We start from the raw sequence: 288,358 nt of genomic DNA on the forward strand, positions 1-288,358 counted from the left end.
CAAGAAAAGAGAAAGAGGCAGTTCATCCCAGGGTGTTTCTCTTTTCTTACTGCATAATATCAAGGGACTGTGTTTAGCATCAGTCTACAGTTCAGGCTCTTGTGGCTTAAAGAAAAGGAGAGCAGAAGGTGTGGGCTCGCTTTTTAAACTTCTTTTTAATGAGTTATAAACCCCTGGTCGTGGGTCACCAGTGAAAAATGTGCCCTGGCAGTTCTATGCTGGAGAAGCTGCATTGCCCCTGGGGAGCATTGCTGTCAGAGAGGACCCTGCACATGAGAGAGAGCTGCCATGAGCCAGAGAGCCCCTGGGACAGCAGAGCAGGGACAGCAGAGCAGGGCTGGCATCCCCCAAGGCAGGCAGGGCCCATCTGAACCGCCTGCACTGCTGTGAGTGCTGCAACCCCATTGTGTGCTTGCATCTGAGCCTGGGGAGGAGGGGCACACACTGCTGTGAGAGGGGCCCGTGTGGGTGGACTGGGGCTGGAAAGCATATGTGAAAAGCAGATGTGGTGTGTGTTCCTGAGCAGAGCAGAGTGTGACAGCAGGGGCTTGGGAAAGAAGTCTCAGTAACGACTGTGTTCAGATATTTAATAAAGAAGTTACCTAGTGTAAATAAATCCATATGTTTTGTAATCCATAGTCCCATTCTGCTTCAGCATCTGGCAATGTGGGGATTTAGCAGTGATAGAATTAATGGTATAGCTTCCTATGATATTTAATGGGGAGTAGAAAACAATTAATGACATTTTAAATGACAGTTTCAAGAATAGTCTTCATTTAGGAAGGCTAACAATTAAAGGAGATGATGGTTGCTAAAAGCCAGGAAGAATTAAACTAAACAAAAACAACTTGGAAGAGGGATGCACATGGATAAGTAGTTTGTCTTTATGTACTATTATAACTAGGAAGGCTCAAAACTTGTCATAGAAGTGATTTGGAGAAGAAAAGAAACATTCTGGCTAGATTGTGTTTTCTGTACTAGAAGTACCCATTTTATCTGACTTTTATTTAGTTTTGCCAATCTTTTTCTGCCCTCTTAATTCGTTTTCCCACAACCAAGCAGCAACTTTGTCAAAAAAGAGCAAGGAATGGACATGGAACAGGTGGTGTGGGGGCTTTTTGCTAGAAAATACTGACAAAAAGTGTTTCTTATTTGCTTGCTTTGCCAGTGAACTTTTCAGGAGAAATAAATAACCAGCTATGTCCTCAGTCTCTATGGATATACTAGGTCAAGTAGCTTGTACACAGAGTTCCTGTTTGCTTCTAGTTCTAACCCTGTAAAACCACAGAATCATAAAATGTTAAGGGGTTGGAATGGATCAGCTGAATTTTTATTTCAAGAAGACAAGGCACAGCTTCTAGGAGAGCATTGTCAAGCTATTGTTTTTTTGTTTGTTTTTTTTTTTTTTTTTTTTAAGTAGAAGTTCTTTAAAACACTCACTGAAGAAACCACTGGAAAGAAAACTGAAAATTGCCCCTTTAATCATTAGGATTCTGGCCATGAATATTCAACTCTGCTCTTTTCCCCTGACTCTTTTCTTTCTCTGGAATTGTGGTCAGTACTATTTATCATTTTCTAAAGGTTGACCACATCCTAGGTTTTGTGGGATGTCTCTGAGATTGTTTTGAAAGCATGCAAGTTCATAAGAGTGATAGTTGCAGAAATACTTCAGCACACTCAAGGAAGCCTGTGACCCCTCTTCAAAAGGGATGGGACACCGCCAAAGTGATTTAAATAATGTTGTCCAGAAAGCTGTTTATTATTTCTGTAGTTATCTGAATGTCCTTGTTGATGAAAGTGTTCTGCAATTTTCAGTGTTCCTTCACAATTTCACACACCTCTGACTTTCCTAAGGGAGGAAAATATATACAAATTTAATACAAAGTAAAAATGTGAAATAGGAACATTCATAGCTTGCTAATCATCACTATAATAACCAGGTGTGTTCTGGGGAATTACAGTTGCCTAAGGGCCACAAAGTTGCTCAGCTATTTCCTACTGGTTTTGCCCCTTCAGGAAAAGGAGTGTTAGGACCTTCCTCTCCCCGCTGGCTGGTTTGTAGGAGGGTGGGTTTAGGGAAATGACAAAAGAGAGTGAAATGGGTTTGCTGCCAGTAGCTAGCCCTAGGGGAGACAGGCTTATTGGTAGTTAGAGCTTTGCCATGACAGAGATTTCTGAATTTAAAAAGTGCTTGTTCTTCACTCAGCCAGGCACCCCAGAGGCTTAAGTAGATACAAAACAAACGTGCTACATGCCGCTACAAATTTTTACATTCATTCTAGCTTGAACTTCCCCTGAAAAAAATGCAGTCCTACAAGATTTCTAGAAAACCCATTACTCCTGTCCCAGTGCAGCCGGTGGCGGGGGAGGGCGGGCTCCCTCTGCCCCTGCGGGACGGAGGCGCCGGGGCTCGGCACGGCTGCCCCGGGCTGGAGCCTGCTGGGGGAGCCCAGGGACACCCAGGGACACCCAGGGACACCCAGGGACACCCAGGAGCAGCTGCCAGCTGCAGCCGAGGGACACAGGCTCCTTATGGACACTGCCCTGTAGGGGGTTCAGTGCGGAAGAACGCTGCCATGCGCCTCCCTGCTCCACCAGATCCCCTACGCTCCCCAGGCACACAGACACAAACCCTTCCCAAGCAGCCCCCAGAGCAGGAAAGCATCTGCCTTTGGGCTGACTCCTGGAATGAAACCTGGTCTCTCTGGTCTTCTGCAGTATGCACAGGAGTCCAAAAATAGGTCTTGCTGTCAATTTATTTATGCTCTTCTCTTTCCGTTCTTCTGAGTTCTGGTGATCTCCTGATTTGGCTTCAGAGGTACTGATGAGTGGTGAGGATACACTCACCTTCTCCCAAGATGCAGAATATTGGTCAGAACTAGTCAAGTTGCTCTGATGTTCCTGGATAGATTGCATTCTCTCCAATGGTTAATTTGTATGGGAAAATTGTGCAGCTTGTTTACACACTTAGATCACCAGATCTGTCAGGGTATGGTAATCCCTGACTCATACTGGCAAGGATGTCTCTGTGCTTATTTTTCACCTCTTTGTGGCATGGGACATGGTCCCCTAAGATCATCTAGAGGGTTTAATGAGTCCCAGCACCTTCTCAGGCACTGTCAGTCTCTACTCAGTCTCCACTTTCTGTGCCCCTTTGTCATTGCAGCTTTTGGTCTCCTACTGCAGATCTTCAGTAACTTCATATGGTGGTGGAGAGGGGGTTGCAGAGACATGTAGAATAAGACCTTCCTAACTAAGCCATTTCATGCATGGTTTCCTATAGTTCATAGAACCACAGAATCATAGAATGCTTTGGGGTTGGAAGGGACCACCTTAAAGATCATCTAATTCTGAACCCCCTGACACAGGCAGGGATGCCAATAGTTGATATGGCTTGGCCTTGCTGACATAGATGGTACTTTCCAGTCCTAGTGTAATAAAAGTAGAAAAACAGGGCCAAAATTGGAATATTAGTGATACCAGTAGAGTGTTGTGATAAAGTAGCAGACATGCTACAGAGAGACACACCATACATTGTTAATGGCTTTCAAGACATTCCCACTCCAAGAGAATTCTTCTCACCTGGGATCCTCTGAAGTCACTGAAATCACTGTTATCTCATTCATCACTGACGACAGATGAAGCAAAACTCTTAATTTAGTCATCTCAATAAGATTTTTGAATAAACATTTCTCTGTATGCTGCCCCTTCCAGCCTTTCCTTCTTTTAAGAAGTTATCAAGTACACCAATGTCATATGTAGTCCTGCTAGGCAGAAACAAGCCATGTTCCTCAAACACAGTTGTTGGAGTAATACTTTACCTTAAAATGTCTATTTTTAATGTGAACAGACTCATCTGAAGAGAATGAAAAGATACTTTCCATTGCTTCTTTATCTCACTGCAGTGGCAAAAGAAAGACATCAAATTTACTTCTTCTGTTCTTCTGGTTATTTTGCAGAAGTGTATTTTCCTGGAACTTTTTTACTTTTATGCCCTAGGGAGAAGTGTTAGCAGAATCCAAATATTTATATGTTTATTATTCTTTGCACATGTATTTTCCATTAACATCAATGGAATTTAAATGTGTACATAGGGAAGGGAAAACAAACAGTTAATGATCTAAGTGAGAGAAAGGGAAACACAGGCCTCCTAGAAATCCAGTTAGCTGTGGGGGGAGGGGGGAAATGATTTTCCTGAATTAATTATATCAAATAGAAATGGAAAAGACCTGATGGGCTTGGATCATTTTCCTCTGCCCTCTACAGGAAAGGGATTGTATCTCTGCTTGCCTCTCCCTCTTAGTACATTGTCTACTCTTGGAGACCTTCAGTGACAGTGAATCAAATGCCTTCAGAGCCTTTTCATTGGCAACTAATTACCATGACTGTCAAGAAATGTTTTCCTGATGTGCAACTTTAGAAAGAGAAGTGCTTCCTCAGCTTGGAAAATACATAGTGAGCTATTTGTGTTGTTAACTGTGACAGAGAAAACAGAGATAGCACTAAGTGATCATAGAATATCTCAAACAGGAAAGGACCCATAAGCATCATCAGGATGTTCCCAGAAGGAGAAGTAGGTCAGCCTTGCAGGTCAGCCACCTTCAGAGTGGCCACATGAGGAACTCTGAAACATTACAAAAACACAGCTTTACTTTAATTTATGTCCCTGTGAAAGGAGATCAAAAATAAAGAAGTCCATCTCATAGTGAAAGAATATATGTTGCAAAGTTCATTGTCTCAAAAAATCCCAAATAAGCAAAGAAACGATGAGTAGTGAGTCACAGCAAGTTCAGTGTTGGTGTAAGCAAAGGAACAATCAAATGACTTAAAGATGTTTGGATCACAGAAAATTAGATGACAGAACAGTACTTTTCCCTCCCATTCCAGCCCTTCCAACATTTCATTTGGTGACCCCTGATGTCTCATTTAAACCAGTGGAAGGACACTTGAGCAGCTGGAGCACTGCAGCTGCTGGTGCCTTCCCAGCACGGTATCAGTGATGTTATCAGTGCAACCAAGCAGCTAATGGGCACCAACACATAGCGTTGGGAATCTGGACACTGATGCAGATGACAGACTCTCAAGTGACCATGGAAAAGAGACTCCTTCTCACAGAACATCTGAAAATATTTGTTTGTCTATTAATTGTGAACACCTTTCAGATCAATGAACTAATCTATCTGGAGGCAGGCATTCCCAGAAAAGCAGAGGTGGAGGAGGTGCATGTGTCACTACCTCCATCTTTGGGAAGGGTTGTATCTTTTAGACAGAATTCTTTCTCTGCTTCAGCAGTGGATAGTCAGGAATTTACTCTGAGCTGTGGTAAATGCCAAGACAAGTTTTCCCCTCTGTAAATTTAGCTAAACTCATAATATCTTGGAATTGCACTGTAGTGCCCAGCCAGTCTATTTTTCCCATTTCATTAAACTATCAGTAACAATATTAGAGGGGAACTCACAGGAAGGAGGTAACCAACTCATTTCTGGAACAGCAGCTGACCTATATACTCAGAGGAATAAGAAAGCTTTGATGTCAAGTTAGGAACAGAAAAGTACATTTGACTGTCTAAGCTCAGAAGGACAGATAAAGTTGAAGAGCCTTGGTGAATTAATACCATTAGGGATAGTCATGATGTGATAGTGACACTTTTATTAAAGGATGAAAAGTAATGCTGTACTTTGGAAATATAATGTTCCCTGATATTTTAACTGCTATATCTCCAGGATGATCATTATCCTTTATTCACTTCTTACATTCATTATTATTTTTCACAATGGAACCTATTGAGCTTTCCATGGTATATTTCTAAATTGTTCTTGAAGGAATGAAGCAGAATATAATCATTCAGAACAAATGAGAACTGATAATTAAGAAGAAATACTTCAGTAATTACAAGGTTGTTCAATTAAAGTAATAAAGAGAACCAGTTGTGATTGATCCATTCAAAATCATAGTTTATTTTTACAAAATGGATTTGATTTCTGGCTAGCTGGGAACAGGCAAGTGATCTCAAGGCTGCAAGAACAAGATAAGGAATCTGAAGAATGAATTATTTGCATTCAACCTTGGCTTATTTGCAAGGGAGAGTTGTTGTTAATGTAACAACTTTGCACCAGTGATTTCACTAAGATTTCAACAGCTTTTTTTTTTATTTTTATTTCCACTGAGTAATTTTATTGCCTATCAGTCAGACTCTACGCATAAATATATGCAGTGAAGCAAACAAAAATCTCACAAAAAGGGAAGGATAAGAAGGCAAAAGAAGAGAAGTCCCTGCTAGTTCTATGCTTAGAGAACAGTTACAAGTAAGACTGATGGACAAAGGGAGGATGCTGTCAGAATTACAGATCCTGGAGTACTGATTATCTCATTAATGATTCAACAATTTCATGGAGTTTTTGTTCATAGATTTCATGTATTGGTTTCTGCACCTAAAGAACAATTTGAATAAAAGAAACTCAGAATGATACAAACTAGGCATTACACCATCTCGTTTGCTGAATTAAGGCCACAGGTCTAGATTTTCTGCCTTTTTTATTTGATGACTGAGAAGAGTCAGAGAGCTCAGAAAAGCAGTGAGAAACCTCATACACTGAGTAAGAAGCTACTTAGAATCCCCAGTTTCTGAAATTGCAGCCTGCTTTGAGATCTTTAGGCCAGCTCCAAGAGACCTCTTGGTGTAGCTGAATCCAAAGATAAGGATTCCCTAGATAAAAATACCAAGCACCATCTAACATAACTGATCACAGATACAGATTGTCTTTAAACATCACCAGAATAGCTGTGGCTGCCCAGTTTTTCTGTAATGAAAAGGTGATTATAGTATTCAGACCTGAGGAAGTGCAGGAGCCAGAATTTGTTCTTCTCTGTCTGATAATTTCTAAATTTATAATTTCCACCTCACCAGGAAGTCTCCTTCTAGAAAGAAACAGCTCTTCTAACGCTTTCCTGAGTAATATTCTGCAACTTTCTTGGTGATGACAGGCCATTTTGTAGGAAAGAGGGTAAGTTTAGCAGGGTTTTTTTTTTACCTTAGCAAAGGAAAAACAATCTGGAAACGAACACCTTAAAAATTGATATAACACTATTGCTATGATAGTGGTCAGAAAAAAAAAAGTAGAAAAAAACTCCAGTTTTGAGCTATCACTTTCTTTTCTGCAAAGAATTTTCATTGTATTCTATTTATCAGTGGTAATAAACCTCCCTCTATATCCATGCAGAGGATGAAGTTAAACATGTTTTCCTGCTTTCTCATATTTTTTAGGTCATTACTACTAAACTTGTGAAAAGAATTACTGAAAATTAATTGTCCGTAATGGTATTAAAGGATTGTACGTGGAAAGGCATTTGGGGAAATTTAATTATGTGTGACTTGTGGCATTTATATTTGTCCAGTCAATAAAAGCTGATTTTTATACATCTTTCCCTGTTACTCTTTCTTTTTAACATCCATCTCATCTTTCATTAGAGATGGAACATGAGGAAAAGTGATCAAACACCATCTTCAGAAGCAGTTTTTGCAGGATGATTTGTCAAGCACAATGAAAGGAACATTTCATTCCGTTAAGTGAAAGGAAACTTAATTGATACTTGAGAGCAATTCCTTTGACAAGAAGAGGCTTTTACAAAGTTCTCCTACCCTACCCAGAATATTGTTCAGTTCAGTGATGCTAAATACCAGAATGTAAATTGAATGTCATTTCTGATGGGTCTGAGACAGTAATAATTTCTGTACCTTGGTAGATGTGTTTCAAAACAGAAACATAAAGGAAACAACAGCTTATAGAATATATAGGAAGTATTTCACTGCTGGTCCTATCTGCCTCCTGCCTCCCACCACGCTTCAGAGTCCATACAAATCACTTCAAATACACTTTTATTTTTTCTTTGCTATATACAACATGATAACTCCTATATTTCATAGCATATTTGTTTTTTGGATTTGTTTAACTCCTTTAATTCATAGTATATTTGTTTTTCTTTTCCCATAATGGAATTGGGTTTTAGGTTTGTATCTAAAGCAGGACTAAAGAAAATTGTCTTTATTTTAAAATTAAATAAGCTGACATTGTCAAGTTAGTTTAAATCAGAGAAATTAAAAATGCAAGACTTCAGAAGATGTTGAGAGACCACATAGTCCTTCCTGTTTTCTTGGAAGCATAAGAAATTAAGCATAAGAGATGAAAATGATTGAAAAACCTTGCTGATTATCCCAAAATCTTTCTCATAGCAGAAGTCAACTGTGTGGCCATGTTGCTCCTACTAATTTTTTAGCATCAGGAGTTGAGTTAGCCATCTGTCCCTTTCTCTGGGGTCACTGCCATCCTTGGCAAGATTTCAAAACTCTTGCCAAGGTTTTTCCTATTTCTTCCCTCATTGCTTCCTCTCCAGACTTAAGGATGTAATTTGTGTAGGCCTGGCAGAGCTCTATCCACTTAAAACAGCTATAATTGCCTTTCAATATTTTGCTGCCTCTGCCCTCAGGAAATTTCCTGTGGTCCCTTTTAGATTACAGCACGTCCTGCAGCAAGCCAACCTCTGATCGCAGTTCTCCGCTCTGCCCTACCCTCTCATCCTTCTCTCACACACACTTTTTGAGCAGACTCTCAGCAGATCTCTCTCCCTAGCCTTCCTCTTTACTTGTCTCCCCTTTTTCATCTGTCTTTTTCATCCATAAAAAGTGTTTGAGGTGTTTAGTGGAATATTTCTCTTGGTCGACAGGGTTTTTTTGTCTCTTTTCACTGTGTCATGAAAATGTGATGCCAGAGGCAGATGGATGGTGGCAATGGAATTGTTCAGCTTGCTAATCATTGCTTTTGTTATGTTATTAGCACTCTTATCTACACTGGTTCTTTAATGGTAAAGAAAACAGAAAAGCAAGTATAAATATGTACTTGTATACCTAAATCCCACTGCCTATCAAATTTTTACCCCAATATCTGTAGTTTCTTCTTTTAACATTAGATTGAACTAGACAGAACTGCTTTAAATCATCTTAATTTTTTACACAATAGGCAATTTTGGTTGTTATTTTTAAAAATTAAAGAAAGAAAATATGTCCAAACCAAGCTATTTTATATGAAATTGATGCTCTACATCAGGAGACATCTTAAAGATAATTGACATTAGATCCTCAAGCCTATAATATTACTACCACTTCTCATTCACATCTGTAGTGTGGAAATGCCTGGTGAGTCAGTGCAAAAAGCCAGCATGGTCTACTCTTTGCTATCTGTTTTTTCTTCAAGCACTCCTCACATACAAGAATCTTGACAAAATGCCGTCTTGAAACACCAAAAGCCTCAAGTCAACAAAAGCTCTGTTTCACCTGAGAATCCTGTTCAGCAGGGAAACATTTATCTGCCACTGGAATACTGTCACCACCTGCAGTACACTGTGCTGCTGCTACTCAAATTTACATATTATTATAGAGCAGAGGAGGAAAAAGAGCTTTCCGCACTTAGAGGGATTTTAAGATCTAAAACATATTTACCCCATTTAAACTTTACAAGTTTATTACAAATAAAATGCTCAGGGCTAATTAATGACAAGAGCTCAGAGTTTCTATTTTGTTGGTTGCACCAACAGCTGCCAATTAGCCTTATAAAAATAACCTTTTGCTCAGTTAATTCTGCTATTCTTACTTTGAGTGAAAATGCAAAGAATGTATCCAATTTTGATGCTCTCTGCATAGCTATACAATGACAGACACCTTTATGTTCAAATGCTTAAGATATTTAACTACCCCATCTTAACTGAGAAACATCCCCAGAGATGATTAAGCTACACAGAAAATCAGTCAAAACCTAAAGCTTAACCAAAGTTTCTGACCTTTTGCATAGTCTGGGTAAAACCTCTGGGTGAAAAACCTTTTCCTGATACCCAACCTAAGCCTCCCCTGACTCAGCTTGAATCATACATGGACAGAGAAGCACACTAGTGCTGAATTACATGGCGTACATGATATAATATTGTTATTGGTTTTATGTTGGGAACATTAAAACAGGCGATACCTGTCATGGCTGGAGTAAGGGATGTTTGTAACTGCATTGCTGTCAAAGAATACACACACACACACACGTTCTCACAAATTGTTCAACATCCCTAAAGGTTTTATTTCAAGTGTTTCACGTTGTTACAGCAGCTGCATATCACATACTCTTTTTTCCTTTTCTTTTTTGTTTTCACCTTCTGTTCTGAATTATGTCACATATTGGGGCCTTTGAGGTTTTGTAGTCTACAGAAACATTTAAGACATGTTTGGATATATCTGATATCTTTTTATGCTCCATATCACTACCCATTGCAGTTGAAACTCCTTTACTTAAAATCAGCAGAGTCCTCAGCAGACCCCATGGCACTCCCTGGTGCTCTGCAGCTTGGAACTGCTTGGATACTTGGGGTTACTTGGGGCACTTCTTTCCTTGGTTCCAAGGCTTCCTGACAGTGTACACAACACTGACATTTTGCTACAGAAATGAGGACAAGGCACTTTAGAGGTGAAGGAGCAGTGCCAGGCCAGAAAGCTGCAAAGAACCCAAGCAATTTAAGCTTCCTACTCCCACTGCTTCTTTCTTGTTGCTGCACAAACATTATCCCTTGCTCAGTGACAGCAGAGAAAGAGCAGAAGGCTGTGCAGGTAGGAGGCAGAGACTGGCTACTCAAGCAATGCACTCACTGCCTGTCCTCATCTGCCATCTCAGGCAGTCTGTCACTGTAGGCTACTGTTTACTTTGCCTGTGACTAAATAAGCCCTGTTGGTCGGGCTTAAATTACTATTCTTTCCCAATGGAAAGGCTTTGTGAAAAATGCCACCTTTGTCACTGCAGGTTTCAAGGCTTAGTGTTTTCTATAAGTACTTCAGAATCACTCATAAGCATTTTAAAGACCTGTGACATCGAGGACTGTTGATTCTAAAACAGGATGAGCTTTTTAATTCAAATAGTGGTAAAGTCTTACAAAATGCTTATGCAACCTGACTTTATTTGACTTTTATTGTCTTTTCTACACAGATACCCCAGTCTGGGTGGTTAGTTACCATTATAGGTCAGGAAAACCGTCACTTTAGGATAAAAAATGTATTTGCAGCTCTCCATTCTGAACACAGAGATGTTCCACAGCATCCTAATACATGTACAAGAATTACACTGATGATATAAGCCCTGTTGCCAGGATACTTTTGCAAGACATTTTTCTTTACTTGTCAGTTGAAAATGGTGTGAAATAGCTGTTATTTAAAGTATTTCAAACTACTGTTCACCCATAATGCTTTAAGCAGCACAATAGCTAGAAAGCATGAAGTGGAACATCAAAATCTGTATGAACAATGCTTACTATTAATATTATACCTACAGGATGATTTCAAATCCCTCAGTGAGCTGAGAGAGAGGTATGACCCCCTGAAGTACAATCTCTTTCAAAACTCCTATGCACTAATTCTGTCTCCCACCATCTGCTTTATGGGAATGCACTTTCATATAAAAATGGAGTTGAGTCTTCTAGATTACAAAAAAGAAAGAGGATTCAGCTACAAGACCCATTATGTACCCCCCATGTAAGTCAGGGGTAGATGCTGCAAGCCAGTATCCCACAAAAATACATTTTTTAACAGAATTTCAAAATTTCTGAAGCATTCTTTACACTGAACTCTTCAGTGAGCTGCCTGGAGTCACAGTGTTCAACATCTCAGAAATTGTTTTATCAGCATGAGTCTCCAAAGCTCTGCTGCTGTCTGATATTATAAGCTAAAGCATTGAGACAGAAATTATACCTGTATCCCACAGGGCACAAAGTGCTCTGTGCAAGGGACATCAGAAGGGAAAGGCAGGTATGTGCCCTAGACTGAGCATCACTTTCCAGTGAATGGCAAAGTGATAGCAATTCAAGGGAACTTGGCTGACAACAAAGTCTGACACTTAGACAACAACAAAACCCAAAAGGGTATAATTTCTCTGCCTAATTTACCTTCAGCACATAAGAGAGTAATCCCTGCTGCATTGATCTCTCCTCAGCCTTTTTTACCCTGTTACTGCCAGAACCTGAAGATATTAGATTATGATGGGACAAACTGTGTGTTAAGGGGGGGTAGTGGGCACTGTGTAACAGCTCAAGCTGCTTCACACAGCTTTAAAACATAGATACAAATGTTCTGTGTGAGCTATTACTGTCATTATCTGAAAACTTACATTTGAGCATTTTAACTAGCTGAAAAGGTGTGCCTTTTTCATCCTCCTTGGTGGCCACAAAAGTAAAGAAAATCACTGCACCTTTACCTTTTGTCTGATAACTAAATTTCTGTTCTGCTGGCATGAGCCAAGTAATCACAACTCTGCTAACATGGAGTAAAAGTGATTTGGAAAACTCTCTGTAAACAAGTTATCCTGTGTATACTATAAAATCTGGGAAGCTTGTGTACACAACTGTGTGAGAGCTAATCCACAGAATGGTGACAAAAGGAAAGAACCAAAGCAAAAAGTAAACACAGGATTGAATGGAAATCTTTTCATATTAAAACAGGATACATTGTAAGGAGATGAATTATTGAAGTAATCCTGACATTGCAGACACTGCACTGATACAGTTTTTAATGTGAATTCTCATCTCAAGAGTTTTAAAGACTGGTGGATATTTGGGGGCTCTCAGTAGTTTCTGCTTAGCTGTACAACACACTATGAAAGACAGGTCCTGCCTACCTTTGTGCTCTGTTCCAGTTTGGAGCACACAGACTGGACTTAATTTCCATCTGAATCCTGGTAATTTTCTGTCAGCAGAGGATGATGCTTATTTGTGACAAAGCATAAAGAGTGTCCACTGGAGGAGGCAAAATCCAGTGAGATTATGCTCAGTATGTATGCAGGACTGGAAAGAGAACCCCGTCCCTCTGTTCTCATCAGGGGTGGCCCTTGGCAGTGCGAGCAATTAGCAAAATTACCAGGGACATTAAGTAAAATTCCATTTCATGAGCTCTTTTATTTTACACAGAATTTCTTCCACTTCTGCCAGAATTCTTTATAATGTAATATAAAGAGAAGAGTGAAAATTGGCTTTGGAAGACACCAGACATCCATTGCACATCCACTAATTTTCTCATATTTCCTTTCTGCCAAACCTGTCCTGGAGATGTAACCACAATGAAACTGTGAGACAAAGCCACTTCTTGGTGAGAGGGGTGTGTGTGTTTACACTTCATTTAGCAAGGACAGAATTCTGTCTGTACAACACAGTGAGAGTGAATAATCCACTGCAGGAAGCATACAGTTCATGTTTCTGTCTAATGCAAGATCATAATATTTAATGCAAGGTTAATAAATAGATATTTTAGATCTTTCCTAAGTCCTCGAATATAACAGGAGCAATTAGCATTGTACCATTTGTATGTTCAAAACCCACACTTGCTTGCTTGACAGTCATGTTCCTTCTACCTTTTTTTTTTGCCAAGGAGAAAAAAAAAATCTTCCTTGGATTCCTTGTAGTTCCAGGTGTGCTGCCCTTTTCTGCTGTGACCCATGGCTCTGGTCACATCCTCCTGTCAGAGGCAGTCATGCACAACTCCACCAATGCATGTCCAGGAGCGATCAAGGATGCCTCCTCTGTCCTCTCCTGGTTTTTTCTCAGTCACAACTTCCCTTTCAGTCCAATGCATATTTAATTTTGCTATGATTTATTCCTACTTAGTGTGGTAAGCATACCCATTAACTCCAAAGATTTCTGTGATTGCCTATAGATCATGAACACACTTTCAGGATGCTGTCAAAATATTTCAGCATCAGGCTGTCATTGCAGATAGGAAGGCTGGCATTTTTAGCTCATCTTTCTCCCTTTTTGTCTGTGCCCCTTGTACAAGGATTCTTTCTCTCATATTTGCTTTTTGAAGGGCGTGTTTCCAATACTGTTTACAGTTGTGACCTGTGGTGCAATGTCAAGCTGGGGAGCAGTCACCAGTGGGATGTTCTAGGGGAAAATACTGGGGTCAATATGGTCTAATATCCCCATTAATGATCTGGAGATGATACAGAACAGGGACCAATGCCTGACATACCCTGTGTGTCTCTGCAGGCTGGAGAAATGGGCAAACAGGAATGCCATGAAGTTTGAGAAAAGGAACTGTGAGTCCTCCGCTGGAGAAGAATAATCCTGTTCACCAAAGTGGGGGTGACTGCATGGAAAGCAGATTTGCAGAGAAGGACCTGTGTGTCCTGGTGAACAATAAGCTGGAAATGTGCCCTTGCACTAGAACATCTTGGGCTGCATGAAGTGTTGCCAGCAGGGTGAGGGGGGTGATCCCTCTGCTCCATGCTGATGAGACACACCTGGAGAGTTCTGTCCAGTTCTGAGCTCCCCAGAACAAGAGAAGCATGAACACAGTGGAGACAGTCAGTGAAAGGCCAGTGAGATGCTTAAGGAATGACAGCATCTCTCCTATGAGTAATGTCTGGGAGAGCTGGGACTGCTCAGCCTGGAGAACAGAGGGCTCTGGGGAAGTCTCACTGAGGTGTATGAATACCTGATGAGGGGAGTAAGAAGGACACAGACTCTTCTCAGTGGTGCTCAGTAGGAGGACAAGAAACAACAGACATGCATTGTTTGTATCCCAACATTAGTAAAAACATTTTTATGATGAGGGTGGTCGAGCAATGGAGCAGATTGGTTATGAAATCTTGGTTCTTGGAGTTATGCAGAGGCCAACAGGACGTGGCCCTCAGCAAACTGCTCCAGCTGACCCTGATTTGAGCAGAGAGCTTGATCTCCAGATGTCCCTTCTCATTTCAATTCTTTTTAGTCTCATCCTACATTACCCATCATGAGGCTTGTACTGCCTACCAGGGGCTCCAGCTAATTTCCAGTTTTCCACTGAGCACAGCACCAGTGTACTCTGTAGTGCAGCACTGTCCAGCATCTCAGCCACAAAGAGATGCATGACAGTGCTAGCAGCCCACAAACACTGAGGCAGACCATGAAGTAGTGTCATCTTTTAATGTCTATTTCAATAGGATTATGGAGGAAGGAGTTTATAAGTAAGAAATTTACAGATAAAAGAAAGTAGTTTTAGTAAAACAACCTACTAGTTTTGGAAGCTGATGTCCTGAAAAATCTTTAATATCTAAGTTCCTTCTTACTTTTTCCCATTTTTTCAGCCTGACAATCCTTAGAAAAGGACAGTGTCCTCTAAAAAATTTGAAAAATAAAGTATGGCTGGTTATTAATCATAAGTCTCCAGAGTTTCCATTCTTTTAGAAAATGTGTGGTTTCCAAGCAAATTATTTCCTGAATTGTGGTTATTCACTGAAACAACTTCAGCAAGTTCAGAACAACACAGCTTCAAGATCCTAATAGGGAATTGAGAGCTGTAGAAAATCATGGAATTAGACACACTACTACAATCCCCAGCAGTATGGAGGATCTAGATTTTGTTAAAGTTCCTGCAACCCACAAATTTACTTTCCTGGTTGGATGAAGGATAAGATCTATGTAAGCTGTTAGGTAGTAACTAAATACTTTTTTTTTTTCCTCACAGAAATGGTAATTGGCTGACCACTGTACAGGATTCTCCTCATGCAGATTCATCCCTGCGTGTCTGCAGCTCAAATAAACTGTCTGGTCGTGCTTCAGTGGAGGTTTCTGCTCCCTTAGGTGGAGAGAAGAACAGCAGATGTTTGTGATTTTTTTCCTTGAAAAGCAAGCTGGGCCTTGCAAAGCAAGATCAACAATTTTATTTTTAACTGAAGTCCCCAAATATCACAGGATTCTGGGAAACCCCAGAGTTTCTCAACCAGTAAGAAAAATATCTTTATTTTAAATATATCATAGATTGAATGTCATGGAGCTCTGTCTCAAAAAGATAACATGATTAATGGGAATGTTTGATCCTTTCTCCTTGAAGTTATTAACAAAGCAAATCGTGTTTGACTAATCTCTAACACATGCCAGGATTTGAAGAGTTAATTAACAAACATGGTGCAAGGAAGAATGGTACAGGGATTTAATACCACTCAGGGGCACTAACAGAGAAAATAAACCAATTCTGCCTGTGTAAGGAGACTGTATGGAACACAGGCACAGCTCATATGGATTCTTACCCAAACCCCTATCAAAAATCACATTCCATACACATGCAGGTAATTTTTCAGGATATTACAGTGCTGTGTTTATATATTTATATATTTTTGTCTTGTAAGGGTTTCTATTTTGTTTCGAGATAACTCACTTCTGTAATTACCTAAACTGTCCTGATGTTTATAATAAGTTGTTAAATGGAGTGTGAGGACAAATTGGTCAGGTAATCTTCATTTTACACTTTTTAAATCCTGCCCTATCTCAGTCTCAATCTTATAAGTTTTTACTTTATCCCTCCAGCTCTCCCAACATATATGTGCTTCTCTTCTGCCCCTACCATCATCTTAATTTTCACCTCATGACTACTGTGATTATCCACTGGTCAGAGAATATCCTCTTTAAATCTCAACATATCCATAGCAGGACTTTTTGATGTTTCAAAGCTGATGGTTCTTTTTTCCTTTCAAAATATGAACTAAACCAGACTATTTTTGAAAAATTATAGTTTCTAAAAATGTGTGTCTTTTTATATATTTTTAAAGTTTTGAAATGAAGCAAAACATCTGATTGACTGGGGAGCAAAACCAGAACCATGGGATTTTCATTAAAAAGACATACCTTAAATTATTTCAAAAATATTTCATAAGTGCCTTCAAAACTTGATCGATTTATGTTCAAATTAAAAAATAAAAAGCACTCAAATATATATTTTAAAAATCTTAATACATGTCAACCAATTATAGTCAGTCCTCCATATGATGAAATGGCCAAAATTCCTCCTAACTGCTTGCAATATTTTAAACAAGAAATTAAAATTACATTAGAAAAATTAAATTCTTTGTGTTAGAAGACTGTTCTAAAAAAAAGTATTCTAGAAAGGGACACAGTCAACTGAATTGACAGAAGTTCAAGACAATCACAGTGAGTGATTATTATGTAGTAATTGAAAGAGGGAGAAAAGAGATACAAATGCCATTTTGTAATCTCTTCGTTTTCACTTACTTTGTTTCAAATATGTTATTGCAGTCATGCCACCTGGTAAATTGTGTAATTGAGAACCAATTTTTCTCCCAGCATGACAGAAGCTGACATGTGGAAAATACTTTCCTTCCTGACTTTGAAGAGGATGGAATGGAAAGAAGCCTCATTTTAAATAACCTTTGCTTTTGAAAGATTTAATTAAATCTTTACTTAAATTCACGCTCACTTTTAGTGATTCTATCAGTTACACTGTCCTGATAAATTGAAAATTCATGGGCTACTTCTAGAGAATAATGGCCTCACAGTTCGGGTTGTTTTGGGTTAGAATGGAAATTAAAGACCATCTAATTCCACTCCCTTCTGCCCTGGGCAGGGACAGCTTCCACTTGGCCAGGTTGCTCAAAGCCCCCTCCGGCCTGGCCTTGATCCTGCTAAAATGTTCATGTTTGCATATAGCAAAACTTATCTTTGTCCCTTGACGATTCATTTCCCCATGTTCTGTGTCATCTATTTCACCCGTGAATATACTCTTTGTGAATGACCTCCCATGTCTGGTTTGAAGAATAACTTCTACTTTCCTAGTCACAAAATTCTCAAATTATGGAAATGTAAAACATTTAGATAACAGCTCTTATGTTTTGAGTAGGCAGTCTAAGAAATAAAAGACAAACATTTAAGTCAATTAATTCTATTAAGCTCAAGAAAATTACCATTTCTTTAAATAGTCTTCATGGAAAGTTTAAGATTAATTTTCAATATCATAGTCATTTTATTCAAGGAAAGAGTAATGTTAGTTCAGAATCTTACCTTATCATATAAATTAAATACATGTTTCTATGGAGAACACATCTGACCATAACATAGAATTTAAACAGATTCCAGTAGTACTGCTACCAAAATAATTCACTCCAGCAATGGGAGGAAATGAGTCATAATCAAAGAGGGAGCTGCAAGTAAAAATTCTTCAGATCCTGTTACTGGTGCTGATATTCTGTGTCCTTCTGGAAATTCACTGCACTGGTTTTATTAATGATAAAGCAGAGATTATGAGACTTTCTTCACAGGGGAGTTGTGCGGATGCTTATGAAGTGCTCTGTATCTCTGTATCTATAGATGATTACTCATTCCTCCTTTACAGGATATAAAGTAGCTGCTCTGTTAAACAACAGTAAAATTTAAATGTTAGAGACATTTTGAAGAGTATCAATATGGAAAAGGGTGGGGGAAGGGGCAGGGAGGGGGCTGCCCCTGCCATCAAAGTATATCCTTTGCACATTCCTGGCACTACATCAAGGTTAAGTTAAAAGCAGCACTTGAAGGCAGTTGCATGTGGTAGATTGTACAACAAGGCTCATTAGCCAATGGTGAGTCTTATGTAAAGGTCTTTAATGTGGTACAATGGCATTTTTCAGCCTCTTTTAAAAGGGAAAAAGTTAATAATGTGAAAGTTTTATTACTTTTATTCTTTTAAAGAAGTGCCTTTTTGTAGGGAAACATTGAGGCTAGTTAGAGCAAGAGCTCAGGGAATTTCCTTCACTCTGGGAAGGACTGCAATTATAGAAGGGGAAGGGACCACAGCAGTAAACTGGCAACATACCAAGGTCTTAACCCCTGAGACAGGAGGTGGAGGAATAGGTGTTAGCAGTCTTACACAAGTCCTTAAAGCATAAACATATGGTAAATCCATTACCTAAACTACAAAGAATGGAACCTTGCTAATAAACCTATTTACTAGGTTAAATAAATACAGAAAGTGTTTAAAAAAGGTGAGCTGTGTGACATTTTAAAATCAGACATTTTTCACTTGTCAGAATTTGTTGTTGGGAATCTGTGAAACATGATGGCCCTTCCAACCCCATGAACACACACAGTCCTGTTCTGCCCACTCAGCCCCAGCTCAGCACTCCCTGCCACCACACGAAACCAAGAGCATTTATTTCTGAGTTCCTGTGCCACTGCCTGCACAAACACAGTTCATCACCCAGCTGGCTGCCAGCACTCATGATGAACAATAAAATGTAGGTAAGATTCAAATGTATTTACCACCTTGTTGTGCAGCCCTGTGGTCCATGGCATGTTTGATCTTATCCAGAAAAAACACTGGTCCAGAAGTAATAATATTGAGCAGGCAAAAATTCAAATCCTTTAGATTTGAATCTAAAAATCCTTCAATGTGACTCCTTCCATTTGAATCTTTCATCCTTCAATGTCTTAAGAAGTGGCATGCTGCCAGTAGCTTTAGCAAAAGCTCCACAGATCATTTTTGCATCACCCTTTGTACAAATATGTTATTAGATAGGTCATAAAGGGTACTAAAGCCAAGGAGAACTGTGTTTTACAATTACTCTACCAAATAATTGCCCTTCTTTGAGATGTGGGAACGGGATACCCAGGAACACATTTTAAAGCTTCTCATAGTGGCTTCATGGATTTGTAGCAAAGAGGTGGCATTAATCCAAAGCCAGCTGAAGTCAGTGGGCTGATTCCCTGCCCAATCCCCTCCCTTTGAAAGTAGGTGGTGGGGACACACAGCTGAGGTGGCTGTGGTGGCTTTACAATCAGGAGTCTCTGAGGTGGGGTGGCTGCTCAGGGGCACTTCTCTTCTGCAGAATTCATGTGAATTTGCACTCTCATTTACCAGCCTGTGAAAGGTACTCCTTTGCTGCTGCTGGTAAGTGACTCGCTTGTGATGAAATTTGTGTTGCATCACGTTAAATAAAGTTTTATTCAGGAAAGAAAAAGGGGGAAAAAAGGTTTGAAAATTTCACGTGCCTTTGGAAATTCAGTAATATTTGGTCATTAACTTGGCTGAAATCCATCTAAGTGTATAGTCAAACACAAGCCACTTGTTCTCAAGCAGTGTTTATGGAGAAGGAAGCAAGGTGGGAGATCTATTACTTTAGCTCATACTCCCCATCAAATCTCCCTCTGTAAATACACAGTCAAACATTAATGATGACCCTCATCTGCTTCAGGTTCATTAACGGAGATGCCTGTGCCTGCATGGAATGCCACTGACATCTAGCATGGAGCTGTAGTGCTAACAGAGTGGAGAGTAGCAGATTTATAAGGACTGAATTATTATCATTTAAAAACAATTTATTGTACAAGATAGGTAACAAGCTGCAATTTAAATAAAGTGCTTCAAATTATGTGGTTGTATTTCTGGTTAGATTTGAAAAAAAAAATGGTCAGTATGAAGTTGCAGTTGTAACCATTAGTTATGTGATTTTAAAGAGTGGCAACATAAAAATAGTTCCCTTGTGGTAATTTTATGTTAGGAGTATTCTATTGTTTAACAAATGCTGAGGGAAAATTATTTGTTTTTTCAATAAAAATATATCAAAGAAGAAAAAAAATCTATGTAGATTATAAGGTCATTCTTTAACAATGCTGTTATTTGTGATGAACTCTTATCCAGCTGCTGATGTGACAGTCTGTATTAAATGAGAGCATCAATATTGCACTGCACTCAAAAAACCCCAGGCAAAATGAGAAATCAAGTGTTTTAACTAATGCCATTCCAGAATCATCTATATATTTTATGCATTTGAGTACACCAGAAGCACTACATACACCAGCTGGTATTGGATAAGATATTCCTCAGCATTTTAAAGTTATTTCAATACTGTAAAACAGAATAACATATTTAGATAAAACTTTGGAGCCATTTGGTATCTCAGAAAGTTTTTATTTGATTTTCTCTCCAATTTCCTCCTTTTTTTTGGCAAAATTTGCCATATTTTTAGCCATCACAGATTTTTGATGGAAAAAAAAATCACAAAAGCAACTCGGAAACTGGATACAGAATAAAGCAGATCTGTGAAGGGTGATCAGTGAACATCAGGAGTTCTAAATATGCAGATGGCATAAAAGCTTCTAAAATAAAAAGGTATTGTGCTTGGTTTTCATATCACAATAGTAGCTAGCACAAGATATCAGCAAGATGTGGATCTTGGGATGGCAGCACAGCCTTTACTGTTTCCAGATGATCTTGAGCATACTTGTAGGAGCTTAGGGTGTTGATGGAGAGGAAAGGGCACACAACCCCTTCTTTTTATCTCCTCTCCCTACAAATGTGCACTGGGTGATGGGGGCCATTTGCTCCTTTAAAGCTGTCACTTTGATAGGCACAAAAGGATGGGAGCCCTCTGGCCAAACACAGACATTCGCACCTGAGTGGCTCAGGTGATAAAATGGGGTGTGAATGACCCAAAGGTTAGGAAGGGATGAATTAGTGGCTGGAAATGCTTGTCAGGGTGGACTATAAAAAGAGCCAGTGTGGGTAGCCCAGAGGTACCCACCTACATGCCCGACTTTAGAGGTGTTATGAATCTTTCTTGGAGCACAAAAGAACAGACTGGGTTTTCCTGAAGTCTTATGGAAGCCTGAGTGTTAGGAGAAATGAATCTCCTCTCTCTCAAGAGATGATCTGTCTGCAGCACACGGATAAGCAGAATGCCCTGCTTATCTCAAACCACTGAAGCAAGCAGCAGAAGTTGCACAGGTCTGGTGCTCACAGCCCAGGAAAGCCCTGCTGGGACAAGCAGCCAAGCAAAAAATGGACCTACTCGTGCATTTAGTATGGAGGTTGGTTGTTGTTTGTTACAATCATGCTAAAATCACGGGTAGTGCTCTATGAGCTAAATATCCCTTACAGAAGTGCTATGAAGATTTTAATGTTCATATGCACAGTAAGCTGGAGTCAGATGTACACTACAAGAGGTCTCTTTCAGGCTGTGAAACCTGAAAACAGGTTAGATGAGTGATATGCAAAATCCCTCCATAACCACCTGCTCACACAGGAACTTGCAGTGTACATGAGGTGCTATGGGTAGAAAAGTTGTCCATTTTTTTAAAGGTCGCAGAATTCACAGGTTAAACCAATTGCTGCCAAGTTGGAGTTCTAACTATTTGTTGTTAATAATTTCATTTTGTAATCCCCTGTTGTTAATAGTTTTCCTTTAATTACCTGTTCTTGATGGTTAGAAATCCCCCTTTGTCGAGTGTCCCCCCTGCCGCTTCCTGGAAGGTGACTGTGAGGAAGAGGCGACATCGAGGTTGGCATGCAAATGAGGAAACTCCTCACCAAATCTCGCAGGAAAAACCCCTAAAACAATGAGCCACCACAGAATAAAGAGATCAAAATGATTCCTAGACATGAAGAACAGAATCCAGTGTCCGCTAAGACCCTTTTTACCCCTCACCCTAACCTAAAAAGATGTTGGCTAGACAGAGGACCAAACCAAAAAAATGCCAGGAATCTTCTGGTGCTTTTGTGAGGACAGAAGCCCCAGCTTTGCCTGCAGACCAGCGGACACAGCTGCACTTGTTCTCCTCCTCTGTGCCACTGCTCGGTTCTCCCCACTCAAGCTGATTTGTAACAAAGGCATTAAAAAGGAGAAAGATCTCCTGCCCTATTTATTCCACTAGGTATTTTAATATTGCACAATAAGCAAGTATTGGAATAGTTACCCCTTAACTGCAAGAGCCAACCATCTCATTATCCATCTATAACAACCAGAAATACTGAGGGTATGACTCGAACTCCAAAACTTTCTCCCCTCACCAAAGTAACCTTATCCTTTGCTTGCAAAGCTAGCCCACTTCTATCTTCCTTTCCATCCATAAGATGTAAAAGCCAGTCATCTCAGAGCCTCAGCAAGTTCTGCTGCCACTAAGCTCATGTGAAAGGCATGCAGCTCTGTTTCCTCTGGCTGTGCTTAAAATATCTATGAAACATCTAAGAGACAAGTCTTCTTGTAAGACTTAGTTTGGTTTTTTTTAATTTACCCTTCAGAGACATCCAAGTCAGAGCTGCAGGTAGGCATCTAAGCTCAAGATGAAACAGCAAACTTCACAGCCATCCCTCTTTCTTACAGCTCTTGGATGCCTTGTCAGTAATTCCACTGCCAGCAGAACAGCTGTTTCCCAGGACACTGTCCTGTGAAATGTGCTGGGTGTTCAAACCGATTTGTCTCCTCCTATTCAATGTACTTTGAGCTATGGTGTCTGAGTCTGGGTGGTCAATGATGCTCCTGGAGCCAGCACCAGACGTCAGGAACGACAGCAATAGGCAGTGGCATGCCAGAAGAGATATTCTTAGGCTGCTCACTCAGTAGCTCTTTTCTTTCTCAAGGCAGAAGTTCCACAGGACCTCTGTGAGGCAAACTGGGCAACAGCAATAAGCCTAAAGCCCACCCAGACAGAACTTTGAGGAACTTAAGTGGGGTGAGCAAATTCTTTCTCCTTGCATCCACCTGGCTGCAGTGTGTTCCAAGCCACCACTCATCCCTGTGGGCTCCCAGCAGCTCAGGGGGCTGCAGGAGAACATCTTTCTTGTTAGGATTTTATACACAGCACTCTGAGGAACTGAACTACTCAGGTGTCCAAATGTAGATATGAACCTGTCTATTCCTGGTGTCTCAACACAAGAGTGGGTGAAGGCAAAAATCACATGCATCCAAATGTGTTTGAGGTTAACCTTAAACTGTGCACTGCAGAAGGTGTTTGTTTATTTTTTCTCAGCCTGTTTTCATAAGCTCTTTCCAGTTGATTACCACAGTCTCTTTTTTTTCCAGTTTCTAAGGAAAAACTCCAAGCTCTCATCTCTTTGGATGCCATGGTTGACAAATCACTGGACCCATCAGCCCTTGCTGCATGTAATTTTCTGGGAAAGAAAATACAGTTTTCTAGAATAAACATTTTCAAAAGGATTATTTGTTTAAACAGTCCACATTTTTCAGAAGGAATTATCATATTCATAAATTCAAATGTAATTGTTAGTATATTCTGAAGAGTATATTCTCATTTTCTCAAGGCACCAAGGCTGCTATACGTACTCATTTACAGTGGTGCTAATGAAGCAGAAATGTCAATTTATTGTGAATTTAAGCAAAACAGCACAAGCACAAGATCAATTATATTGTTAGACATGTCTGGTAGATTTTAGGGGTTTGGGATTGCTTTTTTCTGTAGTTACATCAGTCTAAAGTCTGATTACAAAGAAAATCTATACTCAGTTTTCCTTCATGTTTAACTCTGTTAGGGACAGTGAGACTAATGCATAGAATGTAATCATTCATTCCATTTTTTTCCCAGTGAAAAAGAATATATGCAAATCATAAATGATGGTAAAGCTGACTGATTAGAACATATTTTAGATATTAAAAAAAAAAAAGAGCAACAACTACAAAGCCTTGGTTCCTGCATTTCTTGCAAATACAAACTTGCTGTTTTCACTGGGCATTTCACATGTGTGAGAAATGTATTATGGAATCCTTAAAACCAAGATTTCAATCATGCCAGTTTAAAACAAGGAGACACTCTGTCAGTCTCAGGCTGTTGGAGGCACAGTCAGTCTGAGGACGCACAGGTTTTCCAGCAGAGGCGTTGGTTTCTAATGGGCAGAATTTACTGCTCAATTACATTGTTGCGCAACAGATTAAGCTGTTACTTTTTCAAAACAAACATTGTTCTACATTTTACACCTCAGTCTGTTCCTGTGCTTGATTAAACGTTTATAAATAGTTCCCCCCACCCATCCTACAAATGCTTGGGGTTCAGGGACAGTATCTGGTTCACAGCACAGGCTATTGGAGTGGAACCGAGAGACAAAATTCAAGCAGATTCTGTAACATGGAAAATACAGAAGAACTGAGGTCAGGAGTTTGACTTCTAGATCCATTGTTTTATTTTATCACTCAAACGTTGCCCCAGACTGCTTTGTAATTCAGGCAGAAGAGACTCTTGAGACTGATTTTGAGTTTATAGCCTGTCTGAGAATTTGCTGAAAACCAAATCCTGCTCCTAGGAGGAACTGGATAGGGGATGTAGCAGGAACAAGTCTTAAGCTTCTAACTGGTATGAAAGAGAAAGTAATAAAGTGTACTACTCATAGTTTTCTAACAAGAAGAATTAAAGCCATTGCATCTTCATTACCTTTTTACAAATGATCATCAATCAAAATAGCAACGATCAGGCTTCCAGAGAAACTGCTGACTCCAAAAAGAGAAGTTTGTGTTGTAATTTTACCTGTTTCAGCTTTTCATTGATGGTCCTATCTACACAGCACAAATTATTTCCAAAGGCCTAGACTGCCAGATTTGGCAATCAATTTTTTTGGTGCTTCCTTACTAGAAATTTGGAAGAATTCATTCTTAGAGGTGCTGAACAGCTGCTACTGATATTAGTTTATTCAATAAAGTCTTTTTTGATTCAACTGAAGATGAGTTTTTGTTCCCTTTCCTCAGGTGCAGCTCAGGAGAATGACCACCTTCTAACTTGGACATAAGTGAATCACCCCCGCCTCACAGATATGATTCTCCTTGAATTTTAGGATGACTCTTTCTCTTGCTGTTTCAGTTTGCTAAAACTGAGTCCAAGAACTGAATGTAATAAGATTAAGACTGTATAATAAATAATATACCAGATTTTTATGACATAAAACAGTATTACAAACATAATCTACTCCAAGGCATGGAATTTGATATTGCAAATAAATGTACAGTAAGTTCTTTGTGCATATTGGGACCTATGTGTATTCCTGATAAAATGCCAGCAATTAAAATGAAAAGACAACATGTATAGCAGCTTGATGGGGTTTTTTCCTAGTAAGTTGGATTGGAAGAAGTAGAATGTATTTGGCAAAGAAAAGCTAACCAGCTTTAGGAGACTCTGTAATCCAATTGCTAATAGATGATCTGTGATTGTTTTCTTGGCATTCCAGAAATTACATAAACAGCTTCCTGTGTAGATTAAGAGCGAGAAGGAAAATTAATGTATATTACAGCAATAAGTGGATAACTACAAATTATTTTACCAAGGGGAAAACCTTGGAACTACTCTGTTATTACTGAGGTTAACCTTCCATCCACTCCAGAATAAAGCTTTGACTCAGTAAGGATCACAGGAGATGACTCTAAAAAGATCTGAAATGATTAGGGTTTGCTATTGCACTGCTGTTATTTAAGGGGATGGATTTTTGCATCAGAAAGATGTTGTGCTGTAGAATTCACATTTCCAATTCCTTTCCTGATAAATGCTTCATAGAACTTTTTCTGCCTGTGTAACAAGCAGTGATAAATTCACAAGTAAGAAAAACCTACCACCTACTGTTACGAAAGAAAAGTGGGACAGAGAATATGGAGTGACTGATGAAAAGAAGACAGGTGGACATGGCTGATGTTCAGTATCCTATTCCCACTCTCAGAAGCAGAGGATGAGGTCGTGTTGGTCATTGGTCTGAACAGCATGAGATTTCTTATATTCCTATAAAATATTTCAGATGTGATTGGTAGATAGCAAGAATGTTTAACATAGTTAGGGACCATGTAAAGGATGAATGTGCAAAATGTAATAAGCTGTTTGTGGTACTAAGGTTATTTGTTGTTTCAGGTTTTGTATGGAGCAATCTGTGCCTACAAAAATATGCAGACTGTGCATGAACAAGAAGCCTGTATTTGAGATATGGAAGACTGCACTACTGGACCACCAACAATTTAAAACAGAGATTAATCTTCAGTGTTTCAGCCATCTGAATGGATTGTTTTATTACTCTTCTAACAGGAGTTCATTATCTCAGAAAATCTGAAGTATCTGGGAAAGAGCAAGAGCTCCTTTAGACCCACATGGAGCAATTGCAAGGGAAACCTTTCCCAGCATCTTCCTCACCAGTCCTAGTTCCAGAACTGAACCCTCAAACTCTGTTAACAACCTCATAATTGACTCATAATCTCATTGTGATGTATCAGACTTAAGTGACAGTTTCTGGAAAGAACTGGCTGCTTGAAAAACTTTCTCCTGCGGAGTAATTCAGAGCCATTAGGTGATGATTTCAGTGGTTCCCTCACAGAGTTTGAACTCACTGTTTCAACAGAAGTCACAGAAACCTTGATACACTCTGAAACACTCTTGAAACAGACTGAACACTCTGAAATGGGCTCTCCAGGTCCCAATGTGTCCTCTAATCTGACACAGGAAGACACCTACATGCGTACATGTGGCAGCCAATATACATCAGCAGTTACATTCTTGTTTCCACTTTCCCTGCTTTTTGGCATGTTCAGCATTCAAGTGCCATCTCCAATAAACAACTTTCTGTGGCTCAGGGTCATGAAAAGCAATGAGGACCTTTGCTACAAGCTCATTACTACATTTCAACATCTTCATGTATTTTGTCCAGATGGCAGTGCAGAAATAGATCCCGCTGCACTAGATTCAATGTAATCCTTAGAAATCATGGAGACATGGAGTCCTGGGACAGCAGTGCTATTATTGCTCACTTGAGAGAATACAAAGTACTGGGACAGAAGTACCCTATACCTACACACAATACTGACTTCTTTTCATTGAAATTCTGTCTTAATTTTCTCATTGAAGATATCCCAAAACCTCAAATAAATTAATTTATATAAGCAACTTACATTTTCTTTTTTTTTAATCTTTCTTTGACCTTTGTTTCTGGGCTTGGGGAAAACACTAGGCCAAAGGATGGTATTTCAGAAGCAGTGTTCTGTGCATAGGGTGAGCAGCTTTGTATTTTATAGGTGATATGCATTCCCACTATTAAACTTACACTGAGGGATGAGAGACTATAAATGTATTTAATTTACAATAATCTGTGTGGAAAACATCTTCTTACAGCCATAGCCATACTTTTAAACAAAGTACATTTCCTAATTGTACATTTGTTCTTTCCATATCTATGAATTCCAAGAAATATTTAGGGATTATATATTTTATATATATATAAATATACATTTATATATAATGTATAGTCTACACTTTAAAAACATTTTCTGCTAAAGTTAGCAACTTCTCTTCAAAGGAAAAGAAGAGTAGAACATTTCTAAATAAATATAAAAATTAATCAGTGAAAGAAGTTAATATCATTTACACTCAGATAAGCGAACAAAATTAAATGTTCCTGTCTTGGTATCTAGACCAACCATGATTAATAGGCTTTAACCAGTCCGTACCAGTTTTATCTAGTGCTTAAAATTTTAGCTTGTCTTCCATTGTAAGCATCAAATATTTTTTCGGGGATTACTCAGTTGTTATTAATTGTTTATGTAATTGCAATTGTAAATGGAATGCTTCACTGATTCAGTAATTAGGGAGCTTGATTTTGAAATAATTTATTAGGTCTTAATTTATGTGCTGTGAAATCTGTTAGATCATTTGCTAGTCAGTATGTTGTCTAGAATAAAGGCATTTCTACAAAGGGATTTTAGGGTGAGGGTCACCAGTATAATCAGAAACATATTCAGTCTGGCCTCCAGCTAAAGATTATATGCTTTTAAGTGTATTTCTGTTTTGCAAAATGGCCTTTTGAAGACTTAGCCACTTCAACAAAATTCCCTTTTTCTATATAAAAAGAGAAAAAGCAATTATTTTGCACTGTTGTTTGACTTCCCACCACCACCACCACCCTGTCCTCTAGATAGATGACCCAGCTGATCAAGTGTGAGAAGTACATAGTTCTCTGCACTGACCTGCCTGAACCTCTGGAATGAAATCTTCAAAGTTAGAAGCAAAAGTTGGCATGAAGACTAAGCAGGGATTTGATTAAAGATTTGGAGTTACCCACACAATAAATTGAACCAAACTGATTTTTGTCATGTACAAAGGCACACTTATGTTTTCCACAATGCATGGAAGGAAGTGACTGACATCAGTTGGCTTTCAGTGTTAATTTATTATATTCATCCATACTCTTATTATAATAGAGGATTTGTCAGTATGTTCACTATAAAAAAGAAGCCCAAAAAACCAGCCAGTACTGGGGCTGGGCCTTTTTTATTGTCAAGCTCAGCTGTTACAAATGATATTTGACTGAAGCCTCAAAGCTTGTCTGCTTGTTCATGATGCTCTGAAATGGAAACCTTACACTTTGAATGTCTTTAGAAATGTGCATGTAGAGAGGTTTAAGGAAAAAACATGGGGCTGCTGAATATACTGCTTTGGGCAGGATTTATTTGACAAAATATATGTGTCTATACGTCAATACATACATTTGCAGTTGTCTATATTGTAGACTTCTGTAGATGTCCATAGGTAGATGTCAGTACTACAATTAATCACAGACTCTACATAATCTAAGAAGAGAAGTGTGATTCATTTTAATCCAAAGACAGCAACTATAAAGTCAGATGTCATAGGCACACCCAAGAGTACCTGTAAGAAGGGAATTAAAGGTGACTGAGTTGCAGTAATATAAAGTGAAGTGAAATGAATTTCACAGGAATGACCTGTAGTTTAATGCTTTGAAGGGCCTTCTTTTATCCAAGGAATTACCTCTTTAGATTTTTTCCTCCATTGTTAAGGACATTTCATAGTCAAGGAACATATTTTTGAGTAATGTCACATATAAATATTTTATTTCTGGACAAAGATGTAAACTACCATAGTTGTATCTATGACCATGGTTGAGAAATGTGCATATTCAAGTTCATTGTCATAAGTGAAAATAAATTTAAAATACAAAGCAGGTAAAAGTCTGAGCCTTTCATTCCCCTTTTATTTGTCTTTCCAAACCTAACTCTTCATATAGTTACAGTCATGACCTATTCAACCTTCCTTTACTCTATGGTGTGTATTCAGCAGAAACTCCCAATTAACAACTCTCCATGAATATCAATGGTTCAATAAACAGAAGTGATAAGCAGATTTTTTTTCTCTCAGAAGTTTTTTTTTTCTGGAGCCTGGAGAAAGCTAAAAATAAGTGGAGTGGGTTATTAGGAAAAGGAAGAAAATGCACATTGGAAATAGAGCAGGGTAAAACACGGAGGGAGAAATACATCTAGTAAACATATGAATAATATTTTTAAATGGGAAACAGAGAATATGGAAGCACATTTAACTGAATTTTATTTGTGCAATCATTTAAAATTTCCCTCAGATGCAATTCAGTTCTTGGATATATTAATAGGATCTGCTGAAACCACTGGGATAATAATGAAGGGCAGATTTTCTCTCTTAAACTAAATGAGATGGTTATAGTGTCAGCACAATCTACAATTAGTGAACTTTTCTCATCTGGGAGCTTTAAGATTAGTTCCTAAAAAGACTTCTGAGAAGGCAGGCACAGGACAGACATTAAAAAGTAAAAAGACAACTGTTCTTCATTTAGTCAGATTCCAAAAACTTGCTTTATCAGAATAACTGAAGCAAACCAGAAAAAAAATGTGTATTGAGAAGCAGTTGTCAGAAATTTCCTTTAGGAGCTTGTGATTTACAGCTGAATTTTATTCCATAATTTTATAAATAATTCCTTAAAGATTCATCCCTTGTTCTTCTGTCAATACATTTCATTTAATGTTACCTTCTTTAAGAACATCTAAACAAAGTTTACCTGCACAGTATCAAAAGCCAGTGACAGTATGGACTTTCTCAGGACCAACAAAATGCTTGTCAGGAGACAAAAATCATGATTATTTCTCTCACATGCTTGCTTTTATTCCCTACTTGGCTTGCTGCTACATTACCTGGATTCCCAGGGGTTTTCTAACTCTCAGCCAATAATCCTCACCAAGGAGGAGGAGGAGGAGGGAGGGAGTGTTACATTTCTGTGAGAATCTTTGCAGTTTGTTGCCACTGAGTGAATTGGAACAATTTGGCTTTGAGGAAGTGATTTATATACACACATCCATCACATATAACCTGCTCTGCTCTGTTAACTCTCTGTTTGATCTCTGGAGGGTTCAGTAGATTAGGGAGGGTCTTCACACAGAGGTTTCATTAACAACCAATCGCTTAACCTGGCATGACTCCTGTTTGGCATTTGGATGCTTTAAAGTGGGAAGAATAGAGGGGAAAATTGTTAATGGGGATCATTATTTACCAGTCCAGGAAACACCAATCATGCTTTTAGAGAGAATATGCCTCCCATTTCCTTGATTTTATGTTTTAGGCATTGTAGAAAAGAGAATTGAGGTTTACAATTTGAGCCATTCAAAAATGGTGATCACAGCATGTGAATTCTGGCACACAAAGTATATCAGTAAGCAGAGAGCATGAACTTAATTAAATTCATTATTTAATTACATATCCAACCATAAGCTGGAAACCTGAGCATTACAATCCAATTTAATGAGATAGTAAATGCAGGCCAAGCAGTCACACTTTTAAATATTCCAGATTAATGGGTCTCTGGTTACTATCACCTGTTTGTCTGTTCAGGCTGGGGGGAGGCATTTGATCAAGTCAAAGAGTTGATATTATTAAACAAAGTTAAAGTTTATTATAAAACAAAGTTAAAGAACAAAGTCAGAATCATAGAACAATATGACTATTGCTACTGGTGGGGAATTTTGAGATATTAGCAGTATGCATTTTTGGAAAACATCATCCAGAGCTGCAGCAGGGAGTTCCCATGCAAGCACAGTGCACTGTGTCTCTGCACTCTCTTACAAAAAAGGGATATTCTGTTAATGAAGGATTAAATTATATCTTCATAAACCAAATGACTGGTTTTAAACCAGCAAAGTGCTCACCATACTTTTACAGTTAACAAACTAGTGAAAGCGTGTGAAAATTAACAATTTCTTGTTGAACTCAAGAACATGGAAGAAAATAGATATTAGCAATTTTTTGGAAATACATGGAGAAAGTTGGCAGAGCAACTGTCAGGGTTTATTAGTGGCAACTATGGCAGCAAGACAAAAATTTGGCAATGATTATTAATATTTATTTCAATAACAAATTATAAAGGACAGTGTTCCATTCTGTCCTAATATTTGAATGCTTAAAGATTATCTGTTATTAATGAATAACAGTGGTCCAATATATCCTAAATTCTGCCTATCCCATGCTCTCAAATCCCTCCCACCACAGATGTCCAGAAAAACAGATGTGCTCTGTAACATGCCCTGATATTTAAATGATAACAGACTATTGAGTACAAAGCTTCGGAAATTTATTCTCTTTCATATTAAAGTTACAATTCTAGCCTCAGTGGCATTTGCAAACGTGGTGATAACACATAAGAAAGAGAGAAAGAGAGAGAGAGAGAGAGAGAGAGAGAGAGAGAGTCGATTTAGTACTTCATTGATAAAAAGCAGCAACCTTAAATGTATAAAGAATTTTATTGGTGGTCTGATGCTTTTCCTGTAGAATTGTTTCCTGTGTTTCCTTTACCTTTCATTACCTTTCCTTTTAAGCCTTCTCAAGAAACAGTCCCATGTTCAGTTTCCCAAAATGAGCAGTCTTTTTCCCATGATTGTACAGGTATGATCACAGCTATAGTCTTATATATTAAACTTATCAAACTAAAGATTCTCTAAATCTAGTGGAAAACAGAAAATTTTGTATCCATCACAATGTTTTTGTTAGCATTAACAATCACATCCTTGGATATATGTTTATTATCTATATGCAGATATTCATGCCCAGATATAACACTATATATCCTTATCTTCTTTATATAATTTTGAGTTTTCCTCTGTTTTCTATAGTGATGAATTCTACAACGCCAGCAGCAACATTTAGAACCCCTCTTCACCTTTAACACCACAACATTCCACCACTGTTCCTCTGATTTTTAGCTGTCTCACATGTTATCTGTTGTCATGTATTATAGTTAAATCAAAGCTTGTGTAGCCAGGGCTGACCCTACCAGCCCAGTACCTGGGACAAGAAGCTTTATCTGTTAGTACCACACAGAATAACAAGCTGCAAGTTCATTTCATTTTTGGTCAAAGTAATTTTATTCCTGTGTTAGAAGACATGGGAAGAAAAAGGTTGTAATCTATGATTTCGGTATTTAATTTATATGTCTTTTACATATTTGTGGGAGATAGAATAGCATGCAAGCAGTGGGGGATTAAAATCTTAAAAAGTGGCTTTAACAGTTTTGTAAAAGGACTATATATATTCCCATATAGGGTCTTTCCCTGGTAATATTCTTTAGCTCATGAAAATCACTGAATACAGTATTTGTTTTTCTATTTGTTTGTTTGCTGTACTGAAATACAGCTTTCCATGATGATTAACATGAACAGAAGCCTTTAGAGATTTATTGCCAGAATAAGGAATGTCTCCTCTGATCTCTCCTGTAACAAATTTTAGATCTAGCCCCTCAGGAAACAGAAAGTACATAGTAATGAAATATTGGAGATTATTTTCAGTATGAAGTTACCAAAACCAGATATTGATTTCTACATTTTCTGGTCATGCATTTCTGGTTAAACATGAACCTTTTATTACCAGTTTTATCCTGACATTTCATAGTGGCTTATACAAGGATTACCATCAGATGTTGAGCATTAGGATGCATTGGCTTCTTAGGTTTACCTTAACTGAATGTGCCTCTAGTCTCAACAAAAAGGGACTGGGGCAAAATACTGAAAAGAAGCTGTTAATCCAGCTGGGCAGATGTACCCAGCAGGGAGAGAAATGTGCTGCCACAAAGAGATAAAGGATGCACATAATCTTCTGTCTGCAGCTAGGTACATTCACCATGAACTTTTGCTTTAGAAATTAAGATACAGACAGCATCCATTTTCTATAAAAGATGGTATAAGATTTTCCTTTTGTTGTTTTCCAAATGGACACCCACCTTCACCCACAGCCAGCTCACACTGTGTTGAATCAGGGATTGATGCAGAGATGGAAACAATCAAGGGGAGCTGCAAGCACCACAGCCCATTTCAAAAGCATTCCTTTTCCAGGCCATCAGCTGCAGCAGCAGCACAGGAAGCCTTCCCTGATTTTACCACTACTGAGCAGCAATTTGATGGTGTTTATGCATGGCAGGACCCCACCAGAGAGGAGACCCACAGCTCTGAAGCACCAGAAGTGGTGTTCAGAGGAAGGGTACAATTGACAATGGAGCTGTTCATGGCACCAGAGTTGCAAGCCCATCAAGCATCCTCTCTATCACATTTATTGCTCTTTATTCAGCTTTAAAGAGGCTTTTTTATCCTGCACAATTTAACTGATAGATATGCTTTTCTGCTATTTTTCTTGTTCAGCAAATGAACATCAGGTTTGACAGACATCAGTGGTCTAAGGGTTCATGGGTTACATTTATCTTAAAACAATGCTACAAGGCTTATCCCATGCTTCAGCACAGGCTGTCAAACATGTTTGTCCTCCCCATTACACTAACTAAAGCTGTTGTGTCACTGGGCTCTTCATGTCCCCTTTTCAGCTCTGCTAAAGGTCCCTTATCTTGTACTTTCATGGCATAATATCTGATGCTGAAACCATACAGAGAGAGAAGTCTTATGTGTGGCCTCCAGGTGAGCCTGTAACACCATAAATATAATGTTTACCTCAAATCTCACCCTCTTTCACTTGTGTCCTCTGACAATGCAGCCCCAGTCCTGGATTTTGCAGTGAGTGTCATAGCAAATAGACATCAAACACAGGAACAGGATTTTGCTTGATCCTATGAGAAAGCAAGGTGGGGAATCTGAAAATCATTATTAAAAGATTAAGATCTGCAAAAAAGTCTCAATAGCACTAGTGAAAATCCAGAAGAATTTCCCAAGGACTTCCAAAATGAATTAATGAATAAAGTTTCCTCTGCATGTTTAGTTGATGATGATGTCAAAAATATTGTCCATTTTAATAGTAACTCAGAAAGGTACTAAAAAGTAACTCCTAAATGTAGAGTTTGGAGTGTCCAAATAACTTTCTGTAAAGGTTTCAGGGACAGGTTGTGAAGGAACCCTTTGGACCATTCATGCTTATTTTCAATACATCATGAAACAACAGAGAAATTGAGGATATTTTAAAAGAACAAATAAGACATTGTATAATTATAGGACTGTCACACTGACATTGATCCTAAGCAAAAGAGCTGGCTGGTGCAGGACTTGATTAATAAATTAAAGGAGGAAAATGTAATTAATGTCAATCAACATAGGATTACATCAAGCTAAACTGGTAGGTTTTAGGATGAAATTACAAGTTTAGTTAAAAATAGAATCACAGAGAAATCATATATTTAGATCTCTTTATGGTATTGATTTGGCACTGCCTTCTTTATCTATTTGTTTATTAAATAAGAAACTATGGTGACAAAAATGTAGCATAGCTCATATCAGTAAAATTATGTGACTGACAGGTCTCCAAACACACTGCAATCCATCACTGAGAATGTAGGGGGTTTTTGGATCCCCACAAGTTATTTGTATCAAAATCTAGAAGAAAAAAACCAACCCAGAGTGGTACAAGCCACCTCATAACCCAGTCATAAACAAGTACTTTGATCCTAATTATGGCCACATATATAGTATTACCTGTGAGAATAACCACTCCTCTAGGCTGTAACCTCAAACAGTCTCTGGAAGAAAAAAGAAAGAGGAAGAATGAGAGACAGAGGTATCGAGTTTTCAGCATGATTCCCTACTTTAAAGGCCAAACACCATTACTGGGCACCGAAGGAAGGGAGGTTGCATTAACTCTGTGCTTGGAAATTCTGCTGGAGCACCCCTGGTGCTGGTACACAGACAAAGAACAACCCTGGAGACTTAGAGTTTGAGTAGAAGTCACAGGAATGATGTGAGGATTAGAAAACTTCTTTGTGAGGTACTTGAGCACTCAGTAAAATAACTTTTGTCAAAGAAACAAAGACATGACTGTACCATATTCCTTAGATACTTATTTAAGGACAAAATTTAATATTAGACAGCTTTTCAGTCCAGATAAAAATGAAGTTTCCATTTCTATGATCTTAGGTAGAAAGGTTAGACCAACAATTAGCTAAAACTCAAAAAATAACTTAGAATAACTTACTCTTAATGGATTCTTTCCTTTCCTCTCTGGCCTATTCCTTAGACCAATGAACTTTTAACTCTTGCTCTGTACAGTTGTGCTGGGAGGTGAACATATTCTCTCCCAAAACTAGTTTAAAGCTGATTGGGTGCTGTAATCTCTAGTGACATGGAAGAAAAGGATTTTAAAGCTCATAGGCAGAGAGAATGTGCTTTTCATTCCTCTGTACCTCGGGTAATGCTCTAACCAGCCATCTACAGGGCAAAAGCCATCACTGGTGAGGATACCAATTTTTGATGAGAAAGGAAAGAATGTTGCTACATTTAATGTAGAGCACAGTTATCCAAGAATATCCCCATCAACCATGTTCTAAAAGTATTTGCAGGCAATTTAGACAAAGCAGAAATATTTAGCTTGTGGTCCTTGAATATGCACTGAACAGACCCCAGCTTCTCTCCTGTCTTATTGATCCACTTTTGATTACTTTCTGAAGGAAGACTTCAGGCTCCTGAAAACTGTGCAATTCAGGAAGGAAATAATTTGCAGACCCGAGACAACTTTGGACTTAGAATCTGAAAAATAATTTTTAGGACATCAGAATTCAATTTCAAAATCAAGATGGACTTCACTGCTGTTCTAGGTCTTGTTCAGAATCCCTTATGTTCCATCATGGGTGCAATTTTTACCTTTTAATCAATTAATAAATGCACTTGGAAGAAAAAAAACTTAAAGAATAAACCCATGTGTCTTTTCATATAGATATGAACATTGTCCTCTCTGATCATCATGATTTTGAAAAAGAAGGAACATATAACAATATAAATGTGCATTAATACAATAATCTATAATTTTGCCTAATTACATAAACATACTCATATCCAGTAGGTAACTTCCTGTAAATCTGAAAATGAAAATTTTAAATCTGTATTTTCACTTTTCTCTTTTAAAAAAAATTAAACTTCACAAACAGAACTTACATATAGTTCTTCCTACATCAGTGCAAGTTTAGACAGAGCAGACAATCCAGTAGCACTCAGCAGGGGTCTTGAAAATCCTGAAGAATATAATTTAGACCAGAATTTCCTACCTAAGCTTCACAATTATTTGCTTTTACATTTTAGGTAGACCCTTGGCTTTATTTAAATGGGGTTTTTTTGGATTGCATCTCTAAAATATTGAAGTTTAATATATACAGCATCATTATCTTACATTGTGAAAAGCACAAAAGCATATGAAAGTAATAGCTTTCTTGACACACAAGAGGATTAATTTGTATGAATTGAATTTTTCTGTGGTCTATGAACTCACATTTCATGAAGAGGCCAAACTTATAGGTGGAAAAAATCCTCATCCAGTTAAAACTTCATAGAAGCTTAACATAGAAACATGAGAGACGTGTGCTCCTAGAATTACCTTTGCAAATTAAATTTCCAGATGGAGCTCATTTGAGAGTATACTTGTAGGAGTGATTATTTTTTAAATAATGCTACAATTTTATTTAGTACATGAGTGTGGTATTTTCTCTCTTGCTTCAGAAAGCTATTATCAAAATTGTTTAGACACATAGAAAACAATGTAAGCTAAAGGATGACCATTTTTATCATCAGCAAATCAGTATCTTTTAGACTTGTATGACTCAAAACTTCCACAAAAAAAAAAGTGCTGCTACAGGCAAAAGCATTTAAAATCCATTATCATTAGCACTTTTCAGTAAATTCCTTGTATTTGTAGAAAAAGCAATAATACGTAGCACCTTTTACTTTTGCTGTGTACATTAGGACACAGCCCTTTTGGGGTACCTCCATGATCCTGATGACACCCATCTATAAGGCACAGTGGCACACAAAGACTTCTTAAAACATGACCATCCACTTTTCTATCACTTTTAGAAGCAGACTTTTGAATAGTTGTTCCTGAATTTTTCTCCAGTACTTATGTAGAAAGTCAGCTGGATTCCAATAGTCATGGAGCTCCATTGCTGTCTTTCAGCATGTCAGCAAGAGTAGGGTTTTATTTGTCCACAAATCCTTAGCTTAGTACTCCTTAGCTGATTTTGATCAACTAAAATGACAGCAAAGGGATGTTGAGACAAACTAAAGTATCCAAAGGCAATTTTTGAAATTTTCCATTTGGAAAACATATGCAAATCCATATGGGTATAATTAAAACTCACATGCAGTACCACAGCAGAAAATGATGCCTAAAGAAGAGCAGGGGCTATAATTCTCTGTGAGGGTCCCTCTCACAGACAGGCTGCAAGGTCATCCTCAGCTAACCACAGGAGCAGTCAAGCATGTGATCTGTCTGGGAATCTTAGTGGCAATAAAACAGGCTGCATCCTCCCACTCCTCTTTAGGGGTGTATCAATGCACACTGCGTTAATAAAAATCAGCATTCCCATATATCCACCCCACCTGTCCAGGAGACTTTGTTTGCCATGAAGCATGATTGGTCCTGGTCAGACCCGTCCAGGCTGACTTCTTGTCCTGATCTGTCAGTCTGGATACACAATAATCACTTAATAATCACAGAACACTTGCTCACTTTCAGTGAAAAAAGGAAAAGGAAAAGCTGGAAAGGGACTTTTTACAGGGACGTGTACTGATTTGTCAAAGGAAAATGGCCTTAAACCGAAAGAGGGAAGGTTTAGATTACACACCAGGAGGAAATTCTTCACTGTGAGGGGGCAAGGCACTTGCACAAGTTGCTCAGAGAAATTGTGGATGCCCCATACCCAACAGGTTTCAAGGTCAGGCTGGATGTAGCTCTAAGCAACCTGGTATAGTGGAAGGTGTCCCTTCCCAAGTCAGGGCATTAGAAGTAGATAATGTTTAAGGTCCCTTCCAACCCAAATCTTTCTATGAATCTGTGAAAGTGTGCAAAACAGAAAATTAACAAATGAATAAGTAAATCAATCTTGCAACCTTCTCCTAGACCTTCAGAAAGTACAAACTGTGGCAATCTTTGTTATAAGAGAAACTATAAACCAAAATGTAGTCCCCAGCCTGGTCCTTGGCTGTGTGACAGACCACTCCTTAGCACAAGAGGAAATTTAGTGAGTCTTTCAAACAGCAAAACCACACACAGAGTCAGCCAACTAACCTGCAATTTAGTTATTCCCATAAGTTCTTGTCAGTGTGCACAAGTAGTGTTATCACCTAAAATTGACTAGAGGACTTCAATTATGCTGGTAAATTTAGCAATAATTACACATCTTTGCCACCATTCAGGAATTACCTCTCAGGGCATGGAATCTGTTTATACTCACTTCCAACACATTCAGCCTTGACGTGTTTGCTCAGCTCCATGGGTTCAACCAACCCTAGCAATCTTGTTCCTTACATGAAGTGCTGTGCTCCAGGAAACAGCATCTTTTACCACACCGTGGTTTCTCAAAGAAACCAGTGTAACTAAAGGACAATTTTTTGGCACAGAAAGAAAAGCACCTTTTATCCTCCTAACATAGCAGAACTTTCAAAAAAAATTTCCACTGGCTTAGGAAATGGGTTTTGTGGTGGATAGAGTGGATGCTCAAAGAAATCCAGGATCATCTTAAATATGCTCCTTTCTTCATTATGCTCATTATTTCTCAAGCTCATCCTGCCAGTTTGTTCCTTCAAAAGAATGTTTTTGAGCCCAAGAGTTCATATCATTTCTTCTGGGAGAGCAGTGAGGAAAATGAGCCACTCTTTTCAGGTATCAGAAGGCATCACTTCAGGAAAGCTCTCATCTACCACAGTGGCAAGACAAGGGCTTTACAAAAATAAAGCAGACTGTGCCATGTGATTCACCATTTTTTCTCCCAGTCAAAAGTAGAATGATTTACAGCACCATTCCACTACTGCTCTTAATTTTTGCCCCTTCTTAGGTCTCATGCTAGCAAGTGTTCTGGGAGGAATGTTGTCCTGTTGTACCCTCCTTACCTGGCAGATATCTTTGCTCTTCCCTTGAGCACATCCCCTAAACCAGAGGTATGGGAAAGCAATACCAAGGCACTGGCAGAGGCAGGTGAGCCAAGAATGTGATGCATCATGCAAAGGGAAGTCTGAAATAGGGTCACTTGATAAAAAAAGACTGTGCTTACTCGTGACACACAGGTGGGTGCAAGCAGAACTCCAGCTAAAAACTTTTCACATCACTGTATCAAGCTAAGCCTTGGATGGGCTGTCCTTGCCCACTGCTATCTTCCTCCTCCAGTTTTTTTCTTGTCAAAGTAACAGATTAAATTAGTAAAACTAAGGCAAATTGCTGACACTGGTCCTATAAAATGATACATACATGCTTTTTAATACAAAAAACTTTGCTGAATAAAACCTTGTAAAATCTGTATGGCAAAAAAAACAAAGTACTTGCTGCTGACACAATACAAAAACACTTATATTTAACAATATAACTTAGTTATATTTAACAATATAACAATATAATATAATATAACTAACAATATAACAATATAACTCAAGAACACATGTAATACTGGAAATTGTTTCTCATAGCAGCAGCACCTCTGGAAATCAACTCCTTCTTTAAAACTTTCTTTCTCCACATCAAACACTTGTCAGGAGTGCTGTGGCTGCTCTCTTAACCACCTCTGCAAGACCTAATTTCTGTTTGAAGGTTAATTAGTTTAATGCAGGAAATAGTCTAGTGGAGTTGGGGATTTCTTCTTCAAATAAATGAGTTAGAGGCTTGAGTTTGGTAAGAATTGCCTGAGAAATTGTGGCTGTTGGATTTGATACTTTGAACAACAGAGCATCACTATAGAAAAAGGAGAAACAATAGAATTCCACAAGTTCTACCTGAGTTGGCAATTTGTTAAGTTTTTTATTAAACACTTAAAAACACTGGAATAGCCTAATTTGGGGATGGAATTGCTTCCTGCTTACTTTTGTTACACTCTATTTTGTTCAGTACAAACCTAATGTGAACCAGAACATAGCCGAGGTTGGAATTTGTGAATGAGCTGCAGAGATTGACATCTTGCTGAAACACAGATGCTGCAGTGAGAGGATTTTCCATCATGGCATATCAAACCACATTATTTTAATTTGCCTTCAACAATAGCAGTATGCAAGAGAGTGAAGAGAATTTGTATTTGCTGTATATTGATTTGCACAGTCAAGATTATCACCAAGATTTAAGATTGTAAGACACTGATCTCTGAAGATCATAACCTTAAAACCAGAGCATGTTTGGGCACCACAAACCTAATTACCCCAAATCATGTAACTTATGGAAACACTTATGTAGAAGATTATTTTCAAACTGGCAATTTAGGTCTCAATCAGGATTTGATTTGCATTCCTTCTTTAATTTATGGAGTTTGCATTTCTTCCTTATCTTACCCTGATGCATTTTCTCCTCAACGCATGGCTGTAAACTAAAAGCCACCATGGAAACAAATCCTGTTGATATAGGAATAAAAGTTAACTCACTTTTCATCAGTAGGGTAACAGGAGAGGCAACTGCATGCACACAGGGTCTAACAAGCAGAAAGGTCACTCTATTGGATGCCTTACAAAAAAAGAGACAACTTTAAGGGGGTATTATATAGGCTTGATGAAATATTTTGTATACAAACCCGTATTTCTGATTGTTTCAGTAGCCTGTGCAGTGTTTACTTGGACAGTTTCCCAGGGATTTCCTGCTTTTTTAAGGAGACTGCATCCTGGAGCACAGCATTTACATAAGTTACCTACACGATAAATGAGATAAGTAAAACACATGGAGGAAGCCTCTGAAACCATAGGCATTATTCAGGAGAAAACCCCAAGTTTAATATGGAAAGATTAACAATAAACTTTTTCCTCCTTTTGATATAAAGACTATTTTTAACCCATCAGGAAAAGCTGTTTGAGCATACCATAGAAAAGTTAAATCTTAGCAAGAAAATACAGAAAAAATAGATATATTTGCCATATACTAAGCACTACATAGTTTTAGAAACTTGGACTAAATGCAGGTCATAGTTAAAAGCATCACCTGGCAACAGTGGCTGTTGGCCAAATTCCTAACCAAAGTTTGGGCTGCTGACAGAAAACTATAGATGACTTCAGACTATTTTACAATTTTTAATCTGAATTTAAATTCTGTTCTCACTTTTCAGACTATTAGAAATACCACAAAAGATCAGTGCTTAGAGGTGAACAGACTATCTTTTTGTAAAACTTACTTATTTTTAACCATTTCAGCCAAACACAGCTTAAATTCTTTTTCTAAGGAAGAGCAATGCAAGTTGGTTTTTTTTTTAAAAAAGGTTAAGGCTCAATAAAAATATTACTGCATTTGGTAGAGGGCTGGTGAAAGCATAACTGCATGTGCTGTATACCAACAATTCTCTACCTCCTATTTTGAATCACTTCATTAAAAATACTATTATTGTTCAGTGGAACAGCAATAATAAAAAAAAAATCACAAAGGGTTTTTAGTAGAAGAGAATAGAACAGATCACATTGCTTAAAACCTAAATGACAGAGTGGCTACTCATCATACTGTTATACACTGAAGAGTCAGAAATGCCACTGAAAGCAATTAGGATGTAATTTCTATTATTATTTTATTATCCTACATGATATTCTTCATTACTCATACAAGAAGTTGAACTAATTCTAAAACAATTACAGCTTTGGTTAAAGGATTCTGGTTCCCAACAAGGCATCTGTGGAAGGATGGTTTTAATTGATACCATCCAAATCTTCTATGAGTTTATCTTCTATGAGCAACAATCAACAAACAGAAGGAAGTTACCACTGGACAATCCACAACATTTTAGTGCTCTCCAAAGAGAGCAAACTGAAGAGGCAACATAGTTTAGGAAATCTAAGTACTATGATGTTTCCATATGTGTTAGAGTTTTTAAATTCAGCTCTATTTTACACAGAGGATGGTTTAAGTTGTCTAAACACAAGCCCTTCATGCTGTTTAGACAGGGTACCTGAATTTTCTGTCCAGCACTGGCAGGTCCAACATAACACCCACAGAAAGGAGACCTGTAATTTCTGGAGAGGCAAGATTATCCTGTCACCCACAACAGTGTCAGCTCAATGTTAGCTAGAATCTGAATTCCAGCAATCTATTCTCCATGTATTAAGTTAGCTGTTTGTATTTTTAATTTTTCTGCTAAATAATAAATCAAGAAAATCCCTTCAGGACAAGAGAAATTTTCTGCTACACACCCTAAGCACTCCAGTAAGCAGCAGTGCTCAGCAGTCATGGAATTCACTTCATGAATATACCTTTATGTTCATTCTCCCATAATAACAACCATTATGAAAAAGACTAATTCATTCATGTGCTGAGTATCTTGAAACAGCATTTAACATATTACTGCTGCAAAGATATTATGACAAGTCTTGCCAGTCTTGGCTGACATTCAGCAGATTGCTACATCTATTTACCTCAGTTTTTCCATCTGTGGGTCTGGACATATTTTTTAGGAATCAAGAGATATAGACAAAAATCACTGCAAGAAGCACAGTGAGTTTTAGACAAATTTTAATAAGAAATTATAAGGATCCTTCTCATCATTGACTAAATGCATTAGTTACTGCAACAAGTAGCAACTCTGAGAAGTAGCAACTTTTTGCTTTTAAACAACATGTAGAAAATGCATTATTAGAGAATTCCTTGCAGAAGAAAGGTTTCGAAAACCCTCACCTCTTGTATAACTTCATTTTGTCAACAGGCAAGGGGTGGTGTAATTGCAGAGATAAAGGGTTTATCAAAGTCTCTCTAGCTGTTACACTTTTCCCCAGCTGCAGAGGTGCAAAGCAGCAGGCTACACAATTCTTGGCAAAGTTCATCCTTTGAATCTTCCACCCATTTTTCCTCTTTCTTACATGTACCTAATCTACTTGAGATGCCGCTATTTTGCTAACTGGCTTAAGCAGGAGCCCAGCTCACTGCATTATATGGATATTCACATATGGTAGTGACCACAGGCCAATTACCTCTTCAAATAGACTAGGCACGTTTATTTGTGTGTGTGATTCCATAAACATGAGAAGACTGAAGTACAAGTCTGTGTTGCCAGCAGCAATTTTGTCTGCTTTCACAGTAGCAAAACAGAACCATACTTAAAGCTAAGAGACCAGCAAACTCCTCCTGCCTTTGGAGCTTGCTAAAAGGGGGCCCCAGCTCAGCAGTTTGGACACTGAGTGGCAAACACCATCTGTATCCTTTTCCCTTCCATAAAAGGAACCTTTATAGGAGTGTAAAGGAAAACAAAGAAAGATTACTACTAGTAGTTATAAATGAATAGTTAATCATCCAATAAGAATGTGAGTTCTCTCAAAGACATGTGCTAAAGCAAATTAGTCAAAAATACAAAGCTATTGAAAGAGGGTGCTCCAGTAAGCAAGTAATAAACTCAAGAAACCAAACAAAAATATCTCCCTAAGTCAACTTTATAGCTGTTATTAAAATATAACTAGTTAAAAAAAAGGTTAAAACTAGAATTTGTATTTTTTTCATTTTACTCAGGCTAATCTTCAATTTCTCATTCCTTCCTTTTGGTCAGGAAAGCTGAAGCACAGCAAGAACGTCTACATGGGATTTGCTTACACAATTTTAAAACCAGTAAATGGCAACAAATATTGCCAGGGGCACTGATGAAAGCCTATTTTTTGTTTCTGTTTTCAGTTCGCAAGCCCTAGAAATCAGCACTGAGAAGAAAAATAAACACAGTTTTGACATGTACAGTAGCAAGAATTAGCTTTGTACCCAGACAAGGAACAAGCCCTTTAAAGCAGAAGTGAGTGGATTAGCAATCCGAGCAGCTCACACTGCATGTTTATTCAAGCTGCGACAAGAAGTCAGGCAGTGAAGCAAGGGCCCTTCATTGTGAGTTTGCGTTCCACACAAACAGCTCCAACAGCTTTAAGTTCTTTTTAGTTTAGGAGTTTGTTTGTTTCTAAAGAGGAAAAAAAAAAGATAGGGAGAGTGTAATTGACCCAGTAGGGAGCAGCAGGCTGGCGTGGAAGGGGAATACGCGAGACGCGAGCACCACCACGAGGCGGGCAGGGCTGGGAGCGACCCTCGGGACAGACAGCCCCGGCCGGGCACGGAGCACACGCGTGCCCAGCAGCCCCCCGGGCACATCCGTTCAGAGATGTAACAAAAATTAGCTAACTTGATTTCTACGAGAGAAGTTTTTATTTTTTTCAATTACTTGGAGCATTCCCATGAGATGTACAACATCACCTGATGCTGAATTTTTTTTTCCTTGGGTATCTGTTGACTTTTAACATCCAGAACAAAAACATCTTCATAGCTTTGACTGGTGTGAAAGCAAGTCAGGGCTTGGTTCAAGAGAGGCAGTTGAAACTTTTAACTGGAATCATGCCAGTCTATCTAGATATGCCTTATCACTTCCTGTAACCAGGTGTAAAGGCATGTTCATTCCCAAATAAAAATAACAAGAGGCAGGGAACATCATATCAAAATTGTCTGCACTTAATTCAGTGTAACTTCATTCAAATTTTTATTTTATTTTGGTTTTCAAGATTTTTTTTTTAAATAGCCATATTTGCTTTCTGGAAAAAATGTCTAGTTTTCCACTAAATCCATCTTAGTGGTTTAAGACAGCAGTAACTGCAAGTAATATAAAAAACCCAGGCCAGATCCCCCCAAACAATTGCTAGGTTATATGCCATCTGATCTAAATACTTTTCCTAGAGATTACTGATTATGGCAGTGGGGATTTTCTGCCATTTAGCACAAGATACAGTTAAGTTCTTGACATCTCACACAACCTTTGAAGTCTGTCAACCAGAAACTGCCCCATACCTCTTTCATGCTACTGCGTTTGAAGGCATATCAGCAAAACTCTTCTGAAAGCAAATATTCATCAGGCCAGTGTAGTAATTTCAGCTCCAGCACCAATACAAATTTTAGGTAAGAATTGGCATGCCTAAATTACATGCTTAAAGTAATTTTCATTTTTAGCATCATTTTTTCAGCCCTAATTAGTCATGATTTGTAATTTGGATACCCAACAGCAAATCTTGAAAGATATCAGCACTTGGGGAACATGTAGCAAATTTAGAATGTCACATTTTAACAAAAAGATCAATGCTCCTAAGACTTTGATTCCATCTATCCACCATTTCCCTGTGATTTAAAAATATTTCCCAAGATCTATGTCTAAACTAGATAAAACTGATTTTAATCTCAGCTTCAACTGGCAAACATGAATGATCTAATTCCTTCTGCATCTAAATTATTTTAGGCCTTGCAATAAATTAATTTTGATTGACTTAGGATTGACAGATTTCATTACTTTTGTCTGACAAGACCAACACAACACAATAGAACTTTTCTTCCGAAGTTCTAATGATAAGCATCCCATGTAATCTCCCCTCTCCTTGGGATCAAGTAATACCACTAATTTCTCTAAATGCAATACTTTGTTTAAATTACTGAGAAATCTAGGGTTTTTATTATAATCCCTGCATCTCTCAGTCTGCCCTCTCCAGGTAACACTACAAATCATAATTTGCTTAACCTGAGTTTAAATTGATTGTCACTGCTCTTTCAAGGGGATGAAACATTCTGTGAAAAGATAACTTCACCAAGAAGGCAAAAGCTAACTTGATTTGTGGGTGTCTGGCATTCCCAATGACCTGAGATATTTGGATGACAATTGTAGGAAAAGTTACTGAAATTTCTAATTATCATTAAAAAGGTCACTAGAGAAATAAAAGCTAAAAAGAAATTCCAAGCCAGACTGCAGTAACAAAAAGTAAAAAATTCAACCTGTCTGAAAGCAGCACAAGAGGCATTAAATATTTCAGCCTATACTGCTGCACGAAAAAGCTTTTCCTGCAATGTTATGAAATGCTTTGATACTCACATGATATTCCCCTATGAATTCAGAAGTATTGTAGAAATTTTTGTAACAATATTGCTACAATACTGTACAATCCATTTCAGAAATTTAAGAACCATTAAATGTGAGAAGTCTAGAACTACAGAATCAAAATGCAGTTATCAGCCTAGATTGTAGGGGTTTAGGAAAACAAAGAGCTTCATCAAATACCTACTTGAGATCCGTTTTTTTTTTTCTTATTTAGTATAAACAGCTGTCTGAATGAATATGAATCTATCTTCAGTCAGCCCAGCATTAAAAATTTAAAGTACACAAATAATTAAATAATTTGAAATATAAATAAATAGAAATATAAAACTTTCCTCCCATATTTGCCTAACTACCCTTGTACTTTCAATAAATTAACAAAATCATGCAAAGAATGATTCTGCAAATTAATCCTTTAAGGCAAAAAAAAAACCAAACAAAACCATTTCATCTTTGACTTGTTTTATTTTATTAGGAGAACAGCTTACTCAAAGTTAACAGTGCTGAACACTCTGTTCCTCATGCAAGAAGTATATTTAGTTTTAATCACTTTCTAACTACCTCTACTCAGAGACAGTGCAGGATTTTTGTATTTGCAGGGCAGAGCATTTAACTCAAGCCTTCTCTCCAGTGTGGCACAATCAGAATGTTCTGAACAGCTGGTTAGGAAGATAGCCAAGATGCAAGAAAGATGTCTGAGCCTCCTTTTCAAGGGCAGCCAACTCTTGTACTGTAGGTGCCAGAATATCCACATGGCCTTTATACAGTCCACCTGCCAAAAGAGATACAATCTAAATTACATGTTCAAAGTCATTTTTCAGCAGAACTAACAATGCCCAACCACAGTCATTCGGAGAGTTAATTACTTTATTTAAAAAAAAAAAGCACAAAAAACCAGAACAGGTATACACATACTCTTGTCACTTGCAACCTATAGACTGCATGTAACAAATGACAGCAAAGAGCTAGCAGCCTTTTATAATCCATTTATTTATCATCTATTATTTTTTATTTATAGTCTATTATTCTGTAGTGACACAGGAGACAACCAGGAAACTGGAAACTGAGCACTGCATAGCAAGGGAACTTGAGAGTAGTTCATCCTTACCTCCCAGAGCTCTCTTCTGCCCATATGTAACTTTCCCATCAAAATCATCCACTGGTACTTTTATGTCTGGTTCAACTTGGGCAATAGTGCAGTTTAAGTGTTCTTCAATCTCCCCCAGCAACTAAGAGAAAAAAACCCAAGAAGTCTTTAAATACTCTATGGTCCAAGACTAGTCAAACTAGTGTTCTGAACAGTCACATCTGAGTAGTTTGGACAGGAATGGTACACAAAACAGTTTGGTCACAGATACAGAAGACTAACACCTTTTTATTACAGACTACACAAGTTCATTTCCAATTTCAGTATGGTTTTACCCTACCTAGAAGTCTTCATTTCATACACTACCCTACTTGCATAAATGAGGCTACTTTATAACAGCTCATAGTCCAAGCTTATTTTATCACAGATGAGGTCTATTTGCCCTTCTTCATTAGAGAAAGAAGGCAAGTATTGCTTTTTAACCTGCATTCACAGCTGGTATACAAATCCCAATGAAAACCTACCTAAGAGATAAACTATTCCCAGGTTAGAGAAACAACAGTTTTAAGTGACAATTTTGCAACAAACCATCTAAACTAACATTCTCTTCAGGATATATATCTTAACAGACTTTGATTAGGAAGACTATAAAGAAACTGCAAGTAAGACTCCAACAACATTGGCTGGGAATATTAAAATAGGTTTTTATAATTAAACAACTTACAGAACATATAACTTGAAAAGTTCTAATGTTCTATGTTCTAATTTCTTCTTTAAATGGAATCAAAGGTTAAAAACACCTTAAGACTAGATTGTACTTCAGCTGCACAGGTGAAACAAGAACTTTATTCTGGAATCTTTTAGAGGAATTGGGGAACATTTAAGCAAAATGCTTACCTGCATCTCATTGTACCATATGGTACAACCTCCTTCTTCCTTCAGCCTGGTGTTATAACACCCTTTTCCACGACTACTGCATACATGATACCAAACCTAGAAATAATGCAAAACAACCTCTAAACTTTGTGAAATAGTTTAGTACATTCATTTTGACTAATTATAGCATGAAAAAGAATTCAGGAATCTGTTTATGTTCTCCTTCAATTAAGTAGGGACAAAAAAAAGCAGTTTTTCAATGCAGGATAAGAAGGTCAGATAGCAGCTGGGGACAGAACCTCAGTAAATAATGTCTGTTCATCTTTGCTTTGGAGTATAATTACCTTTTCTTTTTCTTTTGCCACGAGGGAGATTGCCAAACCCATCCTGAAATATTAGGAGACAAGGGAGGGAGAAATGTATTTCAGTAACTATTGCCAACTTGTGAAACAACAACAACAACAACAACAACAACAACAAATCTCACAACACCTGCTGGCTGCTCTGAACACACACATACCTCTCAGCTCTGCCGACTCTCCCAATTCGATGAACATAGTTCTGTTTTTCATCAGGGAGCGTCACATTGATAACTGTGTAACACAGACAGTTCACAGAGAACACAAGATTTTATTTTTAATGTATGAGCTAAGGTCAGAGATCAGATACCTAAAATATTATTTTGATTGCTGCAATTCCTCTCCTTAGTCTATGTACATACCTTTATAGTCTATTACAACAGTTACAGGTGTAACCTGCAATACCTGCAATAAAGGCTCTCACACTCAAACTGCTTTCTCTCTGATTACTTTTTGGCAAGAATGGAAAACCGAATTAACGATTCGGTTAATCGTTAATGCAGAAAATGCAGAACAACATAAAGTATTTGAGAACTTATGGTGAACAACCAAATTAAATATTGCCTAGTTTCAGCCTTTAACATCTACATCTCTTAAAATTATGCTGTAAGTCATATATTTATTTTAACTACTGGACAGGCAAATATATTGAAGCTCCAGTGCAATTCAACAGGTTAAGTTTAAAAAACTGTCTTACCATATGGTACACCATGAATATCAATTCCTCTAGCAGCAACATCTGTGCAGATCAGGAAACGGACATCTCCTCTCTGCAAAAACAGAGCTGTAATGAAGTGTTGTGCTAAACACAGCAAGCAAAATCCCAAGCAATGAAATCATAGTCCTTTGCACTTCACCTTTAAGAACACTTCAAGTAACGCATGAATAGTTTGGTGAATTTACATACTTGTTTCTTTCCCCAGCACCATAAGGCAAACAAAACCAACAAACAGCTTCATCAAAACTAAACTGTAATATTGAACCTTTTTTTTAAGTGACCAAGTACTAAAGACCTTAAAAACCAGTGTAATTACTATAGAGTTTAAAGTTAGGTTTTTATTCCAAAGTAAGCCTACTATCTTCTGAATTCAAACTCACAAAGGTCATACTGATTACCACCAGTACAGACTTCCACCTACAGAAAATGTGCCTTACAATTTCAGGAAGTGGGACACAGAGCATTTGAATGCAATTTAATTTAAATAGAGAAGTAGGAACACAAATTAACATACAAATTCAGATATTGGGAGATGAGGAAAAAGCCTTCAAAAATCTGCTGCATCACCTTAAATCTTTCCAGGTTTTGCTTTCTTTCTTGAGGTTTTCTATCACCATGCAGACAGACACAGGAGAACTGATGTCCCTTCCTATCAGGGCCTGAAAGAATTTATATGCATTAATTACATCACATATAAACTATGACACAAAACCATATAGAATTGGAAAAAAATTTCAGAGGCATTGGGGTGGAAAAAATACACAAGACAAGCAGTAAAATACAATTTCTCCCTCCTCCCAAGAGCAGACCTGTGCAGGCACTTTTCCTTACTCTTTCCTACTCTAAATTTCTTCATTTCTACAAATGTTCATCTTCACCTTTCTCCTCACACATTCCTTTCACTGTTCCTGTGTTTTCTTTCACATTTCTCCAATGTCTTTTTAGGTGTGAACATCTCTTCCCATGTCTCTTCCCCTTACTGACTATCAATTTTACTAGCATGTTTCAGCAGAGGCACCATACATCTTCTCACTGGTTCAAATTTTGGTGCATGATGGGTTTCCATTCATTTCAGAACTATCTGGAACAGGTACAAGACCGTTCATTGCTTTCTTTCACAAAGGGCACCCCTGCAGCTGCCTGCTACAAAACTCTGAATTTTATGCCCAGTCAGTATGCAAAAAACTGTAGCACAATTTTTTCTGTGCCGTGTCCCAGTACTGGTGACCTCTATCATACAAATTTGGTGTTGAAAAAACACAGAAGTGAGAAAAGTGAGCTGAGTAAGGCTGACATGAAAACATTACCTCCACCCTGCTGGATGAAGTATTGCTCCATATTATCACAGTCTATTTTAGTCCTGCAGAAGATAATGGCTTGATCCATCTTGTGCTCTTTAATTGCTCGAACAGTGTATTCTCCTTTTAGAATTTTAATAGCTTCAGACCACATTTCTAAATAAAAATCAAGAAGTTATTTCACTCAAATTGTTTAAAAACATGAAGAACCTTTGAACTGCGTATCTTTGAAGTTCTCTAGCCTTCAAGTAGACAGTTAAACTTTTATTATTAGAGCAAGTAAGCTAAACCTTCAGTTTCTACCTCTCCCTTCCACGCTCCTGTGCTCCAAGGTGATACAATACAGGAAGAACAAAAGCACTCAGAAATTTCAGGTTTCTTATACACACCAACAAACACTTGTCTACAAATCTGCAAAATATATATTCAAGTCTCTTTGCTATTTCCCAGTTACAGAAACACATTTCTCTTCAAGACTATGAGAATGTAGAAACACAATTTTGGAGGAACATGACTCAAGGCCAGTGTCTACTACAATTTACCTTTAATTCAAAACATTTACAAGAATGTCATGATTTCTTAGTGTTGTTCATTACCTGGAGTGTTAGCGCCGGGCCGTGTATTATCTTTTGCATGTACTTCATCAGTCTAGACAAAACACAAACAAAAAAGCCCCCCAAGTCAGTAGTCCACTCTTCACAGAGAAATACTTAACTCCATTAACTTGTAACTAGGAAGAAACAAAAGTTTAGAAGTAATCTTAGCATTCTGCTCTCCTACCAGCCATGTTTACCCACCTTTAGCTAGAGGAAGGTCTTGTATTTAAGAATACAAAACTTATATTCATAAAAATGGGCAATAAAACTATGTAGCCACTGGATAGGAAACACCTTTGAACAAAGTGAAGAATTGAAAACACACAAACAAACCAGAATAAAAAGATTTATTAATAATAAAATATAGTTAAATCACAGAAATAGTAATTCCTTATCTTTTCCCCTATGCTAGCCTGAATTAGATATAAACTTAAAATCCAAAAGAAATAAACTCACACTAAGACTTAATGACAACACATGACAAACAGATGTTCCAAAGACAAAGAGAGATTAAGAAAACCGTAGATTTGTAACTGCATCAGAGTTGCCAAGAACAAAACATGGTTGCAGGTTATTCAGAACTTGAATACTAAAGACCTGAATAACCAACACCTTCTCATGTGAATAGGTGTCAGGTGTATGTAAGATCTGGAATCTCAAATGCAGTCTGATATGACATCCATTCCTGTAAAAACTGCTCATCTCACATGGGTTGGAGACAGAACTACCTTATAGAATGATCCATCTTGGCAGGTTTATTCCCTCCTGCCAAGTCAGAAAAGAGATACTAAGTACAGTTAGGCCATGGACCATTAGCTGGGAAATGAGTGAAAAAGCACAATGCCATTGCTCTCTAGTGCAAATCTAGTGCAGACTGTTACTCAATCAAGCTCTTCCTCAGCCATGCTTGTAACACTGAGCTGTTCAGAAACAGAGTTATGACACCACTGATATGATGCTGACTACCATGAAACAAACCATTTCAGATTAAGCTGTTTCAATAGCCAGCAAAGATCCTTCAATATTAGGCCCCTGTTCTGAAGGTTAAATAAGTAAACATGGACAAAAAAACTCAATTTTCACTTACTCTGATATGATTCTTGCCAAGCCTTTCCCAGAGTTTATCAGTTTTTGGATTTACAGGCACAACTACATGGTGTACAGTTTCAGGGACAGAATCTTCTCCTTTCAAATCTACCCAGGTAGGAAAATGCATGATTTTTTCGGATAGTTTTTTCACATCAAAAGAATGCAGGGTTGCAGAGCACACAATCACCTGAGAAGAAGAGAGTCACACGGATACCACTGAAGATAAGATCCTCCCAGTCCAAAAAGGTGAGAGTAGAACTGTATGAATGTTATGTAGTTGAATAGCATAACGTAGCAAAACAGAAAACGTTTGGATCTCCTCATCACAGGAACCACTCAGGTGGCAAGAGTCAGGATGCAAAATAAGTTGATTAACTATTCTCTTACAGAGGCCCAAAAAATTACTAGGAAGAATGCAAAACTATTGAAAGCTGATGAATCAAGAGTATTAATATGTTAGAAATCATAAAGTATGTGTTCAGTCATGTTTGCTAGATTTATATATAAATAATTCAAAATAAATTGAAAACTCCTGAACACTAGGCTTCAACATCTAGGAGGCTAAAAATATTTTCACAGGCAATTACTGAACTCACTGAACATGTGTTAGTTTTGGACAAGAGCTTTTGGGAACGCCAAAGAAGCATGCTCTATGCCAAATAATAGTCAACAACTGAAAGCAGAACACACAACACACCCCCAAAAATATTTAAGCAAACAAAACAAACTAAAAAAAAACCCACAACAAAAAAAAAAAAACAAACCACAAATATTTTATACCTGAAGTCTTTTTCCATCTGAGGTTATCTGAGGAATTTGACTATGGATCCTGTTTATAAAATCTGAATAACCTTGGAGGAGAAGGCCATCCTGTGTGGGGATGAAATAAAAGAGATGAAGCTGCAAATCTTCTCTCATTTCTCAGTCTTTACACTTGAGTTAGATAAGCAATACACTCCTAGTCTCAGAAGTTCCTGCTTTTAATTAGCTGGACAGTCAGTGCATAGCAGGGATATTATTACTAAGGAGGAAAACCCAGTAAAAATGTGGAGCACTTACATTATAGCTGCTGAGAAACTAAGCAGCTACTCCTAGCTAACACCCCAAGGCATTTGATCTTTGTGAATATTCAGATGTACTACCACAGATCAGAGAGATGCCCTTATTTCACAGCATACTGAGTACAACATTCACTAGCCTCAAGACCTGCTGGGTTAACTAACACTTATATTTTGTCTTTGTCCTTCAAGCTCCCTGCAGTGGCAGGGACAGACTTCAGTACCTTGTAAATATAATTTGAAATACATTTTCCTATCAGAAAAATTCCAAACAGATTTAACAGAGAGGCCAGGAGTGTGGGAGGGGAAAAAAAAGCAGGTTACTATGGTTGCAAACAATGAGAGGATTAAGGTGGAACAGTCTATAGGTACCTAATTGTTCCACTGAATTATCAAATACTATAGAACAACCATGTTTCACTTTTTTGCAAATATCATACTGCATTTAAGAACAGAATTTAAGTAGCACTTAGTTCTCTACATACAGCTTCATCCAGAACCAGGAATCTAACTTGAGATAAATTAATCTTCCCTGTTGAGACCAGGTCATCCAGCCTTCCAGGAGTTCCAACAACAATATCCACCTATGAAGTACATAAAGATAATGAGTTGGTCCTGTAACTAACTAGAGACATGAAAAATTTTATCTAAGCTTAACATTATGAAACAATTATCAGTATAATGCTTTATTTACTATTAATTATAACTTCATAAAATCCTAGAGTAATTTGTGTCGGAGGGATCTCTTGAGATTATCATCTGGTCTCCACTCCCCACTTTCACATGCAAATCAAGGACAATTTCTAAGTTATTTTAGGTAGCTGCCTAATACAATTTTCAGTACCTTTCTGGAAAGGGATCCTACAACCTCCTCTCTGAGCAACCTGCATTTTGGTTCTACAGTCATTTCATTAGCAGCATCTACCTTAGGGAAGAAGCCTTCCCTTATTTGGGAAGTGCTGTGCCCCTTTTTCCTTCCCTGAACCCCAAGCAGTGTAATCTTGTTATCAAAAGCCAACAAACAGATTTGTTTTTAAACGGGGATAAATTTTTCTCAAGGTAGAAGGATACAAAATCTATTAACTACAGAAATAACTACAAATTTTGCCAGACAGAAAGGTTCACAATCAAAAACTTAGCATTCACATGGAAGTCAAATAATCTTCCAGTTCAAGTAGGCTTAACAGAAATTTTTCATTTTGGCAGCTAGAGCCACTAGAAAATTTATCAAGAGTGATGTGCTTTCACTTCCAAAAGTGAGTCTTAAATAAAAAACACGGCCCTGTGACTCTGTTCTCCCTACAGTGAGACTGAATCAAGTGTACATTCCATGCCGCTGAAACCAGACCACTTCCTTCTATGTAGGACTGGTTTGTAGTGTAGGTTCATCTTGATAACTGCAGACTATTGTTATTCACAAAAACAGGACAGAAGTTAATAGGAAAACTGTCTTGTTGATTAAGAACAAATGGCAAACAACTGAACTTTCATTTTAAGATTTTCAGGAGTACTCAGGCTCCAAGAGAACTTAAGTAGTATAGGTACTTGTATTGACATGGAAGTAAAGGAACAGCTGCTAGACTGCTGTAACATGAGCTTCCTATTGACTGTACATTTTTGTTTTAACATGTTTATTATTCTTATTACATGAGTTACCACCATTAATATCCTCTAGCAACATCATCAATTGCTTGGAACCCAAACTAATAAATCATATGAAAAAAATACCACTTACACCTTGTTCCAGTACAGAGAGTTGATCTCTTGCAGCCACTCCACCAATAATAAGCAGTTCCCTAAAATTACATCAATATATTTGAGATTTACCCATTTATTATATTCAGAAGGTATACTTAGAATCAGTCTTCAGACAGATGTTTTTATTGATAACTGACAATTAACAGCTCTGAACAGTAATTTCAAGAACAAAATAGAAAAAATTAATTTTGAAACTCATCCTTTCACAAGTAGTGTACGTCAGTTCCAGTGAAAACTTTGTTACCAAACTGTAATTGAATGTGATTATCACTGTTGTTTTAAGCAAATTAGCACCTTAACAAATTTAATCTTACAAAAAATGTTTATCAAAAATCTCAAAAATAATGTAAGTTAGTGCACTGAAGTTTCCTGTGCCCTTGAAAGTTAGAAATGCAAATAACAGTAAACTAAATTAATCTTCCATTGTAGTTTGCCCATTCCTATTGCTTAATCCCAGCAATTCTAGTAAATGAACTCTTATAAACAGATTGCTGTTTATCATTGGGAAATGTTTAAGTTTTAGAAGCACAGTTGTCTCTCAAAGCAGAGACAACTTAAACGCAAAGCAACTTATAGATGATTCATTTTTCAGAATTGCACCTCCATGATAATTTTTCCTGCAAGCACATTAATTAAAGAGAGCAGACCCTGTATACAACTATTTGATGGAGATGAAAAACAAACAAAATGAGGGGGTAGAAGGAGATGGAGGCATAGGAAAATGTTTAGGAAAGAAAGGCAGTAAGCAGATAACATTTTTAATCAAGAGAAGCATGTGAAGTATCATACTAGCTATCACTGATAATTAAAAAAAAACCACCTACCTACCAAATTTCTTGTATGAGAAAAAGGCAGTCCACTGATAAAACATACCAAAAACCCCTAAGTGGTCTAACTGCAGTTGCATAGTCAGAAGTTTGGTTGGTAGCAGGTTATTACTGATATTATTATTATCAGCAGCACTGCAGATTATGGTTCACTTAGCTACAAAGTGGAACCTACTCCCCATCTCCCCATGAAGTTACAACCATGGAAAATACCATAAATGCAACTAACAAATTCACTTTTACCTTAATTTGGGATTATCAACATATTTTTTGAACTGCTTCACATTGTTCAAAGTTTGTTCTGCCAGCTCTCTTGATGGTTCTACAATCAATGCTTTTGGAGCATTTGGAAGGTTCTGTGCTTGAACCACTTGGGCATTTCCTAAGTGGAAAAAAAAACTCACCATTAAGACAAACTATATTCCTATTCTGGAATTTTTTACTGGAAACAGATCTGGATTTTCTATTAGTAATTAAAACCTAATAATTCTATATGCTCCATTCAGAGGTGATGTGATTGCTCTCTCAATTATGAGTAACTTCAGAATAATGATCAGAACTTACAAGTTGGTGTACTGGCCATGCAGGATAATCCATTCCATTGTGGGGCATAAAGACCCACACATTTTTACAATAACACTGTTGAAAAACTTAGCTGGACTTCTTTTATCTGATGTACTTCTAAATTCCAAATATGAAAGACTATTGGTGGTTTAACAGTAAGAAAATCTGGTATACTTTCAAAAAAGCATCAATATTTCTTCATTACTGCTCTATTTAAGATCTTTCTGATTGCAATTAAAGGGATCCAAAGATGCTGCAACACAACCTGAATACAGAAACAAGAGAAGTTTGTAAAAATGTAACCTACCTGAGTGTTGTGATTTTACAACACTACCCTCAGGAGCCTTGCAAAGGCCAACATAGCCATCTTTTGGTGGAAACTTGAAATCTTCTTCACCAAAATTGAATTTCAATTCCGCATTCTAGGTATCAACAAAGTTGTGTCATACACACAGATTCAAGAGACCACAAAAAATGAGAAACAACTCAGTAATGAAAAAAACAGAAAAAAACAAGAAGATGGGAGAAGGAAACACTTTGTCTATCTTATACATTCCTCCTCCCCAAGTTGCTGGAACTTAACCCCAACCAAACACACAGAAAAAAGCCAACTTTTAACCAAAGAATTTTTTCTGAAGTTGTACATCTCTCTAACCACTGAAAGGACATAGTACTACTTTACAGTAATGTTAGAGTACAGAAGAAATGAAACAAGCTATCTGACTTTCAAGCTATTTGCTTGCATAAGTTGAATGGCAGTATACAACAGTTTAATACACACAACATAGCACTGTTATTAGGAATTAGTGTCCATGCTATTCTACCTATAAATTCAAGATTAAAATTTGAATTTAAACATTTAGCTTAAATGGTACTCAAAGCTATTTTATTACTTAAATGGTACTCAAAGCTACATTATTACTTCAGTAGTGAATGAATACTGGTAAACCAAAGAAAACTGACTTTACATGCACAACTGCAGTAACTGTAACTGGCTATGCAAATTTTATACTTAATTATAAACAAACCCAGAAAAATTATAATAATCTTGGACATCTGTAATATTCCTGTTACCTTCAGTACACAAGCTGCAAAAAGTGCTTGGTTCCTTATATGTGGAGGGATTTCAAATGCAAGGCCAAGGTCCTTCCCTGAAAATAAGGTTGGTTCAGTCAGACTCTGCAAGTGTGTGCATTCCTCTCCTTCCCTCCCCCCAACAAAAGCATCCAAATAAAATTCCAAACAAAGAGAATAAAACTTACCATTTTTGGAAAATTTTATTTGTCCTTTTTCTGTGTCTAGATAACAGCCAATTGTATCATGCATAGTGAATTCCTGCAAAAAAAAAAAGTTTGTGAAGCTAAGACATTTTCAGTGCATTAAGACAACTTAGTGCTTATATTCTGTCAGCTTTTAGTTTTCTCACCTCTCCCTAACAAATGCTGATTCTTGACAGAAGTCAAGTAAGTTCAATTTATTTCAGTCAGACCATTGTAAATTGAACACATATTTTTATTTGATCACAAGTCTTCAGTAAACTGCCCAATTGATCTTGGTATTTAAACATTTATTACTGCTTTAAATTTACTTCAAAAACCAACACAACGACAACAATACATTTAAGTCATTTACCTGGAAGTATTCTGCATTATGGAAAAGCACATTAGTCACATATTTATTAGCCAATGTAAATCTAAGCTTAGAACACCAAACATGACATCAGAAAACTGTATTTTTACTATAATAAAAGACTAATGCTTGAAGATGACACTATATGCATGTTATGTATACTTAAGTGCTTTATTTTAGTAACTTGAAATCTGCTAATTTTACAAGTATTAAATAACATTTATAAATTAAGTGCTTCCAATCGACAGCTCAAGAATCACTGTTAAACAACCTACAGTAGTCATAAAAGTTGCAGGTTTTATGACATTGAGCTGTTATTATTAGCACAAAAAAATAAGAGTTTCTGCTTAAGTACTCATTTATTTATGTTTACACATCTCAATTCCACTGCTACACTACACAAAATCCATTATAAATATTCCCAGCAGACACTTTGGAAGTGTACACATTAAGGTAATGGCAAACCCAACTCAATAGCCAGAAGTAGTGCACTCTATGTTTTAGTAGAAATTAATAATGCATTTTGACAGATTAAAGAGTTGTGAAATTACTTATATTTTAACTTCTAGTAAACAGAATACAATGCCCTCACTTGCATGTTCCCAGTGTATACATATGGGTTGATTTATTCAAGCTAAAGATGAAGTCAGTCAAGACAAATCTCAAGAGGTCAGTTAACTTTTAATCTGTAACACACAGCAAAATTTTAACTTCTAAATGAGCGTAAATATAATTGCAATATAACCACTATCATGTCTCAGCTTATAACTGCTTTTGTTGAATCTTTTAATAAGCTTTTATGCAAAAATGCTTCAATGTTACATTGCCCTTTTGCCCAGTGAGCCTCCCTTAGCAGTGAGCCCTATTTCCAAAGACAGTTGATTGTAACAGCACAAAACTAACATGCAAAACTTTAAAAAATATTTCTGCCAAATGCAATTCAAGCTTACCTCACCATAGCTGTCAAATTGCTTGTTGTGAGATTTCTTACCAGTGCCACCAAATCCAAAGCCAAATTTATCAGTGCCTGAAGATAAGACAATAGGTTTTTATCTTCTGGTTGACACATTATGCTTTTTCCTTTTGGTATTAGCAACTGAAATGTCCAACACTATCATATAAACAATTTGCTGCTGATTACTAACTTCTGACCTGGATGTACACCAAACTAGTACTTTTGCAGCAGTACATTTATAGATTTTACCAGTCTCCAGTCATCTTCATTAAAAATAAAAAAAAAAAGGCGTAAAAGGCAGAAAGTCACATAAGACAAGAAAACACTGCCACAACCAGAGACTTCCCCTTACAGGAATTAAAATACTTATACAAAACATTTTCAACTCCCCAATACTGGGATCCTTCCCGAAGATTCCATTCTCTGCAACACTAGAACAGCACTCCACCCATTCCATGTCAATATAAAAACTACCTATAGGCTCTTCAGAAGGAAACTCACCCAGATCTAGTGAAGCCTGCATAGTTGACCAACCAACTCTGCACAAGCCTTGGTCATGACAGGAAACTTCATAGTAATATTTTCCTTTAAAAAAAAAAGAAAGGAACTAATACAATACCCAAATTCATTAAGGTGGTTCAGTCTTGCTACTTCCAAGACCATACAAATCTAACATCCGAGTCCTGCTGAAAGTGTCATGAAATCCCCTACACTGTGTTTGTGTGAAAAGGTCAATTGTATACCTATGTAGGAAACGAAGAAACAGCAGGCAAAAGAGACAAAGTACTCACTGAGAGGTAGAGTGTGAAAGGCTCCAAAGGAGTGACAAGCAAGAGAGAAGTGGTCCTACTCAATGCACAGGACCTGATAAAACTCGAGACACAAGGTTCTGCAGAATCAGAACCAGACCACCAGCATGCTCCAGTATCAACAACTCCTTGTGCCACTTGAAGAACATCCAGCTGGCTGTTATGTACACACAGACTACAGAATTATCTGCACAGCCCATTAAAGGAGACTGTTTAGGGTCTTTCTGAACACACTTCCAGAACCACTGGAGTATCAGGATGACTCTACTTCTGAGTCAAGTGTTAGGGTTGGCCTCTCAACTACTGCTACAACTACAGAACCATGAAATTTTTGCACATCTGCATGAAGTCTGTGAGGAAACAACTCAAAGTACTGTGTGTATAGCCATTTCCTAAAAAAAGGCATTCTGATGAATGTTAGTTACGATTCTGCCTCCTGCAACTCAGTCTCCTATTGATGCCTGAAGATTTTTAGCTTTCTTTGTATACTTCATGTATTTGTAGCTTAGTAGAGTGTTAAATGCCTAGGTATAACTTCTAGTACTATTTTCCAGCTCTCTTTACAATAGGGAACAAACTCTTTGACACATTCTTAGAAGTTTTGTTTAGTCTTGCTTGTTAGTTTACCAAGGACATTTTATTTTGTACCACATATCATAGACATAATAAAGGTAGGATCTGAGGACCAGGGGGAGGACTCCAACGGGGCAGAATCTGGCGGGGGGGGGTTACCTAACCAACTGCTCCTTTAACTGGACAATATTGGCTGAATATTCTAACTGCCTGATCTTATAAAATTGTAGCAATCTAATTCGGGGCATGGGTTTCACCATATTGTGCACTGAAGGCTTTCAAGTAAATGTTTGCTTTTCTATTATAATTTTAAGGTTGTTTAGGAAGATTTTGTTCTACTTTCAGGCATCACTATCAGGGAAAAGGTAATTTACAACACAAGGAGAACAAAACAGAAGTATTGGTCATTTCCAAGTCTTAAGCTACTAAATATGGTCAGATGGATAGAAAGATTTTAATGCAACCATCTACATTAACAATGGCTGACAAGCAGGTATTTCTGCTAAAACTTTTCTGGAAGAGTATTCAAAACACATCACTTTATATGTACCTTTAGTCACTCCTCTAGTTGCTCTGCATCCATGCCATTCTTTTATCTCTCTGCTTTGGCAACACAAACCATCTGATCCAATTGCTGAAAATTAGAAGACAGTTTTAGTTAAAGAAATTGCCTAACTGCTTTTAAAAGAAAACTTCATGCATTCTTTCCTCTAGCTTATTCTTTTTTACACCAAGTAAAAATTCTCAAGTGAACAGCAGGACAACTCACCAAAAGCTGATCCTCTGTCATAGGGGTTCATTTGCCATTTATTGAGCACTAAGTTGGAAAGACAATAACAGAAAAAGCATTTAATCCACAAATCAAGCCTGAGAAACTCAAATTAGATGTTCAAAATGTTTCTAGAGTGTTTGGCTTAATTTTCTGGGGAAATAGTTTTGTTCCAATGAAATTCATGTAAGCTCAAATGAAGGCCTACAATCCGAAGAAGGGCACAAATGCTTAATGCAAAGGGATTCTATGGAAGTTTAGATTATTCCACTAAGGACAGATTAAGTTACTTAAAAATGCAACTGCAAACAAGGAAGACTTTTATAAAATAAGGCAGTTTCACACAATCACAATCAAATTCAGATGGAAAATACCCAAAACTATATAAAGAACAACAAATTTCAAATGCATTATTTGCCATTTCCGTTCCAAGCTTACATTAAGGTATCTTTCAGGCTCTAAGTTAAAATGTCATTACTAAGGAGCTAAGGTAATGCACATAGAATTTTTGACTTCATTTTTCATATGCCAAATAACATGCTGTAATAAAATATATACATGACTTAAAAAAAAACAGGTGTCATTTCAATTAGGTTTACTGAGTGTATTAGTGTATTCATATTACATTCTCTCGAGGAGGATTTAACTTTTTTAAAGTTGACTTTGCTGACACCAATGTAGCTGCAGTTATAATGATGACAACTTCGATAATATCTTCAGAGTCTTGTTTGTGCAAATACTGTTCACTTACATAAAACCCAATCTTATCAGTACCACAGACTGGACATGGTTATCAGCTTTACAGTTCCAAGCCTAATTAAATGGATGCATAACTGACTCTCAAATACTGTGAGGATATTATCACAGTTACAGTCCATTTTATATAGCTGAGTTCCAGCCCAATACATTTCCTGCTCAATTCAATGTTTACTAGAAGAAACAAGATATCAATTATTCAATTCCAAACCTAGGCAGGTGCCAAAAGGAACACAACAGATCTACTCGGCACAGCAGAATTGAAAGGTCCTACACTGTTATCCCAGGCACATAAAAATAAGTCTGAGCCTAGAAGAGCTTTCTGCTCAAGCTCACTTAAGAGGCCCAAACTAACTCCATGGTGTCACAGCTTGTCTCACCTAATCCTGGAATAGAAAGATATTTTTTAACTCCTTCTTTTAAGGTGGACACCACCACCACATCTTGCAAGGCATTAACCTAGTATGGGGCTTTCAGAAGAACACTGGAAAGCCAGGTGTGGATCAGCCAGCCCCAAGCTGAAAAGAAGAGCATTACTAAGAGTCTGCAGTCAAATGCACACCAGTTCTTCCCACGATTCCACCAGTAAATTTATATTCTCTGTTTAATAAAACACTGAACGATTATATTTACACTATCCCAAATTATGGAAAAAATACTTACCTAATGGCAGGTTAACTCTACTTCTAAAAGTGACAAAATCAACACAAGTTAGCAGAGTTTTGAATTTAAGGAATGTGACACAAAAACTTACCTGCCCCTCCAGTTTTAATAGTGGCTTTTCCTTTCTTGCCTTCCATTTGGTCTTTCAGTGTTTCATAAACAATCTGGATAACTGGAATGCTGAAAGCCTAAAATGGAAAAGTCACTTTCATTCCACAAGTTATACACTTATTTCCAGCCTCCTTTTTGGGTGCAATATCACAGCCAGAAGTACTGAAATACATTCCTACATATATGTTGGTAAAGACTATTACCAATAATGCTTAAACACATATAAACACTCTCTCTGCATTTATGAGACCACTTAAAGACTTTTACTTTCTGCTAACATAAATTTGATTACTTACACCAGTTTTTCCACTCCCAGTTTCAGCAGCCTATAGGAAGAAAAATACAAGAGTTTTACCAGGACTGCTGGTAAAAATAAATTAAAAAAAATAAACATAAGTTTATTTTTTATGAAGTATTATTTTGGCTTATGGAATGAAGAACACAGAGAACCATAAAAGACAGGATGAACAAGGCATACTAATCTGATACTTTCAGAGTTATTGATACTGCAGCATTGGCTTGGGCAGTATCTGGCATGTTCCATATAGAGCTGTGTCAAGTATTTATAGCCAAAAGGAGAGCAGATGAGATCAGACAGGCCTCATTTATGTGGCAGTGCCTGTCAAGAAGTCAAAAAATAAAGCCCAATACTCCCAGATTTCATCTGCAAGAACAGCTGGAAACACACCAGTAACTCAAAGTGAATATACTTTCTACTGAAGCAGGACAGGAGAGCTAGTCTAACTATGGACCTGTCCAGAAAGAACAAAATTCACCACACCAACAACAACTGAAAGACACAGGATTCTTATTTCTAAAAATAGGCTATCCTGCCTACATACCATAAGCACATCACCACCTCCTAAGATCAACGGGATGGATTCTGCTTGGATATCTGTAGGGAGACTACAGGAAAGAACACATTAACACAAAATAATGTTCTACATCAATAGAAAAAGGAATTTTTACTTATCTAGAAATTCACAGAAACCAAATAATCTGCAAGATAAAGCAGGTAACTGCTATTTCTCCTGGCTTGCAGTGGATTCAGCTGCACCTTGGTAAGAGCAGTACATTTCACATCATTATGCTAAATTATAAAAAAAACCCCTTATTAACTACATATTCCTTGTCTTCCTTTCTTCAAATGAGTTTTTCTTTAAAGTCACTTATGCTGACTTCATTTACATGATTCCTGTTCAAAACTGGAAAAAAAAAAGTAAAGACAACTAAACTCAAACAGCATTTTCAGACAATCACAGCTAATTAATATTCATATGAGAAGAACTACATACATTAAGTTTGTCCATACTGACAACTTTCTGAATGACAATTCAACTCAAACTCTGAAGTAAAAACACGTTGGCCAAACAAGTAACCAAACACAAGAATATAACTTTTTTAGAAGACCGACACACATGCACTATATTTGAAAAACACAATAATAGACCACAGTCTGGAAAACATGAACTGAACTAGCATTAATTATGTGACAGTATTTCATCCATGATACATAGAAATAAACCAGAGGCACAGAGCCTTTTGTGAAACAACAGAAGTCAAGCATAAGCAGTCATGCTCTGCCTGACCAAGGTTAAGTGTTATTGCTGCAGTCACAGTTTGTATTCTTCAGTCTCTCACACTACAGAGAAGCACATGACAGTTAAAGGACAACACACATCCACTTTGCTTTAATGTGACAGAAGAGATGCTTTAAGAACCATGTCATACATTGCTGAAAGGCAAATTAGAGTTTGCCACACTCCTACTTACAGCCAGTCCATCTCCTCCACTGCTTGAGCTATCTCAGGCATAACACCCATTTCTGTAAGACAAGCAAAGAAGGATCAAGCAGTGTTAATAACCTCACATCACCCAAAGATTGCCAAGCATCAACACTTCCAGCTACAGACAGAACCATGGAAAACCACTCTTTTGGGCAACAGCATATGCTGCCTTCACTCCAGCACCCACTGATGGAGACATTCTCCCTTCCTCACAGGCAGCTTTGAGAGCTGTCTCCACCCAGAGCAGAGTCAGGCACACACAGGGCACAGGGGCAGGTACAGATGCAGCAGCAAAGTGAACACACTGGGAACAGAGCACCATTCCAAGGGCAAGGTACTTATCTTTGCACCTCTAAGGAAACTGCCTATGCAGACAATGGGTCAGACTTTGTTAACCACAAATACCCAACTTTCTCTACAGTTGAGGTATAAACAGTAGAAAAAACCTGTATCCTGTAAGGACTCTAGTTCAAATCTTGACTGACAATAAGACAACAAGGTTTTGATTTTGATAAAGTTATTAATTACAGACACCTTTTAAAGTTTTTTCTTGGATACCCCTTCTGGCAAACGCATCTCAAGGTCTGATGGTTGTACCTCAGACACAAGTTAAATATGGAGCAACATGCTTGTATGTTGATAAACAAATCCTCTGTATTTAAAAAGGAAAACAAAAGAAACCTGCAGCTATTCAATACAGGCAAGAGGAAAGCAAATCCTAAGTGACCCAAATGCTGGTAGCACACCATCAAAATTACAATTTATCTGTTGGCCATCTCTTTGGGTACATAAGGTTACTCTAAATCAATTCCTTCAGCTACAAACATGCTGTAAGAAATGTGTTATATTTGTAATGTGATTTTAGGAAGCTTTAATATTTTAGGAAGCTTTAATATTTTCAAGTGCTGGGCTCTAATCCTACAAAAGTAGACAATCCACACAAGCAACAAAATCAATAGCAATCAAAACCAATTTCTACTAATTCCAAGTTGGAAACAAATCTGTATTTTTTTTCCCATATACTTACAGCTCACACAGTTTAATTCAATATAAAGTACAAGAATTTAATCAAACAATGACACCACGACATTTTCCTCAACTACATCCAAATTAATCCAAACTGACCTTAGATCTCGGGAACAAGCTTCAGCATTTTGCCCCCATAATAAGATGCAAAAAGTTCAGTTAAAAGGAACAAACTAAAAACCCCATATACATTAAAACTTTACAGAACTCTGATCTTGACTGGTTGCCTAGTTCCACAAATATCTACGTGGGGAAGGGGACACAGAGTGATGCTTCCTCCTTTAATAGTAAGCTTTTGGATTACAGTTTACTATTATATACACATATATAGTTTATATAATACATATAGTTTGCCCAATCGTATCACCAAGCAGAGCTTCTCTTATCAAAAGCCAGTTATTATCCACTGCTATACAGAGAACAGTTATGGTAAACCTCCTGTTACTGAAACCAGCCAGCATGAGGAACGCGCCTAACTTTTAAGCAACCCCTTTGCTAGATCCATATGCAATAAAACCTGCCAAACCATTCCGATAACCATTTCTCAAAGCCTACAGAAGCCCGAGGACACGGGGAGAAGCACCTACATCCCCCGCAGGCCTCGCAACCTCCAGCCTGATCTATGGTCAGCCACACACTACCGCGGGCCAGGCTGGAAAGGCGGCCGAGGAGCTTCCCTCGGTGCTGCAGGGAGCCCGAGAGCCGGCGGGCAGAGGCGAGAGGCTCCCTCGGGGCCGAGAGGCCGCGGCCGCCGCGCCACGTACCCGAGAACGCCGCCATCTTCGCTCCGTGAGCGCCGCGAACGCCACAGAGCGCAGGCGCGCGGCCCGGCCGCCGCTTTATGGGGCCGGGTGGGCGCAGGAGCCGCCGCGCCGCGCGTTCCGCCCCGGCCCGTGAGCGCCCCCGGGTATTGGCGGCCCAAGGCGCCTCCTCAGAGACTCAAACACACCGCGACGTGTGTCACTTATACACCAACTAGGATACTTTCTTCTCCAGGTTTTACAGAAGCTTCCCCAAATTCTGCACCATCTTGTTCTAGGGTGACTTCTACTGGCATTAAATGCAAGAACCTTCGGAGTTTTGTAAAAAACAAAATGAGATTGCAAGTGCAAAGTGCAGGTTCTGCAGTTACATCAGGAGCCAATGGTGCATTTGTCTGCTAAGTGGAAGGCACAGCATAAACCATTGCCTATGCTTTCCATTGTGAAACACAGCCTCAGTCTTTCTGAAGACAGCATGAGATAGAGACACATCTGGGTCAGAGGCCAAAAAAAACCCAAAACAAGCATCTCTGACAACGTGGTTCTCTTGAGTACTGTGTTGCAATTTGAATACTGGTTTTGTCCCAATGGTTGGTTTGTTTGTTTCAGGATTTTTTTTAAAACTTGCTGAGCCCCACTAGCAGTTAACTTACACTGTAGAAACTGGTGTCATGTAGAGAAAAATACAACAGGGTATTTTATACCCTTCATACCAGGCTGTTTGCATTGCAATGGTTTCTCATGTATTAATAATCCTTTGGGATTATCTTCCTTTGATGTGCCTCTTTTCTTACACTATTATTCACTATATATCTGTCAATCATTAGTTTGCTTGCTTTCAGGTCAATGACAAAACTAGAGACTTTTTTTAAAGGCATAGATATGAATAATGTACAGATTCAACCACAACTCTAAGAAAACCTGTTTGTAGGCAGACCTTGATATCAATATATAGTGCTGCTTGTTAGTGTGGAACATGGACTGTAATTTATGATACATCTCCCAAAATTCTTTGAAACTTACAAACATGATGTTATACTATTTACTATTGCTTTAAAAGCTACACTGTCAAATATAGTTAAAAATATAGAAGCAGCAAAAAGGCATTTTTTCTCAGTAGTTGTTTCTTCTTGAAGTCTTTCCCAAGCATCCAACAGAGCTTTCATATTGCCCTGAATCTCTAGTTTCAGAATTTGAATTTTTGTTTAACCTAATTCTAGGATATGCAGTTGCCTACAAGAGCTTACTAACACAAGAGAAAATTAAACTGCGGGAGCAGAAGTGTCAGGGTGTGAAGTAATTTTATTTCTATTTTACAAATGCTTTATAAAGTCACAGGAAAGAGGCTGAAACATCAGTTCTTTCATAATTATTTCACAGAACCAGGTTGGGAAAGACATCTGAGATCATTGAGTGCAACCTGTGATGGAACACTACCTGGTCAACCAGACCATGGCACTGAGTGCCACGTCCAGTCCTCCCTTAAACAGCTCCACGGACAGTGACTCCATCAACTCTCGGGGCAGCCCATTTCAATGTTTAACAACTCTTTTTGTGAAGAAATCCTTCCTGGTGTCCAACCTGAATTTCCTCTGGTGCAGCTTAAGCCTGTCCTCTCATCCTATTGCTTCTTGCCTGGGAGAAGAGGCCAAACCCCCCTGGCTCCAGCCGCCTTTCAGGTGGTTGTTCAGAGTGTTAAGGTCTCCCCTGAGGCTCCTTTTCTCCAGGCTAAACACCCCCCACTCCCTCAGCCGCTCCTCAGCAGATTTGTGCCCCAGAGCCTTCCCCAGCTCCCTGTCCTTCCCTGGACAGACTCCAGCCCTTCAATTCCCTTCCTGATGTGAGGGGCCCAGAACTTAAAAACAAGCTCATTTTATCGGCTTGAGAGAGCTGAACGCTAGGAACTCGTACGACTGAAATATTTAGAAGTCCTACGGAGCACCATTAAAGCCGCAAGAACCACTAGCGAGTAATCCACCTTTTGCCTTTTCTCACATTTTTTGCCCCTATTCGGTAAGGGCTCAATCCACACGCCGAAGTCTCGGCTGCACCGGGCGTTCCCGGCGGCGCACGAGTTAAAGGCGGAGCGGTTTGGCCCCCGCCGGGCGCCGTCGCCGTGGCGGCGCGGGGAGGGCGGGACGGCCCGGCCCGGCCCGGCATGGCCGCCACCGGCGGGGACAGCGGCGGGGCGCCCCGGGAGCGCGGCATGGCCGGCGCCGGCGAGCAGGCGGAGGACGGGGAGGAGAACATCCTGTACGACCTGCTGGTCAACACCGAGTGGCCTCCGGAGACGGAGGTGCAGGTGCGCGTGGCAGCGGCACGGCCGCGGGCGGGGGAGGGGACCGGCCACGTTGGCGCGGGCGGGGAGGCGGCGGCGCCCCGGGGGCTGCGGGGATGCGCTGGTACCTGCGGGGAGGCTCAGCGGGATGCCCGCGCTGCTCCTGGCGGGCACAAGGGCTGTTCGTGCGACCATTGTCCCCTTGTGCCTTTGTGTCACTTAATTCCCACCGTGCCTTGTGCCACCTGGGAAATGTTTCTTGCTTATTGAACAATGTATATCGGGTTTTACTATTGAGCTGGCACAAGTGAAGCTATGATGAATGATGTCCAGGTGTTATCTCTAGAAACTGCTGTGTAGAGAGATGTGGAGTCTGTGCTGGTGAAAACAGGACCTTCGTTGAGTCTACCTTGTATGAGGAAAATTAGATCCTCTCTCTGGACTCCTGTGTCAGTACAGTTGTGTCTCTGCAGGAGCGGGGTAAAAGGGAAAAATATTTCGCTTTACGTACACAATGCGCACAGATATCCATTTCTGATTTCTTAAGCCAACCCTTAAGAAATCAGAAAACACTGTTCTTGTACTGCAGGTTTTTAGTTATTTCTAGCTGTTCTTCTTCCCAGGTCACTAGAAGGGCTGAGAAGCTCTTTCATCTTACCTTTTTCATGTTTTCCTCTGCAATGTGCTGAGCTTGCTGCTTCTACGTCTGCTCTTGTCTGACTTGGATATAGAGGATGCAAGCAATGTGGTTTTATTTCTTTCTTGTAGTGGCTTTTAAGCCCACTGGAATTTTTAATGCATTTCCCACTGAAAGTTGGTAATAGAAACATTTTAACAGAGTTTTGTGCTTAATGACAACAATTGAACAGAAAAGATGTAAAAACATCACAAGTGGAAGAATGTACCTGTTAAAAATTACTAGAGCCATGCTCAAAAAATAGGTTTTCATTTATCAGAAAGATTTTTTGTTGTTGTTGATCTTGATCTGTAAATCCTCAGTTGCAGCAACAGGTATGGGTGTTTGGAAAAGATGATTGCACTATTACCATTTATTAGCTTAATAGGTTATTTGTGCAGATAATCGATAGTTGCACCTATTTTAATTCAACTGTGTTGAGAAATGGTAAGTAGTCTTTGTTTTTAGTAGCATATGGAAACAATTTTCCTGTTGTAATTTCTGCACATTTCTGCAATTGGGGGCACATTTCTGACAAGTGCCTTTTCTGCTGCCATAAGTGTTCTTGAGGTTGTATGGTAAGTTGATTAAAGAAGTGATTAGTCTGAGAAACAACCATGTTGTTTCATCTCCTTTTGCTAAGGGGTCCTTTCAATACCCCTGTAGGTACCAAGGGGGCTGTGAATAGTATGTCAGTGAGGTGACACCTCTCTTCAGTGGCAGCATGTGGGATGCCAGTTTAAAGTGACTGTAACCACAGTCTGAGCGTCCTCATCTGCCCTCACAGTCAGAATTTCTAAGCATTGTTGTATTCTGCTTGTCAGCTTAAGCAGATGGTGCTAGTTATTTTAAACTTGGTATTTCTTGCCTATTTATTTTAAAGATAATACCTGTTTTCAATAGCAGAAGTTGGAAGGTTTGAAAATACTATGCTGTATAGTTTGCTTGGATTTACATTCTTGGAAACTGTCAGTACTCAAGGACACTTCTGATAGTCTTTTTACCATTTTAGTGGGAAATTGATTTTACACTGACAACATAGGCAAACAGATTATTTTGTCAGTATGAGTCAGGTTTTCCCTTAAGGTGTCTTAACAGTGATACTACTTAGGTGATTGTCCTAAATGACTAAGTGTCCTTAGGTGGCTTTCCCTTTGGAGCATCTGTCTCTTTCAACCCTGTTTTTTTCACACTCTTCGGGAAAAAAATCACACCCTACTTTCTTGTAGAACTGAATCTTTTGGAATAAGTGAGGTAAGGAATGGTAGAAAAGGAAAGAAAGTTGAATGCTGCACTGGGGAATGAAATTAGTTGTCTTCCTATGCAGTAATTTAGGCTACAAAGCCAGACCTTAAAGGTTTACAGGTATTTATTGACTTTATTTTTTCTGTTATTTCATTTAGGATGATTAATTTTTAATTGTAGAGTACTAGAACTTACAGCTCTAATTATTGGAAGATGAGTCTTGTGATGAACATGAAAAATCATGTTACATTCAAGACATTGATGAAACTGGCATGGATCTCTTAGACTGAATGCCCAAATTTGCTTTAATTTTAATTCTTGTCAGTATTGTCATTCACCTGTACTGAACGTTCCAGTAAGAGCTTTTTGGGGGAAGAAGAGGAGGGGCAGGGGGGGTTACAGCAGTTATTTGTGAAGGAAACACACAAGGAATTGACTTCAGCAGAGAAGAGAGTGGTGTGAAAATCAAGCCATCCGTGTTCAGGATGTTGATGCCATTGTATATAATGCACTGTTTGAGAACACTGATATATATAATGAGAATAAAAGGAATTACTGAGTAGTAGATCCATGAAGATAGTGATTGAGGCAGTGGCTGTGGGCAAAGTTGCAAGAGAAGACTTGTGAAATGATTTATGGAAATAAAGTCTGATCTAACTCTCTTCTTCAGTTTATTTTCCAAAATGTATCACCTGGTCTTGTGGGGTTTTTTTTTTCATTACAGTCTGATGTTTTGAGATTTCCCCAACACTCACCAGCTGCTGTCCCCCCAGTAAACTTGCAGAGTATGCAAAAAAATCCAAAACTAAGTGGGTGTCTTGTCAGCAATAAAGTTACTTAGATTTTATTTCTGGAATGCTGTAGGGAAGGAGAAGTTGAAGTTGTTTTCCCAAGAAGGAATGAATTAAAAAAGAGCTACAGCATATCTGGTAACCATTGCTATGGCTGAAACGATAAGAATATATTATAAAAAGTAAAATTCAGGTCTTTAGGATATAACAGTAAATCAGTTTTGCAAAGTGTTGAAGATGTGTGGAATAGCAGCCTGTAGTTTAGGCTCAGGAGCAGACACTTAAAATATTAAAAAAATTCTAAAGAGATGTAAGCAGTTTTAGGAAATGTTTTTTACTGGGAACTTCCTCATAAACCAAAAACTTTTAACAAGCTCTGCTTTTAAGGTCCCTAGGAAATTGCAGCTCTCCCTGAGGTACTAGGGTAGCTGTAAGAAATAATTTATGCTCTCACTTATTTTGCTGTAATGCCTTGTTATTTCCTGGCTGATCAACCTGAATGTGGAATGTTATCTATTAGTACAGCTGTGTTTGCTTCTTACATGCTGTGAGATGACAGCCTGCTTATTTGAAAGACTGTTTATGGATTGCCAACTTTGCTTGGAAAATTAATCTTTACTTTAATAATTTAAATTTGGGAGCGCAAATATTATTTTTTAAGCATTGACATACTGCAGAATGTTGATAAATTTGTATGTCTTTCAGTGTTTACTGCTTTGTAACTTGGTGAGGTCTGAATATTTCAGAAATATTCAGAAACAAGAAATTTGGTCTATGTATTTTATTTTGAATGGAAGAGAAAATTCAGTTATTGCCTATTCTAATGCTCAGTTTGTGCTGCTCTAATATTCTCATTAGAAAGGTATAAGCACGATTGCTTATTTTTAGGATTTGTTTGTGGATCCTTCCTTATTGGTTATCCTTATTCTCTTCTCAGTTTTGTATCTTTTTTCTGCTTCTTACTGGCAAATAATTTTATCTCCTCTTATAGATAAGAATGTATATCCTGTGTTGTTTTGTATTCTTTTTTTCTGTGTTTGAAGAGTGCTTTCATTTGTATGGTGACTGCAATTGCTCCCTTTGCCTAAAGTAGAGCAGGGCAAGTGGAAAGGCTGTGTGAGATGCTATGGAGTATAGGTGGTTATCTGAGTGGCCATATTGCATAGTACAAATTGATGTAAAAAGGGGGCTTTTTTCAGAAATAGTTTATTTTTCTTGATGTTTCTGAAACTTTCATGAGCAATCTTTAGGTAGTTTAGCACTTAGATATTAGCATAATATGTTGCACACCAAGTACTTGGACTGCTAGGCATTACAGATCATTGTGGCATTTATTTGGCATAAAAAGAATGCTTTATAATAGCTTACAGGAGACATAATCAGAAGGCAATGTCTTTTGTTGCTACCCAAAGATTGAGGCAAAGCTGAATCAACAGACAATCTGTGGCACATTTTGTTTATTGCATCTTGGCATTTAAATGATTTGGCTTTATAAACTGTTTTAGCTTATGCAGTTAAAGTAGACATTATATGAAGTGGTGAGTAATAGAAACTACATAAAGAACATGAAGGCTAGGAGCCAACTTAAACTTAATCAGTGAATGTATGTATGAGTATTGTATTTAAGTTAAAATGTGTGACATGCTGTCTGATGATTATTTTATTGTAATTGCAGCCAAGAGGCAACAGAACACATGGTGCATCATTTATCATCACTAGAGCAATTGCAGGTAAATATTACTTGTTCCTACCTTCATGACTTCTAAGACTGTGTGGATTGCTTGTAATTTTTACAATTTCTGCCCTTTAGAGTGCCTAATGATGGAAGTAGAATACAGCATGTGTTTTCAGGAAGATGTTTTCTGATTGTGAACATGGCTGTGTTATTTTTATGTCAATTTTGTGAGCATTCTTGTCTCCATTAGTTTGTTGGGACAAACTAATAAACCATACATCTTAGAAATTAACAAGCTCTGTGTTTTGCAGAGCTTGTTAATTTCTTGCAGAGCTTGTTTTGCAGAGCTTTTTTGTGTTTGTATTTGAGCCATTTTTTCCCCTCTCTTAAGATCCTTTGCACTGGCTTGTCTGCTAGTTAGTTCTATGAGGAAGTTTTAGATTCTGTTGATATTACATTGCATAAACCAAGTGTTAAAAGGCAGTGACTGAATTGTATTTTCATCCAGTAGGAATTTCTCTTAGTATTTAAAAAAAAATGTGCAGTGGATTGTTTTTTTTGTTTGTTTGTTTAGTTTGTTTTTTATTTGGCGTTTGCATTTATTCTAACATACGAATTTATTGTCCAAGTATAAAGGATTTTTCTCTCAATACCTTTCTCTTTAATGAGAATTTGAGATTCCCTGTGCAGCAACCTGGAGTGGGTTTTAAGACTACTAGAGATGTAATTTTTACCTCTTTCCATTATAGGTCCTGCATTATTTTTGCTTCGGTACATCTGGTACAGGTAGGTTTTACAAGAATGCTGCAAAAAATATTTGGTAATATTTTTATAGGTTTTTGATTTGATGGAAAGTAATTCCTGATGGGAGTAAAACTGAACACTTGTTTAGAATATTGTCCAAGGAATGCTTAGAATAGCTACTTCACATAAATTGAGTTGCAGCTGAAGTCTAAATAGAACAAGACTGGTATGTACTAGTTTGACTTTGTGCTTTTATCAGAAGCTGAAGTAACATTGCAGTTGGAACAAGTTTCTCCAAACACATACTTGTCCTTTCCACTCCCAGCTGAGATACTGCAAAGGAAGCTGTTGTGAGGTTTTTCTTAAGCCTCGGTGACAGATATGATGTCATGGCAGGGTTTGCTTCCTTTGGAGTAATAATTTTGAATTTTTTTTCTTTGACAATTCAAACTCATATGAAAAGCTTGGTAACTATTTGAGCAGCACTCATGGCATTTATAAATTTAAGTTTTGATTAAAAAAGTCATGAAATGGTCCCAGAAATTTATTTGGGTAAGTACAATGTTTCTGTAAAATCAGTAGTTACATGGCTCAGCAAATTTGAAGATAACAGTTTCCTGTTTTAAAGGATAATCTGTAATGTGGAAAGGGACATTAATGTGACTTCTGTGAAACAGTACTGGACTTGAATTTGGCAGGGAATGCTTTTTTCCCTAAAGCTAGTGTTCTGCTTTATTTTTGTGCACCTACTGCCCCCCACCCCTTTTCTCATGAGAAGTTGATGTTTGTGGGCAACATATGGTCATGTGAGTCTAGTTGTAGGAAGTCAGTTGTAGACAGAATTCACCTACTTTTTTTCCCTCCCTCCAGCAGTCATAGTTAAAAGCTAATTTCAAGCTTTTATAATTTATTCTAGTTGCTGTTTTCATGTATTTGATAAAAGAGTTTTGGAGGGAGCTTGGGAGGCCTCTAGGTTAAAGTCCACTAAAAGCAGGAGAACACTGAATTCCGACTGAGTTCCTTGCAGCTCTGTCCAGCTAGGTCCTGGAAAGGTTAAAGGATGGAGAACCCAGAGAGTCTCTGGTCAGCCTGTTCGAGTGCCTGACTGTCTTCATGGTGAAAAAAATCTCTTCTTAATATCATTTTGGACCTTCCTTGGTTTTGAAATTACAGAGACATTTAGGTTGGAAAGGACCTTTACAGTCATTGAGTCCAACCGTTACCCCAGCACTTCCAAGTCCTCCAAAGGGTTGATCATAGTTTCTTGTGTTCCAGCCATGCACCTCTGTTGCTCCCATCTTCCTGGTATCAGTGAGAATGCTACTGTTTTGTCATCCTGAAGCTTTCTCTTCTTCAGGCTAAACACATAAAATTCTCACAGCATCTGATTTTATTGTAGGGCAAGTATTCCAGTCCTTTGATCATCTGGGTGCCCCTCCTGTTTGCTGGTGTTCTTCTTTCAGTGGGTGTAGCAAAACTGGCTGGTGGCAGATTGTAAAGAGTGATAAATGCAGTTTTGTTCTGTTAGTAAAAACAAGGCTGTTGTTAGCCTTTGTCGTTGGCAGGGTGCAGTGTTGATTCATGTTCAGTTGCAAACCTTCCCAGGTAACTGATGGGTACCTTGAAGCTGAGTTGAGTGGTGTGTGTATCTCAGGTGCTGCACTGGTTCTCTGTGTGTCCTGATTGATCCTGATGGTTTTGGTATTTCAGCCCTGCAAAGTTTTCTCTGCCTGCTGGACTGGTTCGCCTGGTTAGTAAGCAGATCAACTGGCACCTCGTACTTGCAAGGTAACCAGCTCCCATGCTTTGCCATTTCTGCCAGGAGTGAACATATTAATGCTTCCTGTGCTCCCCCACCATCCTCACTCAGCCATGCTGAGTTGGTATTGTGCTAAAGATGTGCTTTTCTTTCTGTTGAACAGAAATACTGGAGGCTCTCACAGGTGGCCTCAATGTGCTGCCTAGGGGCTTCTACCTACCTCCCTTCAGTTAGTGCATCTCTCACTCAGGGCTGAATGTCTGTCTAGCTTTTGGGGCAAAGTGGCTTGCAGTGCAGTCATTTTCAAATTCAAGTCCTGAATTTGGTTGATTAAAGACTTAAAACTTGGCAGGATATATAATTTTAAAATAAGCAATTTATATTTGTGGAAAGTGAATGCATGCTCTCAAGATTTGTCTGCTATTGCATACACAGAGGAGTGAGAGTTCCAAGGCTAGAACCAACTGTTCTGCAGGAATTTTAGCAGCATCTGTGAGATCACTGCCTTTTAAAAGTAAGCACAGAAAAATGGTTCAGTGACATGGTTACATGAAGGTAGTAGGGAAGGTTTATGTTGTATGCAAAGACGCATAACTTACTGAATTATGATAATTGTTTATACCAGATAAAGCAACACATAGTTGTGTACATTGCTGTTGTAAAATTATCTATAAGCAACATGTGACTCTGACCTCTCATGCAGTGGGATTTTAGACCTTGTGCCGTTTTCTTAGTGCTGCTGGAAAGGAGTGGCAGATAGATTTCTCTGAAATGAAAGTAATATCATAGCATGGATATTTTATTTTTAATAAAAAACTGATATTTCCCATTTAATTTTTTTTAATTTTTAAATGAGGCAATTTATATCTAACCATAGAGAAAAGCACCTAGGACTCTGATGCACATTCTGTAAGGAGTGGACTTTAAATGAACTTTCACATCTGTTTTTCTTTCAGCAATGGTAAATTGTTGGCAGTTGTTCAAGACCAATGTGTAGAAATCAGGTAACTTAGCATTATCTGTTACTTCAGCTCTGGAGTTCTGACAAAGTGTTTCTGGTCATTTGCTAGCCATACTTTGACAGATTTCTTTTTTTGTTTTGCAATGTTACATATTGTGAAATTTATCCATGGAATGATCATAAAAGCAGGAGCCTAAAAAAAAACAAAACCCAAACCCAACATAAAATGTCCTTGACCCCCTCAATTATAACAGATGTGTTGATATAAGTATATATCTGTATCTCTCTCTGTTTTCAATATGTGAAAGAAAAAAAATCAAGATCCTCAAAAACACTTAGCACAAATGATGGTCTTTCTAACCTTTGCCTTTCTGCCCCCTCTAGAAATTCTCCCTTAATAAATGGGAGCTAGTACCTAGTGTTCTTCTCTTGGAGTAGCTGGCATGTATAATACTTCACCTTGTTTTACAAGTGGTGTGGATTGCTGTAAAGACTGATGCTTTCCCTTTTCTTGTGCTCTCTTAAGAACAAGCTCTCTTTTGCCAGTTCAAGAGCACATAGCTGTAGAAGAGATCTTGATTGAGTGTGTTTACTTGCTTCACAAAAATCCATTTGCTAGAAGGTCAGACCTTCCATTTATATGTAAAAGAAGCAAGTGTATGAAAATTGTTCAATCAAAAGTGGTGTGAGCACCATAAATGTCAGCTTAAAGACTATAAAATAAATCTTGTGTTTCAACTGTATTAATGTAACTATATTCTTGCATTGTTTCTAAAATTGTAACCTAGAGAATACTGACTAGGTTTTTTTTTTTTTCCTAAAGTTATATGAAGCACTGAGATGATGCTGTCCTATTTTGTACAGCATTACAAATAAATGAGAGATGTTGGTATTTATGCAGTTGGACAGTCTCTAAAATACTATTGTTAGTTACTCTAGCTGCCTAGAGGGTGAAAGTTACTATCTGCTTTTTTGAACAAGTAGTTAGAGGCATGCAGGCTTTTGAATTGTGCATTTGGAATATTTTTATAGTGTTCTGTTACAGAAAATTGAACAGTGGATTTTTTTGTATCTAAATTTATATGAGTCTTATTTCTGCAGGTCTGCAAAAGATGACTTTGTATCCATAGTGGGAAAATGTCAAGGTATGGCAACCTCTTCATTATTACTTAGTGTCATCATTGTTAGTCATACATTGCTAAATGGTGGTGTTGGTTTACTTCAAAATCATTGGAAAGAATCTCTTAATAATTTTGCTTTGTGACTAGCTCTGTTACCCTCTCTCTGCCACTTCTTTCTATTCTGAATATGTGAAACCTGAATTTGAAATGAAATGATAAAACTAATGGTTCTGGGAGACATACATGGTTTTTCTTTCTTTACCCTCCTCTGAGAAAAGCTTGTAATGCTGGTAAGCCCCCTGCATTTTTTTGATGCAATTGACTTTTTGTTCTGTTTAAGGGATTATATTTATTTTTTGCTTTTATTAATAATTTTATTCTTTTTTCATAGTGCCAAAGGATCCTAACCCTCAGTGGAGGAGAGTGGCATGGAGTCATGATTGTACATTACTTGCTTATGCTGAAAGCAGTGGAACAGTCAGAGTGTTTGACCTGATGGGTAGTGAGCTTTTGGTCATTTCACCGGTATGTGCTCTCTTGGTTAAATACCAGTATAGTAGAACTTTTTTTTAAGGATCGTGGATAATTTCCACTTTTTGACCTTTTTAAAATCATGGCTTAGTTTGCTATAAATGCTTACACTGAATACCACACAGAAATGGACTGTAAAAAGTTTGACTATAAAACATCCACCATAGGATCAACAAAAGTCATGTGTAACCCTTACAACAGCATAAAAGGGTATGTTTTACATCTGTCCTAAATTGTGGTACATCTGTAGGTGCATCAGACAGTGGAAGTATGGAATCACCACAATTTGTATTAATAGATAATAAATCTGGACTTTATATGCAGAGTCAAATTGTAAACGAAGAAATATTTCTGCTCAAGTACTTTGCTTGGTACAATATTAGATAATTGCTGTTGACAGGCCCCACACAATATATTTTCTATTTTGCCTGTTCAGAGGGTGTATTGAACTGGTTTGTGAAGGTGGCTCAAGTGTATTTCCTCAATATATTGTCTTTGCAAACACTGTAATAATACAATTTCTTGATAATCAAGATAAAAGAAAATGTATTTAGTTTTAACTGAAACTTTATTTTTTAAATACAATATAGTTAATTTAACTTTCTAGTTCTTTCAGTAACAGAGACACTTTTTTAAAAATCCCCTTTCTCTCCCAATGTCTGCCCTCATTTTTGGGTAAAGACAGCAAGTTTTCCAGGTGATCTGAGTTACGCTATTGCTGGATTGATCTTTCTAGAATACAAAGCAAGTGCCCAGTGGTCAGCTGAGCTCCTTGTTGTTAATTACCGTGGAGAACTGAGAAGTTACCTTGTGAGGTAAGCATAAATTTTTACTTGCTTTGAGATGCCACAGTGAACTTCAGAGAAATTCTTTCTAATCTTTAAAGAAAATAAATCTGAAGTAACGCGTATTTTTTTTCCCGGCATACTTAGTGTTGGAACAAATCAAAGCTTTCAAGAAAGTCATAGTTTCAGCTTTGGCAGCCACTATGCTCATGGGATAACAACTGTCATTTATCATCCTGGTCACAGGTAAGTATTCTGTTTGCTACTTGACATTGGTATGTAAATGATGAACAAAAAGTGGCAAAATAAGCATTGAAGTATGTTGGATAGGGAGGGAGAGAAAAATCTCTTCTTGCTAAAATTGGTATTTAGGGCATCAGTGATAACAAGTCATGTCTCTTTCTACTATGAAAGAGGAACCTTAGTTCATTCACTTGACTTTCATTATTCCATTAGTTAAGTTATGGCCTTTTCTGTTTGAGTACCTTGCATAAGCAACATGCACTTTTTAGAATGTCAGAAATAGCTTCAAAAGAGGTTTCTGAATGTGATGAAGATGGGTAATGTTGAATGGTAAATTTAGGTGTTTTTTTTTTCTTTTGTTTGTTTTGGGATTTTTTTAGTGTGGTGGTTTTTTTTTTGGTGGTTTTTTGTGGGTTTTTTTTGTTTTGTTTTTTTTTGGGGTTTTTTTTTTTTTTTGGTTGCATTTTGTTTTGTTTTTCTATCTGGAATTCATTGCTGGACTTACTGGCGAGCCCATTTTCCCTAGTGTTCTGAGTGGAACTGCCAGGCTCTTGTATTTGGAGTTGTCTTGTGATGTGTTTTCTCTATTAGTAACCTATTGAGTACAGAAACTGGACTTGAAATGTGGACTGACTGCCTGCATGCTCTTGTACCCGATGTAACTGAAATAAGTCCTGGTTAGCCTATTCTATATGCTAAAAATGGGTCTACTTTTTTAGTATCAATTTGTTATGTACCAAGATAAACTCAGCAACTCTGTTTCTATTTCTCTTCAATTGAAGGAACCAAACTTTGTTCTAGATATTTTTCTTGTATTGGATCTGCTAGGATTGAATCTTTCAGTGCAATGTTACATGCAACGTTACATCACTGTATTTTTTTAAATGGAAATTAGGCTTGGCTATAAACTACCAGAAGAAACTCACTGTTGAAAAAACTTCTTCTCATTCTTCAGTATTAAATGAGCTGTCATATCTATCTTAGGAAAACAAATTATTATTAATGAGATGTAATGTTCTTCTAGCTTATTCTTTTGAGAGATTATTTTGTATATGGCTTTTTCTTTCCACTTAATTAATATTTAGTGATGTCACATAATTATTACTCAGTATACTGAATTTACAGTTTTGAGGTAATAGTTGTGGGTTATGGAACTTTGGTAGCACTACGTGACCAGACAGCAGAACCAACCCGTTGTATGCTTTCATCAGATAAGGTTTAATGGTTGTAGTATTTTCTTCTATGTGCAGCCTGTTGAGTGGCTTAGTAAAGTTGAAGAATGGACACTTGAAAAAATGATCAATTGGATGGAATGGACGGAAAACAAAAGAACCAGTGTTTTTTGCCTGATGGATGCAAGTCTTTTCTGTTTTTAAATTTAGTCTGTGGTAGAAAGCTTGTAAATTTTACGTTGGAGAATTCTAAATTTGTGGGTAAAGTCTCTTGCTGAAACTTTCTTGTTATCCCAAAAAACCCTGGAAGTGCTTGGACACAAGTACTTGAAAGTTGTGCATTAAAGAAAATTGTTGCTATGCCTCGAAATTTTAATTTTCAGTAATGTTTGATCACTTAACACATGTTCAACCTTGTCAGTTTGTGCTTTCTTGCATTTCATTTAATCTCAGGTGGTGAAATTATACTGATCTTTCTTCATTGCTTGTAAGGCTTGACTTACTGCATTACTGTATTACTGTGTATTTGCTCATGACCCATTCTGGTGCAATAAAATAGCAGTTAAGAACTTAATTTACTTAATTTTTTCAGCTACATGTATGATAATTGCAAAGAGAATATGTCAGTAGGGAATGTTTCTGAACCCATAGGAAAACTTGAAACTATAGCTTTTGGAATAAATCCAATAATGACTTTTACTGTTGTGGAAAACTATTATATACCTTAAGTTAGATACCTAGTGCTGGTGTTCTCTTGTGATCCTGCTTTCATCTAGGATGGAATTTACAGTGCATTTTAGTCGACAAAACTTAAATGTCTGCTTCAGTGTGAGCTCTTTGTAAACTCAAATCCAAGGTTCAACAGCTGCTTGTTTTGCTATCTTAATCTGGAACTGAATGTGTCATTTCTGGGTTATCTGCAATTGCTGCAGAATATGTTTGATACTATAGCATAAAGTTTGCAATGAAGGGCTTGTGATGAAGGAATTAGAGAGTTTCAGATTTATTTAGAGTTTTTGTACCAAAATTGCTAAGTAAAGAAGGGCATATCAGGTTTTTCTTGGGTACCTCAACTGAGCTTGTTCTTGAGACTGGTGTTACACTGGTTATCTTCCACCCAACTTTGTACAAACCTATGGAGTGGAGTACAACTGAGGTACTGCAAGAGCAGCCAGTTTTTGAGACTGGAGGAACCCTTTTAGATCATCTGATCCATTCCCCTTCACCTCAAGGTCAGCTAGAGGAGGTTGCTTGGAGCCATGTCACTGCAAGTCCAGGACCTGCACATTGTGTCCTCCCTTAGGAGCATAGTCTGTGTCAAGGCCTCTGAGGTGCTGGGGAGCTGCTCCAGAAGGGTGCTGGAGACTGAGCCTGGCAGCACATCACTGTGATTTTTTTAGGTCATACACAAAGACAGGTTCTGGCCATCTTTTTCTGCAAAATGCTGCACTCTAGGCCTGGCATTTACATAGGTCTTTTCCCAGGTTTTGTTGAAAGGGTTCCTGACCCCTACTAATCAGGTGTCTATCTAGAACAAAAGCTCAAAGCACCCTTTGATTAGGACCAGCTGGCAGAACTTGCTAAAAGCTTCTAATGCCTGCTAGCTAGCTCTTCCTGTCAATGACAGGCATTGTGAAGTTCCTCAAAGGCTTTCCAGGAATTCTCTGATAGTCTCAGAAGTAGGTAGCTGTTTAAGGATCTAGGAATGAAGCCTGGAAACTGCTGCATGTTGGCTGGGCTATGTGTAGAGCACATGTGCAAGGAAAAAAAATGAGTCTTCCTCAAGTTCATGTCTCCTGTTGCAGTTTTTGGTGAAAGTGACTTCTTTTTTACTGCTGTAGGTTATTCTTAACACCACAGAATAGCCAAAACTCTTGAGAACTTTAAGCATCACTCTTGAGAGAGATCTTACCACTTTCTACAACTATGTGAAAGGTGGTTGTAGCCAGGTGGGGGTCAACCTCCTCACCCAAGGAGCTGGGAAGACATAGAAGAAGATGGGGTGAAGCTGTTCCAAGGGAGTTTCAGATTGGACATCAGGAGCAATTTCTTCACATTAAGGGTGATTAGACATTGGAGTGTACTGCTCAGGGAAGTGGTGCAGTCACCATCCCTTGAGCTGGTCTAGTTGACATGGTAGTGTTTGATCATAGGTTAGTCTTGATGATATCAGAGGTTCTTTTCCAGCCTGATGATGCGATTTTGTCATTCATCCATGGTATAAAATTATCCTGCTGTACGTTAGTGACGAGCAGGGGACTTGGCATTATTAAATAAACTTTACTGATGTCTTAAAAAGGATTAAATGTGGAAGGAATTTTTTTTTTTGCTTTATTCTTTCTTTGACTTTTGGAGGTGTAGTTTTGGCATCCCTGGTGGCAAGAGCTGCGCTGTGCGAGCGGCAGCCACTACTGGGGGCAGAGCACTTCGGGAATGGTGCAGCCTTGGGAAAGGGATCATGCAGCATTCCCAGGGCAGAGTTTGGGCTCCTGCAGCTGTGCCTTTTATTGTGGATACTTTACCTTTTGATGGGTGATTCATTACAATCATGCTTCCAAACAGACTCCTTTTCTGAAAGTTTTCATCAAGGTAGTCATCAGTTAAATATAGAAGTGCTTGTTAATAAGGTGAAAGGGCTTCAAGGGCAAATACTGTGATACAGTTTAGTGTAATAATGACAAGTTTAGTGTAATAATTACAAGAATTACATAAAACTTTTTAAAATGCCACCTGTGGCATTAGTGTAATGATTACAGTTTAGTGTAATAATTACAAGACTTACATAAAACTTTTTAAAATGCCACCTATGGTGTGCAACTAAAGTATTACATGCACATGTATAATTGGTACAGTGGGTTTAGAAAACAGAATTTACAGGCCTTAATGTGTTCAGTTCTTCAGTGAAAGAGAAGTAGCTTTTGTACAACATCTGAATAAATGAGAATCTGATGCTTAAACGGAATGATTGGAACTTGTTATATGCTTAAGTAGTAATTTTTTATCATTTTTGAGGGTAAGAAGGAAACTGAAACTTGTGTCCAGACTTATTTTATTCTAGATGTTGGGAATTATGACTTAGCTGGAATGCTAGGGATGAGAATGAATAGGTATACATGCTACAAATAACAAATGTTACTTGAATGATACTGAAGTTTTTTCAGATTTCAGAGTATTTATTCACAAAGCATATTGGGCTGTCAAGTGTCTTGGTATATTTAGCCTTCTGTTACCCCAAGCAAACTGCTGTAGACTTAAGAAAATTAAAAAATATGTGGCAGTATATGAAATAATAATGCATCTTTATATATATTACAGACTTCTCCTTGTAGGAGGCTGTGAAACAGATGAAGATGGAGTATCTAAAGCAGCTGGTTGTGGAATATCTGCTTGGAGAATTCTGTCAGGCTCTCCCCATTACAAACAGGTCACTAGTTATGAAGATGATGTTAGAACAGTAAGTTCGTCTCCTCATTTTACTGGATAAATATTGTCAATGGAAGCTCAATAAATATCTCTTTATTAAAGATGAATTTAATGGGATGTTTTGCTATTTTCTAAGCTATGATACATATGTCTAAACAGTTATCTTTTTCCCCACAGCATCCATTTCTGCTTTTTCTGTAGTATGATTTGAACTTTAAGTTCTTAATTATCACTTGTGGTTTTAAAACCAAAAACAAGAAGAAAGGAGTCTGTAAATTTCCAAGCTACAGTATTTTTTTCTCTTAGTTGTACATTGGGATATATTACCTGTCTTTGTTGGAAAAAAGTTACAGTTTGTTCTTCTATTACTTCAGAACAAAAGGCAGCACGCCTGAAATAAATATTTCAGTTTAATTCTAGCTCTTGATTTCTTTTGCTTCTAGTAGAAGTAAATGTTTGACTTGGTAACAGCTTCTTATACTGAAATAAATTTACTATATTCCAGGATAAATTCCAATGTTTACTCTTATATGGGTATTGCTTAGTATTACAAGTGAGTTGTTAATTTAATTGCAAATGAGGAGTGCTTTTCTGTGACATGTATACCTACTGAAGTTGATAGAATTATACAAACTGGATTTTATTATGCTTGCATTATTTTAAAGTAGGCAGTCTTCTGGAAGTTTAAAAATAGTAACATCACAGAATAAGCTGAGTTGAAAGAGAACCACAAAAATCATCGAGTTCAACTCCTGGCTCTGCGCAGGATACCCAGAGTCACACACCATGTGCCCAAGAGCATTGTCCAAACACCACTTGAGCTCTGTCAGGCTGGACCTGTGACCACTTCCCTGGGGAGCTGCTCCAATGCCCAACCACCCTCTGGGTGAAGAACCTTTTCCTGATATGCAACCTAAACCTGCCCTGACACAGCTTCAGGCCATTCCCTCGGGTCCTGTCACTGTCACCACAGAGCAGAGATCAGTGCCTGCCCCTCCTCTTCCTCTCCCAAGGAAGCTGTAACTGCAGTGAGCTCTGCCCTCAGCCTCCTCCAGGCTGGACAGACCAAGTGACCTCAGTAGCTCCTCACAGGCTTCCCCTCAGGGCCCTTCACCATCCTCATGGCTTTCTTTGGGCACACTGATGGCTTCATCTCTGCCATATATTGTAGCCCTGCTGACTCATTCAACTCACTGTCAACCAGGACCCTTTCTGCAGCACTGCTCTCCAGCCTCTCATTCCCCGGTCTCTGCACACAGTCAGGGTTACCCCAGATACACAGTCTGGCACTTGGCCTTGTTAAACTTCATATGGTTGGTGATTGTCCATCTCTCTAATTTGTCAAGGTCTTTCTGCAGAACCTCTAAAGAATCTTGCAAAGTTATTTTAGTATTTTAAATATGACTCAATTTTTGGTGCATGAAACTGTAGGAGATTGTTTTTCATTGTATGATTTGTTTCTGTTCTTACAGGCACAGAGAAGAGGATTATTAAGGATTATGAATTTAAGATTTTACAGCAGGCGAGGAACAGAACAGGTATTAAGATCTAGGTCTACCTCAGAAATGTATTTTACTAACATAATTGTCTATTAATGACTACCTGAGGGACTGACTGCAAGTAGGTTTTAATTTATGCAACTTAGGAATTAACATTCTATTAAATTAATCAAAAAGCTTTAGCATTAAATGGAATAGCTTGCCACTTTGGTTTTCTTAAAAATCCAGTTAGTTCATTTGCTGAAGCTTGAATCGCTGGGTTTCAGGAGCAGGTCTAGAGATGTAGAGTTCAATATTAAATGTAAACCCTTATTCAAATAAGAAGGTATAAGAAGCCACCTAATTATTTGTTAATAAATGTGATAATCAGATCATGTTAGATGTGTTATATATTCTACAAGAAGAAAGTTGATTGTAATGATGTTTCTCAAATAAAATGTATGCCCAAGAGATAAAGAATAAGAACAAAACTCAACCTTGTGCACTACATGTGTTTCACTAGAAAACAACAAAAAAGCCTCAGCCCACAATTTTCACACCATGTGGGAAAGAAAAAATGGGTGTATTCAAACTAATAATTTATGGCTTAAATAGGGCAGACACAAAGACTTTATTTTTACAGTCTGAGAAACTATGGAAACATTTTGCTTAGTAGCTTCCAAAGTTTATTATGGGTCTGACTTCTATTCCCAGGATACATGTGAGCCTAATGAAACTGCTGATCAGAATCAATGTATTCTTAACAAATTCTGGGTATAGACCTTATGTTCTCCTCTGCCATGAATGAGTGTTAAACCTTGAATGTCATGCTGAAGTGTAGGTGTGTACTCTCTGTATTTCTAAAGTGTTGTACGTGGTGCTTATTCATGGCTTTCTTCTACATGCCTTAGGAACTTCCCATGCAGTACTGCTTTTCCTTTTCCTTTTCTTATCTCTTGTCTACTTGTCATGTGTAGCCTTGGTTTGATGCCTATTTCTATCTCCCTTTCCCTTCTTGTAAGAGAAATTGTTTTCCCTTCTTTTTGCTTTACAAGGAAAGAACAGTAAAGAATCTGTCTACCACCTTCACTCTGTGTTGTCCTGAGTGGAAAAATGGCTGATCTGAGTTGGAAATGACCTTAATAGATTGTTGGGATGTTTTAGGTGGCTGGTTAAAAGAAGGAGTTGCCTGCTTTATTGGAAAGGAAAAACAAATCTTTCTGAATCTTTCTCAAGGGTGGAACAGGGAGAGATTTTATTTCCTTCACTGAGAATGCTAAAGATAAAGCTGACTTAAGCTTTTTTAGTTGAAAAGCTTGTATTGCATGTAGCTGTACTAAACTTCAACTTCATTGCACTTGACAATACTAAATTAATGAAGAAATATGGAAACTTACTTATCCTTGAATGTTTTGATCCAATTTCAGAGATTATGGCTTAAAGATATAAGGTATAGTTTTCATTCCTAGTGTGAAATTAACATTCCGTTTAAAATATGATAGACACAGCAGCTAGAGGACTTGTATATTAGAACTGGCTACACTGGGATTTGATTCTTAGTGTTGTTAAATGACACTTAAAAAATGTGAAGTGCCAGCCTGCTGAGTTTCTCAACATCTTTTGCTGTTCCCTTAAGCTGATGAGCTGTTTACAAGGGCAGCATTGCCTGCTTTGGCAAAGGACTGATTAATTTTTATAGGTAACAGGGCTTGGGTGATAAATTTGAGTGTGTTAATGACCACCTAATATCTAAATCTCACAGCCAGAGAATTATTACTGACTGCTGAGTAAACATTTACCTCCTTTCAAGATCGGTGATGTTTACCACTGATCAGTTATCTGAACATGTTATATATTTTACCTCTGTGTTTCTGGGTCCTTTAACAGTCTTTTGTTCTTTGTTGTGCAGGCAAATTGACTTGTAAAGAGAGAAGTTCCATTAGAAGGCATGTACAATTCCTGGGCAGATTACAGTTGAAAGTGCAGTACTGCAGCTAAGAATATAGTCAGAGAATATGAATTTTTTCTAATATAAATAATTCTTAATGGGTTTAAAAAAACCGCTTAATGCTCTCCTTTTCAATTAAAAACACATTTTAGGCATCGATTTAAGGAGTGCTCTCAACAGCTGCAAACCACTGTACAACAATAAACATTTCTTGATTGTCATTGCTTCTATGGCATACCTAGCACTTCAAAAAGGCTAAGAAATAAAATAAAAATAATAGTAAAAAAACTCCCAAGCCCCAACAAACACACTGACCTGAAAGAATATTTTTTATCTTCCAATAATACCTACCAGTAACATTCTGCCATTTAAACTTCTTAATTGATGGATGTCAGCTAACCTTTCTGTGCTTCGTTTATGTTGGGGTATTTTCTGAGAGGGGTGGTGCTGGCCTAAAAAAATTGGTTAGCTGCATACTTGGAAAAATTTAACTGTGAATCTTTATTAAAAGGTTTTTTAAAGTGAGCTAACAAAATAGAATTTTGTGAACAATGTAATTTTTGGGAATCTCTATCCTGCTGTCTTTCAGGGAAGATGAGACACTTTAAGAAAGAAATGATCTTTCTGAAAACATAGGGGAGAGGGGTGAATAAATGTAAAATGTATTTTCAGAAATTGTCGTTCATTGCCAGTGTCACTAAATTTGACTTTAAAATTTAAGTGTGTATTTAGAGTGTCTTGTGGAAATAGCGTACAGATCCAGTTGTAGATGTGCTGGATTTTGTGAATCCGTAAGAAGGTGCTTTGTTAGAAGTGTATTTTGCCTCTTAAAGTGTCCAGAGCTGATGGAAAACTTAATCTAGGAGAATTTTTGTAGCCTTAAAGAAGTTAATGTACAAATGCTGAATTAATTTTATTTATATGGACTCAATCTGATATTCGCTATGTTACTACTTGGTGTGTTGTCACTCGAGGTTCTTGGATTCTGATTCAGTGCCCTGAAATGAACAGTGTGCTCCTCCAAGATCTCTTATTGTCTGATTTCTTGTATCCCTTTTTTGGCTTTCCTTTAATTTTTTGCTTTCCTTTAATTTTTTGCTCCCAAGGAGGAAGAGTTGTATTAAGCTGTGGTTTGGTAATAGTCTTTCTTGAAGACTATTAAGGAGCAATCAGGACAAGAGAATCAGAATAGTAGAAAACCGAGGCTGCTGGATGTTTTTTCTGTGCAGAGAACAACCTGTGCTTTTCCCTTCAAGCAGCTCTGCATTGCTGTCAGGGTGTTCTTTTAGGAATGCTGCACTTCCAGGTTTTATTTGCCATATAACAACGTGATACAGAAGTTTACATTCCTAAAGATTTGTTCATGCTGAGATAGTGTTCTTCCTTTATGCAGGTTGTTTTTATTCTTCCATGTCACAACTGATCTCTTACCTTTTTCTTTTAGAATAAGGGTTGTTTTGTTTGATTTTAATTTAAGGTATGTTAACTTTTCAGGGTGGAAGATTGTACAATTTTTTGTTTCCCTAAAAGAGAAAAAAATATGTATTTGGAGGAACTTTTTGGGGTATTCCTTGGTGTATATTTTTATTATGTTTGTTTGTTTGCTTGGATGCCATGTTCGGCAGGATGGAGTTTTCAAGATGAATCTTTCTCCTGATGGAGCTCTTTTGGCAGCTATTCATTTCTCAGGAAAACTGACAATCTGGTCTGTTCCATCTCTCAGACAACAAGGAGAATGGGACCAAACTGCTCAGGTAAGAAGAATGTACATGTTTAGAAACTTGAATTATATATCTTACTCTACTCCTCTGGAATTGTGTTTTTGTAGGAGATGAGAGGAGTTCGGGTAACTGTGTGTTAGCTACACACTAGCTTCCCAGTCAGCTCCATGTTTTTCAAGAGCCCTATACATACATTTATTATAATCTTTCTATGTTACGCCCATAAACTGTGAACTTGAAAAATTAAGAAAAAGAACCAATCATGTTGCAATGAATTTTTCATGAGGCATTTTGGTACCAAGTAGGTAACACTGTTAGAATTAGACTACAACACCATTAGACTGAAATGCAGTTACAGAAGAGAAGTAGAGGCTAACATGGCTAAATTTGTTTCACTGGTTGAAACTAAATTCTGTATGTCTTAGTGTATTCTATTCCTTCCTCAAAATTTACCATACCTCGTTCCAGATGATGCTGTAGAATATTTTCTTAATCAATTTGCTTTCTGCAGGAATTATTTGCAAAACTAAGTAGAGGAACTTACATTCGGAATTTCCCAGACACTGGCAAACTTTTAGTGACTTGTGTGAATTAAAACACTGGAAATTTAAAGCTAATTAGTTTTCAAAGAAAAAAACCCCAACTTTATTTTAATGAGGAAATGCATTCTGAAAAGTGAAAAATCTGAAATGATGCACACTAGTATGTGAAGTGTTCTGATTTTCCTCCCATTAATTTCTTGACTAATAGATAAAGAAAGGCTTTTCACTTGGAGTACTGTGTGCTATGCTCTAAACCTATGAGACATAAACCAATATCCGTTCCAAGTAGGGTAAACAAATGGGATCAAAATGTTATTTCAAGCTTATTTAGAAGGGCATTTTTAAACAGCAACCAAAACAAACAAAAAAAAAAACCTCAAAGAATTTCTGTTCTAGTGTTGAGATGAGTGTTGTGTCTATATATGCATATCTATTTATCTCTATTTTTAATATACACTTCAGAAAAATTTTGCTCAAAGATGCTTACAGTGAGTTGTATTTTTTCTTTGTTTATAGTAATAATGAATATGTATTCTGAAGGAGCATTCAGGTCTTCATAATTCAGTGAGGGTGATATAAAGGAATATTTAGTGCTTGACTATTCTCAAAATTTTTTTTATAGGTGAAACTGGTGTCCAAGTAGAATGTGTATTTCCATAATATGTGTGAAATTAAATTAGACTGGCCTCATGTTTACTTTTAATTAGTAGACTCTCCTCTTTCTACTGAAAAATAAAGTCTGAAAAGCACCTTCTGCTTTATCCAAATGTGCTTTAGTTATTTCAGCTTCCTGTACTTCCACTGCGTTGCACTTGGGGGCAGGATTTCTGTCACTGCTAAGTCATGTTTAAAATAGCAGCACTGGAACATAATTCTAAACCTTGCGGTGCCTCAGTTAATAATGCTGCTGCTTTTCTTGCACTAGTCTTCAAAGGGGCTTTTTAATTCTGAAAATAGCTGGGGAAAATACTTAGAGAACTGTGTTAGACTGTCACACAGGACCACTACACAGACTCTCTTGGAGATTATTTTATGTGCCTGCAGTCCTGTGTATAGGCATGAAAAGCAAACACTTGGCTTTTGATTGCTGGAGAACCTTTATTTCAGAAATCTTTTGGGTATGATTACTGTTTAAAGCTGGTCAGACCATGACTTGTGGTTTTGGTTTTTTTTTTTTTTCCTTTTAATTGTCTGTGGAAAAGTACAATGGTGCTGCAGCAGTTGTATGTTTTTGCTTGAGAAGAGTTTGAATTTATAGAGAGCATTTTAATTGAAAAATGAGTGGATCAACTACAGAGTAAATAAATGGATTCTGTGTTACAAAGATGTACTTGCATATAATTTTTTTTTTTTTTTAGCCTGGCTATGATGAGCTTAACCCGGACTGGAGACTCTCTAGTGAAAAAAGAAAGAAAATAAAAGGTATGCAGTACAGTTAGATCATTATTTTATATCACTGTGGAGTTAAAAATAATAATGCAAATACATGAGGACTGAAATAGCTGAATTAAATCTCAGTCAGGGTGCCAAAATTGCATGATTTGAATTTGTAGCATGGTAGATCTAAATGACAGTCACAATAGGTTTTTTTTCAGATTCTCTTTTAGGAATGCTTGTATAGCTATAAAAAAGTTGATATTTCAGTTAGCACAGGATTTCATTTTTTCTTCCTGTAAATGTCTAATAAATCTTGAAAGCTACTTTAAATTAAAGATACCGGTTAAAAATTTTGAAAACAATTCTAAAGCAATTTCCTCTAACTGGATTTACCTCATCACACTCTATTGTTTTCTGAAAGCTCAGGCCAGTCTGAGCAGCCATTTAGCACCTGGTTATTGCATGGTTGTTCCAAGAGTGCAGAGATCAATAGCTATTCCATGATCCATTTGCTGCTGCTTATACACATCTATATTATTAAAAATTCCTGCTTCTTTGTAATATTTTCTTTGGAGATTCTGTCTTCAGGTTAATTCATCTGACCTTCATAGGTAGGCACTGCGGGTTAAGCACTATTAAAAAAAGGAATAATCTGACCTGTTTGTTAGTGCTGTTTGGGAAAAGGTGGTTTTCATCAGAGAAGTGGGAAGTGACATGCGGGGAGCAATATGAGCCCACTCTCTGATGAACATTTTATCCCAACACCCGGTTACCATAATCAAGACAGCGACTGGAAATGCCATAGCTTCCATCCTCAGTCCTACAAACTTTCTTGTTTATTTGGTTTTTTAGTTTAACATTCCTAACAACATCCTCTTGGAATATGTTGATATGTTTACTTGTCCTCAAAAGCAGTGTAGTCTTTTCTGATTTTCATTACTATTAGGTTTGTTGTCATGTTGAAGATGGCCTGATAGGTAATGAAGTAGATCTTTATCATAGATGAAAAATCTGTTAGTTTTCATGCAAGTAAATCAGTTTACTGGGAATTTTTTTCCAAATAATTTATATATATTATGTTTGTAATTGTGACTTTTTTTTGTTCTCAACAGCTTTATTTAATACAAATACGGTTTAGGAAAAGATAAGTGATATAAAATACAGACTTAGTGAACCAAGGTTGCAAATATAACAATAAATATCAGTTAGATTAGACCGTATTTCTTCATAATGGCAGTCTCCTCTGTTCTTACCTGAGGTTTAACATTATCTTTCTTTATATGGTGCATTCTTATTTTAGATAAAGAATCCTATTACCCATTGATAGATGTAAATTGGTGGGCAGATAATTCTGTCATCCTTGCTCGCTGCTCTGGTGCATTGACTGTGTCATCAGTCAAGACATTAAGGAACCTGCTGGGAAAGACTTGTGAGTGGTTTGAGAGTTCTCCTCAGGTCACTTCGGCTCATGATGGAGGATTTCTAAGTCTGGAGGTGAGGAATGTGAACAAGCAGATATCCTTTGGATTGCAGTATAACAGTTGACTTTTTTATATGTGATCCTAAGGTAGGGCGGTTAAAATAGAAGCTGTTACTACTAACAGGAAAAGTGATTTTTCTTCCTTATCTGTAGATACATATTGCAGGGGGATTCTGAACTTGCTGCAGCTTAACTATTCTAAGAAAAAACTTGATAAAACAATAAATAACTTGTGGGGAATAGAAGCAAAACTCCTGGAATGTTGAGTCTTAATGAGAGGAAACTTGCAACAGAAAAGAATTTGTGTTGACAGTAACCTTGCCTTGTATGTTAGTGTTCTGAAGAGTACTGCAACCATTCCTCTTCCACTTTGAAATACATGTCTCATAAAGGAAGAATGAACACATTTCAGTTAGACATGAGGAACACAGTGAAGGCAGAGCTGCATAAGAGATACATTTTTTGTTTATTTTTAGTAGGATTCCAGCAGGGAGTAGAAGATAATAAAGTTAGCCAGTAATTTTCTCTAAAACAGAGAAAATGACTATTTTCCAAAGCTTATATTCAAATAGGTCTTAAGCATCTTAATCAAAAGTTTAACATTAGAATCAGAAAATCTCAGTACAAAGCTTGTGTGTATTTTTTTGCAAAGTTGTATTATTCTGGAAATAATATGTACAGCTAGTGAGTGGCATACCACAGCCTAAGGTTGTAGTCTGAGATTGCATTGAATAGAAAAGCTTGATTTGAATAGCTGAGAGTTGAAAACACTCATATATGCTGTGGTAAGCTGTAGAAAGTGTGGTAAGCTGTCTTCACTGTTCTGCCTTCTCTGTCTTGGCTGGTGCAGGAGGTGTAGGGTAAAAGCAGGTTACTAAGAAGCCTTCACTTTGGTAGATGAGGGATGAAACCTTACATCCAGGAGACAGAGTCAGGGTTTGTGGAACAGGTTAAGCAAACTGAGAAACAAAGGGTTTAAAGGAGAGAGGGAGGAAGGATGCTGACTCTGAAATTTGAAGTGGAAGATGTACTCAGTTCTTACTAAACTAGTTAAGGTGTACTAGGTGGATGCTTCATGTTCATCTTTTCTTGCAGTGTGAGGTGAAACTTGTTCCAAAAAGACTGCGCTTGGAGAGCAGGCCTGGTGATGAAGATGAGGGAGACGATGACTCGGACTCAGATGAGGAAACTTCTGCTAAGGACAGATACTTCAGCTACCTAAAGCAAGGCCTGTACTTTGTAACAGAAATGGAACGATTTGCTCCTCCACGGAAACGACCACGCACTATTACAAAGAATTTCCGCCTTGTCAGCTTAAGATCCACGACTCCAGAGGAACTGTACCAGAGAAAAGTAAGTCTGGAAGGAAAAGTAAAATCTCTTTTAATCAGCTTTATTTAGAACAAACTTTTTATTTTTCTTTTAATTCCTGCTGTGTTGACAAAAGGATTTAGGCGCATATTTCTGAGAGTCTCTTAACTGACAGTGTGCTGTGTCACCTGATCAAAGGGATCCTTTTTTAAAAATAGCATTATGATCACTGAAATGATGTGATGTTTCCACTGGGAGACACTGTGTATCATTGGCTTGGCTAGTCTTGGACATTTACTCATGTGTTTGCATGTAGTGCAAGACTTGGCAAATATATTGAATGAAATCAGTTTCACTTGTTGTTGGCCCAGGAGTGGGTTAACTTACAGTCTTCTGCGAATGTTTTGGCTGTTTTTTCAGATATATGTACAGATTAAGCCTCCCAGTCATTCTTACCAAACAGATACTGCTCTGCTTTAGGGATCTTGGACAGACTGCTTTGTCTAGGCCCTTCCAGTTGTTCCGATGGTAAACCAGCCCACTCTGTAACTGTTACAGTTCCCAGGGAATGCTGGTGTCAGACTAAATATGATGTATAACTAATATGATGTTACCTAAATAACATCTTCCTTTTATTTGAGGGGAAAAATCCTTGATTTTCCAGAGGTGTCCATCAGACCTGAATCTTACTTATCTGTATCTTGAACCAGTCTCTTTCCTACCTGCTTATGGATACCCACAGTAATTATCCCTCTGCCTCTTTCAACACACAGAATTAACCATTTGTTGTTCAATATGGAAAATCAGATGACTTTAATTTTCATGTGTTTGCTTTTTAGATTGATAATGAAGAATATGGGGAAGCTTTGTCTTTAGCTCAAACGTATGGCCTTGATTCTGATCTTGTGTACCAAAGACAGTGGAGGAAGTCGGCTGTTAATGTCGCTTCAATTCAAGACTACTTGGTGTGTTTGTGTTTTGTGATTTTTTTTTTTAAGGCTTTCTTATCAGACTGTCTGTGTTATCTTTACAGAAATGGAATTCTCAATTGTGTTCTAATTTATGCAATGTGAATTGGTGGCAGTTTGAAGAATTGCTCTGAAAATTCCATTTCATGTGTAAGAGAGCAGTTTAACTGAAGGCCTGATCTAGAAACCTTGGCAGTTAATGAAAGTCTTTTGGAATATCTTCTAAATTCTGTTTATAGCAACACACTTCCTGTGTGTAATCTCTTCCCCCACATGCCACAGTAGATTATTGCCTGGCAGATGAAGAATAATAATTGGAAATATCAACTGTTTATACTTTAGGTTATTATAGAAAATAAATTGAGAAGGTGAAGTTGGTACAGTAGCTGTATCACAAAATTTGAATAACAAAATTTTCAGCGGACTCTGCAAACTGTAACTGAGCCTTTCAGTAGAATTCAACATGGGTTTTTTTTGGCTTGGAAGAAAGACTGCTAACTCAGCAGAAAAATGGTGTTGAAGTTGTACAACCTCATGGTTGTGGTAAACTATTAGTAATAGAAATATACTATTACTACAGAATAGTAATATATAATTTAGTATTAGAATAGTAGATAGAGAATAGTATTAGTAATATAGGTATATTAGTGTATATATAGTAGTAAAGATAGGTATGTTAGTCTAGACTAAAGTATTACAAGAGATCAAGATAAGTGTATTCTATTATTTTTCAAGTCAGATATTGACTAAATATCAAAATTTAGCCATTCTGCATGTGATCTGTAATGTCAACTAAAGATCAGCAGATAAGGCAAATGTATTTTGTAATTCTGGTGCCTTTTCTGTTACAGAATCTTAGTGCATGTGAAGAGGGTGGTATTGAAAATTACTCTAGTGCTGTCGTGGAATTTATACACTTGGTTTATAAAACATGTACTTTACCCCCAAACCATCACATTCTATTTAGTGTAAAAAGGAGTAAAGGTAATTAGAAAGTAGAAATAATAACTTGTGTTCCAGTTGTGGAAGTTCTCCTTAGTAATTTGGTATTTTCCTGCCCTTTTCTGCCACATATATATTCCCCTCTGAGGGGATTGTGTTTATTGTGTTCTCATCTCTTTTGTTGGTTTGCATTGTCAGTCACCAGGGGAGCTTGACATTTTCTTAAGTGGAAGAAATCCATGTGAGAACTTTAACGTAATCTCTGGTTCTGTCGCTTTGGATTGGACCATGTAACATTGTGTCTGTGCTCTTGTTCTTGGACAGAGCAAAATCAAGAAACGTGCCTGGGTTCTTCATGAGTGCTTGGAAAGAGTTCCAGAAAATGCAGATGCTGCCAAGAAGCTGCTTCAGTATGGCTTGAAAGGCACAGACTTGGAGGCTCTTGTGGCCATAGGAAAAGGAGAGGATGGTGGCAGGTTTGGGAAGAGTTTTTTGTTTGTTTTTCTTTTTAAAGAATGGTGTATAAATATTTTATACTAATTTGGTAATTTTTTTTTTCTTATCAACCTCTAGTGAAAATATTGGGAAGCTTTTGCAGGACATAAAGAAAGGTCATGCTCTGACTCAGACTCTTCTATAGATGTCCATAAAGTACCTATAAATTTTATCTCTCTATGTATATAAAATACAGTGTTCATTGTAAATATATGCCCTGTAATTTCTTTGTCAGAGGGAATTTATGATGTCAGTATTTTACTATGAGAATCGGTTTCTCTTGCTGCTTCTGAAAGCTGCAACTAACCCTATAAATGTGTTTGGTTATGTCTTAGTTGTATTGATCAAGCAGAAGCAAGACACAGTAGAGAATTCTCCTCAGTGTTCAGTTTCTGGTGGTAGAAATAGAAAGAGGCTGTTCTTTTCTTTGTGCAGACTTCTATTGCCATTGTGTGCTGGAGAGCTGCTGCCAATCCAGTTGCTGGCTGTGGAATTTAGAAACTTCTATCAAGTTTGGTTTTGGTTTGTTTTAGGGAGGGAGTAGAAACAGGAGTTGATGTCACTTGTTGGCTTGGGAAGAATCCCTGCTTGTTTAAAACATAAAAATTCAGTATTTTTCTATAAATATGCAGATTTTTAGTCAAAACACAGACAAAAAGCTGTTTTAATATGTCTCTTCAAAAATGATTTAATTTCTTTTTTTCCCCCTTTGCTTAGATTGTTGATTTTGTCTTCCAGATTTATCTTACCAGGGGAAGTGGACGTTGAAATTCCCTATGAAGACCTTCTGTCACCAGATGAAGAAATGGATACTAGAAAGGAAAAGGAGGCCAAGAAGCGTCAAGAACTGCTAGCATCAGTAAACTTCTCAAAGTAAATGAAATGTTAAGCCATGTTTTATTCAGAATTATAGGTTTATAATAACTACACAGTTGCAAGAACATAATTACTCTTATATATATTATTCCTACTAGAAAAGTGGTTTAAATTTTAATTGGCATTATATTGTGTCAAAGTTCTTGGTTTAGCTAATTTCTTGTTATATCCCAGTGCACAAAGTCATTAAAATGCGTAACTTTTGTCTTCATATGCATCTGACATAAAATATTAATGGCAAATGTGAAAATTCCTGTTCTGAACACAGGCTGACCCTGGAACAGAAGGAGCTGTGCCGTAGCAGGCTGAAGCTGTTAACTTACCTTGATCGCCTTGAGACCTATGAGGTGAGTTCTTCTGAGTTCTCACACCACAGGTATTCCTGCAACTTTTGCAGCACATCATCTTACCATTTTTTGTTATTTATTGTGGTATTAATGTTTATCGCCTTATTGAAAGGCTATAAGCTCCAGTCTATCACTGGAGAAAAGTAAGATGTTTTCTGTTTGAGTGACTGTGTTTCTCCTGCTTCACTGTTTTCAAAGGATGGCTTCTAGTCTTGAGAGGTGCAGTTGGGCAAAAGCCTGCTTTGAGCATCCTGTGTCTGCAGGGAATTGAGTTATGCAACTACATGGGATGTAGAGTTCAGGCAGGGTTACTGTGATACCCCTGTCTGTCAAATTGACAAGTTCTGTGCAGGTTCTCTAACAAATCTTTTTCTTCCATGAGCTTACGAATGTGAAAGTTTTTGGAATGTCAAGCTGTATTTTACTAGGTTTTTAAATTTAAAGTTTGCAGTTGGTAATGCACACACTCCCATTTATGGCTTTTACCACATCCCTGTAATTAATGATGTCTAAACCTTAATTAAAATAAGGGAGAAAATGGTCTTAGCTTATCAACCAAAAATGCATCTGTTTTTTTATACTGAAACAAAAAACCCAGCATACTTTTCAGCATATATCTCATACTTACTCATCCTAGGATAAAAAGATGTGTGGACTTTTTGATGCTTTTGTAAATCCTGTATAAAAAGCAGTCTTTTTTTTTTTTTTTTTTAAAGGAAATCCTTGGAGGGCCTCATGCAGCTGAACATTACGATGGAGAATTCTTTAAGAAGTTCAGAAATCAGAATATTGTACTTTCAGCAAGAACTTATGCTCGGGTATTAATATTTATGTTGCTAGAATCCAGTGTTGTTTTGATATTGCTCTTTTCACTAAAGTGCTTTTTCCTCCTCCTTTTGAACTTGGTTGAATCTCAATGGAAATTTAAGAGGTGGTGTCTTTGTTTGATTTTAAATAAATGAATGCTGTGACCCTGACTTTGTTTTTTTTGTTGCAAAAGAAAATTTAAAAATTAACTGTTTGTTGTATGACCTAAACTTTCTTGCTCATTTTCATTACATTGCTCTATTTTCAGTCTAAATCAGTCTTAAGCTCTGCAACTTACTGTTCTGTTCTTCAGGAAAGCAATGTCAGAGCCCTGGAAATTTTGTTCACTTTCCATGGATCAGCTTTACTTCCACACAGACAGGCGATTCTCTCCAATTTCCCAGAGACCACTTCACCACACGAGTATGCTTTGCTGTTACCTGAAGCTTGGTAAGGGTGCATTGATAGATACTAACTCAAAGAGACAAGATTTTTAGATTAATACATAAATTAGTTTCCATGTATGGCACTCTGTTATTGGTTATTATCTGGAATCAAAAGAGCTGCTTTGTCTGTATGGGTCTTGACTTTACCAGTCATCATTTTCTGCTTTACTTTGTGCCATTTGTGGAATCCTTTTGGTCGTTAACAGGAAAGTAGAGATCTTAGAGGTTCTTTGCTCCATCACATATCTAAGAGGGAACTTGGACTTTTCTGACCTGAAACTGCCCAGATTTTCACCTGTGTAGTACAGGTCTTTAATTGGCTTGTGGTAACAGCCAGTGTTAGGAAAGGAATAATAAAAGTGTTTAGGTCCCTGGAAGCAAATGCATTTTTCTGGATTTGTTTTGTGAACTAATTTAACACTTAAGCACTCAGTAACTTCAGAAACATTAATCTTCTTGGTACTAATTCTTATGTAACTTGGTAAGGTAGAATTATGAAAAGCTTTAAATACAGACTTTCCTATTGTTTCATTTCAGCATAAAAGGTTGTTTTACTGTAAATTTAATTTTTCTAAGAGAGTCTTCCTTGAACATCATAATTAAGTTCTTTATATTAATTAGAAGAATTTTTTGCTTTTAGAGTGTTTCTTTTCGACTCTTCAATTATGATATTAGTTTTGAAGCATATTGTTCAGTGCTCATAAAGAGATGGACAGATTTCATTATTTGGTATTTTACAATAGGACTTTGAAGGCTTACTTAAAGCGGGAAAGTTTCTGGAGAAGCTAATAGATTTTTTTTTTGGAGTCTTCCATTATTATAGTCAAGCTTTTCATTTCAAGGTTTTGCCAGTCCCATTTGGGCAATTCTTCTTTTAAAATAGGGTTTTTCAATTCATTCCTCTGAAACTTTTCCTAATTCAAAACACTTACCAGTTTTGTTGTCCCTGAAGAGAAAGAACAGTCTTTATTTCATGATAGCTAATGCTTCCCTTTTTATTTGTTGGTAGTATTAGGAACACATTTAGTGATTTAATTAAGGTATGAAAACACTTGTTTTATCCTTTTCTTTCAAGTACAAGTTAGGACCATGAAGATAAATTATTGAAATTTTTATAAAATTGATAAAACATATTCCAGTCTTTCTCTTTTTTAAGGTTTAGAATGTGACACATAGGGATGAATGGTCATCTTAAATATGGTTATGATCCATTGTTGGTCATAAATAGGGTCCTTGTGTTTCTGAAGGGTTATTTGTTCTTGGTTTTGTTGGTTTTTTTTTTTTATAATTTTTTAACTTTGTTGTTTGGTTTGTTTACAAAACTGACTTATGTGCCAAGAGACAAGATGACAGCTAAAATAAAACATTTCACTAGTGATCTAGTAGTAAAGATGTGAAGTTATGGGGTAAGAACTTAGTTTTGTCTGCAATTGAACAATGAAAGTATATATTTTGAATTTTTATTGTTATAGCAGACAGAACTTTCCAGTGCTAGGATCAGGTATGTGTAGATTCACACCTTTTATCCTCCAGATTGCAGAATAGACAATACTGTGTGTCTTTTTAAGTTTTTGTCTTTGGACAACTACAAAATGAGGATGAGATTAACACAAATCCCATATATTTATAAAACCAAAAATACACTGTATATTTGATATAAGCTTTTTCTAAAACTGTTTCTCTGCTACAAAACTGGTTGCTCATAATGTTGTTAAATATACTCCCTAAACCAATATTTTAGTAATGTGGTTAATATGTACTGATGACAGTATCTATCAATGAGACTAATATACTAATGAAATAGATTTAAGTTGTATAAAGTGAAATTTTCTTACTATATTAAGGAGGCTTCTGGCAATTCTTGTTTCATGTGAATTGAAGAGAATTGAAGTTCTTAGTAATTTTTTTGTGACTTTATTGTCCTTGTCTCTCTGGTGGTTGTTTTTTAGGGAGTTTATTAGTATGGTAAAATTACTGACATTTTGTGGATATGAGCTCTCTAGCTTATGTAGCTTGTAATTACAGGTGTCTCAGGACAAGTAGTGAATCAATTCGTGTTGATGAACTTTGACTTTAAGCAAATAGATTCTTAATCAGGAAAGGACTATCTGGTTTTCCTTCTGAAATTTCACACTGTTGCAGCTGGGAAATAGGGGGTATCTTTCAGGAGGTGAGCTTTTTACCTTTCAGTTGCAAAAAAGGCTGCTCTCTAGTGATTTCTCTTAGATCCTTGTTTTTTCTGAAAATTTTTGGTCACAGTATTTGTACCAGCAGATTTCAGTAGGGTATTTGGTGCACGTAGAAAGTCCACTGACTCAGATCAGCTGATGGCATTGCCTGTTCAGGAGTGCAACCTGATCCAGTGGCTTTACTTAAAGAGCACCTTGTTCATGCCTTGTTGCTGCCTTTGTTGCTCAGTTTCCTGCAGCTCAGACCCCCTGCTGATCAGAAATGGTTTTGATGGAGGTGTCTTCTGCATCTTCCTGTATGGCTCTGTGTGTGTTTGTGTGTGTAGGATGAAGCACTGTTTTAAATTTACCATATTGCGTCTGTGTACACTGCACACTTCGAACAATAAGGGGGTTGATTCCCAGCTGGAGCTCTGTGAGGTGACACTCATCCCTATGGGAATTCACTACATTGCTCTATGCTCACTTAGTTCTTCCATCTCAAGGGAATCTGGCAGAGGAGAAACATGAGATTGTGTAGCAGGTGCTGCCTTGTTAGTGCATGGAACAGATGAAGTGGGTAGAACAGGCACCTCCATCTACAGCCAGGGTAAGAGCAGTGAAACAGTTGCTTGCTGTGCACCCCCACCAACATGAGCACACATTTAAGTGCTGTATATGATGAACTTCCTAACCTGTTAAGAAATGTTTTTGTAAAGGTTGTGTTCATCTGTGTCCTTCCGTTCAGCTGCCAGAACTAAATTCTAAGTACCTGCTGAAAGAAAGGTTCCTTTGGTTAGTGCATTCTGTAGGCATAAAGTAGGTGTTTTTCTTGTACTTGGATGTGTAATTTACATCACGATGGTATTTAAAGGGCAGTGTCACAAAAATTTGAGGTCTTGTCAGTCGAGGAAGAGCTGGCATAACAAATGGAGGAAAAAAGTAGATTTTTTTTTCCCTTTTGTGACAGGTTATTAGGAAATACATATGTTTTTTTCTTGTATCTACTTGTAAAAAGTCTCAAATGGTAGATATACTTTTGTTTCTCATTTTTGGCACGTATTTTATAGCTTAGCATCTTTTGGGGTTACTCAGAACAGTTCAGGAGTTCTGTGTCTAAGTAGGGAATTTATGTATTCATGAGACTTCTGCAAAAGTCTGTGATTTAAGTAAGCTCAACAGCTCCCTAGTTGAGAAGGAATCTGAAATACAAAGACACATTGGTGGCTGTAAATGGTATTGGCTTCAAATTGGTATTGTGATAGATGAACATTACTAAGTAATGTGTTTTTGGAGAATTCGGATTGTAATGTTTTCGTACTCTTTTCATATTATTTCTCAGCTTCTTTTATGTTGATGGCTCCTGTGTCTCTGCTGTCTCCTTTTGGGATTCATGCTCCTTCTCAAAGATCCATCAGATGCACAGACTACATCTGTTAGGACAACTAGAATGAAGGTGGTAAAAGTTCAGGCATTCAAAGGAGCTGATAGCTCTTTTTAATCTCGGTTTTAATAGTTATAGCTAGTGTTCTTAATCTATAGTTAAGACTGTTGCCCTGAGGTTTTTAAATGTGATCTAGGAAAACAGTGTTTTACTGCCATTATAAATACATAACCAGAGTATTTTTCCATTTTTAAAAGTTTCTTATCCTTTGTACTAGGCTTAACTGCTGTATTATAGCATTACTGCTATAATTTTCAACTCACAGAAGTCTGGAACTTCAAATGTGTGGTTCCCTCAGCAGCCATAAGTCCCCTATATTGCACATTATGCTATAGTAAAAATCTTCCCCCTAAGATAGGAATTTTTTATGTTTCTCTGTTTTTGCTTCTTAACTTTTCAAATACCGGTGTTCAGTTGTGACATAAAGTGAATTTTTACTAGAGAGTGCTGGATGAACTCCATTTGCCTGATGAACTGGGATGGGAATGTGGAAGTATCTCCTAAAAACTTAGTGAAGGTTTTAAAACCTGAAAATTTCCATGTAGTTGACTTTCATCTATGAATGAGTAAGTACTACTAAGAGTTCATAAGCAGTTGACTTTGCCTTTCCATAATGATATCTTCTCCTGAACTAGGTTTTTAGTTATTGCCTGTGGCACTGCAGTTTCAATAAAGCTCTTAGAGCTTCATCTCTTCACTTCCTTATATGTGCATGTAAATAGATTTGATAGTGGAATGTCTATGGAACTGTCTAATATATAGTCCCCTCTTTTTAATATTATTTTTTTTCTTGTGAAGCTAAACTGCTTTTGTTTTTAGTGTAATTCAGAGGTGTTCACGTTAAAAGAATTAATCTCACGGTCAGTTCCCTTTTTGAATTTGTTTGAATTCATTTGTATAGTGCTACAGTGAAAATAATAAGGGCCTGTGTTTTATGTGCATGTCTTTTATCTTTGCACTAATAGGAAGAAAAAAACAGTTCAGAGGAAGAAATGTAGGTAATTTCAAGGATGTATTTGGTAGAAAAAAAACCAGCAGATCTTACCTTCTACTACGAAGTAGAAAAAATAATTTTTGAGAGAAAGATTAACTTGTCGTGATGACACTCATGCTCGTCTGGATTGACTTCTAGTGGGAGCAGGGAAGGTTCTTGTCCATGTAAAAATAAAGCAGTGGTTTGGAGGAAGAGAGACTCTTCTGCAAGCTGCTTGTGTGTGAATCTGTGATAACAACAGGAATAGCCAGGAGGCTGCTGCAGACAGTGAGCTGGCGAAAGTACCCTATGTAGATGTTGGTTGTGAGGAGTTTTTGAAGAAGAGAATGAGAACTTGAAGCCATGAGGGAGCTGTGGAGAACATGAACTGTCAGGGAGGAAGGAGGGAGGTTTCACAGGACCTGCTGTGCTGGAGCTGAGGTGTCATTTAGCTGAGAGAGCCGAGTATGTTCAGCATGGAGAAGGTTTTAGACAGGCCAGTAGCAGCCTTCACATAACTTCCTGTAGCATGTGAGTTGAACTGTGGCTGTGCTGTTTATCCACAGATCATCATCAGGGTTTCCTTTGTATTTCTGGCTAGTTAATGCTGGACTTGTCCTGACTTCATCTACCATGTGTGTCTCTTGCCTACGTAGTCCTGAGCTGGGGTTTGGCTTGCCTTGTCCAATCTTCTAATGAGGTGTACCACAGCTGTTGTCTCATTTGTTCATTGCTCTTCTACAGGGTTTAGAATAAAATTTCTCCCAGGAACATTCATTATGCTTTATAAATGTACACTTCTGAAGTAGTATTTCATTATTTGGTGGCAGACAGCTTTGATCTTACTTGGAGTTCAGCTTTGTCTTTAAAATAGCTTTCAAAAAATCAAAATGGGCTATTGCCTCATAATTTTAATTGTATACATGAGGAAAAAAACCACAGTGAGCTTCTGAACTGTGCTTGTGTGGTGTTAGCTGACTTTTCTGATGTTTAGATTATTCATTCTGGGTTGTTTAGGAGAGAAGAAAGTTTCCCTCTCCCCAGATTTTATTAGAGGTTAGCCAGCCACATCATTAAAACATAGCTTGATTTGTTTATATGAAATCAGTTATAACTTTCTCCTCTGGTGGCAGAGCTGCTTCAGAAGACCTGAAGCAGTCACTGCAGTGTGCATGGCAGGGATTCTGAAGGTTAGCTAACTGTTGCGGCCAAAAGCTGTGGGATACCTTTTCCACTGGTTTATGCAGATCAGCTTTCCCAAAATGCAGGATGTTTTAGGCAGCAGCTGCACTTCAGTCTTGATAAATTTGTCACACCCTATGGGTATTTCTGGAAAATGAAGCACTTCTCTCTCTGCCCACCACTTCTGTATCTGGCAGTATATTGAGCAGTTGGAAACCTAAAAATACATATAATCAGTTCTGTACTTACATATTGGAATACGATCCCAATATTACCGGATGGAACGTGCCTGGGCTCGTCTGGTCCTTGCTGCTTGACCAGAGGTGGCAGCTGTGGTGTTTCACCTCAGAGGCACCTTTGGCTGGCTGGATGCTGCAGCTGGCACTTGGAACAAGTCCAGGCAAGCAGGAACTCAGGTTTTACATCTAATGGAAAGGCTTTAGGTGAGGTGAAGAGGAAAAGGAGATGGATTCTGCCATAGGGTTTAATCCAGGGTTTTATTCAAGGGTCACAGATCTCCGAATCTTGGTAACAGCTCCAACAGAATCCCAACCGCATGGTCCTGTGTCTTTTTAAGCGCGGGGAAAGGGGGAGGGGAAGGGGTAGGTGTGCCACCAACCAGGTGGGAGGGGGGCAGTCTCAGGGGACAATGACACCTGGACTGGCCAATGACCCCAGGGCTGAGAAGCATCTTTGGAACTGCACAAACCAGACCACGCCCTTGCTGGAATGCTAAGATTGATGGACAGCACTTAGCAAGGGGGCAAGGAGGAGGGGAAGGGAGAGGTTGGCACACCTGAGGGACTGGGAAAGGTGAAACAGGATATTGCTTCACACCGCAACACTTACATTTACTAATTCACTGTTCAAATTCTATAATGAAAGAGGAGAATGTTTTCATGCAGTATGAACAATGCAATACATATCCCAGCTGTTTGAGACTGTATATCCGGGATGCATTTCTTATATTTCATCCTCAGCTATGGAATAAGTGTGACATAACAAAACTGTTTTAGAGACATAAGAATTGCAGAGCAACAGAAAGTGGCGTTGATTTCCCCATTGCTATCTGAGAAGATACAGCCTTTGGACAAAAGAATGTATGATACAGAAAGAGTTTCTAAATTAAATGAAAAAAGAATGTTTTAGTTATTTTATGTATGTAACACACAGGCTTTCAAATGAGGAATAAATGAGTGTTTCTAACTATTTTTCAGACAGGGAGACATGATTAAAAAAGACAGCAAAGATTAATCTACTTCCAAAATGCCCCAAACTTACCTCTAAAAACATCAATGTCTTTCACCAAAAATATACTGTTTCATAAATGTGTTGGGGCAAATTGCACTTTGCATTCAATGTAGATGAGTTTACAAGGGAAAAGATTTAAAGAAAAAATATTCTGAATTTTTAACTTGAAGAGTGCTGGAGACAGGCCTGTTGTATGAAATGCTTAAAAGGGAAAAAAAAAGGAAACCCACACAGTTGGTATTGGTAATGGAGTGAATTGGAATCTGACCTTCAAACTGAATTAGACCTTCCTCTTTTGAAAGCCTGTCCTTGGAGAGAAAATAATCTGCAGGATTCAATAAGTGAAGTTGATATGATACAGAAACTACAATAGCAGGGACTTCTTTTGTTAAAGAAAAGAATGGGAAGGATTGCCAAGCCAACATAAACAATAGAGTGAAAAGAGCAATACAGGAAAAGTCAGCTCTTTTTGAAGAAACAGAGTTGAATACCTCCATAATCAGTCAATTTACTGGATTCCAATCATATTTATTCTACTGTTGAAAAGATAGAAGGTAAAAAGGTGGGGGAGAAGCAGTGGCTCAGGAAAAATAAATACCTCACAGCCATGTGAGGTATACATTTGCATACAATTATAGTATGGCACAGCTGAGAGTTTTGTTGGTTGGGAAAGAAAGCCACCTGCCTTGATGACTACAGTGGTCTGTCAGCAGCCATGTCTGGAATTCCAAGTGCATAGGAATGCAGGCTTAACCTGCACATGTCTCTGACCTCTGTGGGGCTTCAGTTACAAGAACAAACCTGCAGAGTTGTGTAGCACAAGGAGAATGAGCCCTGGATCCAGTGTACAGTGCATAAACAGCAGGCTGTCTGTGCACACTGAATTCACATTTCAGCCCTGCTACATCTCTCTCTGGTGTGCAGGGCGTGTGTGGAGGCTCTGATGTGCCCCCATTCACCTGCATTTGCTGTACAGGTGTTGTAAACAAAGCATTGTAGAAAAATGTGAGTTCTGCCTCTTTTCAGATACGTGTTCACTTCTGTACCTCTTTGTCTCTTCTGTATGCATGAATTTTCAGACTGCAATGGTATTTTCACACCTGAAGACTTTTTCAACTGACTTGCTTCCATTTTAACAACTACTTTTCCAGAGTTTTGTTGCTCTCTGTTTCTGCATGAGTCACTGAAATAACTGAGAATAGAAATCCAAGGGAAAAAAATAGTCTGTGCTAAAGCATAAGTATCAGTTAAGAACAAACCATTTTGATAAATGTTGAGATAAATATAGCATTCTAATCTTTGCCTTTATAGAGGGCTTTGGTACAGGGATGTCTCATCCTTTGTTTGTGTCAAGACTGGTTTATTCCAGTCCTTGTATGTAATTTCAAATACAGGAGTTTTTATTAACTCTTCAGAATGAGGGGAGATAGTAAGGACAGTTGGATACAGTCATGTAGGGGGCAAGAGGAAGTTACATATTTTATTAGTATTGTTGAGAAGGTAAATGAAGTTAGGAGTCGTTTCTGAGTGTTGTGGGTTCTGCTGGGTTTTTTTTTTTTTTTGTGTGTGTGTTCTGAGCTCACCAAGAAGCTTGCATGTTAAGAGTAACTTTGCATAAATGCTGATTTATACTAGGACGAAAAATCTAAATATCTTGCAGCTGTATCTTTATTGGTGGTGTTTTCTTTAAGCATTTAGAGAATATGGGTTCTGAATGCTGCTTGACTCTTGGTGAGAAGTTAAAAGTCTAAAATTCCTCTCTCAACTTACTCCAGTGGTGAACCTGAATACTTTTAAAAAGGAAAATGGAGCCAGAGCAGAAAATACTTTAAAAAGTATTTTCCATGGCTTATCCATACACCTGACTTAAAATATTTAACTCTGAACTTTTTCTGCTGTGAGAAGGGGAAAAAGATAGAGGTTGACATTTTGCAGTCAAGTTTGCACCGCATGACGATTCTTTCCCATGAAATGAAAAATCTTTTCCTCTTTAGTGTTTCACAGTGAGGTCTGTTAATAAGCTTTTAGGAAAGACTTCTGAAGTATGCTTTTAGCACTTCAGGAATTGAGGTGTCTGGACAACTGTGGGGTTCACTCCCGCAAAACCTTATACTGAAACATGATATTAGTCTTGGTAGACTTGACCAGAAGGCAAATGGCCAACAGTGGTTTTCAGGAGAGGAAAATAGGTACAGGTAAGCACACTGCAACATTTACTTGAAGTTTCTCAAGTGAGAAATAACATACTTCTATAATATATGGCTCAAATATCCTCAGCTAGATATTTTCTAGATGTGAACTTTCATGAGATTTTATTCCAGTACAGTATTCAAGTACATGGTGGTTTATCTTCTTTGCCATGCAGCAGGTAGTTAACAGCTCAGCTACATATTGTGTAAAACAGCATCTGCTGTTTATTGTAAATGAGGCCCAATCTCATCAGTATTTACAGTATTGTAGGAAGTAAGTACAGTGAAATATCATTTCCTATTTAAGTGAAATGATAACATGAACAACATGGTATCAGTCTTGGCATGTTGTTTCTTTCTTCTAGGTTTCTTCAATCTGCTCTGGCATTTGGGAAAGGGACATCACGCACTTCTTGCCTCTAGTCATTCATATTGCTTGTCTGTACTTTTCACCTTTATTTTTATTGCACTCTTTTGAGAAAACAGCCAGAGAGAGAGTTGCACATTGCTTTGTCTCTTGATGGATTTTGGAGTTGCAGGGAAAGGGGGAAGGAAAGGAACTTTCACAGAGGGCAAAGCCTGGGAATTTGAGTTGAGTGAGATCTTCCTTTACTGTTATCTTTTTTAAGCAGTAAACCTTCAGCTTCAGTTGACACTATAAAGCTGGGATGTTAGGGAAGTTATTTTTAATGTAGTCTCTATGTAATTCATGACTTCTGCTATTTGGAAAGGATTATATTTTAAAGTCTATTTCAAAAAATATTTCAAACAGTTGGTATTTAAGGGCAAACCCGAGTGGCTTTTGTGTTATAGGGAAGGCGAAGAAAGGGACAGGGAAGAAAGTATAAATTTTTAGCTGGGAAGAGGGAAATGCAAATTATTTTCTGAAAATATTAGGGATATGGAGTAGTTGCATGTCTGTAAAAAGAAGCATTTGCTAAGAACTGTTAACTTTAGGCTGGGGTGAATAATGCTTGCATAAAAATTAAACTTTTTAGTCTCTAATACTTGTATATCAGAGCGAGTAAAGTAACTCAACTATGTTATCAATAATTGGAGGTTAGAAACATGTAATTCGTATTGTTACATAACCCAGTTAAAAATATGCAAATTTTGCCAAATTTAGTGGTAAGCCTTTTGTGCTACTGAATCTGTAAAGAAATGACTTCTTTTTTGGAACTATATGTCCTGGATGTACTTCACCACATCTGTGGCAAGTATGCTGGATATGACAGCAAAATTATGAAGAATGTGTTCAATGTGGTATTTGGCAGTGGACAGGCTTGGGTCACTAGAGTTTTCTTTAACTTTTTTTTTCTCTTTTATTTTTTTGCCTTTTCAGTCTCATGTGGAGGGATCATAGCGTTAGGGTTGTGTTTGTGTGTTTTGAGATGTCTTGGTTCCTTGTCATTCAGATCTTATTCATGCAGAGTTGGTTTTAAATTTGCATTCTAAATATCTGTATTTGTTTATTTGTAGTAATTTTCATTTTTAATATTTTTTTAGACTAAAGAGGAGAATGTTGAAGTTTAAATATCCATTAAATGTGCGCACCTCTTTCCTTACTATTTTGCATGACTTCTTTCTCTTGGTAAGAACCAAAGTAACCACTGGAAGAACAGCCAAACCAAAGAAAATTTCCCCAAATTTTCTTCTGGGCTTCTGAGATTAGATAGGAAGATTTATTTAGCTGGGAAGCTCTCTTGCTTAAGGGAGTCATGAAAATTTATTTAGGTGGGAAGCTCTCTTACTTAAGAAAGTCATGAAAGTGCAGGTGACTACTGTGAACAAGACTTTGCTTTCAGAGTAAATACAATAAGTGACATGTGCTGCAGTTTTCTTAAGGTGTTTTGCTGTAATTATTTACTTACTATGTAAGTAATTGTTCTACTGTCAGGTAAAGGCGTCAGAGACTCTTGGAAAAGCCAGATTTTGAAAGAGAGGGGTAGGGGCACAGTTTGTGTTCTCTTTAGTAGAATAGTTTATTTTGTAAAAGATTTTTAAGATAAGTCCAGCTTCAAACCTAACACCGCCAAGTTCACCTCTGAACCATGTCCTTAAATGCCACACTTTCATGTCTCCTAAATACCTTCCAGCAGTGGAGACTCAGCCAAGAGGTGAGTGAGAGAATCTGACAGAGAGGGTCAGACCTTGTTTTACAGGTTCCTTGGTACTCTTTGGGCTGTTCTTAGTGGAGCTGTGGGTGGGAATGGGACTAAGGGAGGGGCAGGATCTGGTGCATGTTCTTTGCTTTTTCATTCTTCAGCCTCTGAAACTGCTCAGGCCCTCAGGCTGCTTTTAGAGCTTCCATTGCCAGCTGGTCCTTGCCAGCAGCTGAATATTTCTTGCCCCTGTAGTTTATAAAAAAAAGCAATTGCTATTTTATTGTTTTACTAATAAAGAAAAAATCTCAAATGGGCTTGTAGGATTTGACTACATCAAATAATTTTAACAAAGTGCATTACAAATTTTGGGGACAGAATAATAGTTAAGACATTAGTATGTAAGCTAATGTTGGAGGAAAAAGCTATCTTTAATGTGAAATTTGAGTTGTTACCTGAAAATCTTCTCTTAATGTTATTCCCTCTTAGTAGTTCTGATACAGTTTTGCAGACATTTGAAACAGCTGCTGAAGTGAAACCCTTATCTGTTGTTTGCTGTATAAAAGCACCTTTTTCCCCATTTAGAAGGTGTGTTAATATTAAAAAAAAGCCCCACTTAATTCCTCCCAAAAGAACAACAGCAACGAAAAAACCCCAACCAAACCAACCAACTGAAAAACCAAACAAGCCCCCTGTCACATGAAAACAGGAGGTTTCCTCAAACCCTTCGTGTTTGATTGGTCTCAGACCCTCATGCCAGACCAGTTTGTCAGTGTCCCATTGTGGGGACTCTTCATGGAGTGGTGCTAAGTTGGAGAGCAGTTCTGTGCCAAACAAAGACCCCTCCTGGTTTTGCACACCTTTATTCAAGTGAATTCCCCTCTGCCAGTGGCTGACAGCCCCCTTGAAGGACTCAGGCTTCCAGTTTATGGAATTCCACTCTTTATTAATAAAATTGTGACAGGTTAAGGTTCAAGGATTGCTGGTGATAGCATCTGACTGCAAAAATGTATTCAAAGCAATATGTATTACATAATTATATATTCAAAGCAATATGTATTACATAATTACATAATAGCTCTACTCCCTAACAAAAGTTAGCTCAAAGTTCTCATTTGGTGTGCACAGAACATGGTTCTTACCCAGTGGGCATCCCTGTGGGGCAGAAGACAGGTTCAGCCCATTGGCTGATCCCAGAAGTTGTGATGGAGTCTTTCCTGACTTCTCCCCATTCTTAACTTTTATACTATTTCTTTACATTTAAGTGAAGAAATTAGTATAAAAGTATATACTTTTATACCTATTTAGTGAGGGTTGGAGGTATCTTGGAGGCAGGGAATGTTGGTATAGTATCTGATGTAACATTGGGATGGGAATATGCACCAGTCCTAGGAGAGTGCTTTTGCCATGGTTGATGATTCAACAGCAAGACATCTTCCTTTATCTCCTTTGGGTTTTAGCTGCTCTGGGATTTACCAGCTAAAAATCCTCTGCAAGGATTTCAGCAGAGCCTGGCCATGGTGTCTGCACTCTGCTCCATCCTTCATTTAGGCCCCTTTGGCACATTCTGTGTGGGTGAAATCAGGCACACTGATCTCATTCCATGCAGGGAGAAGCAACTGCATTTTCCTTTATAATTTCCATGTTGTTCCAGCTGTGTCTATAACTTTCCACTTTTCTTTAATTTTACCCCCAGTCTTCTCTCCACCTTCACAACCAACCAACCAGCCAACCAACAAACATTCCCTTGAAATGTCTTCTTAAGCCTACTGGGAATGGGAAAAAATTTGCTAAGATATGAAATTGTCTTAGACAATTTTTTTCTAATTTCTTTTCTGTTAAACAGAACACAGAAAAGGAGAGCATTATCATTGAAATATCAAGTCCTGCTTGTACTGTCTTGATTTTGTATTTTGAAAGACATTATTAATCACACATTGGCTTTTCTGGTATTTGACATTTCAGCTGATAAAGAAATTTTTTTCACTACAAACTGGGCCTTCCATAATAACATTCTCAGGTATGACATTTGAAATATGACTGTATTAATTTAGTTTATGAAGTCAGTTTTAAACACTAAATTATGTTATTTAAGTTTTAAACAACTACAGCACCCCTTATCCCAAAAATGTATGGGCTGATGATGAATATTTGAAAAATAAGAAAGTGGCTTTATTCCTGTTTATACCACAAATGTTAGTTTGGAGTTTTCTTTATGAGTTACTTTTTAATGATGTTGCTACATGGTGTAAAATTATAAAGGCAGCCATAGAGTATCTTGTTCAGGTGAACTAGAATTGAAAGCAGGTGTTACTATAGCTCTGACACAGGAATTAGCAGTTTTCCATCCTCACTCCTTCATTTGTTTGACTTCTATAATCTGCAAACCTGTCTCTACCATTTTACTGTTGGATTACTACAGCATGTATAATTTGGAGGGTTGGAATGACTGTGTTAAAACATAAGGTGTTGCTTGCTAATGCACAGAGGAGGGAAAGAAAAGAGTGACCAGTGTTCTGGGTGAGATGTGTATGGGGCAGGGCAGTTTATGGGCATGCCTTGCTTTGTTCAGTGAGTTTAATGGCTGTTGCTAAATGAGATGGAGTTACTGATTTTTAGCTTATTGTTTCAACTCTTCCTGTATTGTGAAATTGATTTGTTGGTTGGAGTTCTGTTTATTTTTAAGGTACTGAGTTACAGTGCTGCTCTTCAAGGGATGAGAAGATTGTGTCAGTTGTTGGTTTATAAATAGGGCTTGTCTGTGTAGTATAGCTGTTGCTGTTTATTTTCAGGTTCAGGAGAAAATGAATTAAATTTAAAATAGCTTATTGTTTCGGTATACTGCACCTCTAATGTCTCTACTTTGTACATGGTTTGTTTCCTATTTCTGCAAGTGCCAGAACCTATAAAGTTCTCTTCCCCATTGGTTTATGTTCTGCATAGCTTGACATGGTTTTCTAGTGTTTTATGCTGCATAAACAGCTAGCCTTCTACACCAAGCCATAGCTAATCGTTCTAGTAATAATCTGTGATGTTCTTAACCTGCATCTTCAACAGGTTTTTTTTCCCGTCAACCTCAGTATTTAGAAGGTGTTTCATTGTAGAAGCTTGTAGTCAGAAACTCAGATTAAACTTGAGATAAGCACAGCAGGACATATATAGTTTCAGTAGGAAGATTTGTGCTAAAATTTGAATGATTTTATTTTTTTTTCAAGTTGTGAATTATCATAGGTTTTTACTCATTTCTGTCTCTTGTGACAGCATATGAAGTCAGAATACTTCATGTGAAATGGTAAAAACTCTGAAAATATATAATGAGTTTTTTCCTTTGTTTGAAGCATGGTCAGTAAGGAAATTTATTAATCTTTTTTATTTGCTTTTTAATGGTATAGGTAGAATATGGGTTTGTATGGATAACATGCAGGGAAAACCACACTTTTAAAGCTGCACTAAGAAGTAATGAATCTTAAATAATTGATGCTGTAATTGACTGACATGCCTATTATGAATTCACTGAAATATTTTTGTATGCTTTGTATTCCATTACTTGAGTGCCATAACAAATTAAAAGGACATAAAATTATGTAAAGCTTCTCTTTTTTGTCATACCAGCTACAAGAAGGGGACATTGAAAATTCTTCCTTGGAATGAGCAGAAACATCGTGAAGAAGACTGGTGTGAAAAACAAGAATGCAGGTAAGTATATATAAAAGCAAAAATATAAAGAATTTGTTTACTAATTCTTAAAATGTGGGAATTGACCCAGAAAGACTCAATATTTCTGGACACATTAACTTGTTTTTTCAGCTTTCGTAGGGACACTGACTGAGCCAAATAGAAAGCAGAGGTTGTGCAAACCTGGATCTTCAGTAGAGAGCATTCTCTATTATGATCTGTCACATATTTGAAATCTCTTACTAGTTCAGTAGAGAGGATTCTTTCTTTCATGATCTCTCTCCTGTTCAGAATCTTTTAGTAGTTCCTTTGCTGACAAAATCTAACACTCACTGTGGTAGGTTGATCGTATAATTTTCTTTCAGAAGTTTTAGGAAAAAACTGATGTTAAAAAAAAAATAGGTAAATAAATATATACGTAAACATATACTTATTTTTTTAAAGGATGGTTATTGAACCGACTTTGCAAGATGAAGGCCAGTTTCTGTATGAAAAACAACCTGAATTACTGAAGTACAGGACTACTGACCTTTCTGTAGATCTCGTCACAGATTGGTATTTGAGCAGAGCACAAGAAATTGAAGAGTATGCAATGCAGGTGAGAATAGCAGTGAGGAAATGATGGCTGAGCAGCCTTCTTCAACAGAATCCTTAACAGTCTTATGCATATTAATAGGACACTTCTCCCTCAGTAATGTCTGTCTCAGCTTCATTATGGCTTTTGAAGTACTTGTTTTTTCTTCTGCAGTGTACTTAGGCTTGTTCTAAAGTTTACTCAGCCAAATAATTAATCCATAGAAATAAATAAGGAAGCCACTAGATTCTGGTTTACCATAGCAGACAGTAGTTCTTTTGTAATCCATGAAAAGTGTTTCCCAAGCATTTTATGTTTGTAATTGAGGGAGGGAAAGTTGTGCACAGCATGTTGGGAATGTGTTTCATGACCTATCACATGCTGCTGTGTTATGCATATTGAGACATGCCTGTCACACATGTCACTGTCATGTCAGTAAATGGTACTGTCATGATTTCTTCCTGGCAGTTTTATTGTGTTTCTGTGGGACTACTATGCAGCTTATTTCTGCTTGATTTTCTTTATATGTTAAAAGTGTCTGAAGCTCTATTGCACATAAGAACAGAGCTCATCACTTGTGTGCTCTGGTATTTTATTGCTTCTCAAGCCAATTTAGCTGCATGAAAAGGAGGGTGACTGGAAGTATCACTATAGGTTAGTTCTGATTTTTGAGTTCTTCTATTCGACAAGTCTGCACTCCACCAGGGCTCTTTATAATCATAGTTGCCTGTGATCTTAACAACCAATCAGTGGGTATGGAAATGAAAGCAACTTCCAAGGATCAGTTAAATTATATAACATATAAATTAAGTTGCATTCTGCTCTTCAAGACTTATGTCTGCCTTGCTGAATATTTGCAGCCAGTATTGCGTTCTTTGAAAACAAAACAGAACCTTTCATATGAAGGTAGTTTCAGTCACTGGAGAGAGACTGTCATTGGTTTTTATGACGTAAAATACAACAATTAAAATTACTAAATCATGGTCAGCTAGAAAAGTCATATTACACATCAGTTACCTGATTGTCTTAGTTTAGAGCAATCCTTTATATTCCATATGCTGAGATGAGCTGTGTGTGATCTCCAGAAGGACTGATGTTCTAATTTACATGCCTCTATACAATACATCTTGGTCAAAAACATCTAATAATATCGTCCCCTAAGATTAAGCATTTTGTGTGCTCTTCATAAAGCTGAGAAGGGCAATCCATTTAGGAATATGCAGTCCACAAAAACTTCTAGGAACTTGAAATTACCTATTAAGCAACAAGGGAATAAAATAGATGCACAGAAAGGACTCAGATTGAAGTTGGTGTTTGGCAAGCAGTTGTACAGCAGTGTTTTTTGAATTATTTTTCAGGTTGACTGTGCTCTGTCCCTTGTTCGTCTTGGCATGGAGAGGAACATTCCTGGTCTGCAGGTGCTTTGTGACAATCTGATCACTCTTGAGACAGTGGTTTATGAGACTGATGGTGATCGAACTTTGACTTTGAAGGAACTTTTAGAGATGAAGGACATTGAGAAGCTGAGACTGTTGATGAAAAATGTAAGTATTTTGAATAAATCAATAAGTATACCTTGAAATCCAGTAACTCAGATTGCCCTGGATCCTGTGTATATAAAGATGCTCATTTTTCTGGTGAACTCCCATCTATAATTCAGTAAAAATGCTACATTTTCACTGTTCTTTTTTTTTTTTTTTTTTTGTGGTATGGTTTATTTCTTTTTCTTTCTAAAAAAAGCTAAATTTGCTCAGTTTTCTCAAAGACCTACTTTATCCCTGGCTGAGGACTCAATGTTAATAAATCCTACTTGGAAAGCTGTGAATTGCCTTTTCATTGGCCTTTTTTTTTAAGGATCTTCATTGTAGCTCTTGATGATGCTGCAAATACAACAACATTGAATGTGTTGGTTGGATGTTTTTTTGGTGTCTTTAAATATTATCATGAAATTTTTATATTTGCCTCTGCACCAGATGTGTGGTTTTGTCTCTGTACTGAGCTTGAGCATGGAATTTCAGAATAGAAAAAGACCTCTTGGTAGGGTTGAAAAATAGCTAGAGATGGAACAGGGATCTGAAATTCAGAATTCAGTTGAAGAACACATAAGCACCAGAAGAAAATGGGAACGTACTCAGAAATTAAATATAACTCTTTCTTTGGTTTTTTTTTGGGGGGGGCGTGGGTGGGTTGGTCTTTTTTTGTTTATTTGGTTTTGGTTTTGGATTTATGTAGCCACTCATGACTTGTTTTCTGAAATTCAGCAAGAATACAAGCCACTCATGACTTGCATTCTTGCTGAATTGCAGAAAGCAGTGCTACTCTGAAGTGCTTGCATGGTCTTTCACTCATTCTAAGCTGCAGGAGGAAGGCAGGCTTTCCTCACATAATGGGCTCTCCTCCTGTTCTGCTCAGTTTCCCCAAGCCATTTTTGGGTAGCAGGAAGATTGTTTCAGTGGTTCATGATGTAGTGATCTGTTTGTGATAGGTGAAGATAACTGTTTCAGTTATATTGATCAAAAAGGTTCCATTTGTTTTTTGCTTTTCCTGCTTGTTTTGGACCTGTTCTTAGATTTCCTCTTTGTAACTCTTTGTGCTTTCCAGTCCTCAGATGAAAAATATGTGAAGAATGTTTATCAGTGGATGATTCCTTTCCTCCACCGCTGTGAAAACCAGTCCCCTGGTCTTGCAAATACCCTTTTTAAAGAATACTTAGTAACATTGGCAAAGGAAGACTTGACTCTACCTCTGAAGATATTTCAGAATTCAAAACCTGATGTAAGTAAAGAGCTCTGTTGATTCTACTGGTTTCTTTGTAAATTCTTGTCCTGAAGAGGTGAATTCAAAAATAGTTAGTTCATCTAAGTCAGATCATCCTTCTCATCTTTCTCGTTTTCTTGGACCCAAGATTTGTTATGTTTTAGAAAACAGGAATTAAAAAGTTTTTTACCATAAATTTTAGTGCAACTAAACTGTCTTTGATGAGACTGTCAAACTAATGTAATAATGATTCTAGCCTAGTAGAATAAAAAAGATTCTTCTAAGCAATTTCCTGGTGACCTCTTAAAGTAAATTCCTGGCATATTTCCTTTATAAAGAAGTGGATATGAAAGAGTTTAATGATCTCACTTTTTTTCTTGAGGAATTTTACTAGGAGTAGATTTCAAGTTACTTCCCCCCTCTCCTGCCTTCCACAGCAAATGTAAAGAATAAAGTGGGGGCCATTAGAATTGAGGTGAGAGATGAATGAGTAAGGGTTGAAGTTGCCTTCTGTGTGTGTGTTTCATGCTGTTTCTTTGGCTTAAATAATTATTCCAGAGCACACATGCACATATTTGCATGCTATTGCAATGAGTGTATGGACAGAAACCAACCAGCAAAGCACAATCACAGCTCTTTTATGTATGTTGGTACTGTTGTACATATTAAGTAAGTCTGACAAATGTTTGCAGCAGTTGCCTTCTTCTGTCCTGCACCCTTTCCACTTCTCAAATTCAGAAAGGGTATAATTGCATTCCACTGTTCTTTCAAGTGTCTGCACTGCAGAAAACTAGCCAAGATAAGTTTCTGGTTGTGACTTTACCAGGTTGTTAGCAAGAGACCTTCTAATTGCACCTAAGACAGTTTATTTACTTGGACTACACATATTTTTATATTGAAAAGAAAATTAACTGTTGAATTAGAAGCAAGAAATAAAAACCAGTTTACATTCTTTTCTTGTTAGTGCCAGCCAAAAATTATTCCTGATCAGGACCAGCTTATGATTATGGCGTTGGAGTGTATTTACAACTGTGAGCGAGATGACCAGCTCTCTCTCTGCTATGATATTTTGGAATGCCTTCCACAAAGAGGATATGGGTAAACATTTTCAGCTAGTTATTTGTAAATATTTTAGAAATATTAAATATGGATGTTAATTAATGCTTTAAAAAGGGTCGTTAAGTTACTAAAGGGTAGACAGAGTTACTGGAATATTCTATTCACCTCTAAGCTGCTGTTTCTGTAATGTGTGTATCTATAGACTTCTGCTGTGTGCATATTCTACCAGTTACTGCAGCAAAACAAAGGTTAAAGTAGCAGCCTAGACCAAGGCTTCTGTATTGTTTCTTAGACTTTTACAGTCTGATGAATTGAGACCAAATGTTAGTGTTGCCTTACTGGTTTTGTTACAATAGTGGCATCTTGCACTTAACTTAAAAGCAGCAATACGTCCCTGTGAGAGAGGGGAGATAGAAAAAAACCTATTGAAGAAAGTGAAAGCTTGAAGAGGAGATAGGCTGTGATCTGTGAGGTGCAAACTATTCTTCCAGTATCTTTTACATGAAGGAAGGAGAGAGCCTGAGAAAAGTCTAAGGAAGAAGGAAGACCTTTGCTCTTGGGAGACTGAGGGACTCTCTAAATTTTAATTGTCTTTACAGCAAGAAGCCCAACAGTTTTAATATTTGCAAGTAAACATATATTTGTCAGACTGCTTATCTTCATATCTATCTAAGAGGAAATGATAAGGAGTATGTGTATATGTATATATTTAATTGTGTGATATCATTGCAGGCCTGAAACAGATAAAACTAAAACTCTTCATGATGAAGTAGACGAACTGGAACAAATTCTTAGGTATTTAATTTTGCTAAAATAAATAGTGTATTACAGAAATCACTAGGCATAGCCAGGAACTCTTTATGATAAGAAAACTGGAAAAAATACTTAGCTTTTTTTTTTAATGCTGTCCACAAAGTGATCTGGTTTTAATATTTGGAACATAGGCATTTTGAATTGTTGTATCTATTTGAATATTATACATCTTGAGTTTTTTTGTGGGGGACCTTGTTGGGCATTATTTTATTTCTTTGGTTGGAGGTGTTTTTGTTTGTTTGTTTTATTTTGGCGGGGTTTTTTTTGTGGGGAGCTTTGTTGGGGATATTTTTTAATTTGTTTGGTTGGGGATTTTTTGTTTTGCTTGTTTTATTTTTGGTGGGGTGTTATTGGCGAGGAGGAAGAGGGTAACCTGAGGTATTTGTTTTGATCTTGATACTCTGTAATGCTTTGAATGATTAAAGACTAAAACTGTGAAGGTGTGTCATCAAGTATTGGTGGTGTGCGTTTACCCTACAGTATAATTAATATATTTTAAAAAACGTAGGTAATGTTACTCTGGCTAGTTGATACTGTAAGGGATTTTTTGGGACTGTTTGCATTTGCAGTGCATATTTTGAGAGAGCTTTCAGAGTCCTGCTGCTGCAGCAGTCGCTGCTCAGCTGTGCAGGGCTCTGAAAGGCTGTCTCTGTTTGCAGTGTGGCGGAGCTGCTGGAGAAGCACGGCCTGCAGAAGCCGGTTTCCTTTGTGAAGGACACCAAGGACAGTGCAGAGGAGGCTCGGAAGCTGATGGTCAGGCTGACCAGGCACGCAGGTCGCAAGTTAGTATTCCCAGGGGAGTGGGGGACAGCAGGGGAAGGGCACTGAGGTAACAGAGCCTGCCTGCCTGCTTCCTGGCAGCAGGGAGCTGTGGTGTTCACCCTGCAGACAGTGTACATAAACACTTCTGTTGAGCTGATGATTAATGTCATTAGTGTTTTGGCTGCATTCTCCACCGTCAAAAATCTCTGCCTGCCTTCAAACCTGCTTTAGTATGTTAATGTGCCAGTAAACAAGCTTAAAATGCATACTCGCTGCAAAATACTGCATGATGATGAACTGTGAAAGTTAACATATTGTGAAAAAGATCCTGTAAGACCTGTTGAATTTTACTGAGAGTGTAGGATTTGTAAAATAATTCTTTGGTTTTTTGGCATGTTTTCTTGGAATCCTTGTAATAGGGTAATTTATTGATTTTAGGTATTGATTCTATCAGTAGAATATATTCCCAGTATAATTTTCCAATTTTTCTAGTTTAACTCATCTTTCATTTAACTTATCTTTCAAATGCATATGAATTTTTAAATGGCTCTTGGTATAAGCAGATAAAAATTTTGAATCATGGAAAACCAGTCATAACTGTGGGTGATTTGTCTTTTTTAAAGCAAATATATGCAACAGTTTATCCGTGATGGTAGAGTGTTATTTATATTTTTAGTAGTCTGAAAGCTTTTTAAGACCTTTAGAAACCTCACTTTAGAAAGATCAAGACAATGCCTCTGTAGGAAAAATGTTGATTTTTCCACTTCTGTTGGAGACCCTTTTGTTTTGCCAAAGTAAAAGCTAATGCCACATGAGAAAATCACTATTAGCTGGAGCTAGCTCATGCAATTTAAAAAAGGTCTTTTTTTTAATCTGAAAAGCTCAAGATAATGTCAAAAAACATTCATAGTGTTTTTACTGGTAAAAGTTTTGGTAGAGCACAAGAAGTTGAAGCTTTGTGGATAAGCAGAGATTCATAGATCCAGAGGGTCAAAAACCTGAATACCACTCAATTTTAAGAAACAAAATCAAGTTGCAGCTTTATTCTCCTGTGATTGCATTCCATTGATTAGTCCTTTGAGATTGCCTACAATGAACAGCAGTTTAATGAGCCTCAGTTGCTGTTACAGACTTGGTTTTGCCCTGCAGTTCCCAGATCAGCAGGAAGATAGCACTCCCAACTTCCTGATGTATCGTGGAACATTATCAAAACCTACTTGGGGGATTTTGAGAAAGATGGCTTAAATCCCTGTCTTATCCCACAGAAAACAAAAAAAAGAACTTTGAGTACTGCATTGTTTTCAAACCATTTTATCTCACAGATACTGTTTCAATAATAATTAATATTAAAAGCCTTCTGTCTTTGAATCACTTCTGGTTAAAATTCTAATTAAATATTGAAATAAAGTTTGAGAAAACTTATATTTTTGGTGATGGAAATCTACTGCTTTTCTTTGAAACTGTTGGAGAAGTGAGTGTTTAATTTTAAAAAATGTTTGTAGGCAACCGTCCATTGGTGAGACGCAGTGGAAGGAATTGCTCCAGGATATGTTGGACATGCAGCAGAAAGTGTATAGGTGCTTACATTCAGATACTTGCTATGAGGTGAGTTTTTTGTCTTCTTACTGGCTTATGTCCCAAGTAAGCTACACATTCTTATTTCATATTGTTGTTCACAGGTGTAAATACATTTTTCTGTGTTATTACTTGGTTGTCTACTGCCTTTTTTTCCCCCAGTATTTTATTTAAGTAAAAAATTTCTGGTGTTTATTCATTTTGTCTAAAGCTCCTCTAATAAATACCATGTATATCTTTTATTAAAATTCAACTTTTTAGAAAGTTGAGTCAACTTTGTGAGATTTTCTTACATAGCCTGTAATTCTGTGTACAAATGTATTTAGCAATAAACACTCCAGACTAATGAAAATTAAATGTTATCTTCACTCAAGCATTTCTTAAACATGGAGTTCTGGTTTGATGATATTATCCAAGATCATTATAGGATTATGGACTTTCTGCTGCTTGCAATTGAAGTAAAACTATGTGAGATGAGAAATCTAATTTGAATGAAGGTAAAAACCCTTGCATGTGCATAAAGTCCAAACCAATGTCATTAGTATTTGCAAAAGATTGCTGCTAGACAGATGTAGAATTTGCTGTGACATATATTATTTATTTACATTTTCACTTCAATGTACTGCAATTTATTACAGATGCATTAGTATGTCACCTATAATTAGTGTTTATATCAATACAGAAGCAGGTTTTATTGCAGTTTACAGAATTAATTGCTTATGTCTACCCCTCTGATTAGCTCTTTGGAGAAGTTTTAAAAGCAAATCAGAAAAAAAAAAGAAGGAAAAAGACAATGCTATTCAACTTCTATATGAGAAAAATCACTCCTTTTCTGTAGTTGCATGGCTAGAAACACTGCAACACATTTAATAGCCATGATTTTGTGGTGGGCTACAATTTAGGGTACTTGAATTTTTTTGTAAGTGCATGTTAATAAATTGTTATACTAGAGCACTCTGCAAATAAGGCATTTGCTTTACTCAGATCTTAATGTAATTTTTCTATTAACATTATTATTTTTTAACTCTGAAACATGATTAAAAAAGAAACACAGTGAAGGGTTTTAGAAAAAAATATTATGTAGGAGTGCTGAAAATGCTTTGAAATGTAGTGCTGTCATATGCAATTATACTTTGATGACTTCAAAATTGATAAATTGATGAGGCAGTAAGGATTTGCAATCCCATGTGAGGTTTGGCTATTTTTTAGCATGATGCTTGCTCTCTTCTTTTTCCATGCATAGTGAATTCTGTCTCCTTGGCTTCATAAATTTTGAGAGAGGTAAATGTTCTGTGTGTGATCTTTGAGGGGGAAGAGTCAGCTACGATATTTTGCATCTCTTGCTGTTCCTTGAGGCTTGATATGTTGTAAAATGGAAGATAATCCACTTGTGTGATGTTCTTTTAGAACCACTGAATTGTTTTCCTTTCCCAGAGCATGAGATGGTTTGGAGAGGGTCTTCCTAGAAAAGAAGTGTCTTGAAATAAAGTATGATTGGATAGAATGCTAAATAGTCTCCTTCATGCCCTCTTTACCATGAAAGGTTGGACCAGATGATCTTTTGAGATCCCTTCCAACCTTGGCTCTATGATTCATTTATCCTCTTGAATTTGTTACGAACTTTTAAACCTTTGATAAAGGCCATATTGCTGCAGCTGTGATATTTCTGAAATGATTACCTTTTTTGTTCCTTTTCATTAGCACAGTAATGACTGTGCTCAAGAAAAAAATAATTTTTTTAAGGAATTGAGGTTGAGTGTCTTAAATTGGGCAAAATTCCTACCTTGAAATAAATCAGGTGTTTTGTGGCAGATGCTGCATTATATGAGTTTGCATTCTTTGAAGATAGTCTTGATTGAAATTTAAAGAACATCTTATATACTCAGCTCTAAATAATTTTAGTTACTTTAGGAATACAAAATTTCTTCTCTTACATTTTTGGTTTTAAGGTCTTAATAATGAACTACCCTTTCAGATTCTTACATTGTATTAATACCTGAGAATGTAGGTATATTTTGGTGTCTTACGTCATACTGTAAAAAGACAATTGATATTTTTTTTTAACTTCCAGTAAATAGAAACTAGCCACTAATTAATTTTAGCTTTTCTTAAGTGCATTGTAGAAGTACTTCCCTTGGTAGAAGTTAGATTTTCTGCTTGGACTGAGTATATTCTTTTGATTCAAATATCCTTGTATTCTAAGGGGTTAATGCCATACAATACAGATAAGCTTATTTGAAGCTACTGCTCCTGCAGGTTTTTAAATTACTGTTCTTTCTTTTAGATATTCACCGAAAGTCTCCTATGCTCAAGCAGTATCGACAATATCCACCTGGCTGGGCAAATGATGCACTGCAGTGTTTGGTCAGTGGATCTACCAAGTTCATCAAAAGGGAAGCCACAGTACCGAGTCAGCTATGCCAGAAGCATTGAACTGGTTTTGGCTGCTGGTAGAGAATATTTCAATTCTTCAACCAGTTTGACTGATAGCTGTATGGAATTGGCCAGGTACCTTTACAACCATCATATGCATAAACACAACTGATGTAATGTTGTCATAGCATTATTTGCTAGTATCACTCCCCCACCCAGTCTTCTGTTGGGAATCTTTCTCATAAGCAGGCTCTGGAAATACAGAGTAGTGTTGCTTTTAATGCAAGGAGTTTAAAGATGCCTTTAATGCTTAAGGGTTTTGTGACCAGCTTTTCTCTTAGGGTTTTATGGTGATATTTCAAAATACATTTAGCTCAAATACTTGCTATGAATTGTGTGACCCTGTGGTTATTCTGTTTAGTAACGTGTTTTGGTCCTCCTCTGATTTACCTTCAATCAGTTTTTTCATGGTAACTTAACTTGAGTTTCTGTGAGTGATTATCATGGGTAGGTCTCCTAGTAGCCTTTGTGTATGAGTTGGTTTACGTGGAATGTATTTACAGAATCACTAGGGTGGAAGAAGCCTTTAAGATCATCAAGTCCAACCCATGCCCTAATACCTCAGCTAAACCATAGCACTGAGTGCCACATCCAAATTATTTTTAAACACATCAGGGATGGTGACTCCACCACCTTCCTAGGCAGACAATTCCAGCTTCTCTGTAGTTCTTTTATTCCACTCCTATTTTAATCTTGAGCCTGAAATATTTGTCAATATGCCTGAAAATTCTGCTGGATTCAGATGGGATTTTCAGCTAACATGCAATTTTGTTTTTGATTTAAAATGTTTATTAATTAATGAGTGGAGAAAAAATAGGGCAGACTGGACAAATCAAATATTTTCCTAATCTAACGTGTATGGTGAATTTAGCCATTTAAAATGAGATGAGTTGCCATCTGGACGAGCTCAAGACATGAAGCTCATAATGTTCATGAAGTTCAGCAAGACCAAGTGCTGGTGCTGCAGCTGGATCTGGGCAACCCCCTCTGTTACTCCAGGCTGGAGGATGAGCAGATCCAGAGCAGCCTGGCTGAGAAGGACTCGGGGGTGCTGTGGGTGAGAGGCTGGACATGACCCAGCCATGTGTCCCTGCAGCCCAGAAAGACAAATGTGCCCTGGGCTGCATCCAAAGCAGCGTGGGCAGCAGGGGAGGGAGGGGATTCTGCCCCTCTGCTCTGCTCTGCTCTGCTCTAGTGAGACCCCACTTGCAGTGCTGCATCCAGCCCTGGGTTCCCAGCACAGGAAGGACATGGATCTGTTGGAGTGAATTCAGAGGGATGAAGCACCTCTCCTGTGAGGAAAATCTGAGGGAGTTGGGATTGTTCAGCCTGGAAGAGAGAAGGCTCTTGGATGACCTAAATGTGCCCTTCCAGTACCTGAAGGACACCTGCAAGGAAGACAGAGAATGACTTTTTACAAGGGCATATAGTGGGACAAGTAGTAATGGTTTCAAACTGGAGGAGAGTAAGTTAATTTAGATGTTTTAAAAAAAATCTTTACTGTGAGGGTGGTGAGACACTGGATCAGGCTGTCCCCAGTAGTTGTGGATGCCCCATCCCTGGAAGTGTTCAAGGCCAGGTTGGATAGGGCCTCTTGAGCAACCTGGTCTAGTGGGAGGTGTCCCTGCCCATGGCAGGGGATTTGGAACTAGATGATGTTTAAGGTCCCTTCCATCCTATGGCCATTCTATGATTCTGTGATTTTGCATATTGATTTTCTTTGTTCAATGTGTATTAGTAAAACTACATGTGACTACACTGTACCAGAATGCAGCTTGTATTTAAAAAAACTATCTAAAAGCTTATTATGAGAATATATTATCCATGTGATTTAAAAACTCTATTTAGAATAATGTGCTCTTAATAATTTCATGCGTTAATTCACCTTCAGAGGAATTTAGTGGGGTTTTTTGTTGTTTTTGAATAAGCTTTGTTTTATTTTTTGTACCTAGTTGAGAAAACTGAATTTGTGACAATGACTCTTAGCGTTTCACTTCCAGTCAACTTTTTACAGTGTTTTGCTTTTCTAACTTCTACTATATGGCAGTACCAAAGCACTGTAGTGGTAGGAGAAATAGTTCTCAAAATAATTATGTATTTAAGTACATATACCTTCAACATAATCTATAAATACATTGCAGATCTGAATTCAGGAGGGTTTAGGTGATGTGCTTATAACAACCAGTTGAAGGCAATACCAAAATAGAAATTTGTTAAAACATTTAGCCAGCTATAAGAGTTAGACTGTGTCAAACACCTCCCATGTGCATTACAAAAGCAGTGAGTATTCTGACATTTCATAAGCACAGTTAATTATTGATGGTCGTTGTTTTGTTTTGTTTTACTCACCAGTTAACTTTTCTCCCAAGTTTAACTTTAAATGTTTTCATCAGACTTCAGAAAAATGTGTTTTGTTCTAATTTAGGTGCTGTCTACAACTCATTGAAGACAGTCCGAGTGCTGTTCAGGAGGAGTTGGACCTCATTCGTGCTCTGGGTTACCTGGAAGAGTTTGGTGTGAAAATATTACCGCTGCAAGGTACTGCTTAATTTTATTCTTTATATGATTATTTTAATCATAGCACACTTATGTAATAGTGACTATTTCTCATGCATATTTATGCCTATAATTCAAGTAAAGAGTCCATATACTGCCTCCAAGCAGTTTACAGGCACATATAAAAAACTATATTTTTAATAGAATTTTTTAGCTTGTGAGGTAAGAACAATATTTGCATATGGTGTCTTTGTTTTTTGACTTTTAGCACAACTTTAAAATAGAATATCAAGTATATGAAACTCCTGGTGATTGAATAGAAATTGAGCTCATCTTTTATTTACCAAATAATCTGCACTTGGCTGTGTGCTTTAAAATAACAGGTACGAGAGATGTACTTCATGTCAGGCAGTGTTCATTTCTCCACTGGGCTGTTTCATTGTGGAGTATATAAAACCCAATGACAGTGGAAGTGAACTTTTACAAGGTATTTCTTCTGATGATGTGCTTAAAACGAAATCTTTTGTAGCTCCAACTGCAGTGGAACAGAAAGTTGTTGGACAAAGGTTGGAAAGAAGTTATGATTATGTACAATGAAATTGCATGAATCCTACTCATGGAACTGGCAGAGATGAGCACTAAGCCGTGAGATGTGCTGATGATAATGTTTCGCTTCTGGCATTGTGCAGAGAAATACTGGGATTTATGGAAAGCACTTCTGGTGCTTTCCATATCATGGAAAATGAAGTAGATGTTCTCAGCAGCTGTTGTTACATTACTTTGGTGTTCTCTTTTTGTTCTCTTTTTTCCCAAGTATTTATTCAAGTGAATTGATGCTCCAAATGTTATAATCAGAAATCTTAACATTTTTGGACTAAGAGTGTCTGATTTTTAGATCTTGCAGTATTGGTCTGTTGATTTCTAGAGTAAAATTATTTTCCAGTCTGTTTGTTCTGCCTGTAAAAAGGTACATGTATTTTCTTCAACTTTTTTTGATGTGGACATGGAGATATCATTTAAAAAAAGGAATGACATAATGCTGCATTAACAGAATGTGTAATACTACTGATCTAGATTAATTAGAATATGTGAAATCATGCATGTAATTTCATTAATGATCCTGACATCCTTGCTTCAGTATCTTTCATGTAAATCAAATTAATCTAATAAGATTAAAATTATGTTTTCAAGTTTTAATGAAAGCCTTTAAATGATCTGTTACTTTGATAGAATGTCATTAAAGTAGCACTAAGGATCAGCTGTTCTTGCAGCAATAGTCTTTTAGCAATAGACTTTTATTTGCAGTTCTGTGTTTAGTTTTCTGTAGATCTTCCCCCACTTCTATTTTAGCAAAATTAACAGTTTAAGTTTATGAACTACCATTATGCTATGTTGTAATAAAATCTAGTTTAAAGACTCCGTATTAAAATAAAATGTGAAGACAAATCCATCTTTAAGTGTTTGACCCACAGTATTGTATCAGATTACTTTTAGTTATATAATGTATTAAAAATTCCTGCTTAAATAATCAGTGACTGAAAACATTTTCTTGCTGAATACTAATATATGCCTGTGATAGAATATTAAAAATGAAACTAAAAAGATGACCTTTTCCTGCTCTTCCATTCTTATTCATTTTAGTCTAATTTCCAGAATTAACAGTTTTCATTATACTAATATGTCTTTGCTCTTATTTAGAGGCCTAATATCCTGTTTTAAGCCCAGTATGCTGATGCAGAGTTTATCCCCATGCAGCCATTCACTCTTACTGAGTGTTAAGTGGGGTATCTGCATGCTGTTCCTCTGTGTTCTGAGAACTTGCATAGTATGAAAGCATCACCTTTTAGAGCAGCAGCCTGAAGTTAGCCACCCACTAATGAGCTAAATAGAGCACTCGAATCAGTTCATGATATTAAATGATGCAGTTAAAATAGTTGTTTAATTCTTGGTAAATTTTTTTTTTGAAACACAGTACTAATTATAAGCTGCTCAGGATATGGTTGAAAGAACCTGGTGATTTGCAGGCTATCCTTCCACTTCTTCAGGAAATTTTTAAGTGAATTAAAAAGAGCTGAAGCGTTTGCTAATGACAGTTCTTTCAGTCTGCATGATGTATCTTGTCCATGCTAAATAAATGAAATCTTAGTTGCAACGTTCTAAACCAAAGTTAATGCCTGTATTAGCAGTCTTATGGGATATTGCAAAAATTATAATTTAAAAAAAAAAGTATAAAGGTATATCAGTTAATTGTACGCATTTTAAAAGAGTGAATGTGAAAACATGAAACAAAAAAGAGTTTTTATTCAGGTCAGTTCTCTCTCTTTGCTCCCTTCACAGCCTGACTTGCTAATGATTGGAGCTGGATATATCCTGTGTTGTTATTTTAACTTTTCTGTTTACAGGTATAATTGAGGATCTGCATGCAAGCAGCTTTGAGCTGGTTTTCAGATTGTGTTTGCATTCTTATATTCCCCAGCAGCCCTTCTGTCCTGTGCTGTTTGAGCAGGAACACAGCAGTCAAGTTCATTTGTGCAGTCTCTAAACCAGTTCTCCTTTCAACAGTGCGTTTGTGCTCTGATCGACTCAGTCTCATCAAGGACTGTCTGGCTCAGATGTCGACAAACTATAAACAGCCTGCTAAGCTCCTGGGACTGGCAAACCTGCTGAGGGTTGCAGGTGAGCTGTGCTAATAATACACTGAACTGCAGTGCAATGAACATTCATGTTATGCTTTAGGATATTGGAGGTGATCGTTAGAATACGCGTTCAAAGATACCACTAAAAAGTCACCTGGAAGAGTAGTCATTGGGGAGGAATGAGGCATTTCACATGAGGGGAAAATTTCATATGTAAAACAGCTGAAATGGTCAGCTGCTACATTCTGCTAATACCTGAAATAAAAAAAATGCCTTATCCAATCTAGAGTTGGAGTAAAGGCTGATTTCAGATTGGAGGAGTTGTGGCTGAGAATATCTTGTTTTACAGGTAATTGGTAGGGAATTTGCTGAAATTACTGTGACTGCTATTACCTCTGTCAAATAAGGTAGCCTGATTTAATAATAGTTTCATTTAAGATACAGGAGGAAAAATAATCTGTAAAGCATGAATTTTAGCTGTTACACTTCAGTCTATGCTGCATGTATCTCCTTTGGGCACTAAAAATAATGCATTCAGTTGAGTATTCATTTGAAGAGCTGAACATCTTCAAAGATTGAATCCTGAGGATATTAGGAGAATTTTTTTATGGCTTTTTTTATGGCCCACCCAAAGTATCTGCCTTTTGATTTTTTTTTTAGTTTTGAAAAATACTTAATCAGTGTAGCTGTAAACACCATACTGCTGTATCTTTAGGCTGTAGAAATAGAATATAGAAATATAAAATATTTTATATTTTATGGTATGGCATATAAAATCAATGCATTCCAGCTTTGTTACTAAAACATGCCTGGCTAATTCTTTTCTCCCTCTCTATTTGTTAAATCGTTTAAGATTTTTTTTCTCACGTTTTCGTGAGGCTTAATACTGGCTATTTTTTGCATAGTATTATCAATAGGAAGGGAGATCCTTGAGACAGTTGTGTGAGGTTGAGAACAGAGGTATGGAAATTAGGCTGTTGACCTCCCAGGATGCCTTGATCCTAAGGAAAGGAGTCACAGGAAATGTCCTCACTCTGGTCAGCACAACGCTGCTATGTGAAAGGTGGAAGAGGGGGTGGGATGGTACCATGATGAGTAGCTGGATCCAATCTACATATTTAACATGTAATCCATAAAACATTTTGAGTGACAGTTGTAACTTCTTTTTCTTTGCTTGTAAGGCTTTTGGGGAAAAAAGAAAGTCTCCCTTATTGGTTCATATGATAAGTTTACTGTACTGCTCTTTCTTTCTCTTCTCTGCTTTGTCCTATGCAGATCAAGTTAAAATCCGTGAATTTTTCTTAATATTCTGGGTTCTTTGTGCTAATGTTGCTGATTTTTGTTTTACCTTCTTTTTAAATCTAAGTGATTTGCTTTGTGTGAAAGAAGGAAAAACAGTATCCAGAGAGGTTCTATAAAGGTTTGTCCAGCAATGTTATCCTAGTGCCTTGGCTGTAGGATTTACAGTGCCCTCGTATGTACCTTTGAAAAGAGATCAGACTCGTGGCTCCCATCTCTAGAGACTGAAAGATGGCAGTCCCTGCATAGTATGTAGAGAACTTGTGGGAATTTGTATGGAGTTCATTGATACAGTAGTGTCTGTGTGCTAGTGTTATAATCACAGTGACACCTACTGAATCACCACTGAAAAGAGAGATTTAATATGTATTTAAGATGATCATACAGATGATGAAATGGCCCCCCAGTTCTTCTCTTCCATGCACTTACCAGGCTAGAGAAAACCAGAAGATGAATGTGTGAGATGGTTAATTTTTAAACAGATGAATGATTTAAAAACTACTACTTACTCTACTGGTGACATATTTACCTTGCAACTGTTGGGCTCTCTGACTTTAGTGGTTAACCTTGGGAGTAATGCTGAGGTTGCTCCTATGGTAAGTTGGGAATTTTACTAGTAAAATTATATTTCAAGAGTGAGTCTTGGTAAGGAATACACTATTTAGGCATTTTTCTCTTATGCTAAATATACAAGTAACTTGGTCACTTTCAAAGTAATATTTTGCTTATAGAATAACATTAATTTATCTGAAAGGATAATACAGCAAGACAATATTTTCAGTAGTGACTTTCTGTGGTGGGGGATGTGAGGTGTTTTTTAAATTTTGTTTTACATACATAGTTGTAAGATTTTTTGATTAAAAGCTGTTTCACTGTCACTGAAGGATAACTAGTTGTATTGCTTATAATGGAAAACTGTCATCTGTAGAGAACATTCATTTATGAGTAAGATACAGATTTGGTACGAGAATGCCATAGTTGTGAATTTTATCTAAACCTAATTGTTGTAGGAGATGGTCCATTGAAAACAGATTTATTTAATTTTAAGAAACTCAGTATTTTTTAAATATACTTGTTTGCTTGTTTTTCTGGATTTGAAAGCTGTAAATGGCATACCACTGTTACTGCAAAATTTTTGTGCCTGACTCTCTAGCCCATTGACAAGTATCCACAAGATTAGCCAGCAGCGTACAAAAGAAACATGATTGTCATCGTTTCAAAGCATGCATGTAAATACAATATTTTCTCCATTATTTAAGAAAGGCTGCAGAGCGTTACTCTTTGGTCCTCTGTGTACCTCTGATGAGTGATGGAATAGGTGACCTTGCACTGAATTTAAAGTCTTAGAATTTGAGTAGCTAGGTTATTAATACCTTTTAAAACAGCTTTTAATTGTAATGCTGGGATAGCCTTAATCATAGTCTGTAATGAGGAGCACTGTGTAATTTGATGGTAGAGATTAAAAACATAAATTGAAACTGGACATGTAGAAATGGTATTTATCTATCTGTCAACTTGTAATTTAAGTTACTGAGTTACAATGAATTATTAATATTAATTAATATTATTAATACTGTTTTTAATATGGTGAAGAGTTATATTAGGACTGGGTAGCCCTGTTGTGTGATAACAAACACTAGTATTATTCCACAAATTACTTTATAGACAAAAGGGCAGATCCTGCATACAGATTCTAAGATTTTTGAATTAGCATACTTTAAATTTGATATTAGAAAAGGTAAACCTTCCCTGCAGTTTTAGAATGGATAGTCTTTGTTTGCAGGTGTGAAACTACGGGGAAAGGATATTGTGATTTCTAACAGCTTCTGTTGAAAGCAAATGGTTTTGTTGAGATATTTTGGGATAGGTCTGGATTTTGAAAAAGAGGATTGAGCTTTACAGACTTAATGAAGAATTAGATAAAATGATGCCAGGAGAAAGATTTGATTTTTGTCCTTAATTGGTTTTCACTGCTTACACAATTACCCTGATCTATGAGCCACCTTTGCTGTGTAAGAAGTTCTGATTTTGTCCTCTGGAACATACTTACTGGTATTGGTTATGCTTGTTTGAAGTTGTAGGTCCCTTCTGTTCAAAATCCACTTTGTAGAGTGTTGTCTTGTGTTTTGTCTGCTCAGTGGAGAAGTTTGTTTCAGTATTTTCCCCTCTTTGCTTCCCCTGCCACTCCACCCTGTATAATTACTGATTGGAAAGACCTGCTTGCTACATCTGTCCATGTCTATATAAATTTTTATGTGTGTCCATATACAGCATAAAGTGTATGCTGTGTTTATTATATGTAATAGATAGCCTATAAAATCTTAATAACATACATATTTTAAATTTTAAAAGAATACATTTCTTGTGGATGCAAGGGTAGATTGCACAGGGTCATTATTAAGGAGCTTTGTGAACTATGTATTCTGAATACGGTTTGCTTTGAGAGCAACACTGAAAATTAGTAATAGAATTTATATTCATACTTATCAGAGTTAAAATCTTTCTTAGGTAATGATTTATCAGCTAGCTTCTTAATTCCTTAAAAGTATTTGATTAATTACAGTGAACTCTACTTAAGCCTCATGTCACTACCTCTGTAAAGTAAGCCCACAACTGTTCTTAATTTCACAGATGGGTAAAGTGAGTGAGGAAGAATGTGCTCAGCATGACAGCCAGAAAATCTGCACATGCTCAGGGAGCTGGAGCTGTTCTGTGTCTTGCAATCCTCACTTAATTTGTGCTCTTTGTTAAGAATGGGTGTGACAAATTCATGTTATGCAATTACTTGAGTAGATGTGTGCAAAAAAAAAAAAAGTGGGAAGAAAGCTTCTGTATCAGAAATCAGGAGCATCCTCTCTACTCTTGCTGTATGTCAAAAAGATCTACTGAGTGTTGGTCATTATTTCCTTTGTCAGACTCTCTAGAAATGTCTCCATTATTCCCTTTTCTCTATGGTAAATTTATTTAATTTTAATATCCATAAGTGAATCTATTAGCTTTAGGCTTTGCTGAGATTCCTTAGTTAAAGTTTATTTTTGAAATCTATTGATCTTAACATTGACTTTCTTGCATTTGGAATTAACAATGTAGATGGCTTCTGATCTCCTAAATCTAGGCGACATGGAATTTCTGAAGTACAGTGTTGATATCTTTTGACTTCTAAGTTTTAATGGCATGATTTAATTCGGGATAATGTTATTTTATCCACTCAAAAATAGCATGCATCTTACCCAAGGTATTTCAGTAAGCTTTTTTCATTATATAATCCAGATTGGATCCAAGCTTTTAAAAAGTATTTCAATATCTTTTAATTCTCAAGGGAAAAAAAATTCTACTATTTCTGAGCTTTCTTGTTTTTTCTCTCATTATTTTTATTATAACCTCAGAATCATCTAGGGAATCATCTAGGGTATCCCCTTCCACTTTCCAGTTTCTGAATTTGAGTCTGTCAGGTGTTACCATTAACGTTTGAAGCAGAATTACTATGTAATATAATCAGGTCACCATTTGAAGAATTTTGTCATTTCTATCTTGGTTTTAAGTCATGGATAGCTGTCAGAATGGCAAGGGAGACAATTTAGACTTCAAAACTTTTCCTTTTATGAGACTTTATTATTAAAATACCATCAAATGATATGTTTACAAAGCTGAAGCAGTGAGTTTTTCTATACCTGCATAGAAGATGATGACTAAACTGCAGCAGTGAGCATTATCAGTCACTGCATGGTTAATGAAAGGTGTGTGGAAAATGGCTTCCCTCAGGGATTCAAGGAATAACACTGGAGCCAGTGATTGTTCTCTGCCATAACAGTGAGTGCCAAGGTAATGGAAATGTTAGTGAGTTATTCTTTTATTTTCACACTTGTGCTTTTTTAAAACATGCAGAGTTGTATTCTCCTGCATCAAAAGTCCTTGGCTGAAAAATTGGGGATGGGGGACCTGATACCATACAGCTGCTCAAACACAGTTAAAGAAACCATTCCTTGATCCAAATGTTCTTCCTTTCTTTCTTTCAGTCCCACTCATTTTTAAGTGAGCATAAATAGCAGTGATTATTTTGCCTGAAATCTGAGGGATAATAGTTTGATTGTTTCTCTTGACTTTCCTTTGTGTCTGCTACTTAGTCAGATCTCTCTGTAAGAAGTCAAGCTGTCAGGGTGAAGTGGGCATCAGGAGTGGCAAGTACGTGTCCCTTGCTCAGAGAAATGACAGTTCACATTTAGCTTGTGAGGATAGAAGCATCTCTTTGTCATCTGTAATTGCTTTTGCCCGAATGAGAGGTTCCCAGGTTCCAGAGGGCATAATTTTGCAACAGGAGAGCCTTGAATGTGATTAATTTGCAGCATTGAGTGCTGGCAGTATATTGAGCAGGAGGCTGGAAGATAAAATGATGGGAAGGTAACCTGTTCTCTCAGCTGAGTTAGTCGTGATGTGCAGGGATTAGGGGAGCCTTGATTGAGTTCAATAATTAGGGTAACTTCACTTGCCTGAATGTCATTGTACTGCAACTGCTACAGCTTTCCTTTTGAGAAAGCTTTAAAAAGAAATTTACTTTGTCCATGGTGATGGATCTGCAAAGTGGAGCTAAAAATAACAGCTATGCAATTTAAGAACATGTACTCCTTAAATGGTTTTTGAAACTGGATCTGTTTAACCTTCTGAAATATTTGCATTTCACAAGTTGTAGTAATACAGTTTCATAAACCAGTGCCCTTTTCAAATTACTGTAACAACACTGACTGCATAAAATTGCTTTTAATAATAGAGGAGAAGCATGAGCAAGAAGCTTGCATTTAAAAATCCACTTGTTTTTATTCTAAAAATTCTTTCCTTAAATTAATAGTTTATTTTTTCTGTGCATGTTTTGTCACCTTCTCATAGAGTGCATGGATGTACATAGCATTTTTAGCACGAGACTGGACAAACTAATGCCAGCAAATTGTTCACTCTAAATTGAAAAACGCTTAAAAATATATAGATTACTGGTAAAGGGTGACAGTTATAAATGGTATTTGTATTGACTATAAGTGGCTTTGAGATGGAGATGAGCTGTCTCATTAGATTTTCATCTGTGAATGCTGATGTATTAAAATTGAGGTCAGGACATTTTTCTACAAAGATTCTTGATGAAACTTTAGTCAGAAGACTTCAATAGTATCTAAAGTCTAACTTTTGATTCATAACTAGTGGAAGAGGCATTGTCCAGAAGGTCTGGTGACTGAGATGGATGTGATATGGAAAAATTAGTTTCGGTTCTACTCACTCAATTTATGAGGTGACAGATTTTTAAATGCTTACATTTTCTGCATCTCATGCATTATTTGGAGCCATAAAGTGGCAGTTTAAAATGGGTCTCATATCTACAATATGATAAGAAAACAAACATTTCAATTCTTTTCTTCTATTACAGTACAAAGACTATTTTTTTCAGTGTCAGGATTTTGATTTATATGTCACTTAGCTTAAATATCAGTTTTGATCCTTTGGCCAACACATAAATACAATTTTCAAAAACTTCCTTTTTTTTTAACCTTGTCATAAGATGCCAATTGGTTTGGGGTTTTTTGCAAGCTACAGTGCCAATGTTTTTTTTTAAATACTAGCTCCTTTTATTGTTTCTTTCAGGAAAACACAGGCAATTTTATTTTTGTTTCAGTTTCAAGAGGAGCTTTTCAGGTTGTGGTATATAGTTAATTCTTAAGAAATAAAGTGGCAATCTTAAGTTGACCATTAATTCCAATTAACTAATAAAAAGTTTGATTTTTTTTTCTTACAGGAGATGATCAGATGGAGAGAAAAGGTCAAGTTCTAATCCTTTTAGTGGAACAGGCTCTCAGTTTCCAGGACTACAAAGCAGCTAGTATGCATTGCCAGGAGCTCATGGCCACAGGTGAAGTAAATAAATAAATGGTGCATGAGGTGATGGAGGTGGAAATCTGAGTTCTGACTTTTGTCTTACTGTGAGGTGTGGTACTTCAGATTGTTCCATTTCATTTCAAAATAGCAGTTACATCTTGTTAGTGGAAGTGCACTGGCATTGAATAGAGACACAAACAGCAAATACTGCATGGAATAAGTGTTTACTGAACTACTGGATGTGTAACCTCAGGGAGCTTTTCTGAATGCCTCTGGGAACAGCAATTTCTACTTCTTTCTACACTGTAGCCTCCTCAGACAGGTAAAACCTTGTGACTGCAGCTAGCAGGAATGTGCAGGTCTTTTAGAAGTCTACCTTTCTATCAAAACTCTAAAGATATTTATATATTTGTGCTATTTATATAATTTGTGTATGTGACAGTATGAGTGGTGGTAAGTGAAATACACGTGTCAAAATACTAAGGAAGATGGGATTTGTTTCTTTGGGTCTTTTTTTCTGCTTTGAGAATGAGGGGTGGAAATTCAATATGTATTGAGATTTTTCTAATATATCAAGTGTTACATATTTTGTGCTTTGGTTTTTACAGCCACTCCAGTAAGGTATTCAGTATCATGCACTGAAATAAATGAGGATTTTCTTATTGTAATATGTAAAAATACAGGATGTAAGCTTACAGATGCCTATTTTATTGTTATCTACAATATGATAAAAAATAGTCTTTTATGTATTTGGTCAGACTAAAGTTGAGCTACATCTCTGTTTTATGGAGCCTTTATGGTTCCTTTTTCAGGGGATGTTAAGCCTTGACAGAAATACCACATGCCCTCCTTTATCTCATCCAATAAGAACTGGGCAGCATCCTCCTTTCAGTTGTGATAGGCAGTGTGTTTTGTGTTTCCTTGTAGGCTATTCTAAAAGCTGGGAGGTGTGCAGTCAGCTGGGGCAGTCAGAAGGCTTCCAGGACCTGGGGATGCGCCAGGAGCTGCTGGCCTTTGCCCTGACACACTGTCCCCCCTGTGCCATAGAGGCGCTGCTGGCCGTCAGCAGCTCACTGCAGACACAGGTACCTGGCTCTGGAGCTTCTCTCATCAAAGTCCAGTCCCTACCAAAGTGAAGGGGACTTGGGCTCATTTTCAAGTTTGTTCCCTTAAGTTCTACCCTCCAGTATATTTATATTTGTTCTGCTCTGCTCTTCTACTTTCGCTGTTATATTTCAGCAAATCAGGTCTCTTTCTAAGCAGTTTTGTGTGATGAATTGGTTTCTGAAGTGGAAGTGCAGTTGTGTTTTCTATATTTAGTATTTTTAATTTCTTTATTGATTGCCTGATTTAAACATTTTATTTAAAAATGCAGTTGATGAAATTTTAAAATATTTTCCAGGTATTTATACTTTGTAATTAATCTTCATTAAATGTCCACATAAATGTGTATTAAGGGTTTATTCGATAATTTTTATGATTTTTACCCAATATGCAATGAAATTATTTTCTCACAGATTTCAGTGATGTAATGGTTTTAACAACTGCAAGAGGCTTTGTGTCTGAGCAATCTTTATTAACTCTGCAATGACTGACTTGATAGAATCACATGTTAGGTGTTGAGCTGATTGCAGTATATATGCAAGAACACGTAATTGTGGCATTTAAATACAACTTATGTCAAGGTGACATAGCAAAAGTTTTATTTGAAATTGAAGGGCAGTAATTTAGATTGTCAAAATGTTAAATTTCTGTTCACTGTAATTGTGGCTTGGCCTACATACTATGACTTGTTTGAGTTCATAGTTGTCTAAGAGTTCACAGTGTTCTTAGATTTGTAATTGTGTAAGAGAAACATCTTAGAGGTTTTTTTGACACAGAATGTAAGAATGGGGGAGAAGGGAGTCATAGCTACAGCACATGTGCAGCCTGATTAAGGCAGCTGCAAGTGTGTATGTAGCCTTTTGCTTAAAAAATCCCCTGAAAAGAAATGTCTGTGAGAATACAAGCAATGTGAGAAGGTGGAAGTACTGTGCAGAACTTCTGCTCACCAAATCACTGTCCTGTGGAACACATGTCTTAGTGGAGTTGCCCAATGCCTCAGAGTCTCAGTTCAGATAATGGAGGTTTTCATGCCATTTTTTTACTCTACATTGTACAGCACAGTACATAAAGTTAAAAAAAAAAAATCTTAGATTTTGGGAAAAATACTGCACAAAATTCGTGGAGAAGGGAAGGTCATTTTGTCTAGGGACTCCAACAGTGAGAGGATGTCAGAGATGCTGTGGTTTCTTCTTTGCATCTTCTCTTTCCCCCTTTTCTGACATGGAAGCCTTTACGTCAGTTTCTTGGGTTTTCTGTGAAATCAGTCATAATTCTTTCATTGGCTTATTTGCCTGGCAAAAGATAATATTTTTTATTTCATGTTTATAGATTCTTTATCAGGCTGTGAATTGCCAGTTTCTCCCTTCTGAAGGAGGTGAGAATTCAAGTATCTCTGGGCCTTCTTTGTTGATCAGTAAGGATACAGAGGTAAGTTTTAATGTGAATTTTAAAGGTAATAATAATAAAAGACTTCGTTCTACATTACTCTGAAGAATAGAATTTGAGTTTTTAACAACATCTGTCTGCTTGCTAGATAGAATGAGCAACATTAGACATGTAGTACTTTCTGTTGTTACATTAACTTAAAGGTTTTGCTTCTGTATTTATACTTTGTTCTGATTTTTAGTTGCTTCTTCCTACAGTCTTAGCGCCATTGAAAAAATGTGTAAGCCCAGAGGCAGGAAAAGTGCAAAAAAACTTATATTAAAATAGACATTTATCTTGGTTTAGTTTTTTTTAATCTGTCCCAGTTGCAAAGCAACAATTTTAAACCTGAAATACATATTTAACCAAAAAATGTTTTTTAATTAAACTTATTTTTCCCCTTAGTTCTGTGCATCATGAAGTTTATGACTTGTTACTTTATAATGTACATACATTGCATGTGAAATTATTTTTATGTGTAAGATCAGAAGGAACATTGAGTTCAGGCAGGAGAACAGGAAACAAGTCTTATTATTCTTTCTGCTTTTATATAAATTATTTTATGTCTATATGTGTACAGTTGCAAGTACTTTTGTCTCTTTAAAGAAGATGTAATTATTTACTTCTTTGTGAGAAAAGGAATGTTTTTCCCACTCTTTGAAGTGGAAAATTCTATATTTAATTTATCCTTTTCTCTCTGTTTTGTTTAATGAAATAGGTGAGTGATAAATAAATCTAGGGGTGAGGAGAGGGGATCAAGAGCCTTAAAGAAATACAAGAAAGAAGAGATTAAAAGGAGGTGGTGAAAGAGGGAAGGAAAGAATGAAAGAGAAGATTCATGTTGCATAGGGTGGCTTTTTGAGAAATTATGAGAGTTCCAGCCTCCTCAGAGAATATGTCCATATTTTATGTATGGTTTTTATGTATGAATATATGTGTATGTGTATGTGTGTGTTAATACACATGTGCATGTATATGTATGTATATGTAGGCATACATGTAGATGTGTGTATTTGCATATATATAAAATAAATGGCAGGAAGGTAAAATAGCACTACAAACAGAATTCAGAGGAAGAGGGCCAACATTTTGTGTCTGCCAGAATCATCAGTATGAAGGGCAGGTCTGTTTCACTGGCACATATGCATTTTATTTTCTGGAAATCCATAGATACATCTCTCTGAGTGGGAGGTTTTTAAGTAGATGTTAATAAAATTTATATGGGTGTGGATGCATATGTTTACAATATTTTAATGTCTATAAAAATTTGTCATGCATCACCTTTCATCTGCTGAAATACTGTATTGTGGCAGAACAATTAGGCATGCATATAAATGTTTCAAAAATTTATTCAAAGGTTTATCAGAGTTGAGTAAACTCACTAATTAACTTTGCTATCATTTCAGTTTGCATATTAGAAGCAATTTTCATTATGCTGGAGAATTGACATTCAAAAATTTCTCCAATACAGCTTTCATTTCCCCACCCCCTTAGTTGTGGTTGATTGTCTCTTTAGAATTTGAAGTAGGTAGACAATTGACCTGGCAAGTTTGTATGTTGCTGCACTGAGGTGTATTTTCTTTTTCTTCAGTAAGGCTCCTTGGCATGTCGTGTTTCCGACCGTTACACTAGGAAATAAAGTTCTGTATTTTTGATAATTTTTTTCTTTTGTTCTCTCCCAGTTGACTTAATAGGGATTCATAGCTTTTTTTCATTTCTTGGAATGACACAGGAGGAAGCATAGCCAAAAATTTACTCACTGTAAAACTTTGCCTTTGTTACAGACATCTGCAGTGTTAGAAAAGCAATATATTCAATAACTCAGTTTTTCTGACTTCACTGAATCCCATAACTGCAATCCTTGTAGTCACACTTTGTCTAATTCCCTGTGCTTCACCTTCATTGTCTTGCACAGAATTTTTGTTTCTTTAAAGAAAAAAAAAAAAGGATTTTTCTCCCTTTTCTTGTACTCCTTTCACTTTCACTTACCTCCTGATTAACTTACAGAATCCTTATTTCAGGGAATTGACAAATGGTTTTTCTCACTTACTGATACCTTTTCAAATTGATGCTCTAAGTGTAAGTTTTCTTATCCTGACTTGATTAAGGTCTGGCATACATGTGTTTGGGCATCCCTTTTTCTATTACATTCATACATTCAAAATACCTATCTGTAAGTATATCACTTTTGCTTTTTAAACTTCTGGTGACCTTTTTCTCTCCCTCTTACTTTTGTCTAGCATTGAATTATTAGTCTCCACTACCATTTCTTCCCTTATGTCAACCAACATCATCAGCTGGTCATACTCTTTCATCAGCTTTCTCTTGGTGAACTCTTCCCTAGACATTACTAATATAATTTCATTTTTATTCAATTTTTCCTCCAAACTATTTCCCCTAAAACTTGCAGAAATCTTGATAGGAGTCTATATATAGTCTCTGTAGTCTATATATATATCATAGACTGCTTAGAAATGGTTCATTTAATATTCCTCTCATGATGACTTCAGCATAACTTTTCTCCAGGTTTTTGGTGGTCCTACTCTAAAAGAAATTAATGAATGCTGTGATAAAGCTGCACGTCATTATTCTGTAGGAGCTAATGCATGTGCACAAGCTTTGTGTCAACTTCTCACTGTTGTTTGAACTCATGGAATCCATTTGAGAAGTTATGCTGTGGAAGCTATCGTGATTCCAATGTACCAGATTGTTTCTAAGCCAAATGTTAAGTTTCACCAATCCTCATCCTTCTTACTTCATCATCTTTTTTACTTGTGTGTGCTACAAATGCCTAAAAAACTAATCTTGTGCTTCTCAACCAAAATATCTTGGTGAGAAGATTAAGCTCTTGATTAATGAAAAGCCTTTCAGAATATTAATGATAAAATTATTAAATTCAAATAAAATGCTTAGACATGAGATGCTGTGTTGTGTATAAGCACAAAACAATATTAATCAGTTGCTTTGTAAGTGAGCTCTGAATTTATGAAATCTGCAAAATATTTAAATTATGTTTATATCTGTTATAAATTGTTATTTTTTACATATCTGAATATGGAAGCGTAATTACTGTTACATGGCACATCAACCCGAGAGAAATTAAGTTCAAAGTTTTATTTTTAAATGAACTCTTGATAGAAAAGCAGATGTATTTTCTAGACAATTTCTAGAGAAATTAATATGTTCAAATTATAAGAATTATTTTCTTAAAGGCTTCTTAAAGAAAAGAAAATTTTTGATTAACAGAGCTTTAGTGTCTGCTTTTCCAATTTTCCCAAGCACTATATCTGGGAAAAGACAGGATCTCTTAGAACATTTGTTTACATTAAATTGGTAGGTCACACATTGTTATCACAGCTGCTTAGAAATTACTAGAGAGTGATGATCAGTTATGCTCTTGTCCTTTAGCTGCTGCTCCAAAATGTCTCTGTCAGATCTGCAGGTGTTAAGCAGCTGTCTTAATTACTGCTGTATATCTCAGGCACTCATCAAAGCCTGTGTTTCAGCAGCTGAATCAAATGCATTGTGTTTACTTAAGACTGGGTTACTTCTTTTTTTCCATGATGTTATGGCCCTAGTAAGAGCCTGAACGTTCAGTGACTCTTGAATATTAGTGTTGTCATCTTGAGCTGAATCTTTTCCATAGTCTCTCCTTTAGGGTCTGGTATGTCATTGCAGGACTGGAGCTTTCGCTTGGAGTGGTTCATAGCTGTAACAGACATTGAAAAAGAAATTTAAAATCCCCGATACAAAACCCTCCAAGGTACAAAAGAACCACGTGTAGGTTCTACATGAATACTTATGTAAAAGAGGCTATTTTAAATTCCTGTTTGGCAATGGAAGTACCAAAAAGGGAAAAGGAAGACCTAATGTGTGATGCTCTGTTTTTGAACAGACTCTACCTCATTTCATTTCCTTCATAGTTTTGACATAAAATGATTCTTAACATACAATGTGTATGCAGTGTATGGTTTTTGCAAGTTTTAATCCTTGCACCTTGACTAATTGTCATCAAATCCAATCCTAAAAACCATGCTGCTATTGTTCTAATTTATTATTGTCTCTTGTGTGGCTTGTCTCACAAACAGCTGGCTTTGTTATTTGTCCTCCCATGAGACTGTTTGGAATTATATAAGTGTATGTAGGAGCAAAGGTGTATATAAATATAAAAATATGCTGTATATATTTATATAAATATTTTAGCTGTTATTTTAAAGTAACTTGATAATTCAGAATTTGTTGGTTGTCTTTTTTTATACCATTTAGATTCAAGCAGATTTTCAATCTGCTAATTTGTCTACTATTTAATATGTTGTTGCTGTTATTATTTTGATTTTAATCAGAAGTGCTTACTTTATAAAGGATGTCAGGAAGAATTAATAGAAGAAAATAATTTCTCCCAAACACCTCTCAGAACTCCCAAAATATAACTTCTCCCTAAAGATACAATTAAATGATGCAACTAAAGTTGTTTTCTTGAGATGGGATCTCCAACCTTATTTAAGAAATAACTTACTTTGTGAGAGATTGATTTGAGATAGCAAAAAGTTGTAACCTGTAAGTGTTGCTGTTCCAGGTACAGAGTAAAATGGCTTCTCAGAAAACAGAATTTCTACTTTTTGCTGAAAAAACTGCAATTACTTGTAAGAGGGAAATTATTTTTAAATGAAAATCAGCAGAGTTTGTCTGATAGTAGTAGTGCCATAAGCATTAACACCTGCATACAAGTTGGCTCATTAGTTTTCATACTGCTGAAGGAGGCTGATTTAAAGAAAAGTGCTTTGCTCAAATGCAGTTGACAACTTGGGTGGGATGTTTTTTTCTCACTCTGTTCTAGTTTGGTTTAGTTTTGGTTTATTTTTGCTCCATGAAAAATCAACTAGGCGTGTTGCAGCATCTTCTTGAAAATGGTGGCAGAGAGGAATTAGTATTCTGTATTTAAAATTACAAAAATTTGTCTTACTTAATACTTCAAATGGTTTGTTTAAAAAACACGTGAACAAGAAATTCTCCCCCCAGGCCACCAGACCTAGGATTTTCCGTTGCTTTTATTTTTTCAGAGCAGAAAATTCTGACAGGTTGTACTTGGCATGCGCTTTCTTAATTTGGTGAAGCAAGAACTGAATGTCCCAGTTTATCCAGTTGATTCATTAGTGGTTCATCTGTGAAATGCACAATATGATTTCAGAAAAGATTAAAACAAATGCTGAAGGACTAAAGATGAACCTGCTACTTCAATGGTCAGCTTGAGGCAGTAATTTACTGTACGTTACAGTAAAAGGTACTAGAAATAAGGTTTTCTACATGAAATTCGACCTTATTGAAGCTGATATGTTTTTCCTCTGAGGTTACAGTGGGATGTATTTCTCTTCAGCATAATTTGGCATCCTTTGGCTCTCATGTTTGAGGTTTTGTCATTAATTAGTAAATTGTAAACTAATACTTTCCACGCTGGTATACAGGTAGAATTTTTCTGTTCCAATATATTTCAGTGTATGGGGAAATTAATAGTAGGGTTGTTAGGGATAAACATATGGCTGTTGAAGTTTTCTGTATGGAGGAAAATACTTGTTTTTTGTTGTGAAAACAGTGTGTTTACCTCAGTATGCTAATAATATGTTTGTGATTAATGTGCACGCATTGTAAAGCATGCAATGATCACAAACCTTTGAGAGCTGGAATAGCACAAATCAGACAACATGGATGTTCTGGGTATTATTTAAATGCTTTACATAGGAAGAGCTGGTATAGAGAGCCCCATTTGTGGAACATGTATCTACTCTTAAGAGTGGAGTTATGTGCGAGTTCATACTAAGTGAAGGTATATGTGCATGTATTGCAGAAGAAGTTTTTGACTGAGAAAATGTTGGGATTCTTGTAGTCCTTTAGGCTGGCTGTTTTTCAGTATTTTGTGTGCCAGCTGCAAAATTTCAAAGCTTGATGATACTTTATCACTTGGTCTAGAGATGTATATTTACGTCTCTACTATTTCCCCTATTGGGAGTTCAACTTAATTTAATTAATGCTACCTCTATAAAAATACAAGATTGTCTCTAATATCAGCTTTCTTGAATTATCAAAGATTAACTTTAGTATACTCTATCCTCATGTTTGTAGAGAGGTGATTATTGTAGTAGAAACATTCAACATTTATGTTGAACATTGCCATTATAAACTTTGGAATTAAAACCAGTGCAGTCTGTGGAAACAGGGGGTGATAACTGAGTAAGGAGCCAAATGTTGTGCTGATCACACCGCTTATTTCACAGTGAAACTCCTAAATCACTTTTAATTTGTGTTTTGTTTATTTTTGGCAACTGCTGCCTGAATTAATGGTCATTCAAGTGTGTTATTAATACAGTGTGCCTGAACTCTAATGCATTTGTTTGGCTTTAGGTCACTAACCTAATTACAGCAGGAGTCTAACCCTTGCATTGTGTGTTGGATATGTCACAGGATGAAACCAGCGTCTCCTCTGGGCAGTCCGCTGATTTGTTGTACTGGACGACATCCAAAACCATGAAGGTGTTGTCCAACACAACTCTGACTACCAAAGCCATGCTGCATGCTGTCAGTGATGGGCAGTGGTGGAAGAGATCCTTAACTTACCTGCGACCATTACATGTAAGGGATTGCTGATGTGTCCCCAGATGTTTACATTAGTATAAAAACTCAGCTCCTTTGTAGGAGCTGATAGCTGAACCCTCAAATCCATAAACAAACTACAGACATCATGGGACTGTTTGCAAGGAAATCCCAGTGAAGGAAGGGGTCTAAAGCTGTTTTCTAGTCTATTTTCTCCTGTTTTTTAGCATAGTGTAAGAAGGCCTAATTGAAATTTGGCAGAATTTTAAAACTTTGTGGAGCAAAGCACAGTAAAGCCCACTCTTTAAATACTGTCATCTTGTATTCAAAGCTGTTCCTTTGCAGTTTCTCCTTTCTACTTTCTCTATTTCAGTGACTTTCTATAATGTTTGTGCCACTATTTTCTGTGATACTGCTTTTGAACGTGATTCTCTTTCCTTTTTTAAGAATACTGGACTTCATTCAGAACTGGTTTATGTAAGATGACTCCTTTTGTTGCTCCCAACTGAATTCAATGATCTTTTCATTTACAGCTGTTTTCCTTCTGCATAGTGTTTACAGCATTTTTATGAGCTTTTTTACAACTAGGCTCAACTATACTTATTTTTCCCAGGGCCAAGAATTTGGAGATGTATTAAAAAGGGGGTCTGGAGAAAATGCTACTGTGGAAAAGCAAGGCTGTCATCCATTTTATGAGTCTCTAATTGATGATCCATATATTGCAGAAGTAAGTTACGGTTATAGAAGTCTGCAGTTTTTTGTTAAGATCTTATAATCTAGTACAAATACAGATTTTTTGATTATATGTGTGACATGAAATTCTGTACCATAGTAGGAAAATATCGTTAAAATTAAACATCATTAGAATTAAACATCATTAAAATTAAAATCATTAGAATTAAACAAAGGAAAGCAAATAGAGAAACTGAGGTAAGCAGCTGGATGTGATGCAAGTGATCCAAATAAAAATGCAGGCGTAGAGTGCATATGTCAGTTGTCTTTTTACTTCCAGTCTGAAGTCAGCTATGGAACATACCAGAACAATTCTTTGGAAAGCTTTGCAGAAGTGTTGCTGAGAACAGGGAAACTCGCAGAGACAAAGAGTGAAGGAAAAGACCTACTTCCAACTACAGAAGGTATGGACATACTGGATGTATTCACTCCATATATAGTAAATACAGAAGTATCTGTGGGTGGGTTTAAGTGTGGAGAATTGCACAGAACAATCTGAAGTATTTTCTGGGTGTTTTGCATGAATTGTGATCTGGCTCAATGGCTCTTGTTGGTAAGAAGTCTTGTTAGAAATAGCTGCAGAGTTTTCAAGGGAATTGGTGACTTTAAGAGGAGTTGGCTCAGCAAAGACTAGAAAAATGAAAGTTCTCTTTAAATAAGCAGAAAGTGTTATTTGGGGGTTGGCAACGATAGGAGGAATTGTTGAAGGTTTCCTGTATATTACCATGTACAGGTAATGGGAATTTGTAACCCATTGTGAGTTATTTCTCTGTGTACCTGCATATTCAGTTGATCAGATTCTGTGCCACTGTTTATCCAGGTTTCAGTATTGCAGGTTTATTGTAGTATTTTATTTGCCAATTAATGCTTAACTGCAGCTTCTGGAATCATCAGAACTTTTTGTCTTCTTCTGAAATGTCTACATGTTACAAGTCATATTTAATAATTTTTTAACTGAAACAATTTCACTTTTTAAAAAAAGATAACAAAACCTGTGGTTGTTTATCTTTCCTTTTGGATGTCTCCTGCTGGTTTAAGAAATTAACTGTTTAAATATTACATGCTGTTAGTGTTTTTTGAAGGAAGATATATGTATTATACTTGGCTTGTGGTAAATTCTGTCATGAAAAATGAATATATTAAATCACTTGCTAGATAAGACGTTTCAAGACAGGCTTTCTCCATAAGCCACACATTTACTCAAACTGTTTCATGAAAACCAGCATACTTGTCTTAAAGTATATGATTCAGTAGTTTGAGATATGTGGTATTTGTACAGATAACTGTGTAGTTCTAATATAACAACACTCTGAATCAGAAAAGGTTAGCAACAGCTTGTATAAATTGGGTGTGTGCATGTTTTGGTCTTTACATGCTCTCTTAATGCAAAAAAATCCTTTAAAATCAGTACTTAAAATCTCATTTGTTGCATGCTGAATGCCCATAGGCCTTTAGCTTTGATTCCAGTGTCTTAAAGGAGGAGGGGGGGCAAGGATTAAAAAGTATTTATTGCTTCCTTAGGGAAAATGATTTACTTGGCAGATCTGTGGTAATAGCTCCTGCTCGAACTTGAGTAATTGGAACTGATTGTTTACAATTCAGTAGCTGCTTTTGAGATGGAAATTTCAGTGTTGGGGACTTTTCCTTGAAGAAGAAATTTTAGATTTTAGCTTCAGTTTTTGAGCATCTGTCTCCTTCCTCTAAAGTGTGCAGAATAAAATTTTGCCATTTAATACTTCTCTTCCACCACTTTTATTCTATAGTCAGTGTTTCACTTAGGAGTCCCTCCAGCTGAAGTTTTAAGGAATCTCACAGATATGAATCTCACTTATTATTCTGCATTTTAATAATTTTCAGTCTTCCTGTATATTTTTGGAGGATTTTGCCATACAAAACTTGAATGCTGATATGAGGTGTCAGCTACTGCACTGCTCTAGTTTACTGCAAGCGTAGCAGGTTTCAGTTGATTTTGCTTACAAGTTTGAATCCCAGCTATTTGTTTCTAGCTGTCTTCTAGGATGGTTAAAACAGCAGGTTTCAACTCCATCAAAAGAACTGAAGAACCTGGAGGGAGATGCAGTTTAGCAAAGAAGTCTTCATTGTACTTGGCACTTTTTCTTAGGAGAGGCTGGAGTAAGCATCAGACTTTGTTTACTGTAACAGTGCCATGTGCAGTGTGAGAGACTGGCTAAACACCTTCCCTGCTGACAGTGTGCATCATCATAGAAGTGTAGAATGGTTAGAAGGAATCTTAAAAATGATTTCGTTTCAACACCTTGCCATGGGCAGGGATGCTTTCCACTAGACCAGGTCACTCTGAGCCCCATCCAGTCTAGCCTTGATAAAACTCTGTAATAAAACTCAGGATATCTTGCTGCTTTTATGGATTGGGTAGTGTTACAAGCCTTGCACCTTGACTTTTCCTGTCCTTGCTATCTGGATGTAGGTGGTAAACTGAGTATTTCCAAATGAAATGGTAACTCTCATTTCCCTGAGTCCTGTTAAAGTGCTCCTTCCTCAGCTGTGGGCTGATAGTGCACCCAGAGTTGGTGTGGCCTGAGGCCGTGTTGTGCATCTCTGTTTAATAGGAGTTTTCTTTCTCCTTAGGCCTTAGGGATTGATCAGGAGGTTGAAGATGAAATTTGAAAAGATGGCTTTTCAGGACCTATTAGTCCGCAAGGGTTTTAAAGCAAATAATACCTTAATGTTCCCCATAATTTTGTGGTTAGTTGTAGATATGGCTGTTTAACTGCAGTATATGCTTCTGAGTTTATTGACATTTTGTCATGGGCTAAATGAACAATTGAAGACTCAAAGCAGTTTTTGCATTTTTTTCAGAGGAAAGCCCATCAAAAGTGAGTTGAAACTTTCTGTGTATGGAGAAATTCCAATTTTCACAGATAAACCATTTTTTCAATACTTAGCCTCTCAAACAGGCTGAGGCATAAAGACCTGCACAGGAAACGAAAATATTTATAAAATCAAAATATTTTTGTGTTTCTGTGAGAAAGTTGTGCTTGCGGGACAGCAGCATTGGCATTTTGCTTGTCACTGCCTGCCCTCTGTGGTTTGCCAACCCTGTAATGTCTAATCCCTTTGGTAAATTCCAGATTTGGTAGTGGTCTGAAATGACATTAAGTTCCTGTAAATTTTGTGAAGGTAGATGATAGGACAGAATGGCATCCTGCTGATGTCTGGAGCCTGTGACTTGAACTCAGCCCTGTTAGACTGCAGAGGATTCTTGCATGGCTTCCCTGGGAGACAGAAAGCTGTATGAAATTATTTTTGCATACATGTATTTGTGTGTATGTAAAGTGCACATCTAAGTATGGATGCATGAAAACCTATCATGAACACATTAGCATGCAGAAAAATTATTGATTTTTTTTTTCTTGGAAGGTATGACAATAGAGGCAATTCTTTCTTCTTACATACCTTCTGGGAGTTGGGATGCCATTGTGTCACACTTCATGCAAAAGTGTGAAGAAAATCATATTGTTTTCTGGCCCTGTATTGGTGCTGTGTTCTTTGTAATTATTGCTATCCTAATGGTTTTTGCAGGTGTGTCAGTAGTCATGTTGGGGATATTAAGTTGAAAGGGAACCCATATTTTATTGTGTATTCAGAAGGTTTTACTAACATTAATTCTCCAAAAAAAGGGAAAAGAGAGCAGAGCTGAAACTCTTCCTCCTCCCTTTTTTTTTCTGTTTAACTAGAGGTGGTTGTAAGAATACATAAATTACTACTTATTCTCAGAGGAGGAGCCAGCAATTTTCATCAAGATTTTAATATTAGATATTTCTGGAGTTCTTACTATCTTTGCTTGGACAGCATATTTAGAGTGTAGCAGAAACAATCTGTCAGAAGCAAGAAACTATCTGAAGCACAGTAAAAGCCATTTGAAGCTTAAAGGATAGGTGCTGTTGGATAGGCTTATGTTGCAGCCTCTGTGGTGACTTGTCAAAGAAATTTAGTGCTTGTATCTGGCTGAGGGCCAGCATGTAAATCCACTTCAGGCTGATGGCAAATTAATGATAATCTTAAAATTGTAATTGGTCATTCAAGCCTTTTATAAGTCATTCTTTGGAACAAAGAATTAACTGTGGGAGTGTGTACAAAGTAATTGGGTTTTTACCAGCATGCCCTGCAGAGGAGTTTATGTAATGTGGGAATTAACAAACAGGTGTTTGAGACTTCCTTGAAATAAACAAAGAGCTAAGTTGCTGCAAGATAGCTTCTTCCTATGAAATAATATTGTTATTAATAACATTAGTAATAATGTAATCTATAACAATGGGAACAACCCCTCCCCCCAAGTTTGGTATCTATAATGCAGGAAAAGCAGGTGATTTTTGTGTCAGTTGTACCAGAAGTATATGAGTTTATAATCAGAATGCTTATCCTTTAATGAATTTATTACAATTGCTGTAGTACTGATACTTGTTTTCAGTACGTGGCAGAACCTTTTTGTGGTGTTTCTTATGATACTTGTGGTTTTTGTTTTTATTTTTGATTAAGGCAGAAGTTTTTAATATGATTTGTTGTGTTCAGTGATAAGGGAATTTGAGCTCAGGCTTGAAGCGAAGACATTTTGTACCATTCCTCTTCTTGGTATCTTCGAACCTTTAGAACATTACATTACTTCCTTGATTTTTCAAGCAAAATATTTACTTGGAAATCAGTACAGGTGGTTTTGTTTAGCATTTGTTTAGCATAATCTTATTCTTCTTTGGTTAATGCATCAAACACTTTCCTTGGAAGTTAAGGTAAAGTTGTGCTGCGGTTTAATTATATATTATCTCTTTCTGGATTGTGCTGGTAAGTGTTTAATTAAGTATGTCTGGAGTGCTTCAAGCTAGTGTCTAATAAAATATAGTTGCCCTGAAAACATTTCATTTGCTAGCTCTCAAGGCCAAATGGGTCAGAAATCCAAACTTTGTGTCTGCTCCATCTCTGTTGCAGTTCTGCTACAGCTGGCAAGTGATGCTTTACCAAAGGATGCGGCCTTGTCTCTTGCCTATCTGCTTGCACTGCCACAGGTATGTTGACAGGGGCTTTGTATGTTTTTGCCAGGAAAGACTATTCATAGCAGAATTCCATTAGCAAATTTAATTTCCTCAAGATATTAAAAGCTTAATTATTCAAATTCATTTTAATACACATTTTTACAGATTGGGCTGGTGCATATAAAGGAAAATGAACATATGCCATTGGACTGTCCATTGAGCATGGCACTGATGAAAAGATACATTTTCCTACATAAAATAGAAGTTAGACCACCAGACTGACAATTCTAATGTAACTCAGAAATGTGGATAATATCCTTGTGGTATAGAAGCAGCAATAGTGTAGTTGGAAAAATGTTTTGGTTAGGTGTTTGTGCAAGGGGGAAAAAACCACCATAATGTAGAATTATCTTTATGTATGGAGGTTATTGATTTACTTCTGTGCCAGAAAAAACACAGAGCTATTTCTAAATGATAGCAAGTAGCTTTTTAGAAAGTTTGAACACTTAATGTTGTATGCTTGCTAATTCTTCCATGTAAATTAATTCTCTATTTCTTCTAGGTGGTAGATGCCAACAAGTGCTTTGAAAAGCAATTACATTCTGCGTTATCTCTCCAGCTGGCAAGTTATTACTATAGCCTGCAGATCTATGCTCGTTTGGCACCATGTTTCAAGGACAAATGCCACCCTCTCTACAGGGTTAGTGCTCTTTTCTTTTTAAAGCCACATTCATTAATGTTCAGTGTAAAAGCTATTCTAAAAAGCCAGTACATGAGTTAAGCCTGTTAAGGGGCTGATCTGACTTACACTGTAAGCAGCCTGTTGTGTTACGCATAATTATTCTTCTACAGTGCTGTAAACAAACAAGTACTTCACAATTTGTGGAGGAGTTTTTGAAGCACAATATCAAGTGTCATTTTTAGGTAACAGCACTATCAGTCTTCAAAGTAGCTTATAAGCACTAAGCAGTAATGAGTATAGCTTATGCTGTTACCTTGCAATACTGTGTCCAAGGCAATATAGTACTTCCCAGGAAAAGTAAAGTCCATTTCAACAGAAACAGTGCGTTTCAGAAAGTTTCCATAGCCTCACCTAGGGTGTTTTGAATTGTATTTCAGTTTACATATGGTGTTTTGAAAATTCATCCTCATTCATAGGGAATTTTTTTAATTTCCTTTGACAAGTTTCCGTTTTTGGAATGGCACTACTTTTTGCCCGTTCTCCATTGACAGTGTTTAAAGCAGTTTCACGGTGAAGCCTGTACTAAATGGAAGAGGTGGCATACAAAAGTTTAATAAGGCACTGATTGGCATTCTTACTAAGGTGCCTGCATAAAACCCCTTGTTTGCTCCAAGAGAGCCTTTCTGAATTTACACCAGTTCTTTCCTCCTGTGAAGAAGCTCTCTGGACTGTTTGCTTTTCAGCCTGACTCTCAACTGTAGCTAAAAGAACACTTCTGGTCACAAGTTTTCTGAAAAAGAAGTAATCACCACTGTGGCATGAGAGAATTGGTTTTTTCCATGTTAAGAATGACTCCTGATTTACAGCAGAAAGCCTATTTTGATATTCGCCCAATTGTGCAATTAGGAAGCCTTTCATGTTCCTGCTGAGATGTTCATTTTACTCTCTTCTGGTTAGATACTAAAGGAAAACATAGCCCACAACTGTGGGGCTTGAAAAATAGGTTGGTTGTGAAGAATTAATTCATGTTTGTTAAAAAGCTTTCTTTGAGCCTGTAAATCTTCCTGCTGCAAGATAATTTTAATGAAAAAAAGTTTGTGCGATTTTGTGGGGCTTTTTTTCTTACTTTAGCTTTTTTAAACAGTCCTATTTTACAGGAAGATCTAAGAAGCTTTTGGAAAGTGCAAGTTACAAGAATGAGGACAGAGATGTTAGATTGAACTATTTGTACTCCCATTTCCATTTAATAAGCAAAGTCTTATCAATGGCACCATGCAACTTATCTCTTAACTGTGATGTGATCTTTGGCTAATCCAAAGATCTTTGGATGGATCTTTGTTCCATCTTGGTAAAATACTGTATGTGACTGTGATAAATACTGGATTCTAAGTTGTATGCTAGAAATAGTAGGTTCTATGTTTAAGCTACTCTTAAACAATAGCTTTTGAAAACAATTGTAGAAAAAGATTGAATGAAGAGCACACCAAAAAAACAGGAAAAAACCCCACCAAAACTAGCCTGGATGCCAGTAAAAAAACAACCATAGGCAAATACTAATTGATAATTCATTGTTGCTAATTCCAAGGGTATTCAGTGAAGGAATGTCACAGAGGTAGATTACAAGAAATAGAAACAGATACTTTTGACCAAAATAAACATACTTGTTTTTTTTCCAAAAGCCCAAACCAAAAATGCTAAATGCCAGACTTAAATGCCCAATTTATGCTTAATTTTTATGCAAAACGGGCATTTGCTTAAATTTACATCTTAGAAGCTGGTAATAAAGAATGGGTCCACCTGCAAGTTTGTTCATAAATGCTATTCTGGTTTCTGTCCATGGGAGTAGATCTAGCCATGAGGGTTTTTTTTTGTGTTTTCTAAGCGTTCTGTGTGAGGAAAAGAAAATTGATCTCAAACTTCTATGAACATGTTATACTCAGTTGGAGATGTCATTCTGTAGTAGGTTGTCTTCCGACTCACGGCACTGGTGGCTTGCATCATCTTTATCTTGTGGCTGTTTGTGAAAGCAGAAGTGCATCCCTAGGTCCTTTGCCTGCCTCGAAGTTGTACATATTCTCAGAAGGTATCTGAATGCATTTTTTTGGGTGAGGGTGAACAGCCAATGGCCAGTAAATCTGGCACTTCAGCTACATGCTCAGAAGGTGAAACCTCAAGGTCATGGAGCATTTGTTTCTGTCTATGAGCATCTGAGTCACAGTAGCTGTGATTTTTCTAGTCCGGTGAATCAAGTAGTAAACTGTTGGAAAATTATCTGAATTTAAAGGAAACTGTATGGAAGCATAGAAAAGTCTACACATTCTGTGTTTCTCATTTTAAAATGACATTGTTTGAAAAGAGTTCATGAGTGCCTCTGGCAGAACAGGAGAAATGTTGATAGAATGGAAATGACAGAGCAAAATGTTAGAAGGATAATGAGAAATGCAAGGAGAGCTCCTCTTCTGTTGGCTAGGACAGACTTTCAAGACTTTCCAGTTAGTCAAGGAAGATATTTTGAAGTAGTGATTTGGTCTGTTGCATGAAGGCTTGTTTCTTTTTTTGTTTGTTTTAGTTGTGATGTGAAATACTGACAGCTAATATCTATGCATCAAACCAGAGTCATAAATTGTCAGAAATTCTCACTATCACTTTTTGTATTGTTGATGCCCAAAAGGAAATCATCTTGATAATTTCAGTTTCTGGTAAAGTTATTCTTTTGCTTCTAGGACAAACAATGGGATCTGGCTGTAAAGTATTACTTTAATTTTGTGCCCAAGACAATTTCAAATTTTACTTGTTATGATAACATAAATGTAACAGTCACAGTTTAAGGCATCTGAGCTATATTACTTTCTTGTCCTGAGTAATATGTTAAAGGAGCTCTCCAACCTAAGAAAAATGCAGATAAAGGTCAGAAGAATAGAGCAAAATTTCCAGGAATAGAGTGTATGTGGAATGTACTGGTATGAGAAGACTAATTACACTTTGAGGACCTATTTTTTTTTTTTTGGTTTAGGTCTGTAACAGGGTGGGATTGACTTTTCATTGCAGCCCCTGTGGTGCTGTGCTTTTGCATTTGTGTCTAGAAGGGTTGGTAACCTGCCTGTTTCAGCTGTTGCTGAACCTTGTTTGCATAGCAGCCAGGCTGCTGCCCCACTGCCACTCTGATTCACCTCTCACTAATTCCCAGTCTTGATGAACAAGAAGAAAAGCTGTACAACTGACCAAGGAATTTGCTGGGTAATTCTTCTTGTAGCAGCTTATCTCCTCATTTGTCCTATCCTGGTGATCTGATAATTGACCAAAATAAATTGTTTACTCTAGAGGGGAGTGAGAATGCTTAATTATCCTGAGGTTAATGAATATGTTACGTTCCTGTCCTTATGCTAATACTCTGTAGTTGAGGTGTTTCTGTTGTTTTGAAGAGGATTATTTTACTGACCTCAGCTGAGGGGGCAAGCTTTTTTTTAGAGTATCAAACAACAGGTACAACAAATACTGCTGAGTTGCAGAGCGGAATGGGAATTTGCACATAATACCAGATAAGGAGATTTGCTGTTAGCAGAAAATTCTTAGTTTTTTATTTTCTTCCCTTATATGCTACTTTTCATTCAAGAAGGTGAGTTTGATTCCTGTCCGTTTGTGCATTGCAACTGACAGTATGTTGAAGTGGTAAGCTCAGAGATTCTCCTTAGTGATACTTCTCTTGTTGTGGCCTAGAATTGGTGAAGAAGCTGGGAGTTCAGTCCCACAGAGTTAAATAGCCAGATATGTATTTAGCCACTATATGAGAGGGTACATTTATGCAGTGAACTTGTGCTCTGTGCACTTAATCTGCTTCCTTTTTTGTTGCTTGCTGCTTTGGAAAGCCTCTATCAATCTCTCTCTAAGAGGCAAAAATTTGGTCAAAAGAGGAGTGCTTTGCACTTGGGATGGAATATGTAGAAATTTCTGTTGTCTGCCAGGATTTAATTCTGCCAGCTTCACCTGGCTCCCAAGGTTTTGTTGCTTGTTTGTGTAAGGTTGGTATAAATTAAAAATATGGTCATATTAATCCAGAGAAGTAAAACTCCCAGCCGTGGTCCGTATGCTACAGCTTTATGTAATATTCCAAATACAGGATGTTGGAAATAAAGACTTAATCTGAAATGGAAATAGACATTATATAAGAAGGCTGCATACAGGAAAAAGGGAGGGAGGCAGATCTGATGCATCTGATAACAGATCTATTACCCGTACTAGATAAGGTCCTAATGGCTTTAACCTGACACTCTAGTGCAGCCAAAGGTTAAGTCACTATGCATGAGGTAAGCGCTAATCTCTTATTGGAATGCTCAATAAACAGTTGCATATTGTTTTGCATATTCTGTCACATTCCTAAATTACGATTTCAGCTTACTAGAGATAATATATACATTTTTAATCTCAACTTGTATTTATGTAGATAATGTTTTACATCATATGCATAACTAACATGCAAAACTGACAAACTGCATCAGGCAGTCTTGTTTCATTTTGTCTGGACATTCAGCTTTCCATTCATAAGTGCTATGGCTAGCACTAGGGCTAGATGGTAGTTGTAGATGGTAAAATGGTAAAATGCTCTTTATTTCTGGCCTATGATGGGCTTTAAACTTGGGGTTTTTTAAGTCCTGATTCAAGCCCTCATCTCTGGCCCTCATCTCTTTCTGTTTTGTTTGTGATGCTGAAAACTAGCAAGTTTCATTTGGCAGTGTGATTTTTCCTTGTTGTTTCACTGTTGGAAATTTCTGTTGTATGTTCTGCATCAAGTTCAAGTTTCTTTGCTGGTCTTTGGGTTGCTCCACTTCTCTTTCATGCTGCTGGTTATGCCTAATACTTCTTAGTGTTTTATATCCTACACTATTAACATGTTAATGGCATGTTTATGCATGTTCAGGTACTGATACTCGTTAACACTTGGTGAGTGAATCTGTTGAATTTGATGATACTTCTGTTTCCAAGTCCAGTGCATTACCTGATAGTTAGAAAAGCTGGGAGAGATGAGTGTATAATTCCTTGAATTTATGTTGCACTATTCACTCTCCCATTGGTCTTCCTTTGTGTGTGTAGACTCTGTGATGGAGAGGAGAACCAAGGAAAAGGAGGGCAGTGGCAGAAGGCACCATGAATGGGACTACCGGGCAGACTAACAACTGATCTGGGGAGAATTCAAAGACCCTAGTATCATCAGAATCCTCCTCTAGATCATCAGTAATGGATTCTGAATAAAAGTGGTCTCAAAACCTGCCTCTGCAGTACTTGCTGTTGACTCTCTCCTCTCTAAAAAGCAATCTCCAAGCTTCTATCTCTTGTTTCACCAGATTTCTTCCAATCCATTAATAACTTCACTTTTCTGGTTGGACTTCAGTGTGAAAACTTGTGAAAGTATTTTGCAAGATTTCTGTGTATTTGATTTCGTTTGTGTGTGTGCTCTTTGATACCCTCATAGCCCTCCAGCCAGTGAACAGAGGCCATGCTGATCTTTTCTCACCAATCTCTTATTGCTCAGTGGTCTTAATATTTGTTATACAGTCTGCCATTTTACTAGGGATAGACATTTGACTTGCTGGGCTACAGTCCCTATGAAGATTGCCTTTACATCCTATTTTTTCAGATGGAACTTGCACGCTGGCATGTTATTTTTAAAAATATTTGTTGGTGCACCTTGGCCTGCCATTTACCATAATTTCACATTTGTGGTCCTTCAGAACTGAGGGATGAATGCCAGCTGATCATGGTGTGCAAGCACATAACTGACACCTTCCAGATTCATTTAACTCATGGGGCTCCTCTCCCCACACCTTCAGCAGTGAGGGCTGACACAAAGATCTCATGATTCCTACTGCTGTGGAATTATCCATGACTGCTCCTTCCACACCTTTTCTCCATGGGATCCTGCCACTTCTCTAGCTGGCTTCATGATTTTGAGCGCTTTTCAGAACTTTTTCTGTCAGCTTTACCATACTTTATCAAACATGTTCCTGGCACTTTATTTAGCACTTAAAATTTCCTTTCTAGCATGTCATATTTTGTGAGCTTTCCTCATTGATTTGCTTATTTTTCAGTGATGTCTCAACACATTATCGCACATTTTCAAAATGAGTGAATATTTAAGCTAACAAAAATGGAGAACTCAATAAACTGTTGTGTATCCAAAGGCTTAAAGCTCAAGTGAGCTCTCCTGAACTGCCAGCAAATATGGTTAGTTTTGAACATCTTCTGGTATGGTCCCTGAAATCTAATCCAGCAATTAGGGACAGTGCAGCCAGATTGTGACAAGTAGATTCTTTTGGTTGTGATGTGTTTGATACAGATAAGCCAGTGTTTCACAGATCTTCATCTTTCTTTGTTAAGAACACAACATGACAAAGTATTACCATTCTTAGCTGGGACCAAATAATATTTAGGTGACTCAGAAAATACCTATTGTTAAATAGTTGTTAGGTGTTGCCCCCATTCCCCTGTTTCATTTCTTCAAGATAAAGTGTACTTATGAAATTAGACGCTTATAATCTTGCTTATTTCTATTTCTCAAGGGTTATATGAGCTATTCTGTCAAATCCTACTTCTGAAAGCAGAGCAAGTGTTGTTCTTTAGACAGCTGTTCAGAAATTTTCTTTTAGAAAAGAGGATCTTCAAACTAGCCTTTCATTTCAGCAGAGGGTTGAGTTTTAGCTTGCCCACATTTCTCTGGAGACATAGTAGTGATTTTTCATGTGAGGGAGATAGCTGGGATAAGTGCTAATGCTTTTCCTTCTTGTGAAGGGTTTTCCCTCTCTGGGAAACAGTACAGAGGTGACCAACAGCTTTTTGAAGCAGTCTTACCATACTCAAGCAGTTTTATCTTCTCTTTTACCTTCTTTTCCAAGCTTCTGTAACTGTTTTCTCCCGTCAGTGAGCATCATGGATTTTGCAGGCAACCTGCGTGAAATTTGCTAGTCATCTCATTATTAAAAACATTGTAGCAAAATTTCATTCATCTGAATTGGCAATACAAGTTACCTTTCAATTGCTGAATTTCCTTCGAGTGAGAGAGTAGGCTTCTCCATCCCTTTGTTTTTTAGTTGTTTGACTCCTTGCTGGTGGGGTTTGTTGGTTGGTTGGTTTGCGTTGGTGTTTTTTTCTTTTACATCTTGGAGAACTGAGGCTAAATACTAGATTGGCCTCTGTATTTAGCTGAGGAGACTACTAATAAAAACGTATATCCCAATAATGTAATGTGGTCACTGAGAAACCTGCACTTCTCAGAAGTGCTAGCAGTGCTGTTGGATCAGGATGAAAAATATCTGACTTCTGGCATTTTAATAGCTGTCAGGGAAGAGGTAGCTAAGTGTTTTTGTAGCTCATGGGATATCTAGTTTTTAATCTTTAAATTAGTAAGAGATATAAATATTTGCATGTATCAAGTTAAGTAACTGTACAAGTTAAAAAGAAACAGTATTGTACTTAAACTGAAATTGCATAATACTGCAGTAGTTTTGCAGTAGGAGTTTATGCTTGTCCTAAAGTCTGTATATGACTACAGTTGGTACCATATAGGTCAAGATAAAAGACATATTCTGAAAGAATAGCCAATTACATAATTTATTCAAAAAGAAAGCACAAAGATTTGTTTTTTAGACAAAAGGGAGATAGACAGAAGGTTAGGATTATTACCAAAAACATGGCACTTATTTACTGAGAGTAATGCTGACTGCAAATAGGAAATGAATTATATGCTATGAATTTAGTAGGCACTTCACTCAAAACCATGTAGTAATTTTCTATTTTCAGAAATGTTCTTTCAGTTGACGCTTTAACCTTTTATATATCATGTGTTATTTTCACTAAAAGAGCTGTCAGATGAAATGATGAGATTTTTCTACCTCAGCCTGACTTATCAAACAGAAAATCTGTAAGAGAGCACAAGGTAGGAAAAAACCTATGAAAACATTTACTCTTGGGAGAAATTATTCCTCATTCTTGTTGGAATAGCTGATAGAAATCAAAGCAAAAAAGTGTTTCTCTGAGAAGCTTGACATCAGCCAGTGATGTGCGCTCACAGCCAAGAGAGCTGATTGTGTCCTGGGCTGCATCAAAAGCAGTGCGGGCAGCAGGGCAAGGAGGGGACACAGAGATGCTCAGAGGGAAGGAAAGTCTGAGAGGGTTGAGGTTGTTCAGCCTGGAGAAGAGAAGGATCAGGAGAGACCTCGTAGCACCTTCCAGTACCTGAAGGGGCTACAAGAGATCTGGAGAGGGACTTTTACAAGGTCATGTAGTGAGCAGACAAGGGAGAACAGGTTTAAACTGAAAGAGGGAAGGTTTAGACTGGGTTTAAACTGAAAGAGAGGGTAGGTTCAGATTAGGTATGAGGAAGAAATTCTTCAGTGTGAAGGTGGTGAGGCACTGGAACAGGTTGCCTGGAAAAGGCGTGGATGCCCCATCCCTGGAAGTCTTCAAAGCCAGTTTGGATGGGGCTCTCAGCAGCTTGGTTTAGTTTCAGCTGTCCCTGCCCATGGCAGGGTCTTGGAACAAGAGGATCTCTAATGTCTCTTCCAATCCAAACAATTCTGTGTTCCTATAAAAACAGCACTAGAGCAATTAGTTCAACTCTTCAAGCACAAGTCACTTAGCATAGATATAGAAACAACTGCCTGGACAACATTTCTAATTACTTTTGTTTTATTATGGAACAGCAGCCTCTTGCAATATTTTTTGGTTTTGTTCCTGCAGCAGTGCTGTGATCCAGAAATATTTTTTTTTTTAATACTGTCATACATCTGGAATGAAACTTTAAAACATTCAGGAAAAAAAGATACATCTGCATGAAATCTGTGGTAAGGGAAGGAAGGGAGGCTAGGGAATTTAAATCCACAGCTGCCTTCCTGCATCTACATAATACAGATACAAATTTTTTAGTACAGTAGGAAATACCTTGTTTGCAGTACCATGTACCATACTGTGGTGAGAAGTATTTTTTTAAGAATATGGCCAGGCTTTAAAACCATTATACTTAATTATAGCTGAGACATTAGAGTATGCTACAAAAACTTCTGACAGATAATTTAAGATTTTAAATCTGAAACAGAATATTGTTTTAATGTCTGAATGTGTAAGACTTACAGGTTTAACAATAGAGATGAGATGAGCAATAGATTCTCTACTTCATTGTTAAAATAAGTTTGTACAACTTGATCCTGATGCATCTTGTAGCTTACAGAAGGTATTCTGGTAGGTATTTTATATTGACCTCATGTGATTTCACTGATGAGTGATGAGATCTGCTGCTTCCTGTAGCCTTTTAAGAAATGGTCATGAAAGCTGATTCTGACCAAAACTGTTGTCACACAATACGTGTAGCTGCAGCAGTGAAAGGACAATAAGGTTGAGGTATCCTCACATTTGAGTTATGTGACAATAAAGCTTTATTTCTGAGATGTTCTGGTCTTCCATTTTAGCCATACGTTTTATCTTTTACTTTGGGCAGATCAGATGTGAGACAGCTGTGATATGGAAGGTTGGCTACCCCAAATTCATGTGGTGCTGTATCTAAGTTAAAGTACTTTTTATTCACAGCATGACAAAAGTCTAAGTTGAGGACAGGTGTCATTAATTTAATTAATGAAAAGCTGTCCTGTGGAGAGATGGAGTGTATTTCTTGAGTGAACAGGCACATTCAGGATTTTACTTCTTGGGTGAACTATTTTGTTCCTGTAAATCTTTTTTCCTGCTTCAGTATGTGAGGAAAATTATTGTCTTATGTGCTTCACTTCATTCTTTTTCTCTTGCCTTCCCCTCCATCAAATTTGTAGCACATTGAATCTCTTGCTGCAAGGACTGTGGCAGTTGCTATAAGGATTAGAGAGAGCTCTTGTTTCTGAAATATGAATGCATTCTAGAGGTGAGGTTTGGTTCCCAGCTGCACTGGTGATGGGCAGCAACTGCAGAGGCAGGGAAATGGGCAAAGTGCAGCTGTGTCTGCAGCAGGAACCCTACACCCTGCTCCCTGGTGTGCCTGCAGCAGGAACCCTACACCCTTCTCCCTGGTGTGTCTGCAGCAGGAACCCTACACCCTGCTCCCTGGTGTGTCTGCAGCAGGAACCCTACACCCTTCTCCCTGGTGTGTCTGCAGCAGGAACCTTACACCCTGCTCCCTGGTGTGTCTGCAGCAGGAACCTTACACCCTGCTCCCTGGTGTGTCTGCAGCAGGAACCCTACACCCTGCTCCCTGGTGTGTCTGCAGCAGGAACCTTACACCCTGCTCCCTGGTGTGTCTGCAGCAGGAACCTTACACCCTGCTCCCTGGTGTGTCTGCAGCAGGAACCTTAAACCCTGCTCCCTGGTCACTCTTGCTCATGTGTTGTCATCTCCTTGTTTTGCTAATCATGAGGATTTTGCTTGGTGTATGTGTCTCCCTCTGGGACATGATACCTTTCTTAGGATTGCTTAAAATGGTGTAAAACAAACCTGATGTTACAGGGATCTGGGCACAAGGGAGCCTGTCCTCTGCCTTCCTTTTGGATTTCTGTGGCTGAATGCAGTGGCAGCTTTTGCCCATTGCCAAAAGATTACAGTTCAAAAGGTGATGGAAATGCTTTGCAACCTCAATCCAGAGAGGTCCACAGTGTCAGTTTTGTCTTTGAGGTGATTATGAGAGGATAGGCCTCTGATCTAAGCAGTTTTTAGGTTTTCTCATCACTTTTTCTGATCATTTTTGTACTGCAGTCTGTAGATTATTTACATTAAAAACAGAATCAAAAGTATAATAGGTTATTTAAGAACAATTGGATGGATTCTTGGCCTTAAAAGAAATAAGCAAGCCAAATAGCCTTACAGTGATCTATTATTATATCAGTGATAAAGTGTTCACAGTAGAGCATTTTTTTTAAATTTTATTATTCTTTTTTTAATTAGTATTACCATAGTTGTGAAATTATTGCCACTTCCGGAGTAGGAGAGGAGCAGCATAGTAGCTAATTTTTTTTTTGTTTTTTTTAATTTGTTTCTGATGCATATGACTGAATTAAGTCTTACATAGATTGGAAGAGGAAAAAAGGCATACCAACTTGCCTGGAAAAAAATCCACAAAAATTGAAGATTAACTCAGGCATAAGAATGAGGACATTCCAAGATCAAAATCTCCTATTTGCTTATAAAACCAGTGTTGCTTTTATACTATCACAGTGGCACACATATTGAGGGGCTTCACTGATGTCACTTCCAGAGGGTGACCAGAAAAGAACTGCTTTAAAACATTTACTCAGGTGGACCCTGAATCCCTACTGAGGGATTGTTAACAACCAGTGGGGCAATAGGGATAGAAATATGACCTGTGTTGAGTAAATGACATCCAAGAGCATGAAATTAAATTAGCTTTATGCTGAAGTGATGTGTGCTTTTTCTTTTCTCTCCATTCTGTTTTTTTTTTTTTTTTTCTTAATTCCTAAGTAAGGCCTCTGCCAGCACAAATATAGCGTTAGCCCAAGAGCTGAGTGAAATGCATTGGCAGGGGGTTCCTGAGGGATTTCCCTTGCCAGTGCTAGGGAGGCTTCTGAGTTAAGGGTGTTAATACATTTGGGTCAGCTCTTGTGGCTTCTTTGGAAACTTACCCTGTGTTTACAATTTGTGCATGTAAAATGCCCTTCCTGCATGATCACAGGAGAGAAGGCTTTTTTCCAAACACCTCTCTAGAAGTACTGGAGGAGATTATCGGGCAAATTGGGGAGTTGGACACCTAAGCACAATTTCTAACTGGCCAAAGGACTCTGAAAAACCAACAGAATTGCGTAGTAGCTCTTTGGGGTTGTTGGTGTGGTTTTTGACAGGTGATGTTATAAAGGGAACAAGTTGAATATGGCATCTTATTGGTCTTACTTGTCAAAATTAGTTTGTATTTACACAAATTGCTGTCTATTACAATTTGAAGAATGTCCAAGAATTGAAAAACTCTGTGAATGTTGCAGTAAGATTCAGACTTGACTGATTTTACCGATTTTCTTCATGACCAGGTACTGTTGTTACAGTTGTTACAGTTTTTTCAATTAAAATTTGTTAAAACATTTTTTGAAAACTGGTGATGCAGCTGTAGTGATTTTTTGTCTCTTACTGTTCATTAGAACAAGCATTATGTCTAATGGAATTAGCTATTTAATGGATGTAGAAATAGTTTTGCTTTTCTTCTAAAAGATATGCATTATTAAAACTGTGACGATGTTAAAAAATGAATACTTAAAATTAAGAAATACAAGTTCAATGCATCTTGATACCAAACAGAAGACTGTGGGATTTCACTAATTTTGGATTCATATGCTGTGATAGTTTAGGCCACAGGTTTTTTAAGAGATAAGAGGATAACACTTGATTGAAAGATTTCTGGTGGTGAACAGAATCAGACAATCTTTGCAAACTACTTGCAGTAAAAAAACTTCAGTTGTGTTTTCTTAATCTAAATGTATAATTTTTATCTTCTAGATTGAATAGTTTGCACTTTATTTTGCCATATGTATCTGGGGTTATATATACATGGGTATTCACATAGTGTCAGATTTTTTTATTCTAAATTTGACAATAGTAAGACCAATAGACCCCAAGACATTCTTTCCAAATAAGGTCCTTGGGACCATAAACAGGCAGCATGGAAGATTACACACAGGTGCTTTTACAGAAATATAACAAATGGGGCCTTAATGGAGAGAGGGGAAAGCTAACAAAAGAGAGCAAATTTATTCCCATAGGTTTTCTGAGGAACCTGCCTTTCTCAGTGCACTGGAGGTTTTAGGCAGTTATGTTAAACCTGTTTCCCTGTCTTGCTCTGACTTACCCTCTCTCCATGCTCTGTTTTCTAGTGTATCACATAGAATGAGATACCAGGGTACATAATAAGCTGTGGATGGGTTTCCAGCTGATATAATTGTGTTGTAGAGGCACTGCTCTGCTTGCCTGTCTCTTTTTGTGAAATTTTATTATTCTACTACCAATCTCCTAAGCAGCCTTGAGAGAAGTGCTGCTGTTTATAAAACCAATGAGTTTGCAATGTTTGGAGGGCTTCAGAAATGCAGAGTGAAGAGGAAAAAGGATGCCCTGTAGCATTTAATGTGACTTGGTGAGCAGCCTGTCAATTAAGATACTTGGAAAAAAATCAATTTAGAATGACCATCAAGTCACAGAAAAAATAAAGCACACCTCAAGGTTTAAACTTTTGGTGCATGTTTTACCCAGCTGTGCACTCAATGTTCACAAGTTTATCTTCTAATGTAGCAGAATAATTCTGTAGTAAAAAAACAAAGTATATTCCTTGCGTTCCATTCCTTCTCAAAATTTTTGAGATCGCAGCAGTTACATCAGCTGTTTCTCTTAGGAAATACTTCATCTACACTGGCATCCTAAGGTATTTTTTGGTGGCTCTTTTGGAGGTACTCCTTCCTCAGTGGATGCCACACAGAAGTCACAGTGGATCTTTTGGGCATTGAGCTGCTGTTGCCCTCATTTTTCATGGAAGAGAGAAATCAAGGTATTGAGTAAGCCAACTGTTTAGATGTTACACAGAGTTCTGTTCAAGTGGAGGTGCCTAGGCATAGCCACTGTCCAGATGTTGAGATAAATTGGAACACTCCACAGTACATGCATTCATTTTTCATGCTTTGTGTTCTAAATTGTTGCTTTTCTATGAGGATTTTTGACTGCAGAAGTTAATGATTTATAACAGATGCACTTGATGTGTAATTTCTAACACAAAAAAATAAGTTTTAGTTTTGATTAAGGTATTTTGAAAAGTGAGATTGCTTAGTTCTCATAGATGATCAGTGTTTTATTCTTTGAAGATTCAGGGTGTAGGCAATGCTTCGAGTAATTTGTGGATCCTGCAATACTTCTTTGAAAGTATTAGTTCTCAACACTTAAAAGCTATTCCTCTCTTCAGTCTTATATTGGAAATTCAGTAACTTTTACTTCAGTGTTTGATTAATCATCAGTTACCTAGTTTCAATGTAAATAAAAGTGAGGAATTTAAAAACAAATAAATTCAGTCATAGTGAAACATTTGTTAGTATTAATTTGGTGCGGTAAGTTTGGGGTTTTTTAAAATATTTGTATCATATGGAGTATTCTAAAACATTCCAAAAGGATAAATTATGGTATCAGAGCACATAGGCCTTACAGAAAATTTTAAATTCTGTTTACTTAAAATTTCTCATAAATGGAAACAAATCTCCTAGTTTTGAACACAAGGGTCAATTATATATTGATAATTCTTTGTTCAGAATTAACAGGGATTTTTTTTAGTTTGTTGTCTGTTATTTTTGCAGGCTGATCCAAAAGAGTTGATTCAGATGGTCACAAAGCATGTTACTCAGTATGCCCAGGCAGACTGGCCTGAGGAAATCACCAGTTTGATAAATCAGCTGCATTACTACAATGAACGACTGCTGGACTTCACTCAGGCTCAGACTCTGCAAGGACTTGGCAAAGGAGTGGATGTGCAGAGATTTACAGCAGATGCACAGTACAAGAGAGAAACAATACTAGGATTGGCCGAGTAAGTAATCTGTATTAGGTTTGTTTTCTCTGTTTCAGAATAGAATAGCTTTAAGCTTTAAATTAGGAGAGTAAATGGAGAGTAGTGCTGACCTTTAGAGAGATAATTTACTTGCTTTTGAGATTTATATTGTAGTACTGCTAAAATTGGAGCTTTTTCTATGTAACTGCTCTACTTAAATGAAATGTTGCTCAAATAAATGGATTTATAATTGAATCTATAACTCTTCATTTACTAACTTCTAATATTAAAATTAATCAGGGATTAATGAAAGCAGAGCATAGATGACGGTTTGGTCTGTTTCTTTCATCTCCTGTAAAACTGCACTAGCAATCTATTAAGGTATGCCCATGCATCAAAGTTCAGAATGAACTATATTTGAAAAAAAAAGAGTTGTTAAACTGTATTTTATTCATAATAATTTAGTTACAACTGCTGCGTATCACTGTATTTTTTCCATGTATTTTCATTTGGAAGTACTTCACCACATATGTTCTGATATTTAGCATGCTTTTATCTCACCTTTCAGAAATCCAGAATAGAAAAAAAGAAGGATATAGGATAGTACTTTTCATATTAAAAATACCTTTAATTAATATCTGCATGCAGGTACTTCAGGCTGTGAACAAGTCATGAATATAGCTTATGTTTTAGGGACAGTCACAGCTGGCTAGTTGACAGACTGTCAGAGAAAGTTCTCTGCAATAAGAACCTTTAAATATAATCTCAGATTTTCAGCTGATGTCTGCATAAAGCTTTTAAAGAGCATATTTAAATATTTTCAGTTTTCCACATGTGTAGCTACTCATAGCTACAATTCCAATAGAAATTTGCTACTAAATGGAATTGATATACCAAATAAGAGTGGTTGTATAAGGTCAGGTTTTGGACACAAAGCTGATGCTTTATATCTGTGAAATTTGTACCTGCATTCATAAAAATAGCTTTTGTCACTGCAGATTTTGTCACTGCATTCATAAAAATAGATTTTAATCATCTTTTAATCATCTTTCAATTAGAATTGCCTGCTTTGTATCTATTGTTACTAAACTTATCTGTCTAGTGTGTCAGTTGGTTACATCTTGATGACTACCTACAGAAACTTCAGTGCAAGTAGTCTTCTCTTATTACAGATACTTACTTTGATTACAGCAGGATAACTTACATTTTCACCCAAGAGTATATAGATACTGTCTCTTGTAAAATAAAGTAAATATGAAGAGAAAGTTCCTTACAGTAAGTAGAGGTAAAAACACAATATGAAAGGGTTAGAAGTGGCACTTCCATATTGGGCAGTTGCAAAGATCCAGTTAATTACTTGTTCAACTTGCAGCTTCCTTGCTTTAATCTTCTCAGTGGAGTCTTAATCTGCATTTTCTAATGGAAAAGATGCACAAATTCAATGTAATTGTGTAGCATATTTGTTCTTATTTTTTAATTTAAGTGCCTCATGTTTCTTAATCTTTTATGAAGTGCTGTTTGAAGGAACAACACCTGGAAAAGATTACATCTTATTTACAAAACAGCTTTGTACTAGAAGGAGCAATTTGCTACAACTAGCTAACTGGTAGTAGTCTGCATTATCTTCTGTATTTGGTGTATATCTTTAGAAGCTGTTGTTTATTGAGTTTGCACCACTCTTGGGTAAGCAACACAAAAATACATCCAAAGTGTGCCTGTGCTCACCTTCAGTTAGGTTTCCTTTGACAGCTCTTGGACTGAGACCAACAGGCAGGCAGGGCTGGGCATGAAAATGGGTGTGTAAAAGAAAGCTAAAAGATTCTTTGCAAGGTAATGGACATTTTTTCAGCTTTTCATTGTGCAACAGCTGCTTGCTTTTGTCATTACTTTGACAATGAATAAATTACTTGTACTGTTCTTCATTTATATGATATAATTTCCCTAAACCACCACTGCCTTAGGCTGCTGCTGCATGCCACTCTTAGACAGAAGGGGAGGATTGTGGTATAGCTTCTAAAGTTCCAGGAGGAAAGGATCCCACTAGTTCCAGGAGCCACTCCTATTTTGTATGATTGACTGGATTATTTTGCAACTAAAGCATTCATACCATCTTCCTCTTTCAGTGAATCACAGAATAGCTGAGCTTGGAAGGGGCCTCTGGAGGTCATCTTGCCCACCCTCCCTGCTCAGGCAGAGCCTCCTCAAGGATTCACATTAAGTACATTTTAAAGAAGTTGTTCATGACAGGCCTATGAGGAAGTAATTACACACAAATAGTGTTTTTCTTGGAATTATCCTAAAAAGATTGAACCCAACCAAACTGAAACCAAAACCCAAAAATCCCAGCATCAGCCTTAACAGTATTGCCTTTATGCCAGCCTAGAAACAAGAGCCATTCATCTCTGTTTAAACCGAACTATACTGGATTAGTAAAGATTAGTATGAAGTTAACTTTAAGCTTTCATATTTTACCATAATCTCCACCTCTTCTTTTGTCAAAGGGTTTGTGCACTAACAGAAAAGCAGTTTTTAAAATTTTAGGAGAGAATGAGCTGGACATCTTCCCACCTTTTAGTCTACAAATACTGGGAGTGTTTTTGTCTGTGAACTAGTAGGAAGAGGTTTGAGGATTTATATACCAGTTGTGCTAAAATACTGTAGGTGTTGCAACTGAATCAAATAAATGCTAACTGTGATGAGTTACATCCTTCATCACTTTGTAATTGAAATGGAATGAAAACTGAGATTTTTGCTTTAGCACAGGGTTGAGTAGAAATTGCCGTTAAGAACCAGTGCTTGTGGAGTAGGTTCCTGTCTCTGAATTACCTTTGTAGGTTTTTTCTTCTTTTTTTTTTCCCCAAATGGAGCATCGAGTATAAGTAAATGCAGAAGGACACGCTTAATGTATTTTTATTAAAATTTTTTTCTATGCTCTTGTTTTATGAAAAAGACATAGTAAGTTTTCTAACATAAGCATTTATTTTCATATTACGTCTCATAGGGCTTAACATAACTTTTCCTTATTTTCTCTCATGACTGTCCTCTACCAGGACACTTGAAGAAAATGTCTATAAAATTGCCGTTTCTTTGGCTCAGCGATACAATGTTCCACTTTGGGAAGTTTACATGACCCATCTGGAATTTTTATTCACTGACAGTGGGTAAGTTGTCTCCTCTGCAAATGCACATACAATTCTGTTACACAGAAATAAATGCTAAAATATGACGGAATTTAATTATATTGGGAGTGGAGTTTGGGTTGTGTGTTCATTTGTCTTGTGGTGGGATAGTATGGGAATATTTGTCTTTTCCATGTAATGCTTTTGCAGCCAGCTGTGAAAACTGCTGTTGCATGCAGGCAAGGTTAAAAGTCCATGTGTGTCTTACTGTTCTTCAGAGTATTCCAGGACTTTGTTTCAGTGTTCAAGTTTCCATAATTTTGAATGTTTAGTTCTCTCTTGCAGTAGCAACTTATCCTGTAGTTACTCTGACAGTCCCCGATAGTTTCTCTTTTACTCTTTCTTTACTCTCTTTTGACCTCTATTCTACATAATAGAGGAAATAAATATATCCCTATTCACATTGTGCATCTGTTCATATTAGTTTCATTTTTTGATAGAAGTAAGCTTTTTCTTTTAACAATGTTTTACTGAAACTGTTCTAGCCTAAAAGATTATGGCAGACCAAACGTGGCACTGGTGTGGCATAAGGGGAGGGGTGCTTATAATGTCTATTCCACAGTGGCTTTAGGACCTATATTTTTTAATTTATGTATTTATTTATTTTAACCTCTTACATCATTCATGTCAGGCAGTTTTTGCCTACTGAAAGAAGAATAAACCCATTTGATGGAAGACCAAGCTACTTGCCTGAATAGCGCATGCAGATGACATTGATGTAGAACTCCCTGTGTAATGCAGCAGCTCTTACCTACTGTTCTGACAGATATGATGAAATTAATTTGGTTTGTTTCAAGTGTTACATTCTTAAAGCACCTTTAGCTTGCAGCAGTGTTGGTACGTCTCTTAACATTAATTATTAATTAAAAAAAGCATTGAAACATTTTTTAAAATGTGAGGCATAAAAAACAAAGCCTAGTGAATTGTCTGGAGAAGATGAAATAATGTTCTGAGACTTTTCTTCACTTCCTCTGAAAAGCATAGAAGTCGTACCCTCTAAATTTTGATGCTGCTGAATTATTTACTGCTTTAAACAAAACAGTCAGGATATAAACATGGCAACACTGGGCTGAGTGTGAAAGAGCCAGCTGCCTTCTCTGGGACTCAAATATTACCAACTGTTTTGCAACAGTTTTCTATTGTTTTCTTTGTTCTTCTCCTCCTTGATTTAGTATTCATAGAATTCTGAAATCACAGAAGTACACAGTAACCATATTTTCTCCAGTGAAATTCGAAGAAAGTCTTAAAAGTTGATGTATAATAGCATAATATGCTGCTGAGCATATTTTTGTATCATAATCTCATTTTAAAATTGATTGACAGCAAATGACCATTACAGTATATTTGAGTCTTGGAATTATGGCATTAATAATAGATGTTTCATTATGCATTCATTCTGAACTGAAATTAAGTTTATTCTAAGACTTAATCTCTTTAACCAAATATACAGTATTTCTGTAAGCCACTTTACATAGGGAGAAGCTCAAAAGAGCTTCATAGTTTGAATTAACATAGTTTGTATTAACTGTACTTTTGATTATTTGGTGACAAAGAATTATGACTTTTTTGTGAAATATGAGTCTGAAAATTGTTCAGAATGACATTTTATAAAAATCAAGAGGAAATTTAGTTATTTCTTTTGAGGAATCTGATCACATTTGATTATCAAAACTCTGTAAAATGGAATTTATGATTTCAGCAACACAAACTTTTGCCTATCACAGAACCTCTTGTTCCAGAATCTTTCTGAACAACACCATAAAGTCTTCCTATCTGCAATCAGCCCTGCCCTAAAAACACTGCAAACATCTGCCAATCCTCATAAAATTTAATGCTCAACTAGCTTTTACTTTGAACTTTGGGTATGAACACAAAAAATTAGTCATATCACAGTCTTGAAATACATCAGGTCGAAGTGTCTGCTTTCCCCAATATGAAGAGTGGATGGTACTTTATTTCTATTAATATCATACTTGTTTTCATTAATATTGTAGAAAAAATAACAAATCAGAAGAATCTGTAGAATTAAAAGAATGCTTGCAACGTTAACCATCTTGGGATAGGTCCCAGATGTAAAAATAACTAAAAAATATCTTATTCTCCCTAAGAAATCAGTTAATTTTTAAACTGAGAAGGTTGTATTTGTGGTGTTTGCTATAACAAAATCATTTTTAAGAATGAAACAGAGACATTTTACTTGGATATTAAAGAGAAACACTAACTTACAGCATGTGTATTTGGGGAGGAAAATGGTGAAATTCTAATTTAATCAGTTTTAAAGTAGATTTTCCTCAGATTTAGGTAAAACTTTGAGTTGAGAAAGATAAACTTAAGATGATATGCACCCATATGCACCCATTTTTCTCCCAGCTGAGGGAAAAAAGAGTGATTATCTTTTATGTAGTCAGCTGGAGGTGTCTGAATTCCTACTGTGAAAAAGCTAATGTATTCTTTTCAAAAGATTCAGGAAAGAATTTCCTGAAGCAGTGAGTCTGACTGAGGTCAACCCAAGGCTTAGTGATATTTTCATAAGCTTTCGTGGATGACAGTTTGAGAAGCAACTTGTTAAACTGTCAAAGTCTTGGTAAACTGTCCTAAACATAAATAATAGTGCCAAGCAGATTAATTGCTGGGCAAGAGCCAATTTTCAGTGATAATATCTCTCAAGATGTGCACAGGTACTCATCAGCTACAGAAAACAGAACGTAATGGATTGGGAAAGCTTCCAACTGGGCAGTAGGATCTTTGAGCATCATTCAGCCACAAGTGGCTGGCTAGTTTGTTTAATAAAGTCTTCCTTCACACATGTCCTGGATGTATTCTACCTTTTACATATAGCTATACTCACAGATGTGAAGTCCTGCTTTGAATTCCACTTCCGTATTCATAACCCTTAATCTGTATGTCCAAGGTAACAGGTAACAGTATCGGGGGGAAATACAAGAGTTGCTTAGCTTTTGTTTATAGAGTGTACAATTATCTAAGTGTTTGTGAGTGAGACCTTAAAGAGAGGGGAGGATTGTCCTGTCTCCCAGGTGTGCAGCTGTAAGAGTCTTTCATGGCACATCCAGGCCTTTAAGCAAAAGTTATTTCTAAACACAGGTTATCGACACTGCAAATAGAAGAAAGAGCACAAAGTCTTGGTCTGTTTGAGACTTTGAAAAGCAGTCCTGAAACCTTTCATGAACACATGGCTAAATATGTTTACCCAAGTATTGAAGGCCAAGATCACCAGCGGTTGCTTTACTATTTTACACTCCTGGAAAACTGTGGCTGCTCAGAAGTGGTGAACCATGCTCTTAAACCTGAAACTCACATCCGACTCCTGAAAAAATTCAAAGCGGTTGCACCAGGTAAGAGAATACCTGTTTGTTTTCTTCATAACTGTATTTATTACTTTATTATGTAAGTATTGGCATGATTATGCTCAGCTAGTTTGTTTTCCTGGTAATTGCTTCTTTTCTGTGAGCGAAGGAGATGAATACAATTAATATAGTCACAAATTCTTACTCTTTGTTTTACTGAAAATTTATTTGATCACAGTAAGAAAAAACAAGTTAAGAGCAGGTTCTGTTACTGATGCAATTTAAAATTATTGCTGATATTTCACAGTGAAACTTTAAATGAAAAATATCAAGTTCCTAGAGTATAATTTTTAACACTACAAGTTTAACATGAATATTCTCAATGTGCTTAAGAAAGTTTACCTTTGGAGAGCCTGAATTACAGAATATATTAGGGACTTTATGCATTTTGTGTTTCTTTGTCTGAAAGAGGATAATTTTTTGTTATGTTTTACCCTTGATATTATCTTTTCCTTTCCCAGAATTACAGCATTGTTTGTAGCCCTTCATTTTCAGACAATTACTGTAAAATACGCTGCTCCTAAGCATTCTGGAACTTGAAATAGTACTTTCAATTTGCTTGTTAGTTGGATACTTTCTTGAATTTTAGTTTTACAACTCCAAATCCAGTTTCAGAATGAAAAATACACATTGTATAGCATTACCTCCTGTGAGGATGAATTAACTGATCAGTATTGGAACCTAATTTGTATTGGACACTAACTGGGCTGCAAAGTTTGAAGAGATGGTGCCTATGAATTCATGTATTGCAGGAAGAAAAAAGTCAATTTTTTTGGAGACGAGGGATAACCCTCAGTTCTTATTGATCTTATTCGACAGTCAAGTTCTGTGATGCTTGCCAAAGAAAATTCTGCCATGAATTATTGTTTCATTCATTTATTTAAGCAATTTATTAAAAAAAAAGTCCTGGGAAAATATGTCAGACGTAAATTCATCAGTTTGTGTGGTAAAAAATTAAATCTTTGTACTACATGCCTAATCAAAATTCTCAGTGTTGAGCATAGTTTAGAGATAGGAGTGAAGGAACAGCAGCTAAGTGTTTACAGAGGCTGCAGGCCCAAAGTGTATGAATAAGAACATGGCAATAGAAGTCAGTTACTTTAGAAATTATAGGCAAAGAAAACAAAATAGTACCATTTCTAGAAATACTTCTGTTGTTGGTAAGTTAATTGCAAGGATGTTCTTCCTCTGGGAAGCAGAGTAGTAGCATGACTCTTGATTATATAAATATTGATGTAAATGGAACTACATGTCCTATCTCTAGCTGACCTTATTTAGTTTACTTGTAGTTAGTGCCTTGCAGTCTTTCCTAAGTGGTAAGTTGTTACATGATCAGAATACATATTTTAAATTAAAGAAGACTCATGCTTTGACTTGCATGAGGTTTTCTGGGATTTACATTTAAGTTCTAGCATGATTCTACATATTATATATATGTTCTTGCTTCTTTGAGAATCTGCATTTTTCGGGTTGTGTCATAGAATCACAGAACAATTGGGATTGGAAGGGACCTTAGAGATCAGCCAATTCTATATCCCCTGCCATGGGCAGGGACACCTTCCACTAAACCAGGTTGCTAAGTGCCCCATCCAACCTGGCCTTGGACACTCCCAGGGATGGAGCATCCACAGCTTCTCTGAGCAGCCTGTTCCATTGACTCACCACCCTCACAGCAAAGGATTTCTTCGATGTATCTAATCTGAATCTACCCTCTTTCAGTTGGAACCCATTCCCCTTTGCTGGAGTGATATAGAATGTTAAAGTATGTTCCATGGATTGAGAAATTTCACATGCACCAGGACATCATAAAATCTAACTCTGTCAGTATTTATGTTTGTCAAAGGGGATAGGCCTTTTTAGTTTGTCAAAGGGATAGAGTTGTTTTAGTTCTGCAGATGCTAGGGTATTCATTATTTCACATGTAATTTTGGAGTGTGAGTAGATTTATTTATGAATAACTTTTACCTCTTTCTCCTTCTGTCACTAGGTCTTAATTACAAAAAACTAACAGATGAAAATGAAAACCCTCTGGAAACATTGGAGCCCATCCTTACAAGTCAAAATATCTTATCTATTTCCAAACTGGCTCCCAAAATTCCTAAAAAAGATGGCAGCATGCTGTCACCAAGTTCTGTTTATACTGTGTGGTTGCAAAAACTTTTTTGGAATGGCGATCACAATCTCATTAAAAAAATACCAGAAACCATGGATGAGTGGCTACATGCATATGATATGTGTTCCAAATACTTTGATAGACTTGATCCAGATGATATTGCTACTTTCATTGATGAAATTACTTTTTCTTCCAAAGCTGTCACAAAGGTAAGGAGATATTTTTAAAGAATTTTAGTCCTCAGGTGAAGCATATAATATATGAGTTCAATACGGCATCAAGAAGAAAGTCCCAGGAGATGTTACAGTTTTCATTTTGCAGTATTTAAAGATAAATTTGTAAACTTTTCCCTGACTACCTTTTCTTTTTATGACAGCCAGTATGAAAAGAAAGGATTTTTATTCACTTAGGGGAGTTAGATCTGTGGATGTGAGTTTTGATGGAACCCCAAAGTCCCTGTGTGCTCATTCAACTGAGAATAAGATATTGTGTACTTCTTAGAGTGGTTTGGGTTGGAAGAGACCTTAAAGACCATCAAGTACCATCCTCCCTGCCATGGAGGATTTCTGCATTTCTTCCATCTATCCAATATAATATAAACCTGCCCCTTTTCATTAAAGCCATCCCCCTTGTCCCATCACTACAGGCCCTTTGGAAAGCTCTCCTGCAGCCTCCTTTAGGTGTTGAGGGCTGCTTTAACGTCTTCCCAGAGCCTTCTCCTCTCCTTACTGAACAGCCCATCTTCTCAGCCTGTCCTCACAGGAGAGTTGTTCCATCCCTCTGCACATCTTTGTGGCCTCCTCTGGGCTCAGACAGTCCCACTGTCCGTGTGTTTGACATACATGTTAAACAGTGCCAGTCCCAATACCAGCCCCTGAGGGGTGACACTTGTCAGTGCTTTCTATTTGGACATTGAGTTCTTAATGCAGTTCCTTGTATGCAGCCAACCCAGCCAGTTCTTTGTCCACCGAGTGGTCCATCTGTCACATTCATCTCTCCAGTCTGTGTGTCATGCCCAACAGTGTCAAATGCTTTGCACCAGTCCAGGTAAATGACACCAGTTACAGCTCCTCTTTCTTCATTCACCAGTTCTGTAACCCTGTCAGAAAAGACCACCAGATTTGTCAGGCATGATATGCCCTTAGTGAAGCTGTGTTGGCTGTCACCAGCCACCTCTGCTTTTCTGTGCCTTACCATAGTTTCCGGGAGGATCTGCACCATGATCTTGCCAGTCACCAAGATGAAACTAACCAACCTGCAGTTCCTTAGGTCATCCTTTTTTAAAAATGAGGACTATTATTTCCCCTTCTAGAGTCAGTGGGAATTTCTCCAGACTGCCACAACTTCTCAAATGGATGGATAGTGGCTTAGCAAATTCATGCACCAATTCCCTCACAACCCACAGAAGCATCTCATAAGGACTCAGGACTTGTGCGCCTTCAGGTTCCTTAGATGGTCTTGAGCATGAGCTTTTTAAGAATAAGCAGGGGCTTATTCTTCACTCTGCCAGTCCCTTCATTTGCTTTCTGCAACTTGGGTAGCATGGCTGGAGCACTTGCCGGTGAAGACTGATGCAAAACTGTTATTGAGTCACTGTTTTCTTCATGTCTCAGGTAACCCCGCTTCTTATTTCCTTCCAGAGAGGACCCACGTTTTCCCTAGTCTTTCTTCTCTCACCAAGTTATCTACAGAAGCTTTTCTTGCAGCTCTTGGTGTTCCTGGCAAGATTTAGTTTGAGCAATGCTTTAGCTTTCCTAACCTGATCGCTGGCTGCTGGGACAGTTCCTCTGTATGCCTCACAGGGTACCTGTCCTTGTTTCCATCCTCTCTAGGCTTTCTTTTTGATGTTTTATGTTTTTCCAAAAGTTCCTTTTGCATCCCTAGAGGTCTCCTTGCTTTTTTGCCTGACTACTACTTCTTCGGGATGCATCGTTCCTGCGCTTGAAGGAGGCTATCCTTCAATATCAGCCAACCTTTTTGGGTCCCTCTTTGCTTTATCCCATGGCAAATCCCTGAAGTCCAGAGCAGTGAACTTTCTGTGCACCCTCCTCATTGCACTAAGTCCTCCAGTCCTTCCTTGCTGGTGAAAACAAGTTCCAGCATAGCACTTCTCCTAGTTGGTTCCTGTATGACTTGGAGAAGGACATTGTCATTAGTGCATTCCAGCAGCCTCCTGGATTGCCTGTGCCCTGTTACATTCATTCCACCAGACACTGGTGTGGTTGTATTTATTTACTTGTGTTCATCCTAAAATTCATTGTGCCACGGGCTTGTGCTTAGTACCAGGCTTTTGCATTCAGAATAAGATGTTCCACAGAGAAAGTATTCTGGCCCAATGCATGTGGTTTCTAAGCATTGTAATAATGTAAATTATAAACTGTTGTAATCTCATCTGTCTGAAAGCCTGGTTTTGAAGGAATGCACTTCCATGTGTGTAACAGATATTACCAGATGTGGAGTTTCTCTTTGCTCAGTGAAACCTACTTGCAAGGCTATTTCTAGCATATAGTTTTACCCATGCTTTCTTACATGTCTTTACTGTGAAGCACAAAAGAGAAATGAGATTTCTTAAATTTGGCTTTATTAAAAGATCTAGAGATGTCTTCCCTAACTTTAACTGAAATGAAACGGCGATAGTGTCCAGGGTTTTTTTTGTGTCTATCTTCTTTATTTTGGTTTGTGACAGTTTTACTGAGGTATTTATACACCATGTTTAATGAGGTGAATTTCAGTTTGTTCTGTCTTTAAATACTGTTTTAATGTTCCCACAATATTAGTATAGGTTTATTAGAACCCATCTAACCTCTGTCTATATCAGAATTTGGTGAAAAAAATTGCTAGCTGGGTTAATAAGAAACTTTGTCAGGACAGAATTTATGCTGTGATCTGACTGTCAGGGTAGACCAGCATGTTTTCTCTAGTTCCATCAGCTGTCTCTGAAGCCTTTTTAGCAGAACTGTTGTCTTGGCTTAGGTGTTTTGATCCCTTTTATCTCATAAAGGTACTTTTTCATTCTTATGAGCAATGATTCAGACTTCTCCTGAGATCTTAATTGCCAGACTTGACCCTGAACTGAGGTAGCAAGGGCATGGCTTGTCTAATGAGAAGGAAGTACTGTCTTTACATATGGTCTTTGCAACAGACTACTTGAAACTCTTGCTGTTAATGTTTCTTGAGTATTTCAAGGTTATTTCTTCTTTATTCCAGATGAATGGTACAGGGAGAGAGTGGATATCCTCCACTATGTGTCTGTTTTGAAACACCTTGATTATTTTCCTTTTTTTCTGTTCAGGATTCTAATACATTTTCTCTACCTTCTTGAGAGTAGAGAGAAGTGTTGCCTTCTTGGGAAGGCAGCGGCGACCCGGTTTCGGAGTTCAGCACGACGATCCCCTCCTGGGATCCCTCGTGGCCAATAACGGACGCTGACACCAATGTGGTGGACGGTTAAAGGCGTTTATTGAGGGGTCTCAAGGGTATTTATGGACTAAGGGATTTCTCTACGTCAGAAAGGGGTTTGGCTGTACTCTAGGGTTAGTATGGAGTGGAAAGTTACTGGCATCTATAGGTTAGGGGGGGCTACATGTTTGGCTACATTCCAAGGGTGATCCTTATCTCTGGGGAGAGGGGCAGAAGGAGTCCTGTAATTTTCCGTCACAGCCCGAAATCTTCCGAACGCCTGTCCCTTACCTACCACAGAGAAGGAATCGCATGAAAGAAACACTAAAGGCAAGATGATTGTGGTTTGTGGTCAGGCAGAATTTTGTAGTAGAGACCTGTTAGCTTTTTGGCCATGAAAGATGCTCAAGAAGTGCTTGAAACAATTGGTCAAATCACCTAATGTGCCATGCACTGGGTTTGGGATTTACAGCTTGCAACTAGTTTTGCCTCAGGATCCTGTTCAGTTCTCAAGTAGAATTGTACAATGAGAAATTTTATCATTGTAGACCCTGGAAACTTATCTCTGAAGTCTCTTTCCTCTACCTTTCATCTGGAAAACACTTCATACATAAAAGCAGTCTTTTGCCTTGCACCTGTTACTTAAATTTTATGTGTTTTGGGGCTGCCCTGGTCATGTGCTCACTCTTTTAATCTCTAATTCAGCACTTTCTTCCCAGTCTAGTTTTGTGACCAAATACTTTGCTATATCAGTTTCCTATTCCCACAATAGATGCATATTTAAGTATTTCATGGAAGTGCTGATACTCAGTCAAAATGCAAAAAACCATGGTCATTATTATGAAGTAATCTGTATTGTCACTGAGACATCTGAGCTTTCTCTCGTAAAGAAAATTTTGAGAGGAAGCTTACAGTGAGAGTGAAGTGGGTTTTTTAGGAGTGCTGAGAAGTGAACTGGCAAAAAAACCTAAAAAAACAAATGTTGGATACCCTCACAGCTCTCTCTCACTCCTTCAAAATGTCAGAAGGGGAAGGTGGGAAAGAAGAGAGAGAGAATGTTCCAGGGAGATGATGAGATGCATTCCACTGGTATTCTTGTGGAACAGTATCTCCATGGAAAAACCCTTTCGGTTAGAAACAATTGAGAAATGTCTCAAGTGCTGAGGTAATGGGACCTTGGTTACATAGCACTATAGGTTACATGAGCTCAGCTTCAGAGGTAGCATTGCTGTTGTCACCATGTGGGAACTTAGGAAACAGACATCAAAATATCTCGGCTGTTCCAGTATTTCAGTAGAAGTAAAGAGAAGCAGTGGTGGAGCAGCAAAGCAATAGGCAGCTGCTTCTGCTTGTGTGTCACTTGGATATGGCAGAAAACCTGGGAGCAGAATGTGTAATTATGCAAAAGGGAATGAAACCACAGGGGTTTAGTGGTGGCTTCTGCAACTCCTTGTTCTTCCTGACAAAGACAGGAATGTGATGAGCTTTGACAGGGGCCCTTTTATTCACCTGTCCCTTTCCACAGACACTATGTTGTAGCTTTCTCATTAATTGGGCCAGCAGTGACTGAATGAGCAGTGTTTGACTGGGTAAAGGCATGGAGAGAATGTCTAAATTTGGAGAAATGGATGAGGAGCTTGCATTTATGAAAAGGCAACTAGCATAGTTATACTGACTGTAGTTCAGGATGTGACATGGTTTTAGGTACTTCTAGCTCTAAGAGGCCAGAGATTATTTTCTCCCATGTTTCTTGCAATCAATAGAAATGAGTTACCACCTGGAAGATGAGATTCAGTTCCCAGGCCTTAAGCATTCATTAAATGGTCACATTGTGTGGTGGGAACTGTGTGAGCAGAGATGCATCATAGTGGGACTTCAGTAAACCATAGACCTAAAGTAACATGGTTAATGTAGTTGAAGAAGGTACAGATTGATATAATATTTTTTTGTGTTTGTGGTAAATGAAACAGGCAAGGACCTTAAGGCTTTGTCAGTGCCTTCCTCACGCATTGAAGGACTGAGCTATTGATCCCTTGACCACAGAAGCTCACTGCTGCAAGCCCTTGAGAAGCTTCCTGCTTGTGCCTTTTCTACTCAGATATGCTTTTAACTCTGTATAACTATTTAAGTCTTTCTGACTAAATAATAAATCATTCAGTCTCTGTAATGTTAAGAATAGGCTATTTGTGGGTATGGAACAGATTTCTTCCTAAATGGGAGATATTCCAAATATTCTTTGGAATGACTGCTTGTATTTTTGTATGCATTTTGAATATGTCATCTTTTTTCTGAGCAGCTCTGTTTGCTTTTAAATAATACTGATGTCATGGTTTGTTAATTATAGCAATGATCATACCAACTTCTTACCATGATGATTTCCCATTTGTTCCTGTTTCTATGATCTTTGTGGAGCATTTTAGATAGTTTTGGGATTTTTTTTGGAATTTCTTCATTGCCAGCATTTTGTTCATTGTGCTAGGGAGTTGGTTATGTCTTCAAAGAACCATCTGTTGTAGAGCTCATAGGTCATTGCCCTGATGGTTTTTTGATTAACAGTACTCTAGAAAAAAAGCCTAGCACAACATAAACACAACTGAAAACAATATTTTTAAATCACTGTGTTTTCTTTATTGAACACACACTACAAATGGAGCTTGGCACAATATGTTGATTAGAAGAAGAAAAGGCTACAGCTTTAGATGGGAAAAGCAGAATAAAAAGCAGTGGTATCATCAGTCAGGTCTTCTGTAGAGAAAGAGAAGCTGAAATTTTCCTTACATGGGTACTCTATTGCAGACTTCCATCAGACTACAGCTGATGATGTTTTTTGTTTAACATTCCATCTTTTATAACTGCTTTCCCAAATTCTGATTTAAAAGTTTTAAAATAACTTTTCTTGCAACTTAGTGATTTCAGTTGAAGGGTTGACTTATTTTCTCTGAGTCAGTAGTACTTTTTTGACCACATACCAGAGAGGTGTGGAATGAGAACCTGTTACAACTGAACATTAACCTGCATCATTTTCTTGACTTTAAAGGCACTAAATGCTGTTTAAAATAACTGTATAAAAAAAGCTCAGTTAAAAGAAAAAAAAAAGCCCAGAGTATTGTTCACTATCTTTTGTCTGGCTGATTGACTTAATGCTGTATAAAACACTAAGGAAAAAGACAGGGCATGACATTGCCTGAAGGTGTACAAGAAATGTTCTTACATAGCGTGACTGCATTCAGATGTTACTTTTTGAATTACTTGGCTTCATTTTATCACTGTGCTCCAGTTCAGTTGGTTTGCCTTGCCTGACCTTGTTTTGTTCATGGATATTGACAGTACTTCTTTTTCTAGTATCAGTGCAAGGTACTTTCTTGTGCCTTTTATTTATATAGTTATTTTAATTAAATCTGCTTTGAGAGTGGAATAGGAAACTTCACTAATAGAAAACTTCATAAATATCTTTTCTTTAACTAGTTCCTTAAACTTCCATTTAAACTTTTTCCAGATGAATTTTACAGGATCTGGTAGGAATGAAGTTTGTTTCATCATAGCAGCCTCAATGAGGCTGTGCTTTGGATTTGTGACTGAAACAGTGTTGATACCACACTGGGATTTTGACTTGCTGAGCACTGCTTGTACAGTGTCAAGGCTTATTTTTTATCTCAACACCTCAGCCCTGAGTAGGCTGCAGGTAGGCAAAAAGTCATTAAGGGGCACAGCCAGGACAGCTGACCTGGGCCGGCCAAAGGTGTGTTCTGTGCCATCTAATGTCATGCTCAGTGGCAGCAAACAAAGAGTTGCATGAGATTAGAGGGATTGAGCACCTCTCCTATGGGGAAAGACTGAGAGAATTTGGATTGTTCAGCCTGGAAAAGAGAAGGCTTTGGGGTGACCTAACTGGGGCCTTCCAGTACCTGAAGGGAACCCACAGGAAAGATGGAGACAGACAAGAGCATGATGGAGACAGGACAAGAGGGAATGGCTTCATACTGGAGAGTAGGTTTAGATTAGACATTAGGAAAAATGGTTACCCAAAGAAGCTGTAGGTGCCTCATCCCTGGAAGTATTCAAGGTTGGGTGGGACTTTGAGCGGTCTGGTCTAGTGGAAGGTGTCCCTGTCCAAGGCAAGGGGGCTGGAACTAGGTGATCTCTAAGATCCCTTCCAGCCCAGGCCATTCTGTGATTCGTGATTTGGCAGCAGATACAGGAACTGCACCCAGCTGTTCCATCTGAACATAAAAACCTATTTTTCATTAGGAGGGTGAGTGAACACTGGCACAAGTTGCACAGAGGAGTTGTTGAGTCCTCCCACATTGGAGATACTCAGGAGCCTCCTGAACCGTGGTCCTTGGCCACTGGCTCTGGGTGGCTCTGTTTAAGCAAATGCCCTTTGCTGGCCCCTTCCACCCATTCTGTGTTTCAGTGTTGCTGGGATCCCAGGTTCCTGTGCCATTAAAAGGAGTGGAGCTGTTTCCATAATCTCACACTTGAATGTTAATCACTGGCAACAAGAGTAGCAGGGTCAACATCTTCACATATAAGTAAATGATACTCATACTATACTTTATTAAGAAGTACTTATATACTTTGAGGAGAATAGGCTTATGAGATGATTTTTTACCCTGAGGAGTAAAATCTGTTGAGGTGAAATAGTATGTGGTGTTCTTTGGTTTAAAAAGAGATTTTTAGGATTTTTTTATTACACATTAGTCTATAGATTTTAAAATCTTCTTAAACTGTAAAAGCTTTTTAAATATAAAACTTCACTTCACATGCAAACAAAGCTTGAACTAACCCCTAAGCTACATTTTTATCACTGGTTCTGATACCAAATCTCATTACTGAAGCTGACTAGAAGTATGGAGGGAGAGCTATTCATGGTTTGGAATAAAATAACCAGGGAAATTATATGTTCATAATGCTGCATTTTGGCACTATGCAAATGTGAATGCAAAATTAAAACAGGCTTGTGAAAAGGCTGTATTTTCTTTCTTTGTTCTTTTTTTTTTAATCTGAATGCTTTATTCTGCATGTGCTTATGGCAACATAACTTCTTAACTGGCAGTATATTGACATTTTTCTCTAGGATATAAGTTAGATGGAATACTTAAATTGTTTGCTTTTTGCATCGCTCTTAATTGCATTTTGAACATTAGAATGTACACTAGAAGAGAAAAAAAATGAAATATGTAGCTGTTTTCTTCTTTTATCATGTTTATAAAATGGATATAAATCCAACCATGGTTGTTAGATTTTAATGTGATGTGGAGGCTATGAATTTTTCTCTGCTTAGAGTAAAACCTGATGTTGAGGCCTTGTTCACAGTAACAAAATCAGTTAATTTGAGTGGGAATGGAACTCTGTTACATTTGAAACTGTATGGTGAAATGCCCTTTGTATTACATTCAAACTGGCAAACTTTCTTAGCTCTAACAATAATGTCCACTCATTTTGCTTTCATCCTTAAAATATCCAGTAGACCATTGGTGCAGTTCACAGTAATAGCACAAAAAACCAGGAGTAAACTATAGATCTTTCACTTGTGACTTTTTATCTAGGGAGTTTTACAGTATGTAAACTGTAAAACTTTCCACTAAATAATGCTTATCAAACTTTTATGGCTTTGGAAGTAGCTAGTTAAATTCATGCTGTAAACATCTCTTGGACTTTGTATGAATAATGCTGTAGCAGTTTATTTGCCCTCTTTTATGATAATTCATCTTATTTCCTATTCACTGTGTCATACAGATTTAAGCATTTTTACTCTATTCCTTGTGTATTTCAACTTGAAAGTTAAAATTATTTATGTCTTTGTTCAGTATTGCAGTAACTAAAACACCTGATGTTAAAAGTACCCAATGCTTCAGGTTTAGAGTTCAGGCAGAGGACACTCCCACCCATTAGAAAGTATATTGCAAGCATTGTTAAAACTGTACTTGAAGTTACAAATGAGCAAATCATACATGAATGTCTAAAATGATACTTCAGACTTTGTTTTGGACTTTGAGCCCACGCTGCGTCTTTCCCCAAACAGGACAGTCAGACTTTGTTTCAGTTTAATGTCTAGATACAGCTGGTTGTACAGGTCTTTAAAAGTATTTTGTATCATTACTATTTGGGATACCTTGGGCTTTAAATAGGTTGATTTAAAAATTCTCAGTCCTTATGGGGTTTTTGCTTATGGTTATGGTCTTATATTTTAAACAGTGGTCTAAACCTGACAAAACTAATTTTAGGTGAGTTTTCAGTCAGTCTTGTAAAGCAATTCTCACACATCTCTTAGTGAAGAACTGGAAATGAAAGATTGTGAGGTGGCAGTATACAAAAATAATTAATATAATTAGGAAAAGCAGTTCATATGGTTTAAAATGAACATGAGTCAGTTAAAAGAAGGACAGCAGAAGAAAGTAAAGGAATACTGATCATTTTAATAAATGACAAGTCAGAAACAAAGTTGTTGACCATTAAATACTTCATTTAGTTTTATGCTGTGTTGTGGAGCCACCTGACCTCTTGGCACTGCTGAAATACAAATAGTAGTGTGCAGGTAATGAATGAATAAATAATTGAGCAATCTTTTTCAGCTGCCAGTTGAAGCCAGGATAGAAGTGACTAAGAAGGCTATTAAGGCAGTCAAACATCTTTCTGAGAAATCAAGAAAAAAAACTTCAGATAATGACATGAAAGATGCTGAAAACCCACCTGCTGCTTATGAGGAAACACTGAATCATTTGCAACAATCTCTTGCTCATCTGGAAACACTCACTCACAGTTTTATCACTTATTTGAAAAGCAGCAAACAGGTAATGATTACTGATCAAGTGCTTGCTTTGAGTGTTACCATGACTAGCAGTGATAGACATCAATCTTCTGTCATATTTTATTAATGCTTTCTGCCTTTGCTTTTGTTGACCTGGGTTTTGAACATTCGGTTCCATCAATCTTTTTTTTTTCTCAGTATATGTTAATTCCTAGCAGAAAGGAAGACTGATAGAGCCCTGTAAATAAGCAGTACACTGATTAGCGTTCCAAAAACTGTCTGTTCACAGGATGCACTACAGAAGTACGGCTATTTATATGATCTGTCAAGGTCAGAGAAAGAAAAAATCCATGAGCAAGCAGTAGCCATGTGTATAGATGGTCAGCCCCTGGACATGGTGCAGCAGTTGTTACAAGTGGCTGTTGGAGATCTAGGCCTTTCTCCTCGGGATATTGTCCAATGTGCTATCAAAAAAATTGTAGGTATATTAAGGTAAGCACAAAACTTCCTTAACTAAGCATAAAAACCTTTCTTCTGGATTTTTGGAAAGTTTTTTTTCCAATGTTGTGTGTGTTTCCAATTTCCAGTTGGTGTGTGGGTTTGTTGTGATTTTTGGTTGTTTGGTTTGTTTTGTTTATTTTCTGTGACTACTTATTTGCTTTTAATGTCTGGATTTTGCAGTAGGAGGAAAGTTTTTTGATTATGTTTTTGTTTACTGATAATTTCATATTATATTTTTATGAGCTGGGGATGCCTGAGCAATTTGAACAAAGACAGACAGAGCTTACAGGCGCTTTATAGTTAAAAGCATTGGATTTACAGCATTGTTCCATTATGTGTATGTGGCCTTGGGAATTTTTGTAACATTTACAACAGCACATAATTCTTCCTTCTTAAACAGAGTTAAAAGGCATGTTTATTGGAAATAGTAACTTATGCAGGTATTTGGTCAGCAGAGGCCTAGTAATAGCTTCTGCCACAACAGTGTGTCCTACCAGAAGTCATAGAATTTCCATTTTTGGAAAAACTTGCTGAGCCATTTCTGGGAGCTGGGTTTTTTTGTGCTGGTTGGTTTGGTTCATTAGAAATATTTTATTCCCCCTCATTTTTTTAAGGGAACACAGGGAAGCAGGGAAGATAATTTTATGTAGTCTATTTTAATTTGAACAGATAATTCTCATTTAACTATTCATGCAAAACTCTCTTCTGAAGTATTCCTGTTTCAAAGAGATGTATACATGCATACATGCCACAAGTATGAAAGAGTATTCTGCTGTTAGATGTCTGGTAAACACTGTTTAGCACTTCTAAGACCAGTTTAGAGAGATAAAGCTTTGAGAATTTATCCTGTTGTTCTGCATGCAGAAAAATTATATGGGCAGGATGATCTGAATGCATACACCAGGAATTGGAAAAGAAGTCTAGCAGGGAAAGTTTGCTATGGCTCTACTTTTTCTTCAGCATGCATGTATATATTACAGCAGATTGAAGTGCCACAGATGAAAAGAAGGCAACCTGTCAAATTGTTTGCTGTCCTCTTTGGCAGAAAATTGATTTCTCCTGTCACTCAGTTTAAGAGTGTTCACAGCATCCTCAATGATGATAGAGCTTTTGCACAGCAACATAAGTAATAATCTTTCTTGTCTGGGTTTGTCCATTTGAAGAAGAGTAATTTAGCTTTAGATAATAACTGTCCTGCTGTTCCTGACTAGCAGTGTGATGTATCTGGATACAAAGCTCACAATGTCCAGTTATTTTGCCTATAGTGAGTCTTATTAACATGCAGACCTATCAAAATTCTCCTTTTTACTCTGCTTCTTATCAACACTTTTCTGCAAACTGAAATTCTTGTTCTTTATATGCATTACAAGGCTGGGATGGCTGCAAGTTGATTTAAAGTTCTGGGACAGTGGCTGTCTCCAGTAACTCCTATGCAGCACTTGACTGGGAAGAGGGGAATGACTGTCTCATAGAGAAAACTGTAGTGGCAAAGGTGGGCAAATGAGTTGGAAGTTTCAATTCAGATGGTTTGATGTGTGTTGTGATCTTATGTGGTCAGTAGAAATGTTCCACTCCCACTCTGCTGCGGTTTTGGGAAAAGAAGAGAAAGATAATTTTATATCATTCTGAACAATGGAAGGTTTGTCTGCTACAATGATAAAGAACATGAAGTGAAAACCTAGCATCAGCTAAAATAGAAAATACTTGAGATAATATCCTCCCTATGATGAAATTCAGAAAGGGTTAATATTATAAAGTACTACATCTAATCTAAATATAGGTAGGAATTAAAAGAAAGGTTGTTACTTGACATCTCTTAAGCCTGCTGGTAGTCCTATTGTTATGAATAAAATTGGATTAATCTCTGTCTTATGCTCAGATGTTCACTTTCAAGATACAACACAAATTACAACATTTTGATAAATACTTGCATTTCTACAATTAAAGAAGTAGTCTTGCCTGTGTAGCTGAGAAAGGAAAACTTTTACTCGATAAATGCAACATTTCAAGGGAATACCTTTTTTAGGTTTATTTACTGGAGCTTTGATATGTTACACAGTGTGGCTATTTTATACAGTAGTTTTGAAAGAGATTTGTTGGAAAATTCTTTCTTTGACAATTAACCTTCAGAGTAGCAGCTGGAAGGCTGTGACACTGAACTTGGATTTCCTATAATTAAGGTATTGCAAATATAAGTGGAGGAAACTACAACCACCCTTCAAACACAGTAAAATATCTTTTGTTATTAGCATATATAGTCATTCTTGCAGAAGAACCTTCTAGAAAGTAATGTCTTCATGAAAACTGAAGTTACTTTTTGGCTTCATTTTACAGCAGCGTATGATATGACAGGCTTAACAACTTTGAGACCTTCTCTGAAACAGATTTTTTGTTAAATATAACATAGTTATTTGCTTAATCTGGGATTTTGTAATTTGTGCATTTGTAAATCATTAAATGGCAATTTTAAAAGCTGTATTGTCCTCCAGTTCTTTTAACTACTTTTGTCTCCATTAACTCTAGTTTTGGCACACAAAATTCAAAATAGAAACTCTTGCATTGGTATGTGTTAAAGCTCTCCACAGAGCATATTTTCATATTTTACATGATTTACATATTGTGCACTTCCTTGTTTGCCTGTAGAAACAGCTACTATAAATAAAAAATAGAATAGAAACCATGAACTTTTGGAAAACAAAACAAAATATTTTAGCAACTATGGTCTCCTGATAACTCTTACCTAAGACTCAATTTAATTCCTTGCCTAAGATCTCTGGCATGGTGGATAGGAAGTGTTCTATGTTCCATGACTGCAGGCATGTCTGTGGTTTGTCAGTCAGGAAAGACATTTTGTCTGTTTGTCTGTTGAAGACTTTATGGTCTCCTTCACCTGCTGCTCCTAGAGTTCTTCTCTTGGATATCCACAGGGATATAGTGTTTCATGAAATTTCACCAGGCAGTGAGCAGGAAAGGTTTGGCGAGATTTTGAGTTCCTTGTTTATTGCCCACTGTTTTTGAAGAAGATAAACCTAGCCTTGTTAGAAAGAGTAGCTTTTGGGGGAAAAAAAAATCAGATGTTTTATTACCTCATCTCATTTGAGCAGAGGTAATACAGAGTAATTTTGTAATTTGTGTATAATGATTTTGTGGTATTTTATATGGAAATAATGGTTTACCATTAAGACATTTATCCCCTGCTTTGAATGGTAACACCATTAGCCTGTTATTTCCTTATTTTCCTCATATTTAAATATGACAAAGCACAATCAGAAGGAGGAAAAAAAAGCTGGAGTATTTTCAATGAATACAGTAATTAGGTTAAAAAAATTTAGATTAAGTTAATTTATTCTTCCAAGTGTTCTTTGTACTTTATTCTGTTTGAGGAATGTGATTAAATATGCATCACTTTTTCTGACACTGAACTGAAATCAAAATAAGCCTTTATCAGTGTAATTACAGCAAGCTCATACCTAGGAGTTTTGAGGTGAACACTAAATCATGTTCTGTTGTTTAAAACATCCATAAAATAGCATATAATCTGTGTGGAAGACTAATCCTTCATTAATTATATTTGTTTCTGTTAGTAGCTGCTTATTTTTAATCATTAATTATTAAGAAAAGAACAAGGCAGTAATCTGTGGAAACTTGACAGGATTATTTGTCTCAAGAGCTGTCATCTTTTTTTAGTTCCTCTAACCATTAGGCAGCAAAGGCAGTATTAAGCTTAAAAAATGGCTAGCTTTCAGTCTTTCTAGATTTTTAAAATATTTCCTTATTCTAGATAACTGTAGCTTACTGCTTAGATTAACCTTTTTTCTCTTTTCCTGTGCCTAATAAAAGACATCTGTCTATGTCTGACAAACCTGAAGCTTCCTGTAAATGTTCATAAATCTGTTGTTCTGGAAAATCAGCTTCACAGATGTATTGTCAGAAACAGTGATATTTTTGTTTTCAGAAATGCCCATTATCTTATGTAGATAGATTTCTTTTGACCCATTTTTGTTTGGGTTGGGTTTGTTTGTTTGTTTGGGTTTTTTTTTGGGGGGGGGGCTGGTTGTTTTGTTTTAGGGTATTTTTGAGGAGCTCAGAGCCTGCTTGTGACAGGAGCTACCAACTTTCATTTCTGAGAGATGAAGGTTTTTTGAAGAGCAAGGGCTAGGACTGTCCAGAACTGATCTCTAAATTGAGAATACCCAAAATATAAGGTTTGCTGGTCGGTTTCCTTTGATGTGGTAGTTATTTATGTACACTAAACATAAGTAAGTGCAAGTAGAGCAGAAAGAACTCATTTTCTGTACACTGTACTATCACATAATAGTTTGGGTTGGAAGGAACCTTTAAAGGTTATCTTGTGCAACACCCCCTGCAATGAGCAGGGACATCCTCACCTAGATCAGCTCACTCAGAGCCCATCCAATCTGGCCTTGAATGTTTCCAGCAAAGGAGCATCCACCGCCTCTCTGGACAACCTGTTGCCAGTGTCTCACCAGCCTAACTGTAAAAATTCCTTCCTTATATGTGGTCTGAATTGACTCTTTGGTCTGTCACCATTTTTTCTTATAATCCCCCTTGAAGAACTGAAGAGCTGCAAATGTCCTGTTTCTGTTTCAATACTCGTACTCTTCTTAGTGTGCAAGCTTTACAAGTATTCCACTTTCCTTTTCATATGCCATGTTAATGCCCATTGTAGGTGTGTTTTTATTACAAACTTAATTGAAAAAAGGGCACAAAAAATGGAAAATTTAAATCTGGCCTGTAAACAAATCACTAACAAAGTGATAATAAAAAGAGCGTTAATGAAGTGCCTTATATCTGTCTTCACTCTAGGGATAAATTTTTCTAGCTTTTTATGTTTCAAAAGAAATTGAAACCATCTCCTAATGCATGTAGCCAGTTGCATAAAATTATTATTTGAATACTAGTCTGCTTTTTATCATTTCCACACTTCTGCCCTAAGGGTGTATTTTTTTTCTTTTTCCTAAACAGAGTGTTCAGTTCTGTTACATCTCCTTTCTGTGAAAATACACTTTTTTTTTCTTTTTTTGCCTTCGGAGAATGAGTTTTTTGTGTGTTTTGGTAATGGATTTTATATTTTGGAGACATATCATGTCTCTGAGAGTTTAAAACCCTGAATATTTCTATATATTCTTTTTATTCTGTACTATAAATTATAATTTGACTGTTTCCAGATATTCTGAAGATGTTTAGAAAAATATTGAGATTAAGCTTCACTCATAAAAAGTTATTTAGCTACCACATGCTAAATACTGGTACTAAGAACAGCATTTTTATTAGACATATGTACAGTATCTTTTGAGAAAAAGACCAGTGTTAACAGCCTTCTACTCCTATTTCAAACTTTAGGTGTGCAATATAATAATATAAAATGAGTATGCTAAATTTTCATCATGCAACAAATCATCTTGCATCTGTTCTGAATAGACTTATTGATTTTTAATCCAGTGTTGTTCACTGGAGTGCTGGCTACTTACTAAGATAAAAATAGGAAAGATGAAAATTCTGAATGCAGGAAGACATTAAAGGTTATAAAGATTTAGGTCTCTATTCCATATGAGATAATCACTGTCCAGGAAATATATTTATCTTTCTGATGTAATAAATGACAAAACTGTAAATATTCTCTAAGTCTTGACAAAAAATATTTTGGAACATCACAGTTATTTTTGCACATTACTATCAGCTGTGTAGTATTTTGACTTTAGATAGAACAGTCAAAGTAGTCTGGGCATGTGTTTGTTATTGGTAAGGGCAGATCTAGGAAGAGGTTGACATTTTTAGTATCAGAAGAGCTTTGATATGGTGATTACCTATGGAGAAAATACCCTTTTCCCTGGGTTTTTCAAATCATCTGCAGTCAGATAACTTGGTAACTATTTCCCTTTTTTCTCTTTCTTTAATGCAGCTTTGACAAACTAAGCCAGGCAAAGCTGTTGTTTTTCCAGTTCATCCAGCCATCGCTGCTGCTCAAGTGGCTTCCATGGGGAGACTCTGTGTGTTGTACCAGGGCAAAATCTGTCCCCCTCTCAGCACCTTATCTGTTTAATGGGAAATCTTAGCAGAAAATGTCCCTTTCATTGAGTTAGGAGCAAAGCTTGCTTTCCTACCAGAGTGGCTTTGGGTTGTTTGTTTGTTTGTTTCTTTTTTCACACAATTTTTACAACCTTTTAACCTCCAAAAGAAAACTGTATTTTAACTGAAACGTGGGAGTGGTGGACATTTTTCTATTCCACACGTGCACAGAGGCTGCTGTTCCATGGTTGCTTGACCCCAGAGAAATCAGCAGATAGGATGCTACTGATTCAGGTTACAGTTGAGCTAATTTAAGCCAACAGAGATGCTGCAACAGGATTTGGACAGAAAGGATGGTGACATTTATTTATAACTTGAGGTCTGTTTAGTTCATATTGATCTTTAAGGTAGTGAGATTACAAGTGAATATTCTGCTGACCTAATTAATCTGTGTTGGAAGCACTAAACTTTAACTATGTTTTTCCTTTCAAGTTTCATTTAAGAGTTCTAATATTTTTCCCCACTCTTGTTGCTTTTTGCATTACTCTGACATAAAAATAAAGCTGCTAGTTAAGAAGTGAAAATTGAACATTCTTATAATTATTGAACAATTCATATAAATACTACAAGTGCAGAAAAAGAGATACAGTATTAGGGACCATTTTAATTGTAACTTTGTCTTCCCTTAATAGTGGAAATGGTGACTCATCTACAACAGAGAAAGATCCACTCGGAGTCCTTGAAGGTATAATTTCTGCAGTGCATGCAAGCGTTGAAAAAGGGTAAGAGCTTCCTGTATGGATTCTTTGGGTAAGACTTTGAAAGATGCTTCTCATGAAATCTTTGAAGGTACAATACTGAATATGGATGATTTTTCTTCATGGATATATATATAATGGGTTTGCACTTAATTTTCTAAGACTTTATTCTGGAACGGGCTATCATTTTTCATGTTAGAAGTCTGAGCCCTGACAGAAGCCTTTACTTGATCATTTGGAAGAAAGCACTGAACCTAAAATTTAGATAACTGTGTATTATAGTGAAATGAGAAAATGGTTTTTCAGCTGTGACTACTGCAGATTGTATATCTACCAGGAGCATGTCACTGCTTTTGTTTTAATTTAGTTGATAAATTGCAAATTATAATGATTCACTCTCAGATATCGTAATTTAGATATCTAAGTTTGTCCATATTTGTAAAGTATAGTGCAGAAATAATTTCCCAAATGCTGTATGATGCTTCACCACATTTTTTCTCCTGTTTTGGGAATGTCCTTACTTCAGATCACATAATGGCCTGCATGTCTCACTGACATTTTCCATACTTTCTGGTAGCCACACAAAAACAGTTACACTATTTTTTTGAGGCTTCTGCAATGAAATTAAATGAGTTGAATATTGGATACTGAAGTAGATTGAATTGATGTAAAGATTTGCAGTAAATATAATTTGCAGTATTCTAAGTTATAAAGGACGAGTCAGTACTATTTTATTCTGAGATACACTTTTCTGGAGTCTTTTATTTGTATACTTCATCAATGTTTAACTGCTGAAACAGGAGGCTGGAGTGAAAGTAATTGTGATTGCAAGAGATTGTTTATATTCCTTTAAATATTTATTTATTAACTTAAAACTCAGCTACTCAATTTATGAAACAGAAGTATTTTCCTCAGGAAAATATAAAGCCTCAAGTGCAAGCTCTACAAACTCTTGAAATATTCCAGCAAGTCCCTTTAATTCCCAGACTTTTAATTTACAGCTTGAATGCCACCTGTTCTGCAAAGGCATGTCTAATTCAGCTGGAGTTCTGTGCTAACAGCATCATTCAGACAATATTAAGCTTAAGTAAAATTGAAATCCTTGTAATATGAAAACCTCACATGTCAATGTTTATTATTTCATAGCTGCAGGACAGGTTAACTTGGTATTTTCTGTCTCATATTACTTTCCTGACTGTCTTGTTAAGACAAATAAGGGAACATTAGTTACAAATCATGCTCCACCAGGAGCCCCTTGCTCGACTTCTTTTTTAAGAAAAAAGTTTGCTTGAGTTTGAAATATTACTGGAAGTTAAAATAGCATTTACTAATTTGGTATCCATTAGTTTTTAGCCTCCAAGGGACAGCACAGATTATTCTGTCTCCAGCTGTGAACTGTTTGGTCAGTTCATGGTGATCTGTGAACTGTGAATGCTTCCACACAGTTAGAATGTATTTGATAGAATTCACTTTCTGAATCAAATTATATACTTAAGAGTTTTCCTAATTAACAAAGTCTGACCCCAAAACTTAGGGTTTTTAACATCTCTCTTTTTTTTCTTTCTAAGGATTTTTTTTTACAATCACTTTCATGCTAAGAACTTAGAATGATCAAGCTGGCTAGAGATGGTACAGAAAAAAGAAATAGGGCTAGAGCTGTGAATGGGAGAAAATAATTTGTGTGTGTGGAATGGAAAGAAACGGCTTTTAAAGGAAGCAAAGGAGTGCAGGATGAGAGTATGATTAAGCATTCAAAGATAAGTGTCATACTAAAAATGCAAGCATTCAAGCTGGTTTTCCATAAAATCAGATGGTGTGGTAGTTCAGGCATCAGTCAGGCCCAGACCCCATGAAAAGTCTTGGACTTCCGGATGCTGAAACCCAGCACCACTGTATGGTACCAGGGTAGTTTATGGGAGAATATGTAAGTCTACAGATGGATTCCTATGGTATTACATGATTGTTTGAAGTCCAGTAAAAGTTCTTATGCCACACAACTTTGGGCTCCTGATTTACATGGGCTGGTTCTCCTGCAGCCTCACAGAGGTCAGAGCTTCCATTTCCTGGTGTTGGGTATTTCATGCACCCTGAATGTGCTTGTTAAGTTTTAAAAATGCATGTAGTATTTTCATTAGGATTACTACCTGAGACTGTTTAACACAGTATTTTTTTCATTACAGGGAGAGAATAGTTTCTTCAGATGACCTTCTGGAGTGGTTGAGACCTTTCTGTGGCGATGACTCCCTGCCAGTGAAGCCTCGCATCAGGGTATTGCAAATTCTGGAGCAAGCCTTCCATCTCAGTGATGAGGATAGCAAGCTGCTTGTGTACTTCAGGACACAGGCTGTTCTCAGAGCCTGCTGGCCTGAAACAAAGGTATTAATACTGATTGCTGCAAATTACAGCATTAAACTGTTTTGTGTGTGAGGATTACATAATGAATCACTGGTCAGTATATAGTTGTGATGCATCCTGTTGTCTGGAAACTAATCCTACTCTCCTTTTTAAATCAAGTTTCTGATACATTCTGATTCTTTGAAAAACAAAGTTACATAAAAGTAAAGGACTTCTCTAATTTTTGTTTACAATCAGGAGTACATGATACTGAACTTGATGGAACACTAGTGATTTTCCTCCATGTCAAACATTGACATTGATGTTTTTGTACCTTCTTTCTTTTCTGACCATTTTTTCCCGTCAGTTTTATCTTCCCTCTTTATCTTCCACTTGGTGTCACATTTTACTCAGAATTAGAATGATAATTACTGGCCACTGGCCAGACTCTTTTTGTCTTGAGCCTTTAAATATTATTGTATGAATGTGTAGCAGTCTTGAAATCATGTGAAATACCTCTTGCTGCATGTAGAATTGTTCAGAAGCAGAGTTACTTTTTGTTCATTTTCTAAGTTCCTCTCCCTATGCCAAGACCTTACAGAACAAAAATAGAATATTTCTAATAGTTCCCAAAAAAAATCTATGAACAAACCCACTTTATATTCATATAAAACAAAAGCAATATCTCAGTTTTGAGTTGCTGTGCTAAATTCATCCAAGGGAACAATCCTAATAAAAATCTTAAAAGGAAAAGAAAGTACTTATCTCTTGGTTTCTTTGGAAATTACTTTTTCTCTTGTATTTACAGTAATACCAGCATTTAACTCCTCAACTACTATGCAGGTGTCTGTGATTAGATTCTTCATTTCAATCCTTTGTCAGTATTTGTGTTGCCTGTGATCTGCTTTCCAATTCAAAATCATTTCCAATTATAAAACATTCAACTAGAGTATGTCTTAAGAAAACAAGATACATGCAGGTAATAGTTTCCAGCCATGTTTGTAGAAGACAGGAAGAGAACCTGTATTTGACAGAAGCCTTATGAGACTTATTATACTTGTGATTTTACCTTAAATATTTATCAAAACTTTATTTTCTCCCATAATCTTGTAAGTCAGGATGTATATCTCTGCAAAAAGAAATATTCATCCATTTGTTTACAAAACCTAATTTTAGGACTTAATTGAATGCATTTCATGTGCTGCTGGCTCATGTGTAGCTCACTGCCCACCAGAACCCCCAGGGCTTTCTCAGCAGAGCTGAGACAACCACAGCTGTGCTGTCCCCACCTGTCCAGGTGCATCACAGCTGTTAAACCTTGTGCAAATTTTGCTTCCTCAGTCTTCCAGCCTGTTTAGGCCTCCATATAATCAGTTACTTTCCGTTTCCTGAAGGGATTTTTAGAATACTCCTAGTTTCAAGCAGGAAAACCTGATTTTCTTTTTGCAAGGGAAGAAGTTTGTACTGGCTCAGCAACAGTTCATCTGCTCATCACAGAGTTGCTGATCACTTCAGTGCTTCACACTTTTTCTGATGAGTAAGCAAGTAGTACAAGAAGACATGTAATAAAGCTCGAAAAATGCACTAGATAAGCTCAAACCTTTCAGAGATAACTGTCTGAAAATATGTACACAACACCGTAATACTAATTTCTCTGTATATACTATTTAGTGTTTAGCTAAGTGTAGAAATAGCTTTCATGCTTAACAATAGTGAAAGCAGTGCTTAAATGTACATACATAAAAATCATTGATTGTGCACCCCAATTTCTGCTACCGAGTGCAATTATAAGAATCCTGTTGAAATATATTAAAAGTTATTCTCATTTTCATGTCAGCTCAAGCTCAGTGTGGTTGATAAGAACCCTTTCTTTTCTTCAAATATTTTGTGCTAGGTGACTAACGTGTTATTTAGACAGAAGAGTCATGTTGGCTTGTCCATTAGATACCTGTCACTGAAATTCAAAGTTCTTCACAAATGTCCAAGAAAATAAATAAGTGGTCTTAGATGTATTTATTTGGTATTTTTTTCCTCTTTTAGTCAGCTGATGTCAAATGTTAATCTACAAACTGATACTAGAAAGGCAAGTGATGGCCTTGTTTGAGATCTTACTAAGTTTGCATATTTTGTGAACTAACAAACAAGGAAAATATAATCATAAAATAACAAATTGAAAACTATACATTTCCCAGTCTTTCAGGTGTATTAGTGGAATAAGAACACTGCAGAAGTCAGTGATTACATGGTTGCTGAAAAGCAAAGAGAGAGATTTCTATATGAGCTTTGGCAGAGCATTATGGTTAAGACACAATTTTCTCATGCAAGTTCACACTTCAGGTACAAAGACCTTTAAAAGCAACCCTGTTTATACAGGAGAGAGTATTGAAGGACAACTAAAAAGTTTAATCAGGTTGCTGAGTAATCCTGTAAGAAGAAGTAGACAGGAGGAATCTCATCTTTCAAACTATGTCAGTCTGCCTGCCTTGTCTGTAGACATCGCTTTCTCTATTATCACTACACCTTTATCAATTTGGTCATCCTTTCTCATCCAGAAAAGTAATAATTAAAAAAATTAATCTAAAATCTAAAATAAGTGGGGAGGGAAGGGGCTGTGGATTGAGTGCTGGTTTTAGATTTTACAGGAATGTGTTTAAAGGTTGTTGGTTTTCAGGGCTTTTTAATGAACTTTAGATTGCAAATAGGTCAAAAATGCATTCATTATCTTGCTTCCAGATTGTTGTATTATTTCTTGCACGGCATTTCTTACATGCTTTTGGGGGATCCCTCTTTTCCTGTACCAATCCTTGGCACAAAAAGGGACAGCAGATATTATAAAGTATGAATGTGGATTTCTATTTAATAAAGATAATTTTAATGATATTGCAGTGTTCAATTACCAGAAAACGTGTGAAAGCCACCCTCAGTGTGCCTACTAATCCTTTTAGACAGGCTTTGCATACATCAAGGAGGGACTTAATATTTAATTATGCTCTAGGTGCTGTAAGTAGTGGTCCCACAAATCAATGTGCTGGGAAACAGGCCAGCTCCTACAAAATTAAAAATGTACTTTATGGAAGCAGCTACCTATCAAACATTCAGAAACACAGTGATTTCCAGTTCTCTAATGATTAGTTAACAAAATTAAAAATTCAGGGGTCCTCATTTTTCAAAGGCTTGAGAGTCTTTAATTCACATTCCAGTAGCATCCCACGCTATGGAGGAGGAGGAGGCATGCCTTGTTTTAATCCCCTTGATGAATTTTATCTGAGCTCTTCAGGTTCTGTAATTTTCTAGTTAACTGGTGCATGAAAAATATGGTTCAAAATACTGACTTTTTCTATATTAAAAAATGTTGGAGGGGGAAGAAAGACATCATTTAGAATGTTGGTATCAAAATTTATCTGTATTTATCTAAGATGGGAAATCCATTTATTTTCAAATAATATAAAAATATAGTCTGTAATGACTCAGTAGTGTCTAACAAGCCTGAAGTGTCAGCTGACAGGTTATGTGTGTGTGTGTGTATGTGTAGTTAGCTGGTGAGCTCAGTGACCAGCTACAAGGCATAGGTTACAGAAATGAGTTGGGGTTTGCCTCAGGAAGTTACAGGGGCACTAAAAAGCTTCTGGAAGTATACCAAGGCTTACTTTATATATAAAGTTATTCATTGTGAAGCTTCTACAAGACACACCTTTTCTTGAAAGGATTGTTTCATTATTATGCAAATACAAAATGTAATTACTACTTGCATGCCACTTAAATGCAAATAGCTTTGTCATTTAGAGAAGGTAATCTCATTTAGCCTTCTCCCTCATATTGTTATATTATAGTTTTTTCATGATCTTGGGGTATAGAGAGCTGCTGAGGGCTAAATGTTTTTGAAAATTTGAAGGAACGTCTATTAAGGATTTAAAAGTGTAACTTTGGGCGCTTCTCTTATTTATTTTTTTTCTAAAGTTTAGCTTTGAAATATTGGCAGATTAATTGGTGTTGTGTGTGTGGGATGTGCACAAAACATTTTCCTTCCTTCCTGCCTGTGTGGCAGTTGATGTATGGCATATGCAACCTTGTGTCTCAGCAACCTTAGTAATGTCTGCATTGACTTTCCGAGAGCTTGGGGTGGCTGTCAAGACTCCATTGCTGCTTTGTTCATCTTTTAACCCTGTTAATGAAAAACTTGCAATGAAAAATGTGTTAATGAAAAATGGTGTTTCTTCATACTAGTTCCTTGAGAAAGATCTCAAAGGGAATATCAATGTCCAGTGATTTTCAGCTTTTTCCCATTTCCTCTTCTCATGTCATAGATTTACACATGAGAAGTCCATTTTGTTGAAGCCATTTATCAGGTAACAATGGAACGTGTATTTAGTTTGATCTGGCAAAACACAAGGGAAGGAGCTGTATCTGTTTTATCCTCAGCCATCTTTTATTTGTGAAAAATGCTTAATTAGAAGAAAGATTTATGTTCCTATCAACTCTGAGTAAATTTGTTATTATGTTGTTTATAATTCTAGAGACATTGTTTCTCTGCTGGTAATGCATAAAAATTAAGCTTAAGAAATTTAATTTAAGTTTTAATTAATATTTTAAAACACTAATTTCCATTCCTTGAAGATGCAATTCATCCATATGAAAACATGTGATTTTCTTTTTCAGGGAACATAAATTGTAGCGTGTATGATTAATTAAATACTTTTAGATGCAAATGAAATATTCTCCATTAACTACACAAGTATAGCAGATAAGACAAAGTGTAGAGAAAAGCAGCAGTGTGAGTGCACACAAGTTTTGAATTGAGCCCTGGGCACTGCAATGCTCTGTGACCAGTAGCAGTGGCTTCAAAGGAAAATAAGAATGCTCTGGAGTGGATTGATGGGGGATCATTCACTCTCCCTCATAGGTCTTTTGTAATGAAGGTTTAAGTGCAGAATGGTTGAAACAGTGTATAATCAGTTTTGATCCCAGAAAAATTAAGAGCTTATTAGCAATAGAATCAGACTTCTGTTATTGTATTTCAAAAAAATCAGTGGATAAACTGTGATTCAATCTTGGGCATCCCCTGCTAAATTTTCAGCCTTAGGACACACCATGCTTCACTGAGCACAAAACATGCTGAAACTTTGTGAAGGAGGGATGCCATCCAGAGGGACCCGGACAAGCTCAAAAAGTGGGCCTGTGTGAATCTCATGAGTTTTACAAGATCAAGTGCTGGTGCTGCACCTGGACTGGGGAAAGTCCTGGTGTCAGTCCAGGCTGGGGGATGAACAAACAGATCACAGCAGCCTGGCTGAGAAGGACTTGGGGGTGCTGTGGGTGAGAGGCTGGACATGGCCCAGCCATGTGTCCCTGCAGCCCAGAAAGACAAATGTGCCCTGGGCTGCATCCAAAGCAGCGTGGGCAGCAGGGGAGGGAGGGGATTCTGCCCCTCTGCTCTGCTCTGCCCTGGTGAGACCCCACCTGCAGTGCTGCATCCAGCCCTGAAGTCTCCATGAGCAGAAGGCTGTTGGAGTGCATCCAGAGGAGGCCACCAAGATGATTTGAGGGAGGGAGCACCTCTCTTGTGAGGAAAGGCTGAGAGAATTGGGATTGTTCAGCCTGGAAAAGAGAAAACACTGGGATGACCTAAATATGGCCTTCCAGCAGCTGGAAGGAGCCACCAAAATAGATGGGGAAGGACTTTTTACAAGAGCCTGAAGTGACAGGACAGGGGGGGAATGGCTTCAGACTGGAAGAGAGTAGGTTTAAACTAAGTGGTAGAAAAAAAATCTTTACTGTGAGGGTGGCGAGGCACATGAACAGGTTGTCCATAGAAGTTGGGGTTGCCCCATTCCTGGGAGTATTTTAAGGCCAGCTTAGAAGGGGCTTTGAGCAACCTGGTCTAGTGGAAGGTGTCCCTGCCCCTGGCAGGGGTGTTGGAACTGGATGCTTTCTAAGGTCCCTTCCAACCCAAAGCATTCTGTGATTCTGTGACTTAACCTTTTTATCTGATTTGTTAAGTTTTGTGGTTTTTTTAGGATATTAAAATCCATAAAATCAATTTTTTTATTCACTACACTTTTCCCTTAATCTGTTGTTTACTCTCAGTAACCAATTCCAGTCACACCACCTCCTCCACAGCTTTTTCTCTCCATAAGTATCCTCTCCTCTATCTCAAAACCCACTGTGATATGTAGTACACCTCCTGAGAAAGGTAATTGGAGAAGTGAATATGCTGTCCTTGTGGAAATTAAGACTCCATGGTTATGCATCCCAGCACCTTGATTGCTCTCTTCACTTCATCTGTACATCAACCAGAGTTCTCTGGATTTCATTTAGTGAGGCTCAGGTTACTGTTTTGACTTCATTAGACTAATTTAGCATATTTTAAAATGCAGTAGTGTTACCATTGTTACATTTTATTTGCCATCATAGAGTCGTTTACTTACCTAAGACTTTTTTTTTTTTTAAGTCTTTTGGAGGTTTCTTTTGACATAAACTAGCCTTGACAATCATTTGTCTGTGTTTTTGTCTGTTCCATGCTTGCAGTCTCCCCAAAACTTAGTTTTTGTAAACAAGGAAGCAGCCATAAACCCATGAGAAATTCTACTTTTTACCTTTACTATTTGGTTATAAACTGCTTTTTTTTGTTTACATTTTTGGGTGGTTTTTTTTTCCTCTTAGTAGATTATGCCCTTCAGTGTCTCTAGTCACGAATGTAGTTCTAAGCCCTTTGAAAATATAAGTAAATTGTAAAACTGGTTTTCTTTAGGCATTATTAGTGTTAGTATCTTAAATGAGTGTGTTTTTATAAATAACTGTGACAATAGATGCTGTCCTTTTTTCCAAACAGTTTTCTTATTCCATCAGCCATTGTGCTTGTTGACAATTCTTATCTAGAGATCTGCAAACTCTGTATCATCTGAGGGACCTCACTCAGGTATTCTTAAAATAGTTCTTACTTTATAGGAATTTGTGATATTTCGTGTTGATTGAGAGAGTAAGGGGTTCTTTTTCCACATTGCTGCTATTGTTACTTAGGGACCCAGCTATCAAGACTGTGACTGCATCAGCTACACCAAATCAAAAAGAAAACCACCAACTGCAGTGCTTCTGTAATGCCATTTGGTATGACAGGTGCTGCCTGCCCTATTCAGATTATTTTTATGGCTGCAACAGAGCTACTCACTTATTTCAGTTTTTACAGCTTAAATAATTTTGTGATAACCATCCACCTGGTATTTTATTTGCTCCTGCCTAGATGATAACAACAATGAAGGAATTTTTCTTTTTTTTTTAACTGGAAAGAGTAATACTGAAATAATTGGAGTTGACATCAACAATCTTCTGTTCCTGTAAGACAGTGTCTTAGTTTAGTTGGAGTCTTTCTTTGTAGAAATATATCTTTGACTTTTCTAGTCCTGCCTATTTGCAGGAAGATGTTTTTGGAAGTACTAATTCTGAAAATGTTTCACTTACATGTAAACAGCTTTTAAAAGAATTTTTCTTTATTAGCCAGAATTGCAGACTTTGGTTATCAAGACAGCAGTTATGCATAGGGGTGAATACTGTGAGCTTGTGGATGCCGCTTGATGGTAGTGATGATTAAAAGGGAAAATTAGAAACCACTTGTGTATCATAGGAAGGAAATGGCTGATGCTGAGTTAACAGCTTAAAAGACATATAAAGATGAAAATCTTGTCATTTCTGGGCTGTATCTTCTAATGCTGTTGTCTGGTCTGTTAGAGTATTTATATAATATATAAATTCTGAATTATATAACAATGATTAGTAGTTGGTGCATACACAGAAGATTACTTAACATGTCTGTGAGTCCCTCATGTTGCACAAGTGTTAGTTTTAACTATACTTGCATCCAAATTTTTACATATTAGTCAATATGACTAGTCACGCCTAGTCAATATACAATTTAAATAATGTATGTTAGTCCTGTCTCTTTCAGTTCCATCTAGCTAGCTATAGGAGTCTTTCAAAAGCATCTTTCTTTATCATTATTTGCTGTTATTCTCCCTACCAATATCTATGTACAGCCCTCAGAGGTTTTCTCTGTACTTGCAGATTAGGACATAGTCTCCTGCAGAATACAAATGAATGGATTTTGTTTTCTGTACGAGTTATTCATTTTATGCATTAGGCAACACATTTGTGTTTATTGAATCTATATGCGTTTCTTAGTGAGTTGCATATGAAGCAGATAAGGAATTAAACAATATATAAATCACTTCAGAAGAAAAAAGTTCTTGAGTATTTCTATAAGAACTCAACATGTGGCTGAGCCTTAGTTTGATTCATCACCAGTAGGCTTCTTGTTGATTTGTTTTTTTAACTTGAATCTCATAACTTGCATATCTTGTACACTGGCTTTAATTTGAGCAGGATTTTACCTGTTCTATTATGTGCATCTCTTTAGTTTCTGCATGCAGCAAGCTTGCATATGTGCTCAGAATTCAATAATGGTTTTACTATGCGAAGCCCAGCTCTCAGGAAAGTGCAAGAACACCTGACTTCAGAGTTCTTCCTCCTCTGGGATATAAGGCACGGGTTGTGAACAGTGGGTTTGTTCATGCAAAACCCTTGACTTCAGTTTTAATTTTGAATTGATTGCTCTAAGATTGTAGTTTTGATAGCAGACACTTCCTTCTGGTCTGTCAGACAGTGTTTATGGCTTTCAGTCTAGGTCAGAGCAGCCCATGGTCAATGAGTCCAGCTCCTGGCCCTGCACAGGACACCCCAGGAGTCACAAGGCACACCCAGTGCCTGAGAGCACTGTCCAAACACTTCCTGAGCTCTGTCAGGCTGGTGCTGTGCCCACTTCTCGGGGAGCCTCTTCCAGTGCCCAGCCACCCCTCCTGGTGGAGAACCTTTTCCCAATATCCAGCCTAAACCTCCCTGACACAGTCCTTGGAATGTGGTTGGGGATTTTTGTATTTTTTTTGTTGGTTGGTTTTGTTGTTTTTAAGTAACTATCCCTTAATAAAACTTGCTTTGCATTAACTGGGAAAACTCCTTAAGCATAGCCTTGCAAAAAGCTGCTTTCAAGCAAGGGAATTTAATCTGCAACAAACGGGATCATGTTTTAGCTGTTGTGTTTTTTCATTAAACCAGAGCTAAATCCTGTTATTATACAGGAGCATTTTGTGAGGCCAATGAAACTATTTTTTAAAAGTTGCTATCTCTCAGCTGTGACTTAATACCACATAAACTTCCATTTACTAAAATGTGTTGAAAGTAGAATTATCAAAATGTGAACTAGGGTTGATAGAGAAAGCAAGATCAAAACAGCCTGTTTAAAGCTGACAGGCTCCTTTGCCCTTGACTTTCTCCATCCTTTGTATCCTTGCCCATATACTAATGGACCAGTGGCTGAATGATATCGTGGTTTGTTTTTCCAAGCCTGTTATTAGTCTCTCCAGCCTGACCCTGTTGTGTCCTGGAGGATTTTCCCCTCAATCTCAATTTACAAGTTGTTTAATGTGGATTTTTTTAAAAGAAATCCTAGTTTAGAAATAATGGGATGCTGGTGTATGTTGCAGGGTATAGCATTTTTGGTTTTGCCTTGAAAAAGGGTTTACTGTTGCTCTAGCATGTGAAGATCTTGAATAAGATGTTTAATATGTGCTTGTGGTTTTGCATTGTTTCACAAGTATATAATGTGTCTAACATCAAAGCTGATAGGATTTCTAACATCTTGAAACAGTTTGAAGATGATGAAATAAATAACAGCCTTTAAAAGCTCCTAATCTTACATGTGCAGAGTCAGTTGCTATGCAATTTCAGGAAGAGTTGTATAGTGTTGCAGATTGTGTTTGTTTTTTGGGGTTTTTTGACTGATTTTTGACATTTGTGTTCATATTAGCAATAATTGACTTTAAAATTTCTATTTAACTTGTAATTTTATATGTCCTTTGTAAAAAACTTTTAACTTTGCAGCCTTGTACTGGAGGTAGGTTTCAGTAACTTACATTTGTGCAGACTTTCAGTACCTCCAAAGATACCAGCAGAGCAGGGAATGACAGATTACAGCCTAACATGCAAAGTGGAAGGACTGCTTTCTTCAGTGACCAAACCCTACTGGCCTGTTATATAGGAAGGACAGTATTTTCTTTGCTGATTTAGTTAATTAGATTGTGAACTCTTTGGGGCAAGGCTGTTGAATTTTTGAGCCATGAACAGCACATCAAGATGGCAGTTACAGGAATGCAGTCAAACTGCTACCAGTCCTTTCAGTTGTTGTTTATAAACCACGTTAAGCCCTGTCTGATGAGTGGAAGGAAATTTTAGCATCAGTGTTCCCTATCTCAAATCTGAATAAAATCTTTGATGTCACATCTGCCTATTACTTTGAGATGCAGCACAGATAAATTGTCTATCACTACAGCTTGGGCAGGGGGGGTGGGGAGATACGTAAAATCAGCATTTTTCAAGGAAGTTCTGAGAAATTGCAGAACAATTGTCTATTGTAGCAATAAGGGACCAGTCAAATGCCTGCTTAGTGTTTCTATTTTCAATGCCATTTTAATTCAAATTTACGCTGCAGTGTTGAACATGAACATATTTTGAAATACTTACATTTACCATCTGGTAGATGCAATAAAATTAATTTTATAATCATGTAAAACAGTAAGCTTTTGGTTACATTCCTTGGTAACAGCAAACTTTTCTGCCTTGAGGACAGGGAGTTGCTTTTAATCATGGATATAGCTTTTCTCAATAAACAAGCAATTATAGTGAAAATATTTTTCTGATTTCATTTATAAACATCCTTATAATTTATCTCCTTTGTAGTCAGCAAAATCTGTTGATGAAAGCTGTGGCTCTGTCACACTGACCCAGAGTAAAATTGAATTTGCAGAATAGATACCAGTGGACAGAGGGAGGTCGGAGTCTGTCTGCATTAGTTTTCCTGCTCACCATTCTCATACAAAAATAGCATTTTTCTATTATCTCAGAGGAAGGAGAGAGTTGAATTGACTGGGTCTTTTTATTGGCATTTCCATTTTTTTTTCAAACAAAAGGCACTCTCATCAACCAAGTCAGTCAGCACCAGATTGTCAAATTAAATAGTTTTAGCAATAAAGCATTTGCAAGTCTATCAGATGTGTCTGTCCTGTTGGATCAGGAGACCAGGATTACATTAGTGGATATCTAGAACTTAAGGACACAGTTCAGATACAGCTACATTCCAAAGTTGCTGTAAATAGTGGTTTTAACTTTGATTTCAGGAGTGAGATGATGTATCAAACTAAACCACTGATTCTGCAGTGTTTTAGTTTGGTATATTATCTCACTCCTCTGCCATGCCAAAGGCCTTTTCTTATCAGTCATGTGTGATTTCCACAGTTTTATTAAACTTCATCATTCTTCAAGTGCATCATCTTACAGTTTTTGTAAAACTTCAGGTTTCCAGAAGCTACATAACTAACTTGTGAGGCAACTTTTCATATTTGGACTCCTTCATCCATACCACAGGTGATGAGTATGAATCAAATAACAAATCTGTAGAATAACATTATGAGTCAAAACTTAGTGCACTGAAAGTTGATAAACTGAGTGCCTTCAACATTTTGGGCATCTAATAGGATCTAATCTGTGAGGAAAGAGTCTTGTAAGATTTAAGGTAAGTCCAAAAGATTTGATCGTAAGGCAGAAAAGCTGGATTTATTTGAAGAGAAATTTTAAGTGCACAGAGTTTTTAATTCAACAATGAATCTCTTGTAGGCTATGACAAGCTCATGCAGTTTGTGTAGCCAGGATTTTGCTTTGAGAATTTCCTGTATGATTTTTTTGAAGGAACCATTAACATATGCAGATGTTTGTATATTCTTGTTTCTGAACATATGTAGTCCCTCAGTAATGAAATTGTGTGTTTTAACAGTTTAACATAAGGTTTGGCTTTACTTAATTTGTATTTTGTTTTATAATCTATCATGAGGATAATTTCTACAATTAATTCCCCTAATTGACTTTCCCATTGTGGTAAATATTTGTGCAGCCTTTTAATGAGAAACATGATGCCAGCTGTGTTCTACTGCCAAAGAGACTGCCTGAAACTGAGGACAATCAAGTCAGAATTGAGCAAATCTGTTGTTAAAACTGAAAACCCTGCTTCCCTTTTCCTTGCTTTTGTTGTTTTGTGGTTTGTTTGATTTTTTTATTCCACTTTTTTTTTCATATTTCTTTGGGTTCATCTGAAGTTCATGCCTAGTTTTGGGCCTCGTTATTCTGTTTATTGACAGGTTCTTTACAGGCACTTGTGTTAAGAGGGCTCTGAGCAGTTCATGGTGGGTTATCTTGGCATGATTAACCTCAGAGCGGTTTAGAAAGATGTTTTGGGGTTTTGTTTAAAAAAAAAAAAAAAGAAGGAAAAGCAGAGTGCTATTGTCCCAGTACCCAGTACAACATTCAGAGTCATCTGAATAGATCATCCAAAATTGCTACAAAGAGAGTGTTCAATTAAAAGTGGATTTTTTTATTAATCTATTATTACAACAAAACTGAGATGACTAGCCACAGCAACTCATCTCAGCTAGCTTTCACTTTGTGAAGGTGAAATTTCTACCTTTTTACACAGAGCTTGCTCTGTTTCTGCTGTGGGAGGTGTCTGCTTCCTCACTGTGCTCTCCCCAGACTCAGAAAGCAAAGACAGTAATACAGAGCAAAATTTAAGTTCTCTCTGTGTGTTTTATATAGATCAATCCATCTGTCTGTCTAGATGTATGTATACATATACATACAGACACATAGTAAATATAAATGAAAACCCCATTCCTATGTGCTGTTTCAAGATATTCCTTTTAGCAAGGAACTGTCACTGAAATCTCTCGTTTCACGTTAAAGGGAAGTGACATGCATCTAAAATGTCATAAAAAGAGTGAATTTTCTCTAGTCTTCTTAAAAAACACAAATCATTAACGCCATAGAAAGTTCACTTAATTTTTATTACTCTTATTGAGAAACATAGGTGACTTGAAAAAATGCCATTGTAGAGAGAAATGCTGCAGAAATGCTCTCTTATTTGAGAATAGAAAGGTAATTCTTCTGATTGACTTCAATTGAATTAACATGTGTTCTGTCATGAGCAATCATGTTGCAAGGATCTAGCTGTCCAAAACACAAAATAATGGTGCTAGATGAATTAAGCTCATAAAAAATGCAAACCAAAATCTGTAAAGATGCATTATTAGGCAGAATTCCTGGAATTCAGTTCATGTTGAGTAGGATGTCTGATCTGCTCTCTGCTACTAGTAGGGGCTTTCTGTGATAGCTTTTCTCATGTATTCATACTGTCTTTACCATTTATTGCCATTTTTATGATTATCATTAGAAAGATCTTAAAATTTAGTCTGTGTTTTGAAGTAATGTGCTGTTTGTGAAGATATAGTAAAATGTACTCAGTGGGCCATCCAGAATGGTATGTACTTGGTTTCAGTACATAAAGAGCTAGTTTTCTGAGAAGGAGGTTTGGGGATGGGTAAGCAGTGTGAGAGCTTCTGTTGTCTAGCCAGTACTTAACTTGCTAAAATGGTAAATATTTTGGAGCCTTAGAGGTTAACATCTTCTGTCTCTTTTTTCCTTTGTTTATTTCCTTTCTCTTCTCAACTTTGCCATTTCAATATCTAGTATTATAATACTATACATTATCAAGTATATATATTACAAGTGGGTAACTGATGTCTGCTATGTGACATTTGCAGTAAAGAAAAATATTTCAAGTGGACAGATCTAGGGAACATTTTTCACTATCTGAAATGTATGGTGCTTTCAGATATACTCTGGAGACAGAAGCAAACAGTTTTTCAACACTAAATATTTTAAAGTCCCAGATTATGTAGGCAACTCAATAAATGCATCAGTAATGTTTGTTTTCCAGCCTCTTTTGAAAATTTGCCCTTGATGTATCAGAGCCACTTTGAAGAGATTGGGATGCGATCTTTAATCTTTCAGAGTAGCTGTAGAACTAAGGAAGACTTTGTCCATGTTTGAAGTCTTAGAACTACTTGGGCTGAAACAGAAAAGTTAACATTTAATGCTGTGTATCTTCAGCAGAATTATAAGATGAAACTGAAGTGTTTGATATTCTGGAAGTTTCTGGACTCTGGAAGAAAAGTTCAGCGTAAAAATGTGTTAATCATACAGAGGGAGCTACTTTGTTATTGTAACAAATAATTGTTAAACTCTAAAAACTTGTGTCTGTCAGGTAGGCAGCGAATTGTTATTCCATTTGTGAGAGCCCTCCTGGTGTGATATCCAAACTTTTAAACAGCAGTTATTTAGTAGCAAGTTGCTTCTCATTTACAACAACCTTCCTTTGACAGTCAGACCTTTTAACCTGCACATTTTTACCGTGAAACTGCAGGCAGTAATTACATTTAAAAGAACCTGTCATCAACTGGAGTGAATTCAAGTCCAGGCAAAAGCTGCAGGTTTGCAACAGAGATAGGCACTTGTCCCAAGACAGAATTGTCTGGGAGCTGATAGGGCAGTGGGTTTATTTTCCCTTAGGTTCAAACACCTGTGCAGAGAAATACTGTATTGTTAGCAAGTGTTCTTTGCAGGGGAGATTAATTGAGAAGCATCTTTCAAGGCTCTTTTCTAGGTGAGAAAAGATGAGGTGCTGTAAATTCAGATCAAACTATTGAATTTTCATGGATGAGGGAGAGTAGTACATATTAGGAAAGCACTGGACATAGCTGTTCTTTGAAAATGTGTGTGTGTATGTCTGTACATTGTGAAAAAGAAATTTAGGGAATTTTTGTTTGTTTGAAGAAGACACAGATCTGATCCTCTGAACTAATCAAAGAATGTACTTGTGTGAGATTACATTGTTCTAGGAATGTCCACCTAAGTCATTCCACAGCTTCTGTGTTCTCGCATTTTATTTGCATGTAGTTGAAAATGAGAGATAAGAAAATGGGTTTCTGGGAAAATTATGTTCACTGTGTTTCCTGCATTTTGAAGCAGTGATGTTCTTCACAGATAATTTGTCAATTGCTTTTGAATCATTGATTTCTGGGGGTAAAAGAATAATCTGGTTTAGTTTGTTTGTTTGTTTTTTGCCTCTTTCAGGTAGAGATAACAGATATTGAAAATGAAGAAAAAAGATACCATCTCTTCCTGGGACTTCTGGAGTCCAGTCAGAGTCTGTCTGAGTTTCAGCACTTGGTCCTGCTGCTTCAGGCTTGGCCACCAATGGACAGGAGCAATGGGTGAGTGTTTCTTCAAACAGCCATGTAAGAAAAGAGTTCAAAGTCTAGCTTGATATCATGTCGTTTTCAGTCCAGTAGCTGAATAGTCAGTGGCTGGTAGGAGTGCATCCTTTGGAAAGGGTCATAGTGGGAAGAATAAATGGTTTATTTAAAGCAGAGTTGAATCAATCAGTTTCTTGTAAAACCTATATATACACATATGTAGTCTCTGTGATGAAGGAAGGCAGAAAACCATTTTATTGCCTGAACTGTAGCACAAGACAGTGTTCTGTCTACTTATAATTTCAAGCTACGTGTTTTGCTCTTGTTTTTAGCAGTATAAACAGAGTCCATTAGAAAAGAACAGAAAGTTCTGACTGTTCTTTATATTCAAAGTTACACTTTGCAGAAAGGCCTCTGAAAGGTGATGATGTTCAGATGGATGTGGCAGACAGTCTGCAGGAGGCCTGCAAGGGTAATGGTACCATGAAATGGCACTTCTCTTGTCTAGACCACTACCTGTTATTTCTGTCTCTGAATAAAGCATCCAAACCAATTAAAGATTAAAGTAATTATAAGACTTCAGAATTACACCCATAAATTGGATATTAACTGGAAGTAGTAATTTGGAACATCCAGACTATAGGCAATAAAATATTTTATCAGTTCTTTGGGGTTTTTTTTGTGACTTTCTAAATAAATTTGAATGTATAGAATACAGCAGCTAAATTTTTAAACTAATTTTTTAACTAATGACTCCTAAGATATAAGTATTCAAATAAACTCATGTGGAGAGGCAAGGATCATGCATCTTTCAGAGAGAAGTAATATTAATAAATATTTTGGCTAGCCATGTCTCACAGTAGTAGTTAGGTTAGAGTTATTAAGTGGTATTTATTTTGGATTACTTAGGGGTATTGATTACAACCTATTTTAACTTGGGGACTACATCCACACGCAAAGTGTTTATGTGCATTGATTTTTCAGAAAAGTTAAGGCTATCTTTTTCTGAAGAGTAACTATCTTATGTTTGTGTAGAGAACTGGTGGGTTACAAGGTAACCTGTAAAAGTTTTTAACATTCAAGCTTGCACTTTGTTTGGAATTTCTGGATAAGGAATAACCTAAATTCTTTAGTGACAATTTTACAAGCCAAAAATTGTTTTCAGTACATTAAGAATTACAAGGACTGCTGTGGGATCTGTCACAAATTCATATTTCAACTTCCATTTTAAGTTTCAGTTTTGATTGTAATTGCAAATTGGATGCCTCGGTGTGTGGGAACTGTCATTTTTTTTATAATCTACATAATACCTTTAACAAAAATCTAAAACTTAAAGAACAAAAGGTCAAGTGAAATACTGCTGCAATTAGCAAAATCTGTTTTCTTTGTGTTGAACAGAAAGACGAAAGAGTTTGTGAAAGGAGAGCCCTTCTTGTATATGGGCAGTTCTTGGCTACTGTTCTGTTACAGAGTACATAAAAAAAAATACATTATAATATCTTCCTCTTGGTGTTATGTTCCTTCAGTCTGACTTCCTACAGTGAAGACCAGAAAGAAAGAAATAAAAGGTGTAGTCACAACTAACTGTGGATCAAATTTCAGAGTGGGGAATACCTCTTCGACTTCATCAATCTTGGAAGTGAAAATTTCTGCAAATATTTAGGTCACCTGTATCATAACTCTTTTAGAGTCTAAAGGAGTTATTATGGCTCCTAGGCAATTACACAGTCACAGTTCTTCCCTCTTCTCCCCTGTTCCATAATTCCACATTAATAGCATTCAGCTATGCTTAGCAGCCATGGGGTTTATGGATGTTTGTGTGCATGTGCTCCTGAAAAGCCTATCTTTAGGATGGTTGGGCGTAAAGAACAGGAACTGTTTTCTTAGCAGTATTTTCAACAATTTCATTTTAAAGCAAGTTGTATTAACAAATTTTTGAGCAAAGAGGAAAGCATCAAGAAGTTAAAATTATATGTATTAACATTTTTGTTTACTCTTTACTCTTTTTTTCCTCCTCTCCTTCAGGAGGAGGGTCATTATTGCTTATTGTTTCCAGCCAATGTAACAATCCTTACAGGAACTGGGGAATTTAAGTGTGAGTCATGTGAATATTTAGAATTTAGGTTTTCAATGTAGCAGTAAATATCTAATACTTAGAATTGAATATAAAGCTGGAAAACACAATTTACATTCTGTAAAAGGTTTAAAGGGAAGGAGAAATAAAAGAACTAAGGTTTGAGGGAGTTTTTGGTAGGCTTTTAATTTTTGTAACCTCTATTTTTTTTTTTGTTTTTTTTTGTAACCTCTTACTAAGAGGTTTTTTTTGTAACCTCTTAGTAAGTCCATACTTAATGGTTTTTTGAGTTCTTGTTTTCTGAAACACTCCAGGTAAAATAATACTTAGTATCACAAGTATGATTCTCTTCTTGTCATAATATGCTGTGTTTACTGTGAGAAAACAGAGAGGTAGCTTGGTTGTTTCAGTCAGCACTCAAAGCTGTACGCTTCTTAAAATTTTATTTTCATACCCTTGTTATGCATGCATGCTTCTCCACCCAGATGGCTCATAGTCAGATGTCATTTTAAACATTTCATAAAGGTGTTTCTTAAAAAAAAATTATTGACAGTACCTGAAGCTCTGCAGTCCTTTGGAACTTGCTGCGTACATTCAAAAGGCATTTTTTATATTTATTATAAATATTGATAAGGTGTTTTGGAACTGAAATAACCCCAGTGTTAGAGATTCAGTACTTTAGTTCACTTCTTTAGTCTTAATCCTGGTTTTTCCTCTTTTGGTGTTGGGAAAAAATGTAAGGTGTTTCTGCTGTGGTTTTGAAGTCATTGCATTTTTCATGATGAGAAATATTTTTTTTTACAATCACAGTTACTAAAGTAAAATTCAGGAGAGAAGAAAACTGAATTTTTCCTATTGGTATCAGATTTTGGTAACTTAATTTTGGTTTAATTAGAGATAGCAGATAGTTGTTAATAGGGCACAGGAGTTATAAGGAATTGTGATGAGTAAAGCATTATGTATGTAAACTATATAATCTGATAATTTACTTAAATAAATTTGCATATGGCAGGTCTTCATGGCCTTGCATCTTTCCATTTATTTTTGTGTTTTATAGTGTGATTTCTGTTTCCTTCTTCTAATGGAAAATTCCAGGAGATTTTCTTAATGAGCTCCAGGGGCAGCAGCTATAGAAATGGAAATTGATTTTGACTCTGGGCCTCTAAGTAAGAAATGGATCACAGAGCAGGAGCTATCCCTTTAACCAGTGGCAAAGATGGAGTTTCAGGGATTTTTTTCTTCTTCTGCCATGACTGGGGATTCACAGATTCAGTGCCTCATGTTGTGTTTGCTGAATAATCTGGCATCTAGGGTTTCAACCCTTCACGTTGAAAGGAGCGGAGAGGAGGAGCTCTGCTGTTCCCAGCCAGACTTCTGACAGCTCTGTGCACAGTGACTGTGGCTGATGGAAAGGCTCAATTAAGTTGTCAAAAGGAAGAAAGACAATGACTTCTATTTAATTTGCATTCAGAGTTTCCCACTCCTAGCTTCTCTGTCTGGTTTTCGTTTTGGGCTGTAATGACAGCTGTGTATGGGGCCGCCTTTACTTGTTCACAGTGTGTACTTTTGGAAGTGGACGATGAGCAGGAGAGAGCTTTTATGTATGAAACAGTAGATATTGGTGGTTGTCCTCCCCAGAGCTGTCAGACACTTGGTATGTCAATCCAACAGACTCTCTTAACAGACTCCATTTACAATTATATTAATGTGTTGCTTTAACAATTGCTGCAAAATAATAACTTTGAAAAGCAGCACTTTGACAGCACTTTACTGCTTCTTGTCACATGTACTAAATGAGTATCTTAATTTTCACTAAATTATAATACTAAATTGGCACTTTTGGTCCTGCTGTGAGTTCGTTTTTTTGTTCTTGTTTTTTTTTTTTTTTTTTTTAAGCTAAAGTAGAAGGTTTACTGTGTCTTTGGGATGCTGATTACTGACCAGAAAAATTGATGGGGTGATTTTTAAAATGGTTCTTGTACCTTCTTAAGTTTATGCACAGATGACATAGAGTTTGTGTTATTGTGGCTTAATACAATCATTATAGAAGCTGTAATTGTGCATGCTTTTAGCCCACTGTAGGTGGGAACTGAAGTGCATCAACTTAATTTACATTAGAAAAACGGCAGTGTAGGTGTGTTCCAGTGTTGTGCTTTGTGCTATCAGCTAAAAGTGGTCTGTTACCCATTTCTGTCACTACATCCACTCCTAGCCAGTACACCTGTTCCTAACTAAAGTATCCAAAATATCTCCATGATCTACCAAATAATGACTATAGGTGAAAAAAATGTAAAAATGTTACAGCAACAGAAAAAAAACTTCACAGTAAGCACTGTGTTTGCTATCCTGCATGATGAAATTTACTTGTATCTACTGTCTGCCATCTGTTTATGTCTGATTCTGTAATGGTGACATAGCATGAGGTTCTGTGAGGAATTAAAAGAACATTTTAAATAAATAAATATGTAAAACAAATGTAACTGTATCCATATCTACTAGCAGAGTTCAGATGCAAGTAACTTCACTTCCTGACCCTTTTTGGATGGGCTGTGGAGAAAAGTTTATTTTTGTCTATACTCATTGGACCTGAAAATTAAAATGTGAATCTGGCTGAATATTTTCCTCTCAGAAGCAAGAGACAGATACTGAGAAACAGAAGCTGTTAGAATGTGATCAAAACAAACAAAATTAGGAATGCTGGATTCCTGTCACCCCTCCCTTGATACCACTCTGCTTGGGAAATCAGCTGGTGTAAAGCCAGGAGGAGATCCTGTGCTATTCCAATTTGATCAGTCTTTATCTGGTGTCTAATTCCTCAGGGTTTGCAATAAGCATTTCATAATTCCATGTAATTTAAATTTCTTTGTTTTATTGAAAGAGTGATGGCATTATGGACAGTGACTTGTCTCAAAACTTACATCTTTCTTTCATGAAGTTGTGCTTTTAAGTCACATGAGAAACAACCTACAGAAAATGCTATATGTATATTTATATTCTATATACATCTCTTTTTTTACTGGGCAGATCATGCACAGATGATAATCCCTGGGTGAAACTGGGGACTTTTATGCTGCAGAAGTGCCCACCTGAGGAAAAGGAGAAGACAGGAAATGAAATTTTGAAAATTTGCCGTTCTTTGTATGAGACAAAGCATATGCTCCCCGTCAAGGTAAGTTTTAACTTTGGGTATCATGTTTATGAGTCCTGTTTCAAGGTCCCAGCTACAGATAAGATGTTGCTGTACTGGATCAAGTCCAATGGAGAGCTAACAGAGAGGCTGAGAACTGGATTCAGTCTGTCTTGAGAAGAGATGACTATGGGAGACCATGTGTTTAAGTTGTCAAATGAGGAAACAAGGAGAGGAATTAGTCAGTCTCTTTTCAGACATGCTCAGTTATAGGACAAGAGGCAATAGAGACATGTTACATTATCAAAAACTCTCATTGCACCCAAGGACAACATTTTTAATCTTTAAAGTAGTGAAATATTAGAATGGGTGGATGCCAAGAAGAGACAGGGAGAATCTACCTTTGTAGGTATTTAGGTCTTGACTGGATCATGGGCAGTTTAATATTATTGGACTTGCTTCAAGTTGGAGGCTGGTTGGATTAGCTGATCTTTGTAAGTCTGTGGCAGTATAAATTATTCTGTAATGTATTTATAGAAAGGCTTTAATAATCTATTATCATTTAAATCAGTGTTGCAAAAATTGTTACTTGAATTATCAGTAATTCTTTTACCAATAAATCCTTAAAGATTTAGTGAGGAACCCCTGAAAAACATGGTGATTGAAAAAAACCTCAATATACAAGTAATTACTAAGTAGTAACTATGATATTCTAACTTGCCTTCCCTAAGTATGTATGCATACTTCAATACAAACATCTCCTAAGTATAAAATTATTGAAGTGTTTTGTATGTAAACACTGTATATTAATGAAGACAGACTGGAGAAGTTCTTAATAAACTTCACACAATTTCAGAGTAGTCGTGCATATTTTTAATAGGCTGATTAATCTCATATAATTATCTTTATGCAGTCACTGTCTGTAATAGAAAACAGCTGATGTTAGGAAGAAAAGCAGAATAAAAACAACACATTCTGTTTAAAATACAGACAGGTGGGTGTGTGGGTTTTTGTTTGTTGTTTGGTTTTTCTTCCCTAATCTGACACACTCATCTGAATCAAGTTCAGAAATCTTTGTAAAACGTGATTCCAGAAGGTGGCAGTAAACTGAAATGATAAGTACATTTACTAATTTATTAATCCCACCAAAACTCTTTGGTGGAAGGCAGGTTCCTGGGACTGGTATAATTATTATATGTAACTTTTCTTTGTAGGTGCTGAAATGATGCATTATAGCTTGTAAACTCACAACCTTAGTGTGCATAGGAGTAGCTGAACTTTGTCAAAGTAGAATGTTCTGCCTCACCTCAGTGACCAAGCGAGAAAAATCCCTGTGAGTGTCATTTTTATACAGCAGTCAGTTCACCAAGAGTTCTGCTCAAGAAGGGTCATGGTTTGCATTTCTCTTAGTTGAGTAAACTTCTCCATGATCTCCATGGCAAGTCACCGTTTAAACAGAGTTTTGGTGTTGGTATACAGCTTTGGTTGGAGATGCCTTTCTTGGTTTTTTTTGGGTTTTTTTTTAATATTACAGGATGTTGAAAGAGCTCACCATGTAGGTATGACTATACAGGTACAGATCAGAAGTTATTCCACTCATCAAGATTTAAACAGCCTTGCTGATGTAAAATATCTTTTTATGGCTAGAATGCTGTGCAGTGACAAGGAGTCGCAATAAAATGTGTAGTTGTACGGTTACCTACAAACATAGGCTGTATTCCTGTAAGTCACTGCTTGGGAAGAGGAGGAATGGCATGTTTGAATTTAAGTAATTTATTTGTCTGTATGGCTACAGTACTTAGGCACTCAAATGACAGATTTGCAGTTATGTGGCTGAATAAGGTGAAAATGTGATCACTGACAACCTGTTTAGATGATTTGACATTTCAGTATATAGACTGATTAAGATGACAAATCTGGAATGATGGAATTTTAAAAACTGAAACCAGTTAATTATCATGAAAAACATATGCCATTCAATTCTCCCCCATTACAACCTTGCCAAGTTCAAAGATTGTAATGGAAAACACATATAACTTCAATTCTTGTGGTCTAGAAGTTAGAAAAACCATCTTTGGATATAGTCATGAAGGATTTAACTCTTTTTTTTTCATTCCACTTATTTCAAGTTCAAAGATTGTAATGGAAAACACATATAACTTCAATTCTTGTGGTCTAGAAGTTAGAAAAACCATCTTTGGATATAGTCATGAAGGATTTAACTCTTTTTTTTTCATTCCACTTATTTCATTCCATTCCTACTGGTCTATCTAGCTTTTTAAGCCAAGTACTTCTTAAATGTCTTTTGGATAGTTACATAGCTTTAATTGTTCTGTGTTTGCTTTGCAGGGTGGTATTTTGTGGGGTTGTTTGTTTGTTTAGGGTTTTAATTTGCATTATTCAATGGATAGATACCTCCATTCCTTTTAGTGGAAGAAAGCATTGTTTTATTTGCCTGGAAGACACATGCTTGGACTGTCCAACATCTGCACTGCCTGATTAATCTCTTTAGAAAGGGATAAATCCTTCTCCACTACGTAATTGTTAAAAATGTGACTCCTCTGAATATCTCATGTTCTTCTCTCAGCCTATGGGTCATGTGTCAGTTAACATGGGAGAATGCATCTAGTCCCTTATCTGTAATCACCTTGGGGTCCTAGAGGCTGAGATACTTATCTCCTGTAATATTACAGCAGACAGTTGGTCTCCTTTTTTTCTAATTTTTGTAACTAGTTTTTCCTGGGGTTTATATATGATTTTAGATAGTGTGATTTTGTCCACAGTTATGTCTGCTAATTTTCTTCAGATAATGTTGAATTTAAATGGTGCTTTTGAGTCTGTTTTTAGCCTCTCCAGACATAATGCTGTTTGTACTCATTATCTGGCCCTTCAAGCCATCCATGAAAATACTGAATAATACTGGACCCAAAACAGACTCCAATGACATATGGGTTATTTGCCTTGCCTGTCACAGTGAGCCACTGATAGCTGCATAACTAGAGAGGACAAAAGTTGTCATACAAAAGTTTCAGCTAAATCATGGTAATTCAGATTTTGAATTGGGCTTCCCTTGACCTTTTCACAGATAACATCAAACCCCCTCTAAGCAGTGCCTCTCATGGCAGGCAGCAGATATTTGAACACTTTCAAGTGCTCACTGCAGAACAGAAACCCACTTATGTTGCTCCAAGAAGTGCTGTGGGTGATGCCTTCCTTCCTGGGCTTGGGTTTTCAATTCCTGTCCAGAGGAGCCCTGTAGTCATTAGTGACAGTGATACAAGTTGATACTTGGACAGTCTTCCATGGCTGGCAAGCTGTCCAGTCCCTTCCTGTGGAAAAAGAAATGCAGTTGTTAGAATGTGTCTTTCTTCTTCAGAAGAGATTATGGCTTCTTCTGTACTTGTGTATGGTAGTTAAGACTGAGTATGTCTGCTAGACATGCTACCATCAGGCAGAAAGTTATTCTACTTGTCCAGCTGATTTTGAGAGGGAAGTGTTACCAAGCATGATAAAATTGCTGTTTTGCTCAGATGTATTTTATGACTCTCAGAATTTATTTTTCTGAATATTGGTGTGAATACATATTTTCAAGAAAAGAAGTGTAGAGTGAATCCATGACTTTTCATTCAGTAAGTTTGCTAGAATGGCAGGTATGCAGCTCAAAACAATCCAGTGGAATATGAAATTACCATGAGTTTAATAAGCATATGAATGCTCAGACAAAGCTTAATGTATTTATTTAGTCTTCTTATTCCTTGATCCACATCATATCATTCACAACAATCATGCCCATTCCACGAAATTGGGAGGAGCTGTTGACTTCCTCAAGGATAGAGAGGCCCTGCAGAGACCTGGACAAATCACAGGGATGGGCAATCACCAACAGTGTGGAGTTTAACAAGGGAAAGTGCTGGATTCTGCACCTGGGATGGGGCAAACCTGGGTTTACCAACTGGGCAATGAGAGGCTGGACAGCAGTGCCACAGAAAGGGCCCTGGGGGTCCTGGTTGATGGCAAGTTCAAACTGAGCCAGCAGTGTCCTGGCAGCCAGGAGGGCCAATCCTGTCTTGGGGGCATCAGGGACAGCATGGCCAGCTGGGCAAGGGAGGGGATTGTCCTGCTCTGCTCTGCTCTGCACTGGGGCAGTTTTGGGTGCCACAATACAAGACATTAATGTATTAGAGAGAGTCCAAGGGAGGGCCATGAGGATGGTGAGGAGCCTGGAGGGGAAGCTGTGTCAGGAGTGACTGAGGTCACTTGGTCTGTCCAGCCTGGAGGAGACTGAGGGCAGAGCTCACTGCAGTTACAGCTTCCTTGGGAGGGGAAGAGGAGGGGCAGGCACTGATCTCTGCTCCCTGGTGACAGGGACAGGACCTGAGGGAATGGCCTGAAGTTTTGTCAGGGGATTTAGGTTGGATATTAGGAAAAAGTTCTTTCCCAAGGAGTGTTGGGCACTGGAACAGGCTCCCCAGGGAAGTGGTGACAGCACCAAGATTGACAGAGTTTATGAAGCATTTGGACAATGCTCTCAGGCATGTGCTGTGACTCTGGAGGATGGTCCTGTGCAGGGCCAGGAGCTGGACTTTGATGATGTTTGTGAGTCCCTTCCAACTCAGTATACTGTGTGATTCTAAGCATCAACAATCAGTAGCAGTACTGAATATGCGTTTAAAGGAGCAAGTCTGAATAAGAGAACAAGGCTTGCTAAGTGACTCAGAGCTTACTGTGATGGAATCTATCCTTCTAGGCTGTTTTTCTTGAAGGTGTAAATTTGGAAAAGACTGAGCAAGTACAGCCAGAGAGCTCCCTGTCCCAAGCAAAGCCATGTATCTGTGCAGTACATTATATTTGGAGTATTTAATGTCTCCTCATCTTCAAATAATAATTAGGCTTTTAGGCTCACGGCTGCTGAAACTATGCTACTAAATGTGTGAATCATCTTGGTCATTAAATTGTTACAGTTATCATTAAAGTTCAAAAGACATAAAAAATACATGACTTGCAGTCTCTTAGCTTAATATTTAGCTGATGAGCTCCTTTGACAATTGCTCTCAAATTGTTAGAGTGAAACAGAGTGCTTCTCTTAAGAGATGGAAACCATTTTCAATGTAACTACCATACAATGTCCAGAGTCCCTCGTGTAAAGTGCCTTGGAAAATGGGACATCTCTGATGGGCCTCGTTCAGAAGTGGTTGTGACAAGCAACCTAAATTCTCAGAAATGACAAAAAGGGAAAGGGAAGTTAGAATTTGATTTATAATATAATTTGTAGGTTGAAATATTTTTTGACATATAAATGGACAACTCACTACAATACTGAGGAAAATAAAACAGCTCACGTGTAGGACATGTTGTTTGGTTGTTTAACTAAGGGACAAGGTAAAGTTTTAGAAGTGCACAATAGATTTGTTGAGGGATGTTCTGTTAAAAATACCTCATATATAAAGGTATAAAACACCTTGTTTTAGAAGGTATTTTCTGGACAGTTTTATCTTGAAGTTGTGTGATGCTAAATTTATGTTGTATTATCAAATATAGGAAACTAGATGAATGGCAGAAACTTAATTTGCTAAACCTTAATTGTGTGTAAAATATTGTATAAAATTTTGAAGCTTTTTGCAACAGAAACATTATTCAAATCTGGTATGTGCTGTTATTTCCTCTTTAGTCCACTTTTCTGATAGCATAATTGAATTACAGAATTGTCACAGGTGTCTGTCAGTGTTTCTTCCTCTGTTTTGCAGTATTTCAGTAAGCACAAATATGTTAGTCCCACAGAGAGCTGTGGGACTGCTGTTATTTTTCAGTAAAACTCCTGGTTGTAATGGTGATTCAGTACCTGCCTTGTCTTAATTTAACAAATGTTGCACTTTAACCAGTATTCCACATTTTAAAAATTTGTTCTTTCTAGTTTCCAAGGATTTGTTTCCAACAGGGAGTTCATTTGTTGTGGAAGTGTGGTTTTCATTTTATATTTGACAGAAAATTTTCATAAATTTTATTGTGAATGATGATGTTAGTATCTTCAGAGATCACGCTGAGAGAATTTACTTTTTATTTCAGTGTATAAAAGAATTATGTTTGCTGCTGCTTAACCAGTCCCTCCTGCTGCCATCCCTGAAACTGCTGGTAGAAAGCAAAGACCAAGACCTTCATGCTGTGGCACTGGAGCAGATAACAGCTGTTGCTAAGGTATGAACACTTGAATGAACCACCTTTCAGAGGCTGAGGTAATAAGTTAGCTCTTTTATCTTGGTGTAGTAAGCAGAGACTGCTGAGACACTTACCATTGTTAAGGTTTTGCACAGCTATTGTGTCCACAGTGAGCAGTAACACAGGGCTGGTAAGAGCTTTTATACATATTTGAGTGATTAAACCTCATAGCACTTCCTTTAAATACTTGGTATGCTGTTTTTTGTCAGTGTGGTGGAACAGAAACTATTCTGATACATGAAGTAGATTGTTACCTCTGTGTTCATATTCCCTCACTTTGGGGTTTTTTAAGTGATAAAGTATGTCAGATGACTCAGCTTGTTTCTGACAAATGTGGCATGTGTTTATATACACTTGGAGAGCTGTTATGTCACTGGTTTTGACGTGATGGTATGTTCAGGGACCTTCCTGCCATTCTAAAAAGACTTGGTGCCAGAGTTTCTGGGGAAGAAATCTAAATACTGTCTTTGGGCAAGAACTGGAAGACATTAATGCAGATGTCACTTGCTATATAACATTACATAACTGTCTTTTCCCTGTACATTTGCTTTTCAGCAAATAAGATGGAATGCCCAAAAAGATGAAATTTAGTCTCCTAACCACAAATTTTCTGTGTTTTTTACAAAACAATTGCATAAATATTAACCACCAAAACAATAGTATATTGATTGTTTTCTTTTACCACCTGCAATTTTAGATTTTATTTCTACAAGACAAGGCTTTTTAGTAACTTTTGAACAAGATGATCTCATTGAAAAGCAAGCACAAATCGGATAATCTGATATATGCATGTACTTTCTCATCTGTGTTCTTGTTAGCCTTTTAAAATTGAGTTCTTTGACTAATTCTGAAGCTTGTCAGCAGGAATAAGTGTCCAAATATGTTTTATTTAACTATTTTTAAAGCATAATGCTGTGCATTAGCACTTACTGAATGGTTACTAATTGTACTGCTCTTGAAACTGGCCATTTCTTTCTAGTGTGCTCCAGCTTTCCTACACTCTAAGCTGATTACATTATATTGGAGTTTTAGGGCCAGGAACCTTATTAGCTTCTTGCTGGTATAAAGCATTTTGTATACCTATGCATGCCCAAGATAATTTTGGGTTTTTTTGGCTTTCTTTTACAGGAGGCAGCTTGATAAGTTGTTTCTAGTTTTTCCTTCTAAATTCAGTATTAATTTGAGCATATAGTTCTGCAAGAGTGCTGAATAACCTAGAATTTTTGAAGCAGTTAGCTTTGGTCTAATGTTTTACTTTAAGTCAATGAAGATTTAACTGTTGACTTTATTGCACCAGGCATAGAGCTTAGCCAGTACCTGGAATGTGACAGAGTTAGAAAAGCAGCTAGTACAGAAGAGTGGTGTGCTAAATGTAAAAGCTGTTCCTATATTGTATAAAAAGTACCTCTTACTCCTTGTTTTATATGCATCTCTTATGATTACATTGTTTGCTGTTGTACTGAAAGAGCATATATTACTATGCTATGCCAATGTTATTTATTCAGTATCACTTTCTATGCATACTTTTTGCATTTTAAAAAACAGTATTCAGGCAGTTAATGCTTTTTGTCAAAATCTAAATTAATTTTTCATAGGAAGGCCATTTCTGGTTACAATGAACAGGAAACAGACAAATAACATCTGGCAGAGGGGAATCATGGCTATTGATTCCCCAGTCCAGTGCTAACACAGCTCCCAAACATGGCTGTGAGAAAAATACAGCACTTCCTTGCTGATAGGATGTATTAGTTAGCCATTTGTTGTATGCTGCTGACAGCTTTATGGATGTTTACAGTTAAGGATGATGCTGAAGTGCTGATACTAGAAATTGTGCAGCTTTTGCCTGTAATAAACCAACCAAGTTTTTGCGTAAGCTTTTTTGAAATTGCAGACCCCTCTTTTTATTGTGTATCTTTAAATGAACTGCCACTTGTCTTTTCTGAGTAATAGAAATAACTGTTCTTCCCCTATGTTGTGTACTGTGTGAGTAATTTAAAAAAACAGTTTACCTAAATAATCTTATTACTGCTAATAGAGCCCTTAAAAGTCAGATTGTTTTTGAGAGGGATTTCAGTGTTGTCTGTGCACTGTGCATTTTCAGAGATGAAAACTGATTTTTATACATCTGAGAGAGCAAGTAAATACTCTATTGTCTGTTGGTACCTATAATGTTAAAACAGCTAACAAGTGGGGGTTAATATAAGCAGTGCAAATACTTATTCAATCAATACTTTAATAGAAAGTGGAACAAGAAGAATGCTGTAGTCTGAAAAAATAGTTCAGCTTTATTTGCATGTTATAATTTCAGTGATGAAGTACTGAATCTACCTTCATAACATGTTTTACTGAAAAATGTAATGTGAACAATCACACATTTTTTGTGGAATAATGGAATTTCTAGTGTTCTCCAGTGTATGCCATTTATGGCTATTCACTTAATGGGGCTTAATCTTTAAAAAAAATAGTTAAATTATAAGCTAATGGTGATTATGATAAAATATCTTTCTCCAGTTTATTTCTCCAGGATTTTTTATGTCACTTGTTTCTTTTCCCCTTATTTATTTGTTCTATAGATCTGTACTCCAGGAACAAATAAAAAGAAAAGCATTTTCATCTGGAATAGTATTGGAGAAGGGAATACTCTGGGAAACAGTGGTTTCAGTTCTTTACTGCTGTTAGGTCATCAGCAGCCCCTCCCTTTCATAACTTATGGGTTTTCTGATGCAGAAATTATGGGCGAAATTTTTCTTGTTGGTAATGCCAGAGCCTCTGGATGCCTGTGCAAACAGTACTGATGGGGAATTGGATCATCTAGTTCCAAACCCTGCGTGGGCAGGGACACCTTCCACTAGACCAGGCTGCTCAAAGCTGTCCTGGCCTTGAACACTTCCAGGGCTGCGGCATCTACAATTTTTCTGGGCAACCTGTTCCACCCTCACAGTGAAGAATTTCTTCCTAGTATCCAATCTAAACCATTTGAAGTAAGGGGATTGGTTTAGATTGGGTATTTCCTCTTGTCCTAACACTCCAAATTGCTCTTGGAAAACATCCCTCTCCAGCTCTGTTGTACTGAAAGGCTGTTGTGTGGTCTCCCCAGAGCCTTTTCTTCTCCAGGCTGAAAACCCCTGTCAGCTAATCTTCATAGGAGAGGTGCTCCTAAGACTGCCTTCATCACCTTCTCTGGACCCATTCCAACAAGTCCATGTGTTGTGCTGGAGCCTCCATACCTGGATGCAGTACTTCCAAGTGCTCTCATAAGGGCAGAGGTACCACTTGAATGCCTACACCTCAGTGCTTGGAAGCAGATATCAACCTAAATAGGAAAGCCAAGGGAAAAAAGTCAGTTCTCCTTAATGTAATTATCCCCATTAGATCTTTTACTCGTAACCATGGACATTGTGTGTGGGCATCATGCTAAATCTACACTGACAAATTCTCCTGAAGGAGAGATGGATATGAAAAATGAAAGCTGCTCCCATTTAAACCTTCCAGATTTTACTGTAATGAAAAAATTATCACCCTTAGCATGGAGTTCTAGATAGGCATAATGACACTCTGATTCTGTCATTATTGTGGGTCATAGTTTATTCACACAGTATGGAAAGTGGCTGGGTGTTAATTTGTGCAGAAGATAACCTGCATCTCTGAGACCTCTTTAAACTGCAGTCAGCTGCATTCCATATCACTAGAATAATTGCTAATCCCAGTGATTCTGGGATTAGCAATAGTCTTAGTTTTATGGACTAGTTAGGGTCTTGGGATAGCAAGTGCTCTGCATCTGCAGGCAGATCAGAAGTGATTCATTGGTAAGATCTTGACTGAGCTGACTGCCCAGAAAAAAAACAGCTTTTTAAAACTGGGATAGTAAGGTGGTTGTTTTTTACTTGCTGGATTTTACTGTCTTACAGACTCAAAAGAATGATTTTGAAAATGAAAATGTAGTGTATTTAGGAGTCTGTATCTACTGTAGGCTAGTATTTGGTATGTGTGGCAAGCAAAAATAATTCTGGAGGTTGATTTCCATTAATATTTTTTTAAATGTAACATTTTGAGGATCAAAATGCCATCTGGAACAGCATCCTGGCTTGAACAGATGGAAGAATTACAAGTCTAGTGAGGAGTAACAATGGGGCAGATGTACAGTATTTCTTTCTCTGAAATACTACTTTCCAAACTTCTGGTTATTTTCAGCTGTATGTATCTGCTAAGTAATTGCCAGTGGTTTTCTTTTCTTGGTTTTGTGCAATTTCTTCTTAGACTTGAATGAGCTTTTACATCTTGAAGTATCATTTGACAGAGAATTCAAGAGCGAAAAAAGCCTATTTTTTTATTTTCTCGTAATCTGATCCCACTAGGTTAATTTGATGCTTTATATTTTTTACTTTTTTAATAAGATAATGTTTTTAATTAATCCCTTTATAATTTTGATGATGTTGCTATCTGCCCTATGCCCTTGAAGCTGTCTCTTTTTTAGATTGGAGAGTCATAGTTTTGCTGAGCAATTTCTTGCATAAAAAACTTACTGTACTCTCTGTGGTGTAGTTCTTTAAAAATACATGCTTTCTCTGTTTGCCTTTTGGTAGAGTTTTTTTCACTTTAATGCTTGTTGTTCTGATTTAAAATTAATTTTAAATAAATGTAGTCTTAAGCTACATTTACAATGATTTAATTAAAAAAAATCTTACGGTTCTATTTAAACAGAGTTGTTCAATGTATAAGGTGTCTCAAGGTTTGTAAACATGTATCAATTCATTGACAATCTCTGTAAGTTGTTTTTATTTAAACTAATGACTAGAAATGTCTTTATATGTGCAATTGATAACCCCAAAATTGGCATGATCTGGAGCTGTAAAACTGGTAAATTAAATTAGTCAATTGAGCTTTCTTTGCTGCCTATTTTTAAATGCAATTCTCATTAAACCTTGGTGTCTCTGTGTTCTTCCCACACCTGCCAGACCCCACGTGACTTCCCAAAGAATGGTGGAACAGACAGTGGCCTTAACTGCACAAAATGCATTCACAGGGTCTGGTTGCCATCATGTGTCTCCATCCAGTTGCCTGGAGACAACTAAATTACAAAAGTTTCCTCTTCCTTACCAGGTCTTCAGACAGTTTGCAAGTCAGAAAATGGGAAATGTTAATCAGTTTAAACCTACTCATCTGTTTGGGCCTAAGGATGAGCTGTGGGGCACAACCCAAGAGCTTTTTTGTGAGCTGTGTTGTTACATGTGAAACCACACTGATCTCATTTCTTTGTGAGTGCAGACAGGTTTCTCTGCTTGTGGGTTGCATGGGTATCTTCATCCCTGTAGTGTAGCTCAGATGTTTAATGGTCTATGCTAGGAACAGTCTTCTTTCAGATTTCTCTCTCTCAATTTTGTACATTTCTGGTATATAAAATCACACTAATCTATAGCATTTTTTCTTAACTGAATAGTAGCCTAAAAAAATTTAAATTAAACCTTGCATCTGCTCTCAATCTCACTACTGTAATTCCTATTTGCATTTTATGTTCATAAAATCAAACAGTGAAGCCCTGTGTAAAGTCCCATTCTACATACAAGTTAAGAATAGACCACGCAGAGCTTCAAGGTGCGAGAGAATATCCCTTCAGCCCCATTTCAGAAGAGGTGGCAGCTGTTTGGATAATGGCTTAGTGTGCTTCATGGTGTGCTGCAAGATGCCAACACTAGAAATTTTGGCATCAGAATTGTTTAGGTTAGAAAATACCTGTGAAGTCTCACCAAGTCCAGCTGTTAACTCAGCACTGCAAAGTCCTCTCTAAACCAAGTCTCAACCACTTACCTGGGCAGCCTGTTCCAATGCTTGACAACTCTTTCCATAAAGAAATGTTTTGCTAATATCCAGTGTAAACCTCCCCTGGCACAACCCGAGGATGCTTCCTCCTGTCCTGTCACATGTTAATTAGGAGAACAGGCTGACTCCCATCTGACTGTAACTTCCTTTCAGGCAGTTGTAGAGAACAATAATTCCCCTGAATTCAGGGGAAATTCAGATTTCCCCTGAGCTTCCTTTTTTCCAAGATAAGCAGATCCCTCAGCAGCTCCTCATATGTCTCCAGATCCTTCCCCAGCCCATTGCCCTTCTCTGGACATGCTCCAGCACCTCAGTGTCTTTCTTGCAAGTGCGAGGCGCAGAACTGGACACGGGATTTGAGTGTGGCCTCACCAGTGCCGAGTGCAGGGGACCATCCCTGCCCTGGTCCTGCTGGCCACTCTATTGCTGATCCAGGCCAGGATGCCACTGGCCTTCATGGCCACATGGGCACACTCTGGCTCATGTTCAGCTGTTTGTTGACCCATTTTATTTAATGATCAGCCTGTCTTCAACAGGAAAACATTTCTGCCGTTAACTTTTGGCAGTTACTAAATAATTGAAGACTAAGATTGGGTAGCCTAAAGGCTGGACATCCCTGCAGTTCTTAGAACTGTTTTGTAAACTGGACCTTCTGTGCTAATTAGATTAAAAATGGCTTGATTACAACTGTAAAGTGTTACTGCCAATCTCCCTTTGTGCAGTAGTCATGTCCTGTGTAGCAGTTAATTGCTCTTCAAGGGTGCTAAATAACTTATCATAGGGTGTTTATTACTTGCTGGTACCCTGGTACCAATCATGGATGTTGGCGCATAATTTTTATAGAAAATTAAGCAGAAAGTAATCAGACAATTTTCTTTTTCCTTTTAAACTGGGAGGTGGTTTTGTAAATGTATCATAACTTGATTCATTTATTTGTAACTTGAGAAGGTGCATTAATTGAAACCTATTGTCTAGACCTCCTCTGGTCCTGTTTTTATCACAACATCACAGAATGGTTTGGGTTGGAAAGGAGCTTAGAGATCATCTTGTTCCAATCCCGCTTCCATGAACAGGGACACCTTCCACTAGACCAGGTAGCTCAAAGCTCCATCCAACCTGACCTTGAAACACTCCCAGGAATGGGACACCTGTAGCTTCTCTAGACAATCTATGCTAGTGCCTTGCCACCCTCACAATAAAGAATTTATTGCTAATACCTAATCCAAACATGTCCTTTTACAGTTTCATCATTCCTCCTTGTCCAGTCACCCCCTGCCCTTGTAAAAAGTCCCTCTCCAGCTCTCTGGTAGCCCCTTTTAGGTACTGGAAGGTGCTGTGAGGTGTCTCCAGGGCCTTAATATCTCCAGTCTTAGCATCTCGCTCTGTCCTCATAGGAGAGGTGCTCCAGCCCTCTCAGCATCCTGGTGGCCTCCTCTGCACTCTTTTCAAAATGTCCATGTCTTTATGCTTTATGTAGGGGATCTCAGAGATGAGTGCAGCACTCCAGGCTGGGAGAGCAAAGGGACAGAATCCCCTCCCATGCCCTGCTGCCCACACTGCTTGGGATGCGGCTTAGGATATGATTGATTGGCTTTCTGGGATGTGAGAGCACATGGATGGGTCATGTTGGAATTCTTGTCCACCAACATCCCCAGATGCTTCTCCTCAGGCTGCACTCAGTCCATTCTCTGCTCAGCCTGTATTTGTGCTTGGGATTGCACCAACCCAGATGCAGGTCCATGCACTAGGACTTGTTGAATTTCATGAAGACCACTCAGGGCCACCTATCAAGCTTGTCAAGGTCCCTCGGGGTGGGGTCCCTTTTTTGGTTATATGTAGTTGTTCAATTGTGCTTCATTAAGTGGTAAATTAACACAGTGCTCTATTTCAAAGAAACCAGGAAAGACATATCAAAATTAACTGAAATAGAATTTAAAGTATTCTATAGTGTTATTTGTAAAGCTACAGACAAGATTCTCAAGAGAGTATTATGCTCTCATATATCAAGTAACCACATTTTTTGTGGCATCCAGGATGTCTCTCAGAGGTAGCAGCTCTGTTTCACATCTTTCAATATGTTATATTCTTTTGAAAATCTCATCCTTGCTGTGGGTGCTCATTGAGTCTGTGAATGTTGCCTGTCATATTAACATGTGAAATGTAATGTAATATATTAATATAAAGTGACCAAAATTTAATAGACTCTTCTCTGACCTTCCTCAGATTGTCATTCTTGATATGGAGCTAAATGGTGTGATCTGTGCTGCACTGGGACTGAAAACCTGTGAAAAGTCTATAAAGCTGGTGGTGTAATCCCAGGCTGTTAAGCATTCTTATTCCTTAACTTTGTGCAGGTCAGATATTTATATTAATGTGGTAGAGTGTTAAAGACATACCTTTACATATTCTGACATATGCAAAGCCTGTGTCCCTGTAAGTAATCTGTGGGGAATACTCCTCTCACTTTGAAGGTCACACTGTGCAGTCAGAACCATCGTGACATGTTCTGCCTGATGGCTCTATCTGGTAATTAATTGTTAATTACTTTGAATTTCTCTTTCTTTGCAGGTTGATGATTCCACTTGTGATGCTGAAATACTCTCCTTGCTCCTCAATGCCAAGCTGGTGGTGAAGTGCATGTCCACTGCCTTCTGCCCACGCCTCATTGACCACCTCCTGGCTAACCAGGGGCAGGGGGGCTGGGATGTGGAGGAAATTGCACAGCAGCTTAAGGAAGCAGGGTTCAGGGCAGAGGCCGGGTCTCTCCTCATGGCTCATCGAGGGACCCATCCTGCACTCAGGACTTTCACTACTGCCCTCCAGGCTGTTCAGCACTGGATCTGAAAATGTTGGACTTAGGCATTTGTCTGTGTTTTTGCTGGAAATCTTACACAAAAGGGAGAAATTGTTGCTCTAGTAAAGTAACAAAGTGAGTTATTACCCACATTTTGTAGAAAACATGCAGCACACAGTAAATTCCCATATACTTCTAATTGTTTAAAAAACTATTGGTGCAGACTGTATCATTCTGTTGTATGATTAGCAGAGCAATGAATCTGATCATCCTTTCAGATCAAAGTTAAATGGTTACACTCAGTTACATATAAATGAAACATTAGTAAGGTGGCAGGCTATATACAATTTGTCTTAATTTCTGTAAGTAATTTACTCTTGTCATAATGTAAAACTAATGTAAAAATATAAAGATATATATAGAGCAAAAAAAATCACAAGAGTGATTTTTGAGAATTTCAAAACCTTAAAATTCAGTATTGTGCAATGTTGTTATCACAGCTTTTGTTTGCAATAAATAAAATATTTTGCATTTAATGTGCTATCTCCTTCAGCCTTTTAGGCAGAAAAATATTTTCTTTCTTCAGCCCCTTTTCTGAAATTCCTGTCTCTCCTTAGTGATGTTTATTCATGAGGACAAGCTAAAGTCTAAGAGATATTTTTCTCCACCATTTGGGAAGCCCCATCTTAAATCCTGAACATGTGTTGATACCATTGTAAATGTACTTTCAAAGTATTTAGTTACATTTTTCCTGAGTTATGAAAAATTGCATATATGTGTATATTTGCAGAATTACAGAATATGTTGAGTTGGAAGGGACCCACAAGCATCCTGGAGTCCAACTCCTGGCTCTGCACAGGACCATGTGCCTGAGAGCAGTGTCAAAATGCTCCTTGAGCCTCCATCAGGTTGGTGCTGTGGCCACTTCCCTGGGGAGCTGTTCCAGTGCCCAGCCACCTCTGGGTGATAGATCTTTTCCTAATATTTGACCTAAACCTCCCCTGACACAGCTTCAGGCCATTTCCTCAGGTTCTGTCACTGTCACCATCACCACAGAGCAGAGATCAGTGTCTGCCCCTCCACTCCCCCTCCCAAGGAAGCTGTAACTGCAGTGAGCTCTGCCCTCAGCCTCCTCCAGGCTGGACAGACCAAGTGACCTCAGTCACTCCTCACACGGTTTCCCCTCAGGGCCCTTCAGCATCTTTGTTCCTTCCTTTGGACACTCTGCAGTTGTTTCATGCCCTTCTTACATTGTGGCACCCAGAGCTGTCCCCAGCACTGGAGGTGAGGCTGCCCCAGTGCAGAGCAGAGCAGGACAATCCCCTCCCTTGCCCAGCTGGCCATGCTGTCCCTGATGCCCCAGGACAGGGATGGTCCTCCTGGCTGCCAGGGCACTGCTGGCTCAGTTTGAACTTGCCATCAACCAGGACCCCCAGGCCCCTTTCTGTGGCACTGCTGTCCAGCATCTCATTCCCCAGTCTGTCTGTCCATCCAGGGTTGCCCCATGTCAGGTGCAGAATCCATCCATTTTTCTGTTGAACTTCAGATGGTTGCTGATTGCTCATCCCTCTTGATTTGTCAAAGTCTCTGCCTTAAGGGAGTCAGCAGCTCCTCTCAGCTTTGTCTCATCTGAGAACTTGCTCAGTATCCCTTCCAGTCCTTCATCCAGGTCATTTATGAAGATGTTGAAGAGCTCAGGGCTGAGGATGGAGCCCTGTGGAACCCCACTAGTGACAGGGGACAAGTCTTATGTCACCTCATTCACTGACACCCTTTGTGACTGACACATGAGCCAGTTGCTCACCCATCCCATGATGTGTTTATTCAGCTGTGTGCTGGACATTTTGTAGAGATATCTCCTGTAGGAGAGAGGGTATCAAAAACTTCACTGAAATCCAAAAAAATTGCAATGCTCATCCTTTCAAGGTGGGTTACTTTGTCTTAAAAGGATATTGGGTTGGATAAGCAGGACTTTGCTCTCGTGAAGCCATGCTGGCTGTGAACAGTGACTGCATTGTCTTTCAGGTGTTCTCAAATATCTCACAAAATAAGCTCTGTAATTTTACCAGGGACTGATTATAAATGCCTTTCTGTCTTACTAAGACAGAACAAATTTTTTGTTGTTTTCAGAGGTTTTTTTAACAAGGGCACTGTTTATTACCTGCATTACCCGAAGGGTTTGATGTTTCGTGTTTACAGACACTCTTAAAATTAGTCTGTGAATCTTTTGCCTAATCTTGTGTTCTAATTTTGATGTAATAATGTACAGAAACATTGTATGTTATAAGATCCAGAGGACATTGGAAGCAATCTCTAGGGTAATGTAATGTAACCTCCTGCTTAAGCCAGGATGCCTGTATTCAGTTCGGTATATAGGTATATAGCCTATATTCAGTTGGGTCTGGAAAACCTCCAAGGATGACTGTGTTGGTTGTTCCCATGTTGAAAAGCTTTTTGTTTGTCCTCTTGGGATCTGCTTTGTTTTACCAGCTTTTACTGACTGTGAAAATGGCTCAGATGTCAGCCTTACTTCCCCATTGCACAGGATTTGTAATGAGACTTTTAACAATGCTTTAATTTTTCAGATTGTTAACTTATCTTTTGTGTTTGCTAGTCCCAGCTGTCCTTCAATGTTTATGGAAGGTTATATCATCCATGTATTAGCATACATTCCAAATTCCAATTTCTATCATTCAGCTATATTGCCTTAATTCTGTTCTCTTACGTTGGCAGTCCCAAGAGCCCCAGACTAGTAAAGCAAGCATATTGGAGTTGCAGAGGAAAGAAAGGAAAAAATTAAAGAAGGTAATGTAAGTGGTAATCAGTAGATGTGGACAAACAACGTGCACATCTCCAGCAAGAAAACCTTGAGAAATTCTGTAGAAGATATTTCAATACTTAACAGTGAAGCATTTTGGCCTGCAGGTTTTGTTCTCAGGTTGGTAAATTCAGTGCTAGATTTTCTGACCATTCTTGTTCAGGATCATGAGGAGTTTGTGTTTATTATCACTCTAAAACTGAGCTGTAGAAAAACCTCTAATGAGTGTTATTGATCTCCTGTCCATTTTCTTGTTTGCTGGCATTACAAATCCATGATCAATACTTTCCTTGCAGCCTGGATTATTCCTGATTTATTCTGTATTCAGAACTTTCACCTGTAAGAAAAAGTATTACTTTAGTATTTATATCCAAAATTATCAGCCTATATTGGTGTATGTTGCAAAGAAAATTTAAGAAAAAAAGAGAAGAGGCACATAACAAGAACCTGTATCCCAGTGCCAGCCTTTTAGTATCTTCTGTTTTGCAGAATAACATTTAATACTCTGGGATTAGAGTAGGGTACATTAGCAGGTGCCATTGAGTTGGGTTTGGACTTTGGTTTTTGTTTTCTTTTTTCTTTTTAAAGGTTAAGAAACTCACCTTGGTAGTACTTTTAGCCAGGTTATTGTTATACTGAGCACTGAATAGTTCCGTTCTGTCAGTTTATTTGATGTGCAGTTGGGATTTGTTCATAATACAGCATAAGCAGATTTTCTTTTTCTTTTTTACCTCAAACAATTCCACGTTCTGGAGATATTTCTGCTCCCAAAAGCAAGTGAATAAAGAGTCGAGTTATGTCTCCAAGAGCAATGCTTCCTAGGGCAATTAATCCTCCTTTGTCTGAAAGACACTGATAGCATTTGGATCTTTAAGGAGCTTTTAGCTGCTTGGGAGACAGAGCAAAGCAGCAAAATATATCACCTTGCTTTTGAATAATTAGAACCAGAGATTAGGGAAGAAAGCTCATAACTCAGAAGCTGGAAATACTAAGTATAGCCAGTATGACATTGCAATAATGCAGAGTAGACACTTCTATTTATAAACAAATGTTGCAATTTGTTAACAAAAGTGCAATTCAATGAGTAGGGTGGCTACATGTGATTCAGGTATTTTCCTTGTATAATGCTAGTTCTTGTGATTTACTGTCTGTGACATTCTGCACAGTGAGAAGATGCTTTGAGAGTGGCCATCTGGTACCAGAGTATGGCCACCCCCAGCACAGGAAAGACATGGGGACCTGTTGGGGAGAGTCCAGTGGAGGCCACAAAAATGATCAGGAGGCTGGAGCACCTCTCCCATGAAGACAGGCTGAGAGAGCTGGGGTTGTTCAGCCTGGAGAAGGCTCCAGGACACCTCATAGCACCTTCCTGTACTTGCAGGGGCTTGTAAGAAATAAGTGGATAAAGTTTTTAGTAGAGTCCATTGTGATAGGACAGATAATGTAGAAGAGGGTTGATTTAGATTAGATATAGGAAAGAAGATTTTTATAACGAGGATGAAGAAACAGTGGTACAGGTTGCCCAGAGAGGCTGTAGCTGTCCCATCCCTGGAAACACTCAGGGTGAGGTTGGATGGGGCTCTGATATCCAATTGAAAATGTCCCTTCTCATTGATGACCTTCAAAGGTCCCATTCAACCCAAACTATTCTATGAATACAGATACCTGCATCATAGGGGTAGGAATTCCTACACCTTCAAAAAACACAATAATTTTTTGTATTTTTTGTGTATTTATTGAGACATGGAAGGCAGGAGCAGAGCTGTGCCTTGTATCAAAGGTTGCAGACACACCAAAAGTTCCAGGGGCATACAAATGTTTCTCTATTTGATTATTTAGCTATTACTGAGCACCTGAGGTAGTGTTTGCATAGGATTATTTCGTTTGACACTGAGTTCCCTTTCCACAGTGGTAGCAGTAATCTGAAATTGCTCTCTGTGTTACAGTACATTTATGATTATGTTTCTCTTGTACATCTGTGGTTGTAACACTGCCCTCTCCTCCTTGGGCCACACCATGATCTCAGAAATGCTCATTAGGCCTCAGCCTTGATGAACAGCAGCTGGCTGAGCTTCTCTTGAGCTTTTCAGAAACACTCTCTGCTCCCAAGAACTTAACACTGTCTGATGAGCTGCTGGTTTTAATGAACAGCCTTAGAAACTTGTTCTTCCTGCCTGAATAACAACCCAAATGGAACAACATTTTTGTAGCTGAACTTTCAAAGGAAGCTACTGACCTGAATTGTGGTCAGGATGGGAAATTGCTATGACTAAAGCCCACCCTCTTGTGACCCTATGAACAATGGTAGCAAGTGAGACCCCCTGAGCTCTCCTGGACCACAGTGGGCTGTGGCAGCATCTGTCTCTGAGTGAGACACCACTGTGAGCCAGAGAACTCTCAAGTTTACTTGGAGGACAGCTGCCAGAAGCTGACAGAGCCTGGGCTGATACCCCCACTCCTCAAGGATCAGCCTTCATCCTCTGAGAAGATCCAAAGGCATCCAATGTGAGTACTTCCCTGAAAATATGGGGAATTTTCACAGGGATATATATGCCTACATACTCCTTTAAGTCTGTGTGTGTGTATGAACACATTAAAGTCTTGTGAATATTTCTTAAATTCTTAAGTACATTAGATTCATAAGTGAATTAGGTGTATAAGTGAGTTGCCATTGTGCTATGGTAAATTCTACAAGAATCTTTCATTAAATTGTTTAAATTTAAAAAGCTGTTGATTAAGTACTGTTAAGTTTAAGTGCTGTTAAAAACTTCAGACCTAAGCCATTGGTGACATGTGGGGCTAAGTTTGGCAAGGCTGACTCAGTGGGAGTTGATCACTCAGACAATATGTTTCATGAAGACTTTCAACATTTTTTCATCAAACCATAGTTCTCAAAAACTTGTCTTCATTACCACCCCTCTGATCTCTGAGGACCTGCTGGAACATTCTGATAAATTCCTATACCCTTAATGCAACAGCACTTTGGTGCCTTTATAATCTTTGATGTCCCTTTTGTAGACACAGAAAATAGTAAACCTGAATCTCTTTGGCAATTGCCTGCGCTTGAAAACAGCCTGCTCATTTTGCTGGAGACGTGGCACATGATGAAAGCAGAAGTATAAAGGTCCTCTGGATGGTCAGAAATAGGCTCTTTCTTTTAACTTGGCTAAAACATCTGCTGTCGTGGTTCTATTCTCCACAAGAGCTCAGTGTCCTTAGCTTTCATGTTTGTCCTCAGCAATGCTCTATTGTACTGGCTGGAGATGGAGTATGGAGTTTGCAGAGTGAATGAGCATCCCTTTATAGTTGAGGAAGATTTTAGCAATAAAAGGACAGAGCCTCATCTTTCGATAGTGCTTAGGAAAGTTGTGGTTTAACTACAACTTTCAGCAGATAATTATGACAGCTAAAACTTTAAAAAATATAAATCCCTCTCAAAGCCTTTCTGTCTACCATGACATTCAGAAACATGAAAATCTTACTTACTTTGATTTCTTCTTAAAGTGATAAATTTCATCTGTCATTTTTCTTCACTTGCTTTGAGATTGGCTAACAAAGGGGATGGCTTGGTGCTCATGCTAATGACTCTGCTGTTGAACCAAGCAGGGTATTTTATCACGTTGATTGAACCTCCATGGGATACACTAAGCTGTGCAAACAGAAGATAAAGTCTGACACTATGTCCAGCTCAATCATAGCTGGATCTGATAACCTGGTCAGCATTTCTACCTAAAAATAAAGACTCTGCTTTCTGAAGCTGCCTGGGAGCAGATGGAAGAGAACCTGACAGCTTCCCTGTTGCACAGCCATGTCATTTCCATATCCCAGCTTCCTGTACCATTTCTCAGTACCAGACACAGGATAGTTAGTGTAAAGTTTTGGTATATGCTGTGGGTTGACCCTGGCAGGTGGTGGCAGGTGCCCACCAAAGCTGTTCTGCCACTGCCCTCCTCAGCTGTGCAGGGGAGAGAAAATATTAAAAGGCTCTTGGATCAAGATAAGGGCAGAGAGAGATTACTCTGCATTGACCATCACAAGGAAAACAGACTCCACTTGGGAAAATCAGATTAAGTTATTGCCAATCAGACCAGAACAGGGTAATGGGAAATAGAACCCAAATATTAAAACATCTTCCACCCACCTCTCCTATCTTCCCATGCTGAGTTTCACTCCTGATTTTCTCTCCCTCCTCATCCCTGGTGGTCCAGAAAAATGAAGAAATAGAAAATTCATCATAAATAAAACTCAACATAAAGAATGTGATTACCACTGAAATGGAATTGTCTGCTCAACATGTGTTCCTCTTGCTCTGACATCAGCATCTTCTGCCACACCGTGCTGGCACACTGAATGTCTCTAAATGTCGTTTTAGACTACCCTCCTAGGCTTCCCATGCTTTCTGGGCACAGTAATGGGAAAAACAGCTCCACATAGAGCTCTGATTTATAGTCAAATGGCCTTCATAATCCAGGTACACAAACATTCACAACAGCCTTTTTCCTTGACAATCCTTATCTGCCTAATGTGCATATAAAATAATTATTCTAATGAACAAAACAGATATATGCTGTTTAAAATAAAAAAAGTAATGTTTGAAAACAAACAAGCAGAAGGAGTTTAGTCTAAATGGGAGAACAATAAAGAACACAAGCTGTGAATGAAACAGAGGGGTGATTTTAATTATTCTGAGAGTACCATCTGCACTGGCTCTGGCTAGAGAAGAACAAGGACACAAATGCAAATTTCAAGAGTGTGTGTGTATCTGAATGTAAACTTCAGTAATATGTATGTGAATACATTCAGTATCCTCTATAATCTTGAAAAGGAAATGGAAGTGCAATTTAAGGTCGAGTCCTGGGATGTTTCTTTTGTGACCTTTTCCATTTAATTAGACACTTAATGATTATTTTGTCCAAGTGATGATTTAAGTGTTGCACTGGTGAGGTCACACCACAAGTCCTGTGTCCAGTTCTGGATCTCTCCAGAAAGATGTTGAGGTGCTGGAGCGTGTCCACAGAAGGACAATGAAGGGGTGACAGGTCTAGAGAGTGAGTCCTATGAGCAGTGGCTGAGGCATCTGGGGGTGCTCAACCTGGAGACAAGGAGGCCCAGGGGAGAAAACTACTTGAACTCCCTACAACTGCCTGGAAGGAGGTTGTAGCCAGCTCTTTTCTCCCAGTCAACAAGCAACAGGGCAAGAGGGCATGCACTCAAGCTGCAGCAGGGGAGATTCAGGTTTGACATCAGGAAAAATCTCTTCACTGAAAGGGTGGTTAAGCTTTGGAATGGGCTGCCCGGGGAGGTGGTGCAGTTACCAACCCTGGGAGTATTCAAGAAATGACTGATTGTGGCACTTAGGGCTATGGTCTAGTTGCCCTGGTTATGATAGGTCAAAGGTTGGACTTGATGATTTTGGAGGTCTTTTCCACCCTTAATGATTCTGTGATTCTGTTATTTCTGATAAAGATATTGCAGAGAAAAGTAGAGTGAAAACAATCCTTGGTGATTTTGGACTTTGGAGCTATAACATTACACCCCTGTTCTCTAACAAAAATGTTCCTCGGATGTGTTATTTTTCAGTCTTTGGCACTTTCTTAGACTGTTCAAAATTTCTGGACATAAGTGGATGAAAAAATAGAAGTGATTGTGAGATACTGCTTCCATATGAAGCAAGTCCAGTTTGAGATGGATCAAGATTCAAGATATTTAAAGTTATAAGTTTTGGGTTATTGTTAGCATTATATCCTGGTATAATCTATATCTCTTCAATGATTTGATAGGTCTCCATAGGAACAAAACACCTAGGTAAATGTTTAAGTGCTGTGTTTGTTCTTTAATTGAGCATAATGATGGAGAAATACCTGGCATGATCACACCAAGCAATTCTGTTTAATTGTGAGATTTTCTAAAACATCTACAACATTCAGGAGTCTGAGGGTCTTGGTCTGGAGAGGAATGACAGTATTGCATCTTCCTCATAGAAATGAGCAATGAGCAAAGAGAAATGAATGAAGATGAATTCAAGCTACCATTTGTAATTAGAGCTCTAGGTTTTTTAATTACTTGTTGATTCCTTCAGGTTATTTTGCTTTTAGATGGCACTGTTAATTATGGTAGTATTCCCGGGACACCCCAGACTGTGAAAGCTCTGCACCTACATTCAACAGAATATTTACATTATGTGTTAGAAATTATGTGCTTAGAGAAAACAAACAGTGAAGGAACTGTGACAAAATGATTTTTGCACAGATTCTGCTCAGCATCTTCTTGGCTTTGCCAACATGAACCTTGCCAGATTGAAAATACCTTTTTGGTTTTGTTCACCAAATTGGATTTGTTTCTTTCACCACATTTATCCAAGGATTCTTAGTTTAGACTGAAGTTTGGTCTTAATGTGCCAATTATCAGGGAAAATATATTGACTAGGAAGGATATGCTGCCTCTGGTTAAATGTCAGCACTCTGTTTATGCCCTGGATCTGGGCAATCTGGCTCTCTATTTCTTTCAGAGGAAATGAAGGACTATCAATGACAGCTTTAAGAACATCTCTATTTAGAAAAGGGCAGGAAGTTATTTTGGAACTTTGCTCAGTGGTTTTCAGGAGGACGTGAAAAACACAATATTTCTTCAGATTTCATATATATCAAACAATATTTTAGGAGCAAAAACAGAGGGACAGACTTGGTTTTGACTTATAAGGTTAGTTTGCTGAACTCTTAGTACCAGCCATCAGTCTTCTGAAGCCAGAGGACTGGTTTTCTTAACATTCCATAACCATAGTTATGTATAAAACTGTCAGCATTGAAAAAACATAGGGTAAAGAAAATAACTTTTGCACTTAGCATTTTACTAGCTACAGCAGCATTTGAACACATTTATAACTAATTCCATGAAATACCACTAAAATACTTTCCAGTTGCCTACATGAGACCTCTAAAAATAGTTGACATTTTGATAACTTCTCTGTATTCTGCTTTAAATGTGGTGAATTATTATTGACTTTAAAAGCTGGGTTTTCCGTTCTGTGACCTGAAAAGTCAGAGAAGTAAGGGAAGAGAGCACAGGTCGTGTTTATGCCAGTGTCTTAGTTGTAGCTTTATCAAAGAGCAGTGCCTTATACACAATGCAAAGTGTGAGCAGATGCAGCTCCATCTCTTAAATTTCAAGCCTGAAATGCAGGGAGCACTTTTGAAAATTTTTCCTTGCTCACTCAGGTTCTCACTCATTTCAATGTATCTAAAACTATTGGGAAAGCCTCAAGGTCTTCAGGACCATCAAGAGTGGAATAAAACAGGGAGCAGAATTGTCTCTCTATGTTAAATCCCCTGCTATTGCTGTGGTTGAAGGCACTGGCAATGTTCTGCATGTTTCATTTTTTTTTTCACGGCATTTTGTGGCATTTGAGATTTTCAGCAAGGATTTAATTCTGTTGTATGTTGTTGAGAATTTCCACTGACAGCATTGAGTAAATGTTCTTTCTGTTCTGATCTATTGTCCCATGGATGTAATGTGTCCTGAGAGAAAACCAATTGGTACCAACAATTAAAATTAGCTGGGAAGATCTATTTTCATTACCCTATTACTTATTGCAGCTGCTAGTTTCAGCTTTTGGTTTTGACTACAGTTCAAAAATCAAGGATTGCATCTGCAGGTGAACAGAAATCAGCAAACTGGATTTTATTGTCCCAAAACAGCTGTATGCTCCATCAGATCAAATTTCAAACCTACAAAGACTTAACCAGAGGAATATTTTAACTGTGGGGAAAAGAGTGGAATAATTCCTGGCATCCCTAGGATAAGCTTGAACAACACAACCTCTGGTGTTTACAGAGCTGCCACTGAGGATTACTGAGAAGTGTCACACAGCCACGCATGGGAAGTGGTGGTTGACAGCCAACATCTCAAAGCCCTGCTTCACTGATGAGTTTGGCTTAACCCTAGGCCTGAGAGCTCTCTCCTCGATTAAGGGCTAGCATTTAGCACTGCTGTAGAAAAGAGCTTTTTGGGGCTGTTTGATGTCATGGGTGTTAGCTTTGAGTGCTTGGAGCTGGCAGTTTTTCCAGCTCCGAAGAGCTGTGGATCACTTTGCATTGTATACATTTGTCACTTTGAGACATTGGCCTTACAGGAGGAAATTGCCCTTCCCCGTTCTTTGCACATGGTTTGCACGTGAACTATTACAAGTGAACTGTGGGGCAGATGAAGGAGGGCTTTGTGTTTGCTTCTTCTCTTGCAGTAAGCCAAGATTTTTCCCTATTGGCCTGGAGAATTTTAGCAGTTGTTACGATTGCTGTGGCCCCAGTGATGTACAGTCACAGCTTCTAGCATTACCAAAAAATTTGGCAACCTGAAGTAGGGCAACATCTGTCTATCAAAACTGTGACAGTACTCTGTGTATCAAAACTGTAACAGTAATTTTATTGACTTCTTTTTGGTAGTCACTTTTTGAAACATCCTCTGAGGAGCAATTTAATTGTAGAGACCAGCAATGAGGATATGTAACTTCAAGACTGACAACCAATTGAAATTTGAATTGTCCTCTCTCTTTCCAATGACTCCCTACCAATGAAATTTTTATTAAGACTACTAAAATTACATTACCAGTGTAATTTTATAAATTGGATACTACTTATGTATTCCGCTTCCTATTTGCAGAGTTCATGAGTGAGAAGGTGGCTTTCCAGAGGTGTCCAAAAACTTTGCTGCTTGGCCAGCCTGTTCCTCTCTTTTAGAGCATCCAGTAGGCTCAGTCAGATTAAGGATACTTCTTCCAGAGATTCATCAGAAGAAAGAACAGGTCCTTTGGCTCATCTTTCTATTGAACAAATGGAAGAAATTTCCTCTTTCTAGAGCTATTCCAGACATTTGTGATGAAAATCAAATGAATGAATGCAGCCTCACTTTCCTGTTAAGAGTTTCTTGCAGACAAGCTGAGAATTTTCCTTTCTTTAAGATTTTTCAAATATTCAAGTAGCTATTTTTAGATGAGTTTTATTCTCCAGATTGCTTACCACAACTTGCTTTTATGAGCTTCTAGGATTTTTAATTAATGCTCATTTGGCTAAGAGGATTTTAAAGGCCAATACATGCCGTTGTTTCACTCCTGGAATACTTAGCTAAAGCTCTTTTAATTTTTGCTGCTGAAAGTGCATTAGAATCTGTGTTATGTAAATTCCATAGATATCCCTGTGTCTAACAGCAAAAATCTCTTTTACAGTTGTTTAGAATAAAATGAGAGGATCTTCAGACCCCAGGGCTATGAATTCATGGCTTGTATCCTAAAGCCTGTTTGTGAGTAGTTAATGGCTCGGCCCAGGAGGGTACTGTGAAATAATCTATCTGCCAATAACCAGGTGATGTTACACAGATGTGTTAGGTCTCTATTCTGATTTAGCAATGATTTGTCTGGCCTGGAACTAACTCCATATGGTGCTTCTTTTTAACCTGTTGGAAGGAGCAGGGCTTGTCCAACCTTCTGTCTGTAGCCTGCCAGCAAAAAGATGGGTAAAAGCTCTTGCTCATAAAAAGGTGGATGTAGTGTCAGCTCTTCCTGTGGCTAGGCTGAGTTTAACAAAACATCGGTGTGATGTCTCCTTTCCCTCTTGAACCTGGTGATTCCTGTGAATCTGAAGCTGCAGGCCTGAATGGTCCTAGGCAGGAGTAAGTTGACTGACAAAAGATTTCTCCTCTGAAATTTTTCAGCTGGACCAGTCTTGGAATTATTGGACAGAGGATCAGCCCATGCATTAGGTTTAGTTTTTTCTTTAGGGCTACTAATGTGGCTTCTTACCTAATATCCTTCCCAGTTTTGCCCCACAATATTTTGATTAGGCAGCTTCAAACCTAGTTGGTTTCCCAACAAATAGAAAGGACATCCTGTGTCATCTTGTGCCCCATTGTAAAATATTATAAAGTCCTTTAAAATATTATTAAGCCATGACAGCCTTTTTTTTTTCCCCTTACCAATTCTTGTCTTATATGTACCCAATACAAAAGCTTGTCCCTTACTGGAAATAAATGTATGTAAGAGAATCTTTTTAAATAAACCTTATTATTGAACATACAAGTCCACATGGCCATCCTATCACATTTCTGCACTACAGAATGTGCAGTCCCTTGTTCTGTGGGCAGGGGCTTCCCTGGGATTTTGCACTGTTTCAGGTGTGTGCATTTCCATTCCTTTTAAGCTTCCTACCTTCCCACCCCACATTCATCATGTCTCTGGAAACACTAGCCCAATTTGTAGTACCAAGTCTTCAGGATTCGTTTGTTTGTTTGTGGTTTTTTGGTGGTTTTTTTTTCAAAATTTAGTACCTTTAAAAAAATTCTAGCTCAGCCTTAGTCATGTCAAGTATCACTTTATCCTTGAGTATGATCTCTATGCTGAGCAGTAAGATGAATCTTTTTCTCATTGAACCTCTTCCTTATTCTCGACATTGAGGTATTATTTTCTCTCACTTCAAATTCATGTTTTCATGGATATTCTGGTATTGTATTTGACATTACAGTGCAAAATGTCTAGTTAAGGTAATGAAATTTGCTATCTAGAATGAAAAACCTTGAAAAAACAATGTCCTTGGTAAGTTAGAAGAAGTGGCATGCTCTATCTGCTACCACTCTGCTGCTATACTATTTTCAATGTTAACATCAGAACTCAAAGTCTGATGCATTTAGCAAATAGCTAATTTGCCCTTAAAGTTTGTCATTTTAAAAATAGCATTCCCAGCCTCTTGTAAGCAAGCAATTCCAAATACACAGTACAAATAAATTCCCTGCAGATCCTTTTTCATCCCAGTCATTAACCAAAGAGAAACCAGGTCAAACATCTTCATCACTAAGAAAGTCAGCCCAGGGTAAACAGACAGGAGCTGGGCTCTGCACTCGTGGGTATTTACCCTGCCACTCTGTTTTGAGCAGTGGTGTGACAATATTAGAGGCCAAATTAGAAGCTGTGCTAGGTACTTTCCATGTTTAATTACTTCTAGTACTTAGCTGACATCATGTTGAAAAGCTTTGCTTTGTTTAATTTTCCTAAAACTGTAATGGAAAAACATCCCTTTCTCAAATTAACTGTTTGCATATTGGGGAATACCTCATTGTTGCCCCCTTCATTATTATGAAATTTATATTTTGAAAGGCTTTTTAAAACATTGTCTTTAGTTTCAACAAATATAATTCTTTGATTTTTCTTTCTTCATTTTTTCCTCATGTTATTTTTAAAACACCTTCCTTGCTTTCTCCTTGAGTTGCCAAATTTTATTTGAATTACTGTATCATAGTTATGGTCTTGTCAATACTTTGCAGAGCGGAACAGCTACTTTTCATGACCTTTATGAAATACTTCTCTACCTTCATTAGAGAATTACTTTTGCTCTGTACTCATGCTCCCAACTCATTTTATTTGTGGTTTATTGTAGCCTCAGCTATGTTTCTGCAGTGGTTCTGCTGTGTAAACAGTCTCATTTTTATATTTACTACTTTAATTCTTCTTTCTCAGGTGTACCATTTTTTTGGTTAAATTTCATGGCATTTCTTTCATAAGGGGCTGTAACCATGTCCTTGAGAATCTTTAAGGTGTTTTCAGCATCCAAAAATTGGTTTTGCTTTCAACCGTATCACTACAGAAAATTCAGAATATAATTCAAAACGTATGACAGACCTCCTGTTTCATCTCCCACCATTCCAGGCTAAAAGTAACTATTAGTAACTATGCTAGGAACATGTTGTTCTCCCATTATTGTCACTTGGTTGTGCAGGCAGTTAATATTAGCTTCGCCTAAACCATACAACCCTAATTTTCCTATGTAAATATCAAATTCCAGAAGTTTTACTAAAGACAAGATGCTTAAGTTAAACTTCTTCCCCCTAGCCTAATAGCCCTGTGTATTGAGCTTGTGTGGCAAGTTATTGCTGGCTGGGAGGGGTCACAGGGGTGGCTTCCTTGAGAAGCAGCCCCATGTCCAGCAGAGCCAATGTCACCCAGCTCCAAGATTCACCCACCCCTGCCAAGGCTGAGCCCATCAGCAGTGGTGGTAACACCTCTGGGATAACAGAGTTAAGGGAAAAGAAGTTGTTGTGCAGAAGGAATTTTGGCCAGAGGGGGGAGAATATATGAGCAGAGCAAGCCCACAGGCACCCAGGTCAGTGCAGAAGGAGGGGCAGGAGATGTTCCAGGTGTCAGAGCAGAGATTCCCCTGCAGCCCATGGAGAGGCAGCTGTGCCCCTGCAGCCCAGGGAGGTCCATGGGGAAGCAGAGACCCACCTGCAGCCCATGGTGGACCCACATGAGAACAGGGAGATGTCTGAAAGAGGCTGTGACCTCATGGGAGGTCTGTGCTGGAGCAGCTTTAGTGGGCTCCTGGTCAAGCCAAAGTCAATTCACCTCACCCTGTCAGAGAAGTAAATTTCATTATTGTGGCATCATGGGCTTTAGGAAATCCATTTTTGTATTTATTCTCATGTTAATATAGTGTCCTAGCTATAAAAGAATTGTTTCAAATTTTTTCCTCTTTTGTATATCAGGGTTTGATCTTCAATTCCCTAGTGATTGATGTATTTTTATTTCCTTTTGTGTAAAGGTAAGAACTTTTTTTCCTCTGGAATCTGTCTTACCTTCCTTGAGCTCTTGCAGGAAAACATTAATTATTTGGAGGTTGTTTGGCATGTTCCTGACATTTATTCACATACTTAATATTTATCTGTATATCTTTTAACTGCATTATTTTTAGCAGTTTCAGTTATGCAGTCTGGGCAATACAAACACTGACCTTACTGGTCTATTTCTCCTTAAAACCTAAGTCTCTGTTGATTTCTTGGCATGAAGCTGTGTCAAGAGAGGTTCAGGTTGGACATCAGGAAAAGGCTCTTCACTCAGAGTGGAACAAGCTCCTCAGGGAAGTGGTCACAGCACCAGCCTGACAGAGCTTAAGAAGCTCTTGGACAATGCTCTCAGGAACATGGTGTGACTCGTGCAGAGTCAGAAACTGGACTTCAATGATCCTTGCTGGTCCCTCCAACATCAGGATGTTCTGTGATACTGTGATTCTTTCCTGATAAGCACAGTCATAAAAACCTTGTTTAGATTTTCTGCTGAGGCTATATCTGTTCCGAATGCTTTTTCTGCACCTTCATCGTCTAGTAGCCCTAGAGACACTCTTGTCAGGCTTTCTACTTCTATGAAGGAGTAGTTTCTATTTGTTTTTATGCCTTTAGCAACGTTTTCCTCCATTTTTTTTCCTTACCTTAAGTTTTCTTTGAGTTGTTTTCTCCTTCTTTATTTGAACATGACTCAAAGACCATCTTATTTCTAGCAGCTTATGTTTCATGCTTCATCCCTGCCGACAATCTAGTCTTAGTTTGTGTTTCAGGAATGGCTGGTTATATTTTAAGCTGTTAGGATGATATATTTAAACCACTTCTGTCATAGTTCCAAATTTTGCATCTTTTGAATTTCATGTGTTATCTGAAAAAACCTTTTTTTTCCTAATTTTATTTTTGTGTGATGTCTCTTTTAAGATAAAACACTTCATTAAAGCTTTGGTGGAGAGGACATGGCATGCTTTTAACCTGATGAGGAAGTGAATGCATGTATGAAAACCAAGTAGGCTGCCTAATATAGCTGTGGTTCAGTTTTGTTTGGGTTTTCCTTGGTTTTGTTTTGTTTCGATTCTGGGGTTTTACTGTTGTGGTTTTTCTGTTGTTGTTTTTGGGGTATTTTTTGTTTTCATTTGTTGTTACTGTTGTTGTTGGGGTTTTGGGTTTGTTTTTTGTTTTTTTTTTCCTGTTCTCTTTGTTGAAGTCTGGCCAAAGTCTGTTTTCCTGTTTGAGGTTTGACATCCTGTATTCTATTCTGTATTTGAAGGAACACAGGCCTTATGACCTCATTTGTCATTTTTGCGCTATGATTTCACCTTCTGTCTGCTTTTCCACTAAGTGGTAAATGCAGGTGGTGCCATCAGGGAGTTCTTTAGTGTTCTGTGCAGTAACTTGCATATTGCCTCCAGAAGCTCTCTCTTGCTGTTCTCTGGATTATGGCATGTCACTGTACCATAGCTGTTGTCCCTGGATTTGCTGTTCAGGTGCTGTCTAGAACAGCACATTGTTTCTTCCTGGTCAGAAAAGGCACCAGAAGGCTTTCTAGCAACAAAACTCTTGTCACCAATTGTCTTGGTGACTGGGTCCTTCACCTGCATAATCCACCTTTCCTTGCTCTGTGAAGGGTGAGGTTACTGCAGGGCAGTGTGTGGCCATTGTGTGGAGTAGCCATCACCGCAAACAGGCTTGGGGACATCATGGTCTTCTGAGACTTCTCTTTTGCATCATGAGTATTGTGAGCCTGCAATGAAATCACTGCATGGCATCTCCAGACAGCATTCCTCCTTTTGCTCATAAACTCTACAAATAGGAAGCTGCATAGATAAATGTAATCTTAATAAAAATGGAATCAATAATGTGTCCTATAGAGTCACTTGAGAGAGAGAAACAAATTAAAATCTTGGTTGGTTCAGTAAATCCTAGAGCTGCACATCACTGTAGAGGGACTTTAGGGTGCCAGTAGTCCTCAGACAGGCAAGGTGAGCATGAGGAACATCAGTTCCACTGACGTGAATGTGAATTAAGTGCTCAGCCTGCTCAGGAGCTGAGCAATTCCCACCAGCTACAATACTGGGACTCTAAATACCTTTGAAAATCAGATCCATCAGATTTGCAATGTGCTGAACATAGATGAATGAGCTGTTATTTTGGGAAAGGTTGGTGCATGAGTTATACAAGTGGGAGACTTGATGTACAAATGATTTTTGGCATAAGAGAACTAGAACTATGTCAGGCAATCCAAGGGGTCCTGATTCCCACATCAATTTCTGAACTGTTCTTTTCTTTTGTTGTTTTTTCTAAACACAGTGACCTGTAATAGATTTTATTTCTGTTTCAGTGCCCTCTGGTGTCTGTATTTTCTTTTGTTTAGTTCTGATTTCTTCTTCCTTTTTCTGGCATACTTATGCACTGAGATATCTTTCAGCTCAGTCCCTTTGTCCCCTGCACTGTTCTCTGACAGGTCCCATTTAACAATACTAGTCTGTCCTTCTCTCAAAAGTGTTTGCAATGTCCTTGGTTTGTGTTATTTATTTATCTCTGTCTTCTTTTCATTTCTTCCTTATTCTTTTTTATAAACTCTAAAATCTGAGGTTTACTATTCCTCGGACCACGCACCTGCAGTGGTTTCCATGGCAACATGATTCTGCAGCCCCCAGCTGTTTCATTCCTCATTCTTATTAGCAGTTTGCTGGATGCTGGTAAAAAATGCTGTGGGTTTGGAGAGGCAATCTTGCAGCTGAGAGCATGAGCATTTAATTACTTTGAAACTGCTTGTCTGTCTTGCAACCAGACAAGCAGTCCAGTCCAGTCACTTTACCTGGGCTGAGAACACAAGTCAGCTATGACTATTTTGCAATCTCATCTCATTAGTTGCGCTTCCTTGTAATCTTTGCATATCTACCTTATGCTTAAGTTGATAGCTCATACTCAATCCAATTATTTCTTATGATCTAAGCATGCTCAGATTGCTCTCGTTTTTCCTACATCTTTCAGGAAACCTGAAAAATAACTGCATTCCTTTAAAGGAAATGTTTAAAAAGCTTACTGCAGACAAGCAGAAGCTGGGCTGTCAAACCTCCTAAGTGCTGTCACAAAAATACCTCCATCATGTCCCTGAAAGAAAAGTCCTTATTACTTTGTGATGGGGTCTTGAGCAGAGATTATATTGAAAGAATGTAATGATCTTTCCCTCTGCAAATCTGTCTTAGTTTTATGCCCCTCATCACAGTGGAACTTGAATGGCTAATGAAGAGAAATGGTCGGTGAGGATTCAAGGAGAAAATCAATCTTATTTTACTTAGGTCTCTACCTAGCTTCAACTAATAAAAGTGCAGTGAATTAACACCTGTTGTATTATTGCTAATAGAAGTGGTGCTGTCTTAAGGAGACTGGCTTCATATTTGTTTTATTATTCCCACAAAAAAAATGCAAAATAAATACTATGAAAAAATATAAATAAACTATTCTGGGTCTTTTGTAACTGTACCTAATGTAATTATATATATCTAAAATAATGGGTTAGACAAAGATACACAGTTTGAAGTACCAGTAATGTGGAAGATATGGTTTAGCTAGAAAATGAATTCTTTTGACAGTCAAGCAAAAAGGAAAAAACCCCTCACACATTAAACCCCTGGTGTCAGAATTTGAAGAATCAAGTTATAAGAGAAAGCAACGGAGAAGAACTGTCTGTGAAAACAGGAATTTTAAGATGGCCAAGTAGAAGTTTTTTTGAAATCCAGACAGATGCTGGATAAAGCCAACTAGATGAGCCACATTTGTATCTGGGTCATGAAATACAAATTTATTGAAATAAAAACATCATTGAAAGGTGTTATTTTGATAACTCTTTAAAACAAGCTTTCAACATAGTTTAAAGATGAATGTAATCTTTATTTCTAAGCTACTTCACTGAAAGAATTATTTTGGCTGCTTTTATAGCTACATTAAATTGTAAGAATTATTCAAGTGTGATATCATCAATGGTATAATATAAACAACATTATTGCATTTTGTTAGGGCTTTTTTTTCCCTTTAGAATTTCTCTTATGCTTAGCTCCATAAAATTATTTTAAATAGACCAGAAATTCAGTGTCCTGGTTTTAGATATATTTATGAATTTATAGATTTTAAATTTTTTTCTTCTAAATTGCTAAATAGACCAATTTATTTTGTATTTTACATGAAGAATTTATATTCTATGTACTCTAAAAAACAAAAACTGGACGGAATGTGAAGGATCAATTACTTGCTTACACATTACTTCCTAATGTGAAGGGAAGAATTAGTAAAATTGTTGGCATCTTCCAGTTTGCTTTTCTCTTCATGTTGGAATAAAGTGATCACCAAAATGATTTTGAATGAAGGATTGTTCCCATCCTCTTTTTTAGTTTTCACAAAGCAAATAGGAAAAAATGCACTGCTCTCTTCTAATTGCAGCCTGGGATCTGCAGGTGGAGCTGGATTCTTCTCTCATGTGGCCTGGTAACCTGTAAAAAGATTCAGCACCTACAGAATAACTGAGGGGCCTTATGAGTTTGGGGGTGTATTTCCCACCCCACAGACTGTTCTGTAGTCATGCCTCTTGAAGTGAATTCTTGTGTATGTCTGTGCTCTGAACAAGTGTTAACGAAGATATCCTATAAACCTTTTAGTGTGGGAGGTAAAAAAACCCCTAAAAACTGTCTACAGAATATGGGCAATACAGGAGTTTTACAGTTCTTTTGTATACAGCAGATATTTAAATATTTGATTGAAAGTCTTTATTCTGTGTTTTGCATATGTACATATGTACACATTTACTACAGAATTGGTGATCAATAAGCACCAGTCCTGTGGAGTGCTGAGAGGCCTGCACTGCCCTCCATAAGCCTGCAGTGCCCCTGGGGGAGGTTCCTCTGCACAGCTGAATGTGTCAGAAGGTTCAGTGTTTGTCCTGAACAGATGGGTCAGGTTGATAGGATCACTGAATAGTTTGGGTTGTTAGGAGCTTTAGCAGGTCACCTAGACCAAGCCTCCTGCAGTAAGCAAGGACATCTTCAACTAGGTCAGGTCACTCAGAGCCCTGTTTCCAACCTGACCTTGAACATTTCCAGGGATGGGGTAGCCACCATGTCTCTGGACAGTCTGTGCCAGTGTCACACCCCCCTCACCGTAAAAAACTTATTCCTTATTCCTGATCTAGACCTACCCCCCAGCTTAAAACCATTACCCCTTGTCCTGTCACTACAGACTCAATTAAAATAAAGTCTTTCCCCATCTTTCTTATCAGCCCCCTCTATTCACTGAAGGGCTGCTGCAGCTGGAGCTGAGGACATGAGCACAAGGCCCAGAGCTCTGCAGCCAACAAGGGGTGTCCAGGACCCAGGAAGAGTGGTTACAGGCTAGAGCAGGAAAAGACTGAATTTTAAGACTGTATCTTGTGTTTCCCAGGTCTGCATTGCTCTTCTGTGAACTTCAGTTCGAGTGAGTAATCAGAGCTGTGTGCTGTTCTAAATAAATGGAGCTATCTGCTTTTTGAGTCATTATTTAATCACTGAAATTAATTTTGTTTTCATAAAGGTGCAGTGTGTGATTTGGGCTAAAAAATATCTGCTTTCATTCACTAAAACTTTCTCTGCTTCAACATCTTATTTTATTTTTAAGGATTGTCCAGTAGAGTGGACACAAGGTATGGATAAGTAATTAATTAATTGTTCTAAAATTAATTCTAATTCTTGCTTTATAAAGGAGAAGTTCTGCAGGTTTTAATGTATTGCTCTATTTCAGCCCCAGTACACTCAGAACAGTTTAGCTGGAATGTATTGAAAAAAATTTAGTTAATGATTCAGAACATTTTTCAGGCCAAAATGAACTTGCTAATTGTGCAAAGTGGTGATTTATGTATATATTCCTATGTGGAGTACAATGGTTTATCTATCTGTACATGTCCACACACTATGATAAATACAGGATTCAAAAGTTTAACACTTGCAAAGAAAATAAATGATACCTGCAGCCACAAAATCCATAAGCATTAGATTAGATTATGGAGGTAGGGAGGGTGGGAATCCATTTCATTTTTTTTTCCTTGTCTGCCAGGTTGGAAAGAGTCACAGCAGACAGAGAAAATGAGTGTGGATTGACCATCCAACAAACACTACTTTCACCCAGCTGCCCCCTGCAATTTCAGCATGGTTTTTGGGACTGAACTACCTCTTCCAGGTACCAAATAAAATTTTTGTGTTAAAACAGTCACAGTTCAGCATTTGGCTTCTTACTGCTGAATTTTTCGTGTTGAATGAAAAATGATCCTATCTATGTCACTTGCAGAATTCAGATCATCTGATGGGAATGAGAGAAATAATAGTTTTAAGCTGACAAGGTAGGCTCTGAAATAGTCACGCTGCTGCTTTATGGGAATGTACTTCTGCTGATTTTTTTTCTTAAATACGCATAGTATCAAAAAATATCTCAAGAAAGATTTGGATTCTGACATAAGATGAGAACAGCTGCTGTTAGTGATGAGAGCAGCTAAGAAAGGCCACTGGCATCTTCTGTGATATGACTATAATATCTGTGATATTATGCAACCATGTCTTGTGCCTGCACTCTGAATTTGCCTGGGCTACAAAAGTTTTCTGGTTTTGTATTTTTTTAAATATGTTATTATGGTGCTGTAAGTGGCCCCTGCTGGGTGTACAGAGGATCACACTCACTTGCCAAAGGGAGAATGATGCTATGTATCCGATGTGCGCTCTTCACACAGTAAGGAGACAGTGTGGTCAATGTGCTGATGCATCTTGTCACAGGCAGATCAAGACAGAAACAGCAAATCACACTGAAACTAAAAAAGAAATCCCCAGGGACTTGCTGAGCACTATGGAATAGTTGCCATATGCATGCTGTGTGAGGAACAAAAGCAATTACAAGTTAACTGGCTTAATTGGTTTGGTGAAATAGAAAGGAGAGGCTGCCAGCAATGACTGCACAGCTGGGGCTGAGGAGGAAGTGGCTTCAGCTGGCCATAGTTGTCATCCTGAAATGACACTCCATCCTTTGTCTTCCTTCTGCCTGACACCTCAGCACAATGGGTAGCTTGGCTTTGTGCTTCTTTGATTCTAAAGCACCTTCAAAAACTTCTAGTGGGGCTGCCAATATTAATGAAGAGGATTGCTGTGTAGTGAACATCCATAGTCATGGATGCTGTCCTGGCAAGAGATTTCCATGACTTAGCACTCTTTTAAACCTCTCCTCAGTCTTGGTTGAAACAAAATTTTATTTGCATTCACAAAATGTTTTCAGACTTACTGGGACAAGTCTCCTGTCCCAATAGATAAGAGTGCTGCATTGAGCAGGTGACACTCAATTTCAGACTTGGATGAGGATTAGATTTATATAAGTATGTGCTGTCTTGACAGGATTGTATTTAAAACCAGAGCTTTTAATATCTGAGACTGGAGCCTGCCTGTCCCCAAGCACAGGGCTGTGCCCCATACAGGGAATGACCTGGCTCAGCTCTCTGAATACAGAGCTAGCAGCTATGTTTCTCATCAGATTGCTGGGGCTGTGATTTACATGAATTTGGACAGGCTGTTAGGGAAGTCAAGAATGTTCATAAGAAACGTGTTTGGTTTAACAAACTAGTTAGAAGTGCTGATGCTTCTGGAAAGAAAGTTCCTTTATATTGTCCATGGAACACCTAGTGAGATCCAGGGTAACAGCTACCCTTGTGAAAGAGAAGATGAAATAAAAGATGATTTTATTACTTGAGGAACAGCTTTACTTCAGTCTTACCTTTCCATAGTGGCATATAAACCTTCTGTGTGTCTTGGCACCAGAAACATATTAACAATGAATAGTTTTTGCTGGTGTTTTTTTTGAGATACCATCTGTGCAATGAAATGCAGATCTGCTGGAATGCTTACGTTGTGGAAAACAGAGCTGGAAATGGAGTTGAACTCTACAAACAGTTGGGGTTAATCTACGTATAGCAATTACTTTTGTTGTCAACAGTTTAGAATTACCAGCTCAGAAAGGTTTAAGAGAATTGGACCTCTTTTAAAATGAAGTGTAAGCTACATGTAAATGAGCCTGTGCTGCCTCAAACTCCCTTTCAGTCCTACCACGTAAGACAGGCTTGCAGGGACTTATTAACTACCTTGGTGTGGCTGTGGCAGGAAGCCCCAGCAGAGCCTGAAGCTCCGTTCCACTGGTTTATGCACAAACAAATTGTCTGCTGGTGTCTGTACCACAATGACAGAGAAGGGATGTCAGTCCTGAGGATTCTTTTGCAGGAGGAAAAAAGTTTCAATCAGAGATGTGCACTAATCACATACCATTTACTTCTTATTAGTATTTACTTGTGACAGCAGCAAGTGTGCTTGGATGATAAACAAAGTCAGAAGGAGCAGAATGGGACAACCTCAGTACAGTCAGGGTGGAAAGGGCCCATTAAAATGATAAGACACAGAGACTTTATCTGTGACTCAAGACTTAAAATGCATTTAATAGCCACTAAGCACACTGCTGTTTACTAAAAGGTCAGCATGACTTTACCACGAATGAGATAGCAAATTTTGCAGTGTTTATGTTTTGAATGCTCAATGAATGCATAACAATAAAATTCCCCAGACATCTGACACCATTCCAAACTACTGTTGAGTCTGCCTCAAAACTATCCCTGATATTTTTGTAAAGAGGACCAGGCACAGACATATCTAAGTAATAATTCTCTTGAAGGAGCAAGAAGTGAAAGTCTATTCCCTCTAAAGTGAACCCAATGGTAAAGTATGCAGCAAGAACCTGATTTACTCTTGTATTCAACATTTATCCTAAGTGCAGTGCAAATGAAATGAGGCAAGGGACCTTTGTAAGCTCAAGTTGCCATCTGTAGTAAGAAAAAGAATCTTAGGCTGGAACTAATTACATGACTTTAGGGATCTTACAAAAGGAATATCCAGAGGATCCTCTTGGTGATCCATTCTTTCTCACAAATCAAAGTAGGTAAGAAAAGAAAATCCTGGAGCTCAGCCAGCAGTGATGTGAATGATTTAAAACTAAAGGTCTTGTTTCTGAAAAATGGCAGTACCCTGGTCTGGTGCTTCAGCCAAAAATGGTTGTAAAATTGAAATTGTTCATCCTCCCTTGAGGGCACTAATTCTGTCAGCCAGCAACTATCTGGGACAGCCACAAGTGTCTTAGAACAGCAGCTTGAAAGGAGACAAAGTGGATGTTAGACAAACTCAGTCTTCCATGAATAAGTTGAGCAAAGAATCATTTGGCTGTAAGTTCTTGTTTCCAGGGCTAAGGTGTCTCATGCAATGAAGTCAAGCAAGGCAGAAATGTTTTCTTCTACCTAGTTAGAATATATATTTGTTATGGTTATAATAAATATGAAATGTGTTTAGAACGCTTTAATTTTTCAAGTTTTTTAATAGCATTGTTTTTTTCATTTAAAATGGCCAGTTTTTCACTAGATGAAGTGTCCCTAGTTTTTTCTGCTGTAGTGGTAAAGGTAAGCTAGATCCTTGGGTGCTGGATATGGATTGTAGAGAGTAGGATAAGAAGGTAATTTTCATCTAACATTGCTGAGTCAGTGGATTAGTAATTTAAGTCTTTACAAATACAATAAAATTACTGAGAACCTAGAACTGATTCATAGCTGTCTTACAGTGAGAAGCTTAGGCAGATGAAAGTTCTGCAAAAGAAGACTGTGAGGTGTTTTGATATTTGGGCATAGGACTTTCCTAAGTAGAGCAAATGGAGGACTGAAAATGTTTTATTTTTACAGGCAAGTGTAAAACTATCAATACATCAAAGGCTTTGGCTGAGTCAGACTTTTTTTAACAGTAGATATAATAAACCACTTGAACAAATATTTTTTTAAAAAGTGATTTCTTTAACCTTTTACTATTTTTGTTGGTATTTTCTCTCAGATGACCAACCTTTAGTAAAACTCATTAAAAAATTTATGCAGTAAATGCATGGAGTAATATCTTGTCAGGTGAGCTGATCTCCAGAATTCTTTCCTTTAGAACTTAACTAATTTATCCTCATCTTATACTCAGTGCCCTTCTGCACATAGATGTAGCTTAAGGCACATAGATACCCTTCTACCTCACCAGGTACTGTTACTCACATGTAAAGTCAGCTAGAAGGTGTTCATTCTTCAGTATCTCTCCTATATTAATTTATTTGGACAGTTTTCAAAGCTACTTTTTGAATTATTTTGTTCACTTCCTATGATTTTATCAGCTGAAAAAAGCCTCATTGTGCTTTCGGATTATATTACCTGTACTTGTGTGATTTATTTACATAATTGTTTCCATTTAGAGATTTCACTGCTCACTAAAACTGGGATGTGTTACTGCTGTTTTATAACTGAGAGAGTTCAAGAACATAAGGTTTACTTTGAGACATGAGCTAAGATAATGAAAAATATTATTACCACCATAACACAAGAAATGCATTGATTAATATTTAGTAGAAATAACCCTTTATTTACTCTGATACTGCAGAAATCCTGTAGCATCAAATTAAAGCCATTTTGGTGGGCCATGGAGCCCCCCATATAGGAGACCTATTTAGAAAAGGTTTTACTCTCCCTTAAGGCTTAATCCTATTCTGTTCTTCATGGCTGTGATCCTGCAGTCACCCAATAGGAATGTCCTGGAAAAAAATCCTACCCATAACAGGAAAGTGGTTGTAAGCATTGTAAGCCAACGTCAAGAAATTGAAAAGGGAGGAATACTGAAAGTCCTCATGGCCCCTTCCATTTCCTGTTCTGAGGTCCAGACACAGTGTGTAACATGTTTCCTTAAAGTCACAAAAGCAATCATTGCTCCAGAGGTTAAGCAGACAAGAGAAAGGAGAGGAAAGATGTAATTGCAAGGAGAGATGGAATGATTCACCTGCTCTGACACCTGACAGAGGAGGAATGCTCCTGAGACAGGAGCAGAGGCAGGGACTAACAGCACTATCCTGGCATCTGGGAGGGAGAAGGTATGGCCGCTTTGCCTTCCACACCTGGTTTATAACACTGGTGTCTATTGCTGTTAAAAGCACTGTGTGTAAACAGGAGAGAGCTCTAATAATTACAAACATGTTGGGTACAACCTTTAAAACTCATCTAGTTTGTGTATGCATTCCTGCCCAGCAAGGGAGGAGCCTTAAAGAGAAGAGTACACAGCCAAGACAGAAACAAGAAGATTGTTTCAAAGAAAAGAGAAGGAATCCTTTTAGAAAACTTTTTTTTTTTTTTTTTGTGGCATTCAGTGTGTGAATCTTGTAGGTAATGTCATGCCTTCTAAAGGAATTAAAAGTGCTGTTGGGTTTCTGTGAGAGGAGGCCCAGCAGGCTGACCCCAAGCTGGCAGCAGTGTGAGCTGTCTGGCAGAACAGCATCAGACCCATCTGCCTCAGTAGCAGAGCATCCCACATATCCCCTGGTCCAGCCCTTGTGCCAGGCATCAACATGTTAAAATGATTTACACTGGGGTAAATATCAAAGGGACACCCTCTTTAGGGTACAACTGAGTTGGGGTAATCCCCAATATTATACCCACAAACATTACCAGGAATAAGGAGTGGGTTTTATCTGAAGTATTTATCAATTTTGTGTCATTAACTGTCTTTGCCTCTTGAATTATTTTGGATTTACAGTTTGCTGCAGAGTTGTGTTTTCATTTTCTCTCCTTTGCCTTTCCTAAGAATTTAAATGCCTGTTTGCAAAAATTCAAAAGACACCATGTACAGATAACCCCCCACTTTTCTCTTTAAGCAGAAAATCCTAGAAATGAGAGCTGGAAATTGTTGGCATGTCCTGTGTGCCGGCAGGAAAGGTGACCATCTGGAAGGCAACTTTGGAGCAAAGGACATGGGAGGCTTCATGGATCCCAGATGAACATGAGCCAGCACCAAAGGCAGCAAACAAAAAAGGGACAAAAGTCCCCCTGGCTGCACTCAGGAGTGCTGCTGGTGGCATGAGGGATGTAACCTTCCCCTGGACAGAGCAATGATGTAGCAACACCCAAAGTGCTGTGTCCAGCTACAGGCTCTCCAGTAATAGGGAGGTAAGGACACAGTGGAGAGGGTGCAGTGAAGGGTCTATACATACCTGATGATACAGCCCAAAGAAGATGGAGCCAGATTCTTTTTAGTAGTGCCCACTGGCAGAAGAGGAGCCAAGAGACACAAACTGAAACACAGGACAGCCCACCTGAACATCAGGAAACACTTTTCTCAGAGAGGGTGACTGAGCACTGGCACTGACAAGACAGACCCAGCAGAAGAGATAAAGGATCTTGGTCTGTGTTTTAACCTCTAACTAATTTTGTGATGGATCTTTGTTACTTGTGCGAACAATTTGTTCATTTCTGAGGTGAGGAACATCTTCATGGTACCTTCAAAATTAGCTTTATGCTTAAAAACCTTAGAATGATTAAAGAGCAAAAAAAGAAAAAAAAAAGAAAAAAAGAAAAGCATGAGGATTCTGCTTTTGAAAGTTTATTCTGTGGCCAGAAAGAAATTGTATTATCCATTTCATATGTGCTTAACCAAATCTGTATCAGCCTCCTGAAAATAAAGTAAAATGTCCCTTTCTGAAAAGCACTTCAGTAAAACCAGGTAGTGTGACTGTTATGAGTTTATTTGGATTCAAGCAAAGTCTTTTCATGCTAAAGAAATTTTATTTGGCAGTATTTAAAAATATTGAAGGAGCTGGTGTTTAAAATGCGGCATCAGAGGAGATGAGAGCTTGGAGGGAAAAGAAGTTGGTGTTTGTCTCTGGCTTGTCTAATGCTATTTTGATTTGTATAATTAGTAGCAATAATATGGGTGCCCTGGTAAAATGACTATATTCAATTTTGTGGATCAATAATAAACACTACCTATATATATAAAATATATGATAGCATAAATGTATAGGCATTATTTAGACTCAAGTGAATTAAATTTAAGGTCTTAGTTCTAGTAAGTTGCTTGATAAATTGAAGCTGCTAAAATGCATCTTTTCACATACTTTTAGAACTGTGGATGAGAAATAGTGTAATATCTAAGTATTTTTATTGTAGTAATTTACATTTAATCTTTAAACTTTTGATCAGGACAGACTTGAAAAAATACTTATTTAATATTGTAGCAAGTTAATTCCCATTTGCAATTCATTTCAATTTATTTGCAAATGAATATTCAATAATTTCTGTTAATAAGTAACCTGCAAATTTCTGAAAACACTGTTTTTAAGGACTCTACAGGCAGTAGTGAGCTTTTTTATTCTTAAGTTGACATAATATTTAGAATCTGACTAAATATTTGATTTTCTCTCCATTAGAAAAAAAAAAAATAAAGTAACATTCTCAAATTCTATCTTCTTACAAACTTTCCTGTGCTACAGATATTTGGAAGCTTAGCACATCATATTGATACCAGTAGTCCAGGGATATAAAAAATTCAAAAGGGTTATAATTGTGGTCTCCCCTTACCTGGCTGCCTAAATGGAATTTGGATCTGTTAAGCACTAAGTCTTAATACTGTTGTGTGGTCTTATTTTTGGAGCATTTGCTACCAGAACCTCCTGGGGAAGTTTTGTACTGTTCTAGAATGAAATGGGTTCCACCTCACCTGGTAACTGTAGCAAAGGTTGATCCTCAGAGCTGAATCAGCTGGAGAAGAAAAGGTAGAAATCTTAAACGTCTAAAATTGTAATAAATTACTAAAATACAGGAATGATTACAGAAAAATGGGAAAACATGAGGTGTTTTCTCAAAACGTTACCTTTCCAGGAATCTTAAATATTTCATGCTGAACATTCTGTGAGTAAAACATTTACATTGCAAATAATGGCATTGTTCTGTGACAGCTTGTGCAAACTGAAAACTGCATTGTACTTGGTAATCTGGCATTAAAACAGTTCTTTATTATAGCTTACACACATATCATTAAAGATATAATTCTGAAGGAGTCCCTGGGATGGCAGAATAGTGGCTATCCTCTTATCTCATGTGACCATGTTTTTTTCTGTCTTTTTTCTTTGAAAAATATCAAAGAATAAAACTAAACTTACTGATAATATAGGGATATATTAATAAATATTGGGCCCTGGAAGCTATTCCATAGATGTACCTGTTTCAGAAGTAGATTTGATATGTTTATTTCTGACTTAAATTTTAAAAGGAAGGATACAAAACAAAAGGGGAAAGATGATTACTAAACAAGAAGTCTGCAACTATTGTAAAAGCACTCTCCAGAATAATATTGTTGAATGTCCCCAGATGGTTGAATCTGTTCTGCCACCTGTTTATACATCACTGTTTCTTTGCCTCAAGGGAAGGTTGGCTGTGATCTTGGGTCTGGTGACAATCTATGACTGCCAGTTCACGCACCTTCCCAAGTGTGTGGTTGGTTTAGGTTTTTTAGGGGTGGTGGGATTGTCTTTAAGTTTCGTTTGAGTTTTTTTTTTAGTATAATGTCAGTGTAGGGCAAAACTAATGGCTTATGGCTGCCAAAGGAGTTTGATAATGAAAGCTCCTTATTTTTGATGGTCTCAGAGTACATTTTTGTCTTCCCACAGAAAAATGTGAAATGTTCGTGTTGTGTGACCTGAACCTACCTGAGGATGACAATATGAAGGAGACTGACACACTTTATTGTGTTCAGCAGGCATGATGACAAATATGTACACTCCTGCAATGGCCACAGACTGCATTGTGCAGAAAAAAATATGAATTCTGAAAACTATGAGCACCAAACAATGCAAGCAAGCCCCATAGTTACAGAGAGATGCTGCAGAGCCCCAACAAGCTGCTCTTCCTCCTCTTTCCCAGGCCAAGAGTCAACTTTCTGCAAAGTGTCTCAGCTCTGGATGCTTTTTCTCAGGGCTTTGTAAGTCATATTCTAGCTTCATTCAGGTGTGGCTGCTGCCTGGCTTTTATTGTGCTTCAAAGTGGACCCAGGTGCATTTTTGAAATGTATATTTAGAAGAGCATATTATTGGCATTGCAAAGTCTCAGAATGTGCAAAATTAGCTTTCTTCTGCTCTGCTCACTCTGGCACTGCTTCAGCTTCCCTCACAGAGTCCCTGAGGGAAGTAGTGCAACCTTACCTCTTGCCCTGGAAGTCATGGTATGTGTTTTCATTAAGGTAGAGGGAGATAGTGGGAATTCTAGAGGGTTTTTAAAATTTAGCAACCTTCTAATAACCTCTGTCTATTGGGAAATGCTGTGAAACTTGCATTTCTTGATAATAATAGCAGACAAATAACATGATTTTTGATCTGTATTACTTCTGAGATTGTTATTTCTCCTATGAAATGCCATGATAATAGGAATGCTTTCTTCTTCTCATGGTTATCATCTTTCTATAGTAATTGTTATCTTAGTTTCTATGTGATTGGGAAAGGTATGAGCTTCAGGGGCAAGCTATTTCCTTTGTCAGAGAGTTGTATGCACACAAATGCATGACATTCATCCTTGCTGTTGTCTTGAACAAAAAAAAAATTATAATGAAAAGAATCTGCTGATGACAAAGTCAGAATGCTGGAGAACAGTTATGGTTTATCCTGACCTTGGCTAGAGACTTCCAGTTTGCCTCCAGCCCCAAACTGCCATAACCAAGGCCCAAGCACAACTTCAAAGGAGGTCACAAAGCCATTGGTAACACCAGCACAAAGTGTGGTTTTCAGTATGAACTCTTGTAGACATAGCTGAATATTTTTATATAGTGCAGACTTTTGTATTTATTCCATTTTCCCCATGAATCTTAGCTTGACTGCTCCTCAATTACAGCAGCATCAGGGCAAAGAGAACCAAACCAATAAATGTGTTTCAGCTCAGTGCAGGAAGGGCATGGCTCCAAGTCTCCATGTAGCATGTTTTGAAATCATAGTGCCTCACTATGGCAATTTCAGGCTCACTGCCATTTCTTAATCCTCTTCAAAGACCTAATTTTCATCATAATCATTTTATTTATATTATTATATATTTTGGAAAATCTCCTTTACTATTTAATACTATGTACCATCTACACCAGGCTGATGGAAGGGAATAGCTCTCTTCTTCCTGGGATGGAGGCACACTCACCATATCCTTGATGATTTCACTTGTTGTATTTGTGGTGCTGTTTGAGCTGAAATTAAAAAAAAAAAAATCTGTTACTAAAGAAACCCTTTCAACAGTCAAAGAATCTGGCTTAAGTAGAGTATCATTCAAATTCCCATGACTTTAAGGAATTAAGCCCAGTTTAGTATTATTCCTCTGAATAGGAATAGGAAATAGGAAAGCATATAAAAGTGAAATAGGAAAGCAGATAAAAGTTTGATGTCATAGAATCATAGAAAGGCTTGGTTTGGAAGGGACCATAAACACGACCTAGTTCCAGCTCCCCTACCATGGAAAGGGACAGCTTCCACTGGACCAGGTTTCTCAGAGCCCCATTCAGCCTGGCCTTGAACACTTCTAGGGATGGGGCATCTACAACTTATTTGGGCAACCTCTTCTAGTGTCTCACCACCCTCACAGTAAAGACCTTCCTCCTAATATCTAATCTAAACCTACTCTATTTCAGTTTGAAGCCATTCCCTTTGTCCTGTAACTACAGGCTCTGGTAAAGAGCCTCTCTACCCTCTTTCTTGTAGGTTCCCTTCAGGTGCTGGAAGGTGGAACTAGGTCACTCTGAAGCCTTCTCTTCTCCAGGCTGAACAATCCTAATTCTCTCAGTGTTTCCTCATAGCAGAGGCGCTCCATCCCTCAAATCAACTTTGTGCCCTCCTCTGGACTTCCTCCGACAGGTCCAGGTCCTTCCCGTACTGGGAAGCCCAGAGGTGGATGCAGAACTCCAGACTGTGTGTCCTGAGAACAGTATTCTCTAATTTAATATTGCTTCTAGGACATAAACTGCTGTTTCTAGCCGGCATCTGCATTATTTCTATTAGTGTGTGTAGATCTCCTTCTGGTCACAGATCTGTTGATGGAGGTTGAATCTATTACTGCAGTTATGCCAAGGGCTAGGTATAATTTACAAGTATATATGAAATATGTTCTTCTTCTTCCCATCTCAGAGAATATAAATCTTCTGGATATTCTGCATATACAGCCTGATTTGTTAACTCTGAATGCTCATGTTCTCTCCTTTCAAAGACTCTTCTGTCAGTGAAGCAGGGGATCATCCCATAAACAATGTCATTTACTAGTATTTAAGAGGATTTAATGCTTTTTTCTGTGCAAGATTTTTGCCACTTGCTGAGAAATAATCCCCCAGACTGGCTCTTGCCATAAGGATTAATAATTCCCTAAATATCGATATTAAAGTGTAAAAAATAATTCATGCCCATGTCATATGCACTGACCTTCGTTAGGCTTTTTTTTTTTTTTCTGCTGCTTAAAAGGTTGGAAATGAACTGAGCTTTCTAATCTAATTCCAGAGAATTTGCATGGTACAGAATCATATGTATTGAATAATGAACAATAATCTCAAACTGTCTATTTCTTTTTCTAAAGACTGATCTTAAAAACTACTTAGTTTTACTTTTTTACTGTAAATTAAAAGCTGTTTTCCCACATTTGCTTTACATATTCTACTAATTAAGGTAAAATAAAATTCATTTTGGACCTGAAAAAATGCTATTTCTTTCCTGCAGTCTGCATTTATAAATTGAATTAGTTCATTTCAGTCAACTGCACCTTCCAATTTAAAACAGTCAGAATAAATCATAATCAAAAAAGATATCTCAATAAACAGGCCCTGATAATCTAATTCCTAAAGGGGCATTTCAGAGTCAGCAGACTTTGTTTCACCATCTTTTTTCTCAAGGAATGACTGAATATAAAAAGTGAAACTTTATAAGTGGCAGTCCAGAACTCATTAGAAGAGAATGTACTTTTCCCATGTATATTTGACTGTCCTACAGGTACTCTGAAGTGAGAAGATCAAACTGTGCTCTCACTGTGCTCCATAGACTGGTTTCAATAGCTAAATGCTCAGACTAGTACAGTTACAGCTCGGAGAGCTTCAGTTGTTGACACCATAAAGTTGATCTTTATCTGGTATGAAATGAGGTCTTCATGGAATTAACTTCATAGTTTGATGAGAGGTTTTGTGTGAGGAGCAGCAAAGGGAGCTGGGGGTGTTTAGCCCAGAGAAAAAGAGACTCAGGGGAAACCTTATTGTTCTCTACATCTCCCTGAAAGGAAGGTGTAGTGTGGTGGAGGTAGGGCTCTTCTCCCAAGTAGCAAGAGGGAGAACAAGAGGAAGTGGCATCAAATTGTGACAAGGAGGTTTAAGATTAGGTATTAGGAAAAATTTCTTCACTGAAAGGGTTATAAAGCACTGGAATTTTCTGCCCAGAGAAGTAGTGGAGTCATCATCCCTGGAAGTGTTGGAAAAATGTATGGGTATGGCACTGGAAGACATGGATCACAGAATCACAGAATGAACTAGATTAGAAAAGACCTTTGAGATCATCAAGTCTAACCTATGACCTAACACCTCCTCATGGCACTGAGTGACACATCCAGTCTTTTTTAAAACATGTCCAGAGATGGTGACTCCACCACCTCCCTGGGCAGACAATTCCAGTGCCCAATCTCTCTTTCAGTGAAGAATTTTTTCCTGATGTCTAACGTGGTGGTAGTGCTGTGTTGATGGTTCAACTCGATGATCTTAGAGGTCTTTTCCAACCTTAACATTTGTATCATTCTATGATTTAACTCGCTTTGGGCTCTTCAGATTTTGCATGTTCCATCTGGGACAGAAAGGCTACAAATCCCCGCAGTCCTCGGGGGCTAAAGCCATCTGTGATAAAATCAGTTGTTTAAGTGTTGTGGTTTGGGTTTGTTGCTGTTCCAGGGAGACAATTCCACGCTCCAATCTCTCACTTTATGCATTGTCCTGCTTCTTGGCAGATGAAGTTAATGTAGTCCTCCATCCATTTTAGAAGATGGATGTTTAGAATCCACAACTGCAATATTCAGTCCTCCTTGCCCTATCTCCAAGCAGAAGCAGGTAAGAGTAAAGACATGCTTATGGTCACTTCCTTAACCACCTCTCAGTTATAAAAGCATTATAATTTAGCTTGGAGGATGCCTTTGGGGTCATCTTGTTCAACCCACTGCTCAGTGTAGAGCCACTCCCAAAAATGGATCAGTTTATTTTGAGCATTTTCCATCTGAGATATGAATATTTCCAGAAACACTGATACCATAACCTTTAGGGGAATCATATCCCAGCACTCAGCCACTCATTATGAAAAACATTGCTGTAAGTTTAGGCTCTATGATAGAGGTGGCTTAAAATATGTTTTAATCTCTGATTAAGGGTTATCCAGAAATTTCAGACTCCAGACTAGGAGGCACTGTAGCCTAGGACTAGGAGTTTTAAATGTTGTGGGACTGTAAATTGACCTAAAAACTGGACTAGGGCCTATTCTAATAACCATTTTGACTGCATTTGCCAAGGGCTATTTCTTGAATTCCAGTCCACTAATTTCTCCTGATCCTTTTTTTGTAGTGTTCTCTGCTGAATTAAATCTTCTTGCTGAGTCTGATACCTTCTCTTCCAAAGAAAGGATGCAACAGAGGGGTGGGCAACAGAAACTCCCTGTTAAAGAAAGTGCTCAGGCTGCCTGTTGTTTTGGTGTGTGGGAGATCAGTTCCCAGATTTACAAACAAATGATGAGGTAAAAGGCAAAGGAGTGGACAGCTGAGTAGCCATATAATATATGGGCTTGAAAACTGAATTTATAAAAGCTGAGGGTGTGAGAATGTGAGGAGAAAGAAGAAATGAGCCAGGAGACAACACTGGAAAGAAGATTAAGTGGAGAAAAATAAGAGTGGTTTGTTCTTGTCATATAGAATATAAGATACCTGTATACTTGTTCTCATAAGCAGATGGTTTCACTTCTTGTAGCAAGTTGTACTGCAAATTGGAAGTACTTCCAAATACAGTCAGATAATTTTAAACATAAATACAGAGAGTGTAGCATTGACACTCTTTAAATATGTGACTTTGACTTTGGGATTCTGCCAAATCAGAGAAATATAAATCTTTATGCAGCATGGCATATTATAATCCAAATTATTTGACTAAAATGGGTTACGTGGTTCATTCTTTCTTCTTCATTGTTAAGAAAATTTATACCAAAGGCATAAGATGATGCTATTTGACTTTCTTCCTGGCCAGTTTGTTTACAGCTTTTCACTGCATCTGTAGCACTACACTCTGAGGTTCCTGTATGGAATGTCCTTGAAATTTGTACAGCAAAGCACCTCTGTGCAGCTCAGAGTAGAAATAAAAGACAGACTTTTTTCATGCTAATTTGGATTTAACAGCCAGTAAGGCCAAGACAGAGAAAATATTGAAAATTGAGTTGCAAATTCAATACGATAATCCTGTAAAAATATACAGATGTTAAAACTCCATATTCTGAATTAAAAAGCCCTTTTTCTCATAAACTCAGTTTCTTGTTGTATCTTTCAGTCGTAGCAAGGGGAAATGGAAAGTAAAGTGAGAAAATTGGGAAGTAAAGAGAAATAGAGTTAGACTGGGCTTTAAAATAGGAAAATTCCAATTTTAAAAGAAAGAGTAGGAAATGAGAAAACAATAATGGTAGCATTTTCTAGACAAGATATCATAACATTGATATTCTATCTAAATAATTTTTAAAAATGTATTACTGATCATTAATTGTTTTGTCACATGAAAGTTAAAAAGAGAAAAAATATTAAATTTCTCAACAGCTCAGACAGTTATTTTAATATTTCAATATCGATTTGCTTTAAATTCCTATGTTTTTTAATTCTAGCAGACATTTAGTGAATTTGTTATTGGGCACTAAGTGATTTCTTAGCCAAATGTCTCCTGACTATAAACAAGATTTAAAGAAATTGAATTTTTATTGTCATTTTTATCAGTGCTTGAGACATTAGAACACCTCTTCATTTATCTTTTTTGTATCGTGTAAGAGCATGAATACATAAAATAGAATGAATATATAAAATAAATATATAAAACAGAAGAACGGGTCTTCTGAGGAGGTCTTGTGTATTTTTATTCTCTTTTTAGACATTTAACTTTTATCTTTTTTGATAAAAAATCTTCTGTATAAACTGAGAAATTTAAGGCACTAGGCTTTCCCTTCTGTTTAGGATATGGGGTTTTTTTCAGTCCAGAGCAATATATCTAGAGAGGAGAGATGATGAAGAGACAGATCTGAAATAAGAATGTCTGTAGCACATAGAACCACATTATGTTTATAGATTTGTGCAGAATCGCAGAGTTATTTGTAGTAAAATGTGTAAAGTGGCAGCGGGATGCTTGGTTCAAAATCTGTATCACTTTGAGAAAGATGATAGACAAGCAGCTTCACTTCTGGCTGGTATTTTAAAAGTCTTTGTTTTGGTTTTGCTGTCAGATGATTCAGCAGTGAATAGAGAGTCAGGTATTATTTTACTTACAAATAATGAAAGTTATATTAACTAGAACTAACAAAAACTTGAATTATTGTGGCTCTGGGTTTTGCATCTATCTTCAGACTATCAGTAGTGTTGGTTCCATTGGCCATCTTTTCTAAAATTTCAACATAATAATGACATATATCTTCTTAAAAGATCTTAATTTTAATCATAAATATATCATACAAATATAATCTACTCCCTTTTCCATTCCAAAATTTTTTCCCAATAATTTCTATTTATAACTCTTAGCCATATTTTAGTTTGCTGTCCAAAAATACTGTTGTGCTTCTTAAGCAGAGAGATATACCTTCTATTACTGTATGTACATAATTAAACAATATAGACAAAAAAATCACCATTATTTTGGGTCAGTTTTCTTCTGTGACTTACTGCACTGTCCTAGGTTGACTATATGATGCTTTTATCCCAAATCGTCTTGTTCTGTTCATGCTGAATGATAAGTTTTGCACCTTTAAGACTTGTTCCAGAGAGTGAAGGGGGGAGACAAGAAGCAGCAGATTGTTTTCAGACACTGCACTCACTCCTCCGCATTCCTGCTCCTGACTGTGTTGTCTGCGGATGGACAGACAGCAGGACAGAGCTCTCCTTTGCTTTTAGTTAGTTTAGCTAGCTGAGGCAAAGTTCCCTGGACTATGGTTTTTTCTCCTTTTTCTTTGGACCTGTTTAAACCTGCTCGGGACTGAACACCCAGGGGAGCACCGGCAGCTCCCAGCCATGGCCCACCAGGCCGGGCCTGGGCCTCAGCATTTCCAGCGCCTGAGGGACTGATCAGAGACTGAGTGAGCTGAGCTGCAACCCGGGGAGGGGACTTTCTCAGTTTGTCATCTCTTTTGGAGCGGCAAGGGGTTTTATTGTTTAATAAACAGGTTTTTCCCACTTTTCTCTAAGGAAGCATTTTCTCCCGGACCGGTTGTGGGGAGGGGCCGATTGAATCCGCTTGCCTAGAGGAGCCCCTTTGGGGGTTCTCTCCCAAATCTGCCCTGAACCAGGACATGCACCCTACTGGATTACTGTACATTGGTTTAGTTGCAGTGGTCTACTCTTTATCCACCCATAAGATTTGACTGAACATTGCATACAGAGGCTAAAACGTTTGGAGGAAAATTCCAGACATTGCTAAATGTTTCAATATGCAGGTTAATAAAAGAGCCTTTCTGCAGTCTAGGATTAATTTCACATGCAGCTTAAGGCTGTGTAGTTCTCATCTTCTGCAACAGTGCCCACACCACCGTGTTTGCATATCTATTTCCTTGTGGGCTTCCACCACAGAGCTCTGCTATCACAGGTTAAACAGCTCCCCAGTTACTGATGCCTGGGATGGGCTTTTCATAAGCTTGCACATATTTGGTTTCTAAGACAAATGGAATATATATAAGATCTCCCAGCTGTGTAAAACAGTCTCGATTTATACACAAAGGGGTGTGTTGTGATGTCATCCTTGAAGCTCAGGGGGTCTGCAAGAGAATGGCAAAGTGTCTTTTCACTTTGAGAATGTCAGTGTTAGTTATTTCCTCAGTAGTAACTGGGGAAGCCTCTACAAGAACTGCTGTAGATGGATGACCCACTATTAGCTGGATTTGAGCTGATGACCTTGACATAAAAGCCTTTATATCTGAAAATGAATCTCCAGGTTTAACTGGCTCTTGACATGTCTGCTCTTTATTGCCTGTTCTTTTACACTGCTGAGAAAATGCTGGGGTCATTCACAAGTCATTAAGTCCTGGGCTGGTGATACAACTCCTACACATTTTTGCAGAGCTCTTACCTCTTTCAGTAGTTGCAGACTTTGTCACACAGCCTGCTCATCTGCAAGTGGCAGCAGGACAACTCCATGAGCCCAGTGACTGCCAGAGTAGAGACCAATCCTGCGGGACCAGGTGTGGGGTGGCAACCTTCCCCTTCAAATGCCAGTTCCTGCCTTACTTTGCAGTTATGACTATTGCTTTCATACCTCACTCATGGCCAGATGAGCTCTTCTACATTTATATGTGTTTTTTGTAGCTTTACAGAATTTCTGCTATGGTAATGTCAACTTGCCATCTTTATTGAATACAGCAAATTGTCTTTGTACCTCTGTTATTTCAGTGGCTCAGAAGAAAGACTTCATCCCGTCCACACCTACACCAGTGGTATAAACAATTAAATTTCCCTGGATTTGTCAGACTATTTGGGGAAGGAAACTTTCAAGGTAACGCTCAACTGATTAAAGATTAAGTACAATTTCATAGCTATTTCCTGAGATGAAGTAAACAGAAAGACAAAGGGCTCTTGAGATAAATCAGGTAGGGTATGACAATCCGAAAGGAAAAATTCAGTTGTGTCCTGTGGTTCAACATATAAAGCACATGATTTGATGGTCCTGATTTCCCAAAAAGCCTTCTGTTAGGTCTGATTCTGGATTTGTTTTCTTCTGTTAAGGACATCAAGCCTTTTCTATGTCCCAAGGAAGAAACATAGAGGAATCCCATTATTTATCACATTTTCCCATGTGCTTTCCTCTATAAACTACCAACTACAGGTAGGCTGATAAACGAAATTACAGAGGGGCTGTTTTCTGGCCTGAGGCCAATATGCATGGCACAGATATACCCCTCCAGCTGGATTCTCTGACATCCCCAGAACAGGATGACTGCACAAAAATTGTCTGTTGGGGCTCAGCCAACTCCTGAGGTGTATGCAGGCACTGGGGGGAAGCCTGTGCTGATGTTGTGACACAGAGCTCACTAAATGTCAAAAAGTAAAGACAATTGCATGCTATTGCTTCAGCCTGTGCTCTCAGCCTTTTATTTCCCCAAAAAGATGTGGCTAATTTGGATGATTATTCCCATTTAATCCCAAATACCTCCTTTTCATTTTAAGATGTTACATAATAAAAATTATAATGATTCAGTCTTAGTTTAAGGATTAAATACATTAAAATATTTTTTTCACCAGAATTTGTCTTCCTTCCTTGTATTTTATGAAAAAACATGCCATTCTTCCCCCAAGAAAAGCTTGAACCTGTTACCAGCCAGTCTGCAGAAATAATGAATTCCTAACATAGTATGACAGTTATCTTTGCCAATTAGTCCACCTGAGCGAGTTCAGCTAACAGGTGCATTTAAGCTCTGTGAAACTGCCTTCATCACTCTCTCAGGAAAGAGGACAGCTATGTTGGTTTCTGAATTAGACATTGGAAAAAAAACCAAAATACCTAGCTCTGTTGCCTAGCTGTCTCTGTGATTGAAAGCCAGTCCTGCAGAGGCTGGTGCAAAAAGAGTGCCTGTGACTGGGAGTTGTGTGTCTGCCTGAACAAAGAAATGGAAAGCAGTGAAAGAATCGCTAATTAGCTATTATGAATGTTTCTGATTTTAAATTACCTCTTGAGAAAAAAAAATAAAATCTTTCCATAGATTATAATTAAACTAAAGAATAAGTAAATATAATTTAGAATTTCAAGGAATTTGTAGCATTTCTGTTGATTTCACATACAGAGAGAGTTAATATAGATGTGGTAAGGAAATATCAGTCCTGCCTGCACATGGATTTGAGCAGACACATTTTAACAGTAACTAGGTAGGGAGTGGTCTGTATGATATAGCATGTAGAATATGTCACTTAGGTTTTCTCCAGTATGCCAGGCAGAATATAAATGCAGAATGTAATACATCTCCATTGGTATTTACAGCTGTAAGACATGACTAAAGGGGAAATAAAAAAAATACCTTGTGGTTCTAAAGTTATTTTCTACATGCCTACCAGTCTTTGAACTTAAATATTAATAAAGCCATTTTACATGCATAAATTATTAAAGCCTTCAGACCTAGTCAGAACAAAGACATGTCAGAGATAGATTTTGATTTGAAGCTTTGTCAGTTTTGAATGTAACACTCAGGTTTTGTTCTGTGTCATTAGTCAATTTTCTCAGAGTTTCTCTGTCAGAAAATTCAGCAGTGTTACTTATCTCCTGCAAAACAGATTTTGGTACCATTCCTTGGCTGAGGCTTGTCTGACAGAAAAATTAGTTTCCAGAAAGGGAAGCCATGCATCCCCAGGATCCAGTTCGTCTGCAGCAGCTCCCCATCAGACTCTGCCTGATTCCATAGCAGCAAACCAAGCACAACCAGGGGACAGTGTGAGCACACTGTCTGATCATGCTGATGAACTATTACCGTGATCCCTAGTGTGTTTTTGGCTGTGTTTTAAAGCAGAAACATTCCAAATAATGGGTGGTCCTGATGTAGCAGTTTGCAGGGGTGAGGAGTGATTCCCAGTGCCAGTCTGTGTGTGGACCCCTTGTTTGAGTGGCAACAAATTCATGTCTACCCTCTCATCGTCAAGGCTTAAAAATGGAGGCTTGTTTTTTTATTTCCTTGTGTGCATACACCTTCTGACATCATGTCTACATGTCTACCTTCCTTCACTTTTAGAGAAAAAATGTATTTCATAGAAACATCTAAAGGCATCAGGCATATTTGCAGCAGACAGTAGAGCAGTGTAGTGACTCCACTGTAAAGCTGACATTCCAAATTGCTGCAAAAGAACTGTTAGGTGAAGACAAGCCCTTATGAGGTAAAAGTCAGGAACAATTTTCTTAGTGTAAGAAAGATATTGACTTAGACAATTAAAAGGCATAAGATAATTTACTTTTTAATTGAGATATTTTGATAAGAAGGTCCAATGATAAGGAAGAAGGTCCAGTGAGCAGTAATAATCCCTAAGTACTTCATTTTGTTGGCAGCACAAGTCCTGCATTTCACTACTTAATTGTGATTTTTTTTTTTTTTAATTTTGTTGTTTTTAAGCTTGAAAATTTGGTCAGTTCCTATTTTGATTATTTAGATATATTTCTGTTGAGTTCCCATGCCTGGAATAATTAAGTAGAAATGCTATTTTCTAAGTGAACACAAATCTGATGTGCACACTTCTGTACACGATATCCTGAAAACACTTGTGAGCTGTGGGCTGATTTTCTAACCCTCTGTCTTGCATTGCTGAATCTTGTACTCACTACAAGAATCTGCTGAATGTCTTGTCTTGCTGTACTAACTCACTGCTGTGTCATCCCAGGGTTACCTCTTGTCTGCAAAACCTTGTTCCTGGTATTTCCCACAGCTCGTGTTATTAACTCACAGAAGGAGCAGATTGAATTTAGTTTGAAGATTTTGAGCTGACAAGTCCTCAGGTGTCCAAGCCTTTTCTTTCTCTCTCTGTGTTTCCTGATAGTGAAGGTAAAATCTAGGGCAAGGAAAATTCACTGTCAGGATGTAGTATTTCCCCTTTTTCCCTGTCTTCAAGTTTTGTGCCAGGAAGACTCTTCCTATTAAATAACACTTAATGATTTAGGAAAAAAAAGCTAAGGATGGTTCAGAAAAATATTAAACTACCCATGTTCATCATAAGAATATTCTAAAGGTGGCATTGTCTCATCTGACTTAAGACATTTTATTGCAGGATTCACTCTCTCCGAGTTCTCTTTTTAGTTATTGAGGGCAAGATGATCTGCTTTACACTTTCAGCAGGAAAGGAATTAATAAAGTCATAAAAATAATGTGAAAGCTGTGGACAGGCGAAAGAATCTTGGTTTCTGCAGAGGCTGCAGCATGCACTTCTACATCATAGAATATACTGAGGGACCCACAAGGATCATCACAGTCTAACTTCTGACCTTCACTTGAACTTTTCTTAAACTCTTGTCAGGCATGGTGCTGTGACCACTGCCCCAGAGAGCCTGTTCCAATGCCCAACCTTGCTGTCATATATTGCAAGAGTTCTATAGTCATTACATTGCAAAGGTTCCATACTGCTAGAGTTTCATACCTCCTTGATGTTTCTTGTAGGCAGCTCCTCCAGGCACTGACTCTTCCCCGAGTGAATCCAGTTCCTCTCAGCCAACCAATCCACTCTTTTATAACATGCTTTTATTGGCTACAGGTGTGGCCTGTTAACATCAGGCCTGCTCCTAATCTTTAGTAATTAACTCAGCTGCAACTCTTTAGGGGGTAAGATTACATTCCATACCACTTTTATTTACCTATAATGTATCCCCCTACACAATCACCCTTTAGGTGAAGAATCTTTTTCTGATATTTAATCTAAATGTCCTCTGACACAACTTCCCTCAGGTCCTGTCACTGTCACCACAGAGCAGAGATCAGTGCCTGCCCCTCCTCTTCCCCTCATGAGGAAGCTGTAACTGCAGTGAGCTCTGCCCTCAGTCTCCTCCAGGCTGGACAGACCAAGTGACCTCAGCCAGTCCTCAAACAGCTTCTCCTCATGGCCCTCCTTTGGACACTCTGCAGTAGTTTAATAGTTTTAAAAATTAATATTGTGGCACCCAGAGCTGTCCCCAGCACTGGAGGTGAGGCTGCCCCAGTGCAGAGCAGAGCAGGACAATCCCCTCCCTTGCCCAGCTGGCCATGCTGTCCCTGATGCCCCAGGACAGGGATGGCCCTCCTGGCTGCCAGGACACTGCTGGCTCATGTTCAACTTCAACCAGGATCCCCAGGTCCCTTTCTATGGGGCTGTTCTTCAGCAGAGGCAGTAGGGAATCCACATGTGAGGCAACCTTTTTAGAACCAACCCAATTTTTAGAAAATATACAATCAGTCAACGACAGGCATGAATCCAGGTAAACCAGGTTTAATTGGCACCTCTGTGATCATGGAACAATTTGTTTTATTAAGGAAAGTCTGTGATTGAGATGAACTGAAAATGATGTGTTGAAAATTAAACATCATAGTTTAAAAATGTTCTTACTCTACACTACCAGTATGTTTGGAATAGAAAAATAAATGATTTTATGAATATGACATTTTGTTTAATGCAATTTTTTTCCCTGCGTTTTTCCTGTATTTCATCTCATTTCCTATGTAACCCAAATTACAAAGGGAGAGCTCTCTATGAGCCACCATGGTCCTGACATGCTGTTATGACCAGTGCCTGACTGTCATAAAGTGGACATTAAACCCATCTGTCCTGGAATGTAGAGATACTGAATGGGAGCTTATGCTGGGGTGTTTTTTTCTTTAAAGTGTAATTTCTCATTTTGACCTTAAAAAATAATTAATCCATTGGAGAACTCTTTCATTTGAGTATTTGTAAAGCACTGTCTGAGGTAATTTCAGAAGTGTTCTCATTGATAATGTCTGAAAGGTTTATGACATGCCAGAAGACTGAAACCAGACAAAGTGTGCAAGTTTGAAGAAGAGGGAAAGGGAAAAGGAAATGGGGATTATAAACCTGACACTTATCTTCAATTTCCTCAGTAATTCTGGATGGTAAGAGGCCTTTCTACAGAAATAAATTGTAGAGATGATATATCTTAGCTTCAGAAAAGCTTTTGGCATTGTTTCACCCATTTTACTTACAAGAAAAGCTGTTGAGACATTCTTGAGGAAAGTACTGTAGCATGGGTGAAAAAGACATTTGTACAAATATACAGAGAGAACTTTCACAGTGGGCTTTTTTTTGTTTTGTTTTTTGTTTGGTTGGTTTTTTGGTGGGTTTTTTGTTTGTTTCTTTTTGGTTTTGCTTTGTAGGTTTTGTTTGTTTTTTAATGGAAATGTAAGACATCTAGATCTTGTGCTGTTAAATTCTTCTATTAATCACTTCAATTACTGTTGTTTCAGACCACCTGAAACCAGGAGATAATGAAATTACTTTGAAGTACAGATTAGAATTCAACAAGTCTTAAGAGATTGAAGATATGATAAAAAAAAAAGACAAATCTCTTCAAGACAACACAAGGTACTGTAAATTGATGGGAACAACTAACTACAGATATGGATCTGTAAAGTGATATAATTGCACTGTCTGTTTGTCTTGGTTTGGAAAGACAGGAGTCTGCTAATGAAGGCAGGAGCCTCCCCTGAAATGGAGAATGTAAACCCTCCCCACCCCTCTGAATTGCTATAAATTTTAAATTAAGGGGCTCTCAGGCAAAAATATGGGAGCAGGAAATAACAGTTCTTTAATAGGGAAGGGAAAAAAAAGTAAAAGGATAAAATAAACAATGCAGTACACTAAAACAACACTGACAGAGTCAGAACCCAACCTGACACCCTGTGGGTCAGGGTGTTGGTGGCAGTCCAATTGGAAATGTGGCTGCAGTCCTCCTGCAGTGTCAGGTGTGGTTCTGTTGGAGCAAGGGGGTCCTGTAGAGAAGGATGTATTCTTCCTCTGAAGATCCAGTGGAAGAAAAGACAGCTGCTGTTCCTCTGGGGAATCCAGTGGAGAAAGCCATGCTGGTGTCTTAAAAACCTCTGGATTCTATCTGGGTAGCAATGCTTGGCTCCTCCCTCTGGGCGGAGCATCTCACAATGGGATGTTATAGTTCTTATCAGTCATGCAGTGACTTTCAATAGCCTGTTATCAGCAGATGTCCCCTCCTGAGGGAGGGGTGAATGTGGTCACTCAGAGAGAGAGATAAGGCAAACTGCCCACTTGACGAAGATAATCTGCCATACAGGTGGTAATTGAAAACATCTTGCATTGCAATCTGGAGCACTGTTACTCAACAGCCTTTCCCAGGAATGGTTCTCTTCTGGGTAGGAATGGACTTCAGGAAAGATGAACAGGAGGTGGTTAAGGCAATATGATATGTACAGGAATGATTGATGACTGAGGCTGTGAATGGGGATGCAGTTACTGCCCACAGTTACACAGTTTTGTTGTAAAGAAGGGGAGTTTACCTTTTCTACAGATTCAGGGTAGATAAGAAGTAACCTGTTTGAGTTGCAGCAAGAAAAAAATCAGTTTACACATTTAGAAAAAATATTTGGAATACTGGAACTGTAATGTAATGCTGGAATAAAATCTCATGGGAACTTTGGAGATTTCCTGCCACTGAATAACTTAAACAAAAGAAAACATTTGAGAGTTGTCAGCTTAGAAAAGCTTTCAGGTCCATTTTTGCACCATTTTAACTAAAGTCTGTAAATTTGGTGGATTGTGTTTTCTGTGGGAAGCAAAACTTGTAGATTTGCTGAGTGTGTGTGAATTGCTTGGCTTCATTACTGACTGAACAAAACTTTCAGCACTGGCCAATTTTCACTCCTTATTTCCATAGAAAAGACTAGGTAGCAATAGCTGTGGATATGTGCTTTCTTGAAAAATGCTTGATGCTTTTTTACAACCTATTGTTTTTATGAGTAATATTGAAAAAAAAATAAAGAGTGGTAGTAAAATACCATGTGACAATTCCTAATTGGAATATATTTCCTTATCCAAGCCAATAATTTACATTAGTTGAATAACAAGCTGTGTTTTAAAAAAGCCCATTTGTTGCTTACAAGGTAACAGGTGGTTGACTTGTTACCAGATGCTTTTAGCACTTTAAATTTTAGGATCATTGCTTATATCCTGCTATCTTCCCTAATACAGTATTTTTATCAGCTTCTTGTAGGCTGGAAATAACCTATGGTTCAATATTATTTTCAGTGAAAGTGAATGTTTCTCTCAGTATTTTTTTGACCTAAGAATATTTTTGCTGCTTCACTAGCACAGGGAGTAAGTAAAATTAAATAGGGAGAATACAGGATGAAAGAAATACAGCTAAAAGTTTTTGAAAAAATAAATAATATATGGCACATATTTTGTGGGGTAAGCATGATCTATCTATTAATAAGTCAAAGCACATTTCTTTGAGATATTTCACAGTGCTCATTTGCTCACTGATAAAACCTTATTAGCCCTTTATATTGATCCTCAGCAGTCCCGCAGACCTTGGTTCCAGTATAGGATCCTGCTCTTATCCATTGCACCTGAGATGATGAATAACAGCTATTTTTACACCTATTTGAATTTAATATAGTTTACAAAAGAATGTTGGTGGGAGGGGTGTTTGATTTTGTGTGTGTGTGTTATAAAGAAAAAACTGGGATTTTTTTAGTATGTTTTTATTTTTCCTATGGGTCTCACAGTAATGAAGAAAGATTTTGATCCACCTTGGATGAAGACTTGCAGTCCTGATTGTCTTCAATGCCTTTACATATTCTTAAGATTTTTGATAAATCTTTTCTAGATGGTGATTAGATGTTTTCTTGTCTATCTCTGAATCACGCAACTGCTCAGCACCTCATCACATGCAATGCAATCCATCATTATGTAAGGCAGACAACTTGAGTTTTATAATGAAATTGATTGTTTTGAAGATTTAGACCAAAACCAAGGAAAATTTATACTTTTATCTGCTTATTTTTAATTTAATAATTTACATTAGATTTCTGTGCATTTTTATTAGTATTTCTTGCATATATACTGGTGCCTTTCTAGAACCTGACATCTGTTAAGAGATTTTTTAAACTTCTGATATTAAACTTCTGTAAAGGAGAAAGCTCTCAAGCTTTATTCCATAGCTTGAGGTATGGAATTTTCATTGCCTTGCATTCATTCAATTATGAACCTTTAGAAACTGGCCTGTCCATCCTCAGTTGCATTTTCCAGAAAAGGTTTAGCAGTTTAATGGAACAATAGTGAAGAAAGACAACATTTATAGGCCTGAAACAGACCACTCCAAAAGCAGGAGTAACAAAATTTATTGCACTGGAACTTTGTCAGAACAGTTGTCATGGGACTGAGGTTTGAGTGGACATAGGGCAAACAAGATTGAATCTGTTCCTGAAGTTCATGTACAGCTCCAGCTTCTCTTACAGGAATTCTCCATCATTCTCTGGGAATGATGTTCTACAGCGCAGCAGAAACTCCTTGAAACTGGGTTGGGTTCACTTACTTATACCTGGAACCAGAACTACATCCTCTCTTTAAGTTAAGAACCTCCTGGCCACAGATGAAAGACTTGTAAATTGTAAAGACAGGTAGTCAAAAATTAGGAAATGAACATATATATTTGGCCCTTTCCCTGTTTCAATTCAGAAGCTGTGTGGGTATACAGTGTGTTATAAACTTTACATATACACTCACCAGTCTTTTTTTGCCTAAAAAACCCCCTGCTTCACTCAGTGAAAAGAATAGAAATGTAAAGGGAAAGATCAACTGAGGTTGTGCAGGTTAACACAAATCTTACATTTCTTTTTAGTCACTGGGAACACGAACAACTGTTTTTCATTAGCATGAGTTTTAGCTCTGTAAACAAGCATCTAGTAGTTGTAAGGAAAGGAGTGACTGTATACAGGAAGAAATCTGTGCAGAGAATACAATAATTTACCAGGGATTTATGGACTATTTCTGATAGTTGCTGTAGACTTCTATGGGTCTTCCTGTGTTCCCCAAAGTGAAACATATTTTTCTTTCCTGTTTCTTTGCCCTGTTCCTAAAACAGAGAACTGCACAGTGCACTGGGACATAGAATGTCTCCACCCTACTTATGTTTTATAGTTCTTTGCCTTTAGCTTGGACAGCTTTGGGGCTTGATTTTTTAATGTCTTGTGTACAGTATAAAAGAGCAGCATAAAGAAGAAATTGGGGAGTTTGTGTGAATCATGACATAAATATTTATATATGTAATAAATACTCTGGCTTTGGGCTTGACACGTCTCAAATGAATAAAATCAAACACAGTAAGCTACTGATGGTAGAAGAGGAACTGTTTAAAGTTTAGATTAGTATGGGATGTGCTTTTGGAGGAGAGAGAATTCCACCTGATTTTTCACATAGTTTCTACATATTGTGAGTAACAAGTCCATTAGGGAATGAACTGAGGCTCCAATTCTCTTCACATTAGTTATCTGATGTTTTTGATAAAGATTTTTAGTTGCTTTTTAGATGGTCCAGTGTCATGACAACCAGCTCAGAAACAGATTTCAGAGAGAAAGAGTTTGTGTCTCATTAATCTCTTGATAGCATATCCACCTTGGCACAATGGGAGTTTTGTTTGGTTTTTATAATAAATCATTTTTATGAAAGTAGTTGGTTAGCCTCATCCCCTCTCTTTATTTTCCTGGGGGGCTTTTTGTTGTTTTTTTTTGCTTGCTTTTGTTTGTGCTTGTTTGTTGTTGTTGTTTTTATTTCTTTGTGGTTTTCTGTTTGTATTTCCCCTATGCATAGTTTGAGATATATAATCAGGTACAGAAGGAACAGTTATTCATTTATTTAGAAAGAAATTAATTTGACATGAAGTGCCTTTGTTTAGAAAAGCATGATTGTATTGCCTTGCGTGCTGTGGGGTTTGTGCTTTGAAAATTGATTCCTTTGACAAGATTTAATTAAAGTAAATTCGACATATAGTTGAATGTTTTATATCTTACAAAGAGTATGATTACTAATGGCTGCAAGTTTTGTCATGTAATTGCCTTGATGGTCTTATAAACAAGAGGCTATGACTCCCCATTATAAGCTGGAAGGAGGAGGAGGAGATAAAGATCTGATTATATGACAGAGAGGAAGTTTTATGTCTTTGAAACATCATCTTAATACCTAACAAACTTTGGAAAATAAGTGCAAGAAATCTAATTTGTTGCTGCAGCAAAGAAAGTCACCAGGATGCATCAAGAGGGACATCACTAGCAGAGAGGAGGACATCATCCCACTCTAGTCAGTGCTTGTCAGGCCACATCTGGAACACTATCTTCAGTTTTGGTCCCCTCTATACAAAGGTGACGTGAACAGAATGCAGAGGGTCCAGAGATGATTCAAGGTCAGGGAAGCCTGACATATGAGGAAAGGCTGAGAGATCTATCTAGGTGTGCTCATCCCTGAAGTTTGAAGATTTAGAGAAGGCCTTGGCACCATGTTCCGGTATTTAAAAGGTGGCTACAAAGAAGATGGAGACTTCATTTTTAGGAGGAGTCATTAGGGGTGATGGGTATGAGTTAATTCTGGGGAGATTCTGATTGGACACAAAGGGAAAAGTTTTCACAGAGAAAATCATCATGCCTTGTAATAATCTCTCCAGGGAAGTGGTGGATTCTCCCATATTGGACACCTTTAAGATTTAGCTGGACAGAGTGCTGGGCAATCTTGTCTAGACCAAGATTTTACCATGCTGTTACCAAGAAATGTTGGACCAGACAATTCTTGAGGATCCATTCTAGCTTGATATTCTGTGATTCTGTTAACAAACAATTTGAATGAACATTAAATCAATACCTTGTTTGATGCTTTTATCTTTTTTGAAATGGAAGTATACATATTTATATTTTTAATGAGTGTCAGCTGTTAAAAGCATGTATTTTGAAATATTTGTGAATATTTACCCAGTGATATTCCTAAATATTCACTCTACTTTGCTTAGGATCACACCAGTATATGACTGCATAACAGGATTTAAACATTATTATTCCTATATTACGGTGTAGTAAAAGGTTACTGATTAAATTCAGGGCTAAGTGAATAATTTGTGATGAAGGTTAATGAATCTTTCCAACAGGGCAGCTTGAGCCATAACTTAACATGTCTCAGAGCTGTCGTTCTCAAATGTCATTTTTGTCCATCTTTCATATTTTTACCTGGGTCATCCTCCCACCTTCTGCTGCTTCTCCCTGCACCTCCAGCATTGCCATGGGCTGACATCCAGCCTCCTCTGGAGTGATGACCATTGCTCCCTGTTCCCTCACAGAACTGACCTCTGGCACAGCTGGCTATGGCCTCAGTGTAGTACAGTCCCCTGAGAATTCTTACAGTCCAGCTCCCAGTGTTTCCTCTACTTTCCCATCGATAGGTTACTTTCCATTCTCCCACTCAAACTTCATCCATAGCACATCCAGTCTATGTTTGGGGAGGATGGACACTTTTCTTCAAGGACTCTATATATACAACTCCTCTGCAGCCCAGTTTCCTGCAATTTCCCTGACTCCTGAAGCTTCTTGCAGATTTGCACCAAAACTATTTTCTCCTAGACAGGAAACTTGAAACTGGTTACACCAGAAAAAGAGAGAAAACATTTCTGAAGTCTTATCTCATTGTGGCAGGTGAGATGGAGGAGATGGTGATTAATTGGAGCTGCTTTAGTTCCTACTCACATCTTTGTCCCAGTGTCTGTTGTCTTTAGTTAAATAATGGGCTCTTCCCATGGAACTCACAGTGGAAAGTCACAAGTAGAAAAGTTCCAGTGAACAGAGTGATCCAGTGAGAGAGATTTGAAATAGGAAAGAGCATAGATGAATGTTGGATGGAGCATTCTTGGGGTTTCTTACAATTTGGAGAAGAATCATGTCCCAATTCAAGGACTTAGACCATCTTTTCATAAGAGATGAAGGGCCAGATGTCATACCTTAGGACAATCAGAAGGACTGTTTGAGCTACACAGTATCCAGACTGGGGAATAATTTTTTACATTCCTTTTCCTGTGTTTTGAAAAATAAGTCTAGAGCTTGACATGAAAATTTGAAATACTTATCTGTGTAATGAGCATATAAAGCTGAACAAGGTAACAAGATATTTATCAGGCTGCAGTATAAACAGAAAGTCTGTTACAAAATGAAAGGATCACAGCAAAGTAAACTCTAGAAAGATTTTTTTTTTTTAATTCTATTAATGACTAAACAAATTCAAACTTTCTGGCTAGTGGAAGAATCCCAAAATAAAGATAACTCTAATTTTAAAAATGTCTTCAATATTTATCAGCATGAAACATTACTTGCTTTGTTAATTTATATGCATGTAATATAAGGTATTTCTGATCTGTTGATATTTGTTCATATCAAACTGTATCTTCTTAAGTGTATCTACAGAGATTACAGAAATATCAAGAAAATTTTTTTTGTAGATGTGATGTCACAGTCTAACATTCTATTTCACATTTCTAAATCCCAAAAGCACTTGAGAAAATAATAGGGGTTATTTTTCTTCCCTTTATACCTTCAGAAAATAAAATTCAGTGAATCCTACACAGATTTCACAGACTGTCAAGGCAAAGCTAAGACAAGAATCCAGCTTTCCCCTTTGGTGATCTATACCTTGACCATGGCTCCTTGTTTCCAGAGGCATGTAGACTGGACAAATAGGATGAAATCTTATATTTCTTGTAAAGTCAATATCTGAAACAACTAAAGCAGAGGTAGAAAGAGAAATGGAGGTTTGGAGTCGAAAAGAAATTGTAGGATAGATGCTATTAATTTTAATTTGAGGTTCCTTCCTTGTTTAAAGGTTAAAAGCTGTAAAGTGTTAACAGTTAGTTGTTAAAAAGAAAAAATTATTACTACCCTGTATATTTTGAGAGACAAATTCATGCTCATGCAGATGCCAAACCAAAACTCCTCTGCTCAACATCAACTTGTATAAATTAAGCAGGATATAATGAAAGAAATAACAATGAAATTACACTTAATCTGTAGCTGAAGTGAAGGTGACCTTTCCTGTTAGCATGATTGTCATTTTGAGGGACAATTTGCTACATCTGAGAAAAGGTCCACATCCATTAGTTCCTAGAAAAATAGGCTCTTCAAAGAATAATGCATCAGTTTTTCCATGACACTGTCTGAACTGAAAGGGCAGTAAAAATATTTTGGAATTATCTTAAGCTTTGTATCTTACATTGTCCATATTCAAAAACAACAACTGTATATATGAAATTATAGTTTAAGAAGTTGTAATTATTCATGTATTTGAGTATTTGAAGAAAAATTACTGTTGCTTGACACTGAGAAACAAGAGATCTGACTTGTCAAAACTATGACTAATTTTAGTAAGGACATGGATCTTTAAATTTGATATTAGTGCAGCCAGGAGGAAAGCAAAGAATTGTAATACATTTTTCAGACTAAAGAATAAAGTACTTTCCTTTGGCAAATGTGAAAGTTACAAATCTCTGCCTTACAATAAACAAAGCCTTCTATCTCTGTTTTTCATCAGCATTTCTGATATTTCTCATACCTAATTATAACATGTATTTCCCTTTAATCAGTGGTACATAATTTACTTTGTCATGCTTGTAAATGTGCTTTTCAGACATGCTTATTGAAATACATACAAAACATCTTCCTATAAAAAAATATTTAATGATACAAATATATAGAGATTTCAGGCAAAAATACTTGTAGCTTTCTAAACAGTATTTTCATTTTTAATAGCAGACTTCAGAAACAGAAATCAGCCTTTTATTCCTTAAATTTAAGGTGTAAAAAATACATGAAAGTAAAATACATTTCCAGAGATTTCTGCCCTATGTGCATTTATAGATGTAAATCTGATGACAAAAGTGACAATACATGTTAAAAATTTTTTCTTTATTTTCTTGGAGGCATCTCACACCAAATAGAGTAGGAAGACCAGAATCTTATTAACAAAGGAAGTAATGGTTAGATATCAAACCAAGGGCATCATTATAAGATTTAGCACTGGAGAAGGTGTTGCTAGGGAAATTGATGCTAAATATTAATACAGTGAAATTAGAGCTCTATTTTATGTCCTTTATTTTGTTATAAATATAAAAGCTATATCTATACCATCAAGCTGAACAAGCCCAGGACGTTGTCCCAGCATTAGCATGGGATTATTCATAGTCTTTAATCATTAGTACATTCCTTGGCACATTTTTTGGTTTTGCTGCTTAGCACTAGCCCAAATAATGCTAGTTTTTGACTTAATAAAAGTCATGGACCTATAAGGTAGAATAGATGAAACCACCTTATTTTAGGAAGAGCAGAGCTGATCTGTATAGAATGAAGTAGACTGCACTGCTTGGTCTCAGGATGAGCAGACAGATCACTACACATTTTATTTCCTAGTTCCAGCTGAGGTCACTGCTCAGACCCCCAGGCAGGCACCAGCTCTTTACCACACAAACCACACAGGAGGGGGAATCACCACATCACCACATCCCCATCAGAATGGCTGACATTGGAAGGCGCTCTGGACATCATCTCGCTCAACCTCCCTGCTCAAGCAGGGCCACCTAGAGCCACTTGCTCAGGAGCATGTCCTGATGGCTCTTGAGCATCTGCAAGGAGGGAGAGCTCACCACCTCCCTGGGCAGCCTGTGGCAGTGCCTGATCAACCTCACAGAACAAAGAAGTTCAGACAGACCCTCCTGTGTTTCATTTTGTGCCTATTGCCTCTGGTTTTGTCTCTGGGAACACTGGAAAGAGCCTGGGTCTGCCTTCTTTGCATGCCCCTCCAAGAATTTACATACATTGATGAGATCTCCTCTGAGCCTTTGAACAAACAGTCCAAGCTCTCTCAGCCTTTTTTCTTAGGGCAGAAGCTCCAGTACCATCACTTTAGCAGATCTTCACTGGACTCTCTCCAGTGTCCATTTCTCTCCTGTACTGGGGAGCTCACAACTGAACACATTAATCCAGGTCTGACATCATCAGTGCTGAGTAGAGGGGAAGACTCTTCTTTCTCACTGTGAGCTCCAATCTCTACATAAAAAATCCTAATTTTATATTCTTAAAATGTATTTATTTTTCCCTCTGTTGTGAAGGTGTGTATGGTACATTTTGACATTTATCTAATTCAGGATTCAGCCAAAACACAGAAAGTTAGTTATTTTCTGTGAAACAATCTGCTGGTTCTGGGCTCTGCCACTGTCACAACTGTTTCATTGGTGCAACACTGACATCTCACTCAGACACTGCTGGGGATAACTTCCAGGTTGCTTTCTCTCTGCACTGTAATCCACACCTGGATTGAACAGTTTGGTTTCCTGAACAAATTTCCTCCTGGTTAGGAGGAAAATTACTTTCAGATTGGGTTCCATGAAAAGTGGCAGACTGAGCAGGCAGCCTGCTGAGGATGAAGATGACTCCCAAGTCTTACTCCTTTTTGCATTGAAATGCTTCCGTAATATCTTTTCAGCTTTTTTCTAGCCATGAAGTACTGCCTGCTGTCCCCTTTTTCAAAATATTTCAGAGAATCAACCTGTGCAAAAAAAAGCAATTAAGAATATGTCTTTTTGTGACATTGCACAGCTTGATTTTCATGTATGCAGGCAGATGGAAGACATTCCTGGTCTTGCTGAAGGAGCAGGAGCAGTGTGAGTGACACAACAAGCAGGGATGTTGTCCATGTTGGTATTGGCAGTCTCCTGCTGGACCCTGAGGCAGCATGTTTAATTCAGTCTTGGCTCTGCACTGTCTTCATGGGAGCCCTCTCAAAATTATGTCTGTCTCAACTTGTCCAGATGGAACAGCTCTGTGCTGAGGGAAAAAATCACCTCTGGAGGGCAATCAGGTCTCCAGTGACAAGGAAACAGAGTTGACTAGTTTAATTTAGACCTTAATTAACAATCTTGCTAGGTCCTGTTTCCCACTGGGAAAAGCACCAGATATATTTACAGTCCAGTTTAGTCAAACACAGCACATATTTAAAGTGATTTTTATTCAGACTCTTAAGCACATGTGTGACTCACACTATATAATGAATTCAATAAAAGTATTTGAAGCTAAGAAAATGTTTAAAGATGCTTTTGAAGAGAAGCTCAGGCAGGAACCATATGAGATTTAGCTCACTGCTTTCCTAGCCTTGTATAAAAAAATGGGTTGAATACACATAACTTTTTGTTGGGGATCTTGATATATTTCATCTATCATTACACAGTGTGCTAGGTTTCCGGTTTTCATTTTTTATTTTTTATGCTTGTTTATTTTTTTTTGCATACAATTTAATCAATAACAGCTGTTAACTACCTATTCAAATTCCTCTTCATATATGTATTCAGACTTAAACAGTGTGCTGCTTCATGTTCTCTTTTTAAGATTAAGTCACTTCAAAAAGTTTCAAATCAGGAACTCTTGGGTTTTTGACTGTTTTTTGACTGGTTTTTCATTGACCTATTGTTTATCTGAAAATGCAGTCATCTTGAAATGAGATGCTGGCATAATAAGGTAACCCTGTTCCTCCTAATTCTGCCCTTTTGTCACATTAGATGTTGTCAGGAATTATTTTACATGTAGTTATAGATAGTTATATATATTTATATACTATTATCCTCACAATCCATCTTCCTTCCTACTCAAGTGAATCAGCTTACTAATATATTTCTATAAATGACAATTCAGAATTACTTAGCTCAAGACTGCTCATGAGCCAAACTTACTTAATGAATTAATAATTTAGTTTTCTTTTTATTATAATAAGTTGGTCTATTTTTGAGTAGGAGAGATTAAAGGAAAAAATAATTTTTTTGGCTGCCAGGAATATTTTTGCTGTCAGTATAGAAACCTAATCAAAACTAACAAAGTTCTATACTTATTTGGCTTAGATCTGAGCCAAAGAGATGCTTTCCTGATTCCTCATCTCAGTCTGCCCTTTCACAGAAAATGTCAAAAGTTCCAGAAGATATACTATGAGTCGTTGATAATTTTGAACAAAAATGTTTGCTCACACTTAGCAATGTTTCCAATTGTGTCAGTCTGAAATAGACCTCTTAAATTAGAGCAACAGATAAAATACTGTGCAAAACGCAATTTTGTTTTGTTTTCTAAAGAAAATGCATGCATCACTTGAAGCATGTTAAAATTAAACACTTGGAAACACTTCGTTTTCACAATTTAAAAAAACCTAAATGCAAAGAGGATGTTATCACAGTAAGTAATTTCATTTTCCAGTTGTTTTACAGGCAACAGTGGTGTGGTAAAAGAAATGAAATAAAATGGGGTGGTGGTAGTGGTAGTGGTAGGGATTATTAATCTGTGCCTGTGGTAAATGCAGCAAGCTTAGCCCATGAAGGGTCTCTGGCATCCTCTGGCAGATGTTCCCTTAAAGCAAGTTATTGCAGGCAGAGGGAAGCGAAATAGAATTGCCTCTAATTTTTGCCTTTCTGTGGCATCAGACTTTGCTCATATGTAGATGCTTACAAAAAAGTATCCCGATAAGGATAGAGTACTCATTAATCTGAAAGTAGCTCTCAAAATGAGCTTTTACTTTTTCATCTTTAGTAGGCTATAGGTATAGGCCAGGAATGGAAATGGTAAATGCAAAAAAATAGTTTCTTAAAGAAGAGAAAACTTCCTGGGTTGTGCCCTGTTTTGCATTATCATGCACAAGCTGAGAGGATGAGAAAATGAGCTTCCATGAGGGGAAAGTAAGAAAAAAGGAGATCTTATTGTTTACAAGCACATTAAGAGTGTGGTCTCCTTTCCACTGGAGAAATGGTAAAGGACAACACAGTAATCAATGTAACTAATCAGTCACAATTAAGAAAAAGTTTATTTTGAACTGAGAAAGAGCGTGCAGGGAGAAAGAGAGGAAAAAGATAATTAAGATATGAAGATGGAAACCAGATTTTTTAAAGTTTTATAATTTTGTTACTTTGTCAAATCACAACAGCTCATTTCCAGAACAGGCAGGTCTGCACCTGATAGCTGGAGAGGTTTTACTGAAGGCATCAGGAGAAGGTATGTCCTATCGCAATGAAAACCAAATGCAGTCACCCCTCTGAACTAGCAGCTGAAGGTTAGGCCCTGTAAAGTCTGTGTCTTAAAATGAAAACAGATGACCCTTCTGAGGCAACTCAATTTTACTCAGGGACTGACATGCACCGAATATTAAGTTCCTCTTACAGCTGTTGAGCTGGTAACCCTCCCTCACTCTGGTCTTTGGGTGCCTTTTACCATGCTCCAAATTGAAGCAGAACACAGACAGGAATACAGAGCAGTTGTTTATGTGTGCCATGTGAAAAAGGGAGGTTTCCTCAAACCTTACTGTGGGGAGATGGACTTGACCTCCCCATACCATTAGTGCTTGATTTGTCTGTCAGAATCCCAGGAAAGCTGAGACCCTTGTGCCTGACCAGTCTGTCAGTGTCCCCTTCACTGAACAGTCCTGCTGGATTGAGGGGTGCTTTGACTGACTTGTTCAGGGAAATATGGCAACAACATAAGGGAGATTCCTCAGCAGCTCTTCCTTTTCATTTGGATCTGTTCCCTGCTGCCAATGACTGCCAGTGAAAGGCTCACACTAACAGTTTATGGAATAACATTCTTTATTAATATAAAATTGTGACAGGTTAAGTTTTGAGGACTGTTGTTGACAGTATCTGACTGCAAAAATGTATTCAAAGCAACACACAGACCAGCTGTAATGCCCAGTAAAACCATTCAGCACACACAGAGTGTGGCTCTTTCCCAAGAGGTGTCCCTATGGGGGAGAAGACAGGTTCAGCCCCTTGACTGATCCTAGCTGCTGTGATAGACTCTTGCCTAACTTTTCTCTATTGCCATCTTACTATTTGTTTGTGTTTAGCTTGTGTGATTCTAGTCATGCATACTTTTGCTACTGATTGGTGTAGAATTCTCTTGCTTTGCTTTTAAAGATACAGTCAATAAAATTTAGAGCACCTGAACCAGTGAGGAGTGGCTGTGCCTTGGAGGTGGTACCTTTGGGTTGGAGGTGTGTGTTAATGTTACACTTAGGTTATAATGAACCAAGTCCATTTGAGGAGAGGGATTTCAGCTCAGCTGTTGGCTCAGCAGCAGGACATCTCCTCTCTCTCCCCTGGCTGACAGGTGCTGGGTGATTTTCCAGCTGCAAATCAGCCTTGAATTCCCTTCCCTGTGAGGATTTCAGCAGAGCCTGGTCATGGTGCCTCCACTCTGCTCCCTGCTCTGTTCCATCCCCTTTAGCAGGGGCTGTGGCTGCAGATTGTGGGTGTGGGGAATCACCATGGAATAAATTACAAGCATGGCAACTGCATTCCATCCAGGGAGCAGCAACTGTAATTTACCCTATAATTTCTGTGCTATTGTAACTTCTGTTAGGATGTGAATATAAATTCTCAGTTTCTTCTAATTTTACCCCCATCCATCTTTCCACTGTGTGCTAACATGGGCAACATATCTGGGACTCGTGGTGTACCAGACTGAGCAGGAATATGCTGGTCACCCACAGCACCCAGCAGGTCATTTCTGGTCAGCCAGTCACCAGCCTTGTGGGGAGGGGTGGGCCTGCT

General features: G+C 37.6%; 2 protein-coding genes across 2 annotated transcripts; one reads left to right on the top strand and one right to left on the bottom strand.

Moving 5' to 3' along the window:
• Window positions 1-47,054: 47,054 nt before the first annotated feature.
• On the bottom strand, window positions 47,055-66,758 carry DDX1 (DEAD-box helicase 1). The gene is made up of 26 exons (XM_066547199.1): window positions 66,682-66,758; window positions 64,878-64,929; window positions 63,947-64,010; window positions 63,401-63,430; window positions 63,085-63,181; window positions 61,575-61,622; window positions 61,356-61,439; window positions 59,925-60,008; window positions 59,419-59,495; window positions 58,102-58,174; window positions 57,914-57,990; window positions 57,147-57,261; window positions 56,519-56,657; window positions 55,426-55,486; window positions 54,176-54,274; window positions 53,413-53,502; window positions 52,631-52,819; window positions 51,544-51,595; window positions 50,957-51,103; window positions 50,217-50,308; window positions 49,629-49,701; window positions 49,093-49,165; window positions 48,917-48,959; window positions 48,594-48,689; window positions 47,718-47,838; window positions 47,055-47,381 (listed from the first exon to the last, which is right to left on the bottom strand). Exons 1-26 carry the CDS (start codon window positions 66,695-66,697, stop codon window positions 47,251-47,253), a joined length of 2,223 nt encoding a protein of 740 aa, XP_066403296.1. The 5' UTR covers window positions 66,698-66,758; the 3' UTR covers window positions 47,055-47,250.
• Window positions 66,759-68,836: 2,078 nt separating this feature from the next.
• Window positions 68,837-230,265, top strand: NBAS (NBAS subunit of NRZ tethering complex). Its single transcript, XM_066547200.1, has 52 exons — window positions 68,837-68,980; window positions 73,344-73,398; window positions 74,093-74,129; window positions 75,798-75,875; window positions 76,803-76,850; window positions 77,909-77,952; window positions 78,320-78,453; window positions 79,141-79,274; window positions 79,392-79,490; window positions 83,975-84,113; window positions 85,555-85,620; window positions 89,134-89,262; window positions 91,130-91,193; window positions 92,449-92,642; window positions 93,724-93,981; window positions 94,779-94,904; window positions 96,174-96,325; window positions 97,083-97,217; window positions 97,489-97,567; window positions 98,284-98,385; window positions 98,688-98,824; window positions 113,742-113,825; window positions 114,249-114,402; window positions 115,737-115,922; window positions 116,980-117,153; window positions 118,100-118,233; window positions 118,927-118,989; window positions 119,667-119,789; window positions 121,272-121,374; window positions 123,629-123,852; window positions 126,203-126,315; window positions 128,836-128,949; window positions 135,985-136,098; window positions 136,992-137,149; window positions 138,498-138,596; window positions 145,050-145,217; window positions 145,792-145,905; window positions 146,191-146,314; window positions 150,873-150,949; window positions 151,479-151,616; window positions 165,899-166,128; window positions 169,140-169,250; window positions 172,371-172,621; window positions 174,621-174,955; window positions 184,721-184,939; window positions 185,186-185,388; window positions 192,120-192,209; window positions 194,366-194,561; window positions 209,583-209,722; window positions 214,803-214,947; window positions 220,969-221,097; window positions 229,504-230,265. The coding sequence occupies exons 1-52, from the start codon at window positions 68,837-68,839 to the stop codon at window positions 229,777-229,779; spliced, it is 7,143 nt and encodes a 2,380-aa protein (XP_066403297.1). The 3' UTR covers window positions 229,780-230,265.
• Window positions 230,266-288,358: the final 58,093 nt, after the last annotated feature.

Source organism: Molothrus aeneus, chromosome 3 (genome assembly GCF_037042795.1).
Source record: "Molothrus aeneus isolate 106 chromosome 3, BPBGC_Maene_1.0, whole genome shotgun sequence".
Classification (NCBI taxonomy): domain Eukaryota; kingdom Metazoa; phylum Chordata; class Aves; order Passeriformes; family Icteridae; genus Molothrus; species Molothrus aeneus.

Bases quoted from the DNA above. Each gene is read 5' to 3' on its own strand.
- NBAS (XM_066547200.1), top strand. From the start codon at position 68,837: ATGGCCGCCACCGGCGGGGACAGCGGCGGGGCGCCCCGGGAGCGCGGC. The intron at 68,981-73,343 runs GTGCGCGTGGCA...TTGTAATTGCAG, and splicing joins CTCCGGAGACGGAGGTGCAG to CCAAGAGGCAACAGAACACA. The intron at 74,130-75,797 runs GTAGGTTTTACA...TTGGTATTTCAG, and splicing joins CTTCGGTACATCTGGTACAG to CCCTGCAAAGTTTTCTCTGC.
- DDX1 (XM_066547199.1), bottom strand. The intron at 53,503-54,175 runs GTATGTAGAGAA...ATCCCCACACAG, and splicing joins TCCTGGTTCTGGATGAAGCT to GATGGCCTTCTCCTCCAAGG. The intron at 47,839-48,593 runs GTAAGCATTTTG...TTTTTCTCTTAG, and splicing joins TATGGTACAATGAGATGCAG to TTGCTGGGGGAGATTGAAGA.